This window comes from Solea solea, chromosome 5 (genome assembly GCF_958295425.1).
Source record: "Solea solea chromosome 5, fSolSol10.1, whole genome shotgun sequence".
In the NCBI taxonomy this organism is placed as follows: domain Eukaryota; kingdom Metazoa; phylum Chordata; class Actinopteri; order Pleuronectiformes; family Soleidae; genus Solea; species Solea solea.
This window is the reverse complement of record NC_081138.1, coordinates 22,012,273-22,249,850: the sequence shown is the minus strand read 5'-3', so window position 1 is coordinate 22,249,850 and position 237,578 is coordinate 22,012,273. Positions and strand designations below refer to the sequence as shown.

At 39.1% G+C, this 237,578-nt stretch overlaps 7 protein-coding genes across 12 annotated transcripts in view; 4 read left to right on the top strand and 3 right to left on the bottom strand.

Moving 5' to 3' along the window:
- Positions 1-3,432: 3,432 nt before the first annotated feature.
- Positions 3,433-87,941, bottom strand: kif26ba (kinesin family member 26Ba). 4 transcript variants are annotated; one of them, XM_058629793.1, is made up of 29 exons: positions 87,291-87,941; positions 85,488-85,880; positions 59,008-59,721; positions 50,347-50,528; positions 42,715-42,919; positions 31,249-31,464; positions 30,718-30,811; positions 25,881-26,026; positions 25,464-25,580; positions 24,827-25,013; positions 22,841-23,024; positions 20,510-20,681; positions 19,055-19,393; positions 18,821-18,979; positions 18,084-18,222; positions 17,625-17,886; positions 17,381-17,482; positions 17,167-17,294; positions 15,775-15,954; positions 15,551-15,625; positions 15,318-15,436; positions 14,606-15,230; positions 13,599-14,521; positions 13,094-13,326; positions 12,685-12,942; positions 12,376-12,590; positions 9,195-9,463; positions 8,165-8,315; positions 3,433-7,065 (listed from the first exon to the last, which is right to left on the bottom strand). In XM_058629793.1, the coding sequence occupies exons 1-29, from the start codon at positions 87,348-87,350 to the stop codon at positions 6,917-6,919; spliced, it is 6,996 nt and encodes a 2,331-aa protein (XP_058485776.1). In that variant the 5' UTR covers positions 87,351-87,941; the 3' UTR covers positions 3,433-6,916. The 4 variants fall into 4 exon arrangements, with proteins under 4 accessions (XP_058485776.1, XP_058485773.1, XP_058485774.1 ...); XM_058629790.1 differs by having other exon boundaries at positions 15,318-15,625; XM_058629791.1 differs by having other exon boundaries at positions 15,318-15,625; positions 18,821-18,976.
- A 3,209-nt stretch (positions 87,942-91,150) lies between these two features.
- On the top strand, positions 91,151-98,678 carry LOC131460022 (PWWP domain-containing DNA repair factor 3A-like). 2 transcript variants are annotated; one of them, XM_058630256.1, is made up of 15 exons: positions 91,151-91,425; positions 91,513-91,606; positions 93,384-93,451; positions 93,571-93,872; positions 93,977-94,211; positions 94,640-94,783; positions 94,878-94,948; positions 95,052-95,128; positions 95,766-95,826; positions 95,925-96,000; positions 96,086-96,136; positions 96,225-96,469; positions 97,087-97,308; positions 97,464-97,552; positions 97,655-98,678. In XM_058630256.1, the coding sequence occupies exons 3-15, from the start codon at positions 93,445-93,447 to the stop codon at positions 97,746-97,748; spliced, it is 1,674 nt and encodes a 557-aa protein (XP_058486239.1). In that variant the 5' UTR covers positions 91,151-91,425; positions 91,513-91,606; positions 93,384-93,444; the 3' UTR covers positions 97,749-98,678. The 2 variants fall into 2 exon arrangements, with proteins under 2 accessions (XP_058486239.1, XP_058486238.1); XM_058630255.1 differs by having other exon boundaries at positions 91,152-91,606.
- Positions 98,679-99,474: 796 nt separating this feature from the next.
- On the top strand, positions 99,475-123,232 carry ahctf1 (AT hook containing transcription factor 1). The gene is made up of 40 exons (XM_058628852.1): positions 99,475-99,665; positions 101,747-101,873; positions 102,045-102,195; positions 102,395-102,497; positions 103,179-103,359; positions 103,604-103,811; positions 104,162-104,278; positions 105,144-105,228; positions 105,322-105,472; positions 105,954-106,086; positions 106,201-106,382; positions 106,489-106,550; positions 106,652-106,780; positions 107,157-107,247; positions 107,679-107,768; positions 108,042-108,182; positions 109,144-109,248; positions 109,360-109,456; positions 109,581-109,704; positions 109,800-109,856; positions 110,159-110,305; positions 110,412-110,602; positions 110,693-110,837; positions 111,048-111,179; positions 111,307-111,454; positions 111,800-111,950; positions 112,053-112,148; positions 114,790-114,934; positions 115,068-115,283; positions 115,390-116,020; positions 116,183-116,362; positions 116,567-116,672; positions 116,762-116,883; positions 117,021-117,331; positions 117,616-120,303; positions 120,976-121,234; positions 121,313-121,489; positions 121,576-121,664; positions 122,258-122,325; positions 122,489-123,232. The coding sequence occupies exons 2-40, from the start codon at positions 101,753-101,755 to the stop codon at positions 122,685-122,687; spliced, it is 8,529 nt and encodes a 2,842-aa protein (XP_058484835.1). The 5' UTR covers positions 99,475-99,665; positions 101,747-101,752; the 3' UTR covers positions 122,688-123,232.
- A 1,165-nt stretch (positions 123,233-124,397) lies between these two features.
- On the top strand, positions 124,398-138,380 carry kif28 (kinesin family member 28). The gene is made up of 27 exons (XM_058629864.1): positions 124,398-124,993; positions 126,069-126,260; positions 126,698-126,748; positions 126,835-126,987; positions 127,090-127,125; positions 127,239-127,358; positions 128,062-128,169; positions 128,298-128,452; positions 128,541-128,652; positions 129,814-129,881; positions 129,978-130,120; positions 131,029-131,150; positions 131,363-131,453; positions 131,549-131,609; positions 131,813-131,936; positions 132,027-132,162; positions 133,118-133,236; positions 133,468-133,575; positions 133,680-133,772; positions 134,052-134,192; positions 134,565-134,635; positions 134,728-134,862; positions 135,176-135,342; positions 135,451-135,545; positions 135,671-135,803; positions 136,238-136,371; positions 137,488-138,380. Exons 1-27 carry the CDS (start codon positions 124,919-124,921, stop codon positions 137,644-137,646), a joined length of 3,102 nt encoding a protein of 1,033 aa, XP_058485847.1. The 5' UTR covers positions 124,398-124,918; the 3' UTR covers positions 137,647-138,380.
- Positions 138,381-138,391: 11 nt separating this feature from the next.
- On the bottom strand, positions 138,392-222,729 carry LOC131459770 (frizzled-3-like). The gene is made up of 11 exons (XM_058629863.1): positions 222,483-222,729; positions 220,059-220,972; positions 148,308-148,504; positions 147,566-147,868; positions 147,280-147,442; positions 146,245-146,544; positions 145,799-146,050; positions 142,539-142,687; positions 141,984-142,098; positions 140,740-140,903; positions 138,392-140,656 (listed from the first exon to the last, which is right to left on the bottom strand). The coding sequence occupies exons 2-11, from the start codon at positions 220,392-220,394 to the stop codon at positions 140,434-140,436; spliced, it is 2,202 nt and encodes a 733-aa protein (XP_058485846.1). The 5' UTR covers positions 220,395-220,972; positions 222,483-222,729; the 3' UTR covers positions 138,392-140,433.
- A 2,273-nt stretch (positions 222,730-225,002) lies between these two features.
- On the bottom strand, positions 225,003-230,470 carry LOC131459715 (keratinocyte-associated protein 3). The gene is made up of 6 exons (XM_058629776.1): positions 230,337-230,470; positions 228,101-228,285; positions 226,772-226,831; positions 226,465-226,662; positions 226,179-226,313; positions 225,003-225,365 (listed from the first exon to the last, which is right to left on the bottom strand). Exons 1-6 carry the CDS (start codon positions 230,347-230,349, stop codon positions 225,294-225,296), a joined length of 663 nt encoding a protein of 220 aa, XP_058485759.1. The 5' UTR covers positions 230,350-230,470; the 3' UTR covers positions 225,003-225,293.
- A 5,343-nt stretch (positions 230,471-235,813) lies between these two features.
- Positions 235,814-237,578, top strand: part of kctd3 (potassium channel tetramerization domain containing 3) — a 14,763-nt gene continuing 12,998 nt past the window's right edge. Inside the window, exons 1-2 of one of the 2 annotated variants that reach the window (XM_058629930.1) lie at positions 235,814-236,237; positions 237,125-237,178. In XM_058629930.1, the coding sequence (XP_058485913.1) occupies positions 236,167-236,237; positions 237,125-237,178 (125 nt within the window). In that variant the 5' untranslated portion in view covers positions 235,814-236,166. The remainder of the gene's footprint in view (positions 236,238-237,124; positions 237,179-237,578) is intronic. The other variant, XM_058629931.1, reaches the window with a different exon arrangement.

Genomic DNA, 237,578 nt, shown 5'->3' with positions numbered 1-237,578 from the left:
ATTCTACCATTTGCAAACTGATGACAGCGCTTCCTCTAAGAGCACAAACTGTGTGTGTGTGTGTGTGTGTTACGATAGTTTATGGAAGGATTACACTAACATAATGTTAAAGAACACAAATAAGTTTTGCTTTTGTGACACTTTTTAACTCAATCCTTCATCCATCCCGGATTATCCAACTGTTCCATGTTAGCTCTTAAATGAAATATCACAGCCGTAAGCCAGTAAATCATGTCACTATGGTACATGGTTAAGTATGTTTAACAGTATAGACAGTGTGTAATATGAGACACTCTATAATATGTTCATTCCTCTATCTTGCAGTTATACAGCCTTTATCACTGGAAGCTGAAGTCATGTGTTGCTTTGTAGATCCCGCAGTCTACTTCACCATGTCAGCAAATTTTACATAATGATTTGTTGATCCACTGCTCTCTCCATCAGTAAGTTTTAATATGTGTTATTTTGTGACTTTAATGATTGAAAAGCTGTGTTTGGTTTTACTTAGGTGACAGAATCCTTCGAAAAGAGGCAGCAGTCAAAGCAGCAGCACTCTTCTTCACTCTCCTTTCTTCCTGTCTGTTGTGAAGCTGCTCTACCACCTGCTATTTCTAATAAGACACGTGACAAATAGGAAAACAGTCGGCCAAAATATCGAAATATTATGTATTCCTATTTTGTCAGCCGCCTCACCATCCCTGCGGATACCTTCCTTGTTTAAAATACAAAGTAATGTTTTTCATTTGTGCCATAAATCTAATTGTCACTGGTTGTCATGTTGGGGGAAATTGCATTCTGGCAGACAAGACAATAAAGTAGTGAAAGCAAGACTTATGGGAGACATATAAAAGTGTGAACGCTGTCGTTTTTCTAATGCGCCGTGCAATCAGTCTTCAACATAAAAATGATACGTTTAAAAAGTTAAATTTGAACCGTAATAAAGCTACAAATTGACCCTCGGAATGAGCAGGAAACACGTCATGTCTCAATGTTGCTCCTTGATGCTGCTTTTTCTTCAGACACAGGGGAGAAGCAACAACAGTCCGTCATGGCTGATCTGATCTCGGGAAAGATCGTTCTGCCTTTCATGGTTCACTGATAATGGCCTGTGGTTATCGCTGTATATTCATGATATTCGTATAATCTCTCCTTGAATGGAGAAAAAAAAAGGCAGAAGGCAGGACGGACCATATCTCACTGTTCACACCATGTCTCCCATCTTTCTGTCATCTTTCACAGAACATTTTTGAACTTGATCGTGTTTTGAATTTGCCTTCACCTTCCAGGGACAACAACAAAACTCTTTCACCTTTCGCTTCTGGTCATTAATAACTTTTATTCACACGAGATAAGGAAAAACGAGCACTGACTGATTTGTTGAAAATCTTTTTGCAAATGTGGTTTGTTGTCCCCCTCCTCACCCATTTTATTCTCTTGCAGCACTTCCATGCCTCGTCTCTTCTTCCAATCTCCTGAACTCTTAATCCTTTGTTCTTTTCACTTCCCTCTCTCTCTCTCTCTCTCTCTCTCTCTCTCTCTCTCTCTCTCTGTCTCTCTCTGTCCGTACATTTCCCTTTTACTACCTCACCTCCCTTGTTCTGCTCCCTCTTTTCATCTATTCTTTCCTCGTTCTTTTTCTCCCTATCCTTCCTTCCTTTTCCTTCCTCTTCCCTGCTGTGTGTGGGTGATCAAAGCAAGCTGAACAGGGCAATATGTCACTGAGAAAACTGCCTACAGGGTAAGGTCCACACACACACACACACGCACACACGTATTAACAGTATGTATTAAAACGAACATCAAAGATGTACTGTGAATCTTGAGAGGTAAAACCTTTTTGTAAAGCAATAGCTGAACCATTCTAAATATAGAAACTCACAGAGAAAACAAATCAACTGAAGCTTTGTAGTAATGAATGTAATGTGTTGTTGAAAGAATGAGGAGTCAACAGTCTTAACTCTTCCAGTACATTCCTTTATTTACATTCCCCCCGTCTTGCTTTTCCATCAACACAACGTGCCGCACCACATTTTTCAAAACAGCCAGTCTACAGGATGATATCGAATCGTAGACGTGAGACGTTCCCAATTCACATTCACTATAATATTCATGGGTCATAAACTGGCTCTGTAGAGATTTCCCCAACAATCTGTTTTTAGCCAAAAAATGTGGTCTGACCCCTATTATTATACACACTTCTTATAAACATGCTGTGTGTCAGATTTCTAGATAACACATTATAATTCACCAACGTTCCTGCAAAATATGCAACAGCACAAACTGCACGTTTGCTCATTTCTGACTTTATGTCAACATTAACCTCACTTTGTTTATTTCCACAGATGAAAAAGGAACCCTTATTCCTGAATAGTCGACCGTGACCTCAGGTGTTTTTCATACTGTAGTTATTGCTGGAATTATAAGGCGCTACCAGAGAATATTTGGCAGTGACACATTGAGAGGGAAACCTCACACATAGCATTTTTGAAAGACATTCCGCTCACTCAGAGGTTCCTGAAACATCCGCTAACTCATGGCACAAATGAATACTGGACGATATAACTCTGGCAGTTCATTTAACACAACACACACAGCCGATTTCAAGTTAATAAGCTTTCGGTGCCACTTTACAGTAAGACCTCCCAATACTGAGGTGATTAATTTGGGTGTTGCTGCTTAGTGAATGGTTCATCAACACTTGGAGACACACAAACAAAGTCTCACTATTTGACAAGATCTCATTAACTCCATCCTCCCATTTTTTTCCCTCACTAATGAGTTTCATTAGTTCCAAAAAGGAACCCATCGGTGTGGCGTCGACCTCACTAATAGGGGAGAGAAAATTCCCACACAACTAAAGTACATTCTCATTATGTTGTTTGCAACACTTTTTTGCATAATCTTCATTTATGCAAAGCATGAATTCTTGCACAACATTGATATTCATTTCCTGGATTAGTTTCAGAGCAGGGAGAGATCATTTTTTCCATCTCACTCACCATAGAAAGACAGTAGAGTGTCCTCATAACACCTTAAATAATGTGTGTCATTAAGTCTCCATGAACATTCTCCTTCACTTGTCTTTGCCTCATATGCTTGAGCATAATATCGACGCTGTGTGTTGTTTTGAGAATGTAGTTTGCGTACATTGTAGATGTGTGGGAGTGTAATTATTGAGAGAAAAGGTTGATGATGATGGTAACTGAATATCTGATTGTAACTCTATATATATCAAGGATTTAGGAATGAGATAATCTCCTACATTTACAAGTAAAAAAGATTTAGTAAAACTGAGTAAAAGGAAATGACAAAACTGTTAGATTAAATGTCGGTCTATGGTGAAGACAAAGTATCTATGAAGGCTAGTCTCACTATTTGGCAAGCAACACTTATCATATTTTTTTTTAAAACCCTCATAAGTGTAGTCTTCACATATTAAGCAACACCTTAATTAACCATAAATCCATCGTTTTAAAGTCTGCGCAGTATTAGATGGACTGTAGCTCTTGTGTTGAATCTGCATGTGGACATTTCAGGAAACCCAAACCCATTAAAATTCCCAACCGGAACAAAAAGAGCAAAGGAAGTCAACAGAAAATATCCAAAATAAAGATGAGCACATATGTGTTATGTGTACAGTATATATATATTTATGGCATGGGCTCAGCAATGTACAATTTCTTTTTTTTTTCCGTAAATGCATAGTAACTTCCGAAGGTCGTAAGGCGTAAATAAATAACAACGTCAACTCTGCTCTCTTGAGCTCAAATAAATAAAAACATCATTCATGACTACAGTGAACTGGGAGATTAGTAAAGGAAATAAGAGACGTCGCAGGTGCACTTCAAAAACACTTCATGGGCCTGTAAACACATTGTAGATACAGGAACTCGCAGGTGTGTCCCACATGAAATTAATAAGTGGCACATTTTTATTCAGGCATGAGAATTCAAATACTGTAGATTTCCTGGTTTTGTGTCTAAAAACAGAATGTGTCTCAAAGAATCAAACCAGCGTTTCCTCTCCTGTTACGTCTCTTCCTTTACTTTTCCCCCCTCTCAGACTACAAATGGCGCCCAGGATGCTCTCTGCTTCCTGGGCAAAGAGCATTCAGAGGAAACGGGTGGTGGGTGTTGACGACAATCGATGGCGATGTAGAAGAAGCGTTTGACAAAGTATTGGTCTGTCTTTCAGAGGGAAACAGGCTCTTTCATATATTTATATTTGTACAAACATTAAGATCATAAGCATTTCAAGCACCATAGATAATATTAACACATTTTCTATCCATTCAAAGAAATGGAACCAGGCAATGATACATGTCTCTTAATTTGGTCGTCATCCTTGTCTTTCTTTAGCTTCATTTCTCAATATATACTTTTTAGTCTGGATACAGAATTGCAGTACGGTATCCTTTGTAGTCTAATTTCACTACTTTGATTGCAATAAAACAAAGCCTTAAAGGTCCAATATGCAATATTTAAGTGTCACTAGCCATTGCAATAGAGCAAAAACAAATGTCATGTCACAAGTAAAAACAGACATCTAACACAATGTCAAGTTACTTCTGAGTCCAGGTGGAGAAAGACTAACTCCAAGTCATTGTGGAACAATATTAAGCCTCGTCTTATCTCTCTCCTTGTCTGTTCTTTGTTTGGATGTGGAAGTTTTGAACTATTTTCTGCCATCTTCCCTGCATGGTTTGCTGCTATCCGCGTTTACTGTTGCATCAAATAGTCCTGTTGAAGTCAATAATCCCCTTGTTTGTACAGGACATCCTAAACGCAGAATGAACCGAGTGTTGAAATGGGCTTGGATTTTGTATTTTGGTCACGATAAACAACCGTTACACCTGCTGCCAAAGAAGAGGTTTGATAACCACACATAGAAAAGTGTGACGTGACATCAGTGCTCTGCTATATATTTACATATTTGTTTCCTGTTGTCTAGTGAGGCATTATTTATGTTGCATGTTGGACCTTTAAAGGTATTAACTTTTAATACTGTATATCTTCCTTTAGTTTTTAATCTCTCTTTATACCTTATTTTCTATTATCCTTCTATCATACATAGTCTTTACATGGTCCCATTTAACTCAAATAAAAAAAGATACCTTAATATAAAACACACACATTGACACATCATTCAGTTTCTTTTAGAATAGAGCATAACAACACAGATACAAACAACAGACGGTCCATGTGTCAGTCCATGGACTTGTACTTTTAACAGTGGGACATAGAAAAGCATTTTTCATTTCCTCACCTTTGTGACTCAGACGTGTTACTGTACATGAAAGAGCCATTACGGCTGCATCAGAGTGATTATACGTGTGCCCCAGAGGGTCAAAATTCAGATGTGCTCTGTAGGTGAATAAAGTCGGGGGAAAATGTCAGATTTTTGTCTGTTTCATTAATTTCTCATTATGTGTGTCCTGGCTTCATAACCAAGCTATGCACTTCTCCGTTGGTGAAAAGCTATACCAACATTAAAGCTGGGGTAGGCAACATATGTTTGTTGATGTTTAAAGATTAGATAATCTTTCAGTATAATGTAGGTGCCTTGAGGACACTGAGTCTCTGAAGTCACTTTAACTTTACCAATCATTTCAGAGCAATTCTGAGAGGGAGAGCGCCTCCTATTGGCTGTTCTACAAAGCAGCGGTGAGTACTGGCTTCACCGTCAGTGGAAAGGTGGTGGTTCCAGCACTGGGAACAACTGCCTTTGCAGCAAAGCAATCTAAAACATTATCAGCAAGCACCAACGTCAAAAGCAGGCACCTGCGTTAATGACTGAACAGGGTTATACTGTGAAACAGCACAGAACAGAATCTGTTCATAATCCAGTGGAATGTGTATATGTTTTTAAATTACATGGAGGTTATTTCTGGACAGAAAAATAGTTGAGGTGCAGTTGATCACGAAAGTTGCCGTCGGCATGAGTACATTTCCAGGTTTACTCGTATACGGATACAGAGCTATGTAGAAACGAGGCATTGGGAACCCAAAGTTTTTAAATTGAATCCAATCCACTATAGTAAGACGTTGAGCCACGGGAAAACATCACATTTAATAATGGCTATAAATTCAAAGATTTTTCGAAGACACTTGTCTTTTTTTGTGTGTGTGTTTTTTTTCTATTCTAGCACCAAACTTAATGCATGTACACAAATTCAGAGACAAAGAGAAAGAGAGAATTGGTCTCAGTATTGTTGAAATGTCCACAAGGCACTTATCTTAATCATTTCCATTGTCCTACTATCTTTCTCTTTCAGCAAATGCACAATAGCAGGCAATTCTGTAGTCAACGCTCGGTGTTTAAAGTCAATGGCTCTCAACTGTGTGTGTACTTTAAAAAGTGCTCCTCTAACATTATGGGAGAATTTGTTCTTCACCTCTCTTTCATCCTCCCCTGCTTTCAAAAAAATGGCAGTTTTTGTTTCACTCTCCACTCCTTTTTCTTCTCCATGCATGACTAAATGAACGTCTGAGTCTCAGAGATTCCTCCGCAGTCCAATCATTCACTTGTGTGAAAATGTCATCACTTGATTATGTTTCTTTTCAGACTCAAAACCATCTGTCTGTGCTTCTGGGCAGCCATGTTTGTCTGATTCACAGAAACCTGTCCATTAGATGCTGCTTTGTGCCTGTTTCCATCAAAATCTACAAGGTCATCTGTTTGTTTCCGTTTCTTTTATCCCTCCATCTCTCCATACATCCGTCCTTCTGTCGACTGTACATTTGGAGTCATAAGGAAGTCTGACAAATTCCCTGTAGCCCCTCCTTCCATCTATCCAGTCATCCAGGGATGTATATATTTAGGAGATTCAAACTAAACATGTTAGATTAATCAACATCTGATGAAGTCTTGCTGTGTGTCCACCTCTCGTCCTCCTGTGTCTCTTCTCTCCCTCTGTCTACCGATGTCTCGAGGACACGTCGAAGCAGGTGATCATCATGAGATGAGCTTTGCAGAAGTTGACTCTGGTCTCCAGTTTGTCCGTTACCATTTCCAAGGCTTCCAAATACTCCACTGAGTCCACTTCATAGACCTGCTGGAGCTCGACTGGATATTAAACAGACAAGCAGAGAAAAAGACGGTAAGACGGCAGACTGGAGTTGTTCCTTTAATTCTCAGTGATTCTCAGTAAGTCCGGTCCAAATGTGTCACGTCAGTAATCATTACTGGGCGATGTCAATATAAATTCTGGCTACTTTTACCTTGGGTGAAAATTACCCCGAGCAAATAGACCATCAGTGAATATGTGTGTAAATATTTTCTCATATCTTGTTTACTAGTAATTTTCCCAGGAATTTCAAGCATGGACGCACTTCAGTTTCGCACTAGGCAGTTGAACAAGTCTGTGGAATGACCTCCATTATTCGAACCAAAAGAAGGTCAAAAGCACTTGCCAGAGGCACTGGACTTCTGATTGCTTTGAGTAAATAAATCTCTTCCCAAATAGTGTAGTTAATGCATCATGGCCTCAAACTGCCTCTGGAGCAAAAGTTCTCCCCAAACCCAAATTAAACACAGCATTTCCTCTCTGGTCCAGTTTTGTGTTTTTGCACCATGTTGATGTGTGTCTGCGCTTGTGTTATCAGGAGGCAGCGCAGTACACACAGGTAGCAACGTCATACGCACGTGACGTCAGGAGGTGACGGCGGTGCGTAAATCGATTTACTCCTCCCACTTGTGGTAGTTTGACTGAGATTTATTATGCCAGTGTGAAATGTCCTGTGGTAAAATTACATCACTCCACCTACCCATGTAAAACTAATCCCATCCGAATAGTGCTATAGACCAGTGTTTCCCAACCCTGGTCCTCAGGGAACACTGCCCTGCATGTTTTAGATGTTGCCCTGCTCCAACACACCTGATTCAAATGATGAGCTCATCAGGTGTGTTACAAAACATGCAGGGCAGTGGGTCCCCAGGACCAGGATTGAAAATGCCTGCTATAGACAATATCTGGTCTCTTCATTGCCTTTATCGACATTAACTAAATTTAGAGATTAATGCCAGTCAAATCCAGGAGAGAACACCTGAGGAATGATTTTGAAAACAGTCTGACTACAATAGACAGAGAATGTTGTAGAACACGTGCGAACACACACACACACATACACACAAACACTTGCTTATGTGTCCGTGCCTCACTTACACTCAGTGGTCCATTTTTGTGGCTCGAGCATCAGGTACTGTTTGGTTTGCTCCAGTTCTTTCTTCAGACAGTGATACTTGGCTCTGACTTCATTGATTCTCTGCTGGCGATGCTCCAGCAGACGAAGCTTTGCACTCACAGACACCACCTCCTGACACACAGAGAGGGATAGAGGACAGACGGATCAGTGTTATTTATTCAGAGAGGTGTGTAGGGAAACATGTGTCCCTGTTTTAACAGCAGCCTGCTTAACATTCACACAGCTACAAAAATTCACATCACACCTCAACAACTCCCAGTGTGACCACCGCAGAGTACACTTGGACACTGAGCTGCTCCACTGGAGCAGTTGGGGGTTAAGTGGCTTCTTAAGGCTGCTGCAGGGAAAATCTATATTTCATGCTTTTCTCTCTCCTTTCCTCTCTAACACAGCGCACAATGCCCTCTCTCCTGAATTCATCAGGGTTTAAAAACCTGCACTATGCATTAATTTGCAGCCGCTTAATCAAGTCTGTATTATATTAGATCGCTGGAAGTAAAGGAACAGAGGGAAATAAGATGTAGATTTATTAAAAATGCTTACTATTCACACACTGAGCTCTAATGTTCATTTATAAATCCTTACTGTTGAGTGTTAAAACCTGTCGGTTTTTTCTTAAGTCTTTTAACTCTTTGGCGTATTCAGTTCAGCAGCTCAGATCCCTTACCCTCTGATGTCTCTTATCTTCTCCAGCTACCTCGAACAGAACACTTACTGCTTCTCACTGTGACTGCTACTCGTCCGATCCTACTTTATCTAACCCTTTATTGCTTTACTCTCTTGTTATATGCTTTTAATGTGCCAGCATAAACTTGGCCTAATGCTACTTGTTTGCTTTAATCCAGTTTGATGTGGGGCCATAAGGTCCTTTTTGGCTGGGGCCCCCAATATTTATGAAAACACCCCTGGTATTGCAAATCTTCCTGTGTTTGGCGCGTCAGTGTTTGAGGGTGGGTGAATTCGAATTAGTGGGCTATGAATCTGACTCACCTTGCTCCCTCCTTTGTCTCTCCTCTTCTGTAGTCGCTCAACATCATCTATCTCATAAACCTTGATCTCAAAGTTTTCAGTTGTTGCTGTGGTGCTGCGGAGGTTTGAGGAACCTGGGGGTCCCAGAGGTCCATCTACCCAGCATGCGCCAGGGCTGGAGGAGGAGGAGGAAGAAGAAGTGATGGCCTGTTTTGAGGAACGATGAGAGGCGGAGGAGGAGGAGGAGGAGTCCAAGGTCAGCGCTGGGATGAGACGACGACGCTGAAGGCCTGGAAAAACAAGTAAGGTAAAAAAAAAAGAAGTGATTTAAAGGTTATTTGTGCCAGATGAGCTGGTCTGAGTATTACACAAACTGCTGGGGCTTTCACACACAACCATTCTTTAGTGTTGACAGAGAATGTTAAAAGAAACAAAAAACAAAAGAGACACTATCCAGTGTGCGGCAGTTCTCTGGGTGAAAATGCCTTGTTGATGCCAGAGGTCAGAGGAAATCTGCCAGACTGGTTCAGAACGATACAGGCAACTACAAATAACCACTTGCTACAACCAAGGTATGCAGAAGATTGAACACACAACATGCAGATGGCCGACAGCAGCAGAAGACCACACCGGTTTATTAGGTTCACTCTTAGAAAGTGAGTTTGTGAACTGAAATTTAAAAAAAAATAAATAATGTGTCGGGGGACACTAGAATGCAAACCCATGCACACACTCACTTTACATAGAAATTAGGAACCATTCGAAAATGAATGTGAGTGTGATTCACAGCAAAGACAAGACGACAGCCGTGATTTTAACAAGGCAACGTGTGGCACAGAAAGGTCAAGCAGATATATTTGTAGTCCATTGCATAGTAGGAAGCAGCATATAAGACGGCAGAGAAAGACTGATAGTCTACAGGGAGGAGAAGGAGAATTGGGCAAAGGAGGTAGAAAATGTAGGAGTGACATCTGATAAAAGATGAGGACAGGTGGAGTCACGCGGGACAAATTGAGAGCTAGTGGATCTCATATAATGGGAATCAAACACAAAGACTCCACTGGAGATGTGATTAACTTTTCTCTCATATATCACACAGTGCTTCAATCTGTGACACATCTGTCCTCTCTTTCTCTCAAGGCACATACGCACCAAATTGTGTGTGCCCCATCAGCAGTATCATCTAGCGACAAATTACCCCCTGGTGACAAGAGGCAATAATTCGTAGCTTCCAGCTTAGACAGTGGATGTCCAAGCCAAGACTTCTGTTTTTTCTTTGCTATACACCATTTACAGTAAGAATCAAGGTTTATTTCAGATGCCACAACTACAATCGGAATTTCTCCACATTTAGCATTTCAGTTTTGATTAATCTCTGGGAACAAATAATTGATAAATTCAAAGGTTGATGTAATTTGGGCAAAATGTTCCATCTCCTTTATTCTTGACACCGAGTCTGTTGGTTTACATGACATCAGATAAAAACGAATTCAAGTTCAAGTGAAAAGTTACTAAAATAAATAGTAAAATATTCTCATTAACACACCCAGATAATGCGATTCAGAGTCAAAGAAAAAATGACTGCACGTGTACCTTCACTGACTCAAATGGCCTGCTAAAGCTGACCTGGGGGCCAAGTTCAAACACAGAAAAGAAAAGAAAAAAAGAAAAAGAAACCAGAACAGAAGAACAATGGTGCATTCCTCAGATAGCACTTCACCACATCCATTTACACCTAGTGTTAACACACGTCTCTGGTGTCCGTATCAAGATCCAATTGCTATCCAATCACAGCCAAGTATTACATTTCTAATGTAAATGGAACACACCACAAGACAACAGATAAAAACATGGAAAAAACCAACTACATGTATTAGACTAACTAGGAGACAGATTTTATGTTATGCCATGCTTAAAGAAAGTAAGATTTTAAAGTTTATGGATGTAGGAAGACCCCAAATGATGCTTCTAGCCTCCAGCTACACCAGAAACTGACTAGTATTGCGGATATCTCTTACACTAACGACCGTCAATTCAGCACACTGTATCATCTGTAAGACGCAGGCCTAAGTACAGGACACACTGCAGTGATGCCTGTCAACAGCTTTGCCTAAATTTAGGACCGAACTATTATGTCTATCTTTGACATACCTGTCATTACCTGTCTTCGCTTTCATGTACAGGAAACATTGGCAGCCCTGTCTCTCTCTGTCTATGTCTTAGTGTCTTTTGGGGATGGTTTAGCTTTGAGTGTCCTCTCAGGTGCAGGTTCAGTTGACTTTAAAGTAAAATGAGAATATATTCACATTTGTTACATCCTACAACCCCAGAGTTAAGGATTATTCCTGTGTAAATCAATAATGAGAGACCCATGAGAAAGAGCTGCCTCTGTCCGATCTGGTTTTATGCGCATATCCATCCTCTTTGTTAACCACTAGAGTGTAAATTGCAGACCACATTAGCAGGCTCTCTGTGTGGTGTTGTTATGAATATATATTCATTACACCCCTCACCAGCAGATTCCTTTCACCATTTCACAGATGGTTGGTCAGGGTCACCTTTCCTACCTGGCTCCTATGGCAAGCACAGCTTTCTTTCTTATTTCTCTCCCACCTGCCTATTATTACTTCACTGTGCTTTATCTCTTCTTGTCTTTCTATCATAGATACTTTCCAGTATTTTTTTGTCAAGGCTTTTAGAGTCTTCTGGTTGAACATTTTTTTGTTGCTGAGCTAGGGTTCAAGAAAATTAAATAAGGTAAACTCCTCGATTCATTCTTTGACAAAAATGCATTGTTTGGTCTGATTGAGTTTTGATAATTGTTGCTAATTTGGTGTTCAATTTGTGTTAAATAGCACCTGTTCTGATACGTTGAAAGGCAATGATTGAGGAAAATATGAACCTCAAAATGCACAATAAATGAACACCTTAAATGTAAAATGTAAAATATAATTAGGAATTAATTAATTATTTACTCAACAAACAAATGCATAAACAAATAAAACCAAATCAGGTCTAGCGTCTCTTCCTGATTGTTTCCAGATGTGCTTACACTGGATCGGAGCAAATATTTAAATCACAACACACAGAAAGGAGGTGTATAAGGTTTACTGTTTGAATTCTGATCAGTCAAAGATGTGGTGGATTGAAAATGTCATCATAGCAGTAATATAGATAATAGGTTCAAGAGTTTAACTGAGACCTGTGTTGCTCCTGCTCTTCTTGCTGCCTTTGGAGCTGCGTCTAGAGGAAGCAGTGGCTGTGCTGTGCTCACTGAGGGAGTCCTGAGCAGAGGAGGTGCTTCCTGTGTTCTCGCTGCTGTCTCTCAGCATGCTCTCATAGCCACTGCTGCCTCCACTGTGGTAAAACAAGGCTGTTTTCCCCATGGCTGGAGGGAGCTCGCCACTCAGTACACTGCTGTTGGAGCCAAAATGGGATCACATTTAATGGTATACACAAAATATGACATGTTTTTTTAATCTCACTTTCTTGGTCAGCTTGGAAGTCATACCTGTTATCGCTGGCATGGCCACTACTGCATTTGTGTGGTTTTCTGGGAGCTGTGATCTTGCTGTAGGGAGAAGGTAGTGTTTGGACCACGGCTGCTTTCTCATCGCCAAGGCCACCAGCACTACCACCACTGACACCACTGCCACCAGCACTACCGCCACTGACACCACTGCCACCACTGACACCACTGACACCACTGACAGCACTGACACCACTGCCACCACTGACACCACTACTTCCTGCTCCAGCAGCCCCTCCACTGAGAAATCAAGTAAAGAGGTGTCAGGATTCCTTACAAATTAAAATGACAAACATGAAATTGTGTTTACAAGGAAGAATCTTTTAACTTTTGTACCTTTATTTTAAATTGCCTTCAGTATTAAATGAAAGATTGTAAATTTGACACTAACCTTGATGCTCCAACTCCTCTTTCCTCTCCAGGATCTGTGCCTCCTCCCTGGGTATGACTCCTGGAACGGGAGCCTGCACTTCCCTGGAGGAGCTCTGAGATACGACCATTAACAGCCCTGAGAGGCAGCTTGGCTGACAGGCTTCCTCCACGACTGCGGCTCAGAGACTGGGTAGACCAGGATGCAGGAGAAGGTCCCTGCTGCTGCAGAGGAACCTGTACTGAGCCCTGGGGCTGAGGAAACAGAGGAATGACTTGTTTGATTGTTTGTCTGTAGGTAAGTAACATTACACAAACACTACCAAACCAATTTTCTCAAAACTCTGTATTTGCACTTTGTATGTTATTGGAGCATATCACTGGGGGGCTCATCACAAAACTCAGACCATATAGAATAACCAAATGGAGTGGAGTAGGTCACGTTGATGGTGCTAATTAGTAATTTTTAGAGAAGTTATAATGAGGGATGGTATGTTTGTTCAGAGTAAAATAAAAAAGAAGCTTACTTTTCCATTAGGAGGAAGGCTGGAACTGCGGCTGGTAGTTTGACTTAAAGACTTGGTAGAGAAGCTCAAGGTCTTGGTGCTGGAGGCAGACAAACTCCTGGCTTTGGGACTACTGGTCATCAGCAGCTTACTCACAGCTGAGATTTTTGACTGGCTGCTGGTTTTGGCTGGTGACTGTGGAGCGCTGCTTGAACCAGTACTGCAACTTAAACTGGAGTTGGGCGCGTTTGCAGTAGAAGAAGATACTGATCCAGCACGGGTGAGACTACGGCCAGTACGAGGCATGGTGCTGTCCCCCCTAACTCCTCCTCTCAGGCTCTCACCCCTCTCCAAGGAGAAGCAGTCATAGTGGTGGGAACTATTATGGGAACTGTGTACCCGACCTAACGAGTTGGTTCTGTTTGCAAGCTGTTCCAACTTGGCACTGAAAAGTCTACTGCTGTCTATGCCGGAGCCTCGTCTGGCAACACTTACAGAGCCACATACCCCTGCATCATCTGCTGAGCTGCCCATCAGTGACGCTCCATGACTGGGTTGATGGAGAGGGCTGGCTGCCCTGCTGCGCTGGTCAAGGCTAGACTTGCGTACCGGTGGCAGAGGGGGAATGCTACCCTTCTTGTGAGAGAAAAAGCCTTGTTTTCCAGTTGATCCCCGGCGGTCAAGAGTAGAGCGTGGACTGCAAGGAGTTGAGGTGGTGACGCCGAAATTACGGAACTCACTTCCATTATCTAAGCCATCATGTCTGTTGAGACGGTGCCAGCCACGGGGAAGACTAGCAGTGCGGTGGATCTCTGGGTTATATGTACTCAGATAGTCTCCCTGGGCAACAACAGTGACCATCTCACAACCATCCACCACTCTTTTAAAGGAATCTGGAGATGACATAGCCTCACCACCTGAACTTGAGCTGCCATGATCCACACCTGGTGACGATACAAGACAAAGTTTAAGACATTTAAAAACCGAGCCGTTTTTAATTTGAAATATATATCACTTCTGTTTCTCACCGTCTCTACAGAAGCTCTGGTGGTCTCCGGTCCCAGCTTTAATATTTTCATGCATAGGCTCTCTGAATCCCTCCTCCATGCCACGCTTCAACCAGGGGTCATCAAAGCTCATCTCACTGGAGAGTGAAGCTAAAAGTGATGCATTAACTTTGCTTGTATTTTTCATTAAGCTACTCTTGGTAGGTGACGTTAGAAGAGTTGGTTCTTGGATCATCATGTGTTTGACAGCCACACATGGATGAATGTTTTTTGTGGTTTTGAAAGAAGAAAGGTTACCAGGTCCTGTTAGAATTTGAATGTTAGTTTTAGCCATTGAGGGAGGCAGTTTCCTCAGCCTGTCTTTAGTGGCTTTATCAGCCCCATTCTCTTGCAGCACCACCTCTCCTTCCAGACTGCCTCTTCTTCGACAACCAGAGCTGTCATATCCACCCAGCCCCTCAATTTCAGAGCTGTGGCTGGCTTCAGAATCAGCTAGGGCTTCCCCTTGCTGGCTCTGAGATTGGCTGAAGCTGTGGAGCGACTGGTCAGCTTCACTGCCCATGCTCAGATCACTGACCCAGGAACCACAGTTAGACATCCCTGTGGATAAGGCTTCACCTTCTACCCGCAGTTTGGCCATTGCCACCTGCAATAAAGAGCAATATAATCATACAAAACATCTTCATACCAAATGATCTGACTGTAGATTAAACACCAAGTCTGTCACACTAACCTCTGCCATGGCGACAACCTCTGTAACCCCCGAAGTAACTGCCAGACCAGCAGGCAAAGAATAATTCCCCATAGCTCCATCCTCGGCGGCACCACTGATGACACTGATAGGCTGAGAGCCTGAAGCAAGGGCAGTGACTGAGTCACATTGGCTATTGAAACTGATGATGCTGGCCGGATGACAGCTCAGGCCACGTGTTTCCATGAGAGCAACAATATCAAGGTCCTCCTCACCTCCAGAGACCATAGTTAAAACCACTTCATCCTCTCTCAGTCCAGCTCTTTCTACAGATACTGCAGCTTCTAAGGCTGAAGAAAACAAAAGACTTGAGTCAGCTTGATTCTTATATTCTTGATTCTCATATTTGTCATCATAATTCTAAGGGATCCAGTGTCACTCTTTGTAACATTTTAATTTTACACCATTCCTTTCTTGTGTAAAAATAGCTGCATCTCACCATCTCTGTGAGGATCCATCGGTATAGGTGGTACGTCATCGTCACACAGCGTCTCAGCTGAGCCCAGACTGGCAGACAGAGACGGAGCTGGCTCTCGGACTTGTGGGCTCATGCCCACTGGAGATGTTCTGGACAGAATGGACTCTGTGGAGGAACGACCACTGTCTGCAGCCAAACTGTCTGCAGAATCAGAAACACACATTTGCCATATGATTTTGTTTCCAAGAGCAGAATACACAAAACCACTGGTACACTGATAAATTCAAGAGATTGGCATTTAAACTCTGTTTTTTGGTTTCTATGAAACTGCTATTAAAGCCGTAGTGCGTAGCTTTTATTATATATTAATGTCTGTTACATTCAAACTATTGACAGATGAGTTGACACAATGTCGATTAAGCCTATCAGCGCTACACATTTCTCTCTGTTTCTTGGTATAGCAGTGTTTTGTATACTTGTCTGTGGTGACATTCCCAGGCTGCACACTGAGTGATGTGTTTTACGTCACGACTGACGGAGGGAAGGGGAACGCATAACAGCTACACTAGTAAAGCAAGATAGCAAGACAGCAGCAAACGGTTGGAACACAGAGCTCGAGTTGTCCTTGCAGAAAGCTCTGCAGGCTCACTTGAGGAGTGGGATAAGTCTGATGTCACTGCCAGCTTCTGATGCCAGTAGTGTTTTGGGAACAGACATTGCACATTAGAGCGTCAAATAGAAATATTCTAAATGTATAAAATATTCTAAATATTTATATATATATATATATATGTATGTATGTAATTCAAAGTGTTTAAAAGGTGGTTGAACATCCAAAAGTGGTTTTGTCAGTCTCCCATCATGGACTACATTTCCCCAAGGCTGTAAACAGAGTTGAGAAGAGGTGCAAAAGTCTAGCTCTCTCTTAGATCATTTGATTGACATTATGCTGAAAGGTTATTATAGAATTATTGATCAATAGCAACAAAAAAGCACGTTGCCTACCCCAGCTTTTAGCGAAAAGCCAAATCTAGTTATTTGTTGTTGCAATTTAAGAGGTCTCTGTAAAGGTCACAAACACAATATGTCTATACACTATAAAACAAACACTGCGGGAAGCTACATGAGCAGCAATGAGTTGCGGTCAATATTCATGGCTTATCAGTATATTGCACCCGTACAGATGTGACGGACTAACACCAGCAATGGACTCATATTTGAAACACTACTTAGGCCCTTGAAGCAAATTTCGATGTGGGGAAAAAAAGAAAAGATGGAAAAATACAAATACATGTCAAATATTTAGAAGATTTTAAATTCCAAACATCATAAATATCAAAGGTGTATTTCAAGGTACCAGTATAAATACAATTCTTAAGCCCTGCCCCCCAAAAAAGGGAGAAAGATGCATACTATCAGAGGTCATGGCATCTGTGGGCTGTCCATCTTGAGCCAGAGTATGTGAGGACAGAGGGGGTGTTGTTGGCATCACGCCCTTCTGGGTGTACACTTTACACCGCTGGGATGGCGAGGATGGAGGCCTGAGGGGAAATACAAAAATACATGAGAAATCCATTCATTTGTGCTGTGTTTATTCATTATAAAGATGCCTTCCTGTGTACGATACCTGTAATCTGAGGTTTTGGTCAGACTGGCGATGCCAAGGCGTGGTGATCCAAGCGGTCGCGCCTTTCCGTCGGAATTACTGTTCACATTGAGATTCTCATGGCTGTGAAGAAGAAACCAAATAGGAAACTTGCCAATTAAAATCATATATATCTATATATGTATATATGTATATATATATATATATCAAAGATACAAAGTAAAAAGTGCTTTCTTCTGGGTCTACACCGTCAACTTGTCCTCACCTGTCATGTAGGTGGGAGCCTTTGACCCTGTGCAGTGGGTTGGTGGTGATGCTGCTGCTGTTTCCAGTCACACTCCAGGCGCTCGTGACTATGGAGGAGCCAGAAGTTTGAGTCAGGCTGTGGATCATCGTCTGTGCCAGCTCAGCCTCCTCCACCACCTCCTTGATGTCCTGCAGCTGCTGGTCATTGGTCCTCCTCTTGGAGGCTGGTGCTGAAGAGGTAAAGGAGAACTGCACAGCACCCTCTTCAGCAAGTGCAGAGCCTGAAGATGTGAAAACAAATCAGTGGAACAACCAAAAAGTGAGTTTTACAAATAATAATGACAGAAATATTGTTGAATCGAAGCATAATTACAGATAAATACAATGGAGGCATTGTAGCCAGTTTTGAGTGCCTGATACTGGAATGCAATATTAATATACAGCATATATACTGTAATGAACGCATACAATGATTTACCTGTTGTTTCTTCTGTATCTGACAAAGCAGCAGATACAGGAGCAGCGGGAACTGTGGTTGGCAAAGATGAAGAGAGACATGGCTCCTGTTTGGCAGCTTGTTTGTTTGCTGGAACCTCTTCAAAGGGGAACTTTGCCACCTAAGCAAAGGGACGTGATGATTAAAGTGATGTCAAGAAACAGTTAATTCCTCAAATGAAATTAATATTGTTAAATTGGACTGCTTTACTACATCCACAGGCATCTATTATTTTTAAAATATGATCATTAATTAATATTTTTTAACCAAATTCATATCCACAAAAGAGCAGTTCAGTTGTGTTGAGTTAGATACTAACAGTTCTAAACAATATCAGCGGTCACTCATCACCCAGCAGTTGTAAGAATTCAAGAGGACAGAGATGTGATTTGTGAGGCCACCATGACCCTCGGCCGACCAAAGCTAAACCTTTAATCTGTGAGTTCAAGTGAACATTTGTGCCAGATTTGCAAGGATTCTCTGAAGGTGTGTATAAAATGACACATTTACGATGGTGAGGTCACATGACCTTGGGCTCTGGCCACCAACATTTAATGGCTTCATCCTCTAAGTTTGTACCAAAATTTGAAGAAATTCCCTTCAAGGTGTTTCTGGGATTTTCACAAGAACAGGATGGATGGATGACCTGAATAAATACTGCCAGCAGCCACAGCTGTCGTCACAGCAAAGGCATAACAAGGAGAGAAAACTCCTATTACCTCTTCACTCCCATCGATGCAGTCTAGTCTCTCCTGCAGCTCTGCAAAAGTGTTGCACTTCAGGCACTCAGCTCCTTCCTCTGGGACTGGAGCCAGCGGCTGCCCGAGCAGAGACTGAGAGGGAGCACTGAGCTGTTCTTCCTGCTGACACTGCACCTGCTGGAGCAAGAATCACTCAGAGGTGAGTCATCTACAGTTTCTACGTTCTACATACTGATTGTTAATTGAACTTACCTTGTTCTGGGCTCCTGCTGCCGGACATTGACTTTGTGTGTGATGCTGCTCTGGTGTTTTCCCTCGAAGCAGGGCAGGAATAATGGGTACAATTTCCGGTGGTCCCTCGTTGTCTGTGAGCTCTCGGTCTGACACTGCAGCCCCGTTCGGGCCCACGTAGATCACCGTGTCACATGACTGTTCACTGCTCGAATACTCGTCCGGATCGCTGGACAGCCGCAGCAAGGGAAGATCAGAGTCGGTGTCATCGCGGTGATGGAAAGGACGCAGATGGGTCGGGCGTCGCATGCGGCCCTCTTCACAGGAGCTCTCTCCTCCGGAGGAGCTGGATGTGTACTGCTGCCGAGAGATGGAATGGCAGGGAGAGTGGGCGCACAGAGAAGAGTGGTGAGAGAGAAAATCTTCCCTTTTTTAGATTTGTGGAGCCTTTAATTGACAGTTCACTCTGGTTCCAAATGGGGAAGAGATACGAGAGGAAAAAAAACGATGATGATGATAATAATAATGTAGATCCTGGACTACCGTACACTAAACTTAAGTGACGCACCAGATTTAAACGAAGAACTCAGACTTAATTCAGTTTCAAGTAAATCACTTTGGTCAAATTGAATTATTAATTTTTCTATCACCGACTGACAAGAGGACATCTTTTGATTCAAGTTTTTCATAATTTGCTATCTTTATTTTTGAATGAACCCCTTCATCCCCGGCTGAACAACTATGAAACAAGTGAGCATGCCATAACATTACAACCAGTTATCTGTTTTAATGTTGTGTCTGATCAGTGTACACATTACTTAGAAATATTTTTTCACAAGAATTAACCAAGAATTTCTTTGCATCTTGTTTATTTGTGTGAAAGCCTCTATAACAACTCTATACGCTAAACTAAAGCTAATGAGATTATGTAAATTGTGGTTACCATGTTGTCAGTATCAGACATATCATTCAAACTTCCTGTCCGTTGCTTCCGTTAGAATGACCCTCCCTCCTCCCTCATCACCACTGTGCTTGGTGAGGACGAGGCACCGACACTCAGCCGTACCTCACAAGCAGAGTGTGGAGTTCTGGCTCTTGAGTGGACAGATTGTTGTGGAGTAGTGGAAAAGTTACCCCTAGATTTACTGAGGGACCCATGTCACTGAGCGAACACTCAAAATGTCTCAGCTTTAAGTACACTACTGAATATATGCATTTAATTTAACAGTTGTGAAAAGCTTTGCTCATACTACAACTTTTGTATTTGTATACATTCATGTGTATACGCAAACCACAACATCGAATCAGAGAATAGTTATGTAAATAGCCGACATGTACAAAGCCAGAGAGCGATGTGTTCACCTGTCTTAAAGTACAGTATATTACCAGTGACTGCAGCTGTATTTATGATGGATTTTTTTTACCCAAAGTTTCAATTTTATACAATTCAGAGAAAATATTTATATGACGACTTACCACAGTGACTTTAGTTTTCTTCTTTTTCATGCGAAGGACGCGCGAAGCAATCTGGATGGTGGAAAGGGTTTCTGAGAAATCTCTGGGTGAGGCAGAGATGTGAGCAATCATGGTGGTCCGGCAGTTCATGTTGCCTAGCGACTCTCTTAGCAACATGGTCAGCTTGCTGTCCCTGGTAACGCACATACACAGAGATGTGAGCACCAGAGACAGGATGGAGATGTACACAGTTTCAAACGTGGCAATAAAAAAACATAAATAAAATGAATGAAGTAACTGCCTTAGGAAAACGATAAAGAAAGAAATAGGAATGGACTGTGCAAAAGTCCAGCATAAAGATTATGTATAAACATAATCAATGGTAACTATTGATTATGTTTGACAAAGTATGTTGCTCTCTTATGGTTGCAAATCTGGTCTAAAGCTCTTAGAAGTCTTAAAAGAGACTTTAGATGTCAGTAACAGTAATCTAATATTGGAAGACGATCTATATTCCACAGAGATTATACTGTAACAGCAGATAGAAGAGGAAAAGTAGACTGTGTGTTTAATAAAAGACTTTCTCCTGGGTGGGCTACTGCAGCCATTCACACAGAGTGTGTGTGCATGTGTGAGTGTGTGCACCTGAGGCCTGCAGGCTGACAGTGAGTACAGCTCCTCTGTGGCTCAGTACCTCATGCTGCTGTCCCCCTTTTCTAAAAACACAGCCTGCAGGCACATCTCTCACACACACTTATATGTACATTCACATGCACACACACACACACACACACACACACGCAGACGCACACTCTTATCTTGACCCCCTCTTTCTCATCGCGCCTTTTCCCTCTCTTGTCGTCTTCTTCAGTTTTCTGCCCCAGGCTTCAACAAAACCCTTCACTCTTCCTCGCTTCCTGTCTGCCTCGCTTGCCGAGATTAATGAAGGTAAATTCATGACTCATGAAGTATTCATTTGCATGTTAATTCGAGTGCCGGGACACTGTTGAATTGGATCTTCCACTTCAGCCTGTGCTAGAATTATTAGACCACTTGTATTAAATCAAAGCTAAAATAAATGCAGTTGTTAAACCTTTAGGTGGATTGAGCAGATTCCCAAGAAGTTGGGTGCAGATATCAATCATGATTACAGGATGAATTAGTATGAATAGTAAGAAGATAACCAGCTTTGAGATTAATTATGACCATGAGATATTTGATTTAGATCAGTGGGGTAAAAAAGAAAAGAAAATGGGGAAAAAAGGAAGATATGAGACTGAGTTATTACAGTACACCTGTGGATTGTGGGTAGTGTAGCACTTCTCTTTGTCATTGTGAATAAAACATGTGTTTTCACTGTGCAATCTAGTGCGTTGACCTTGAATGGTTACAGTATTATGGCTGATAATCAAAATGGCTATTTAGAAAAGAAATGCAGTTTTCTTTTGTTGTCAGCACCACACTGCACCACTCTGTGGTCTCCTGTGCATTCAGGGCGTGTCCAAATAGTTGTAGACCTAATTGTTTATGAGGATTTCTGCTCCATCAAGATGGCAGATAGCAGGGAACCAGTGCGCCTTACACCTCATTCTGAGACTATCACACCCATGGGAGCCCAGATGGGCGCGAATGCATTTGCTAATGAACCATCACTCATTGATGGGAAAATAACACTGGCATCATCAGACACTTAAGACTAAGACACTACTGCAAATTCTGGTAAACTTATCCAAATGTCCTCACAGTCTGGCAATAGTTTTTTAAGTCACTAGTGCCAAACCAGAGACAGCTTTGGTGTTAGTTTGCAGGTTGTTTTGCAATGTAAATGCAAAAGCTGGTGATTAAATTAACCCAGCGACGAGTACAGAAGGGCACAGCCTTAAGGAGAGTGTCAGAGCAAGGAGGCAGGAGGAAAGACGAGAGGACAAAATAAATGGAGGAAAAAAGAGAACGAGGATATACTGCCGGGGCAGAGTAAATGTTGCCCCAAGTGTTAATATTTGCTATGTTACATGGATTTTTATTTCTTTTTCCCATTTTTACCATTTACTTTGTCTGTGTTATACCTCCTTCTCTCTCTCTCTCTCTCTCTTTGCTCTCATTGCCACTCATTAAACCAGCAAAATGAACGTGATGAATATGGAACAGCAGCTGTTGTTGTTTATAACATTATGTCTCCGAAACCTGAAGCAGCTTAAGAGATCTGTCTTGAGCTTTTTGTTCCTCCGCTGTGCCAGCTCCAAAACATCTTCTCCTCTCCTCTCCTCTCCTCTCCTCTCCTCTCCTCTCCTCACTCATACACCTGCGCGCACACACACACACACACACCCACACCCACACACACCACCTTACTTGTATGGGATGTGTTTGCTCCCGTTGACCAGGGCGAGGATTACATTGCCGAGGGCAGATAAAGAGAGGCACAGTGGGGCCGAGCTGTGCGGGGAGTTCTCCTTGGTCCTTTCATTTCCTCCAAACGCTTTGACATCACAGCTGCCCAGGTCCAGCAGGTGGAGACGACTGCGACCTCCAGACACTATGACAGTAAAGACAAAAAAAGACAGAGGATTGCAAACACTGTTTCAGGCTTTCGATAAATACAGAAGTTTACAATAACTGTTTGAAGCTGTTGCAGGCATAATTAGAAAAATAGTCGAGTATCATCATTATGCTTAATATCGAACACTCTTTCTGCTTTGGAGCACAGGCAGTGCTATTACCAATGCTGTAATAGCAACCTTCCCACTGTAGCTGCTTTGTAGAACAGCCTGAACAATCAGAGCGCCTTCTGTCTTTCTGAACTGTTCTGTGATTGGTCAAACTCTCCCGTCGCTAATTCTCTGTCAGAACACTAGGCCGAAATGTTTATTGATCAATAAACGCCAAAAACCTGTTGGTTTTAACTCAGGTGATCAATATAAACATCTGGTCGTGTCGTAAGAGGCAGTTTTCTGACTGTATTTCGCCTATGAGTCTATAATGTATATTGTATAATATATACTTTGCATTATATTTACCCCACAATATATAAAGTGCTTTTGTGAGTCAACTATGTGTTTTTCATTTAACATACTCACAGATTTGCTGGCAGCTCTCTCATTTCAGCAACACACACCTGTGGCTATTTATTCACACTCTGCTCAACTCACAACAGGCAACACGGCATCGTCATCACATCCAGCATTATATCCCATGGTGCTGTTGTTGCCATGGTTATTAGTGCATTAAAGTGCAAAGCAGCAAAATGCAAACCTTTATATCTTTGTAATATCTGCTACAGCACAATTGAAGCTGCCTCAGCTAAAGAACATTGTCAGATTGTTTCCTATGGGGACGTATTTGCTTACAGATTACATTTGTTCTTCACTGTACTGTACCGCCAGTGACGTTCACAAGAATTTGAAGCAAAATCCTTACTTGGGGGACAAAGCGTTAACAACAGTATCATTTATAGCTGCTATAGTCTGTAAACATTTAAATAAGTATCATCCTTTTGGTTCACACTATGTATTTCATGTCATTTTTAGTAGACAAGATCGTACTGTATTGTATGGCTGCAAAGTTTAATTTAACCCAGTATTTTACACTGGAATTACATATTACAGATAATATAATAAAACATAGGCATGTCAAATTCAGTTTTGCACAAAGCTGCAGCATAGTTGTTAACGGGGTAAAAATATCAAACTGATATTTATAGGTACCTAAGGTTATTATATCAGTATTGGCTTCCTGCCACAACCACAATTCAGATCTTAAACTTATCCAGTTCCTTAGAAATGAGGTTCTGCCTCATTAGGACCAGGTTTTGGTCTCTATAAGGAATACTGGCCAGAAAAGAGATAACAAGTACACACACACACACACACATGCTGTAACTATCAATACTGTTATTTTTGTCTACATCTGTTAGTGTCTCACTTCGTCAAACACAAATAAACCCACGCCGCTCTTTTATTATAACCTGGTTATTGACATAAACATGAGTGAACATGTGATTTGACTGTGAATTAATCAAAACACAGGATCAATACAGCGACTGTCAGTCTGTGATACGTACGCCTACAGTTCTGGCACGCGTTCTGGGGCTTAAGCTGTTTATCAATATTGACCATAAAGAATAGATTGCTCTGTTCACTGTTGTTTACATGCTTTGATTTACATGTAGTGAAGGCTTATATTAATAGAAGCAGCTTGTTTGTGTTTGCCTTTATCATGCAACAATGATCACAGCAGGCAATGTGGGATGCCATAACAACCACGTAGCATCAACAGCAGCAGAAATACAGAGGATGTCACTGTTGTTGTTGTGTTATTATTAAAGATAACTGTACTCACTCCCTCCTTTTCCCGTCTTTTCCATGCGATATTGGTATATGTGTAACGTAAACAGCATGTGTGAGTTCCTGTGTTCTTCTTCGCTGGTGTCTGGGTGTTGGCTGCTGTGGCGAGCGGCTATGGCGGCGTCTAGAAACCAGGCGGCCTTCTCCGGGGTTGGGGCGCGCAGTTCAGACTGGTTCTGGAGCTGAAACCAGGTGGAAATATAAAGGAAGCAGAGCAGAGAGAGAGAGAGATAGAGAGGTGCCGCAGGATATCATTAGTCATGAGATTATGTCAGATTAGTGAAGGATTACACAGATGTGCTTGTATCAGATCCTGTAATCCTATAAACATATAAAGGACCCGCCCTCCCCCCTCCACACACACACACACACACTCACATAGACTTTTTGTTGTTTGCATCCTCTTCATCATTGTGGATTATTTGGGAATCAGGTATTTTTTTTGCACCTTCATTTTGTAATTGTTTTTTCTTTGATTCTGACTAAGATGGGAGTACACAAGTTCATATGAACCAAATAGATAAATAAGTGAGCTGAAGTATTTCTTAACCTTGTATTTTCATAAACGCCTCATGCAGTTAAGGAAGCAAAACCAGCATGTGTGTGTGTGTGTGTATCAGTGTATACAGTACCTGCATGCCACAGATGGGGTCCTCACAGAGATACACTCCAGGTGACTGTCCATCCTGTAAGCTGCCTGTCGCCACTTCAGACAACAAGTCTTTTAGGTTCTCCTCTTTCCCCCAAACCTACACACACACACACATACATATATATAACAGCTTATATACTTTATTACCATTTAAATAAATCTATCAAATATAAGTGTACATGTCATGAGCCTTAAAACGTGAGTGCATAACTTGTTTCTGATAATTATTGCAAGTCTTCTTTGTTTCTGTTTAGCCATCATCAAGTTATCTGGGAAAAACAAAAACAAAGCTGCCATCTGCAGTCCCCAAAATACTACTCTGCTAGCATTACAGTCTCAGTATTCTCTTTGTTCCATCGTCTGTACAGTTTCTACACTTGGGTAACTGAACACTGACCTCGACTGCAGAGACACGGACAGAGAAGCGTGCTCCCGTTTTCTCCTTTCTCTCGTTGATGAGTTTAAACAACCAGGAGATGGCACAGGGGATTAAACCCAGAGTCTGAAGAGAGTCGTCACGGCCGATCATTGTGTAGGATTTACCTGTGTGAGACAGACAGGGAGTCAAAGATAAACAACAATACTGTAAACATCCACAAGAGCATCATCAGATATGTGTGTGTGATACCGTGAGCACGACATGCTTGCACATCAAGATCTGTCACACACACACACACACACACACACCTGCTCTGTTTGTCAGCCGTTGAAGATCAAACACACGGACACAAAGCCGTACTCAGAGTCACATGTAACAATCACACCGACACAAACACTTGAGCACAAACACAGGACATCAAAAGCGCGAGACTCCTGTGATGCAGGTGGAGAAATGTGTGTGATTAGTTCTGAAGTAGGGACAGAGAGGAGGTTGTCAGCTACACTATCATTTTACATTGTTGTCTCTCAGTGTTTCCTGGAGCATCTAGCCTTACTGTCAAAACAAAGGTACATTTCATGATGTATCCCAAACACATTGTAAAAGCAGAAGTGAAATAGAAAATAAAATACTCAACTCAAAAGGCTTGTGTGAAGGCAGACATAGTTTATAACACAATTATTACACTGTGTTCAAACCACTATCATGTCACCCACTGAAGCACGGAATTGTACACTTGAAACTAGTGGAGACAATATTTAAGGAAAGGAAAGGATCTTTATTTCCAGTATGCAACCGAAATTGCACAACAAAATTACAAAGTCAGATGGAGGGTTGAGCAGAGCCGATGTGACTGAGCGCACCGCTCTTTCACTGAAAGTGTCTATCACTGTGTTTTACGACAAGAGGAAACCCACGCAGACGCGGGAAGAACATGCAAACTCCACACAGAAACATCCCAGACTGGGAGTTAAACCCAACACCTTCTTGCTGTGAGGCAACAGTGCCAGCCAGTACCAGTGCTAATCACTTAAGCCACCGTATATGCCGCCATATTTGGATGGGAGGGTGGAAGTGAAAAAGAAACAATGGATCTTTATGGCTCTTCTTGTTAGAGCCATAGAAAATATAAGGCTAATGTTTACATTGTTTTGTGCCTAATTAGTTAATACCTATTTTGCTTTAATTTATAATAATTAATCATAACTGATATTTTGTTTTATCTTAATACAATTAATGTTTATTCAGTTAGATAAGGTTTATTATGCTCTTATTTTGTCCTGCTACCACAAACTGATACTGCCGTAAAGCACAGCTTATTGTAGTAAACTGCAGTAAATGAGCCATGTGGGCACCTGTCGGCATCTCTGCATTAATTAAGTTATCAGGACGGGAGCAACAATTTTCTGACCATAGCTGTCATTTAGGCATTAAAAAACTTACTTTTTTTTCTTCTGTCAATTAGTTGGAGGTGACAGACCTAATACCAAGGATTTTGCTTGACGACCTCGTTTCCTTCTTGGATTTTCTTTGGAGTTTATTGCCTCACGAAAAGCACAAGTACAGAAACTTTACGTCCTGCAAGAGCGGCAAATAGGTTGCCACCTCACTTCTGTCCACTGCTAGTCCCAAATGTCATCACCCACCCATGTCTGTGACAGTATACACAATATATTGAAATGGAATAGAATGAGGGATCAGTTACACGTGCATGGAATGCCAGATCAGTGCTACTGTGTACTGTAGTGACTAATCGTCAATTCTTACTGCGCTTCAATGCATGGATGTCCAGGCAAACTCAATCTTTGGTTTGAATAATCCCTTTATTCATCATCTGCATGTATTTTGTGAACATGCCAAGTATAGTGGTAGAAACCGTGCAATAATTTCCAAAGTTGACATCATTCCATACTGAATGAGACCCGAAACTCACGTCGAGTCACCCCCTGATGGCCATTCGAGATAATACAGGTTTGAGGCACTTCCACTTTGGCTTTATTTTCCAGACTCTGAGACTACATTATTATTTATACACAGTCTCAGGCCATGATTGTTCTACACAGAGCTGTATAATGCTGTAAGAGAACGGCTTAATGTGGTGATCAGTTATATTAAAACAACTAGCTAAAACAAACACAGGGTCATTTACTTTGATTTAGCGGTGGATTTTCTTTTGTGTAACAAATTAGATGGACTTCCTCAGTCATAATGTATATGATACCATTACCACAGAGCACTTTAACAACCTTTCTTACCCTTTTCGTGCCTCCACGCTGGTGTATGTGAAAGAGAGTCTTAAATCAAGCATCTTGGTGAGCACTACAGTGTTTCCTCCTCTACTTCAAGACTGACTAACAGTGCTACAGACAACAAAGCGGCATGTGTGTGGGAATGTGTGTGTGTGTCCATGTCTGTGTAGATGATGTATATTCCCAGTAATTGGCCTCATCAAGCAGAACTGCCAATGCTGTCAGAAAGAAGTGATGACGGGGAGAGAAGAAGGCCGCACAATATTGTGAGTTCAAAGAAGCACACACAAGCCTACACTCACACATATGTCATCAGAAAAAGATGATCCTTTCAAGGCCAATAACACAAAAACACAAGACACAGTGCAAAGCCAGACGACTCAATTACAGCCCCTGAAGTTCCTCTCTCTATTTTATTTAGACTTTTATTTAATTTTCCTTTTCAATGCAAATATTATCTTGTTAATCCTTAGTGTAAAAATGTGGATGTGTGAGTACAGGAGTCTGACTCTCATATACTGTATTGTACAGCGTGTGCCACACAGACAGACATGACTGCCTTTGCATTACTTTACAATAATATCATATTAAAATCAAAGGTAATGTCATAATACTGCGGCTAAATCCCAAAGAATTATCTCATCAGTTGCTATAACACAAAACTGAAAGCAATCTGCAGCATTACTATCACAGAAACACTGATTGAAAAGACAAATTGCTTTGATGGATTTTTCACTTATGTAATAGCGATGGCAGTGTCAACCGCAGACTTACATCATCAGACGCATTCAAACAGTGATAATCTGTTCGGAGTACAAGGCTGGTGGCTGCAGTCTGAAGGAATCATGAGACACTTGGTCTTTTTCAATGTGTCAATATTTGACAGCTGAGTGAAAACATGTGAACATGGTGTTTACATCCAGTATCAGGTGGCACAGAATGATGCTGAGGTGGTGAGGACTGGTGCTTTACAGCAAGACGGTTCAAATGTGTGGGTTTTCTGTAGGTAATCCAGCCTTCTACAGGCTGAATAATGCAGATTGGGGTTAGGGTTAATTGGAGACACTAAACTGACCATATGTGTGAACGTGTGTTTGAATGGTTGATTGTTTCTATATGACGCACTTTATTGCCTCCTTAGATGAAAGCTGAAAACTGACTATAATACATTTGTCTGACAACTCATGTTTCTTGCTTCATAAAACCCAGTTGCCACCATTTTAGTAATAATAATAATAATAATACTGATAATAATAATTATTATTATTATTGTTATTATAATTATAATTATTATTTTTTATATTGTTGTTATTATTATATCAAATTGCACCAGACCTGTTTCATGCACTTTTTTGGAACTTTGGCTTCCCAAATCTAAAAGGTTAATCTCTGGGTCTATTTGAATATGTGTGCGAAATTTGAAAGGTTTCTCTCAAGGCTTTCTTATGAACATATGGCACAAAGTTTTTGCGAGACCAGAGCAATCTAATAAATCCATCCTTGCCTATGTCAGCTGGGATTGGCACCAGTGTCCCCCTCAACCCTCATGTGGAGGATAAAGTGGTAGAAGATGAGTGAGTTTGAGTCAACATTAGTGCCGAAACATTTATGAGACATCATGTTCAGAAGAAGGTCACACATTGGAGCAGTGGCTGGTATTGTTGCCCCACCACAAGAAGGTCACCAGTTTGACCAATGGCCTTTCTGTGTGGAGTCTGCATGTTCTCCATGTGTGCACACCTGTGAGTGTGTCGTCTCCAGGTACTCTGGCTTCTTCCCACAGTCCAAAAACATGACAATTTGACACTCTACATTGACTGTAGGTGTGAATGTCTCTCTTTATCATCTCTGTATGTTGGCCCTGTGTTGGACTGGCGACCTGTGCAGGATGTACCCTGCCTTTCACCCTATGACAGCTGGGATTGGCTCGAGCCAGTGTTGTGGAGGATAAAGCGGTAGACAATGAGTGTTCAGGAGAACGGGATGGAGGGAGAAACCTACAAGCCAAAAACACAGCTATCACGGTGGCATAAAAATACAGACTTTAACTGTCTACAGCCTCATGAGAGAGACCAAAACTAATGTGCATTTCAAAAATATTTACTTTTACTACAGATTTGGCAAAGGGGACCATTCCCTGCAGTATAACACAGTGGTTTACATAACACTTAATTATTGATCCAGTAGAAACAGCACTTTCTGCTGAAATGTGAGAAGCAAGATACTTCAACTGGAAGTCTAAAGATCATCACCTGAGAGGTGATGTCTGAATGTACAGGGATAAACACAACAGGGGTAGACCCACGGTGGAAGACCGTGTGTCTCATGTGTCTGAGTTCAGACCTGGTCCTGACCCTTTGTTAAAACAGCGTCTTCAAAACCTCAGAAGGATTAAAGACCCACAAACACAGACTGAGAATGCTTTCGGGCTCCAGCGGACACTAATCCTCCTCTTTCTCTCCCCGATAGATGAGGGCCAGTGGAGAGACGGCCAAGTGAAAGGCGGACACGCTGGTGCTCAGACATACACACTACAGATGATACACATGCTGCACATGCTCGGATTTTGTAGCATGTGTGTGTGCGAGTGTGTGTGTGAGTGTTACCCAGCTTGGAGTGTCCAAAGCAGAAGACACAGCCATCTGCTCCATTCACCACCGACTGAATCACCTCGGCAACCGTTCCCGCACACACTTCCGCCTAGCAACAGGCAGAGAGCGAGAGAAGAGAAGAGAAGAGAAGAGGGGTGTAGCAAGATGGTTAATAAACAGCTACACGTGGCCCATGTGAGAACTTGTGCTGTTTTCATCTTTTAATATTGATTTTTACTATGTTTGGTAATATAACGAGATATGATTTTTATTTTTTGATTGAACTGTTGACATATTGAGCATTTAACTCTAAAACTGGGAATTCATAGAAAGCTTTTGGATTTTTAAACACATCTGCGAAAATGAAAAATGATCAAGTTCTGATTGGGAAGTTTTGTGTGCAAGTAGCAAAACTGGAAAATCAGGCTGAAAATGTAGTGTGAACCAGGCCTAAAGAATATAGACATGACATTAAGATAATGCTTTTATTGCACAGCTTTGTCAAAACCACATCCACGTCCTTAAAGTCACAATGTTTTCTCTCACCTGTGATGCATCAGGAGGGAATGCAGCATCAAACGTGAACATCTTTGGAGGCACCTGATTGGCTCCCGCCCTCTTCTGGGACGCAGGGCCTGGTGTCTGATTGGCTGAAGGGTCCATGATGGTGATCTGTTTCTTCCTGGGGTCCACTTTGAGGAAGGAGCTGGACTCTGCTGCATCCGAGTGAGACACTGGACACACGCGCACCATCACCTTCACCTGAGGGTAAGAGGGCAGATGATTTGATTTCAGAAACCGGTGACAGTAAGCAATCGACACGCACGGGACACTGGAGCGCGCCTCAGGATGACAGTGTTATCCTGTATGTGAGAACACACGTGTCCTCAAAAGTCAAGGGTAATTACCTGGCACTTGTCTGGTGGATAATGACTGAGTGAGCTCTGAGTGAGCTCACAGCAGGAAAAGCTCCAGATAACTCAAACCCACAGCGAACGAGTGATCGAGCGAGGGTGTTTCCCTAATGCGCGTGTTTAAACCAGGATGTTCCCCGTCATTCTACTGCTTTTGTGAACGCGAGCAATCCATCGCTGCTATTGACATGTGTAAACGACAAACGCCAGATAATGCCTGGATCCAATTTTCCAAACATTTTCCAGAGCTGGTGTTATTGACGATTTATTTAAGTGTTAAACACCTCATGAGAGTGCCAACTATTTCACATTAGTGACAGAAGTGAGCATGTTGATTCTTTTGTCAGGGTGCTGACCTTTCCGGGGCATATTCAGGCTCTCATGGCCCTTAAAGAATAAGGGGTATGGGATGGATAGATAGATGGATGAATAGAAGCTCCTGGAGGGCATTTCAACTTACAGTATCTGCACTTACGATGCAGCAAAACTCCCCAAGAGCCACAACAGGCAGGTTTTTTTTACATCTCATACAAGCATGTACATGCTTTCCCTTTCTCGCCACCTTATTCACTCAAAGTGCTTTTTCCCTCCTACCTTTACTCATCACTCTTTGGTTATCTGTTTCTCCCCTGATCCTAAATCCCTTTCTTTCCTCCCCTTTACCACCCTCCCTGCCTTTGGCTCACTGCTGCACATCAAAAGCCTGAAACGCAGGAAACCCTTCTCCGCCCTCTCTCCTCTTGCGATTCCTTTCTTCCCACTCCTGTCACAAAGTGTTAGCAGCCGCAATTTACCGCCTGACAGCTGCCGTTGTTTCCTTTCATATCACGGGAAGCAAAACGCTGAATCATCAAACCTGAGCACATTCCAGAACATTGTAACATATAAACAACACCTTAATGTTGTGTTGAAATTTGAAGTTTGGTTGTTTTTTTTTTCCCTTGTAATTCCTGTCTTTTGTCAGCTTTAGCTCATCTGGGGGAATTTATTGTTGCGTCTCTCGCTGGTTTGATCTCTCAATGCCTGTGTCACTGATTCAGCCCATTTGTCTCTCTCTTTTCATGTTTGCCACTAAATCTCTCTTCCTGTTACATGCCACAACATCACCCAGAAGATTTAGACCAGGTTTTCCTCCCTCCTCCCCTCTGATGATGTGCAGAGAGGCTTTGGTCCAGCACATGATTGGCACAGGTTGTCAGCTACTGTGAGTGTTTTATGGTTCAGTCTTAAGTTTAGGCGGCCTGATCATCAAATGTAGTTGATATTTACAGTGGGACGTTGGATGCTTTCTGATGTGTATGTGAACAGTCATAAAGTATCCCAGCATGTTCAAGATTTGCTATCTGTCATCCTCAAAGCTCAGGTCTAGGGAGGTTAGTGACGAGACGTTTGTCATCCCATTTGATTCAACACCACAGATGCCGTGTGATGTTTATGTGTGTTGTCTGGACGGAACCAGGAATTCCATATGCCTCATGCTCCAGTGATCTATATATCAGTTCTTCAGGGACAGGGAAAATGTAAAAAGTTAAAGAAATATATTTTAGCTTGATGCAATTTTAACATATCAATGTTTTCAGTAAATTGTTGGATGGCTTGGGCAATCAATCTGTACACCACAGTTCCATGCCCGGATCATTCCAGGAAACAATAGAAGCAACAAAGACATGGCAAGATTCAGGCCAGAATTTATGCTCTGTGACCTTAAAGAATGACATATTTTTATGTTAACCCTGAGAACACAGAGCATTACGGCTTATATAGAGTGTCTTACTTATATTTTTTTCAGCACAACCTAAAACAAGTATATAAATACACCTGAGCAAAACGTACACAAAATGTTTAAAAAAAATAAAAATAAAACATTTTGGGAAATACGTGAATAAGTTCACTTGGCTCATGAAAAAAAAGGAGAGAAAAAAGGTATTTTTTTAAGACTTCTGCACAATTATTACTACTTTAGATCATTACTAAAAATTTGATATAAAAATGACTAAATATATAATGAATCATAACTTTGACTCAACACATTAGAAAAACAACAACACATTTTGTAAAGCCTTAATATGTGACCTATAAACAGAGTTGTGTATTATTCCCACGGCAATTTACCAAGAGTGCTCCTGCAGCACAGGTCATGCTAACGACTGACCACGTGCTAAACTGGATACTGCCTATTTAGTATGTTGGATAGAGGGTATTTTGTCCCCTAGTGGAGCAGAGATGGACGCACTTAATTCAATAAATCGATTCCCCACTTGTGCTTCTATACTGGTCGTCCAGCTGAATGTGCATGGAAACTACAATTCACTACAGAGTATAATATACTGCACTAAAACCTCATTCCACTAGCCTTGTTCATGTGGCCACCAAATAAACTATCCAGCTAAATTACATGTATCAGTAGTGGCTGTCGGTACCTGCTGAGGATCATTCTATGAGGAAAAGTCTGTAAAATCTTTTTTTACAAGGTAGAAATTTATATCATCAGGGCACAAAGGAGCAGGTGAGATGAAAAGAGTGCGTTTTTTATGTGGCTCCTATGAGAGAAGGAGCGAGAGAGAGAGAGAGAGAGAGAGAGGGGGAGCCATCTTTTATCTGTTTGTGCTCGTTAGAACGGATGAATCATTGTCAGAAGTGTGATTCTATGCTGCGCTTCCACTTAAACACCACCCTGGGATTAAGAATTGCACAGTAATCCCAGAATACACCAAACCCACTGCACTCACTGAACGTGACGAGACTGCTGGTGATTTATACGATGTATTTATTCATTTACGGATCCATTAGCTGTGACCGAGGATGTGATGGGTGATAAAAATTGGGAAAACAGTTAAAGTTGGTCGCAAGGAAGAAACCTGTGTCACTTTTCAAGTTATCTGATAATGATTTTATTGTTTGGAGGCAAAGCCAAAGATGACAAAAGCAAGGTCATGTCAAAATAGAACAAATTAAGGAAAATGTGAAAGCTTAAAAGCCTCCTGATAATTAATATACTGACGACTGACGAGCACAAGGCCAAATAAGATTCTGATCATTTAAACTGTGCTGCTGTTTCTGTCCCTTCTTACTCTCACTCACTCACTTTGTCTCCGTCACACACCACAGGCTTTCCCTTGTTTGCATTATTTAATGGCCATTTACATGAGACAATTCAATACAGTGAGTGAGTGAGTGAGTGAGTGCGTGTGTTAAAGTCTCTAAAAGTATGTTTATTGATAAGGACATGAGATAAATGGAGAGTCCACCTGAACACCGTAAAGCTGTAACCTTTATGGCCCAAGAAATCGGAGATACTAAGCCTTAGTGTCAGGTCAAGAGTTTGTGTTAAAAGAAATGCAATAGCACTGCACACATGCACACACATATGATTTACCCCCATAAAAGAGCCCATCACATCAGTGAGAGCCTGCAGGGAAGAATTTCAACATTGCTCCTTTTACAAGGCGTAACTCATAAAGGCTTCTTCCCCCCCGAGAGCTTATTTGTTCCTCATGTCAGGTAAGAGGGTTTGTGTGTGTGTGTGTGTGTGTGTGTGTGTGTGTGTGTGTGTGATTAGGTATAATGCTGTAATGATACTTCTTGTCTGTTTTCCAGAAGGTGTATATGTGAATAAGCAGCACTCATACAATGGGCCTTTGACCTCCATTACCTTTTTTTTTTATAAGCTATCAAAACACTGTGGTGATGACAACCAAACAAACTGATACGTCAGCAAAAGACAGAAAAGATGTTATACAATGGAAACCCACATTGCTGACCTACATTTAAATCATAAAATAGATCTGGTTCTTTTGTCAGATTTGGTTGAAAGGACGAGCGATGAAGCGATGGTGACGTTGTTGTTGGGTAAAATGTTGTTCACTGATCTGCTGTAGAATGACTCACTCCTGGACGTTGATTTCTCATCATTAATGTTTATTATTGACATTTCAGAAAAAGGGTTTTGTTTCTGGAACCAGTCTGACGATGAAGTGTGAGCATAAAACATTTAATTGAGAGCAAAAGATATTGAACAATGGACGCAGACAAAGGGACATCATTGTGTACATAATTACTCTAATGGTGCATTCACAACAGAAGTGAACTCAAATGTTTTTACCGTGACGACATTACATGCAAATTCAAGCTTAGAAGCAAGTAGATGCCAGATGACGCAAATCGAGTCAAACCAACTAAATTTGCATCCACATGCTCGACTGAAACTCTTTGAGTGCAAGTGTCTGACGTGATGTGGTGAAAGCAAATCACAATAGAGATGAGAATAGAACTGGTGCAAAGACAAAGATAATGAATTACTTGCATCATTGGTAGAATGTGTGAATGTATATAGTGTTTACAGTTTGTATATCAGAGACGTCACTGTTATACCTGAGGATTGTGGGAAGTGCAGTCATGCTCCTTGACATTGTGCATAAATTCTGTTGTTCATATATATAACAATATCTCGTGGCTTATGAGATGTTACAATGTTCTGATGAATCAAACTCTTTACTCAGCTCCACAACATTCTATGACAGATGTTAAAGAAAAGAGGCTCTGACTCTTCCTTCTGAGAAACTTTCTTGGCCATTAGTTCCTGTCCGTACACTTCATACACCACGCTCAGGTTCTATCAAGTCTTTGAGCCAATTTAAGTCAAGGAATCCGGCTAAATGGCAACAAACAAAGGTGAGCAGACACAGGGTTGTTCGATAGCCCCTCGCAGCAGTGCTTCATTACTACTGGCTGGAAAATCAATGAGACTGAGACTGAGGTCTAATTGGTTCCCGAAGACTGCAGGAGCACACATCTGTGAAACCATATGTACAGAGAGACGGGTAAAATAAATACCATCAGGGAATAACTATAACTATGTAACTATTTATTCATTCCAGCTCCACGTTGGCTCTTCTCTGTTAGACGTGCAGGTGTGGTGTTTGTGTTAGGGTTTGATTCTTAGTTCTTTTAGAATCTAAAATAACTTGCATATACTGTAATGGTTTGACCAGAGCCTTTATGCATGGGGTTAACAACACAGTGAGCAACAGATCAATATCTCTAGTAGCATAAGGACTAACAGGTTTTGGCGCTTTTCCACTATATAGTTGTAGCATGGCTCGACTCCACATGGTTTGGGTTGAATTACTATAGTACCGCCTCAATGAGGGCAGAGCGGTCATAGCACGGCTGCACGAAACTGCCAAAGCAAAAAAAATGGAGTAAAAATCGAGCCATGCTATAACTCTATTGTGGAAAAGTGCCAAAAGAGGCTTCTTTCTCTCCATTATAGGTCAATGTGACTGTGACTTTGTCTGAACCCTGTTATTCATATCCAGCTGCATCGTACAGATGATAAAATACAATAATAAACAACTGCATCATCAGTATGAGGGAAAAATGCAATAAAAGCAGAGGTTTACTTAGTGTTTTGTTGATATCATCAGTTCATTGCCTCAGTGTGTTTATGAGATATTATAAGATAACAGATATGTTTTGAAGGAGTGTTGATTCATCTGTTTGATTCATTTGGAGCCCACCTGCAACCCCACACAACTACACCCAGGCAGTGTCGTTCACTCATTCAGATATATGATGCACAGACACACAGATGCCCGTGAAAAATGCACTCGCTTACTCAAGACACAGACGCACAGCTTGTGGCCGGAGAGGGATCGGAGCTGCTATTAAAAATTGATTAGCTGTCATAACATCATTTTCCCCCCCAAGGTCAAGTCGCAATCTGTGTGTGCATGAGTTTGTTTGTTGGTGTGTGTGTGTGTGTGTGTGTGTGTGTGTGTGCAAAATACTGATTGTAAATGATGAAAGACATGGAGAAAAAAAGCTCCCACACTCTTTCATGGTCATTCAGAGAGGGTATAAGGATAAAGGGATAACAAATCCTGAGTTGCTTTGAATTAACGGCAAATTCATGTGGAACAAATATTTTGGTGTTTTTTTAATTTTTTTATGTGTCTTAAACTGCATTAACAGCATATCTGATTACATACTAGAATATTAACCATTATAGAAACAAAGAAAAAAAGATTTTGTAATAACCATCAACGCTGTTAATTGAGGGCAGCTGTGGCTTTGGGTAGTGGTCTCATAAATGTGTTAAGCACTGTATATGAATCCACCAGTTCAATATGATAAAAATATAGCTGACTTTGCCCCAAAATAAGGTTGAAAAATGCCACTTGGAACTAGCTTGAAGCTGTAATCTGGTACAGTGCATCAAATGGTAAAATGTATCTTATAGCTGTTTAAATGAAATAAAAATAAATACATACACTTATAAATAAATCATTAGCATTACTGGCTTTTGTAAAAATATGTTAGTTATCTGCCCGCTAATGAAATTATCTTTAAAAACCACTCACTCAGATGCTCTGAAAAAGCAAATGCGTCTTAAATGGTCGATATTTCAGCTTAAGTAGTTGGTTCTTGAAGTGATAAAAGATGCAGCGTAGATATGCAGCGTGTTCCGATGGAAGACTCCCTGCTGACTGGTTTGATTAAAGCGAGGCAGAGCTCGCCAACAGATGCACATGACACTCAGACAGATGCAGTGAGGGAAACTGTTTCATTTGACATCACTAAAGGCAGCTCAGCTGAACTGTCATCATCATCATCATCATCATCATCATCATCATCATGGCCTCTCTCTTTTGCTGACCTGTGCAGGTGATTTCCTCTGGCTTAACATGTGACGTTTCAATCTGTCTGCTGCCGTATTAACATCAGGCACAACACTAACCCCCACCCCCCTACCTCCCCATCATCCATGCAGACAAACCCATGTATTCTGCAGGCCGTATCGTGCACACTTGCACCGGGGGCTTCACTCCTTACATGACATCTTTCATGCTTTTCTATAATCCTATGAATTTCTGAGTGTGACTGTGTGCAAATGCGATTCCAGCAGGGGACCGACCCCCACTGCAGGTGACATTTTTACTGGAGAAATGTCACCACAGCCATTTTCCTCCCATATGTCTGCATGTGTGTGTGTGTGTGTGTGTGGGTGCATGAGAGTACGCTTGATTAGGCCCTGGCAAGCTTCGACTGATTTAACAGCACAGAGCTGTTGTAGTCCAAATACCAGAATATCTCTCTGCCTAGGTTTCCTCCTCTGACACATCAGCACTGACTGACTTGGCATCAGACATCAGACACGTTATACTGGGAATTTAGAAATGAGGAAGATGGGAATTGACAGCCAGTAGGTGGAGAATTAGCTTAGCAAAAAAAAAAAAAAAAAAACTTTATTAAGAGGCCAAGATAAATCTGTACAAACATTAAAGCAAAACTAGAAACACAGTGTAGTGGTTGTTTGCCTCCATTGACCAATGCAGTTTCAGTCTTAATTATTTTCCAGACTCATACAAATTAAAAGGACGTTAAAGGGCCACTTCACCCAAGAAATATAAAAGAAATCTACTGATTTCCAGAGATAAGTGTGTTAAATCAGACAGTGGATCGGAGATACAGAACGTTAAAGTCACTTCCTTCAAAGAAAATGAAAGACCTACTCCGCTCTTTACTGTGTTTTTGTCAAGTTTTATGAGTAAAAGATCTGAAAGAAATCTAATAAATAAAAAAAAATTTAATCCGACTCTGTAATAGAATGTGAATTAAACAAACACAGCAGCATCATACTGATTTTAAGTTAATTCTTCTTTTGACCAAGTGGGGAAAAAAATGTTCACAAGGCCAAAAACATGTTTTGTGTGGCCACAGTGACTTTGACCTTTGGCCTCCCAAATCTTCTCTCACTAAATCAGTGTCTAAATGAACATTTAACGGGATTCTCTTGAGGCATTCTTGAGATAACACATTATCCAATAGGTAAAAAAAAATGGCTTTGAGAAATCACAATGACCCTTGACCCCCAAAGTCTAGTGATTTATTTAAGAAAAAAAAGACAACCTGAAAATAAAAGGCTTGTGGCCACTGGATGTCATCAGGTGTAAAAAAAAAGAAAAAAGAAGGAACAAGCCTTTAATGTTGAAATAAGTGAAATGTTTTTCAGATTTGTCACAGGTGATTAATGGCAGCAGGACGACAGGGAGTCAGAGTTGGCATGTAGTTAAATAACGCGTTGATCAAAGCTCCACGGTAACACACATCACAGTGAAGTGTATATGGCGGCTGTGGAAGACGACGGTGTCTGACAGTCGTAATTAAACGGCAGCAGTCGCAGACATTTACGCAGCGGCTCGGATCAGACGAGATCACAGAGGATCACAGGGGCTTTTAACGGAAGCCAGACAAGACCAAAGAGGAGGACGTGAACCCAGTTTTAGTGAATACACCGTAGTTCCTAATATTTGCAGTGTATTATTCTGCATGTAATATACTACAAAAAATATTTGGCTGCCATGGATGTGAGTGTGAACTGGTCTCCCTGACAACTGACTGGACATCTGTCACCTCCATATGGATAGAAACGGAAACAGAGTCTCAAAGGAGGAACAAAGAAAAACAAATGGTTAAGAAAAAATGAACAATAATCAACTGCACAAAAACACAATTTAAATATTAAACACAGAAACTAAAAATATCTTCAAGATTTCAAGAACTGGAAAATGAATATGTCTTCCTGTATGTGAGGGCAGAATTTAATTTAGTCAGGATGCTTGCTTCAAAATGACAGGAATGAAAGTGTCTCTTTGTTCAGGGCTGCAACAATGACGCAATTAATAATCAGCTACTATATTCATCACAATCCATTTTTATAGTGTGTTTGTGGGTTTTTAGAAACTGCTGAACATTTGGAAAATAATTGGCAGATTAGTTGATAATGAAATTGATTAGGAGTAACAGCTTTGGTGACTTTTACAATTTATTTTACTTTGTTTTACTCTATCATGTAGAAATCTCCAATTTTCAAGTTTTTGCTATTATTTCATCAACAGATAGTGATAACAGGAAAATGGGAAACAAAATATATGTTGAGATTGTTGAAATCAGATCAAGGTTGACTGTTATCAGCTTCCTCTCCAAATTCAGTGCCTATATTTTAATATACTGCTCTGTCTGTCCTGGCAGACAGATCCATCCTCATTTTCCCCTGTTACAGGGTTTTTGTGGAGATTTTCCTTACTCGATGTGAGCGTCTAAGGATAGATGCTGTACTGACTGTGAACTGTGTTTGTGATGTCGGTCCATATAAATCAAAGTCAACTGACTTGACTTGACTGTAGATGGTCGATTTTCGTCTCCTCTGGTTGAGGCATTTTTGAAAGAGGTACCAAGGCTTTTTTTAGGTCTGGTATCGTTTCTAGTTCCAATGCTTAGCAGCTACACTTCTCTCTGTGGTGAGCTGTGTTATTGGCTGGGTGGCAACTGATCAAAACTCTAAACCAAAAAATAAATAAACTGAATTTGTGGCCTGCGAATCAAAATGTGTTTTGTGAATATATTAGCTGCACCTTTGTTTTTTATTTCAAACAACTCAAACTCATTCACAAAGGTTTACTGTAGCTCCTTAACTCTCATGGATAGATGTAAATAATCATGTACACAGTCCTGCACCTTTGTCAATATTTTCTTCTTCCTTCTTTATGATTCAATATGTAGCAGAACAACCTGGTTTCAGGCTCTTAAAACTCTCTTTTTAAACATTTTCTGAAAGGTCAGTGGACAAAATTAATGATGGCGACTGTATTTCTGGCACCAGTGCCGTTGGAAAAATGGGCAGTGACTGATACGCTCTGTCGTCTCACAAAGAGACGCAGTATGCAAACCCAACTGTGAAGCACTCTCTTCATTTCATACTGTATGAACAGCTGTGTGCACATGCAGAGGAAAACACAGCACCACATGTGCGGGGGTCCTTTTCTAGTACAGGACACTGCTGTTTTGATTTTGTTATCTATTCTAATTCACTTTACACACTCACACACACACACACACTGTGGAGGAGGGGGCACTAAAAACTCATTACATGGACGATCAATATTGCACACACTTGAGAAGCATGACTCCCCCCACATCCACAATACACACATGTTTCATCAACCAGTCACTAGGGTGACAGATGACTTTTGTCAGCCTGAAATCTGTTACCATGGAAACCATTAGGCTACTATGGTACAGCAGGGGCGACACACACACACGCACACACACACACACACACACACACACACACACACACATACCAATAGACAAACTGCACAAGGTCATGTTAAAAAAACAAACCTGCAGCGCCGTACTTGTTTTAGCCCATTTCGGGACTTAGTGAAGTACTTTGTAGAACTGAGCCAAATAGAATTGTTTGTTTGTTACTGTAGTTTATTTAAAATATATTCAGCCACTTAAACCTTGAAATGTTTGATAAATACACTTGAATTGCTGCTTACATTACATAAAATTAAAAAGATGACAATTATGTGTAATTTATGTCCTACTGTTAAGTAAAACAAAGTAGAAAATTCACTTTTCCATTTCCATTTGCAACAGTGTGGGAAACGTTTGCCACAGAAGTTTTTTAGGGTTCCAGTGTGTAATATTAAGGAGGTTTTTTTTTTGGCAGAACTTATATACTGTGCATGAGTATCACAGCGTGCTTTTTGAATTTTGCACCTGCATCTTTGTGCGGGTGAGAATTGTGTAACTGAATGCATGGATATGCAACATGTTTGTGTCACTGTTAATCAATACTTCCATAATGACTGTATGTAATCGAGTGATCTGAGAGAGGGAACTAGACTTTCCTCATCTCTTCTGGACTCTCTTTCAAGCTTTGGGTTTATTTGGTCCTTGAAAAGAGACTTCGACCAATCACAATCAGAGTTTTTAAAACCTGCACCTGACCATGAATTCATGTATATTTTTTCACTTGTTACAGCCTTTTTGTGCAGTTACCAGGACTCACAGGTCAGTTCAGATGCAGATGGTGCTCCTAATGGCTATTCTACCAAGCAACTGCACAAGCCGATTAATGCTGAACTGAAGTGAGTTGAAAAAAAAGTCAAAATCATCAAGTAATCAAAAATCTGTTTTCATCATGGTGTGTTAGTAACAGCAAAAGTTACTTAGTGTTGCTTTAAGGCTGACTGTAAATGTACTGTATGTTTAAGTAAAAAAACAAAACAAGCATTTTCTACATTACCTTTCCAAGGCCAGGTGTATCTTTTATCTTATTGACAGCACGGAGAAGGCAAGGTGGAGCTGGGGGTGGGGCCATCACCAGGGCAGAGCTGAAGTTGGTGGGGAACAGAGGTGGGTCACAGGACGATGATGAGCTCACTGGAGCCGTGGCCGCAGCAGCCTTCTGCTTCTTCTTCTTTGAGGCTAAGTTTAACTTTTGTGCAGCTCTGAAAAAGCAAGAGGAGAGAGGGGGAGGAAACATTCTTATTAATATGTTACATGTCACACTTTGTCACTTTAGAAAAAACATTGTGAACACTAAACAGTTTCATTGGACAAACATTAGGACGAGGAAGCACAGGAAGAATGGTGGCACATGTGCATCACCACATACAGTAAGTCCATAATTACATCCTTAAAGTTTACCACAGCACAACCAGGGTAAATATGCTAATTTCAGAATAGAAATGATTATATGCCCTTCAGCACATGCACATGCACACACACACACACATGTGCACACACTGATGTTTGCATATGTACCAACATCTGGATAGGGAGTGGCTCATTTGCCTTCTTGCTGCTTGATTCCCCACAGCATTTGGCTCAAAAGGAGATAGAAACAAATTTGATTGAAATACTCTCCACATATTCTGCACTCTGAACTCTTTCCTCCTTTTAGACTGTTAACTTCTGTTTTCTGACGTCAACACAACAGGTTCTTTGTCTTTGCCTCTTTCAGTAATTCATATCATTTCTACTGGCTCACTTTTTCCTCCACTTTTCCTAAGTCTCTTTTTCCACAGCAGATTTTAACCTACAGAAATGATCTATAGTAAAGAGTTATTACAGAGCTCTACATTTTTCTGCAATGACAGTCTGTGGCAAACCATATAATAACCAACGTGTCAGCCAGGAAATAAGAATATATTGAATGGCCAGGTGACTAGGTGCAAAACTAGGTGCAAAAAGAACCCAGTTTGAATAGAAGTCTATTGGACAATGAGTCACTGATTTCTAACACCCACAGACATTTTCCTGAGGACTGAATGGTCTCAACCACTAGATTCACCTCTTCCTCAATAGAACATGATGTCACTTTTGTAAATGATGTTCCCGTTTAGAGGAAAATAGATGATAAAAGCATGGCATATACAAGTGACCACCAGTGTCACTGACAGTTTATATCATCCGACAGGAGCCTGGTTCCAGGTGATGTCTCTAAATTTCCATTTGCTGGTCAAATCCTGAATGACAAGGCTCTAAAACTGTAGTTCACCATAACTATTAAAGTGAGGGTCTGGAATTTGTTTCTGAAACATTTAATCAATTTTTTTTTTTTAAATCCTACTGCAAGGATGAGAACTTACAGACATTAACTAATTATAAGAATAAATTGCAGCCTTTGCAATTCACTTATTGTGTTTTTTCAAATTACAATTTCGATTTTGCCCTCTCTACTCTTTACTTTAATAAACCACCCAACCATTTCATTTAGACCACATGTGAAAGATTGGCTGGCGTACCTGTGTGCCACTAATCGACCTGTCTGCCTGCACACACTCTGCCCGTGCTGATGAGGCATGAAGGCTGAAGGGGGTGGGATGCATCGATTGCATTTTTTCTACAATGGAGCCTGCTATTCAATTCCTATCTATCTATCCATCCATCTATCCTACCTATCTACCAACCTTCCTTCCTTCCTACCTACCTATCTACCAACCTTCCTTCCTTTCCTTACTTACTACCTACCTATACCAAACGTCCTTCCTTCCAACCTCTCTCTCTACGGATCTTCCTTCCTTCCTACCTATCTATTAACCTTCCTTCCTTCCTCCTTCCTACCTTTCTTCGTTCATTCGTTCCTTCCTTTCTACCGACCGACCTTCTTTCCTACCTATCTACAACCTTCTTACCTTCCTTCCTTCGTCCTTCCTACCTACCTATCTATCAACCAGCCTTCCTTCCTCGTTCCTACCTACCTATCTACCGATCTACCGATCTACCTTCCTTCCTACCTACCTATCTACCGATCTACCTTCCTTCCTACCTACCTATCTACCAACCTTCCTTCCTTCCGCTTTCCTACCTTCCTTTGTTTGTTGGTTCCTCCTATCTACCAACCTTCCTTCCCTTCTTCCTACCTATCTACCAGCCTTCCTTCCTTCCTACCTACCTATCTACCAACCTTCCTTTCTTCCCTTCTTTTAATTCTTCCTTACATCCATTCATCCATCTAATTAGTACCTTTTCCACACACACTAGCTTTAACATGTTGATGAATTAATAAAAACCCAGTGGCAGGAATTCCTCCTCTGTTCCTCTGTTCAGCTTCAATCTATCCTCACATATATTTCTAAGATTATCAAGAGAGGGGGAGAGGGAGAGAGAGAGAGAGAGAGAGAGAGAGACCTTGTACCCCAACACACTCTCTGTCAAAGAGCCATATTCTCACACCATTGGCTTTCAATTAACTGCAGCAGGTTACAGAAATGAGAGTGAGGGGGGAGAGTCAGAGAGAGAAAGGGGGAGAGTGGTAGAGAGATAAATAGAAGAGATGGGGAAGGGGGGAAGAGAGACGCGGACTCAGTGACCCATAGAACGACGAAGCGTTTCACCATTTGACTAGTTCTCCCAGGAGATTTGTGTGTGAATCTGTGTGTATGTAGGTGTGTGTGTGTTTGTGAGGAAACATAAAGCTGCCCCGACACACAACACACACTGACGGGGTTTCCCACCGTGAACCAGCTCAGCAAATGTCAACAAAAGCATTAACAGTTGTAATTACTTGTGAAATTAAAAGCTTAAAAAACATTACCATCAAAAAAACAACAACTCACAAATAGAACAACACATTTTAAAAATGAGATCAAATTAAAATGTTTACATAATATGGTAAAAACCACCATGGTAGAACGAGGATACACATGTAGCAGAATCTAAATACAAATGCAATTGTTATGTGCATAAATTAACTGATTTAAAAAAAAAAAAAAAATTCAGTGAGATTGATCTGTCTGAGCTTATTTTAATGGAAACAACATGGCTGCTGCTGCTGTTTGTACAGGATGAGACGGATTCATGTGGTTTTAAATGATGCTGTTTGTGCAGTGTTTCAGTAACATCTTTGCTTTGTGGACAATCATCATTTTGAAGTTTGGGAAAGATTAAGCAACTTTATAAAAACAATTTCTGGACCAAACAACTAAGAATATAATTGACATGTTGGTCTTTCAGTGCAAACATAGAAAATAAAGTAAAGCAAGATAAGGAAAAAAATGTTTTACTTTTCTCTTGTTGTAATAATACTTACAGGCTTAAAAAGCCAATAATTTCATCCAAAAACTTATGTTGTTTTTCCCTCATTGTTATTATTATTTACACATATTCTGTGGCACAGTTGGTAGGTCTACACACACACACACAGACACACAAGCTAATTGGTAGCATTTAATGACAAGTGGCCAGGGATTTGGCCAAGTGGATCTTTTCCAATCAAACACTGAAGTGAGTGGCACTTGTTATCCATCCATCTTCTCCATCTCTCCATCCATCCATCAGCTTTTCCTCTGCCACCCCTTTCTTTGATTTACCCCTTCCTCCATTACTACCATTCATGTCTCCTCTCTTAAATCCCTCTCACTCTTTAAAGCCCTTATTCTTCCTCCTGTATCCCTGCTCTCCCCATTATTTTCATCCTTTGTTGCTCTCCCTTTGCCTTCTTGCCATCTACTATCCATCCATCCAGCCCTCCTCACACATATTGATCCTGTCACCCATCCCTTCATGTGTCTCCCTCTTGTTAAAAAGCAGCGCGGGTCACAAATAGTTCAGCTAGTCACACGCTGTTGCTTTGTTTTCCTCATCCTTTCACACTAAACAAACACTTGACGTATACATACGAAGACTCTTGAAAGACACACACACACTGGTTAGTACTGACTAATTAGTACTGACCCTGACATTAACCTAACTCTAACCTCAGCCTAACTTTAACACATGTCTTTACCTTATGTTTTGTCTTTACATTATGGGGACTTGATTTTTGTCCCCATAAGGAAGACAAGTCCCCATAATGTGACTGTGTAAACAGATTTAGGTCCCCACAACATAAGGAATACATGAACGCACACACACACACAAAGCTGATTTATTGCTGGTGTCCATGGACTGTGTTGTTTCCTCTGTAGAAAATTACATCCTATTTAACAGGGAAGAGATTATGTGTGTGTGTGTGTGTGTGTGTGTGTGTATGTTCGTTCGTGGGGGTCAATAAGACTGGCATGGACAAGGGGAGTGGCTTTAATGACACTATCTATTGACACGTACATGTGCTCACTTCCTACATCCTATTAAAACGCCACCAGATACGCAGCACTGTAAAAATGAACACATGCCTGAGCGCTAAAATATTCATATACCATTGTGTTCAACATGGAGCTGCAGTCACCACATGATACAGTATCACTGGTGGCTGGAAATGTGTTGATTGGTAAATGCAGTTTAAAAAAATGTCGCAGTGAAGTGGTGGTGGTTTTGCACAGGTGCCTCTAAGCAAAAAAAGGTCTCAATTCAAATCCCTGTTTATCTGCCCTCTTACATGTCCCCACTTGTGTGTGTTGGTTTTCTTTCTCTCCACTTTTCAAACCATAAGACCATATCACTTTTTACACAGTCTATGGTTACACGCCACCACTAACTACTCGTTCTAATGACAACTTTGTCTCAAATAAGTCAGCATTTGATATAACGTGTCTATACAGAATATAAAAATCATTTTTTTCCCCATGATTGACAGGAAAATATAGTTTCATACAACGTTTCAAAAAGAGCAATTTAAAAATGTTAGAGACAACTTATGGCACATGTTTAAGTTCCCATCCTTACATTAGATGTATTAGATGCATGTTTTACATGTTTCCCTGCTCCAACACACCTGATTCAAATAAATGGCTCGTTATCAGGCTTCAGCAGGACTTGCTGATGATGTGATCATTTGAATCAGGTGTGTTGAGACCAGGATTTAGAAACACTGGAATAGAGTTTGTAGTTTTTGTCTCCCTATGTCGGCCCTGTGATAGATTGGTGACCTGTCCAGGTGTAACCTGCCTCTCTCTAGTTTCACATGGGATCAGCTCCAACTGCTCCCACAACCTACAAAAGGAGAATCAGTAGATGGATTGTTTCTTTTCTCTCCTTGCTGCCCTCAAAGGAAGTATTATAATATAACTATCAGGCCACCTGATAAATAAATTAGAATATATATATATATGTATATATATATATAGCATATATCTGTCTATCACAGTGGGTTTCAAACTCAAGAATCTGCTTACCAGTTGAGCTAATGGGGCCGATTTTCTGTCGAAAGTCCGTCCCTGGCCATAAATAATACATTATAAAACCAAAGATGTGGGCCTTACAAAATCTCACCAAGGGCCATGATTGGACTTTGGACATGCCTGACTTAAATCATTAGTCAACCACTCTTAATTGTGGCTAATTGGGGGCCAATTGTCATGTGATAGACTATTCTACTGAAAGAGACGCATTAAGAGGTGAAACCAAGGAAGGGGTAGTGACAGCAACCCCCATCTCACAGTCATTCTCCATCCCAAACAACAACGCCTTCCCAATTCACCAGCTCACTGGGGACCTATTCATTTACTCTGTGACACACAGTCACACACACACACACGCACACGCACATTTAGACCCACAGCCAGCCAAATCCCTAAAGGTCCAATCCTCTGAGCATGCAGCAAAAATTCCTGCACCGATAGAAGCTCCCTTCCCCCCAGTGAGAAAAATGCCTGGGCCAGTGCTGCACGTCTCTATATCCTCTACCCCAGCATCCCCAGAGGGCCACTGCAGCACTGTGAAGATGGAGCATGGCCGTGTGAGTGTGACATATTCACAGACAGATTGGTACTAATGAAAGATATTACTTGCATTGCACATTAGCAGAGGTAAAGAGAAGGTCAGTGTGGAAAGAGAACAAGCACGGAAGAATAAAAAAAAAGAGGCAAAGGCGAAGAAAGAATGGAGGGAGGGAGGGAGAGAAAGTAGAGAACAAACGTGTAATAAGGGAAATTAAAAGGTAGGAGAGGAGAATGAAGGGTAACACGTGAAGATGAGGAAGATGAGGATGAAAGAACTCAGGAGAGAGATATTATTTGTGCAAACAGTGGGCAAGAGGATTTGTGCGTGTGTAATAAGAGTGTCTGTATGCAGTCCACGTCTGGGAGAAAAGACCAAGACAACCATAGGATTTCCTAGCACTGCATGGCTGCATCCGTCGACCATTAACGCACACACACACATGCGCCAGAGTCAAAAAATAAAAGGTGACAGAGTGTGCGGTGTTTATTTACTTTGCCAATTAAACTGAAATCCGCCTATATACACACACACACACACACACACACTCATAGGTGAAAGGAAAATGCAGGCAAACAGTGCGTGTGCAAATCCGTTTTTTGGAAAACAAAACAAACCCTGTGACACGTTTGTCACTCTGGATTTAATTGGAAATTACACGTCACGCCACTGAGAATCCACTGTGATGATACAAAACTAAGAGAGACGACGGTTACAAACACACACACACAGAGACACAACGATGTCCGCACCATGACACCTGCACCATTAAACAAAGCATGTTCTTTCACTCAGAAGGTGAATGCTCAGAAAGTGAGATGAATTCTTTTGGAATGTCAACCAGATGTGTGAATGTGTGTGTGTGTGTGTGTGTGTGTGTGTGTGTGTGTGAGTGTGTGAGTGTGTGAGTGTTGGCCTTGACAGTTCAGGAGGTAACGCTGGTGACAAAGTGTGCGCACATGTTTTTGTAAGTGTTTCCGAACAATTTATGAGTCGGTCTGGTCGCTGGGGCAGTCAAACACAGAGGAGAGGAAAACCACTATCATTGAAACTGTGTTTTAAAGCATCTCACAAGAGTCAAAGTCTGTGCAGGAAATACTCAATAATTGAAACCTTCATTTTGAGCCAGCTGTGGTTATTCATCAGTAATTTAACCATATTAGCCACGTGTGGTCATCCGGAGAAAGCACAGGTCATTGATGACTGAGGTGATATCTTTCCTCATGGTTGTTGCTCACGCTTTGTTTTCCTTTTTTGCTTAATTAGGTAATTAAATAATGCCTGACGTCATAGAGCTGCAATTGAAAAAGCAACAGGCACACTAATCAGGATATATGATCCAAACATTGCACATGATCGGGTTTAACTAAGTGAGGAAGTCAAAATGTGGAGGACAATTATTATGACCACCAGGGCCATTAATATTAATATTAAACTACAAATACTGCCCAGCAGATGTGTGTTGACTTAAAAGGATTTTGATGAGGCCAAAAACATGTGATGTTTGTCCTTCAATCAGAAATTGTTCCTGAGATGTTGCCTTCTCAAGATCACGCATGTTTATACGTCTGCAGGGGTCTTGACTTTTGACCTTTCACCGCAAATTTAAAAATGGGTCAGATTGTCAAACAAGCTGAATTCATCACCAGGTGTAAAATTCAATGTTAAACCTAAAGTATAACAATTATTATTCTCTCCTGGTCATTATAAAAATAACACAGCTGTTACTGAAAACAGATCTGTCAGGGCTTCTTTGTTTGTTAAAGAATCTTACCTGGCAAAGAAAGAGGCAGCGGCTGACGTGGCGGTCTGTGCTGTGGTGGTCACAGCTGGAGTGTGACAGGGAGAGCTGGTGTGCGATGATGAATTTGTGTGCGAAGGAGAGTGTGTGTTGTAGCGGTTCAGTGCAGCTTCAGTCTGTCCTTCCCTGAAGGCCTCGGAGATCATCTGAGAGATCTGATGAGAGAGACAGTGAGACGTTTCATTACCACTGACCCCACCAAAAAAAAATCATCATAAAAAAGAGAATAACAGAAATAACTTCTACAATCTTTAAAAGAGAACAGCCTTTTCTGACTGGATACTAAACTTTTCTTTTTTGAACACTTGATTTGTAATTTTCCAATTATCATATAAAACAATTATATTCAATGTTTTACAAGTAAGGATACTAAACTTTTCATCCTTTTGAAAATCCTCCACATGAGGGTCGCAGGGGGTGCTGTGCCAATATATGAGCTGAAGGCTGACATAGGGCGATAGGCGGGTACACCCTGGACAGTTCACCAGTCCATCACAGGACCACACATAGAGACAAACAACCATCCACTCTCACACTCATGGTCAAATTAGAGTGTCCAATTTACCTAAGCCGGCATATTGCATGTTTTTGGACAGTGGGAGAAAAACAGAGAACCCGGAGAAAACCCATGCACACGGGGAGAACATCCAAATACAAGGATTTTAAATACTAAAATCAATAAATAAAACATTTGAAAGACCTGATAGCTGATCAAAAACTCTTGACGTAAAATTGCTGGTATTCTCTATGGACTTTGGTGCAGAGGAGTTCCTTTCCCACACACACACACACACACACACACACACATTTTCCTTCTAACTGTAATGAAAAAAGAAAAGATGGATCGCTTAAATAAAGGGAAAATGTAAGTACAACAACTTTAAGTGTGGATGTGTTCTTCTTTTTTTTTAACAGTTTTTGCCTCTATTTTTTTTAATCACAGTGCCGACAGTGCAGAGGCACTACGGACAAAAAATATGGCGAAAGAAAAATGGCTATGACATGCAACATGGAACCCCAGGATGGAGCTGAGTACTGCAATTACATGGTATGTGCCTTCACCACGAGGCCACTCTGTCTGTGTATCTGCTGATCTGAGCGAGTGACCACGGAATCTCTGCGTGTGTCAGCATTTGGAGGTGTCTCATATCACATCCAGACTATTGCACTCAAACACACGGATGAATTTATACGTCAATTCAACTCATATATGTGAAAGTGCAGTTGCACCGATGTGTGTGTGTGTGTGCACACTGACGTTCACAGGTATCGTGTGTGTGTGTTAGATATGGATTATTGATTATAGTTCTTTATGTGCTGCCAGTTGCCAGACAGCAGAGCACCTAAATCACACCCACACGCTGCAATACTGCAGAGCTAATCTGCGAGCATGAATGTCTATTGTACGTGTGTCTGTGTGTGTGTGTGTGTGTATGTGTGTGTCCTTGTGCAGGCATGTGTCTGCACTCCTCTGCACCTGTGTGGATGTGTGTAAATCACTTTGCCTGCGCGTGTATTTACTGCTGAGGGCTCCTGGGGTCCGAGCGCGCAGCCCACTGCCTTGATAAATTACCTATTGTAAATGAGATGCCTCTATAGTTTATCTATGCCTCTGTGTATCTACACCCATTTCAAATGCTCAGACTTGGCTTGCTACCTATGCATTATTAAAGGAGTTGTGAGCACATGGACCAAAAGGTTCAGGGGGCTACATAGAGTACCTATGCATTTGTATTGGTAAGTCATTCATCCTCATGAGCTTGTAGAGGAAAAGTACTGATACAGAGAGGGGAAATATTTCCCCACAAATGGGTCTTATGTGTACCGCAAACTGGTGTGTAGGTGAAGAAGGAATATGTGGTAATCTGAGGATTCAGCTGCTTATACAATATTTATTCATGACATCCATAAAAACCACCTTAATATTACAGCTACGCTCCTGCTCAGCGTGGAATGTCTTTACTGAAAAATACAGTTTCAGTCTCAACATATTGTTCCCAGACTCGTATGTGCTTGAATCTAAAAACATGTTTTTTTTGTTTTGTGACTTTTCACCTACGGCCGCTCAAATCTGGCAACATTTGTAACAAATTTGAAAAGATTCTCTTGGGGCATTCAAGTTTGGTTAGAAGAACAACAACAAGAAAGCCAGTTGAGTGACAACATCATACACGACATGATGACTTAGTTACTTAATGGCTGTTAAGAATTTAACTTATTAAACATTTAAAGAATTGGTAAGTAATTTCTTTGGACCTTGCATGCTGTGTAATTAAGTTATAATTAAGTACCAATATAGTTGGAGATGGAGTGACCTGTAAGTTGCACCTTCCTCCGGGTACTGTTCCAATGATATGATTTTTTTGCCCAATTTTACCCACAATTCACAGTCGGGCAGAGTCTGCACCAGTTGGGGACAGTCGGCATGGCTAGTCGGCACATAAATTGGCAAATGTGTGACGGTAACAGACCCAGTCCACCTCAGTCACAGGCAAAGAAACATGTTTGAATATTTTGAGCCGACTCTGGACACAATTGGGTAGTGTGATTACTGATTACTGACCCAACCGCAAACACGTGTTGCCAAAGAAGAAGAGCAGGTGGGACACAGGAAATAGCGTCAGGAGACATTTAGTTGGTTTCAGTTGGTTTGACAAATCATAAAAAAATCAGCTGAAACAGCTGTTTCAAAATCGGTAAAGACTGCGAAAGTTGTGTAGTGTGTCCCCAAGCTTAATGTTCAACATCTAAAATCTAAACTGAGAAAAAGATGTGTGTAGCTCTTATTGACTGTTGTTCCTCTTTATCCTTAATGTTGCATCAATTGCCATTTCCTTATTACTTATTTCTTCCCTATTCACTTATCACACTAAACCGACTACTGATTATTAAACCTGATCTTCTCCTGTCTGCTCTCTTTTCCAAGCTTTGCCTTGAAAACACACAGACACCTCGCTGTCCTACAACAACTAGAAGCAGAGAGGAGGAGATAGAGCTGTGAGTACAGCTTCACTGAGACTGACTACACCATTTCCTAATCACCTGTAAGTAAACACTATCATATCATGATAAACTGAACATCTGAAGAAATCCCCTCAACATGTTCCTTAGATGTTGCTTTCAGTGTTCTCAGGGCAAAAATTGCGCTTTGCAAGGTCACAGCAACCATGACTTTGGCCTTCAACCAGCAAAATCTAATCAGTGGACAACCTGCAGTCACCAGGCACAGAGGCATGAATATGTAATTCTCATTTTCACCTTTTTAATGTGTTGCGGCTTCCATACAAAAGGTTTTTCCTTTGCCTTTCTGTCGGCCTCTGAACCAGCGGTATGTTAATGGATAATTATGCTTCATGCTGCTCATTAACCCAGGTGAAATGTATGAGAGCTGTCGCCTTAGTGCCTCATCTCAACCGCTGCACACATGGAAATACATGGATAGCATGCATGCATGCATAGCAAGTCCTATTTAATTCAACAATTCAGTCTGGTTATTAAAGAGTAGAGTACCCAGAATGCTCTTACTTAGACTGTATTCATACTTAAAATACAATAAAATAAATATACAATATAGTAAAATCAATGTATATGTGTTTCACAGACCAGCAACCACCACTGGTTTTCACAGAACACCTGGTGCTCAGATTGACACTTTGAATAATGTGATTTCATATTTTCCCAGGAACAGGAAAGGTGAGAGAAAACAACACTAACACACTTGTCTTATTACTAACTGACTAACACTCTTCTTTTTATCTCCACCTGTCTTTCTCTTCTCATTCATCTTCATTACCCAACATTCGCCTTTCGCATTTGTCTCTCTGTTTTTCCAAACACAAGCAACAAATGTAGATGATAAATGGTACGTTTTTCTGTCCATTGTAGAGTCAGTCTGTAAAACAATCTAAATATTTACTGCACCAGAGTGGAGGACGACCAAAGAGACTCGAAAAGAAAGAAGGGTTTTATTTCCCATTAAAGATGACGTTAAAGAGAGAGAATGAAGACGGTAAAGTGGGAAATAAAAGAAAATTAAGCACAGAGCACACGAGAACAGAGATGAAAAGTTATAGTGCCATAGTGTAGTATGTTATAAAAGTGTGTTTGCACAATGCATAAACATTACATCAATATATATTTAGGTTTTGGTATGTCACTGTGATAATTATCTTTATTGGGCTATTGCCAAACACTCGCAGATTATGATTTTATTGCGCTTCATAATAAAAAGCACTCACAATTAGGGTTGAACAATAAACCGTTTTCATATTCAAACCCAATTAGCATATTGTAAAGGCTGAAATGTATTCTTACTGTTACTCCACGTTTCAAAAAGAGCAATTTAAAAATGTTAGAGACAACTTACGGCATATGTTTAAGTTCCCATCCTTACATTAGAGCAGTGAAACCCACTGCCCTGCATGTTTCACATGTTTCACATGTTTCCCCACTCCAACACACCTGATTCAAATAGTCAGCTCGTTAACACGCTCTGTGAAAGCCTGGTAACGACCCACTTATTTGAATCAGGTGTGCTGGTGCAGGGAAACACTGCATTGGAGTATATTTGCTTGGTAACATGTAATAATTCTCATCTTCCACAATAAATACTATTGTGGAAGATGAGAATTAGTAGATGTTACTGAAGAACTGAAGGTTTAACTTTTAATTAATCGAATTGCAATCACAATATATGTTTGTGATTCGTGTGAAATTACACACAAATCGTTCAGACCTTCTCACCATAACTTAATTGTACATAAGAAATGTATTATATTAAGACGATTAAAACGGCCATAATCTGTCAGCAGAGATTAAGCAAACATGTTAAATTCAAATACTGGTTTCACTGATAGTGACACAATGGCTGCAGCATCGTCATATACAAAATGATTTGTTCATTTGTCGGCCACAAGCTGTGTTTATGTTTTGATTCTGTTGTGTCACCCACTGCAACCCATCTCATCACACAGCTCATTGCACTTCAACACACAGGATGTCAACTGAGCGAGCAGCCAACAAGCTGCTAGCGTTGGAATTACTGAACGTTAATGGACCTACAGTAAAACGCTTTGGTAGCCCTCTTGACCAGAGGAGATGGAAAAAAACTTCAGGTATCTCTCTCTCTCTTTCACTTTGTCAGTAAAATTTAACGTGTCTAACATGTTGTTATTGCCGTCTTGTCATCTCCTCTCATCGCGTGATACTTCTTCACTGCTGCTCTAAAGTAGAAACACTTTCACTTCTTTACCTGTTGCTGACACACTTAAATAAATTATATAGGTTTAGTGTTTATAAAAAAATATCCATGCCCGCCCACTGCTCCGCTGACTCCCAGAGAAGCTGAGCTTCCGTGGAAGTCACGCTTTTGCCACATTTGTCCAATCACTGTCCAGCTATTCTGTGTCGTCCTATAGAGAACAACTGAAGCTGAACTTCAAGTCGTTGCTACGGGAATACAGAAATCATGTTTCCATCATCCATGATAAGCAGCTGATTCTGAACAAACTAGTGACACGTTCTGATCACGTTCCAGCGCACGTTTAGTATTGAAATGTGAATACAACACAGTACATATTTGACGACATTTTAGAGAAAGCTGAGCTTCCCTTGTTGTCTTAGAGCAATCACCACTGCACTGAGCACACTGCTGTCTGACCTCACTCATTAGTCCTGCAGCCTGGAGCTTTGGTTGGGCAGCTCTTCACCTGCTGAGCCAGCAAGATTTTAATGTCAGCTCCACTGACAGACAGGTCATTGCCTCTCTCGCTGTCTCCCTCTGTATCATATCTGCTCTCTGTGTCTGCCTCCCTTTAACGGTGACATTAAAGGTGAAATTAATCATTAAAAATGGGAAAATCGAATAAGAATGTACCGGTGCTGCTGCTGCTACTGCTCCAAGTGTTTTCTAAAGACACACATTTTTGGTAAAGCCCATTGATTCCTGCTGCAGCTTTATCCGATCTTTTTCTGCTCTCAAGCCGGTTGTTTTTTTCTATTTGTTTCTATATTATTCTATACTGTGCCTGTGTGTTTCAGTGCCATCAGTCATTGAATCACACTCTGAAAGCTCCACTTATACATCAGCAACCATGTTTTATATATCACTAATGTGTCCATATACACTTAAGAGTCCCAGAGTTAATTTAAATACACGATATGGAGCGTATATTCTCTTCACTCTCTCTATCTTTACCTTTCAGTCCAAATTCCCTCATACTTTAATTCCCATCATTTGATCATCCCTCTGCTCGGCTCTTCCTTCTCCACCTCCTCTTTCTCTCCCAGGGGTGAGTGTAAACGACGGTGATTTATTATCATTCTCTGTTTCTCCTTTCCTGCTGGAACACCATTACTGTCAAAGTCACAGCACAAACATTCACTAACATTTTACACCTTTCGACACATGCTTTCACTTAAATAAATCCCCGGAAAACACACACAAAAAGCCTCAATGTTTCCCACTATAAAAAAAAAACAACAGACCAGAATACACAACAGCTCTCGTTCTAATTTATTTCTGACCAGTGGAACAAGATAGCAAAACAATTTCCTCCTACAATTCAACATCCTTGTATCTGATTCAAATCATGGGCTGAATAAAAAAATATACACAGAGAGACGAGGGAACAGCGGGAGAGGGGACATGAACATGACAAACTGAGAGAGGGAGAAAGATAGGAATAGTAAAAAAGGAAAGAAAAGGGCACAGGGAGGAGTGTGTGTGTATGAGAGTGAAGGGGTGCTGGGGGTGTGTGACATAGTCCCCAGAGTCCTAATTATCACTGTATGAATTATTACATCTGTAGTACATACTCATACACACACACGCTCTCCTCGGGATCTCACCAGGAGTCTCAGCTCTCCTGTCTCTCCACCTCTCACCTGAGGCGTTTTCTTCTTTCTACCTTCCTCTCCCATTTTCTTCTCATTCTCACTCTCTTCCTCTCTCCTCCTAAATCCCATTTTTCCAGTCTCCGGTCTTCTTCGTGCTAACGTCCTGCTCCCTGACCGTGTCGTATAACCTCTGTTGCTTATCTCTGAATAAGAGATGTTATTAGATTGAAGAATGTAATTAAGGTGATTAAAAATTAACACAATGTCCCATCTCAGATTCTTTAATGATCACTTCTGCAGTTGGAGCACTTTGCCCCTCTTCAACTTATGTCATAAATACTGTTTTTGGAACTAGAAGCTGCATCTTAATTCAGGGACTGAAACAGCATTTAAAAGCTGAGTTCCATGTCCCATGTCAGATCCTCCAAATAAAGCTGACAAATGTGTCCTTCAATTCCAGAGCAACAAAAGATCCAACTTGTGCATCAATCCTGGCTCAAACTATCAAAGGACACAGTGAACGGAAGTTTGATGGTTAACCAACAATGACGAAACATCTGAGGATGTTTACCAGGCTTAAACTCAATTGAAGCTAATTGTGTGCATGCTAAAAAAAACAAACAAGGAACCTTGAAATGGCTGGATGAGCCAGTGACAGAAAAAGGAAATCCTGTGTAGACCAGACTGTCTCATTTCAGCTCAGCCTCCGAGGTCTATCCTGGTTTTGCTGGCAGCATAAACCAACGTCCTCCAGAGAAGCAGTTCCAACAATGCTTTTGTTGCCATGGAGTCTGCTAATGAGCTACACTGATAATCTTGAGATATTGGCACCAATAAAGGGAAGCTAAATCCATGTTTCATAGCTTTATCCATCATACTGTTACAACTAGTTTGAAACGTTTTGGTTTCAAGGACAAATCGAGACATTGCCAGAACTCCAATGAACATTTTAGACCAAACAAGTCATTTAATTACATAGATTAATTGGAACACTCTAAATTGCCCATAGGTGTGAGTATGTGAGTGAACGGTTGTTTGGCTCTATATGCTGGCCCTGTGATGGACTGGCGACCTGTCCAGGGTGTACCCCACATTTTGCCCTATGTCAGCTCAGATTGGAACCAGCAAACCCCTCAACCCTCATGTGGAGGATAAAGCTGAAGTAGAATCACCGTCCAGTGATCACATGACTCCACTGATTATCCCCTCCTATCATTTTCGGCTCATACAACATGCGCTTGTTTACATAAGCAGAAATAAATCTTAAAATTGGCATTATAATGTTAAAACCTATTGTGTAGTGTAATGATGGAAAAATGTGACGTTATACACATTTATATTGATTCACTAAGCCTTGATTTCACTAGGTTATTCTCTTGGTCTCCAGGACGCAGCTTTTGCTGATTCTTAGCACAAAAAAAGATGACACCTGTGTCCATATCAGTACCTTGCTACTGCTGTGTGGCCACACAGGAACTGCTAGAGACAGGAAAGTTTGTACCAAATTTGAAGAAAGTCCCTCAAGACATTGCTGGGACATTGCTCAAAAGATCAAATTTGTTTTGAAAGGTCACAGAGACTTCATTGTTTGACAATCAAATTCTAATAACTCTCTGTGTGTCAAAGTGAATGTTGATAAAAAAATGTTTAAAGGATCCCCTGTAGGTGATATCATGTTAACAAGAAAACACAAAATCGTGATAGAATTAATGTCTACACCACCCTTGTGAGACAAGTAGCTCTATATATTTGTTTTGTAAATGTAAGACATGAACACTTTAGCTTATGCAAGCTTACCTGGTACGGATAGAGTGTAACTCCTCCATTAGCTCGGTTCATGTGCTGATGGGCCTGCAGAGCTGCTGTACTCAGTACTGCTCCACTGCCATTATTACCGTTACCACTGTTATTGCCAGGGCTGTTTACCCCCGTCACTAGTTGCTGATGGGAACCAGCTGCTTTCCCTGAACTGGGGGACCCGTTCCTTCTGTCCACTCCACCACCAAGACCCAGGGAGCTGGGCTTCGACCCCAGTCTAGGCCCTGGACCCTGAGCTTGTGGGCTAGAGCTGGATGTTTGCCCCATTGTGGGACTTCCGTGGCTGGGGTTGGATGGTCCGTGGCTTGGACTGGGCGTTGGGGTCTGGTTTGGACTTGGGGAGGGTGACTGCGATGCTTGAGTAGGAGGATGTGAAGTGGAAGCAGCAGCCGAGGAGGAGGAAGGGAGAAAAGGAGGAGGCCAGTCCCGTGGCCCAGGACCTCCCGGTAATCCAGAAGCTCCCAGCGGACCTGGAGGTCCTTGAGATCCATATCGTCCAATTAGAGCAGGGGGAGAAGAAGTGGGAGACAAATCCCACTGGTCCAGAGTGAGGACCATGTGTACAGCTTCCTGTTTCAGTTGAGTGAGGTGAGTGCCGCATACATCGCAGCGACTGTCACGCTCGTTCCACGCCAGCCGAGAACTGTTAGGCACCTGAAGCTTATCATGGAGCAGGAGGGAGAAGGAGGGATCCTGAAAACAGAGAGAAAGAAACAAAGGGTTGGGATTTAGACTGATGCTGGAGGAATAAAGGAGATGAGACTAGACAAGAGGAGAAAAAGACATGTAGCTCGAAGAAAGACATGCATACACACACACACAGTTCAGGAAAGTTGACAATGTTGAATGATCACATGAGAATTTAAAATATTACACATGGTTTCCTACATTTTGAGCATTTTGGCACCTGCTGTTTATCTGCCCAAACCAAAGGTCTGCCTAGATTAGCAACAAAGCAAACAAAGATGGAATTTAAGTTGGAAATAAACCACTTTCAGAGTTAGATTTGACATTATAGAATATCCTTCACCTGGCATCTCTCCCGAGTGAAGGAAATGACAGATGGTGGAACAGCTGGACTTACAAAAACGCAGCCTCTCAAAAGAATAAAATCCGGTAAAATAAGATGAAACAGGAGTCCACCACAAATGGGCATTCATTCTGCTGAGGGAGTTCCAGAACCTGAGAGGCTTTTAAAGAGACGTGCTGGAAACTACCAGACGTTTAACTCCAGATTATTCTGAAAACAATTTTCTGCTTTGGACAGGAGCCAGGCTGCAGGCGTCGAGTTAGCCACGGTTATGTTGATGCTAGTTCATATTAGGAGCTAGAAAATGATGTTGGGGCCTTGCAGCGCTGGAGGGAAGCTCAGAAAATTAAGGAAATTACATTTTGTTTGTTTCCACTGTTTGTCTGATCAGATTAATAATGAAAAGTGGATGCACACTAGTTACTGCTCCCAAGAAAACTCTTTTATTACCGACCGAGTGACGCTGTCACCTCGTCGGAAATATAAGATAATTATGGCAACACAGAGATATGATTGTTAATTAGAGAATATTTACTGCTCTGTCCGTCCTGTTTTGTTGTCTTGTTGATCCAGTGTTTCGTGTTACTTCCACATTGCAGTGAACGTGTGTGTGCATGTGTGAGAGCTTTTACGGTGTGCTTTGGAAATCAGAATATTTGTACAATTTGTTTGCACAGCGCTGTGTCTGTGTGGATGAATGTGCTGCATGTGCAGGTATGTCCAGTATTATGTGTACATGTGCACGACAAACACACACACACACTAATTAGAGCCACTCGCAGAAAGCAAAGCCACTCAGAATCTCCTGCCATGACTCTCTGCTCTAAATAACAAAGTTAACAAGCACAACACACGCACACATACAGATACTGATCTGTCTCTAAACCTTATTTGACCCCAGTGAGAATAAGCTTTAAAGGCGCTACTTTAGCTCACATTTTGTTTCAAATAGATTTCCTAATAAAGGTCTGGGCCCTTGAGATTGATGCTGGGATTAAAGAGACATTGCAGGCTAATTATCGTTTTGTGTGGGTGAGTATTATCGGTATGTCTGCTCAGGAGCTCTGTAATGCAGCAAAACATCTGTGTTAGGTGGTGCCTGCCTGATAACTGTAATTAACCTCCTGCTTTTAAACAGCCCACCTTTTTCTCCAACACTGAAGTCAAGTGTCTGCCCGTTAGAGCAAAAAAAAACGTGACTGAGGTTAGACAATAATGACTTAAATAGAATCGATTCAGAATAGAATAGCCTTTATTGTCGTTGTATACGCAGTTATACAACAAAATTGCTTGAGCAAATGATAGTAATATTTTCTGTGATTTTGATTTTGCACTTTTTTGTTGTTTACATTCTTCCCAACAAATGGCATGAAATATTTTCTCCAAAACCACTTTACTTTTGAATCACTGCAATTACCGGGCACAGCTGCATCTCAAAAACAGCCATTGCAGTCGTCTGAGTACACTCGACTAAAAAAACACATACAATTTTATCTGTTGGTTTTGTGAGCTACCACATCTTGGTTTTTTGAAGACAGAAATAACCATATTTGGGAAAGCTTCTCCATTGCACACCGACCTATGCCCACATCCGTGCACCTATTGGAAAATACTAGCGCGTCCCAAACACATGCCCTATTGTCTATTTGAGTCAAAATGTGACCATCATTTACAAAATGGACATAATGCTGTACAGAACACCTGAAACCACAACAAAATCATAAACTCTTCAGGAACATCTTTACAGACTGATTATAATTGAAGTGAGAAGTAGACTCATTTTCTCATAGAACAGTCGCCCTCTGATGGCCAATCAGGAGAATACAGTTTGAGGCACTTCTACATTGGCTTCACCTTTAGGACCCACTTGACTTTCAAAATAAAATGAAAGTTTCAAAAAAAGGAGTAACAAGTGTTTCCTGTTTTAACCCTTAACACGAAAGTGACCTGTGACAGGGGAGCTTCACACGGGACAAGAGAGAACAAAATACCCCTCTTACTTCCAGCAAAAAGCATTAAAATGTCATTTTTTTGTTGATTTACAGATGGGTTTATCATTGTACCATGTGAAGCTCCCGCGTCACAGGTCACTTCTGGGTTACACAACTTTCAGGTCACGTAACTTGTGTTTGATGGAAAATCAAAACTGGACAAAATGGGTAAAACTTGTTATACGTGTTTTTCATTTTTCATTGAGCACAATGTCATATATTAGGGGGAAAAAAAGTGAATGCCGGAGGATACAGTTTGATGAAGTGTTGCCCTCGTAGAGATTCTGCTCGCCGACATTTTCCCTTTCATTTCTGATGGCTGCCTCACCATCATTTCATCAATTTACTGATGACGCATATTAATCTATACCTAGTAACGTTAAACCCATCGGTCTTTGTTGTCATACTGGGACTTTCACAGAGAAGAGGCTATGCATGTGCAGTATTAATCAGAGTGATGGGTACGTACTCTTTTGTTTAGTGAAGTTAAATCAATGTATGAGTTATGGAGATGTGTGCCTGTGCGTCCAATCGATAGACACGTGAGAGACACAGGTGATGTCTCAGCAGACATCGAAGCTCAGGCCTGTAAGAGTGGAAAGGCTAACAATAGCATGCTACACTTTGACAACATGCAATAAATACATCCCAGTGTCAGTGCTCTTGTAAAAGGGTCACCACAGGAGGTTGTTGTTTGTAATGGATTTGTGAATTTTCAGCCATTTTTCACTATTTGCTTGCTAAAAGTTTGGCTGATGCCTCTCCAGCATGTTGCCTGGTGAAACTGTAACGTGGCGGGTAGCCAATGAGTAAAGAGCAAAGAGTGTTGTTGACAATATCGGCTATGTGTGTGGTTTTTTTTTTGGTTTTTTTAACTCAACAAGCCAGGCTGACATTTTTTAAGTCTTAAAGTTAGAGGCAATTAGGCACCACGAGTCCTCAAAAAGCCACTTACACACATTAAGCTGTAAGGTCGGGAAGGCGGCCCTCCCAGAGGAGACAGCTGCGCTTAAGGCACTGACATTAATTTCTATTTCTGTTATTTTCTATTAACTAGGCCTAGTCATTAATTAGATTATGTTGGTTAATAACTCGACAGTGCTTTTTGTAATTCGTATTCTGAACAAGTTCAAGAACCATGCTTATGCATTTTCTGTGTTGTTCACCTTTATTTAAGGCACAAAAAATGTGGCTGGTAAAAAGCCACTGTGGCTGGTGGCCAAAAAAGTTAACCTCAGGCCCTGATTGCACGGACAAGTAACAAAAGCTTTTTTTCTTTTTGTTCCAGAAAATATTTGTTGGCTATAAGGACAAACAAGATCAAATGTATTTAAAAAAAAAAAAAGTACAGACCCGGGTTTTGAAAAATGCAGACATACCGTATAATCAACAGATTAGATAAAACAAATGATGACATGTAGGTAAATGTATTTATTTTGAGTTCATTTAAAGGGGTAAGAGTATATTAATGAACACCAGCATACAACACACAGGTAAATATGCCTGAATTAGCAGAATCTGCTAGTTTAAATGTGTATTCCCTTAACAGGTGACAGACAGTATAGAATATTTGTAGAAATAGTTATATCTACATTCACTGTTAATACATTTAATACACTACATGTACTGTATATCATTACGCAAACAACGATCTTGCCACTAAGACTACGAACTAAAGACAGTATGCAGTTTCTGTGTGGCTCAGTGTCTTTGGTGGCCCATATGCTGATTAAGGAATAGGAGAGTTAATGTAATGCACCATCTGCAGCTCTTTCAATGACAAGCCTGTTACCTTTTCTCAATCAAAAGGGCAAATATGTGCGCACACAAAGCAACATTTCATCGAATGGTAAAATGCAACTTCTCAGCCTGCGAGCTGCCTCCAAGACTGTGTCAACAAACCACAAGACCACAAAACACACACACACACACACACACCTACACAGATGCATATATCGCTGCCGTGTGTGAGTGTGTGTTAGTGTCTGCATTTATGAATAACAACCTTGTTACTCAGGCAAAGTGAGTAGAATAATGAATAGAACACAAGTTTCAAACATGCATACCGTATAAGCACATTCAGGCAAACTTGCCTGACATGAGACACCACATACGCACCGTGCTAAGCACCGGCGTCTTTTTCTACTCCTCTGCACACACGTACTGTACAAAAAAAAACCAGTTTGAAGAGTAACACGCATGACAGGAGACTTGCAGAGAATGGAAACGCCGAGGTGGAAGCAGATTTTGAAAGTTGATTATTTATGAATGCATGTATTCAGTTTTTGTTGTTTTTACTGTATTTTCAGTTGTTTGGCTTACGTTTCTGCCAGATACAAAAAAAAAAGAGACTTTGATTGACAGCCACAATATTGTAACTATCCACGGTCGACTCACCACAAGCTAAAAGACTGAGAAACGATGATAACTGTACACTTTGCTCTCAAATCCAAAGTACACACATTTTAAATATTGATGACATTGTTAAGAGTCGCTCCCTTACCAATCAGGCGTAACCTAACGACCAGTTATCTATTGTTGCCGATCAGTGATTCAAATCCCTCTTCTTCATTCTATCCCTTCATCTATTCCCTCTTCTTCCTTTTCCATCTGGTCCATCTGTCTCTCCTCTGAGCTGAGACACCAGAATCATGAGTCCTGAGAAGGTGTGTTTCAGAGAAACAGTGAGTGAGACCTGCGCTTGACCTCAGTCGGCGCAACATTTGCCCAACATGTGAGCACAACCTTGTGTGTGTGAGCGCGCGTGTGTGTGTGAGGTGTCATTTATAACCTCTGTGTTATTGACCTTGCTGCTGCACAGACACTAAATCACTCACACACACACGCAAACACACTCTCGCAGTCCATTGTAGAATGAGTGTATGTGATCATGGGGCACCAACACAATAAAAATGAATAGTATTTTATTTTTATTGCCGTCCATTTTCCATTTGTGTGAGTGTGCACGCGTGTGTGTGCATGTGGTTGGGTTGTAATAACAAGCACACACACATAAGTCAAATGTAAGCCAGCACATCTTTCTTTTTTTTCTTTTATTCAGAATGTATATGATTTTCTCTCATATTGTTTGTATTTATATAGTACTCAAAGCTGCTTTACACTACAGCTTCTGTATGAAAGTAGATGCGCTTTCATACAGCGCATCTACTGTATGTCAACAATGGGGTCAAGTATCTTGCCCAATCAAACCCACAACCTTCCAGTTGAAAGACGACTCGCTCAACCAAGTCTTTTCTCGTCTTTCTGAGCAATGTTTTCCCACTGTCTTCACATTACCTGGTACGGCAGGAGAAGTGAAAAAAGTGGAATGACAAAAGGTTTTTTTATTTGATTTATGTGACGTCAAAAAAATCTTTAAAAATCTTTGGTATTTTAAGAGGTCGAGGATAAACACACAAAAGATAGATCGATAAAGAACTTATTTCCAGAGTGGTCGTCTACAGGAAAAGAAGATGGCAACACATGATACACATATACATACATACTCACACCTCCACTAAGTTATTGTAAACACAAAATACCTCCTCAAATTATCAAAACATTATCCAGTAAACCAGACAAAAATAAAAAACGCATAAAATTCATAACTAAACTCATGTTTCTTAATATTTATTATCCTATCTGCCATCACTGACTGTACATTACATATGCTAAATATTAACATACATACATATATCCAGGACACAAAAAAACATTCATGTAATCACGAAATATAGTGGACAAGGTGTGTTTGTTTGTCGATTTTGTATGTGTGTGTGTGTGTGTGTGAGTGCATGAAAGAGTGGAGATGTGTGTGTTTGACAGCTGATTTCACTGAACCGTTTACCTCCAGTGCACTCGCACAAAAACAGTGAGGGCCAAACAGAGTCGCTCAGGTTCTCTTATCAAATCTCAGTAATGGAATCCTTCTGTCTGCAAACGTACGGCCACCACACACACACACACACACACACACACACACACACACACAGACACAGAGACAGCTTCCCATTGCTGCACAGACTGATTGTCACACCAAGAGTCACCGGGGTCAATGTTCAGTTAGCCTGGATGCCGTCTCCATCTCTGAGCTTCCTCTCCCGCTATCAGTCACTCCAGCCTTACAGTGCACAGCTGAGGCCGTGTTTGTCTGCCCTTGTAGGAGGAAATGAATCACACACATGTAGGCTATCTGTGGTGCTGAGACCGATTGAGTCACTCGCAGAATACTGATGAACTCAGTGCGGGGAGGTGAATGCTGGAGGATACAGTTTGATGAAGTGGGAGAAAGGAAGCGGAGCTGCAAATCTAACATTTAACAATACACTATGTGCATATTTATTCCTATAATTATCGAGAGATTATATAAATCTGATTCATTTCCACGTTGAATTCCTTATTCTTTATGTTTGAACCACAGAGGCGTCAACCCAGCATGATGTCACCCAGTGATGTGTGAGTTGCTGTTTTAAAGCCTTGAGTTTTGCGGTGATACTTAAGCTCTTTGTTTTTTAAACCAGATGATGATGACTGGAAAAAGGGGTGGAGCTGGGACAATATGTTGGGGTTTACTTTATTAAGCGCAGCAGGTCCTCGTGTGCGAAGTCAGCTGTCAATCACACCATAGCCACACCCTGATTTGTTGTTAATTTGAAGATAACTGGGACCATAATTTACATAATCAATATAATGTATTGAAAAAAGAAAATCCTGGAACTAGGGATTAAGACGATAAAATCCTCATATGTTTACAAATCAAGTGAAAGGTGGGCTTATTTTCACATAGACTTACTGCACATGCAAATTAGCTGAATTGTCCCCTGCTGGACAGTCAAGAGAATACAGGTATCAGACACTTCCACATGGGTACAGAAGAGGATTAGGGCCGAAAGTAAAAAGAAATTTGGAGCCGGACTTCAGACCTTTTTAAATTTTGCTTTCATATATGGCCCTAATCCTCTTTCCGTACAATGGCTTCACTTTACGGACCTGTAATATGTGTCCATTATGCAGTCCATGATATTTATACAGGACATTGAAGAAATGACTCAAAGCAGACACTGTTGAACATTAAGCATGTAGGAGTCTGGTCACTGCGAAATTTTGTCTTTGTCTCTTTCAGTTTCCCCTCAGTGACAAATAACTTAAGCAACCCAGTCGGTTTTCCTCCCTCTCTTTTGCTCCCTCTCCCTCCCCCTCCCCCTCCCCCTCTTTTATTCTCTGCCAGTTCCTCCCTCTCATTTATTACCTGCACACCCCCCTTCTCCTTTAATCACCTTTTTAATTGGTCATTCCTTCATATGATCCAGTAGGACACACATACTGTACAGCTGCAGCCCATAATGCATGTGTACACACACGCACACATAGACATATTAATTAACACACACACACTCCCCTGTGATGTTGACACACTATATTAATAACAAAGAAAAACACATTTCAATGTTTGAGTTACCATAGCAATGCAGAAATAAATTAGCATCTACAACTAACCAGCTACAGGGGATGTAAATTACTTAGAGAATTAAAGTGTGTTTGTGTGTGCATATATGTGTGTGTGTGCACGCTGTACAACATGGAGCCTCACACAATCTAGAATAATACAGGTGTCTTGATATCTAATACATGATAAGTTTGCACATGTATGCAATTTCATCTCTTTGTTAGAATCTCTCTCTCAGCACTGCAGCTCACACACACATGCTGATATTGTCTCTCAGTAAAGATGATTAATACAGTAGATTCTATTTCAAAAGATTCTGCTTTCTAATAGTAATCAAACACTGATTGATTCAATTCTATTGAACACAATAGCGTTACACATTACGAGGAGACGGCAGCGCAGTGGTAGAGCGAGTCGTCTTTCAAGTTGAAGGTTGTGGGTTCGATTTCCTTGCCGAACAGATTTTATTGCAGACTCATTGAACATACTTACTTGTTTTAGTGTTGACGAGGTAAAAACATGTTGTGAGTCACAAGTCACAAATTAAGGTCACATCCACACGGAAACAGCACAAAACGGAAACGATATTTTTCTTTGCCGTTTTAAAAAATGTTTCCCATAATGACGGAGACGACTCAAAACCCTGTAGTACATACGCCAGGCCTGTAAGTGGCGCTGTAAACGCTGTTAAACAGATGCATCAACAATGGAGTAGAAGAAGTGGGGCATGCATAACGCCTGCGAGCTGAGTACAAACACAAACACGAAGAAGGTGAATGCAAAGGCAAGAGGAGAGTCTTTGGTTTGGACAGATGACGATGTTGTTGTTACGCCCCAGAGGTGGGGTTAAGGGTTAGGGAGGTGGGGCTATAGCGTAATTGCTGTCGACATGGAAACATGAGGCCGGCGTTTTGAGATTTAAAAAAATACCACTTCAGGTCGCCTAAAACATTGTTTTCGTGTGGATGGAACATCGCTCCGAGTATATGTATTAACACCTGTGTAACCATGTGCCGCCATAAGTCTCTTACAGAAGTGAATTGTGACTCTCAGTGGAGGGAGAACAGCAGCGCCAGTTCACCCCCTGAGCACAAGACAGTGGCTGCTTTGATGCGTTACATCTTCCATGGTTGTGGTTAAGTGACTCTCATCAGTGACGGTGTTCATGATAGGCCTTCAGAGTCTTTGAACTACTCCCTTAGACCATGTTGATGACGTACTTCGGTCTGCAGGCCGCTACAGGCTACATTTATGTTCCGACAACGGCTGTCTGAACATTGTCTGGAAGTCCTCATCATCAGACACTATTTTTTTCTCATTACAAACACACACAGTGAGTCCAGTGTATACAGAAATAGTATGTCTCTTGACCGCTGTCAAAGAGGCTACAGAGTACATGAAACAGATGCTACAGAGATCAGATACCGTTATGCTTTGAAGTTAATAGAACGTAGTCATGTGTTTTCATTAATGCGTGAAGCATATTGAAGAGTTTGTGTCTGCCATGCTGTGAATGTGTGTGTATAATGTACACCGTGGGGTGCAAACACTGTGCCTCTTCATTTTATGTTGCATGTACCAAGCCTGCAGCAAATGGCATAAGATGCACGTGTCACTGCCCTCAAACTATATTTTGTGGCCAGCGGTAAACAAAGTTGAGACTGTGGATGTTCCATCAGAGCTTGCTAGCACCCAATTGAACTCTGGCCAGATTTGGACAAATACTTTGAAATTGCTTTTGATTTATTCCCCGGGTTCTCCAGTTTCCTCCCACAGTCCCAAAACATGCCGATTTAGGCAAATTGGACACTAGACTGACCATAGGTGTGAGTGTGAGAGTGGATGGTTGTTTGCACTGGCTCTACTCGCCTTGCCTCAGACTGCTGGCCACTGATTGGTCAGAGTGCCGTTACAGGAAAAGACGTCCGACACAAACATCAAGTGGAACAATGCTGAACTGTAGAACAGTTAAAAAGACTTTGCAATCCTAAAAACATGGGTTAATCTCCAACAACTAACAGGGAAATGTCTAAAATCTCAATAATTAACAGAGGAGTCTGGTGTATCTGTATCGTGACCAGCGACCGGCATCACAAACCCTGCCGCTGTATTTCAGTCCAGTGTCAGACGGAGTCTGTGCTCCAAATATTTTTGAATGAACTGATTCTAGTGACCCTCATGTGGAGGATAAAGCAGCAGAAGATAAGTGAGTGTGCTTTTGATTTGGGTTCAGTCACACTGGCTGGACCAGCCTGAGTTCGGTGTGTAGTAGTACATATATATATTTATTGTCATTTACTCTAAATGAGTCTGTAAACGTTGGTTTAAACAGTTGCAAACACAGACTCATAGTCCCAGCACACATAGTGTTAAGTTCAGATGAGCCTACTGCCACAGTGTAAACTAACTAGCTGGCAGGAAGAGAGCCTTGTTGCTTTTCGCTGCCCTTTACTGTCATTTTTTTTATGTGAAGGATGCCTGCTGGTGCATTTTCTTTTTTTTTTAATTATCTGGCTATCCATGGTGGTGCCTGACAATTAATTAACTTCATATAAAGTCTGCTGCCTCACTTAGTCCCATCGGCACCAGAGCTGAACTGTGAATGAGGCATTTGCTCTGCCCCAAATATATGTAAGAATCATCTACTTCAGTGGCTTAGCTGGCTGCAAATTACACAGTTGTCTGGAATCGGAAATTTGCATCAGGATCTTGGCTCCGTTGCTTGTTAATTTAAATGGGAGGGTAAAGTATGTAAATACTTGATTTCACGTGGGACGTCTGCAGGAGGTTTAACTGGCTCAGAGTGCATAATAATCCAATAAATCCGTACAGTAAAACCACATGGTAAAAATCCAACAGAGAAAGTAAGAGTGAGTGAAGCGAGACGGCAGCAAACAGGTCGAAATAAGAATGAAAATACAGAGTGCCAACGAAAAGTTTCCGAATTGAGTTTTACTGCTCTGAAAACCTGATTGTTCAGCAGTTTGATGAGATAAATGCTTCTTGACTCCTGCTTGACAGAGAGCCCGTTTTAATATGAAGGATGCAGCATGCAAATACTGTAGTATGACACTGTCTCTGTTCACAAAGACCAAACAGAGGCAGAATAACATCAGGAACAGCAACAAGAACAAAAAGTCCATCACTGTCTGAACAGGTTTTGTTGTCAGTTTTTACACAATTGGAACATGTGTCGTTTTACAACAAATGGGACCTTTCTAAAATCTCAAACTGACAGAAAAGTCAAAGTTCATGCTCAAGTGGTGAAGTTTATGCTCCTTTTCCTTTGTGTGGAGTAAAAATAACTGAGCACCTCTTTTCTTCTCATTACACAATATTTTTTCTAATCTATTTTATTCACAATTATGTGCCATTTATTTACCCTTTACCCTCACAACACGTTAAATTACTTTAAGAGCTTACAGTGATGCTACATCAGACACACTCTACAGCAACCACTGGAAAACACTGGAAACGTGGTGCTTATGATCCAGCTCACCTTGCTCCTCACCTTATCATTGCTCAGAACGTAAAATATGATTCTGTAGGTTTCTCTCCCACACAATTTTTTACACCCCTTTTCATCCACCACCAACTATTCCTTCTTATTCCACAGGATATCGCTCACCCTCTTTCTCCTTCACTCCTTCTGTTCTCCACTCCTCTACTTCCCGCTCTCCAAAGTCTCTCTTTCCCTCTCTCTCCCTCTCTGACAGTGATAAATTGCTCGTTGGGTTGGGTAATCCATCTTCTCATACCCTACACCTGAACACACACTCCTATGCCCTCTCACTCTCACTCCTCCCCACTTTTCCTCCTCTTTTTTCCCCATCCATCCTTTCCTCCCTCCAGTGTCTATAAGTCTCAAGGTTAGTGAGGCTCACAGAGGTGGAGCTGAAGGTAAAGCTCTGCCTGACAACTCCCACATGTGTGAGCACACACACACACACACACCAGGGACACTGTGAAAAGTATCACCACAGGAACCGCACAGAATGTGGGTTTTTGGTTCAAAATAAGAAATAATGATTTGATTTTACACCAGAGGAACCTTTAATTAGAAAAAGATTGTCCCGTTCTGACAATTCCTGCTTGTTTCATTTTTAGACCCTTTGTTAAAAATGAGATGCTTATTTTTGCCAATAAACCAAAAAGGTTTATTGCTGACGTTTATCACTGAAAGTCTTTCTTCCCTGCTTAGTTTAGCATGCAAGCACATTAACGCTCTATTAGACAAGAGCACTATTGAAGTGATAATATCAAATATGACGCTGGTTCCCAAACAATCAGCATCTACCAAACCAAATCACGCCGTACATTTCTCTGCCTTTGTTGATTGCGTGAGCCACAGTTTCCTCTGTAGCCGCTCTTCTCAAATGCCTCACACGCTGCAGCTCACGGAGCTGAGGAAGCAGCCTGATCTCAAAGATCTCTGACACTGCTGTGTAGTGGTGAGGTCGAGCTGAGCACGCAAACCACAACTCAAAACCATGACAGGTAAGAAATAAACAAACTGTGTGGATTTGATTTGAAAGTCTGCTCTCACCTGGTCTAAAAATGTCTAACACAAACCAGGAAGTGAAAACCAATATGATTAATCATTATGTAAATCTTCTTTTATTGTTATTATTTTCATTTATACTATATCTAAACCTATAGTCCATAATGGTTTCTAAGTCAATCATTACTTGAAATTAAAATTAAAAAGCCGTCGTTACCACGCTCTCTCTTCCAGTCTGCAGTAGAGGGTGGGATGTATTAGTTGCAGTGTTGCCTGCTATTAAAATCTTTATTTTCTCTTTTTTCCCCCCAGACAACTGTTGTTTATTGATGGATTTCAACAAATAACATACAAAGGTGTTTCTGAAACAAATGATGTACTAAAGTTCTGTTAAAATAAGCAATTTGCTATTCTTAAATACCACTGTCATTTGTGTGGTACTTAAATTCAAATGTTCAGGTCAGGCACCATGAAGCCCTTTTAGAAGAACTGTTTTAGTGTGGTATTGAGAAGTAGCCACATGATATTAGGTTGTATAATATGATAATAATGGAACACTTCTGCTATAATGATTCACATTTAATGGCATACTGTATCTATAAGAAACAAGCAGTAAAATATTATAATAGAATTTACACAGAAAACCTCAACTTTTGTTAGGGAACATCTGCACAATTTGTGTGCATGAATATGAACATGATTATTCAAGGTCAGATTTATATCAACAAACCTTGGCAATGCAGAAACCCAGTTGACCAGAACATTAAACCAATTTATCAGGTGTTTCCCTGAGGCTCCCACAGAAAGAAAGAGGGTTTTATGTGTTTTAACATAAACCCTAAACCTCCCCGGGGGGGTGCGTGCTTGAATGATCCTGCAAACCTCTAAAACTAAAACACATTTTGAACAGTTCTATGTCCATGAAAATCAACTGAGCATGCCTACTCTTTTTCCCGGCTTCACAATCACATAGTAGCTCTTCATTCATACCTGACATCTCTGTGAAACAACCACAGGGCTTCACTGTTTGCACAGGGAGCTCCTCGAAGACAGCGGCCGAGGTTTAAAAGCCTTGCTCAAGGGCAGAGTTGTTATAGATGAGGTGGTGGTGGTGGTGGTGGTGATGGGGGGTTATTTATCCAAATGTCAAACCTTGATTCAAAATCACACCTGTCCAGTCACAACCTTTTAGTTCCAACAGCTTCACTGCCGCTGATCCCGAGCCAGATGTTGCTTTTTTCGATATTTGAGATTTTGTGAGCTGGGATAAAAAGGAGATAAATAGATATACGGCGGTAAAGATTAAAGCTGGAGTCTCCTTTATTGTGACTCGTCGCAGACACTGTGTTGTCGCCTGCTGTATAGTCAGACTCGGCGTATAACAGTAAACAACAACGACCATTTAAGAACCTCTAAATCGAGCCTCGCAGGCTCCATCTGCTCAAGGTAATTGGAAAGTTTAACGGCTGGAGGCTATTCTCCGGGTCTGATTGAAGCACAGGCGAGGAACAAACAGCCAATCTCATTCTCACTCACTTTCTCTCTCTCCCACATGTGCCCACACTCTTTTTATCTACTTTGGTGTAGCCCTTTTTACTGCCACTCATTTTCTCTAAGCCTCTACTTTGACTCGTCTCTGTCTTTTTTTCCCCTCCTTTCTCGTTCTCATTTGTCTCTCATTTATCACCCTTCTCTCCCTCCGTGTCGTTGATAAGCCTCGGAGAATCTGAAATTGGAATCAACTTCAAACTAAATTGCCAACTCTTGAAAATGAACCACCTGTGACTTCTGTGCTTTTGGCCAAAATCTTTCTCCCCTCTCTGCCAAATCTTGCTTGCTCAAGGTGTAACATAAACTGTTCTCCGTTCCTAATACAACAATGAGATATTGGAAGGATGGCAATGCCGATTGTGCCATGCAAACTTTTCTTTAGGGCAGGGGTGTCTAAACTTTTTTTTTTTTTTTAATGAGGGCTAGATTTGATAATGTCAAGATTTAGACCTTATTTTTTAACACTAAAGGTTACATACAAATACACTTATATTTTCATTCTTATAATTTTTAAAGGGCAATTTAACCGAACCTAAGCCATGCAGGGGTGAAACAAATAAAACAATTCTGCCTTTCTATGACATCTGGAGTCAGATATAATAAGATAATAAGGGATTAATGGATGTATCTGTCTGTCACAACTGAGTTTTGAACACTGGATTCTGGTTTCAAAGCACAACTTCTTACCAGATAATGGGGATTTTCTTTCTGTTTGACTCCGTCCTGGGCCTGCATTAGGGTTTCAACTTATGTGAATTTCACAGCAGTGAAACAGATATAACTCCTCCTCCTGCTGCTTTCTGTTTTTCTCTGTCAGACAGATATTGTGATGTATCACTACATGATTGTATTGGAATACAGCAGTTGTTGCAGATTGCATTTTGTGATTGCCACTCTGACAAATGAAAGGAAAAGTGCCAATCAGAGCACAAAGCAAAACACTACAGTACTATACAAAAGAAACATTTTGAGGTATTGTCACTTTTATCATCTCGTCCCTTTTTGTCTCGTGCTGATGTTGTATTCTGCAAAGAGAACCTGCTACCAGGTACAAGCATTTCTTAAAAATAGCCTTCAACATGAACAACTACTGTAATGAAGTCTGCCATGAAGCCAGACTGTAAATGTCAGCCTTGTTCTTGTTTCACCTGCTGCCCTTTACAATGCACTGAAACAACAGATTCACAGTCCTGATAATACTGAGAGAGAGAGACACAGAGAAAGTTCTCTTCTTGCACTATTATTGGCAGTAGCCACACTCTTCACCTACATATGTGGTGAGGCTATACTGTAGTTATAGCCTCACCAGCAGTGCAGCATATTTAGATCAGGAATGCCGTTAGATGACTTTTAAAACATGAGCGAAAATTATAAGCTTAGAAAGGTAAACATGCATCCACAATAAGCTCTTTTTCAATTTATTGTGTTTAAATATGGGGATTCTTTATCGTTTGTTTTAGGGGAGAAGTTAATATTCAATGTTTAATTGACAATTAAATTAAATTAAATTAAATTAAATTAAATTAAATTAAATTAAATTAAATTAAATTAAATTAAATTAAATTAAATTAAATTATAATTTCTATTAATGTATCCAGAGCCAAACAATCCTTAAAACCTTTGTAATTGCTTGCAAACTTTAACATGCAAACCTGAAACACCAGCGCATTCTCTCAAATGACTCATAGGACTTGCACATCATACATCAGTGAGCTCATCCTCCATAAATAAACCACTGTGTGAGTGTGAGAGAGAAAGTGAGAGCAGACGTATCACAATGACTTCATCCCTTCTTTCCTTTCATGCCACTCTGCTGCTCGAACATCCTGCTCAACATATACATGGACCAACTTCACATCACCACCTGACTCTTTAGCGAGCAGATACAACCTAAAGGTCCCAGACTGACTTTAAACTGTATTCAATAATTAGGTCGGTTGGGTAGGAAGTAAGGAAGAAAGGTCGATAGATAGGTAGGTAGAAAGGAGGGATGGTTGATAGATAGATAGATAGATAGATAGATAGATAGATAGATCTCAGAATGTGTGAAATGCTGTTTTCTATTCACAAAGAAGTTTAAAACAACATTGAATTTCAACCTTAACTCAGCAGCAAAAATCAATTGTGTCATAACTTTTTCATCCCTAACCGACTTCACTCATCCCCTTCGCAAAAGCTATGCACACACGTCACTGACTTAGTTGCCCGGTGTATAGACTCTCATTTTGCAAGCGCCTTTACTTTGAAAGTAAAAAAAAAAAAGGGTTTCACACGTACGAACACGGACCCACAACCACAAAAACACCTCAACACATCGTACTTGTCTCCCGCAGCCTGTCGAGAGTTTCTTTTTCCATCGTGAGGATAGAGTTGTGTGTGTTTGTGTGCGTGTATGAGCATGCTCCTGTGTGATACATCAGCGCATGACAGCAGGCTGGCTAATGTTAGAAGTGTTGTTAGCAGCTCTTCAAATAAACCGTCAGCGAGCGAGACTTCACAGTGTCACAGGGAGCTGGAGCTGGCACCTGCTACTGGAACACTGAGGCATTCTCACTTTCTTTTTTTGGCACTGGATGGTGGGATTTAAAAAAAAAAAACTTTTCAAACTCCAAAAAAAAAACCTAAAAAAACATTTTGAAGCACGGCATAATAGCAGATGGGTAAAAAATAGACAAACTAGACAAAGAAGTTCAAACCTCTGTCATGGTCACTTAGTGTCACACAGGGTTGCTATCCTATCTTGCAAGGATGGTAATTATTTAAAAAAAAATCCTGATCCCAGATGCATACCTAGATTATCACAAATCTAAACCTTTCCTTCTTGGGCCATAAACCAAATCCCCAGAAAATGTAATCCAAATCTGTCTTTGAGATTGTGAGTTATGCTGCTTACAAACAGACAAAAACACACCCTCCTTAAAAGAGAAAATAAATAAAGAATTAGATGGAAAAGCAGCATTCTAAACGTCTCCTGTCTGACTGGACGAGAAGTCAGACAGGAGACAACTGTGGTGCTACTTTGCAGTATTTTCTGCCTCTTGTTGTATTGCTGATGTGATGGAGAATCAGTTGCCATGGCAGCAGACCACGTGGTAGCAGGTGCCTTTGCCACTTTCACCACCATCCAGTGTGCGTTGTTGGTGAAAGACAAATGAGCCAACGTGTTTGTCCATTTATGTATTGTTTTCTCATGAACCTCGACGTTTCCACGCCTGTACAACTGAACAAAAGTATTATTACACATTACTATGAGCAACTGTGTTTGGGTGTGTTCACTCATGCATGTGATTTGCTGTTGTTTGCTTGCAGGAGTGGTGAGAGAGAGTGTTTGCTGTGGTCGAGCTCCCTGTGAGTTATGCAGAGGTGCTATAAATGTAAAACAGGCTTCTATTTGTCACTGCTTTAAATCTTGGATCTGTAAGAGTGGAAAAGCTTGACAAAAAAAAGTACACCTTGACAAAACGCAACCGATACATCCGTCCCCTATTGTCATTGTAAGCACCTCTATTTCCCCTGTTATCAAAGCTCCACCCCCCCAGACACTGGAAGTATCTGTGTGGGTTAGGGTTAGGGTTCATTTTGGCTACATTTTAGCCCCTTTTCCACCAGGAACTTTCATCTGGGTGGTTTGCGTTTCCACCGCACCTCAAAGTTCCGGAAAATGTATTCAAATCAAACCTGATTTGATGACGTACGGGGGAGTGGTATCAGAAGCTGCACTACATCTCCGACTCAAAGTCCCGATGAACCTCCTCTGAGTCTGGACCTCGTCGTCCGTCCACTTGAAATGACCGATAACGAAAAGAATATGCTCTTACTTTTATCTTCTTTTAATGGTCTTGTTTAAACGTGGGTTGCAGTCGCACTGGCTTTAACAGCTGCAACGCGTGTTCCACTAATCAGCGTTCTTCCGCACAAAGCCCCGCCCCTCTTGAGTTCCTGGTAGTCTGAATAAGTCAGAGTCACAAGTAGGTACTTCTCTGGGTGAAAGTTTGGGGTCAAGGGAAAGTTTTTTGGAAACGCGCTGATGTTTTTCAAGAATCCCGGGTAAATGAGAAAAGGGGCTATTGTGTGACATTTTCTGGAGTATATCTATTCAGGCTTGTTGTGTAGACTCAACGGTCACGCATTGACGGCATAAAAGTGGCATTACTTAGCTTTGAGTTGGTGTTTTGTTGGTGTGCTGGTGTAATTCAACTGTGACAACGACCACCTTGCGAGTCAATCAAATGGCAGGAATATTTCTTCATTAAAAGTATGGTCAGTTATTGCAAATGAACTGTGTGCATTGATTTGATGAGCTAAACTTACTACCCTTGTACAGAAGCTTGCAACCCCGCCACTTCACACAGTCTCGATTAGTGATTAGAGTTTGCTTTGTTGTCGTGGAGACACACTTGTTGCCATGCACGCTCACTAGCTTTTATAAGTGTATTTGCCTTAATTAGGCACATTAGGCTAATTTAATGTCAAGCAAATTAGAAATTCTACCAATTATTTAGGTCATTTGTCAGTCGTCGTCATTATCACAATCAAACATGACATTTAAATGTGAGAGACAAAACAAGCAAACGGCAGACGCTCTGAAATCTCCCAATCTTTTACATCAACCATTCAAAAACGGACAGATTAACGGACAGTACACACAAATAATTCCGTCTAATTGAACTCATTTCACTAATCCCAACCACTTTTTATTTTTCACCACTGGATTGCTGTAATTACTCGAATTGCGTGGGCTATTATTTCTCTGCAGTCTGTCCTCAAATGGATGTTTTCTTCACACAAGCAGCTAACTATCCCATAATAGGCTAACCAAATCCCATAACATTACAGAAGCGAGCCCCCGGTAACCACGGCAGCTGGGTTGCCACGGCAGTGACATGTGACAGATGTGAACCGCATACATATCTCCATCGAAGTTAATGGGCTCCTCATAGCTGAGGCAGAGCGAGGGTAAAAATATATGAATTTAATGCGAATGACGCCGCATGTCGCCGTGCATTTGTGCGTCTTTTGGGAAGAGGTGAGCGAAAATGTATTCTATATTCGGCGTGAACGCGTGTGTGTGCGCACATTGTGTATTTGTTTGTGAAAAAGAGAGCGATCATACCCTCGTGATGCTGTTCAGGTGTGGAAGACATTACCATATAAAGAGGTGGCTTCATCAGTAACAGTGAGACGGTGTGGATGGATGGCTTTGTGTGTGTGTGTGTGTGTGTGTGAGAGAGGTAGAGAGGTAGAGAGGAGGGAGGGCTGCTGATGCAGGAGAAAATGATTGAGGAGCTTCTTAGTGGTTTTAACATACAGTAGATACAAACCACCTCAGGACCTAATATCTATTATTGCATTGCTTCGCAACCTTATTGTTATTTATTTATCTATCCAAAAAAAATTTAGGTACTTATAAGGAAGCTAGAATACACTCAGTAGAGTGCGTACCTCAGCCAGGACCCAGCAACAAAACAATGCTCACGATGAGTTGTTTGGCGAAAAATATTTAACAAAAATATGTCAAAAGAACACCCTACAGTGAAAATGTAAAGGTAAAAATGTTAATCTACAGAGTCTACACACATATACAGTTCAGTTTTGTAGTTTAAGTGTGGCGTTAGGAGACAGATGGGTCTATATGTAAAGGAAAATGATGCAGTTGTGAGCGTCTAATTTGATTGGACAATTTACAGGAATGTTTGATATTGAGCATAACAGCACCTGGGACTTTTAACTATGACTCCGCTACACAGTTGTGTCTATAAAAAACTACCTAATGACTGCATCACAGCCGTGCTGATACTCAGCACAAGCGCCCTCCCTGATATTACTTAAACATCACTGAGAAGCCAAGATCAGCAGGTGGTTCACTTAATTGACTGAGGATTCAGGAACATAATTATATCTAATGTTTAAAACATGTGGGCTTCCACTGTTTTAAACTCAAACGGACATTAAAGGAGAGTGGAAGGATTGGAAATGATTTTCTTTGGGACCATTTCTCGCTACCAGAGTATTTCCACGAGGCCCAGTGTGTCTCAATATAAACACAACAGTGACTTCACCTCTTCTCCAGGCGTACACAGATAGTGGATGAGACAGGGATGAGATGGAAGCAGCATGAATGTGCTACTTAACATCTTGCAGAAACAAATTTACATTGATGGAGATCCCTGTGGATTTTTCCCCACTGCTGAATTTTACACGTCTATACCACGAGGAACTCACAGGGTGTCAAAACCAGTATGGATTAGATGTGTTGGCACATGCTCTGCTCTGACTCCTCCTCTATCCTATTGTCTCCTTTTATTGTCTCCTTGTTCCTCTGTCACACGCAGTCCTCTTTCTTAAAAAATTGTGAAATCATCAAACGCAAAAAGGTTTGAATTTAGAAGCGGAGCGCGAGAAGGAAGAAAGAACATTTTCTCTAATAATGTTATCAGTGTCATTATAGTCTCTGACCCAGAGTGGACACACTTAATTAGACTAACTACCCTAGCCAGTAGGCTGCCATGGTCAGCACACAGAACACTGTGTGTGTCTGTGTGTGTGTGTGTGTGTGTGTGTGTGTCCTCCTATGAGGAGCCAGAGAAGCTACAAAAAGCTTTGCCAGTTCCAAAATGCAGCAGATGACAAATTAAGGTTTGCCACAGTGTGGTAACAAGGACATTAAAGACAAAAACTCACAGTGGAAGATGAATGGAGACTTTCTCTTGGTCTATTTTAGCTTTAACGTCTCATTGTGACGTTAATGCTGACAGCAACTGATGGAAAAAAAGACCTTAGATTTACAGAATAAAGGAATGTATCCAAAACAATGTAGAGACTAAGTATCTATCAGGTTCTGAGGTCTGAAAAAAAAACCTGTGTCCTTACAAGCATAAGATCCTGCTGTATCTTTAGTGACCACACAGTCACTGCTAGGGACATAAGAGTCACTTGTTCCTTCTTTAATGTGAGACAAAAAAATAAAAATAAAAGTGCCTCAGACAACAAAGTCAGCTTACTGGGAAAGAGAGAGATTTTTCTTGGCTGCGTTATACAGAGACCTGACAACTTTTATAGCAACATGCATAAATAGATGACCCCAGCATGTCAAGATTGTAGACAGCTTCGCTTGTCTAATGTCACAGCATTGTGTCTTAGTGGTTGTGTAGTAAAAGATCAAAATCCATTTACTGTCGAATCTGCTGACAGCTGTTTCATTTACGGCCACATATTCACAGACACGGTAATGGCTTTGCTAATATAAACATGTTAAGTGCAATTAGTCTTCTACACTTCATATAACATGTTCAAAAATAGGAGTGCAAATGTAAGATCCCTCTAAATCTCAAACTGCTAGTAAGAAGTCAAAAAACATTTCCTTTTTTGGTTTTATTTTGTCTGATGTGGAACTGTGTATGTTTCACTTTATAAACACGGATAGTTTCTTTCAGCTGATCTGAAACAGACACACACACACACACACTGACCCACTTTCCTGGGCTGAAATGGACCAACCCAACACACTTCACCCGCCTTCAATTTATGACTTGTATGTGGACGCAGGAGGATGAATGAACATAAACAGACAGACACACAAATGTACACAACAGCAGAGTGGGCACTGAGGCCTTAACTGGGTACAGCTGTGCAGCCAGATGTGCTTCAGAGTGCTGTGGTTACAAGAGAGCATGCGATTTGCGTGCATGTGTGCGTCTGAAATGTGAAAACCTCTGTTCATTCTAATCCCTCAAAAGACCAACGTGGAATTGCATCGGGAAAAAAACACACACACACACACACACACACATGCTATACATGGGACTCTGATTTCTTTTGTCTGATGTAAGTGACATCAGTGCCATGTCTCCTAACAGCCACTAGGGAGCAGACTAATCAAGAATGACTGTGTAAATAAAGAATTATTATGCGTCCTCTAATAGGTAAATGGTCTTGAGTGGAGCTTTTGTACTAATAAAATGAATTACACATAAGTGTATGCATCATGGCTGTCTCACATCGGTGTCCATTTGGTGCTTTTCCACTACCCTGTCCCGGTGCGCATGCCTTTTTATTATAGTATCTGGTACTGGAGCCGATACTTTACGCAACATCGTCCAACTGCCGTCCACTGATTGGTCAGAGTGTCGTCACTGGAAGAATCATGAGCGGGGCGTCCGACACAAGAATCAAACCAAATGCCAAACTGTAGATCAGTTAAAAAGACTTTAAAATCCTAAAAAACGTGTATTAAATCTCATCATTTAACAGAGGAGTCTGGTGTATTTAGTGACAGCACTCAGGAAAGCGGTGATCGCAAATGGCACATGGAATCCCTTCCACCGTATTTCAGTTCAGTGACTGTGTCAAAATGAAGTACTGAAGTAAACTTTTTCATGAACTGAGTCTAATGATTCAGTACAAACAACGACTTTACAAGTGACAAGTTTCCCCGTGTCGCATGTAAAACAGTACAACCGTGCTATGATGACTCCGCCCACGTTGAGGAGATACTATAGTAATAGAAACCCATACCAAACCGTGTAGAGTTGAGCTGTGCCGTGCTGATCCGAACCGAGCCGAGGCCAGGCATGCCGGGACTATGTAGGGGAAAAAGCGACATAAGATTCTAATTCTAGTCTGCAAGATGCAATATTCAAATGAACTCTAGGGGCAGTGCAGAGGCAGGACAGCTACTGTAATGTCACCACATTGTTGCTACAAGGGCCACGAGTATGATTGTTTTTCATGATTGCCATGATCTCATAAATAACCACAAGCTAACCTTCTTCATTGTCGCCATGATTTTCTTTTCTTTTTTTTTAACAAAATGCAAATTTAGTATTTGAAGGGGAAGGGATTTTGACATTTAATGTCACGTGTACATGTGTGTTGTGTTTTCACAGTCTAATGATCTAACAAACTGTCTCAAAAAACATGCAAAATACCCGACATGACCTCACATGTATTATCCACAAGACAGTTCTCCACAGTTCAAGCTGGTATGCATGTGTGTGTGTGTGTGTCTATCTATCTACACTGGTAGGTGGATGTGTGTTTTATTCAAGCTGTGAGGGGTCACATATGTCTCAGTGTCCCCTTGGAATAACATGGTACCTCATGCTGACACCACAACACACACACACACACACACACACACACACACACACACAGAGTGAGCGATAGAGAGAGAGAGAGAGAGAGAGAGAAAACTGCTGCAGTGGCACATTTGGTGAAAGCGAAGGATTATTGGGTCACATTGCTTCTAAGGCCACCAGTTCAGCTTTTCCCAGACACAAAACACCTTTGTGGGTCATTTCTCTCTTGTAAGAGTCTGGAGAAGAAGTCACTGTGTAAAAAAAAAGGGAAAGCAGCCATGAAATCCAGACTACGCGAAGCTGTTCTTGGGGATGAAAACTTGCTTTATGTGTACAGTATGCAACCCTTGAGTGCCACTAGTGGTCGCGCAGTTGAACATGGACACGAGGCCTACAAAAAGGCGATCATGACAGTCAATGTCACTCAGCTATCGTGTCCGCTGTAGCCGATCAACAATGAAAACAGGCATGTAACATAATGAATGCTCATTACATAGGTAATATTTGTTTCCTGATGTTTCTGAGGCAGAATGCTGCATGTTGCGCCTTTAAAGGAAACAAACCACTACTAATACAATGTTACTGCTCATTGGCCAACAACAACAAACAAGAAATGACACAGGCAGTCCATCACACTTTGGTGCTCAGTCTTCATTTTCCCATTTATGCGCCTTATGCAAATCAACAATGAGTTACAGTATTTCTAAAGTGCCATGAAAGAGCTAATTGAAATGTAATAGAACTTGTTCATGCAGGAATCCACAAATTGATCCCGAGTGAGTTGATTCCCACGACTGGGCAACAAGAGCTGAGCAGGAAAACTTAATTAGTTAAATTTTCAAATGCATAACAGGAGCATGTTTATTCCGGGAACTGTGACTCTACAATGACAAATATCAGTGTCAGTCTCCATTTTATTGCCAAGTTAGTAAAAATCGTCTTTTCATTCACAAAATCCACAAACCAAAGATATTTTTATTCCATACAGCAGCAGCAGCATGGCATAGTTTATAGTATGTTCAGTGAATAACCCAATCCTTAACCCAAACTTCACAAATGATGTTTTAATTGGGAAGTTTACCCACAGTCTGCATTAAAGCCTGCACTTCCTAACTTGTGCTCGTGAAACGCCACTGTCTCCACATCTCCCTCTCTCTCTCTCTCTCTCTCTCTCTGCACCATAATAACCCCATAGAGCGTAGTAAATGCTGATTTGTTATCAATTAAATGAAAGCCCTATGCATGACCCCACTGTACTCATAAATCATCATCGAACACAGAGGCAACATGTTTAAAAAAACACACTGATTTCAATATGTTTCTAAAGGGCTGATTATAAGTGAAGTTTTATGCTATACAGAGTGTATTACATTTGACAAAAAAAAAGGCAATTTTATCTCAAAGAACATGAGTTGTTGGTTTACCTCTGCCTCCATCAGTTAGTGATTTGGCACTAAACCAGAATGAAGGATTTCAGATTGTGAAGTCAAACAGTGATGGAGGCAGCAGTGGATCAACAGCTCCTGTGTATTGTGAGCTTAAATAGCGGTTTTTGTCAATGGACTCTGGTGTGGTAGAGTGAGCAGTTTACAAATGATGATGACATTTTATTTTATTTTATTTTATTTTATTTTATTTTATTTTATTTTATTTTTAATTTTTTTTATTTACTTATTTATTTATTTATTTATTTTTTATTATATTATATATTATATTATATATATTATATATTATTTTTATTATGTGAGCCTTGTTTGAAGGCAAATATAAATATACATTTTTTTCTTTTGTCCCTGGTCACAGACATTTTTCACTGAGCTTGTCTGCCTGCTGCCAGCTGCTTCAGAGCACAGGGAGTGAACAGAGGTCGTTTTCACACGTAATAGTCTCCGCCAGACTCGGCACGATTGGGGACTCGGTTCAATTGGGGGTTGCAACATTCAGCCGGTCCGAGTTTGCTTTCACGCTGCACTTTAGTGACTTTAGTTCTATTTACCCACAATGCCTTGCGTTGTAGTCTGCTTCCTGCATTTAGTTCACTTGAAGCAAACCGAGTCCTATGTCTGACTGGTCACCTGTCTATGCTGCATCCCCTGAACTATCCATTCAATGCCTTCTATGAAATATGTTATAAAGAAAATTCAAAACTTTGATACATAATGAACTCATTTAGCACAAGATCCGATGCTCCATCATAAATCAACTGAGAATCGCTGAACTGATTAAATTAAAATTGATTACATGAACTAACTACAGGAAAAAGAAATGACCTGTCAGACAACATTTTCAAAAAAGCAGCAATCCATATAAATTAATATCTCTCCTAAATGGCTGCTGTCTTCCTGTAATCCATCATGGCCATTCCCTCGAAAGGGGAAAAAAGCAATAAAGAATAAAGCAAAGGCATTGATTATGGTGATATGATCAATCCAGTAAAATGGGTAACTGCATGACAAAAATCTAAACAGTCTTGTCTGTGGTTATCATTCTGTTGTTGGCACTCCATCGGGGATTGATTAACAGCTTCAGATACAATGATTATCCCTGTTCCCCAGAGGTTGTTTGGTTTCTTCTCTTATCAACAGTGAGTCAAATGATGGACAAATTACAGCAACATTATGATTGATGACAATAATAACCTCAGACAACACGGCATCTCTGTAAGCAAGGGTATGATTATGAGCCCAGTTTGAGGAACCATCATTGAATGTTACTATCACAATGCCACAGTTAATGATGGGGGCAAGTTGTTTTTGAAGGCTACGCCGCCGAGCATAACCAAATCATTTGTGTTCAAGGTGATCTTTATGTACACGTCCATATGCACCGTGAAACTGAAAAGTTAAGCAATGTAGTTTTTTACCTTGCTGGAGTACGGTCCAGGGATGAGCAGCTTCAGCGCTTGTCTTTTCAGCTCCGTCAGCCGAGCATTACAGTTCTCACACCATATCCCTCTTTCACTGCCAGGGGAACTTCCACTGCCCGAGGCTGGTGATCCGGTGCCAAAACCCGGGGAGCCACCAAGAGAACCAGGCGATCCTGTCCCAATCCCTGGAGAGATGGTTCCTGGTGATCCAGAGAAGGAACCTGGTGAGGAGATGCCTGAGCCAGGAGATGGGGTGCCTGTAGAGCTTGGCATGGAGCCGGCCCCCTCTGGGGTTGGACGTGTGCTGGACCTGGAGGTCTCTTCATAGGCTTTTCTGTACCATGTGTCAGGAAAGAAGGAGCCAGATTTGGTCGGTGACGTGTCAGGTACCTGTGAAGATTTTACAATAAGAGAAAATTATTAATAGTGGCTTCATTTCCCCACATGTTTTGCAAATCCAGTGACATTGCTATTCCTACTAAGGCTTTCGCAAAGAACATGAATGTGAATTTTGTTGTATATATATATAAGATATAAATATCTATTTTTTGTGAAAGTGTGAAAGTTGAAAGAACCAATACATTGTAATGTTATGTTAAAATCAAGTGTTAAGCAGAGACATGTGAGGTAAAACGTACAGTTTTACCTCAATGATGAAAACAGTAAAAAAAAAATAGAAAGATTAAATTGAAGCCTTTGCCAATTGCCTTCTTTTCAACCTGAGATTTGAAATTGATTGTCCAGCCCTTGTAGAGCACAATGTGAGGACCTGAAAAGCCTGAGAAAGAGAATCAAACACAAATCATCCTGGTTGAAATACATCAACCTGACTCACAGCACACATCATGCAGTCATCACACACAGGCAGTGTGCAGCCACTCGGTACACGAGGAGACTAAACTTCCATTAAATCAAATGGTCTTTCAATTTAAAACCCACAAGCAAGAAGCAGCAATGTTAAAGCAGTCAACATATTGGACGCTTGTATTAAGTAAATAGGATTAAGTCAGACTCGGTGCATACACACAGGTGTTATTTCCCCCCCACTCACAGAAGACTGCATGGGAACATCAAATGAGCCACAACGAGCTGGAAATTAGATCTTTGGTGGCTGAGTAAACCCAGACAGAGAGGAGAGACCCATTGATGTGGTGTTGGCTATTGAGGTTGAGCACTACTGCTACTGTAAAGCCTTACATGAGCTATAATGAGGCAGGAGTGGAAGTGCTCAGTTAACTCCAAACCAACCCTGTGTTATAATTTAACACTAATGAGTATGACTGAGATCGACCAACTTCACATTAGTACTTTTGTAAATGTCTTAACTCAGTTTCAAATCCACCAGTATCACATTGGAGCTGTTGGCGGAGCTTCTCCTCAGTCGCTTCTCTGTTCGGTGCAGACCAATTCATCATCTTAAACAATGAAGGAGTCAATGTAATGTCAATTATTTACTTGATTTCTTTCTTTATACTCTTAAAGCATGTCTCGTCCTATTGAATATTACATTAACCGTTTACTAATGTGCGTAAACTTGTAAGTAAAAAGCATGTTGAATGTTTGGGGGGATTTAGACCAAGAGAGTGGCACAGATAAGAGCAATATGTAAAAAAAATATATATAAAAAATGTGATCTTCACAAAGTCAACACGAATGAGACAAATCTGGTGTGAGGTGACATGCTTCTTTTTCATGTCAGCCTGAGAAGAAGGCTGAAAGTGAGTGAGGTGAGGTGAAGTGCTGCAACACTGAATGGGTTGTGTGTCCACCACCCTGCGGCTCTTGGAATGAATAACCTACCCCATATTTTCTGCTCCGGCTGCTCACAGACCTCTCCTTGGTCCCAGACAGTGAAGTCATGTTGGAGTTGAGAGATGGGGAGGAAGAGGAGGAGGAGGAGGAGAAAGAACCTCTGCTGCTGCGTCACATTCAAAAAAGGATCCACCGGGTCGACTTCAATTAGCTGCACGCCCCTGCAATTTGCTCTTCTGGAACCAGCCTCACGCGTCTTCCAAACGCACGTGAGTTCAACCACTTACATCCCCGTTCTGCCACCGACAACCATCAAATAAAATACAATCCAAAACGGTGTTTTTTCCCTTTTTTTTCTATCCCAGATGATGTTGCCTTCAATCACCTGTGAAGTCCAGGACAGAAATACGCCCAGCTCGTGCGTAAAAGCAGACCGCTCCCTGTCAGCAGCGCGTGTTGTGCGCTGAACGCGGCTCTCTGCTCAACAGCGCTCCACACTCAGCTATGCCTCCTCTTTGCTCCATCAGCTATGCTTCTCCGGCTGCCCAGGTGAAACCACACACACACGCGCGCAGGAACACGGGGCAGGTCCCCACGCACCTCTCTGATTCTCGGCGTTTCCAACGTGGTGTAGAGTCAGATCCTCGCTGTTTGGAGGTTTGAGGTGTGAGTATATCCAGAGACTCCTGTTGACTTCCCCGCGGCTCCGCACTCTGCTGAAGCGAGCGGTGGAGTGAGAGAGGAGCGGAGGAGCGCACATCTGGAGGAGGGGCGGGGCCTTCTGTCCCTCATCCACTACAGGCCAATAACACACATCCAGAGGTTGCAGCTGAGTGGCAGGTAACCTGCTGCAGCCTGTCGGACACGACTTTTGTTGTCAGTATTTTATTATTCTAGTCAGTTAGGTGCATTTGAAACAGCACAGTAAGCAAATCACAAACACATATGAAGAATATGCTGTGTGCTATACTGACTCAGGGTTTATACTTAAAATTGTTTCATCTACCAATTTAAATGTCAAAGATTTTTTTTATATTAAAAACAAACCCTGTCATGTTCCTATTGAAAGTAATCAATTTTGGTTTATTTCTTTATTGAAAGTTCTTATTATTGCATTATAGCAGTATGTATGTAGTTCTCAAACTTTTTATACAAAGTACCACCTTGGTAGATGGAGCGAAACTGTTATTATAATTTTTATTACATAATTATTATTATTAGTATTTGTTAATTGTTTAATTTTCGACGCACTCCTGTTAAACTTCCTCAGCTCCACGCTGATCACATTCCCTAGAACAGTATTTTTGATTTTCCACCAAGTACCACAGGTGGAAGCTTGCGTACCCCCAGTGGTACACATACCCCAGTTTGAGAACTGTGGCATCATAGTATATACAGCAGTTGTAATGCTCCATCGTGTTCTAAATCTGTTACACAGTGAATATTGAACTAAAGCATGACCTAAAAATCCAAATCATTACCCAAATAAATTTACCCCATTATAGAGTGGCATTAATATGTGAGTTAGGACTTAAGTTCTGAAGCAGCATCTGCAGATGAACTCACAGCACAGTGGAATCATTATCTAATGACAAACAGGGACACATCAAGAGACTTTGGGGGCCCAGGGCAAGGGGGGGTATCGCATTTTCAGTCATACTCTAACCTGTTGCAGCTGTCATGCTTCACTGGAGCTGTAATAGCTGTTGTGCTTCCACCTTACCTCATTAGTGTTTACACAAAACTCATAACTTAGTGTGCAGCACGGGCATGTCCATGGATGACCTAAGAATGAAACACAGCAATCTTCTGTAGTTCGCTGTAGGTGACTGGACTTGCTTTAGTTGAGTTAAAGATGTTTCACCTCTCGTCCAAGAGGCTTCTTCAGTTCTGGGAAAAAAACAGTTATTTAATCTCTGAGGCTGAAACCTGCTCAGGGAGTCATTAAGTTGAACAATGCTGAAACCTGCATTGAGAGGTGAAACATTTTCCACTCAACTCAAGCAAGAAGACTTTGACCTGGATGACTTAGAACGTTCACAGACAGAATACAGAGTCATGTGGAGGTGATAGACCCAATGTCTGTGTGTAGTCATTTGGCAGTGGCTTGAATGTGATGGACATTCATCCCTGCCATGAGTTTGGCGCAAGTGTGAACAAGCCAGAAATGACACGATCGTGTGAGGGCTCCAAAAGTTGTTGCGGTGCTTGCACCTCTGGATTTCTGTAATTTACACCTGCTGTGTGCTATGGATGTGTCAAAGAAAAGACTGATGATCATGGAGGAGAGGACCTTTTATGGACCTCACATGGGCTTCACATACAGAATCATTGGATGATTATCCTCCTATGCCCTGTGTAAATGGAATGAACTCCAAAGTGTGCTCAGTCTCTGGTGTTACATCCCCGATATTTTAAAATGTTACACCTGATGTGTTTAATGATTGTTGAGTTTTTTTTTCTTTTTCTTTTTTTAATGTGTCGTAGTGTAATGTGTTTTTGTTTTAATTAAAAGATGGCTTTTATCTAAATGAGACAAAGTGACTAAATAAAGATTAGATAAATTAAAAACACAAGTTGTATCAAACAGACAGACTTCAGAAACCGAAAATACACTCAGCTTTAAATAAAACTCCTTTTATCTTCCGCTGACACTGTGAGGGCACATTCTACTGATATCTCAGTGAAATCATAAACACTGCACCAGTGCCAGACCATAGAAATGTGGAATAGAGGCTATCATCTATTTTACTGAAACAGGGTCTAAATGAATCTAAAGCAAATGTTATTCTGCATGTCGACTGACTTACTGCTTGAGTTCCTTTGTGTGCTACCTTGCAGTTTAGAGCATGTTGACATGCAAGGATGCACAAACTATGCACATTATCAATTCTGTGTGCTCAGACAGAGCATATTCTCAGGTAGCACTGGTAAATAAATGTGGTAACACAGTGCCCTCTGGTGGTTTGAGCTATTTGCTGAGTTAGGCAGCATCTGTATGACTGGTGGGGTAATGATGGCACTAATAATGTAGTAATTAGGTCATACAGAAAAAACAATGGTATGGTAGTCATGGTAGACAAAGGTCTTTATTTAATATATTAAAACTATAAGCACTCCTGTGAATTTCTGCATCTTAAGTGATCATAGTTGGCCTTGACATGCAAAATTGTCCATACTGGGAAACACTTTTAAATCCACAACCAATTTAATGCCAAAATATTTCCCTGACCTTTTTATTGCTTTTCTTTTTGTTATGGCAATTGTTTTGTTTTGTTTTTCAAAACCAGGTGGCAATGGATTTTTTTTTTATTTAAGAATGGGAGGAGTATGGGAGAGCAAGGGGGTAAAACATCAAATTGCAATTTCCATAGATGGCTCAAAGCACAATCAAAGTCGAGGTTTTGCCTTTGATAAACCGATTTAATATTAATTCATTTTATTTATAAATCCATTCTTGGACGTTTGCCTACATATTTGTGTTTACACATGTGTAGCAACCACATAGATATGGCCTGGGTTCTATGGACATCATACAGATGCAGGTCCAGAGAGTCAAAACTGAACTGGGCAAAAAGGCTTTTAAGTTTTCTGCCCTGTCTACCTGGAAGGCTGTGCAGAAGGACTTGAAATTGATATATCTCTTAGCTCTGGGGGAATTCAAGACAATCATAAAAGACAGAGAAATAAGCTCATTAGGTCCCACTCTTGTTTTCCTGCAGTGTGTGATCATATTTGACTTGTGTCTTGTGTGTTTGGAGTAACATTCTGTGTTTGTGCTGCCGCCTTGGCCAGGTCACTCTTGAAAAAGAGCTTTTAAATCTCAATTCGTTTTTTTTAACCTGGTTTATTTTCCTTTATTTAACCAGGTAAAAAAAACTGGTTAATTATATGCCATAGAAGAAGATTAAAGCAACTGTGATCCAGACTCCAAACGATTGGTGGCGGTAACGTACCAAAACGTTGTCTGTGTAGTTTCTCAGTCATCCAGGTCTTAGTTAACTAAAAGTCACCGAATAACTAAAGACTGGACGTGTAGATTTATTCAACAAATATAAAAGACCAATTGCTTTCTTGAGAAAAGTCCATTTGCGACTGATTCAACGACTTTCTGACACCGTTACGTTTTTTTGCCTACCGCCATTTAAGACGTAGAAGAAGAAAGACGAAGAAGAGGAAGAAGGTGGAGAATTGTTGTTTATGATATGGTTTGCAGAAACTGGCGCAAACTTTTGCATTATTATTACCATTTTTCTCTCTGTGGAGACAGGGAAGGTTAACGGACTTTATTGTGGTGTTAATGCACTTTGACGAGCGACGCGTTGGAGTGAGCTGGAGTAGGAAGCTAATGCAAACGTTTTAAGGTAAGTGGCCTGTTGATCGCGCTGAAACCCCGTCACATGTTTTCTTACTGGTCATTTTAAGACTTCGAAACCACGTACGACGGCGAACATTGGCCGTTCTAGGTGCTTGTGAATTGCACGTCTTAAAATGACCAGTTAGAAAACGTGTGGAGTCATGTTAGCAAACTGGCTGCAGTGCACACTGACGTATTTATTTGTTTATCTAATCTTATTTTGTAGCCTTGCTATTCCATATACAATTTCCATTTGCTGACTTGCCATAAAAGCACACTTCATTTTATATGACAAGGTCCTGTTAAGATGATAACCTGACCTAAATCCCAGTTAGCTACAATCCCAAGTTGCTGCTGTGGTCATCCCTATTATTTTGCCATACAATCAGCTGAATGCAGAAAAAATAGTCATAGTAAGATTACCTAAGCAAATGTTTGGAATCTAAAGCAAATAGTTATACCTTAACAGTTGAAATGATGAGTTAAGAAGAAAGGTTCCATTTTGTTTTTCTACTGGCAGTAGAAAACAGTGAGTATTGGGTTGCTTTTATGTTCAAACGTTCAAAGACAGCAGTTTAAATAGTTCTGTTGTCCCCGATGTCGTATGTCACTAACTGAAGAAGTGACCTCAAGTGACCTACGCAGAAAATGTCAAAATGCAGTTATCATAATGTGCAAGATAATAATGGTTCAAAACAGACTTCTTGAGGCAGGGCTGAAGTCATGCAAAGTTCGAAAAAGCCCTTTTAATTCATGAAAGACAGAAGAGCCAGGATGTAGTTTGGTCATCTGCTCTGATGAATCCATTTTCAGCTTTGTCCTACACCTCGAGAAGCCTTCAAGCCACAGTCTCTCACCATCTCCATGGCAGGATTTTTATGAAGTGCCCCTTCATTCATGATTGACCGGGCTGTGCACCAAGGAGCATTGACCCATTGTTACCCCCCCAAAGAAAACTACTTTCTCTGGAGTTGTGGAACATTGTTGCAGCCAAAGGAAACATATTTTCTTCCAGGAAACATTGCAGGTGGCTAATTCATGCATCCCTAAAAAGGCAAAATGGGATAATCAGCAGGGACAAGAAAGTGGTGTAGCATCCTAAAATACATTAAAGCTGTAATCCTTAGGGCTTATTCCACTATATCTTAACTGATCTATGTGAGTATTGTTGGAGTTTGTAGTCTCCAAAGTCTGAAATCATTATTAACTCATTGTATTTTTATTGTGGATTTAAATTACAGTATTTCTCTGGAGTTTTGGTGACATGTTGCCAGTGGTTTTCAAATCTAAATTAGCCTAACCAGAGAAAACACAAATGCACTTTTTCTACATGGAAATGTTATTGGGCTACAAAAGCTGTAGAACAATTAACAGTATGGCAAACAACAAAGGACAGAATAAACTAGGACTGCACACAGTCATGATATGGCCCTCGCGTCCCCATGCAAGTTGGGGGAGTGCAGCAATTCCTGACCTCACTTTTTGCCTTTTGATGTGTCTAGCTCATTTACATGGACACCAAAATTTAAAATGACCAACTTCCTGTTGAGTTGAGGCCATGCTTACGGTCTACTTTTTTGTCCATCTTGGTCTATAACAACTTCCCACCAAGTTTCGGGACCTGTAATTCTTGTATCTGTAGAACAAGTCATTAAACACCTGTAAACCAGAGGGCAGCTTTTTAGCATGCCTTTGCTCTGTAAGCAGACTGCTGAGCGCCTGTGATAGCTTCCTTTGATCTTTTAAAGGCTTTGCGTCATCTTTTTTTAATTTTTCTTTTCCAGGTACATTAAATAACCATTATAGAACCAGAAAGAAGCCTCCTAAGAGTGGAAAACACCAACAATGAAAGGTAAGTCAACATGTGCACAATAAACTGGATCAAATCAAAATTGAAAAAATAAGTTGTTCAATCCTAAAAAGGATCCTAAACACTGAGGATCATGTGTCATTATAAATATCATCTTTCAGGGGGACCTTCAAAAACACGGAAAAGGAAACGTAAAACAACAGCAGTAAATGCCACTTCAAACACCGTTTCATCTGCAGACACAGAGGAATTAAATGCCATGTTAAGCAGTGACGTTTCAATCATCCACCTGTCGTCGGACTGTTCCTCACCAAGCACTCCTCAAAGATGCACAAGACGAACCGGACTGAGACAAGATTTCAGCTGGACCTCCTCACCAGTGCAAAGCAGCCTCACTGACAGCCTGACGAGCATCTCCAAGTCCCCAACAGGAGCAAAACAGGCGGAGCTAGAATACACCGAGGTCTTCACCCATTTAATTGATTGATCATCTTTACTCATGAATATTGATTCTTCTTTCTGAGCCCAAGATTTTTTTTCATTAATTATTTAACTGTTCTCTTGTAGGCATCGGACGCAGATTCACAACGCTGCAAATCAAAGTCTATTCGCAAACGCAGGAGGCGTTCTGATTCACAGCCAAGACAACTCCGAACCAGGGGCCAGAAGGAGCAAAAACAAACCTCTAGTAAAACTAGAGAACCACAAATCAAGTGCCAGAATGAGAGACAGACTTTACAGGGGGATACCACTCAACGCTCAAGACCAAGATTTGAACTAAAGCCTGATGCAGCAGAAGAAGGTAGTACTACCAAAACCTCCTGTCTATCTCATGCATTTTCATCCTTCTACCTTGCTGTTCGATGGCCCTTTCCATTGACAAAAACAGTGAGTGTCATACCTCATAGATTATGAGGTAAACCTTATGTTAAGTTTTCTGGTTTTTTTTTTGTTATCAGTCACAGCCACCTTTCACACACAAGGTGTCCCAAGCTGCTTCTCAGCACAGGGCGAGCACAGAGTGCAGTTGCCTGTATCTATGTAAAACACTGGATATGAATAATCCTATCTGTCACTAATTATTTTGTGCTGTGTGTAGTTATTTTTTGCTATTTTACCAACTACTGCGGATGCAACATCACATTTGTAATCCAGGTGAATAAATAAAATGATCCCCTCTAATTATTCTGTATTGTTGCTGTCCCTATTCTTCTTCTGCCCCACAAACAGATGAGTTATTGCTGTCTTCAGATCTGTCGATACAGCTGAGTCCTTACGAGGAACGGCTGCCGTCTTGGTCTTTCCAGGAAGAACCGGAAACTGAGGAGGAACCGGAGGAAGATCTGCCTAGTTTCTTGATGGAGATGAACAAAAGTGAGAGAGAATTCAGATGGTGAATGGCATATAACCTTTTATTAGCAATCAGTATAGACTGGATTATGTTTACATACATGTTGTTGCATTTCAGAGCCCCCGTCCATTACAGAAGGAGCATTTGTGTGGCACAAAATAAGAAATTATCCGTTCTGGCCTGCATTGGTGAGTTTAAAAACCTTTGTTGGTAGTTTGGTAAGAACATAACATAACAGAAAACAAAGCCTCACATCAGAGAAGCTCATGATTTAAAATGTTTACTCTGCAGGTAAAAAGTATGAAACGTAAGCATAGAAAGGCCAGCGTAATATTCATTGATGACCTAATGATTCACCAAAAGAAAGGGTAAGAAATAAAATATTTTTTCTCTTCCTGCTTTGTGAAATAATACTTCTGCTCTAAGCATTAAAATTACCTTATTATGACCCATTTAACCGGTTGTAGCATAAGCAAAGACACTGAGATCTGTTAAATGAAATGTTTGGTGTAGTGGCGAACTTAAACTTTGTTTCTATTCCTCAATCATCACGGCAGGGGAGACTCATGTAAATGTGTTGCACATTTATTTCCACTTGCCTTACATCCAGGGTGTTTTCATCCACATATATCCAAGCCCTTCTCAAATCAACAACACATGAAAATATTCTTTTTGATGTTCCAAGTTGCAGATGACGGTTTATAGCTAGTGATGGCAGTGCGAAACTGAAGCTCCGATGCGTGCTTCAAACCCTGAACTAAAATTCCATAGAACCACACAGTTAACATACATATTTTTTCTTTGTCTGGTTGTGGAAATAATCTATGTACAAAATAAAATAAATGAAATAGAAAACTAAGAATCCCCTTAAACTATCATGTATTGACCTAAAGAAAAAAATTTGTATGGAAGATATAGACTGATCGAGATGGTCAAACACAGTATCAAATATATAGGTATCAAATATTTAAAGCTTGACTTTGTTGTTGTGTTTGTTTCTTTAAGGTTTTCTGTAGGTCTGAAAACTCTAAAGCCTTTTGACTGCAAAGAAGCTGATGAGCTGGTGGTAAGAACTTCTCAAACTGTTAAGTTTCTTTTCTGATAACAATATTTTCCTTACACAGTACCAAACTATCTCTGTCCTTCATGTTGCTTTCAACACAGTGTAGAGCCAAAGAAAAGTATGACGCAGCAATTAAGTGGTCCATAGACCTTATAAAGGACTACACAATACGGATTGGTAAGTATTGTCTGTTGCAGACTGTAAATGTGTTGTTCTTACACAAGCGCATTATTTGCTTTAGGCTTATGTTTTATCTTTGCAGCATGTGGCTCATTTTCTGGCTCTTTCATCGAGTACTTTGCTCATGACATAAGTAAGTTAAATTGACATTCACAGAAAATACAGCTTGAGTTCAACTGTGGCCCTGCTTGGTTCTCACAGTGCATTTTGAATTGTTTCAGGCTATCCTGTGAGGAGAATGTACCCACAGGAATCCTCGGAGAGACTCACAATCTCCAGCGATTCGATGCTGGTGGATTCATGTGATGACGATGCTCTTGACGATGACTCCAGTGAACAGCTGGAGAACGTCACCTGTTGTTCAAAACGGCTGCTGCCGGACCGGACTCAATCTGTCCACAACCGTGCTACTCTAAAACTTGTAGATTTCATTGTCAAGCAGCACAAGGTGGAGGAACGCCTTCTGGTACGATTGATTAACATGTTGCTCATGTAGATTTTGGATGACATAAATGATTTCACAAAATGTTTACTCAAAATTCGCATTGGTAAGGTCTCAAGCACAATTTTGTGTGCCTCATTTTTTCATGCATGTTTGTATACTGTGCATTTATTTACATATTAGTGAAGTTGAAATGGACAGTGTGCAGCTTCATGGATGCATAAACAAATTTTCACAATGTATGTACTGCATTTAATCGGGGTAAATGGTTGTCAAAGGTCAACATAACCCGTCGCACCATACCATTTGTGGTGGGTTTGTGCATCAAGAACAAAATGTATTGAAAAAGGTCTTAAACTAGTGATTGAGAGCATAAACACCTCAAGAAAATGCTGTACAAATGTTATAAAATAATTGTTCTTATATGCTTGCATACAACTAATGGAGTTGCCCTCTTCTGACTATTTAAAATACAGATTTTAAAATGTTAAAAAAAAATATTCCAGTAAGATATCAGTGAACAAATTCTTTTTTCCTGGTACTTATAATTTATTCACTCAAGTGCATTTGAATAGTAAGAGTGCATCCAAATTCCATCTCTCCCAAATTACTCACCCTTTACCATGTTCTTCCTGTTACAGGCTGTTCTCCGTGGACAGCAGCAGTCCAGATGGCTTCGCTTCTTTCTGGGGAGCAATCGGAGACGCGTGGTGAACACGTACCTGGAAGATGAGGATCAGTTAGACCAGGTATACTGGTACCTAAACGATCTGTACGCCATGGAGATCGCCAGCACTCATTGCCTAGCTGAGGTGGTATTCACTGACCGAGTCCCCTTTGTCCTGGATGTGCTTCTTCCTGAGGTGCGCTGAAGCTTTCGTCAGCACTCACTTCAGTTACTTTTGTCTATTACAGCAGCTTTTTGTGTCTTTCCTTATATGTTCTCCGTTTTATGAAGTATATTTGTTGTGTGGAGGATGAAGTGGTAGGGAATGAATGGATGTGTCTTTCTGTCCAGGCCATCATCTATGCTATTGCTGGGGTTGATAATGTCTCGGTGAAAAAGGCAGAGGAAAAGTACCTGAAAGGACGATGTTTAAGCAACAGGTAAGAGTTTAACGATTATTAACATCCACTCAAAATTCAACTTTTTTTTTTAATTGCATAGAATAATATGATGGGTCGTTTTTTTTTTGGTTTTTTTTTCAGGGAAAGACAGGAGTTGGACGAGATGATTGTGCGGCAGATGAGGAAAAGACATCAAAAGACTACATTTTCATTTTCCCCTGAGACTCTCAGTTAGAGCTGTTGAAGCATTAGAGCTTGGTAAAGCAGAAACTTCAATTTATTTTTGTATGGTCTGTTTTTCTTACGTAGCAGTAATGGCAGTGTGAATCCAGAAGATGGCTATTGAAATATCAGCATGATAATCATCAACATTTAATCACAAAAATATTCACACTGCCATATATCATTGTCCAGGCTCGTAGGATATTGCAGGATAACGTGTGTAGTACCATGGGTTATCCTGCAATTACCAGCCTTGACTGACAGTTCTGCCAAATTAAACACACCTCAGTTTCATGAAAATTGTTATGTTCCATCACGAACTTGGAAACCATGCTCAGTATGTCCATTCGTGAAAATGTTCAAGCATCTCCTTCAAACTGTGCAAACTCTTCTTGTATACTTTTCATTACTCAGACTTCATTTGCATATCGAGAAATTTACACATTGAAAAGTGATGTTGCTGGTTTCACTGTTGTCAGCCATGTCGGGTGGTAAAGTGTCAATGTAACAACAATAATATAATAAAATAAAATGTGCTGGACTTTTCTTGATACCGATGTAACGCTATAAATTGTATTAATTATAGTTGTGTTATTTACACCAAACCAGTGTCACTCTTGTTGTGTTTGTTGTTACATTAAAGGGCAGTTAAATCACAGAAGTGGTTTAGTTTTTTTAGTTTTGTTTTCAAAGTGAAGTACTAAGTGTGGTGATACTGAACTTGATTTAAACACGTTTGCAACCACTTTCATGATTTTGGTTTTTAAACTTCATAACTGATGTGCAAATGTGCATTACATTTGCAATTGTCAACGCCAAAATTAAACCAAACAACTTAGGCTCATCTAGAATTCTTCACTATGTTAAAATATTTCTTGCAACTTTTACTCCACTACGTTTCCTCTATCTTTGTTTCTTGATACTACCAAATAAAATCAGAACAGTCTGTATTTATATGGAGTTTTTTTTTAGTCTTCACGTGCTTCATAGTTTCATCATTCACATGCTGCAACATGGGATTAATAGTCTTGCTAAAGGACACATATGGACTAGCAGGGCCAGGCATTGAACCCACAAGCCTCTAGTTGAAAGACAACTCACCCTACCACTGAACTACCATGGCAATTCTAACTCCTCACTTATTGAATACTTTTACTTTTGCTTCTAAAACAAGTACATGTTATATCAAAAAATATTTTTGATACTTAAATACAGTAAATATTATACACTTTAAGACTTTTAATTAAGTAACATTATAAAAAGTGATTTTAACTAATGCCAAAATCATTTTCTGGTATGTTACTTTTACTCGAGTATCCCTTTTAGGTACTTTATACAAGACTGGTCAGTTGGATTGGCACCCCCACGCAACCCTCATGTAGAGGATGAATCGGTAGAAGATGGATTGAAAAGAATTAATGTGGACGTTGAATGTATCAGAAAAAAATAGTAAACAAATAATGTTAACACAAAATAAAGTGTTTATTAGTGTATTTTTTTCAGAAAATAGTCATACACAATGTAAACAAATACATTTAATCATTGTGGACACATTCCTTTTTGTATTACTGTTTTTTGGTTTTTTTAACAAAACAGTCTTTAGTTACAGTCTTCAATACAACTAATAGAAGAAAAAAATAATAATCGATGGATTTGAGAATTTGGTGCCAACAGTAGTATTTACACCCCAAACAGAGGAGGGCAGTATGCTGAAATGAACCATTTTTACCAAGGATGCCGAAGAAGACGCGCATCAAGCGCTACTCTCCTTTCAGTCCGCTGTAGACGTCAGGAATCAAGTCCGCGGCGTTTACGCATGAGGTGTACTTAAAAGCAACGGATTATGACACGAGAAAGCAGGTATCCACAGACTTGTCAAGGGAAACGAAACATCAGTGGCTTCACTAAAGCCGTCAACATCACCGGACAGGTCAGTGTCTCGTGTCCGTTAATGGTGGCAGCAGTTTGTGATGAACTGCATCACGTTTTCTGACGTAGTGGACAGAGAGCTAACCGTTAGCTCACAGGAACAGCCCTAGGTGAATACACAGATTGAAACTCAGCGATAATAGCATTTATGCAACATAAATGTGTTCTCCCGTTGCTCACGAAGACCCACTCTTACCGATGGTGTTGCTAATATAGCCACAAGCTAGTTGCTTGTCATCTGGCTACACAACGTTTGGACAAATCTACACCACTCTACTACATTTTTTCTTGCGTACTTCACACACCAAAGTTTAGAAAAAACGTGTCTCTCCTGGCAGAGGTGTGTGATGTTGCCACTGGTGACATATATCTCGGCTGTCATGGTTTTAACGTAGGTTAGCTAAAGTAGCAAGACACCTAAGGCTAGTCCAGCTAGCCACCCCGACTTTGCCTTAAACTCCTCATTCTGAACTCAGTGATATCAAATGACACATGTTAAATGCACCGTGCTGCGCATTCTTTGCACCACATGTCTGATCATTTAACAGCAGTCCATACGTGGAATAACAACAATGCCAGCCCAGTCACCTAAATGCTCACTCACGTCTTGAGCTAGGCTAAATTAGCTTACTCAACTTTAACGTCGGGCTCGCAGATTGTAATCCTACGTGACCTTGCGGGCTAACTGGTTAGCCTGCTAATGTAACTGACAGAAACTCTTCTCCTAGGATAAATAGCATGATAATATTCTTAACGTGTCGTTGCTGTTACTTTTGTGTAGCACTTGTAATTCACGCTTTACACAGATGGCGATCAATTTTATGTTTACATTATGGAAAATCTAAGCTCGCCACTGGAAAGTGCTGCTGCATATGCTAATCCTTACTCCGTATACGCTAACAATCGAGCTAATATTACTCCCATAACTCGGCAACCCGGCGTTTGTAAGACTATAAAGTTTGTAATTCATTCCTTATAGTGTTTGCAATGGGGTGTTGTTGCTGAAGTTGTGAGAGTTCATGTATCACGTTTTGTTACATACAAACCCCTCACGTGAACGTTAGATGTTGGATGTGGCAAAGCTAATATTATTTTTTAAACCTTGTTTGCAGTTGCAGCACTTTTGCCTCTATTGGTGTGTCCGTAACAGTATCGTGCTGCGTTTAAGTGCACAGCTAAGAACTCGTTTGCGTTGTTATTGTCATGAAATGTGTTCACGTTTCAAGTTTCATATAGCTGTGGCATGTGGCAGCGCAGTGACAGGCTTGTTGCGCGGGAGTTCGCTTGAAATTGCTGTGTTTTCCCTTTGTGATCGCAGAGGGCAGTGTTGTGTCCTGTTTCCATCCAGGTTGACCCGGCATTGAAAGCTCCACCGTGTATACAGTACACCAGTGTTTACCAACGTTTTTATATGGGGAGTTTTGTGACCCACTCAAAGATGACGAGCAAGCGCGACCCAATTTGCAATACCACACAATATGACACCCACTATTATTTTGAATAGCTAAAGCAAACATTCCCAATTGACACATTAAATAAATAAAATCACAACTTAATCTTATGTATGTTATTTTAGGCACGTATACATACAAAAACCTGCAAATTGATGTGTTGACTTGTTGGATTATTGTTAAAGATGTACCACAAACATGAACACATTTACACAAGGCTACACATCTATCATTGTGTAGCAGTACTATGCCATGTGGTGTTGCTCATTTGACAGCAAGCGCAAACTCTGTTGCAGCAGCAGTTGTCACTCAGCAAGTTTGCTTACAGCACATTTGACTGACAAATGTGGGTGCAACTGTGGTGTCCAAGAAATAGCTCTTTTGTAGTGTGAAAACCATGTGGTGCATTAAACATGAAGCAGATTTGTTGAGTTGGACAGGTTCAGGTGGGGTTTTCAACAGGTTTGCATTTTACTGTTGGCTATTGTTTACTTAATGAGGCATTATGTATGGCTTGATATTTACAGAATAAGATGGCATTTTGCCACATAACTTAATCAGTAATGTTGCTGTTGTAAAAGTAAAAAAAGCTGATTGCTAAAATACTACATGTCCTGTGTTGGTTGTACAGTGAGCAATGCATAATCTGACTGCGCAAGTCACCAGCAGCCTACTGCCTTTCCCTGGAGTGACTGTTAATGCTCTGGGTGAGGATGAAATCACTCTAGACTCTGTTCTTCATGGGAAGTTCACTGTTGGTAAGTCTGTTTTAAATTATCCATATTTGTCAAAATTGGCAGAACCTTTCAGAAGTTTTATAGAACTAAATTATTTTCATGCTTAAATGTCAATATATACCCTGCTCAATGACAACCTTCAAATAAATCTATATGACAACCTTCTAAACCGATTTCTGTCTCTGTTTAAAGGTCGCAGTGGTCTGGCATGGCTGGCCTGTGGCCCCCATCTGGAGGTTGTGCATGCAGTGACAGGAGAGCGTCTGTCAGCATACTGCTTTAGTGGTGGAGGGGAGCATCCACCCAATGTCCTCGCTGCCAGAGACTTCAGCTGGCTCAAAAGGTTAGTGCTTTGTGTCACTATCTGTCTTTCTTATCTTCATCTTTTTATTTATCACTCGTGTACATGAATTGTAGTCAACAGTATGGTGTATGTTTAATGGTATTCTGGATTACTGTATTTTGTAACAAATAAATGTTATTAATTGTATCATTAACATCAAACATAAAAAGGTAACTCTGTTTTTGTTTACTTTGACCAGGTCTGGACTGCTGGTTGGTTTGGAAGAAGCAGAGGGCAATGTGTTGTGTCTTTATGACTTGGCAGTGTCAAGGGTGGTCAAATCTGTGGTTATACCAGGCAGGGTGAGTTTGCTGTGCTCTTTACTCTTCACATGTTGAGATGGTCATAAAGCCAATTTTCCAATTGTGCATTCATCTAAGTAGGTATATATGATTAATAAAAAAAAAAATAGCCCTTATAGTAATAGAGAAATACTTAGTCATTGAATTTCCAACATCATTGGGGTTTTGTTAGTCAAACTTGTTCCACTAACACAAGATTAATTTCTTTATTAGGATCAATAAACCTACATTGTATCTTATTGTAAGATGGCTTTATGTGTAATGTACTGGTTGTCTGTGCAATATTCTTGTAGTGAAACATGGTGTATAGTTTGTATACCTTTGCAGAAATTGTTATGGTCTGAAATTAGTATTGACCCTTGAATCTTGTTTTGTTCATTGTCAGACGGGGCCATTAATGACCGTTTTCCATTGAGACACCCTATCATTACACCGAATACACCCAATTTTACAGAAACCACAGTCGGTGAATCACTTCAGCCTTTACTGTTTTTTTTTTTCTCAAACTGAATTATCAGCTGTGGTGGCACAACATGTTTTCAGAGATATATTATAGGATTTAGACTTAATGAAACACTTTGGACTTGAACTTTTGAAAAGCAGTAACATAAATTTGTCTGATCTTGCATTCTTATCCAACACAAGGCACTAAAATCTGTATGTTGCCCTTCTCTGATCTAGATCACAGCCATAGAGCCTTTAGTGAGTTATGGCGGAGCAAGCACTTCCACACAACACCTCCACCAGAGTTTGCGCTGGTTCTTTGGCATTGCTGCTGTGGTTACGGATCTTGGTCACGTTCTGCTTGTGGATCTTTGTCTCGATGACCTGTCTGGCAGCCAGAGTGAACTGGAAGCTTCAGGTAAGCAGCTGGTCTAACAATTGATTGGGTTTACAGGCTGTGCCTTTGCATTGTATATTGTTCCACAAAGAAAGTATTTGGAATAAGAACAATGTCACATTCCTCAAACCTGCACCATCTTTTGGAAATGGGCTCTGGATGAAAATGGTTAAACATGTGGACATTGATGGCCGATTGCAGACCTCTGTTTTTCTTATGCAAGTAAATGTGTTAATGAATATCTTATTTTGTTTTCTGTTCATAGCCCTGCAGGTAGTGACCAAGTCTCCTGCAGACATCCCCAGGCTGAGAGAAGTGGGCACCAGACAGGGTAGACATCTTTGTCTCCAACTGAATGGGCCGAGTGGAGTCGGAGCCACAGCTCTGCAGTACATCTCCAGGACCAACCAGCTGGCAGTGGGGTTTGCCAATGGATATTTACAGCTGTGGAACATGAAGACTCTTAAGAAAGAGTGAGTCTTTGCTTAACCATTTCTACTTTGTTTGAGTGGAGGATGGATGAGGAGGATCGGATGGTTCACACATGACTTTTACACAGTATTAGAAAAAAAACTAATCTTTTAAATTCTGAGTTCTGACTAAAACCAGACCTTAGTCCAAATGAAATTATATTTTTCTCATAGTCAGACTAACACAATCGCATAATGAGATCGATGAGTTGAATCACTGCAGATATTCAGTTGGACTGGAGCTGGCCTCCTCGCTGCACAGTTATAATGTTATACCACTGATGTATGATGATGTATTATGATGTAAATGACACAAATTTGAGTGTATACATTGTTGTGTTGTTTTTATGTAGATACCACTCCCAGTTAGAGGGTGGCGGGGTCGCTGTGTACGCCTTCACCTTCCAGGAACCAGAGAATGACCCCAGAAACTGCTGCTACCTCTGGGCTGTCCAGTCTTCTCAGGACCTGTAAGTCCTTCTTCAGGCATACACCAGTATGAGCTGCAGTCTGTTGTCGGTGTGACTGTTTGTTATTAAAAACCAATAGAAGGCGGTGTACTAAGAACAGGGGTTGATCTGGCCTTTTTGGCAACAGTTGATTATTGTAGTTATGAAATAATTAATATCTTTATTGTCAGTCTACACAAGATTTAATTAATTTCAAGGCTCTCTTAGTAAAATGTGGGAACAAAAGAACAGAATAAGATGATAAAATTAAAATAATGCTATGCACCTTAAAACCTAGATTAAATAAAAAAGAAACCAAGTACTTTAAGTACAAGTATTTGTAGCAGAAATAAATTTAAAACAATTAAAAAATTGCACAAAGCATTATCACCTTTAACGTTTAAAGTGCCTTATTGCCATATTGCTTGCTAAATTTAGTGTCCTTTCCTCTACTGATTAGAAAAATTAAGTGTGTGTGTGTGTGATGTGGTAAGAGCTGTGATGGTGGAGGCTACTGCTCTTGGATAAAAGCTGTTCCAGAGTTTTTTTAGTTTTGCTGTCCTTGCAGATGGAGTTGGCTTTTTCCCCCTCAATCTGGTGGTGTAGATAGTTATGATCATTTGACCGTTTAGTCTTGTGCATCAGGGTGACAGCCCCCCAAGGATATGGTCAGTTATGAATTAGGAAAAAAATGTAATGGGATGGCATTTAAACAAAACATTGTTGAGAAATTTTTTTTCTCAATTCTAAGCATGAAAATCCATATTCTATTTTTTTCCCCCAGAATTGTGCAGTCCTGTTATCCAGGCAATGTTTTTTTTTTTTTTTTTTTTTTTTTTTTTTTCAAGCTGTTATTTTCCATTTATCTCCTCTCTCCTCTCTGCAGCGAGGGAGATACAGTCAGCCTCCATCTGCTTCAGCTGGCCTTCAGTGAGAGGAAGTGTTTATCTTCTGGGAAGATCCTTTATGAGGTTTGGTGATTCAATCATGTCATTCCCAGTAATTGCACTAAATGTTGACCCTGCTTGATTAATTCTCCCTTTTTTTGTCTCTGTTCCACTTAGGGTCTGGAGTACTGTGAGGAACGCTACAGTCAGGAGCTAAGTGGCACAGGTTTCCCTCTCAGGACACAGACGACAAACACCCGCCTGCTGAGCTGCCGCACCATCGAGAAATTCAGATCCCATCCTGACAGGGATGACAGCATGAACGAAGGTTAACATGCTTCTCCTGAGAATACTTGTGGAAGACTTTAGGGTTTTTAGGGAGCTACTTTGTGAATATTTTAGTCATTGTTGACATTTTTAACAACACCAAAGCTCAGGTCTGTAATTTATTTCTGAAACACTATTATTTTATGTTTGAGTCCTCTTCATGTCTTAAAAGACATCAGTATATAATACAAAAAATATATGGAATGATTGGCTGACATACATCACTAACCAACTTGTGTGCACCCTGCCCATGCTTTTACTGTGTGGGTATTCAAAACATGCTGTAGAGTTGTACATCACTGAAACAAAGGACCAGTGGGAGGGAGTATTTCACAGTGCATCCTGCTATGGCCAGCTTTTCCACACTTACAGACCTGAGCTTTAAAACCACGTGTTCTAAATCACAGGAGAATGTTTTTCTCTTTGCTGTCTCTACTTACTGTCATCTCGATCACATCATTCACACATCTCTTCATTTTTAGCTGCATCTCCGGACACCAGCGTGTCTCTCTTCAGCTGGCAAGTCAAAGCCTATGGTCAGGGAACCCCATCCACCTTCATAGGAGTTTTTGACATCAACCGTTGGTACCATGCACAGATGCCTGACTCTTTAAGGTACATACAGTGTAAATGCTTAATTTTTATTAGTATTACTATATTATTTACTTCTATACATCTGACATGAGTGGTATGTGGCGCAGCTTTTCATTTCTACTTTTGTGTTGTCAGAATGGGAGAGTCTCTGCAAAATTGTCCCTACCTGGCAGTTTGGTCTCTGGACTCGGTGGTGCACATGGTGTCACCACATGTCCTCCTAGATGTGGTGGTACATGACCGCAGCTTGGCCAGGGCACTGCCCTTCACCTGCCCCCCACCAGAACAGTACTTTAACCCCACCAATTACAACTTCGGTAAGGATGCATATAAAATGTTCCACCACCTCCATGTAAAAGAATATATTTTGTTTACATATGTTTTGTATTTGAATTTTTTTTTTTTTTTTCTTAAATGTCACAGATGCTACCTGTTTGCTCAACTCTGGAATTGTGCACCTAACCTGCCCCGGGTATCAGAAAGAGGCAAGTTTTTCATGTTTATTGATTTGTATTTCTAATTTTTTTATATATATATATTTAAAGTAGACTATATTTTTACACATCCATGTTGTCATTAAAACCAGACCCTGAGCTTTTTGAGGAAAGCTGCTCCTTGTTCCAGTGATATCATCTCCGCATGCTACTCCCGCTGCCTCATGTCTGGGCTACTACCATCACGCCTGGCTGACACTCAGGCCTCCAGCCTCTCTCAGGTACACGCTCAGCTGAGCAGTACACTCCCAGGAGATCCATACTTTTGTTTTCCTTTTTGTTCACATTTAAAAAAATTAACTCAGGCAACGCAGCTTCAACTTTATCATGTGTCATGCAGACAGTATCACACATAGGGCTGGGTTAACTTGGTATTGAAATTCCTGTGTATCACCTGTAATCATAAATGTGTTGTAAGTGAGTTAGAGTCTTTGTTGTGTTTTGAGAGGCGGAAGTCCAGCTATTCATATTGATATATATTGAAAACTTCAATACCCAGCCATAGTAACCCACTACAAATAAACAAGAGTTCAATGTATAATGTTTATTTGAGGTGTGGATAGTAATTTTCACATGCAACAAAATGTTGGATTTCAGGAGGAGCAGCTAGATGCCATCTTATCCACAGCGGTGGAGACCAGTGCCCTGGGATTAATTACTGGCTGCATCAAACAGTGGACTGCAGAAGGTGAAGATTCATGGACAAAGAGTGTCATACTGTTTCTTATCCTTTCAAATCCTTTTGTCCGTTGTAGTTTAGTCATTAAGGCTTGGGCTGCACTAGGACGCGTGAGCAGTATGTCTGGAAGTCTTGATTTTCACTTCACCAAGTGAAGTGCTATGCTTTTCTTGAGTTTATTCTCAGTTCACAGAAAAATATATATTGAAAACAATCCTCAAGTTTTTGTTTACTGAACGCTTTAAATGTTTTGATACAGGGTTCATACGGAAGGGTCTTTAGTTAGGAATAGTCGTTAGCTCGTTTAGCTGATATTATTTAAGGCAGTTTTCAAATGCAGCTCCTACAGTACGTAAAACATAGCAGCAGTTAAGCTTCCTGTGTGAGACGCAGCAGATCAGTGACTCGGGGCTCATCCTTCAATTTCTGTCATTCAACAGAACAACCAGGCTCTGCACTGAACCTGCGCTACGTCCTGGACTGGGCCTGGAACAAAGTCGTCCAGACCAAGGAGGAACTGGATGGAATCTGTATGTTTAAATGGGGATCTACTATTTTATGCTTTCATTTATACAGTTTTCACACATAGCTTTACAGTGTGAAATGTTCATATTAAACGTGGCTAAAATAAAATGTTTGTTATGTAAAAGCCAACTGCGTGGGATATGTTCCCACATGTTTGTTTTCTTCTGCACCAATAATCCACCATAAGCTCATCTCATACAGACTATCAGTTGCCCAGAGCAACCCACACACACACCTCATAGTAATTTATGTTTTTCCGCTTTGTGTGCTTTTTATAGGTGCACCGCTGTTTGACAGCTCTTCAAACTTCACAGACCCTCAGACTCTGCAGTTGCTCCAGCACACCCAGAGGCTGCTGGGTAACCTCGGCACCGTATTCCACTGTCTCCTCAATGAAGCTCAGGAGCTCACACAAAAAGGTCTCATGTTAACACACACACACACACACAGTCACATGTGCAATTGGTGTCTCTGTTCTGTGAAAATCCTCTGCCAGTATTTGGTATTACAGAAAAGGTTTGAATCCAATGCCGTTTCATGCATGGGTAAGAATTCCTAAATGCACATTTGATCAGTCAATCAGAGAGCTCACCTAAATAAGTCACTCTTAAAATGTAGTTCCACACAAAGCTTATTGCAGACAAGATAACCAAGTAGATAAAACTGGATCTTTCACGGAGGATCTGATGTCAAAGAGGACGTTTTTTAATATTTTCCTTGAGTTTATTGCATTTTATAGGTTTTTGTGTATGTGTGGGAAGAGCTTTGAGAAGGCATTTGTAAGAGAGGGTGAGAAGTAGTTACCTAAATTAAAAGTATAAACCTTTATATGAGTATAACATGTCCGTACACACATCAGCTCCACGTGACTCTTTGTTCCTCTGTGGTGACACAGAGTGATGTATTTTGCATAATAACGGATGCAGGCAAGACAAAGCATAACAGCTATGCAAGTAAAGCGAGACGGCAACAAACTTTAGGTTAAGGAATTATCCACAAAGAGAACTTGAAGAATTAACCTCTATTCCAAAAATTGATAGGGAATGGTTGGAATATGGAACCTAGTCACACACCAACAATAGACTGTCAGGGAACCAACCAATAAATATATTCATAATAATAATAATTTATCGTGCATTTATCTTCCTGGAACCTTGTGTTTTTTGAGACACACATGGCACATAACTGGCAATAAACAGTACTAAAACTGTTATTTCTAAAGCTTTCACCAACTGTTCATGCATGGTGCAGCCATCTCAAAGTTTTGTGACTGCCCCTTTGTTCCTTTACCATATATAGTAAATAAGTACATGCGTTATAATGCTTCATTTGTTGTTGTTGTTGTTGTTAAAAAGTTGTGTTTGTGTTTTTGTTGTTTAGGGCTAGTGGGGCTGATAAACAAGAACATGGTGTCCAGTCTGATATCCAAGTACGCTCAGGTGGTTCTCTGGTTCTGTCGCACTGGCCTCCTGCCAGAGGGATCAGGTAAAAACACAACGGCAAATTTGTTTGTGTGATATGTCTGATTTATTTCTCTGAGATTAAATCTTTTGCATATCTCCCCCTCTCTGCGCCGCTTCCTTCCTACCCCACCAGATGATGACGCTCTCCAGATCTCCAGACCTTTCTACACCCACTCAGTCATCAGCAACTATTACACCATACGCAGAGAGGAACTCACCAGGCTATCTAAGTGCGTGCTCTCTACTCAGAGGCAGTAAAGATGGAAAAATTGATGGAAATATTGAATTTATTCAATAGCAAGTGAAAATTACTTAAGATCATTTGATGCTGAAACTCTCTTTTTGTCTTGTCAGGGGCAAGTGGTGTGCAGACTGCCTGATGATTGATGGTTTGGTTGGTCAGTGTGGTGAACGATTAACCAACCTGTGGAAGAGAGATGAGGGTGGGACAGGGCAGTATCCACCACCGACGTTGCATGTAAGCAAATGCATATGTTTTATGTGTCTCAAAGTTTACCTCTGCTTTTACAACATTGTAAAGAGCAGGATAATGATTGTGACTTTGATCTTTAGGCGTTGTTGGACATTTATCTCCTGGACAACATTGATGAGGCCACCAAGCAGGCAATTGTATCCTTCATATTTCAAACATCTGTCATTTTTAGAATTTCCCCAGATTTCCCCAGATTTTTGCAGCTGTCATTGTGCTTTTGGTTCTAAGCAATGGTATAGTAATGATTTTCAAAAAGCTGTATCGGTTAATCTTTGCAGTTTTGACTCTATTCTTGGGTTATAATTCAGTATTCCTAAGGTGGGCTTTAAAGGAATTTCCTTTTTTATGTTATTCTAATAGAAAATGAATAAATTCTTTCAGAATAGAGATGTACTAACTCAAGCCCTCTGCTTGTTTAAGCCTTGACCTTTTGTCTCAGGTAATTTACCTTTTGCTGGATGTCATGCATTCATTCCCCAATAAGGATGGAGCATCGATTCACTCTTTCCCCTCAGCTTTTGCCATTCCCATTGGGCTGGTAAAGCTTGTGCAGGGCCTCTGGTTGTTGGACCATCACGGCCATCAGGTTAATATATTTACACATTTTAATTATATTATTCCTTAAGACATAATTTTTCATATTTAGCCTTTAGCTCTTTTTAAATGTCAATTATCTTTTTTGACCCAATTAGAGTTCATTTGAGCTGCTCCTGCATCCAGCTGCCTCTGCGTGTCACTTTAAATGGCAGCACGAGCGTGTTCTGAATGCTCTCATGTGCCAGGACCAGCATGCAATTGCGCTGCGATATCTTCAGTTTACGAAGCCCGCGATTTCCTCCACCTCCCAGGCCAAGCTCTGCCTGTCTGTTCTGCTGCACAACAGGTAAGAAGAGTGTAATTCTGAAACAAGAACAAAGAACACATGATGGCAATCCAGTGCTAGTGCCTCTTACATGGCATGTACCCTTTCTAGGTGTCTCATCGAAGCGTGGTCCTTAGTACGGCAGCACTCAAATCAACTAAATAAGGGTGAGCTGCTTGGTGTCCTGTATGAGAGCTGCCAGGACCTGGGCCTTGTCACCGAACTGCTCAAACTCCCACTGGGTCTGGCTGAACAGGTAGGAGACAAATTTAAATCTCATAATTCAAAAAGTCTGGCATGATGGGGTTGTTTTAGGGTTGATCATGTGTAAGTCCCATACATGCTGTTTAACCACTGGGCGGTGATTCCATTTATTTATGATTCTGCTTATACCTTGATTTTTAGTTGTGTCTTTGTATTATTAAATTGATGCTTGAACTCCCGATTCTTGGATTTTTCCTTATAGGAATGCCTGGAGAAGTTTCTTCAGGGCACTGGAGGCCTTCAAAACAGAGAACTACTGATGGTGCATTACCTTCAGCAGGCCAACTATATACCTGCCCTGCAGCTCAACCACAAACTTAAAACCAATCTGGTGGTACGTTCAACACCCACAGCAATCAACAAAACATGAACTGGATAGAAATATGTGATATTGTAGTATGACAGAAAGGAGATGCTTGAAATCCATATAATTAATAATCATTTTCTTTTTTTATTTCTAGAACGAACGAGATCCAAAGCTGAAAGAGCGGGCCAACACAAGGAATGCCATACTGGAACAGTACGGGAAGGTTTTACCCAGAGTCCAAAGAAAACTGGCAATGGAGAGGGCAAAACCCTACCAGCCTCCGTACACCATTCACAGAGAGGGTAAGAAGGAAGTCTTCCACTCACTTCATCTCACTTCATCAGTGACCCCTCTCTTTCAGAATCACTCTGGTTCAAGAATTAAATGTCATCATTAATTTTCTTTATTGACCAGACAGAATAATTATATGCACAGTCTTGTTTTCCAATATCTCTTTTGAAGACACAATACACGCCTCTGGCTTGTTGTCAATATAGTAATGCAATATATTTTAGTATTTTATTTTACTTCTGGAGCCAAACTATTGAACCCAACCCATACCAGCTGTAACATGTTTTCACAGTGACCGAAATAAAGGAATAATATGATGATGATGATGGAAAGTTCTTTAACCTCTGTCATTACAGTGTCTCGGCCACAGCCGCTGTCAACTCTGTCAAAACGCTCTGCAAGTGAGAAAGTGATCTCCAGGGCTGGATTTATCAACAGTGTCCTGACCAAGATTGAGGAGGTGTGGTTATGCAAAGACACAACACCACAGTCTTCACCAATCAGGAGGTGAGCATGGATCACATGTCAAACATACACATTTTTATTATTCTGGTTTATTAATTATTTTCTAACGTTTTTTTTATTATTATTTGTTTCTGTCATTTCCAGTGTTGCTAATATTCAGAGCCCGAGCAACAGGCCTTCAGTCTTCCCTGATCCCTTTCTTGGAACTCCCATCACCATGACCTCCAAACGAAAGTCAAGGTACTTTGGCAAATTGTGGTGTATTTTGTATACATTAGACCAAAGGACTCGTTGAAGACAAATTTCCACATCAGTAATATACAGTTATAATATGGGTGGTCTCACTTTGAGGAACTCTTGAAGACATATTATGGAACTAGGACATAGAGTTCAATGAATGTTTTTGTCCTTTACATTTCATATGTTATGTGTTTAAAATAACATTGAATAATATGCATGTAAATCCCCTGTTTGTTTGTCTTGTTTTCAAAAGTTATTTCTTTTTAAACTCAAAACTTAATATGGCACCTACAACTGTATATTGTATTGATTTATTTCTCTGTATTTCACTCAATACATATTAAAATGTCAATATTAATAACCTAAAATGCTACATGAATGCATCCAGTCAAATCCAACTTTATAAACAAAGTGCTATACATCAGAGTTAAATAGAATATAGAAAAAAAGACCTTTAAAAAAACAAATAATAAAATACTTTAGAGAATATACAAATATATATAAAAACAACACAAGTAGACAAGTCGTCCAATAAAAAGAGGTGAAATCAATGTCTAATATTGGGTCAAAAGCCAAAGAGTAAAAATGTATGTTTTAAATATGGACAGTGGCGAGGCATGTCTAACATGCAGAGGAAGATTGTTCCACAATCCAGGCGCAGCAACAGAAAAAGCTCAGTCCCCTCTGAGCTGATCAGCTGACCACAGATACTGGGCAGGAGTGTAGGGACAAAGTAGCTCAGAGAGGTAAGGTAGGGCAAGACCTTTAAAGATTAAAAACAAATAAAGTAATTTTAAAATGAACTCTAAATTGCACGGGCAGCCAGTGGAGTGAGGCTAAAATGGGTGTTTTGTGTTCCCTCTTATGTGCTCCAGTTAAAAGACACACATCAGCATTTTGAACAAGCTGAAGACGTAAGAGGGGAGACTGACAATACTCCAAAATAGAGGGCATTGCAGTAATCTAGGCAAGACGTAATGATGGCAAGGATTACTGTCTTAAAGTGCTGTTTTGAAAGGATATGTTTTGCCTTTGTTAACTTTCTTAAATGAGAAAGCTGGACTTCATTACTGCACCAATTTGACGGTCCGATTTAAAATCACTGTCTGTCTTAAAACCCAGATTTGTCTGTAGGCTTAACATGCGGTGCCAAAGGGCCCAGGTCAACAGGAAGGGACTCGCAGGAGCCTTTGGGTCCAAACATGCATCATTTCCATTTCTTTTATTCAAATTTAAAAAGTTCAGGTCCATCCAAGCTTTAATCTTTAATCAATAATAAGTGATTTGACAGAGTAGGTATTCTTCTGCTTTAGGGCTACATAAATCTGACGGTCACTAGCATAACAATGGAAGGAAATGCAATGTTTTCTAAGGGTGGAAGAAACAGTGGCCCTGCAGCACCCCACATGACAGGGGAGGAGTGGAGGATTTAGAACCACAAGCCTTACACACATAGATCTGTGCTAGATAGGACCTGAACCATTTTAGAGCAGTACCACAATTGCCCACTAGATGCTGTAAGCGCAATAGTAAAAATGTTGTGATCCACTGTATTAAAAGCAGCGGTAAGGTCAAGCTGGACAAGAGTAGCATAATCATCAGAATCAGAAGCCAGTAAGATGTCATTAAAGGCCTTTAACATTCTGTGCTATGAAGGGTTTTGAATCCAGGATTTCATGCTCGTCCAGTAAAGACTTTAGAGGAGAATAGACAATTTTCTCCAAGATTTGAGATAAAAGGCAGCTTGGAAATGAGCCTCTGAACACTGATTGGTCAAGACCTGGTTTCTTAATGAGGGCTTGCACTACTGCATGTTTAAAATTTGCATGCACCACACCAGAAGACACACTACTGTTAATAATGGCACAAACTGACTTATGATTGGGAAAACCTCTTTAAAAAGCTGAGGAGGGACAGCATCATGAAGGGAACCAGGTGGTTTGATATGGTCAACAATATCCTCTAACATGGATAGAGTCACAAACTGAAACTCAAACTGATCAAATTCAGCAAGTCCAGAAGCAGGAGCTAATATGAGAGCCCTAGTGGTGGCAACCTTCTCAATAAAAAAGTTCAGAAAGTCATCGCACATTTCAGATGACACTTACAGACAGACAGCCTGTGGGAGTCGATTGTTTTCAATGATACATGTGGATTATGGTGGTTGGTCAAAAAAATGTTGCACAGGTATTCCATTTTAGTCTCTTTGACAGTGTTGTGGTAATGGCGCCAGCAGTCCTTTTTTTTTTAAATTTAAATTTAAAATCTTTCCACTTGCATGTTTTTAATGGAGCCACAGAGTCCATGATGGTTTGGTATGAGGAGTGAAACCAAGAACTGAGCTCCTCAGTATCAGACAGAAGACAGTCGGGATGGGAAATGGAACTGGTCAAAAGCAGCAGTTAGGGCTGAGAATCTGACATAGCTGAGCAGGACTGCAAGTTTTAACTGCAGTGCAGGATAATCTGACCTCAATAATACAGCCTTGTGATCAGAAAGCACATTGTCAGATCTCCAGTTGATCATAGTTGGGAATGATTCCAGCCAAAAAACCAGAGAAGTCATTTAAAAAGTCCTTATTGGCCCAGTAAATTAGATTTAATTCATGCTGTGTATTATTTTTGTCATGAATGTGGCGCAGGCTGATGGACTTGGTGGTTCAGCCTTCGTGTAAGAGCCCTCAGCTCCTTCTCAGCCCACCCAGACCTCCCACCTCCTGGGTTTCTCCAAAAAGCATCAGCAAAGCTCCTGAACTCAGTCTCCTGCAAACACCACAGGTCGTCAAGGCAAGTAGACAAATGTGATTTCTTTTTTTTCTTTTTTTTTTTACTTTGTAGGTGGTGGGTATGTGCTTTTATGGATAGATTTAATTTGTATTAGCTACTTTGTTGTTTATGCTGTTTGTGATTGTGTCCTCAGCGAGCTCGAGCCTTGGCAGCCTCCGGCCCGGTTTTCTCAGCCTTCACTCCCCAGTCCATCCTGCGCAGCAGCCTGAGGCCCACACCTGTTGCCACCCCTTCTGCTTCTCCAGGTCGCTCTATCACTCCTCCGCTCCGCAGCAAAGAAAGCCGCATCACTTTCATCAAAGAGGCAGAATCTCCTGAACTGGAGAAGGACATCCAATGGACCAACGGGGTAAGACAAAGACCAAGCGTTTTGCCTGAACCTTTTATAATTAAAAAAATAAATCCCATTTTGCATCTATTATCCAAACACTTTTTTTTTCTGTTTTCTTTTCTAGGTGGCAGCAGACAGTGAGATTAGCCTGTTGACCAGAGGCTCCACACTTTCTAAGGCTGCTGGTAATACTTGGTCTGCACAGCCTACTGAAGAGGATGTAGATGAAGGAAAGGAGCAGCCTCATGTGAAGTTCTTGCCTCCTGAAGGTGGTGTTGCCTCTCCACACCTGAGATCCTTTGAGTCCTCATCCATCCATGAAGAAACCAGAACATCACACACTACACAAACTCGACTTAGCCTGAGCTTTGACACCACTCAGACGCCTGTGCGGTCCACCGACACCACCCTGGAGTACTATGACGCACCTCTATCAATGGACGAGGAAATTGAAGAGCAACAGGCAGCGACAGAGCAAGATGAGGATGTTGTGACGCTGAACATCAAGGTTCTAACCAGAAATGAAGAACCAGAAGAAAAGCCTTTACCAACCCCTGACCAAACGCCTATCTTTACACTGGAGGAAGACGAAGTGGTGAAGGAAGATACAATATTTAAAGATTTAATAGAGGAAGATCACGAACAGGAGGCTGAGAAAGATGTTCAGTCTGCACAGGAAGATGAACAGGAAGTTGAATCAAGCAGCAAACAACAATATGATGCAAACCTTGACCCTGAGGATATGCACAGTCAAGGTAATTCTGTCACTTGATGTTAGAGGTGTGGTGTTTCACAACAGCACTGCAAAGGACCAAAATCCAAAGACATCATATGCTCAGAATTTTCAGAGATTGCATTTTATAATCATTTGTTTCACCTCTCTAAAACATTGCTTCCTTTATTTTGTATCCTACTAGTTTGTAAACAGGTGACTGAGACCATGGATGCTACCACTGTGGTCGAATCTCAGGATGAACCAGTGACAGCCACTGAACAAGATTTCCAGTCTTACGCCACAGAGATTACTGAGCATCTGAAACCTTGTGAAGCCATAGAACAAACAAGTGAACCAGAGGAGGATCTGGAACAATCAGCAGGTTTGTCCTTCCATTATGTTGTCACACTGTAAAACGTTGCTACTTCCTACATATTAACACCACATAGCTAGAAGAGACAATTATTTTTGTAATTAATATACAAAGCTTTGGGAAAATGGCTTGAGAAATCAAATTTTGCATTGTTTTTCAGAAAGCAAAATAACATGTACTTGAAAGATGATGATTTTGGTTGGTGTCCCACAGATCTAACAGAGTTTGTGCAGCAGCATCTGTTTGGCAACGATCTGTCTCCTGTACTCACCCGCTCAGGAATCCACAGTGCATCACAGATACAGGTGTCATTCAACAGGTACAGTACCTTCTTTGTAGATCAAATCGTTTGACAGCATGCCATCTTAATACTAAGTTACAACGATTTTCCATGTTTTATTCTCCCAGTGAGTCACTAGAGGAGGTTGAAGGAGAGGAGCAGGCAGCTGCTGAGCCTCCCCCAGTTCTCACAAGTCAGAAATCTAACGCCTCTGTGGCATCATCTGAGCCAACAGGCACAGACTCCCACTGTGAGCAAGACTGCACACACATGCACATTAACACTGTTGGTTCTAATGTTACAATACACCCTTGTGACCCAGTTCCTCAGACACTTACACTTTTCCACTTTTCTTTCTTTCTTTTCTTTTTTTTTTAACTCTTACAGCTGTTGTGAGTGTAAACGATAGTGAAGAACTTTCTAGCCCTGCATCTGAGGAAGATGAAGATGAGGAGGAGGAAGAATCTGAGGAGGAGGAGGAGGAGGAAGAATCTGAGGAGGAGGAGGAGGAGGAGGAGGAGGAAGAAGACTCTGGTAGTGAGGTGGAGATCATTGAGGAGGTGCAAGGCAATAGGAACCTGCCACCCATCACGCCCAGTTCAGTGTTTGTTCAACAAGGACACGCACACTTCCTGCCAAGTCTCTCGGAGCAGGAGGCTGCTGAGTTCTCCCTGATCACACCTGCTGTAGAGATGAAGGTAACAACACAGAGCAATGCTTTTAATAGCCATTAAAGGATAAATGCCAAATATTTTCTAGTTTACATAAATTAATTGGCTTGCAAAGCTGTCTGTTACTAACTGATCTGCCCGTACTCTTGCTGTGCATGACCAGACACCATAGCCAGAAGTTAGGGAGCGAATCACAGCAAGTTCAGAACATGCAGCCTAATTTCCACATTTTCACTACATTGGGAGTGGAACCTGCTATCCCCACTTTTACACCTTTGATTACTAATCTTTTTGTATTTTTTCTTTCACAGGTGGTAGAAGGGGACATGGAGGATGAGGTGGTGATGGTGAGAGTTGGTACCAATGAAGGAGGGATGGAGGACAAAGAGCAACTGTCATCGTACATGGAGCTCAAACCTTCTACCACTCTCCTGGTTCCCCTGGAGCTCGTGGAGGGACAACATGGTCCGCTGGATCTCCCCGAGATTCAGGAAAATGTTGTGCCTGATGATCAAAGGACTGAAACTCACTGCGGCTTCTCTCTGATGCTCGATATAGAGGAGGACGAGAATAAAGAGGCAGACAAGCTTCCCATGGAGAATGATCTGCAGTCCTCCAATTTCTTCATCCAGACTTCAGAAGAGGAACCTAGTGATGAGCTTAATGAGGAGCCTGTGGCCAAACCTGAGGTTATTCTTTTGGGTACCGATGTACAGGATACACCCCTTCATGGAGAAGTCATACAAGATGACCAGAGGAAAGACGTGAACAGCCTGGATGGAATGGAGGTAGCTGAGCTAGAACCAGAACCTGAAAAAGTCCAAACTGTCATACAAGATGACCAGAGAAGAGACATGAAACACCTGGATGGAATGGAGGTAGTGGAACCAGAATCCGAACCTGAAAAAGTCCAAACCGTCACACAACATGACCAGAGGAAAGACATGGATAGCCTGGGTGGAATGGAGGTAGATGAGCTAGAATCAGAACCTGAAAAGGTCCAAACTGGCCATCAGGCTTTAAACATGGGGGAAACTGAGGAGATAGAGGAGGCCAATGTTCTGAAGGATGCAGAATTGGTTATGCAGGCTGAAGATCCCAATACTGCAGCTCTTTTTGTATCGGCTCCAGAAGAGGAGCTCCCTTCGGTTGTGGTTGATGTCTCTGTGGCAAAAAAAGATGCGGCTGTTGAGGAGATGCAAGACGAGAAGAAAACGTCAACACCTGCTGTTGAGGAGATACAAGAGGAGAAGGAAACATCAACACCTGCTGTTGAGGAGATACAAAGGGAGAAGGAAACACCAACACCTGCTGTTGAGATACAAGAGGAGAAGGCAACACCAATACCTGCGATTGAGGAGATACTAGAGGAGAAGGAAACACCAACACCTGCTGTTGAGATACAAGAGGAGAAGGCAACACCAATACCTGCGATTGAGGAGATACAAGAGGAGAAGGAAACACCAACACCTGCTGTTGAGATACAAGAGGAGAAGGCAACACCAATACCTGCGATTGAGGAGATACAAGAGGAGAAGGCAACACCAATACCTGCGGTTGAGGAGATACAAGAGGAGAAGGCAACACCAATACCTGCGGTTGAGGAGATACAAGAGGAGAAGGCAACACCAATACCTGCGGTTGAGGAGATGCAAAAGGGGAAGGAAACATCAATACCTGCTGATGAGGAGATGCAAGAGGAGAAGGAAACATCAATACCTGCTGCTGAGATACAAGAGGAGAAGGAAACATCAACACCTGCTGAGGAGATGCAAGAGGAGAAGGAAACATCAATACCTGCTGCTGAGATACAAGAGGAGAAGGAAACATCAACACCTGCTGAGGAGATGCAAGAGGAGAAGGAAACATCAATACCTGCTGCTGAGATACAAGAGGAGAAGGAAACATCAACGCCTGCTGAGGAGATGCAAGAGGAGAAGGAAACATCAATACCTGCTGTTGAGATACAAGAGGAGATGGAAATATCAACACCTGCTGTTGAGATACAAGAGGAGAAGGAAATGCCAACACCTGCTGTGGACCAGGAACAACCTGAAATGAACGGCCCCAGTGAGACTGACACACAGATTGTCCCCAGTGCAGAGGGAGAGACTGCTGTGGAGGAGGAGCAGCAGCAGGACCACAGAGCCTCAGAGGAAATTACTGAAGTTACTGAAAAAAAAAGAACCACAAGAGGAAGGCCGAGAAAAGAAAAGAAACCTGTGAATAATGAACTAGATGAACAGCCTTTTCCAAACACCCCCACTTCTCAGAGGAAGAAGGCTCCTTCCACGCCAACAAGGAGGACCACAAGAGGGAGGAAGGCTGTTTCTTTTATTTCTCCTCTCCCAGAGGAAGAAGAGGAGCTTGAGGGGGATGAGAAAGTAGAGCCAGAGATAAAGATCCCCGTCTCAACTCGTGGTACACCCAGAAAAAGCCAGTTTCAGACCAGCACACCCCGAAGAAGTACTCGCAAAACTCCTAGAGATCAGGATGAAGAGGAGGAGGCTGTGGACCAGCTTCCCACTGTTACTTCAACCTCCAAGGCCTCTTCTCCTTCCAGGCGACGGGTTTCCCAGAAACCTGCCACAACAAGGACCAGCCAAAGTGTCCTGAGTAGCAGCGAGGATTTGTCTCCAGACAGTGAAATAAACGAGGAGGAGGAGGAACACCAGGAAGAAGAAGTGCCGCAAATGAAATTTGGACGACGAACAACCTCCAAGACTCCCACTCCAGCCAAACGCAGGAGTGCTAAGGCAGACACTCCCAGGAGATCCAGCCGGAGAATACTGAGCAGCAGCGTGGTGGAGGCGACGCCATTAAAGAGCTTGGCAGAGGAGAATGAAGTGGAAGAAGATTTCTCTCCACCCGTCAAACACAGCTCCAGAAGGATGAAGTCGGAGCGGCTGGAGGACGACGAGGACAAAAAACGGCAAAGTCCCAGCCCGGGCAGGGCGACTCGACAGTCCAGCCGAATTTCCCTCGATATTTATCCACAAGTAAGGATGGAAGATTTCCTAAAATATATTAATAATCATCTCATTCCGATTGTCTATTTTTTTTTATTAATTGATTATACTTAAGTGTGTGTGAGACATTAATCCATATTATGCTTTATTTAATATTATTTAATTTAATTTTTTTCTTATGCCGTGTTTCGCTCATATGACTTAAACTAATTCTCCCCTCCAAAACTAATGCGTTAAATTACAATTACAATTATTGTATCCTTTTTTCCCCTCAAAATTCAGGCTTTTCATTTGCACCTGTGAGAGTAATTGTGTGAATGAATCTGTTACAATCTAGTTTCTAGATATAGTTATGTAGTAGTGATGCTGATAAAAAAAAATCATAATTGATGAAGAGCAACATATTTTTCGCATTGAAATTGTTACATATCCTATGAGTCAGGACCGATTTATTGCTGTATTGATAATATGTCCCTGCCTCTGCCACCAAACATACAGTAGATGCACTGTAAATAATATTAGTTGGTGTTTTTTTCCTACTAAATACCTTTAGCAGTGATTACTTGCTACTGGAGAAAGAAATATGATCACTCTCATGTATTACTAGTAACGCACTTAGGCATCAATTCATGGTCAAACATTTTTCTTTTTGCATGTTTGAGAAACTGATCCATCCATTGTCATCATTGACAACACTCACAGGTGAAACTGGTTCCTGTGTCACTCCCTCAGAGTGCAAAAAAGATGAGACAAGCGACAACCACCGAAAACACAAACGAAGGCGATGACCTACACGAGTCTGAACAAAACCGCAACGCTAGTCACAGCAGCTCTCGTCGACCGGCCAGAAGCAAACTCTGGAACGACACAGAGGAAGATCGCCCCTTACTGAACTCTCCTCTGGAGGTGGATTCTGAAACTCCCGTCGCAGACGCCCTCATCAAGAGACTCCAGCAGGAAGGTATGTCTGGCTTTGGACTGAGCTGTGTTCGTTGTGTGGGAGCAGGTGTGTTATAGTGCAGACTCTGTTAAATTACAGGAGGAGTAGTTGTCTCAAAGATGGTGAGAACCAGCAAGAAGAGTACGAAGGCGTTATTGGAGCAGGCCGACGCGTTGCCGTCTGTGACAGACGACCCACTCCCTGAAGCCCCAGAGGACGAGTTGAGTCCGGGCGAGCATTCAATCATCTACAACCCGCCACGGAGAAGAACAAGAGGTGAGACGAGCGTCTATTTACCCTTAGCGGTGTGTTCATCTGTTTGTCCATGGCCACCTTAAACCTGCTTTATGTTTGTGTGTCAGCTCATAGAGCAGAGTCACCTGGTCCAAGTGAAGAGACTGCAGCGCCTGTGACTCGCAGCAGGAGACAAGTCAAAGATGCTACTCTTCAGGTGAGAAGTGCAGCTGATCACACACACTTGTACAGTGCAGGAGGCGGGATTTGTGTTTTTCACCCCTGGGCACTGTAAGTGATGTCAGGTGATGTGCAAGCTCACACTCCAGGGGTTAACACGCATGATCTTCCACCAGGGGGAGCCCTGACTTGTGTGTTTAGTCACTAAAACCTGAGCAGTGGCAGAAAAACTGAGGCACAAAACCAGTTTCAGGCTACATCCACATGACTCGATATTGTTTTTAGGCTTCAGGTCAACTGCTAAATGTAATGTTTCATGTCATAGATGCAATGGTGAGCTACACCACTGACAGTAGAGTGCTACTTAGCCACTGTTGTCGGCAAATTAGGCAAAACTGGATGCAAATCAGTTGCCGGTTATTTGCTGCAGCGACCTTTTATTAAATCATTTTCCCAGCTGTTTTTACTCAAATGTAATTTCTTTGAGGATGTTAGACGGTGCCGATAAAAGAGGATTTCCTCTGCTCGGAAATAACTGACCGTATCTCAGTGCATCATAGCCTCAGTAAAAAAAACAAAATCGTGAATGTCCTCGTTGACCATGAGTTTTGTTTCTCCTTCATCTTCTAGGATGCAGCTGCTTCTGAAGAAGATAATGCAGAAGTGACGACGAGAAAAAAGCGCAAAACAACAGCCAAGTAAGATTGTTTTCTTGTGTCTTTTAAAACTTAAATGCCACTTCATTATTTTGACTTGACAACGAGACTAAGTACTAGAAATGTGTGGGCTACAGCTACACTGGCAGCCATGCAGTAAGTAACTGATCCGTGTGTCATCTTAATTTTTCTTTGCCGTCTTCAGATCCAAATCCGCTTTGGAGCCGCCTCCTGAAGCAGAGGTCGACCTGATCTCGCCTCTGCCCAGCCCAGGCGATCTGCTCCCACGGTCACAGAAGAGGGTTAAAGAAGCAGAGGCCCCGGCCCCGAGCATGAACCTCAGACGCAAACGCATTATGAACATGGTTTTTACAAAACCAGTTACACGGCGGAAGAAACTATGAGGAGGTTGGTGGTGTCTAGAAACAAAAACCTCGTAGCTCCACCTCAAGATCAGAACCAAATAGTGTTGGATTGAGTTAAACTCTGGGTTCTGCGTCTTCAGATGCCTCAAACCGCTGCCGTTGTCTTTGTGTGTAGGACAATACAATAAAAGCAATGAGAGGACTTTATTTTTTTGGAAGTTTACTTGTCCCACTCAACTTGATTTTTGATCGGTGGCCATTTTGTGTTGCTCTTTGTAATCAGCCGGGCACAAAAAGGAACTAGTGGTGAAAAACAAAATCATTGTGTGTGTGTGTGTGTTTCAAAAAGCTGCCACAGATAAAATCCAGAGACTGAACCTAATCTGCCTCTGATTAAGGGGTTTTATTCAGATGTTGTTTTAATCTTTTTCATTGTTTACTTTTAAGGTTTTCGAGGCCTGCCGTTTCTTCTATTTAAGAAGAAACGCAACCCTTACCCAGTGGAGATGAAACATTTCTACTGCTAGATTTGTATATAGTCTTTTGCTATGTTCCAAATAAAGTTAATAAATAAATGCTTAAGAGTTTTGTCCATTTTCAGGTTTTTAATTGTTCTCAAGTACATTTAATCATCTAATCAGCCTGCCGATACCACAGTCTTAAATTAGCTTTGGGAGTTTTCTGTGAAAGAGACACAGACTTATACACTATTGCCATCAGAATGGGGCCGTTTTTGTACGTCACGGAGATATTGTATATTGTTGAAGGGGGAGCACTGCATTTGGAGTTGTTTTGGGACTATGTTAATAATAGGCTTGTTGAATCAAATCACTGTCAAATAGGTAAATAGGCTATTTTCTGACAAATGTATGTAGAATGTCTTATTTTTGATGACTGCCACCTGATAAATATGTCTAAGCTTGAATAACTCTTTATCCCCAGTGTCCGTTTCTTAAGCACATGTGTTGTTTTCTCACACGGCCTCAGTGCCTCGGTGACGGGCATGTTTTTGGCTTGTCTGATCATGCCATTTTCGTGACATTTAAAAACGCCTTAAGGGAATTTCTTCATGTTTGGCACAAACATTCACTCCGGATCAAAGAGGAACTGATGTTTAGTCTGTGAGCACAATATGGGTTTCTTTAAATTTGGTACAAACATTCACTTCAGGAATACTTCACCGATTTGCATCTGGCTTTGTATTACTAGAAAAGGGGTCGTATTTTTGAAGAATTGTGCTTCCCAACTTCAGGTTCCCCTGAGTCGAGAAATATCTTCATTCTTTTTTTTGTTACGTGCTCACCAGTGACACTTGCAACGCTTTGTGGAGCTCTGTGTCCTGATTGGATAAAGTTTTGTGGGAATGTTTCTCTCTTTAATGTCAGACATTTTTGAGAACGAGCGACACTGAGCAAACTCCGAATCAGTGATCGCTGTCAGAATATAGAGCAGTTTAACACTGGGTTTTCACTTTCACTGTTCTACTTAAAGTCGGAAATCTATAGACCCTTTTTTGAAAAAGAAATATTTCACAAGAAATAAAAGAGTCGACATTCTTAATGAAATTAAAAATGACACTGCAAACAAACACTGCAATAACTATTGCCTCAATTTTTCTTTTAATTATTCTGCACAAACCACTGAGACCGAAGTCCTTCCAGTTTGAGAAAGTAACATTTTAAATGAAATAGTTTCTTATCAGTTACTGGTTGACGTGCCGGTTTAATGAAGGTGAAGTTGCAGAAATGTTGATGTAAATGCAGGTGTTTGGTATTATGTGTAACTGTCCTTTAGACATCTGACTCCTGCTTCCCAGCGAACTTGTGTGCACTCAATAATTTACCGTGTTGGAGATGGAGAAAGTGAAACCATCTCCATTACTTCACTCCATTAACAATTTACTGCATTCTATACTGATCTCTAATGAACAGTGCTTAAAATAAATGACAAATGTGATATTTGATTTTGGCAATAATACACGACAAACCCTGGCAATCGTTTTTACGTCATATTGAGCCGTTCATCAGCCACTTTATTATATAATAAGTCATTTCTTCATGTAACCCACCGTTTTATGAAGGGGAAGAGCAACAGATTTCCTTTATTTCAAGTTATTTCCTTGCAGACTTCCTCTGTATGTACGCTGTGGACCACAGTCTCTGCCACACAGTCATGTGTGTCTATGTGTGAATGTAACTGGAGCCCAGTTGTTTGCTGTTCCCTGTCCTGTGTGAGGTTTTGTGATCACATCAGTCATCCGTCTGCGCACAATGAGGCCGAGAGCGTCAGACATGATCAGCAAAGACTGTGTCAGAGTGGCGGCCAGAGTCCGACCCTTTAACAAGGTCAGTGTTCACACATTTTCTGAAATATCTACTATTTCTTTTGGACGTGGAAGTTGTTATCCTTTTATTATTATTTTTACTGTTGTTTTTCAGGCATTTACAGTATGTATGTGTGTGTACACATATATATACTCTATATATGTACACACACGTACATATTATCTTAATCTGTTTGGTGTTTTCCTGAGTCTGGTTACATTCCTTGCTTTCTGTTCCGAATGCCCGTAATAAACTCTGCACCCTTTGCATGGAATATGTTGCAGAAAGACTGGAAACTAACAGAGTTAATTTCATTGAAACACTTTCAAATTTAAACAGAGTTGTTTTTCATCATGTGCTTGTAAATTTAATCTGGATTCTTTTTCTTTGTCCTCTACTTGTGTTTTAACTGTACATTTGTGACTTGCTTTCTATTTGGTGCTGTCTGTCTTGGCCAGGACTCCCTTGAAAAAGAGGATCTTAATCTCAGTGTGATTTTCCTGGCTAAATAAAGGTTAAATAATAAAAAAATCAGTTTAAGATAATCAGAAATGCTGTTTATATGGCGGTGTTTATTTTAGACCATTGTCTGAATCTGGTTATAAGTTTAGAATATTGACACCCATGTAAACACTTACTCTTACTCTTTACTCTAAAGCGTTAACACAATGCAGGTGTGGACATAATTATTGGTTTAGAATTTTCTTGCAAAAGTCGATGGTCTCCATAATAATATGTTCCATCTTAATAATAATAATAAAAATGTAAAGATGTAATTTAGTAAATAATGAGCACAGGCTTTTGCTGTCCTGTTTGTCTTGAAATGTCACCATTTTAATCATAATAATTCATATCTTCTGTGGTTTTTCAAAAAAAAAATCAGCTCTTTTCATACCTTGTATGAAACGTATTATGTATATTCTATGGAAAACCAGAGGCATTACAAGAGCTTTTAGTTGTTTACATACATCTCACTGACCCTTCCTTCTTCCTTTCTTCCTTCCTTCCATCCTCATACATTCTTTGAGCTCCAAGTTGAATGTGCTTATGAGAATCGAAGTCCTTCCACAGCCGTAATCTTCTTTGCCACCTCCAGAGGGAGAAGGATGCTGGCAGCCGCTGCGTCGTCTCCATGGTTTCCAGCTCCATCACCATCCAGGACCCGCGTGACCCTCAGAACCGCCGCTCGTTCTGCTTCGACTTTGCCTACTGGTCCCACAGCGGCTTCATTCAGGATCGCAGCGGCCTGTTTGTGCCCGAGGAGGCCGACGGACGCTACGCTGACCAGGTCAGATCCCGACAAACAAACCTGAACAAACAATAGATCAGCCTATTCCTGTCACTTACCTGTGTCTGTAGTGTCCCTGTGATTTTACTTTAGACTTTTTTTGCTCTACACTTGACATCTACTCTAAATTTCTATACATAAATACAAAAGGCTGTCTTGTACACCATCTTTCTGGCTCCTGTCATAGTCCTCTAGTTTTCTCAGGAGGGCTAAAACTCTGCTTCTTCCATAGCGAGTGTAACGTAGCGTGAGAGAAACATCTATAATGTTTATATGAGTATCTGTAGACATTAGTAATATCTTTTTGAGCTCTCATTGACCTGAAGCTTGCATAGATGTGCAATGATAACAACAAAGGTCCTTGGCAACTGGTTTACATTTGGGTCTAAAGATGTATGATGATGTTTATCAGTTCTTTAAATGTTTTCAATTTGCAGGACAGTGTTTTCCAGGACCTGGGAGAAGGAATACTTGAAAATGCACTACAGGTAAACATCATCATCATGTGAGATTTGATTCTGTGCTTCTTGTACAATAATTCCTAATATTAAAACCCCTGTATCAATGTCTCCAGGGTTATAATGCTACTCTGTTGGCCTATGGACAGACTGGCTCTGGGAAGAGTTACTCGATGGTGGGCTATGGCCCGAACAAAGGCCTGGTCCCCAAACTCTGTGACCGACTCTTTGAGGCCATTCGAGGAAACCAGGAAACCAGACAGTGTCAGGTCTATACGCTGCTTTATGCTTTTATCCTTGAGCACAGAGTTCTCTGAGGTTGGCAAATGTAAAACTCTCTGCAAACGTCTCTATTCTTGATGACCACACAGGTGTTTTTCAGTATGATGGAAATCTATAATGAGCAGGTAAGACTTTAGTTCTTTAAACCTTTTCTTTGTCTTTTAAATTCAGCAGCTTTTTTTTTTATCATGGTTTATTATCAGGTCAAATGTTTTTTTCCCCTCTGTCTGTGGTCCAGGTGATCGACCTGCTGTCTCAGGGGTCACGTACTTCAGGCGGGCTCCGAATCCGCGAGGAGCAGCAAAGAGGTTTCTATGTGGAGGGTCTGCGTACAGTTCCATGTGACAGCGCACCACAGGTGTGCCATGACAGGGATAAACTGATCTGTAGCCGAGAAGAAAACTGATAGGTTTCTGTATTTCTGACTGAATTTGCTTTTGCTGAACACATAAGTAAGATTTATGTAGATTAAGAGAAAATGACAGTTAAAACACCCATAATTGAGTTTCGAATCATCATTAACCCTTAGAACACAGAGCATTTAGGATGCTGTTTTTTTTCATTTCTATGTTAAAACGTAAGAATGTGCAATATAGAGTCTTTTTTTGGACATTGCAATTTTTTTGGACATTGAGAAAAAGACTTAAACAAATCTTAGTCTTATACTGTATACAAATTTCAAATTCAACACGCACAATCTGGTGTTCATGTACAACTGCAATGTTTTTCATTTTAACATGCAGTGAATTGTAAATAACTGCCAGATACTGAAAGTTATTCTCACTCACAGGACATTTTCTGGCCCTTTTATGGGTAAAATATATATATTTTTTAAAGTCCATACAGACAGTTTGAGACTTAGGTGTTAAAGATTACAACTATATTTCTATATTCATGGATTATGACCTCGATTACCCTCCAAAATCGGATGTGTTTCATCATTTATGGTGACTTTTCATTCATCCTTATAGGAAAAAAAACATGTTTTCCTCAACATGGCTACATAAATCACTAAGCGTCGTCATATAGCACACCCTTCCATCGTATACATGTTTGTGTAGGTGGAGCAGTTAATGGAACAAGGAACCAGGACTCGAACCACAGCTGCCACTCACATGAACGCCAACAGCAGTCGCTCGCACATGCTGATCATTCTACAGCTCAAACAGGTACATGACACATCCACATGTTTATTCCACATGTTTCCAGTGACCTTGAGGGCACCAGACAAAGGAGAGCATTAAGGTTCCTCCATGTTTCCTCACTTGATTGACTGATTACTGTCACTCCCTTGCAGATCTTTTCCAAAGAGAACATCACAAAACAGTCCAACGTTAATCTCGTGGACCTGGCCGGCAGCGAGCGTCAACGGTCGTGTGGCTCTGAGGCGGATCGACTCAAAGAGGGCACAGCCATCAACCTGAGCCTCACCACGCTGGGAAACGTCATTAGGTTCAGTCAGACCCGATGTTTAAATGCATCTTTTGGTTCCAGTTAAGGTTATAACCTGCTCTCTCTTATCTTATCTCCCTCCCGCCAGTGCTCTGGCTGACGTGGCAGTCGGGAGGAAGGTCATCCATATTCCCTACAGAGACTCGGTTCTCACAAAGCTGCTGCAGTCTGCACTGGGGGGCAACAGTCGCACCGTCATGGTAACAGACACTGTGGATGCTCAGGGCTTAAAAACACTTTGCATTTCCACACACGCGTCTAACACGCTCACGATTATGTTAATACTCAAACCAGGGTCCACACAGGCATGTTTGAACTCACATTACAGTGTAGCAGTGGGGATTTCTCATTTATTTATTCATGTATCTTATTTTCAGAGTATTACATGTAAACACAATACATGAGACATTGGCACTGGCCAAGGTAAAATCACTCTGTTTTTAGTAAATAAAAAAAACAATCTATTTCTGTTTATATACATACCTCACACTTACATTAAGTAGTAGCAAAGATTAGTAGAAAACATCCAAATACAAAAATGTCAGCATATCTGAAAAAAGTAAATCAAATAATTAAAAAATAAATGAACAAATAAAATAATATTGTAAAAAGGGATAAAGGGCCTGCTTTAATGGAACTTGATAGCCGGGATGTCTAGAATAGTCAATTGTTAAGGATGAGAGCACTTTTTCGGGGAGATAATCTTATATTTTAAAGTGTGGATCTAATAGTTTTGACAGGATCTAAGTCTTGGAATTTACAACGCTTTATTTCATCTATGGTTGCTAGAAGGGGATCTGGTTTTTTATCCATCATTTGTCAAGTTTATTCTTTATTCTTTTCCTAAACCTGTTTAGTTTCACCTCTTTTGTACGTTCTTGTATTATCTGAGCGTGGGTTGTGTTTGATCTGTGGGTGCTGGCGGACTTCCACGGGTAACGTCAAACAAATTTCCGTGGTTGCCGTCTTCTTCGTTGCCTCTTTTTGACCAAAACAAGAGCGTGACACCAGCATGACAGGAAAGTGTTAAGTGTTACAGGGAGTCTGTGGAAATGATGGGAAATGTCTAGGGCTGAACAATTGATCAAAATTGCAGTACTACTGCAATTTTCAACTTTTGTAAGCCAGAATGTGTGAAAAATGACCATTTTAGATTAAATATCATCGTGACCTGTTCACATCATGTTCTACAGACCGAAGAAAACTTCTTTGTTTCTCACAGATCTGCACAAGTATCACACAGTAATCATTTTAAATATGTTCTTAATAATTATACATGCGGCACCATCCTTTGTCAGAGATCTAAGCCCTCTGCAGGTTTATCTTGATTTTAACTCATTAAAATGAATCATTTGTCCAAGATTGCCACGCTGAGCCCTGCCGACATCTGCTACGAGGAGTCACTTTCAACGCTGCGCTATGCTGAGAGGTAGCTACAGCAAGTCTGCAATGACTTTCTTCTTCCACCTTTTACTTCTTAGCCGACCTCTAACCTTCTCACCCTGACCTCCCCCCACTTCTTCAGGGCAAAGCGTATCCAGAACCGGCCAGTGGTGAACGAGAGCCCCACCGAGCGTCTGGTCAAAGAGCTGAAGGCTGAGAACGCCAGACTGCTGCAACGACTGAGTCGCCTCGGTCAGGAGGGACGAAGAGCCAACGACGAGACCAGTGAAGTTTTACAATAGTCTGAATGTGTCACTGCCACGTCAACAAACGACATCACAAAATAATTATAATTTGGGATAATATTTTATTACGAACAACTGCTGAGTGAGAAGCAGTTTTTACTGTCTTCAGTAAAAAGGTTAAGGTTAATAATCCAGCCTCGGAAACAACTGCCTGTAAACTGAAAAGAGAGTTAAATGTAATAAAACACATAGAGCCTCAGGTATTTATTCAAGTCATACTGCCTACCCCATCTTTAATCTAATTAAATTACATTTGCAAAGACAGTTGCATGTCAACAACTTAATCTCACTCAGAATAAAGAATACCATAACCTGAATAAGGTCATTATAATAACAAACATTACACAGATTAAAGCATGTGGGGTAATCTGAGTGTTAGTCACATAATGTAATCAGATCTTAATGTCCCACAGCAGCAGTGTGGTAATGTAACTAAGTACAAATACTTTGTTACTCTACTGTAAGTACAAAATTCACATATCTGTTGTAATCCAATCCAACTTTGTTTATAAACACTTGAAAAACAACAAAGTGCTGTACATCAGAGATAAATAAAATATAAAAACATTAGACCTAATAGACCTAAGAACAATAAAACAATAAAATACTGTAGAAAGTATAAAACCCACACAAATAAACAAGTCGTACAATGAAACTATAAAAACGATATGTTACAATTTACTTTATTTATATTTCTAGCAACTTTTACTTTTATTCCACTACATTTCTATTCTATTAGTTACTCTTATTCAGAATAAGGTCAGTAGTCAGATTATTGGTGTCCAGAGAAATGTAGTATGTCACAGCAGAATTACACAGGACTCAGCAGGTGACATCTGGAAATGTGTGTGTGTTTGTTTGTTTGTTTGTTTGTTTGTTTGTGTGCAGAGGAGCTCCGACAGCTGCTGACCAACAACGAACTCCAGATCAGAGCCATTCAGACTCTGTGGGAACAACACCTGCAGGAGGCGCTGCGAGACTGGGAGCAGCAGTACGCTAACATCACACAGGTACAAACAAACCCAACACACCCTCACAGAATCAGCAGTGCAGGAACAGACATGTGCGGGGTGTGTAGTTTCAGGTGAGCGTCGGAAAACACAGAACATGAATGCACTTGGTGAAGGTTTGAAATTAAAACATCTTTGCACGTCAACTAGGGGACATTTTGGTCTTTTGTTGTCTCCCTCTGTCTTTCACGACGTCTCCCCATCACTGTCAGGAGAGGAGGATGATGCAGATGCATCCCTACGTCCTCAACATTAACGAGGACGCTCAGCTGTCTGGTGTGGTCAAGCTATTCATCCGGGAGGGTGAGTCTGAATCTCTGAAATCCTGTTTTTGTTTTCCTCTTTTTCCACTTTTCTTGTATCAGTTTTAGTGTCATTATTACTGTGTTGCATTTCAGGGGAATGGGACATCGGCCTGTGTGACTCCTCACCAAGATCCATCGCTATCAAGGGCCTAGGGTGAGTTTTCATCATTGATCCACAAAGTGTGAGTTATTTGTGTGTGTAGACTTTGTGTTTGTACAGATAATGGAAAGAGCCTTTCAGAGATTGAGAGATGACCTCAGATCATACATCACATATTAAATGTGTGTTTATCAACCTGAGGAAAAGACGGAACAATCAGCTTTAAAGAGTTCTCACATGTGTGTTTTTGTGTGTAGGATCCAGGAGCGTCATGTCGTTTTCAGAAATGAACAGCGCCGAGTCACACTGACCCCACACCCAGGGTCAAGGGTTATTGTCAATGGACAAGCTGTTTCCCAGACAGCTGAGCTGCAGCACCTGGTGAGTCTCAACACAACCACAAACTTTACTGGTATGTCAGAGTGATGTTTACACACTTTGTAATGTTTCTCTCTCTCTCTCTCTCTTCAGGATCGTCTCATTCTAGGATCTAACTGCACCTACCTGTTCATTGGTTTTCCCTCAGAGAGGGGCGGGGACGAGTGGAGTCGCTATGACTATGACTATTTTCAGTCTGAGGTGGCGGCTGCTGAAGGCATCCACCTGGGTGAGGGGGAGGATCAATAATCTGAAGTAAAGGAATTAAAGTGAAAGCTGCTGTCAGCAATGCCATCTTTTGACTAACTCTTTCTATTTTGTTGCCGTTAGAATTCCCATCCCTCCTCCCAATGTCCCCTCATGTGATATATCTTCATCCCAGGGCAAATATCAATATTTTTATTAACAAATTAGGTAAAGTAAACAGTTCCTGCCAAAAATGAATGAGGGAAACTGATGCTGAAGTTACCAAAGAGTGAGTTTACAGCGGGATAATGGTGGAGAAAGCTACGTTAAGAGTTGCCTCATCCACGCTCAATACATAGACTTTATGCACTTTGTTCTCTGTGTAAATACAGAAATTCTGACGTTTTCTTTTCTTCAGTTAGACAGATATCGTGATTGTCTTGCAAAATATTCATTATCGTATCGTATCGTGAGGTTACCCACCCCCACTCATCACATCGATGTGATGAGGGATACTGGAAAAGATGCTTCTAGATTTACTATCGGAGCCGTGAAACTGAGGGGCCCATTTCACTGAGCAACAACTCTAGAAACTCAGATTTGATCTAAAGCATTGCACTGCAAAGCTTAAGGATAAAGTGTGTAACCTCTGTCGCCCATCGAAGGAATTCTGAGTAATTACCAAACTCCCAAATCTAGCACCACCCCACTCCCCACTACCCATTTGCTGGTTGTCCCTGGAATGTCCAGTTTTTTAGCAGAAGAATCACCTTCTGAAATGTTTCTTTGGTGTTTTCAGTCAGACTTCACCAGCACTACATGGCTGTGGTGATTCCACTATGCGCCCGTCTGTCTTGACATAAAACTCATAGTTTCCTGTGCATGCACAGCTATACAGCTACATACACAGAGAGTCAGCGTTGTGTGACCTGTGAATGTAAAATGAAAAGTTATGCACTGCGGCTTTTAGGCAATGACTCGTGTCTTCATGTGTTCAGGTGAGTCCAACACCGGCTGCAGTCAGACAGACCCCAGTCTCCTGGCTGTTTTCTACGACTACATTAAACTGATGCCAATGGTGGCTGAAGCCAATCAGATGAGTCAGGAGCTGAACAAGGTAACAGAACACACACACACACTCTTGGTAATCTTCACATGCGACATAAACTCATTTAGATACTTACTGTCCTAAGACAGTATAATAATAATAATCCATCTTGTGATGATCCTGTCAAAGTTGGCGCTAATGTTCACTTGGAATCACAGATGATATAAAAAAAAAATAATAATACACATTTACTTATTTATTAAATAAATAATGCTCTTTTTTTGCCGGCCATATTTGTAGGGGGTGGAGTTTAAGTTGGAGATCAAGAATTTGGCGCTGTCCGATTCAAAAGGCCACGATCTGGAGAAAGACATCGTGGTCAGAGTCACCTCAGTTGGGAAAAAACAGGTCTGCCTCTATTTTCCATCCCTCGTTTACACATAAGCCTTTCTTGTGAATCCAAATTCAGTTTAGGTTTGTTATTGGAGCTCAGTGTTTGACCCCCTCCCCAGGTGTGGATATGGTCCAAGGCCAAGTTTGTGAACCGTAAATTCCTGATGGAAGACGTTTACCAGCAACATCAGGCTGAGCAGAGAGAAACCCCTGTAAGTAAATAAATAAATAAAAGCAATAAATGTGTAAATCGTGCAAACATAATTATTTCTTTGTGTGTGCGAAATATTTCTCTGTTCAACAAACGTTTGTTTTCTGTTCATAAGGAGGATTTAAACCACAATTCACTGGTTTCTATCACGTTCACCTTTTGGCCCTACATTGGTATCAATGCAGAAGATCATTAGAGCCATAGCTGACTTTATAATAAGCTGTTTTACATGGAAATGGAAATGGAAAATTAGTTTTTCTTGTTGTGTTGCTGCTGTCAGACCGTAGAGGGACTGACGTCAGCTGCATTACCCAGAGATAAAGACCCGTTCTGGGATCCAGTGGAGCCTCTGCTCCTTGGTACTGCTCACCTGTGGCTACAGTCTTTGGCCTTCCGCATCCCACTGGAGGAGCAACTGGAGGTAAAACCACACACACACACACACACACACACAGGTTTGCTCTTCATCCATAGTGCAGAACCCTAACCTTTATCCTAACCGTAACCTAAACCCAATTCTAACCCCTACCCTAAAACCAGGTCCTTACTCCCAAAAAGCCCTTAAAAGATGTGAGGACCAGCTAAAATGTCCTCAGTCTGTATGGGTTATGTACGATGTTTGACCCTTAGCCCTAAACTTCACCTGAAGTTTCAAAGAGTAATGTAAAGTAATGATTTAAGTTGGGTCTTCAACTTCTTTGAAATACAATCATATTTTTGCTTATTGAATCAATGTATTGATCCAGATGAATTGATCACTACACTGTAATGTGTGATGACTGTGTCTGTGCAGGTGCTGGGGTCAGAGGGCACAGAGGAGGCCATTCTTCAAGCACAGCTGGTTCCCTGCAACTCCACTGGACTGTATGACACACGCAGACACACTATACACACATTAAAGGGATAGTTTAGTTTAATAAACCTGAATCTATCCTTTTAATAAATAAAAATCCCAGCCCACTCAGTGAGGACGACATCCTGATCGACCCGTCTGAGTTACTGGGACGGCGGCTGGACTTTCAGCTCGTTCTGGAGCAGTGTTGTGGTCTGCGCTGGATCAGAGAGGCCCGAAACAGAGGGGTTCAGATTGGGTAAGGCAGTCACGTGTGTGTGTGTGTGTGTGTGTGTGTGTGTGTGTGTATGTATGGGAGGAGATAGAAATTCATATGATAGGAGTTTGAAGTGCTGCTAAAATGTGGAGAGTGCAGAATTTCTTTTGGTCCACAAGTGATCGAGCAGACGATGTCAGAATAATCACAGGGTTAATGAGTATATAACATTTAAATAGGACACCTTTGTAATTTTACTATTTCTAAAGTGGGGAACATTATACAGTATTAGATATAATACTGATAAAATAGTTTGTTCTCCCACGTTCCTCCTCATCCCTCTCTCTTGCCGTAGTTTCAGTTTGTTTGACTGTAGCCAGCCCCTCTACACTCCAGCTGTGTGGCACAACGTCAACCCTCTCCTGGATCACAGAGTTCACTTTGCGTCAATCAACACGTCCCAGCGTCTGCTCGACTACCTGCAGAGCAGTGCTGTGGTGCTGGAGCTGTGGGGTCTTCAAGGTGTATAATTGTGTTCATCCTGCATCCCACTTTCTTTCATTTCATTTCACGTTATTGCCATGTTTAAGTGTGTGTGTGTGTGTGTGTGTGTGTGTGTGTGTGTGTCAGATGGTTGTACAGACTTGGCATCATCTCTGGAGAGAGTGAGGATGACCACAGAGGGCGTGTTTATCATCGATGACGCGGACCCGACAAGTGCCGCAGTGAGTCTCTCTCTGGCCTGTTTATATAATAAATAATACCATACATATATTATGATAAGGTGTGAAACAGTAGACACTTGTAAAATATGGATGTCTAACGTGTGTGTGTGTTTGTGTCACTTTAGGGTGTAAATTCTCCAGAGCTCAGCTGTGCAGTGCGAGCTCTTCAACAGGACGTGGAAGAACTAAAGAGTGTTAATGCGTCACTGAGGAAGGAAAATCACAGTCTGAGAGAACAACTCAATACAGCCAGGAACGGTATGCATGGTGTATTGTGTGTGAATGTTTTGGACACACAGCGCCCGCTCTGATCTTCTGCTGCTGTAGCCAATCAGCTTCAAGGTTTTATATGATGTGAGAGATTTTCTTCTGCATACGTTGGTTGTAACGAGTGGTTGTTTGATGACTGTTGCCATTCTATGGTCTTTTATTTTCCTCACTGGTATTTCCACCTGGAGAACTGCTGCTCTCTGGATATTTGTGATGTGTGGATTTGTGTGCCTCCCCAGGTGGATGAGAATCTTTCAGAAACTTTCAGCCTGCTTTTCTCACAAAACATGTTTGAGGAGTGCCCACATCTTCTTCAAATATTGTCAGATTTCCATGTGTTGGACATCGTTGGAAAGCTTAGAAACTACACTTTATAATAATGAATCTCTCCTCTTACGACCTCCATCCCTTTGTTGTTTCAGGTGGTGATGTAGGGCGTGGTCGCTCGCTGCGTCCCAGCTGCGATGCAGAATTTGCTCGCGCTCTCAAGGTTTTCTACCACAGTATGACCTCAGTCAGAGCTCAGCTGCAGCGCCTGCGCAGACACAGGCCCAGTGTATGTACACCACTGTGTGTGTGTGTGTGTGTGTGTTTGCTATAGACGGAGCTGGTTAATACAAAACTCCTGATAATCTCACTGAGATTACAGTGAAGTTATAATGGTAACCGCTGACGATTTCACTCATTATCAAACATTTTTATTGTGATTTTCCTTTCTCCTGACTGGACTGAAAAAAAACAGGCAACATTATACATGGTGCAAAAGAGTGTTGGAGGAAACTTTCATATACAGTTTAGTATTTATATGTTTTTAAACCAGCAGTTACACCTTGTTTCCAGGGTATTCTTTTCTGTCTGTCATTTACAGACTTGGCTCCCCAGGGTTTGATAGACAGAAAAACATTTATATATACAAGTGAATGCAGATGTGTATGCAGAATGGATGTATATGCATGTGTTGCTTTTTAAATGCCCATTTTTTTGGGGGGGAATCTCAAATGCACCCTTTTTAAGTTGAATATATTATTATGTAGTCATCAATTGAAATGTGAAATTCTCTGAATGCAATAATGAACCCTTCTACATATATTTTAATACTTTATTACATTAGAACAAGTGCACCCGCCAACTATCCGTTTAGATAATTTTCTTGAAAGGTTCAAAGAGAGTGTTAAGTCAAGCTCTGTATAGCTTGTTAAGACATCAAAATAAACAAATACATAAGGAAAGAATACTCTCATCTCACAAAAGAGTCATACACAATCAAACAAGGATAAAGAGGAAAAAATAAAAAAAAAAGCCCTGGGTGGAGTAACCCTGACACAGCTGCACTCATAGGTTAGACAGGTCTTTTTTTAGGCTTCCAGACCCCTGAAAAAAGCAACTGGGAGTTATGTTTGCAATAACTATAATTTATTTAGCCATCTTTTGAAACATGGAGCGGTGGGAGATTTCCACTTTTTTAACAAAATAACAACAATGAAACTTGCAATACAACTGTCTGAAGAATTCTATTTAGTTACTCATGTGACACACAGTCCATACATGGTGTCTGAAATCTACTGTACAGTGGACACAGAGCTGTGTGAAAACTAGATGTAAATCCTGGCTGCAACCTGTGTGTTTGTAATTTATAGTGACGCATGCGTGTATTTCCTTGTGTGTGCTCCAGGAGGACTCTGACCTGCTGGGACTCAGACTGTTCACAGACGAGCAGAGTCGTCTGCTGAGGGACTTTTCAGAGCAGCTGGAGCAGAGCGTCTGCACGCTCAAACAAGACGTCGCCGCCATTGTCCGGCGGAAACGGGAACGATCGGGAATCTGGTCCTGAGCCGAGTCACGGTCCCTCTGGTCATTCTTTGTTTATTCTACAGCACTGCAGGATTGTGAACCGCAGGATGAGGATAGTGGCACATCACTGCGTAACTGTAGTGTGTTTTATATAATGTGGTTGCTGAACTAAAATTTGATAGAATAGAGTAGAATATAATCTCATTCATATCTTTGTCATTGCACATTCACATTCAACAGGAAATTGGATACAGTCCTGTCAGTGCCACATCTGCTTATATATAGAAAAAAACATTTCACATTCTACATTTGCTTTAAGTATGTTTATGTCTCTCTGGTTATGTTATGTTATGATATTTGCAAGGTTTTCATCTGTACCTTCACAATGCCGTAATAAACTAGACCAATCATTTGATTCAGACCACATGGAATAATTAGCCTGTGTCTGTCACTTATAATATATGTAATTGCCAAAAACAGTGATAGTTCCACCACAATGACTGAATAAAGACGTGGCTCTGACGAGAGAGCTCTTCCACACTTACAGTCCCTAGCTTTAAAGGAAAGGAAAATGTAATGGTTTAAATATGATGTTATTTAAGGTGGGCATTATTTTGTCTTAGCAATTCACCCTTCAGAATGAATGCAAAAATCACAAAAGCAATGAAAGTCTATAAAATGTTTATTAGACTGCATGTGAAACAGGTCATTACAGTCCCAAAATGCAAATAAATTAAAAGCCAAAGTACAACTCCGGTTTCAGAATTCAGAAAAGGTACTGCACATCATGACAACATCATCAGAATTAACAAGTCAAGTCATGTCTGGTTGAATGACATGTAAGACATGGAAGTAAAAAAAAAAAGAAATAAGGATTTAGTATCACTCTCTCATTGTAAAGACGCAGAAGCCCGAGAGTTAATGTCTGAAGAAGTCAACGACAGCACAGACACTTTGTTTAGGTCCAGAAAAAAGACGAGTGTGGTCACATGTGCAGGAGGAGCAGGCGGAGGACAGAACATCTTTGTACGACAGATTCACAGGAGGCAGTTGGTCTTCACTAACTCATGTTTACACTACGAGGGTTAAGGTAAGGGCTAGTGGTTGAGTGGTGGTTAAGTTTAGAGTAAGGGACAAATGACCAGAATCAGAAATACTGAATTGATCCCCGGGCGTACATTTCTTTTAATTTATGTCTTCACAATTCTAGAAAGACAGAAATGTGTATGAATGTTGATGAAGAAATAGACAGAACCCATGATAAATAAGAATCTAAATAATAATATCCATCAATGGCAGTAGTTCAGATTTATGAATCTGGTATGTGTGTGTGCACCTCTTTCTGTTGAGAACAAACTTTGGTTTAAAGCTGTTACTGTAGCGAGCAAGGAATATTTTGGCTGCTCCTGATCACTTTAAAAAGAGTTCTCTGAGGGTTGACACTCTGTTTTAAGAGTTTATATTAAAATTAAGAAATGGTTACACGTGTTGGTGTGATATTAGGTTACAAAAATGACGCCATTGTAGCCTGAGTGTGGTGTCGAGCTAAGAAAAGCCTAAAAGGGTCAAAAAGAGTCCTCACAACTATGGAGAAATGTGCGTGAGTGGGTCCAGAGAAGGGTAGACGTGAGGTAGGTAAACTGGAACTTGAGGGATTGTAGAACAAAACACAACCACAGTAGAGAGACAGTAACACTACACACTTCCTGTAAAATGTCCACAATAAATGTAAAATAATGACATAAATGACAACAGATTTCAAAATAAAAGCTTTTTCAAAAAATGACACTATGGTTTATACAGCTGTGTGACTGTGGACACAGTGATGAGTGGCGACCTGAATATTCCGGTCGTCCGGTTTGTTGTTGTACCTTGAAAAGATTGTGAAGCAATTTGAGGCAAACGTTCAGACACCGACAGTGAGTGCACAACGTACTTTGTCCAGTTTGTTTTTACGCATAAAAACGTCCATGTTCTATATAAAACAACCCTGTTACGTCACGGAAAAGGTCACAATAAAAGTTTAGAACATACAAAACCACTTGCGTCTTGTTTCTTACATGCGCACGCACACACACACACACACCTGCACATACACACTGACTGCGAAACAGCAGTTGATTTTCACAGTATAAAAATATCTTGCAAAACCGCTCAAGAGAGGTCCACAATGTTGCATGAGGCTAATAATCGTGCGTCTCTGATAGGGCTGCAACAATTAATTAATTAATTATTAATTGACTACTAAATTAATTGTCATCTATTTTAATTTGTCTGAGTATTTTTTCAGTTTCTTCACTGTGAATAATGTTCCAATCAACACTTTTTGTCATTAAGATTCTTGACACTGAAACTGATAACAATCAATTCATTGCAGCCCTCGTTTGTGTTAATCCACCCAAAGATTAAGATTATTAACAGACCGAAACAAGTCTCAGATGAGAAGAAAGAACGTTGAAGATTTAAGTTATAAAAGCAATGCACTGCAATGTTCACATATTTAACAGGAAGTTCTGCAAGATGATGCAAAGAAAAATACATTTGTTTGTAAAATGGTGTTGGGTTAGGCTCTGAAAACTGGTGTCCAATCCTCCAAATCCAGGACGCGAGTTCACCTTCAACAAACGCCAGGTCACTTTGTAACAAGTTTGGCTCCGCCTCTTTGTGTCAACTGCTGTGTAAACATCTGTTTGTCTGTTTGCAAATGACAAGCAGGCACTTCTCACGAAGGGAAAACTCTGACACACTTCAGTGCATTTGCTCCGAGGGCAAAAGCATCACGGCAGCATACGGACAATTATTCATTTTGAAAGTTTTGTGGCTTCTCTCAAGCACTGGTGCCGCCGTTCTCGTCCACTCGACTGTTACTCGCCGTGGTTCCGTGCGTGATGACGGGAGGCGGAGCCTCCGACATGTCTCGCTGGCTGCCGTGCCTGGAGTTGCTGTCTATCTGGTGCAGACTGCTGTGCGTGGAGAGCGGGTGGTCGAGACGTGGCATGCTGCTGTGGAAACTGCGCTGCTCGGTGCCTCTGTACGCCAGGGTGTCGCTTCTGTGTAACAAGGGGGGTCAAAAGTTATCCTGATTCAGTCCAGATGACAGACTGAAAAAGAAATCAGGTTTTCCTGTTTTTACCTGTCGTCACGAGTGCGGCGCAGGCTGCCGTGGTAGCTGGTCTTGCTGTGAACGCTGCTGGCTTTACTCCTGGTGGAGGCGGCGTGACCGTGGTGACTTCTAACGGGTTCGTCCAGATCCTCCAGGACTGCCAGGTGAGTGGAGGAGGCGTGAGTGGAGGTGCCCTAGAGTCACGACAGAGGGATAGAAGAGATTAGTAGTCATTTCAAAGTTTTGATAGAGCATGTCATTAGTAATGGTGATAAACAAATACTGATCCTCTTCTTTCACTGTATTTGACTCCTGAGATGCTCATCACCAGGGTTTTTTCTGTTTTTCCTCAGGGACGCTACTGCTGTTTCTTTACAATAGTGACTAAATAATTTAACATCTGGAACCACTGGGGACATTACTGTCTGAAACCTTTTATGTATTATAGTAGCTTTATTGCACACTTAAATGTTCCATATGCAAATGTGATGAATGCATGAATTATTTCATATATAAAATTGTTATTGTTATTTATTTGGCAAATAACAAACTGAATTCACCTTTTTATAGCCACATTTAAGCCGGAGTTTCTTCTCTGAGAAGTCAGAAATGAATCAAGCATAACATTCAACCACTAAAAGTAATTTACAAGTTGTTTATATTTATTATAATTTATATGCTTTACTATTTCTTTCCAGTTTTTTTGTAAAACAGTGAATGATAACATCAATAATTATATTATTTTCGCATTAAAAATGTAATTTTGGTTAAAGAACTTTTACATACTGGTGTATTAACCATTACAGAAACATATATATTTTTAACCTAGATATCTTTTTATAAGATGAATATTTGTGATAATAATTGTGATAATAATAATAATAATTCATCAACAAATACAGTAGGTGAATGGCAAAGTCGATCTTAGTATACCTTAGATACGTTTCCATGAATATGATATGAATCCATTGTGATTGGATTATACTATTACATATTTTCTGTTTTTATCTCTTAAGTTTTCAGTTATGTGCTTAAACTATTTTAAAATAGTACATAGTATAGTACGAATGTGCATCAATAACATCCCACTCATCCAGAATTCTGATAATTGTTTTTACTGTATGAAGCTATGAAGACCTGGGTTGATTTAGAATTTTTTTCCTTCAAATATAATTTATGAAAAACTTATTCTTTACTGTGCTTGTTCAATAATAATGATAATAAAACTACAATGACTTTTTTGTGAAACAGCTGTATCTGGTTCTCCCGCCTACCTGAGTGGACGTTCCTCTGGACTTCCTTATAACGGGGGTGTTGGGTTCACGCAGCAGAGACTGGGTGAAGTCCGGCTGCTCCTGGAGCACCTGGCGAGACTCGTTCACGCCGCTGCTGCAGGGAGAAGACGGAACAAGTGAGGCGAGGAAACGTGCAAATGGGCAACACGGGACCAAGAGGAGATAATGAGGTTGAAGGAAGAGAAGAGCAGTGAAGCAGGAGAGAGAAAATCAGAGCTAAGAGACGTGTGGGGAGACAAGAGGGAGAAGAGTGTGGAGAGGAGGGTAATGAAAGGTGAACAAACAGAGAGGAACAATAGAGAGGTGAAGGACACAGCAGAGGTGGAGAGAGAGAGAGAGAGAGGAGGGGTAGTGCAGAGGATACTCGTGTGTCGCCATGGTGATAGACAGCAGGTAAATACGTATGTTTACTCCTGATTTATTTGTTTAAAGCAGTGACATCAAATGAAATTCACTCACTTTTCCTCACACTTTAAAATAAGCACCAAGACCAAAACTAACACCACACAAGCTTCTGTTCCACGCTCATCTTACTCTTTGCGCTGGCGTCCGTGCAGAAAGCTGGCCCACTCGAAACACGTCTTCTTACTGCCCACCCAGAACACAGAGGGGATGCCCACCACCAGCATCATCAGGTACTTTATCAGGAACAACACCATGACGGGGCGACTGGTCTGCTCCACCTGCCCACAACAGAGTTAAGATTAAATATTATATCAGCAGACGAGACGACAAAGACTAGTGACAGATATACTGTTGTACTGTTTCAAGTCCAAAATAACATGCATGTAAACACACAGAAATGAGAATTTTAAACTACACTTAACATAATAGAATTAAATAATATGCAGAACACAGGACCCGACAGCAGAGGGCAGCATTTTACAGAGGTTTCATAGGCAACATTGGATTTGTTGAACACTTCATGTAGCTTGTTTTAAGTTCCCTTTTTAATTAAAAATAGACAAATTGACATCGCAAAACTTCCATTAAAGACATATTGATTTAAAAAACAAAAAACCAACAACATATAATCTAATAACTGAGTTTGAAAACAACCTGGGGCTTCTACAAACAATGTCCTAAGTAATTGAAAACTAAATGAATAAAAGGTTAGAAAAACAAAACAATGTATAGATTCACAAGTTTAAGTGATGTGAGGGAGTAAAACATGATTAGGAACACATACAAATATTATTTACATAAATTATTCAGTAATGTATTGCCTGCACAGGTAAAACACTAAAACGTTAGTTTAAAAATTATGTCATGATGTTTCATAAACTGAAATGTGTCAATGAAAAACAGTATTTTTCACTAGGTTATACTAGTTTTCCTTCATTTGCAGTTCAGACTGATGTGACAGTGAGTAGATAAATGCAGTATTTTAGTTTAAATAGAACATGTAATTGTGTAGCAATGTCTTCTTTTAGGTTAACAACCTGTCCATTGCTGCTGCTGCTGCAGTTGCCGTTTCCCTACTTCCTTCCTATGTGTCCTCACAAGTGCCGTGAATATTGTGGAGGGTGATGACTGGCACGCAGCCAAACGTCACCAGAAAGTCTCTTTGTGGACTTCTGGCTCCTGAATGGACAAAGTGCTGCAGGAGACTGGAAGAGTTTCCTCTCCGTCAGTGAAAGCTGTCAGAATACAGAGCTATTTAACACAGATTTTAACTTAAGTCTTTCACTGACAGACGCTTTCATTAGCTTTCGTCGGCCTTTCCCAGAACGAGATTAAATGTCACAGATCTACGTGCCAATATAAAACTAGAAGCCGGAAGCCTTCTGTAAATTATCACTCACACACACACACACACACACACACACACACACACACACACACACACATGCTGGTTTTGCTTCCTTAGTGTGGACACTCACAGACATAATGCCTAACCCTAACCCTTAAACTAACCCAAAAACCAGGTCCTAATCCTCAAAAAGCCTGTTAAAGTTGTGTGGACCAGCCAAAATGTCCGCACAGAGATAGGTTTGCTTGATAATTGGTCCACACGGCCTACTAAAGACATGTACACACACACACACACTGGTTTCTATGGCTTCAGAGGACATTGCATTGACTTACATTCATTTCCTGGAGACTTACTCTGACCTTAAACATAATTACTACTGGCCTAACCCTGACCCTGACATTAAAACATGTCTTCTCCTTAAAATGTAGTAATTTACATTATAGGGACATGATGTTTGTCCCCATAAGGAAGACACGTCCCCTTAATGTGACTGTGTAAACAGATCTAAGTCCCCACAACATTAGGAATACCAGATACACACACAAAGGTGCTGGTTTTGCACTCTTTGTGTGGACAGTCATACACATAATGCAGTTCCGAGCCGCTTACCCTAACATTAACATCACAACTAAATGCCTAACCCTAACCATTAAACCAGGTCTTAATCCTCAAATGTCCTATAGGATTTTCTGCGTGTGAGACATGCAAATATACAGAAACCCTGTTAAAGTTGTGTCAAAATGTCCTCACAAAGATAGGCTTGCTTGACAATTGGTCTACACAGCCTACTACAGACATGTACACACACACACACACACACACACACACACACACAAAGAGAGAACAATGCCCACAGAATCTTCAATAGTACAAAAATACACAATTGTAGCCTCTCACACATGTTAACATTTGCACCCCCAGGGCAAAGATCAAATAACAGCAATATTGAAATTCCAGCGCAACAATAAGACGTGAAGGGGGTCGTCTCCTCGTGTCCTCGCTCTCACACACACACACACACAGACACACACACACACACACCTGCTCCCACCGCTCCTCAATACAGTAACAAGAAGGACTTATCTTTCATCACATCACTATATCAGCACTGTATTTTAATTACCACATAAACAACAGATGCTTCTGAAGTCTGAAGTTTCCACAGTCTTACATTCAACGTGTGGGACTAATGAAACACTTTCATCATATTGTGTGCGTGTGTGTGCGTGTGTGTGTGTGAACTGTTTGTGTCTGTGTGGTTCACATTTGATTTGGTTATCAGGCAGTCTATAACACGCACGTCACTCCCACCACTCTTCAAAACAGCTACAAAGACGTTACAGAGAGCACACGCAGCAGAGCATGTCCGAGCAAGCCCCGAGTGGGTGAGTGAGAGAGAGAGAGAGAGAGAGACAGACTGAAAGTGTGTGTGTGTGTGTGTGTGTGTGTGTGTGTGAGAGTGAAAGACAAAGAGACAAAGAGACAGAGCAAAACAGAGATGACAGTCTTGTGTGGAGCCAGTCTTCAGAGCTGTATTAGCTGAGCTAATGATGTATGCTGAACTTTGACCCCCCTACTTCCACAGATACCTACTCACTCAGCCATACCACACACACACACACACACACACACACATAATCTTTGTTTAAGTTTATTACAACTTTAATCCTGTAGCTTTGTCTTTTTTTGTGACTTTCTAACTATTAAGTTTTCCTCCAGCAAAGAAACTAAAGTAGAATCATATTTTACATCCCGATGTTACCTCCTCCTCACAGATTAAAGCACTCTACATATGCCTTGGTTTTTTTTTTTTACTTTGTAAGAAAGTCAAAAAATATTAAGACAAATACACTTTTTAAGGAGAAATATGCATCAATTTAAATGAATATAATAAAACTGAATGTAAGGTCGGTAGAAAAATTACACCATCCACATTTATATTTGTACCATGCTTTCACTATGTTTCACTACTCTACTTTATTTATCATCGGATAAATACATTTTGAAATAAAATGTCTTTCTTTTTTTCTTTCTCTACCTTGTATGGACAGGGGATGTGGTAGCGCTTGCAGTTCTCCTGCATCCACGTTGTCTCCCAAATGTTCCGGTAGGTGTGTTCGTACAGGTAGCACCCGATCACAGTCAACAGGGGCGCGAGGTAGAGCACAGAGAAGACGCCCATCCGGATCATAAACTTGACTAGTTTGGTCTGGTTTTCCTTCTCCAGGGGAATCTCCATGCGGACACGATTCAGAGCCACAATGCCCACCAACAGGAGGGAGACGCCCACCTGGAGAGAGAGAGAGAGACAAACGATTAGTCTGGAGATGCACACATCCATTTATGACGCTATCTTTCAATCGTTACACCCCAATGACACTAGTTCTATCTCATCCATCCCATCATAAATCTGTTCACCACATCATCCCACTCGTCTCTCCTTCCACACACACGCCCACTCATTCATCTTCCGAATGTACTCACCGCCACGTTGAGGCAGAGCGGTGCCAGAACAAACCACCTCAGGGCGTCGATGTCATACAAGCCTATGAAACACACTCCACTGATCCCATCTCCTTCGATTTTGTTCAGGGCCAACAGGGTGACAGTCAGGGCCCCTGGGAGCCCCCAGGCCACGGCGTGGAAGAGGAGGGCTTTCTTCTCTATGGCTTCACTACCCCATTTAGGCACGGCGGCCAGAAACCAAGTGATAGTCAGTATGACCCACCACAGACTGCCGGCCATGGTGAAGAAATACAGGACCATGAAGAACAGGGTGCAAACCTGAGAGAGAGAGAAAGGTGTGTGATCAATAACTGATATTATCTTGATCAGAATCTACAGATTCTACATCCAATTCATCATTTTTACTAAGTGCATTCATGGCAGAGCAGGAATGCACCGATCCTGTGGCAGTGTAAGGCAAGGCACTTCTCAAGGGCAACTCAATGTGCTTTACATAAGTAATGTTTTAGAACATTTTTTTGGAAACATTTGAATGAATCCCAATTATAACATACAGTAAATAAAACAGAATACAGAGTAATAAAAGAAAAACAAAGTTAGTCTATAATGGAGTTTAAAATGATAATTTTTCTCTAAAATTATTAAAAGAAAATGTAAAGTGCAGAAGATAAAAATTAAAAAAATTATTTTTTTTGTTTGTTTTGTTTTTAAATGTAATTGATTTTAAAACCATCTTCCTGAATGTCTGACTGAAACAAAACTGAAATAAATAAATATAATTAAAAATCCAATTAAAAGAAATGAAAAACAAAAAACTACTAAAAAAAGAAACATCAATAGCAGTGTCATTACATGCTCAGAATTTTCACATAGGCACAATATGCCACTAACATTTCTATTATTTGGAATTTCAATTACATTTATTTTATTTTTTAGTCAGATATTTAGGAAGATTGTTTCCCAAAAAACTCACACGTTAAATCCAGGTTCAAAACACTGCTTTTCTCAAAAGACAACTTTTACATAAAATCAGCATGAAAGTGAAGCTCCCACCTTGTTGTGTGAACCTTGTGTTATAGTTGAGGCTCTGAACTGAGAAGGGCTGACACCGTTACACGCCACCCTGTCCTCCAACAGGAAGCCGAGAAAAAATATCAGCGACACCATGACGTAGCACACGGCGTAGAAGATTATCGGTCGCTCAGGGTATCGAAACCTAATGCGAAAAACAAAAACACATCTACATATGTTGCATATTCTTTCCATGTAACTTTTTTTTAAACCAAATCACGCTCAGTTATTTGATATCAGAATTCAGACGACATGCAGTCATTCAAACCTGGTGACGTCAATGAGAAAAGTCAGGAAGGTGAAGAGCGTGGCGGACAGGCAGACAATGGAGACGACTCCTATGAAGTATCGGGTAAAAGTGAGCTCCTGCTGGTTGAAGAACATTGAGGGACACGGAGCAGAACAGTCTTTCTTGCCCATGAACGAGTACCCGAGGTCAGGGTCGACCTTGAGCTCTCTGGGGCACCAGAAACCATAGTCTCTCTGCACCGTCATGGACGACTGGTCAGTGGGGTCAGAGCCCGTGAGCAAGTCTTCAGCACGAGGATAAGGCTGATCACAATCTGGGAACCTGGGAAAGTGAAACCTCTGTTAGATTATGGAGGTTAAACTGAGACACCCCCCCCCCCCCCCCCATCTAAAAAAGTGATTTTTTAGAATCCACTTTTTTTGTATATATTACATATAATACAATAAATATAAGAACAACATTCCCTTTCAAAGCATGTTTTTAACATTTAATTCTTAACAAGGTTCAAATGTATCTGTGCCAAATTTAAAAGCATTCTTTAAAATTGTTTTTTTTTCTTTTTCACAAGGCAAAAAAACCAACCATTGTGACCTTTAACACCCCTGTGACCTTTAAACTACCTAATTGAAATGAGGTCATCTGTGATCTGTTGAATTGATAGGTGTTATGAATTCAAAGAAAAGCAGGAAGCAAAGAGACAAAACAAACTGCTGCTGTCCCATAACTATAATCCATCAAAAAATTTGAATAAAACCCAAACCTGTTGCACTCCATGTCCTCTGGCCAGGTGACTCCAAATATCTCCATGAGTTTGTGGCACTCGTCTCTGGCTCGCTGGCAAAGAGAGCGGCACGGCATGGACACCCGGCCATAAACGGTGCACACGGGGGCGTAGAGGGCACACAGGAACATCCTCAGGTCAGTGCTGCACACCAAGTTAACCATGGGATGAAATGGCTACATGTGAGACACACAGAGAGAAAGAAAAACAAGAGATTTTATTTATATTTAAACCTGAAATGAATTGTAGTCGTATAATGATCTGCAATGTTACATTCTTTCCAGGGCTACATTTCAATATCAGAGGGAAACAAGAAAGAGTGACATTATCAATACACTCAACTTACTATGTTGAGTGTATTACTAACTTGACATTTTTGACCGATTTTTGATGACATACTATACTATGACTTTTTTGACAGATTTTGGACGACATACTATACAATGACATTTTAGACCGTTTTTTGACGACATACTATACTATGACATTTTTGACCAATTTCGGACGACATACTATACTATGACTTTTTTGACCGATTTTGGACGACATACTATACTATGACTTTTTTGACCGATTTTGGACGACATACTTTACTATGACGTTTTTGACAAATTTTTGAACGACATACTATGCTATGACTTTTTTGACCGATTTTGGACGACATACTATGCTATGATGTTTTTGACCAATTTTTTACGATATGCTATACTATGACGTTTTTGACAGATTTTTTACGACATCTATACTATGACTTTTTTGACCGATTTTGGACGACATACTATACTATGACATTTTATACAGTTTTTTGACGACATACTATACTATGAATTTTTTGACAGATTTTGGACGACATACTATACTATGACATTTTTGACCGATTTTGGACGACATACTATACTATGATGTTTTTGACCGATTTTGGACGACATGCTATACTATGACGTTTTTGACCAATTTTTGACGACATACTATACTATGACGTTTTTGACCGATTTTGAGCGACATACTATAACTATGACATTTTTGACGACATACTATACTATGATGTTTTTGACCGATTTTGGATGACATGCTATACTATGACATACTATACTATGACGTTTTTGACCGATTTTGGACGACATACTATACTATGACATTTTTGAGCGATTTTGAGCGACATACTATAACTATGACATTTTTGACCGATTTTTGATGACATACTATACTATGACTTTTTTGACCGATTTTGGACGACATACTATACTATGACATTTTTGACCGATTTCGGACGACATACTATACTATGACTTTTTTGACAGATTTCGGACGACATACTATACTATGACGTTTTTGACTGATTTTGGACGACATACTATACTATGACGTTTTTGACAAATTTTTGACGACATACTATACTATGACGTTTTTGACCGATTTTGGACGACATGCTATACTATGACGTGTTTGACCGATTTTTGACGACATACTATACTATGACTTTTTTGACCGATTTTGGACGACATACTATACTATGACGTTTTTTGACCGATTTTGGACGACATACTATACTATGAAATTTTTTGACCGATTTTGGACGACATACTATACTATGGCGTTTTTTGACCGATTTTGGACGACATACTATACTATGACGTTTTTGACCGATTTTGGACGACATACTATACTATGACATTTTATACAGTTTTTTGACGACCTACTATACTATGACTTTTTTGACAGATTTTGGACGACATACTATACTATGACTTTTTTGACAGATTTTAGACGACATACTATACTATGACATTTTTGACAGATTTTGGACGACATACTATACTATGATGTTTTTGACCGTTTTAGGACGACATGCTATACTATGAAGTTTTTGACCAATTTTTGACGACATACTATACTATGACGTTTTTGACCGATTTTGAGCGACATACTATAACTGTGACATTTTTGACGACATACTATACTATGATGTTTTTGACCGATTTTGGATGACATGCTATACTATGACATACTATACTATGACATTTTTGACCGATTTTGGACGACATACTATACTATGACATTTTTGAGCGATTTTGAGCGACATTCTATAACTATGACATTTTTGACCGATTTTTGATGACATACTTTACTATGACTTTTTTGACAGATTTTGGACGACATACTATACTATGACATTTTAGACCGTTTTTTGACGACATACTATACTATGACGTTTCTGACAATTTTTTGACGACATACTATACTATGACGTTTTTGACCGATTTTGGACGACATGCTATACTATGACGTGTTTGACCGATTTTTGACGACATACTATACTATGACTTTTTTGACCGATTTTGGACGACATACTACACTATGACTTTTTTCACCAATTTTTGACGACATACTATACTATGACTTCTTTGACAGATTTTGGACGACATACTATACTATGACTTTTTTGACAGATTTTGGACGACATACTATACTATGACGTTTTTGACTGATTTTGGACGACATACTATACTATGACGTTTTTGACCGATTTTTGACGACATACTATAATATGACTTTTTTTGACCGATTTTGGAAGACATAATATACAATGACGTTTTTGACCGATTTTGGACGACATACTATACTATGACGTTTTTGACCGATTTTTGACGACATACTATACTATGACTTTTTTGACCGATTTTGGACGACATACTATACTATGACGTTTTTGACCGATTTTCGACGACATACTATACTATGACTTTTTTACCGATTTTCGACGACATACTATACTATGACATTTTTGACCGATTTTGGACGACATACTATACTATGACGTTTTTGACCGATTTTGGACGACATACTATACTATGACGTTTTTGACCGATTTTGGACGACATACTATACTATGACGATTTTTGACCGATTTTGGACGACATACTATACTATGACTTTTTAACGTTTTTGACGACATACTATACTATGACGTTTTTTGACCGATTTTTGACGACATACTATACTATGACGTTTTTGGACGACATAGTATACTATGAAGTTTTTGACCGATTTTGGACGACATACTATACTATGACGTTTTTGACCAATTTTTGACGACATACTATACTATGACTTTTTTGACCGATTTTGGACAACATACTATACTATGACTTTTTTGACCGATTTTTGACGACATACTATACTATGACGTTTTTGACCGATTTTGGACGACATACTATACTATGACGTTTTTTGACCGATTTTCGACGACATACTATACTATGACTTTTTTGACCAATTTTTGACGACATACTATACTATGACGTTTTTGACCGATTTTTGACGACATACTATACTATGACTTTTTTGACCGATTTTGGACGACATTCTATACTATGATGTTTTTGACCGATTTTGGACGACATACTATACTATGTCGTTTTTGACCGATTTTGGACGACATACTATACTATGACTTTTTTGACCGATTTTGGACGACATTCTATACTATGATGTTTTTGACCGATTTTGGACGACATACTATACTATGTCGTTTTTGACCGATTTTGGACGACATACTATACTATGACTTTTTTGACCGATTTTGGAGGACATACTATACTATGACTTTTTTGACAGATTTTGGACGACATACTATACTATGACTTTTTTGACTGATTTTGGACAACATACTATAACATGATGAACCAACAGCATTTAGGACAATGAGTTGGTGTAGTGGTTAGCACTCATGCCTTTCACATGGAAGACCCAGGTTCAAACCCTGGCTAGAACAAAAAAACTCTGCAATCCTAAACTGATTGGTATAACTTTGGAGGACAAACTATACTATGACTTTTTTGACGACATACTATACTATGACGTTTTTGACCGATTTTGGACGACATGCTATACTATGACGTTTTTGACCGATTTTTGACGACATACTATACTATGACTTTTTTGACCGATTTTGGACAACATACTATACTATGACTTTTTTGACCGATTTTTGACGACATACTATACTATGACGTTTTTGACAGATTTTGGACGACATACTATACTATGACTTTTTTGACCGATTTTGGACAACATACTATACTATGACTTTTTTGACCGATTTTTGACGACATACTATACTATGACGTTTTTGACCGATTTTTGACGACATACTATACTATGACGTTTTTGACCGATTTTGGACGACATACTATACTATGACGTTTTTGACCGATTTTGGACGACATACTATACTATGACGTTTTTGACCGATTTTGGACGACATACTATACTATGACGTTTTTGACCGATTTTGGACGACATACTATACTATGACGTTTTTGACCGATTTTGGACGACATACTATACTATGACGTTTTTTGACCGATTTTCGACGACATACTATACTATGACGTTTTTGACCGATTTTGGACGACATACTATACTATGACTTTTTAACGTTTTTGACTGATTTTTGACGACATACTATACTATGACGTTTTTTGACCGATTTTTGACGACATACTATACTATGACGTTTTTGGACGACATAGTATACTATGAAGTTTTTGACCGATTTTGGACGACATACTATACTATGACGTTTTTGACCAATTTTTGACGACATACTATACTATGACTTTTTTGACCGATTTTGGACAACATACTATACTATGACTTTTTTGACCGATTTTTGACGACATACTATACTATGACGTTTTTGACCGATTTTGGACGACATACTATACTATGACTTTTTTGACCAATTTTTGACGACATACTATACTATGACGTTTTTGACCGATTTTTGACGACATACTATACTATGACTTTTTTGACCGATTTTGGACGACATTCTATACTATGATGTTTTTGACCGATTTTGGACGACATACTATACTATGTCGTTTTTGACCGATTTTGGACGACATACTATACTATGACTTTTTTGACCGATTTTGGACGACATTCTATACTATGATGTTTTTGACCGATTTTGGACGACATACTATACTATGTCGTTTTTGACCGATTTTGGACGACATACTATACTATGACTTTTTTGACCGATTTTGGAGGACATACTATACTATGACTTTTTTGACAGATTTTGGACGACATACTATACTATGACTTTTTTGACTGATTTTGGACAACATACTATAACATGATGAACCAACAGCATTTAGGACAATGAGTTGGTGTAGTGGTTAGCACTCATGCCTTTCACATGGAAGACCCAGGTTCAAACCCTGGCTAGAACAAAAAAACTCTGCAATCCTAAACTGATTGGTATAACTTTGGAGGACAAACTATACTATGACTTTTTTGACGACATACTATACTATGACGTTTTTGACCGATTTTGGACGACATGCTATACTATGACGGTTTTGACCGATTTTTGACGACATACTATACTATGACTTTTTTGACCGATTTTGGACAACATACTATACTATGACTTTTTTGACCGATTTTGGACAACATACTATACTATGACTTTTTTGACCGATTTTTGACGACATACTATACTATGACTTTTTTGACCGATTTTTGACGACATACTATACTATGACGTTTTTGACCGATTTTGGACGACATACTATACTATGACGTTTTTGACCGATTTTTGACGACATACTATACTATGACGTTTTTGACCGATTTTGGACGACATACTATACTATGACGTTTTTGACCGATTTTGGACGACATACTATACTATGACGTTTTTGACCGATTTTGGACGACAGGCTATACTATGACGTTTTTGACCAATTTTGGACGACATACTATACTATGACTTTTTTGACCAATTTTTGACGACATACTATACTATGACGTTTTTTGACCGATTTTGGACGACATACTATACTATGACGTTTTTGACCGATTTTGGACGACATACTATACTATGACTTTTTAACGTTTTTGACTGATTTTTGACGACATACTATACTATGACGTTTTTTGACCGATTTTTGACGACATACTATACTATGACGTTTTTGGACGACATAGTATACTATGAAGTTTTTGACCGATTTTGGACGACATACTATACTATGACGTTTTTGACCAATTTTTGACGACATACTATACTATGACTTTTTTGACCGATTTTGGACAACATACTATACTATGACTTTTTTGACCGATTTTTGATGACATACTTTACTATGACTTTTTTGACAGATTTTGGACGACATACTATACTATGACATTTTAGACCGTTTTTTGACGACATACTATACTATGACGTTTCTGACAATTTTTTGACGACATACTATACTATGACGTTTTTGACCGATTTTGGAAGACATGCTATACTATGACGTGTTTGACCGATTTTTGACGACATACTATACTATGACTTTTTTGACCGATTTTGGACGACATACTACACTATGACTTTTTTCACCAATTTTTGACGACATACTATACTATGACTTCTTTGACAGATTTTGGACGACATACTATACTATGACTTTTTTGACAGATTTTGGACGACATACTATACTATGACGTTTTTGACTGATTTTGGACGACATACTATACTATGACGTTTTTGACCGATTTTTGACGACATACTATAATATGACTTTTTTTGACCGATTTTGGAAGACATAATATACAATGACGTTTTTGACCGATTTTGGACGACATACTATACTATGACGTTTTTGACCGATTTTTGACGACATACTATACTATGACTTTTTTGACCGATTTTGGACGACATACTATACTATGACGTTTTTGACCGATTTTCGACGACATACTATACTATGACTTTTTTACCGATTTTCGACGACATACTATACTATGACATTTTTGACCGATTTTGGACGACATACTATACTATGACGTTTTTGACCGATTTTGGACGACATACTATACTATGACGTTTTTGACCGATTTTGGACGACATACTATACTATGACGATTTTTGACCGATTTTGGACGACATACTATACTATGACTTTTTAACGTTTTTGACTGATTTTTGACGACATACTATACTATGACGTTTTTTGACCGATTTTTGACGACATACTATACTATGACGTTTTTGGACGACATAGTATACTATGAAGTTTTTGACCGATTTTGGACGACATACTATACTATGACGTTTTTGACCAATTTTTGACGACATACTATACTATGACTTTTTTGACCGATTTTGGACAACATACTATACTATGACTTTTTTGACCGATTTTTGACGACATACTATACTATGACGTTTTTGACCGATTTTGGACGACATACTATACTATGACGTTTTTTGACCGACTTTCGACGACATACTATACTATGACTTTTTTGACCAATTTTTGACGACATACTATACTATGACGTTTTTGACCGATTTTTGACGACATACTATACTATGACTTTTTTGACCGATTTTGGACGACATTCTATACTATGATGTTTTTGACCGATTTTGGACGACATACTATACTATGTCGTTTTGACCGATTTTGGACGACATACTATACTATGACTTTTTTGACCGATTTTGGACGACATTCTATACTATGATGTTTTTGACCGATTTTGGACGACATACTATACTATGTCGTTTTTGACCGATTTTGGACGACATACTATACTATGACTTTTTTGACCGATTTTGGAGGACATACTATACTATGACTTTTTTGACAGATTTTGGACGACATACTATACTATGACTTTTTTGACTGATTTTGGACAACATACTATAACATGATGAACCAACAGCATTTAGGACAATGAGTTGGTGTAGTGGTTAGCACTCATGCCTTTCACATGGAAGACCCAGGTTCAAACCCTGGCTAGAACAAAAAAACTCTGCAATCCTAAACTGATTGGTATAACTTTGGAGGACAAACTATACTATGACTTTTTTGACGACATACTATACTATGACGTTTTTGACCGATTTTGGACGACATGCTATACTATGACGTTTTTGACCGATTTTTGACGACATACTATACTATGACTTTTTTGACCGATTTTGGACAACATACTATACTATGACTTTTTTGACCGATTTTTGACGACATACTATACTATGACGTTTTTGACAGATTTTGGACGACATACTATACTATGACTTTTTTGACCGATTTTGGACAACATACTATACTATGACTTTTTTGACCGATTTTTGACGACATACTATACTATGACGTTTTTTGACCGATTTTTGACGACATACTATACTATGACGTTTTTGGACGACATAGTATACTATGAAGTGTTTGACCGATTTTGGACGACATACTATACTATGACGTTTTTGACCAATTTTTGACGACATACTATACTATGACTTTTTTGACCGATTTTGGACAACATACTATACTATGACTTTTTTGACCAATTTTTGACGACATACTATACTATGACGTTTTTGACCGATTTTTGACGACATACTATACTATGACTGCTTTGACCGATTTTGGACGACATTCTATACTATGATGTTTTTGACCGATTTTGGACGACATACTATACTATGTCGTTTTTTGACCGATTTTGGACGACATACTATACTATGACTTTTTTGACCGATTTTGGACGACATTCTATACTATGATGTTTTTGACCGATTTTGGACGACATACTATACTATGTCGTTTTTGACCGATTTTGGACGACATACTATACTATGACTTTTTTGACCGATTTTGGAGGACATACTATACTATGACTTTTTTGACAGATTTTGGACGACATACTATACTATGACTTTTTTGACTGATTTTGGACAACATACTATAACATGATGAACCAACAGCATTTAGGACAATGAGTTGGTGTAGTGGTTAGCACTCATGCCTTTCACATGGAAGACCCAGGTTCAAACCCTGGCTAGAACAAAAAAACTCTGCAATCCTAAACTGATTGGTATAACTTTGGAGGACAAACTATACTATGACTTTTTTGACGACATACTATACTATGACGTTTTTGACCGATTTTGGACGACATGCTATACTATGACGTTTTTGACCGATTTTTGACGACATACTATACTATGACTTTTTTGACCGATTTTGGACAACATACTATACTATGACTTTTTTGACCGATTTTTGACGACATACTATACTATGACGTTTTTGACAGATTTTGGACGACATACTATACTATGACTTTTTTGACCGATTTTGGACAACATACTATACTATGACTTTTTTGACCGATTTTTGACGACATACTATACTATGACGTTTTTGACCGATTTTTGACGACATACTATACTATGACGTTTTTGACCGATTTTGGACGACATACTATACTATGACGTTTTTGACCGATTTTGGACGACATACTATACTATGACGTTTTTGACCGATTTTGGACGACATACTATACTATGACGTTTTTGACCGATTTTGGACGACATACTATACTATGACGTTTTTGACCGATTTTGGACGACATACTATACTATGACGTTTTTTGACCGATTTTCGACGACATACTATACTATGACGTTTTTGACCGATTTTGGACGACATACTATACTATGACTTTTTAACGTTTTTGACTGATTTTTGACGACATACTATACTATGACGTTTTTTGACCGATTTTTGACGACATACTATACTATGACGTTTTTGGACGACATAGTATACTATGAAGTTTTTGACCGATTTTGGACGACATACTATACTATGACGTTTTTGACCAATTTTTGACGACATACTATACTATGACTTTTTTGACCGATTTTGGACAACATACTATACTATGACTTTTTTGACCGATTTTTGACGACATACTATACTATGACGTTTTTGACCGATTTTGGACGACATACTATACTATGACGTTTTTTGACCGATTTTCGACGACATACTATACTATGACTTTTTTGACCAATTTTTGACGACATACTATACTATGACGTTTTTGACCGATTTTTGACGACATACTATACTATGACTTTTTTGACCGATTTTGGACGACATTCTATACTATGATGTTTTTGACCGATTTTGGACGACATACTATACTATGTCGTTTTTGACCGATTTTGGACGACATACTATACTATGACTTTTTTGACCGATTTTGGACGACATTCTATACTATGATGTTTTTGACCGATTTTGGACGACATACTATACTATGTCGTTTTTGACCGATTTTGGACGACATACTATACTATGACTTTTTTGACCGATTTTGGAGGACATACTATACTATGACTTTTTTGACAGATTTTGGACGACATACTATACTATGACTTTTTTGACTGATTTTGGACAACATACTATAACATGATGAACCAACAGCATTTAGGACAATGAGTTGGTGTAGTGGTTAGCACTCATGCCTTTCACATGGAAGACCCAGGTTCAAACCCTGGCTAGAACAAAAAAACTCTGCAATCCTAAACTGATTGGTATAACTTTGGAGGACAAACTATACTATGACTTTTTTGACGACATACTATACTATGACGTTTTTGACCGATTTTGGACGACATGCTATACTATGACGGTTTTGACCGATTTTTGACGACATACTATACTATGACTTTTTTGACCGATTTTGGACAACATACTATACTATGACTTTTTTGACCGATTTTGGACAACATACTATACTATGACTTTTTTGACCGATTTTTGACGACATACTATACTATGACTTTTTTGACCGATTTTTGACGACATACTATACTATGACGTTTTTGACCGATTTTGGACGACATACTATACTATGACGTTTTTGACCGATTTTTGACGACATACTATACTATGACGTTTTTGACCGATTTTGGACGACATACTATACTATGACGTTTTTGACCGATTTTGGACGACATACTATACTATGACGTTTTTGACCGATTTTGGACGACAGGCTATACTATGACGTTTTTGACCAATTTTGGACGACATACTATACTATGACTTTTTTGACCAATTTTTGACGACATACTATACTATGACGTTTTTTGACCGATTTTGGACGACATACTATACTATGACGTTTTTGACCGATTTTGGACGACATACTATACTATGACTTTTTAACGTTTTTGACTGATTTTTGACGACATACTATACTATGACGTTTTTTGACCGTTTTTTGACGACATACTATACTATGACGTTTTTGGACGACATAGTATACTATGAAGTTTTTGACCGATTTTGGACGACATACTATACTATGACGTTTTTGACCAATTTTTGACGACATACTATACTATGACTTTTTTGACCGATTTTGGACAACATACTATACTATGACTTTTTTGACCGATTTTTGATGACATACTTTACTATGACTTTTTTGACAGATTTTGGACGACATACTATACTATGACATTTTAGACCGTTTTTTGACGACATACTATACTATGACGTTTCTGACAATTTTTTGACGACATACTATACTATGACGTTTTTGACCGATTTTGGACGACATGCTATACTATGACGTGTTTGACCGATTTTTGACGACATACTATACTATGACTTTTTTGACCGATTTTGGACGACATACTACACTATGACTTTTTTCACCAATTTTTGACGACATACTATACTATGACTTCTTTGACAGATTTTGGACGACATACTATACTATGACTTTTTTGACAGATTTTGGACGACATACTATACTATGACGTTTTTGACTGATTTTGGACGACATACTATACTATGACGTTTTTGACCGATTTTTGACGACATACTATAATATGACTTTTTTTGACCGATTTTGGAAGACATAATATACAATGACGTTTTTGACCGATTTTGGACGACATACTATACTATGACGTTTTTGACCGATTTTTGACGACATACTATACTATGACTTTTTTGACCGATTTTGGACGACATACTATACTATGACGTTTTTGACCGATTTTCGACGACATACTATACTATGACTTTTTTACCGATTTTCGACGACATACTATACTATGACATTTTTGACCGATTTTGGACGACATACTATACTATGACGTTTTTGACCGATTTTGGACGACATACTATACTATGACGTTTTTGACCGATTTTGGACGACATACTATACTATGACGATTTTTGACCGATTTTGGACGACATACTATACTATGACTTTTTAACGTTTTTGACTGATTTTTGACGACATACTATACTATGACGTTTTTTGACCGATTTTTGACGACATACTATACTATGACGTTTTTGGACGACATAGTATACTATGAAGTTTTTGACCGATTTTGGACGACATACTATACTATGACGTTTTTGACCAATTTTTGACGACATACTATACTATGACTTTTTTGACCGATTTTGGACAACATACTATACTATGACTTTTTTGACCGATTTTTGACGACATACTATACTATGACGTTTTTGACCGATTTTGGACGACATACTATACTATGACGTTTTTTGACCGACTTTCGACGACATACTATACTATGACTTTTTTGACCAATTTTTGACGACATACTATACTATGACGTTTTTGACCGATTTTTGACGACATACTATACTATGACTTTTTTGACCGATTTTGGACGACATTCTATACTATGATGTTTTTGACCGATTTTGGACGACATACTATACTATGTCGTTTTGACCGATTTTGGACGACATACTATACTATGACTTTTTTGACCGATTTTGGACGACATTCTATACTATGATGTTTTTGACCGATTTTGGACGACATACTATACTATGTCGTTTTTGACCGATTTTGGACGACATACTATACTATGACTTTTTTGACCGATTTTGGAGGACATACTATACTATGACTTTTTTGACAGATTTTGGACGACATACTATACTATGACTTTTTTGACTGATTTTGGACAACATACTATAACATGATGAACCAACAGCATTTAGGACAATGAGTTGGTGTAGTGGTTAGCACTCATGCCTTTCACATGGAAGACCCAGGTTCAAACCCTGGCTAGAACAAAAAAACTCTGCAATCCTAAACTGATTGGTATAACTTTGGAGGACAAACTATACTATGACTTTTTTGACGACATACTATACTATGACGTTTTTGACCGATTTTGGACGACATGCTATACTATGACGTTTTTGACCGATTTTTGACGACATACTATACTATGACGTTTTTGACAGATTTTGGACGACATACTATACTATGACTTTTTTGACCGATTTTGGACAACATACTATACTATGACTTTTTTGACCGATTTTTGACGACATACTATACTATGACGTTTTTTGACCGATTTTTGACGACATACTATACTATGACGTTTTTGGACGACATAGTATACTATGAAGTGTTTGACCGATTTTGGACGACATACTATACTATGACGTTTTTGACCAATTTTTGACGACATACTATACTATGACTTTTTTGACCGATTTTGGACAACATACTATACTATGACTTTTTTGACCGATTTTTGACGACATACTATACTATGACGTTTTTGACCGATTTTGGACGACATACTATACTATGACGTTTTTTGACCGATTTTCGACGACATACTATACTATGACTTTTTTGACCAATTTTTGACGACATACTATACTATGACGTTTTTGACCGATTTTTGACGACATACTATACTATGACTTTTTTGACCGATTTTGGACGACATTCTATACTATGATGTTTTTGACCGATTTTGGACGACATACTATACTATGTCGTTTTTGACCGATTTTGGACGACATACTATACTATGACTTTTTTGACCGATTTTGGACGACATTCTATACTATGATGTTTTTGACCGATTTTGGACGACATACTATACTATGTCGTTTTTGACCGATTTTGGACGACATACTATACTATGACTTTTTTGACCGATTTTGGAGGACATACTATACTATGACTTTTTTGACAGATTTTGGACGACATACTATACTATGACTTTTTTGACTGATTTTGGACAACATACTATAACATGATGAACCAACAGCATTTAGGACAATGAGTTGGTGTAGTGGTTAGCACTCATGCCTTTCACATGGAAGACCCAGGTTCAAACCCTGGCTAGAACAAAAAAACTCTGCAATCCTAAACTGATTGGTATAACTTTGGAGGACAAACTATACTATGACTTTTTTGACGACATACTATACTATGACGTTTTTGACCGATTTTGGACGACATGCTATACTATGACGTTTTTGACCGATTTTTGACGACATACTATACTATGACTTTTTTGACCGATTTTGGACAACATACTATAATATGACTTTTTTGACCGATTTTTGACGACATACTATACTATGACGTTTTTGACAGATTTTGGACGACATACTATACTATGACTTTTTTGACCGATTTTGGACAACATACTATACTATGACTTTTTTGACCGATTTTTGACGACATACTATACTATGACGTTTTTGACCGATTTTTGACGACATACTATACTATGACTTTTTTGACCGATTTTTGACGACATACTATACTATGACGTTTTTGACCGATTTTGGACGACATACTATACTATGACGTTTTTGACCGATTTTGGACGACATACTATACTATGACGTTTTTGACCGATTTTGGACGACATACTTTTCTATGACGTTTTTGACCGATTTTGGACGACAGGCTATACTATGACGTTTTTGACCGATTTTGGACAGGCTATACTATGACGTTTTTGACCAATTTTTGACGACATACTATACTATGACTTTTTTGACCGATTTTGGACGACATACTATACTATGACTTTTTTGACCGATTTTGGACGACATACTATACTATGACATTTTATACAGTTTTTTGACGACCTACTATACTATGACTTTTTTGACAGATTTTGGACGACATACTATACTATGACTTTTTTGACAGATTTTAGACGACATACTATACTATGACATTTTTGACAGATTTTGGACGACATACTATACTATGATGTTTTTGACCGTTTTAGGACGACATGCTATACTATGAAGTTTTTGACCAATTTTTGACGACATACTATACTATGACGTTTTTGACCGATTTTGAGCGACATACTATAACTGTGACATTTTTGACGACATACTATACTATGATGTTTTTGACCGATTTTGGATGACATGCTATACTATGACATACTATACTATGACATTTTTGACCGATTTTGGACGACATACTATACTATGACATTTTTGAGCGATTTTGAGCGACATTCTATAACTATGACATTTTTGACCGATTTTTGATGACATACTTTACTATGACTTTTTTGACAGATTTTGGACGACATACTATACTATGACATTTTAGACCGTTTTTTGACGACATACTATACTATGACGTTTCTGACAATTTTTTGACGACATACTATACTATGATGTTTTTGACCGATTTTGGACGACATGCTATACTATGACGTGTTTGACCGATTTTTGACGACATACTATACTATGACTTTTTTGACCGATTTTGGACGACATACTACACTATGACTTTTTTCACCAATTTTTGACGACATACTATACTATGACTTCTTTGACAGATTTTGGACGACATACTATACTATGACTTTTTTGACAGATTTTGGACGACATACTATACTATGACGTTTTTGACTGATTTTGGACGACATACTATACTATGACGTTTTTGACCGATTTTTGACGACATACTATAATATGACTTTTTTTGACCGATTTTGGAAGACATAATATACAATGACGTTTTTGACCGATTTTGGACGACATACTATACTATGACGTTTTTGACCGATTTTTGACGACATACTATACTATGACTTTTTTGACCGATTTTGGACGACATACTATACTATGACGTTTTTGACCGATTTTCGACGACATACTATACTATGACTTTTTTACCGATTTTCGACGACATACTATACTATGACATTTTTGACCGATTTTGGACGACATACTATACTATGACGTTTTTGACCGATTTTGGACGACATACTATACTATGACGTTTTTGACCGATTTTGGACGACATACTATACTATGACGATTTTTGACCGATTTTGGACGACATACTATACTATGACTTTTTAACGTTTTTGACTGATTTTTGACGACATACTATACTATGACGTTTTTTGACCGATTTTTGACGACATACTATACTATGACGTTTTTGGACGACATAGTATACTATGAAGTTTTTGACCGATTTTGGACGACATACTATACTATGACGTTTTTGACCGATTTTTGACGACATACTATACTATGACTTTTTTGACCGATTTTGGACAACATACTATACTATGACTTTTTTGACCGATTTTTGACGACATACTATACTATGACGTTTTTGACCGATTTTGGACGACATACTATACTATGACGTTTTTTGACCGATTTTCGACGACATACTATACTATGACTTTTTTGACCAATTTTTGACGACATACTATACTATGACGTTTTTGACCGATTTTTGACGACATACTATACTATGACTTTTTTGACCGATTTTGGACGACATTCTATACTATGATGTTTTTGACCGATTTTGGACGACATACTATACTATGTCGTTTTTGACCGATTTTGGACGACATACTATACTATGACTTTTTTGACCGATTTTGGACGACATTCTATACTATGATGTTTTTGACCGATTTTGGACGACATACTATACTATGTCGTTTTTGACCGATTTTGGACGACATACTATACTATGACTTTTATGACCGATTTTGGAGGACATACTATACTATGACTTTTTTGACAGATTTTGGACGACATACTATACTATGACTTTTTTGACTGATTTTGGACAACATACTATAACATGATGAACCAACAGCATTTAGGACAATGAGTTGGTGTAGTGGTTAGCACTCATGCCTTTCACATGGAAGACCCAGGTTCAAACCCTGGCTAGAACAAAAAAACTCTGCAATCCTAAACTGATTGGTATAACTTTGGAGGACAAACTATACTATGACTTTTTTGACGACATACTATACTATGACGTTTTTGACCGATTTTGGACGACATGCTATACTATGACGTTTTTGACCGATTTTTGACGACATACTATACTATGACTTTTTTGACCGATTTTGGACAACATACTATACTATGACTTTTTTGACCGATTTTTGACGACATACTATACTATGACGTTTTTGACAGATTTTGGACGACATACTATACTATGACTTTTTTGACCGATTTTGGACAACATACTATACTATGACTTTTTTGACCGATTTTTGACGACATACTATACTATGACGTTTTTGACCGATTTTGGACGACATACTATACTATGACGTTTTTGACCGATTTTGGACGACATACTATACTATGACGTTTTTGACCGATTTTGGACGACATACTATACTATGACGTTTTTGACCGATTTTGGACGACATACTATACTATGACGTTTTTGACCGATTTTGGACGACATACTATACTATGACGTTTTTTGACCGATTTTCGACGACATACTATACTATGACGTTTTTGGACGACATAGTATACTATGAAGTTTTTGACCGATTTTGGACGACATACTATACTATGACGTTTTTGACCAATTTTTGACGACATACTATACTATGACTTTTTTGACCGATTTTGGACAACATACTATACTATGACTTTTTTGACCGATTTTTGACGACATACTATACTATGACGTTTTTGACCGATTTTTGACGACATACTATACTATGACGTTTTTGACCGATTTTGGACGACATACTATACTATGACGTTTTTGACCGATTTTGGACGACATACTATACTATGACGTTTTTGACCGATTTTGGACGACAGGCTATACTATGACGTTTTTGACCAATTTTGGACGACATACTATACTATGACTTTTTTGACCAATTTTTGACGACATACTATACTATGACGTTTTTTGACCGATTTTGGACGACATACTATACTATGACGTTTTTGACCGATTTTGGACGACATACTATACTATGACTTTTTAACGTTTTTGACTGATTTTTGACGACATACTATACTATGACGTTTTTTGACCGATTTTTGACGACATACTATACTATGACGTTTTTGGACGACATAGTATACTATGAAGTTTTTGACCGATTTTGGACGACATACTATACTATGACGTTTTTGACCAATTTTTGACGACATACTATACTATGACTTTTTTGACCGATTTTGGACAACATACTATACTATGACTTTTTTGACCGATTTTTGACGACATACTATACTATGACGTTTTTGACCGATTTTGGACGACATACTATACTATGACGTTTTTTGACCGATTTTCGACGACATACTATACTATGACTTTTTTGACCAATTTTTGACGACATACTATACTATGACGTTTTTGACCGATTTTTGACGACATACTATACTATGACTTTTTTGACCGATTTTGGACGACATTCTATACTATGATGTTTTTGACCGATTTTGGACGACATACTATACTATGTCGTTTTTGACCGATTTTGGACGACATACTATACTATGACTTTTTTGACCGATTTTGGACGACATTCTATACTATGATGTTTTTGACCGATTTTGGACGACATACTATACTATGTCGTTTTTGACCGATTTTGGACGACATACTATACTATGATGTTTTTGACCGATTTTGGACGACATACTATACTATGACTTTTTTGACCGATTTTGGACGACATTCTATACTATGATGTTTTTGACCGATTTTGGACGACATACTATACTATGTCGTTTTTGACCGATTTTGGACGACATACTATACTATGACTTTTTTGACCGATTTTGGAGGACATACTATACTATGACTTTTTTGACAGATTTTGGACGACATACTATACTATGACTTTTTTGACTGATTTTGGACAACATACTATAACATGATGAACCAACAGCATTTAGGACAATGAGTTGGTGTAGTGGTTAGCACTCATGCCTTTCACATGGAAGACCCAGGTTCAAACCCTGGCTAGAACAAAAAAACTCTGCAATCCTAAACTGATTGGTATAACTTTGGAGGACAAACTATTCTATGACTTTTTTGACGACATACTATACTATGACGTTTTTGACCGATTTTGGACGACATGCTATACTATGACGTTTTTGACCGATTTTTGACGACATACTATACTATGACTTTTTTGACCGATTTTGGACAACATACTATAATATGACTTTTTTGACCGATTTTTGACGACATACTATACTATGACGTTTTTGACAGATTTTGGACGACATACTATACTATGACTTTTTTGACCGATTTTGGACAACATACTATACTATGACTTTTTTGACCGATTTTTGACGACATACTATACTATGACGTTTTTGACCGATTTTTGACGACATACTATACTATGACTTTTTTGACCGATTTTTGACGACATACTATACTATGACGTTTTTGACCGATTTTGGACGACATACTATACTATGACGTTTTTGACCGATTTTGGACGACATACTATACTATGACGTTTTTGACCGATTTTGGACGACATACTTTTCTATGACGTTTTTGACCGATTTTGGACGACAGGCTATACTATGACGTTTTTGACCGATTTTGGACAGGCTATACTATGACGTTTTTGACCAATTTTTGACGACATACTATACTATGACTTTTTTGACCGATTTTGGACGACATACTATACTATGACTTTTTTGACCGATTTTGGACGACATACTATACTATGACATTTTATACAGTTTTTTGACGACCTACTATACTATGACTTTTTTGACAGATTTTGGACGACATACTATACTATGACTTTTTTGACAGATTTTAGACGACATACTATACTATGACATTTTTGACAGATTTTGGACGACATACTATACTATGATGTTTTTGACCGTTTTAGGACGACATGCTATACTATGAAGTTTTTGACCAATTTTTGACGACATACTATACTATGACGTTTTTGACCGATTTTGAGCGACATACTATAACTGTGACATTTTTGACGACATACTATACTATGATGTTTTTGACCGATTTTGGATGACATGCTATACTATGACATACTATACTATGACATTTTTGACCGATTTTGGACGACATACTATACTATGACATTTTTGAGCGATTTTGAGCGACATTCTATAACTATGACATTTTTGACCGATTTTTGATGACATACTTTACTATGACTTTTTTGACAGATTTTGGACGACATACTATACTATGACATTTTAGACCGTTTTTTGACGACATACTATACTATGACGTTTCTGACAATTTTTTGACGACATACTATACTATGACGTTTTTGACCGATTTTGGACGACATGCTATACTATGACGTGTTTGACCGATTTTTGACGACATACTATACTATGACTTTTTTGACCGATTTTGGACGACATACTACACTATGACTTTTTTCACCAATTTTTGACGACATACTATACTATGACTTCTTTGACAGATTTTGGACGACATACTATACTATGACTTTTTTGACAGATTTTGGACGACATACTATACTATGACGTTTTTGACTGATTTTGGACGACATACTATACTATGACGTTTTTGACCGATTTTTGACGACATACTATAATATGACTTTTTTTGACCGATTTTGGAAGACATAATATACAATGACGTTTTTGACCGATTTTGGACGACATACTATACTATGACGTTTTTGACCGATTTTTGACGACATACTATACTATGACTTTTTTGACCGATTTTGGACGACATACTATACTATGACGTTTTTGACCGATTTTCGACGACATACTATACTATGACTTTTTTACCGATTTTCGACGACATACTATACTATGACATTTTTGACCGATTTTGGACGACATACTATACTATGACGTTTTTGACCGATTTTGGACGACATACTATACTATGACGTTTTTGACCGATTTTGGACGACATACTATACTATGACGATTTTTGACCGATTTTGGACGACATACTATACTATGACTTTTTAACGTTTTTGACTGATTTTTGACGACATACTATACTATGACGTTTTTTGACCGATTTTTGACGACATACTATACTATGACGTTTTTGGACGACATAGTATACTATGAAGTTTTTGACCGATTTTGGACGACATACTATACTATGACGTTTTTGACCAATTTTTGACGACATACTATACTATGACTTTTTTGACCGATTTTGGACAACATACTATACTATGACTTTTTTGACCGATTTTTGACGACATACTATACTATGACGTTTTTGACCGATTTTGGACGACATACTATACTATGACGTTTTTTGACCGATTTTCGACGACATACTATACTATGACTTTTTTGACCAATTTTTGACGACATACTATACTATGACGTTTTTGACCGATTTTTGACGACATACTATACTATGACTGCTTTGACCGATTTTGGACGACATTCTATACTATGATGTTTTTGACCGATTTTGGACGACATACTATACTATGTCGTTTTTTGACCGATTTTGGACGACATACTATACTATGACTTTTTTGACCGATTTTGGACGACATTCTATACTATGATGTTTTTGACCGATTTTGGACGACATACTATACTATGTCGTTTTTGACCGATTTTGGACGACATACTATACTATGACTTTTTTGACCGATTTTGGAGGACATACTATACTATGACTTTTTTGACAGATTTTGGACGACATACTATACTATGACTTTTTTGACTGATTTTGGACAACATACTATAACATGATGAACCAACAGCATTTAGGACAATGAGTTGGTGTAGTGGTTAGCACTCATGCCTTTCACATGGAAGACCCAGGTTCAAACCCTGGCTAGAACAAAAAAACTCTGCAATCCTAAACTGATTGGTATAACTTTGGAGGACAAACTATACTATGACTTTTTTGACGACATACTATACTATGACGTTTTTGACCGATTTTGGACGACATGCTATACTATGACGGTTTTGACCGATTTTTGACGACATACTATACTATGACTTTTTTGACCGATTTTGGACAACATACTATACTATGACTTTTTTGACCGATTTTTGACGACATACTATACTATGACGTTTTTGACAGATTTTGGACGACATACTATACTATGACGTTTTTGACCGATTTTCGACGACATACTATACTATGACGTTTTTTGACCGATTTTCGACGACATACTATACTATGACGTTTTTGACCGATTTTGGACGACATACTATACTATGACGTTTTTGACCAATTTTTGACGACATACTATACTATGACTTTTTTGACCGATTTTGGACAACATACTATACTATGACTTTTTTGACCGATTTTTGACGACATACTATACTATGACGTTTTTGACCGATTTTGGACGACATACTATACTATGACGTTTTTTGACCGATTTTCGACGACATACTATACTATGACTTTTTTGACCAATTTTTGACGACATACTATACTATGACGTTTTTGACCGATTTTTGACGACATACTATACTATGACTTTTTTGACCGATTTTGGACGACATTCTATACTATGATGTTTTTGACCGATTTTGGACGACATACTATACTATGTCGTTTTTGACCGATTTTGGACGACATACTATACTATGACTTTTTTGACCGATTTTGGACGACATTCTATACTATGATGTTTTTGACCGATTTTGGACGACATACTATACTATGTCGTTTTTGACCGATTTTGGACGACATACTATACTATGACTTTTTTGACCGATTTTGGAGGACATACTATACTATGACTTTTTTGACAGATTTTGGACGACATACTATACTATGACTTATTTGACTGATTTTGGACAACATACTATAACATGATGAACCAACAGCATTTAGGACAATGAGTTGGTGTAGTGGTTAGCACTCATGCCTTTCACATGGAAGACCCAGGTTCAAACCCTGGCTAGAACAAAAAAACTCTGCAATCCTAAACTGATTGGTATAACTTTGGAGGACAAACTATACTATGACTTTTTTGACGACATACTATACTATGACGTTTTTGACCGATTTTGGACGACATGCTATACTATGACGTTTTTGACCGATTTTTGACGACATACTATACTATGACTTTTTTGACCGATTTTGGACAACATACTATACTATGACTTTTTTGACCGATTTTTGACGACATACTATACTATGACGTTTTTGACAGATTTTGGACGACATACTATACTATGACTTTTTTGACCGATTTTGGACAACATACTATACTATGACTTTTTTGACCGATTTTTGACGACATACTATACTATGACGTTTTTTGACCGATTTTTGACGACATACTATACTATGACGTTTTTGGACGACATAGTATACTATGAAGTTTTTGACCGATTTTGGACGACATACTATACTATGACGTTTTTGACCAATTTTTGACGACATACTATACTATGACTTTTTTGACCGATTTTGGACAACATACTATACTATGACTTTTTTGACCGATTTTTGACGACATACTATACTATGACGTTTTTGACCGATTTTGGACGACATACTATACTATGACGTTTTTTGACCGATTTTCGACGACATACTATACTATGACTTTTTTGACCAATTTTTGACGACATACTATACTATGACGTTTTTGACCGATTTTTGACGACATACTATACTATGACTGCTTTGACCGATTTTGGACGACATTCTATACTATGATGTTTTTGACCGATTTTGGACGACATACTATACTATGTCGTTTTTTGACCGATTTTGGACGACATACTATACTATGACTTTTTTGACCGATTTTGGACGACATTCTATACTATGATGTTTTTGACCGATTTTGGACGACATACTATACTATGTCGTTTTTGACCGATTTTGGACGACATACTATACTATGACTTTTTTGACCGATTTTGGAGGACATACTATACTATGACTTTTTTGACAGATTTTGGACGACATACTATACTATGACTTTTTTGACTGATTTTGGACAACATACTATAACATGATGAACCAACAGCATTTAGGACAATGAGTTGGTGTAGTGGTTAGCACTCATGCCTTTCACATGGAAGACCCAGGTTCAAACCCTGGCTAGAACAAAAAAACTCTGCAATCCTAAACTGATTGGTATAACTTTGGAGGACAAACTATACTATGACTTTTTTGACGACATACTATACTATGACGTTTTTGACCGATTTTGGACGACATGCTATACTATGACGGTTTTGACCGATTTTTGACGACATACTATACTATGACTTTTTTGACCGATTTTGGACAACATACTATACTATGACTTTTTTGACCGATTTTTGACGACATACTATACTATGACGTTTTTGACAGATTTTGGACGACATACTATACTATGACTTTTTTGACCGATTTTGGACAACATACTATACTATGACTTTTTTGACCGATTTTTGACGACATACTATACTATGAAGTTTTTGACCGATTTTTGACGACATACTATACTATGACGTTTTTGACCGATTTTGGACGACATACTATACTATGACGTTTTTGACCGATTTTGGACGACATACTATACTATGACGTTTTTGACCGATTTTGGACGACATACTATACTATGACGTTTTTGACCGATTTTGGACGACATACTATACTATGACGTTTTTGACCGATTTTCGACGACATACTATACTATGACGTTTTTTGACCGATTTTCGACGACATACTATACTATGACGTTTTTGACCGATTTTGGACGACATACTATACTATGACTTTTTAACGTTTTTGACTGATTTTTGACGACATACTATACTATGACGTTTTTTGACCGTTTTTTGACGACATACTATACTATGACGTTTTTGGACGACATAGTATACTATGAAGTTTTTGACCGATTTTGGACGACATACTATACTATGACGTTTTTGACCAATTTTTGACGACATACTATACTATGACTTTTTTGACCGATTTTGGACAACATACTATACTATGACTTTTTTGACCGATTTTTGACGACATACTATACTATGACGTTTTTGACCGATTTTGGACGACATACTATACTATGACGTTTTTTGACCGATTTTCGACGACATACTATACTATGACTTTTTTGACCAATTTTTGACGACATACTATACTATGACGTTTTTGACCGATTTTTGACGACATACTATACTATGACTTTTTTGACCGATTTTGGACGACATTCTATACTATGATGTTTTTGACCGATTTTGGACGACATACTATACTATGTCGTTTTTGACCGATTTTGGACGACATACTATACTATGACTTTTTTGACCGATTTTGGACGACATTCTATACTATGATGTTTTTGACCGATTTTGGACGACATACTATACTATGTCGTTTTTGACCGATTTTGGACGACATACTATACTATGACTTTTTTGACCGATTTTGGAGGACATACTATACTATGACTTTTTTGACAGATTTTGGACGACATACTATACTATGACTTATTTGACTGATTTTGGACAACATACTATAACATGATGAACCAACAGCATTTAGGACAATGAGTTGGTGTAGTGGTTAGCACTCATGCCTTTCACATGGAAGACCCAGGTTCAAACCCTGGCTAGAACAAAAAAACTCTGCAATCCTAAACTGATTGGTATAACTTTGGAGGACAAACTATACTATGACTTTTTTGACGACATACTATACTATGACGTTTTTGACCGATTTTGGACGACATGCTATACTATGACGTTTTTGACCGATTTTTGACGACATACTATACTATGACTTTTTTGACCGATTTTGGACAACATACTATACTATGACTTTTTTGACCGATTTTTGACGACATACTATACTATGACGTTTTTGACAGATTTTGGACGACATACTATACTATGACTTTTTTGACCGATTTTGGACAACATACTATACTATGACTTTTTTGACCGATTTTTGACGACATACTATACTATGACGTTTTTGACCGATTTTTGACGACATACTATACTATGACGTTTTTGACCGATTTTGGACGACATACTATACTATGACGTTTTTGACCGATTTTGGACGACATACTATACTATGACGTTTTTGACCGATTTTGGACGACATACTATACTATGACGTTTTTGACCGATTTTGGACGACATACTATACTATGACGTTTTTGACCGATTTTCGACGACATACTATACTATGACGTTTTTTGACCGATTTTCGACGACATACTATACTATGACGTTTTTGACCGATTTTGGACGACATACTATACTATGACTTTTTAACGTTTTTGACTGATTTTTGACGACATACTATACTATGACGTTTTTTGACCGTTTTTTGACGACATACTATACTATGACGTTTTTGGACGACATAGTATACTATGAAGTTTTTGACCGATTTTGGACGACATACTATACTATGACGTTTTTGACCAATTTTTGACGACATACTATACTATGACTTTTTTGACCGATTTTGGACAACATACTATACTATGACTTTTTTGACCGATTTTTGACGACATACTATACTATGACGTTTTTGACCGATTTTGGACGACATACTATACTATGACGTTTTTTGACCGATTTTCGACGACATACTATACTATGACTTTTTTGACCAATTTTTGACGACATACTATACTATGACGTTTTTGACCGATTTTTGACGACATACTATACTATGACTTTTTTGACCGATTTTGGACGACATTCTATACTATGATGTTTTTGACCGATTTTGGACGACATACTATACTATGTCGTTTTTGACCGATTTTGGACGACATACTATACTATGACTTTTTTGACCGATTTTGGACGACATTCTATACTATGATGTTTTTGACCGATTTTGGACGACATACTATACTATGTCGTTTTTGACCGATTTTGGACGACATACTATACTATGACTTTTTTGACCGATTTTGGAGGACATACTATACTATGACTTTTTTGACAGATTTTGGACGACATACTATACTATGACTTTTTTGACTGATTTTGGACAACATACTATAACATGATGAACCAACAGCATTTAGGACAATGAGTTGGTGTAGTGGTTAGCACTCATGCCTTTCACATGGAAGACCCAGGTTCAAACCCTGGCTAGAACAAAAAAACTCTGCAATCCTAAACTGATTGGTATAACTTTGGAGGACAAACTATACTATGACTTTTTTGACGACATACTATACTATGACGTTTTTGACCGATTTTGGACGACATGCTATACTATGACGGTTTTGACCGATTTTTGACGACATACTATACTATGACTTTTTTGACCGATTTTGGACAACATACTATACTATGACTTTTTTGACCGATTTTTGACGACATACTATACTATGACGTTTTTGACAGATTTTGGACGACATACTATACTATGACTTTTTTGACCGATTTTGGACAACATACTATACTATGACTTTTTTGACCGATTTTTGACGACATACTATACTATGACTTTTTTGACCGATTTTTGACGACATACTATACTATGACGTTTTTGACCGATTTTGGACGACATACTATACTATGACGTTTTTGACCGATTTTTGACGACATACTATACTATGACGTTTTTGACCGATTTTGGACGACATACTATACTATGACGTTTTTGACCGATTTTGGACGACATACTATACTATGACGTTTTTGACCGATTTTGGACGACAGGCTATACTATGACGTTTTTGACCAATTTTGGACGACATACTATACTATGACTTTTTTGACCAATTTTTGACGACATACTATACTATGTCGTTTTTGACCGATTTTGGACGACATACTATACTATGACTTTTTTGACCGATTTTGGACGACATTCTATACTATGATGTTTTTGACCGATTTTGGACGACATACTATACTATGTCGTTTTTGACCGATTTTGGACGACATACTATACTATGACTTTTTTGACCGATTTTGGAGGACATACTATACTATGACTTTTTTGACAGATTTTGGACGACATACTATACTATGACTTTTTTGACTGATTTTGGACAACATACTATAACATGATGAACCAACAGCATTTAGGACAATGAGTTGGTGTAGTGGTTAGCACTCATGCCTTTCACATGGAAGACCCAGGTTCAAACCCTGGCTAGAACAAAAAAACTCTGCAATCCTAAACTGATTGGTATAACTTTGGAGGACAAACTATTCTATGACTTTTTTGACGACATACTATACTATGACGTTTTTGACCGATTTTGGACGACATGCTATACTATGACGTTTTTGACCGATTTTTGACGACATACTATACTATGACTTTTTTGACCGATTTTGGACAACATACTATAATATGACTTTTTTGACCGATTTTTGACGACATACTATACTATAACGTTTTTGACAGATTTTGGACGACATACTATACTATGACTTTTTTGACCGATTTTGGACAACATACTATACTATGACTTTTTTGACCGATTTTTGACGACATACTATACTATGACGTTTTTGACCGATTTTTGACGACATACTATACTATGACTTTTTTGACCGATTTTTGACGACATACTATACTATGACGTTTTTGACCGATTTTGGACGACATACTATACTATGACGTTTTTGACCGATTTTGGACGACATACTGTACTATGACGTTTTTGACCGATTTTGGACGACATACTTTTCTATGACGTTTTTGACCGATTTTGGACGACAGGCTATACTATGACGTTTTTGACCGATTTTGGACAGGCTATACTATGACGTTTTTGACCAATTTTTGACGACATACTATACTATGACTTTTTTGACCGATTTTGGACGACATACTATACTATGACTTTTTTGACCGATTTTGGACGACATACTATACTATGACATTTTATACAGTTTTTTGACGACCTACTATACTATGACTTTTTTGACAGATTTTGGACGACATACTATACTATGACTTTTTTGACAGATTTTAGACGACATACTATACTATGACATTTTTGACAGATTTTGGACGACATACTATACTATGATGTTTTTGACCGTTTTAGGACGACATGCTATACTATGAAGTTTTTGACCAATTTTTGACGACATACTATACTATGACGTTTTTGACCGATTTTGAGCGACATACTATAACTGTGACATTTTTGACGACATACTATACTATGATGTTTTTGACCGATTTTGGATGACATGCTATACTATGACATACTATACTATGACATTTTTGACCGATTTTGGACGACATACTATACTATGACATTTTTGAGCGATTTTGAGCGACATTCTATAACTATGACATTTTTGACCGATTTTTGATGACATACTTTACTATGACTTTTTTGACAGATTTTGGACGACATACTATACTATGACATTTTAGACCGTTTTTTGACGACATACTATACTATGACGTTTCTGACAATTTTTTGACGACATACTATACTATGACGTTTTTGACCGATTTTGGACGACATGCTATACTATGACGTGTTTGACCGATTTTTGACGACATACTATACTATGACTTTTTTGACCGATTTTGGACGACATACTACACTATGACTTTTTTCACCAATTTTTGACGACATACTATACTATGACTTCTTTGACAGATTTTGGACGACATACTATACTATGACTTTTTTGACAGATTTTGGACGACATACTATACTATGACGTTTTTGACTGATTTTGGACGACATACTATACTATGACGTTTTTGACCGATTTTTGACGACATACTATAATATGACTTTTTTTGACCGATTTTGGAAGACATAATATACAATGACGTTTTTGACCAATTTTGGACGACATACTATACTATGACGTTTTTGACCGATTTTTGACGACATACTATACTATGACTTTTTTGACCGATTTTGGACGACATACTATACTATGACGTTTTTGACCGATTTTCGACGACATACTATACTATGACTTTTTTACCGATTTTCGACGACATACTATACTATGACATTTTTGACCGATTTTGGACGACATACTATACTATGACGTTTTTGACCGATTTTGGACGACATTCTATACTATGATGTTTTTGACCGATTTTGGACGACATACTATACTATGACGTTTTTGACCGATTTTGGACGACATACTATACTATGACGATTTTTGACCGATTTTGGACGACATACTATACTATGACTTTTTAACGTTTTTGACTGATTTTTGACGACATACTATACTATGACGTTTTTTGACCGATTTTTGACGACATACTATACTATGACGTTTTTGGACGACATAGTATACTATGAAGTTTTTGACCGATTTTGGACGACATACTATACTATGACGTTTTTGACCAATTTTTGACGACATACTATACTATGACTTTTTTGACCGATTTTGGACAACATACTATACTATGACTTTTTTGACCGATTTTTGACGACATACTATACTATGACGTTTTTGACCGATTTTGGACGACATACTATACTATGACGTTTTTTGACCGACTTTCGACGACATACTATACTATGACTTTTTTGACCAATTTTTGACGACATACTATACTATGACGTTTTTGACCGATTTTTGACGACATACTATACTATGACTTTTTTGACCGATTTTGGACGACATTCTATACTATGATGTTTTTGACCGATTTTGGACGACATACTATACTATGTCGTTTTTGACCGATTTTGGACGACATACTATACTATGACTTTTTTGACCGATTTTGGACGACATTCTATACTATGATGTTTTTGACCGATTTTGGACGACATACTATACTATGTCGTTTTTGACCGATTTTGGACGACATACTATACTATGACTTTTTTGACCGATTTTGGAGGACATACTATACTATGACTTTTTTGACAGATTTTGGACGACATACTATACTATGACTTTTTTGACTGATTTTGGACAACATACTATAACATGATGAACCAACAGCATTTAGGACAATGAGTTGGTGTAGTGGTTAGCACTCATGCCTTTCACATGGAAGACCCAGGTTCAAACCCTGGCTAGAACAAAAAAACTCTGCAATCCTAAACTGATTGGTATAACTTTGGAGGACAAACTATACTATGACTTTTTTGACGACATACTATACTATGACGTTTTTGACCGATTTTGGACGACATGCTATACTATGACGTTTTTGACCGATTTTTGACGACATACTATACTATGACTTTTTTGACCGATTTTGGACAACATACTATACTATGACTTTTTTGACCGATTTTTGACGACATACTATACTATGACGTTTTTGACAGATTTTGGACGACATACTATACTATGACTTTTTTGACCGATTTTGGACAACATACTATACTATGACTTTTTTGACCGATTTTTGACGACATACTATACTATGACGTTTTTGACCGATTTTTGACGACATACTATACTATGACGTTTTTGACCGATTTTGGACGACATACTATACTATGACGTTTTTGACCGATTTTGGACGACATACTATACTATGACGTTTTTGACCGATTTTGGACGACATACTATACTATGACGTTTTTGACCGATTTTGGACGACATACTATACTATGACGTTTTTTGACCGATTTTCGACGACATACTATACTATGACGTTTTTGACCGATTTTGGACGACATACTATACTATGACTTTTTAACGTTTTTGACTGATTTTTGACGACATACTATACTATGACGTTTTTTGACCGATTTTTGACGACATACTATACTATGACGTTTTTGGACGACATAGTATACTATGAAGTGTTTGACCGATTTTGGACGACATACTATACTATGACGTTTTTGACCAATTTTTGACGACATACTATACTATGACTTTTTTGACCGATTTTGGACAACATACTATACTATGACTTTTTTGACCGATTTTTGACGACATACTATACTATGACGTTTTTGACCGATTTTGGACGACATACTATACTATGACGTTTTTTGACCGATTTTCGACGACATACTATACTATGACTTTTTTGACCAATTTTTGACGACATACTATACTATGACGTTTTTGACCGATTTTTGACGACATACTATACTATGACTTTTTTGACCGATTTTGGACGACATTCTATACTATGATGTTTTTGACCGATTTTGGACGACATACTATACTATGTCGTTTTTGACCGATTTTGGACGACATACTATACTATGACTTTTTTGACCGATTTTGGACGACATTCTATACTATGATGTTTTTGACCGATTTTGGACGACATACTATACTATGTCGTTTTTGACCGATTTTGGACGACATACTATACTATGACTTTTTTGACCGATTTTGGAGGACATACTATACTATGACTTTTTTGACAGATTTTGGACGACATACTATACTATGACTTTTTTGACTGATTTTGGACAACATACTATAACATGATGAACCAACAGCATTTAGGACAATGAGTTGGTGTAGTGGTTAGCACTCATGCCTTTCACATGGAAGACCCAGGTTCAAACCCTGGCTAGAACAAAAAAACTCTGCAATCCTAAACTGATTGGTATAACTTTGGAGGACAAACTATACTATGACTTTTTTGACGACATACTATACTATGACGTTTTTGACCGATTTTGGACGACATGCTATACTATGACGGTTTTGACCGATTTTTGACGACATACTATACTATGACTTTTTTGACCGATTTTGGACAACATACTATACTATGACTTTTTTGACCGATTTTTGACGACATACTATACTATGACGTTTTTGACAGATTTTGGACGACATACTATACTATGACTTTTTTGACCGATTTTGGACAACATACTATACTATGACTTTTTTGACCGATTTTTGACGACATACTATACTATGACTTTTTTGACCGATTTTTGACGACATACTATACTATGACGTTTTTGACCGATTTTGGACGACATACTATACTATGACGTTTTTGACCGATTTTTGACGACATACTATACTATGACGTTTTTGACCGATTTTGGACGACATACTATACTATGACGTTTTTGACAGATTTTGGACGACATACTATACTATGACTTTTTTGACCGATTTTGGACAACATACTATACTATGACTTTTTTGACCGATTTTTGACGACATACTATACTATGACTTTTTTGACCGATTTTTGACGACATACTATACTATGACGTTTTTGACCGATTTTGGACGACATACTATACTATGACGTTTTTGACCGATTTTTGACGACATACTATACTATGACGTTTTTGACCGATTTTGGACGACATACTATACTATGACGTTTTTGACCGATTTTGGACGACATACTATACTATGACGTTTTTGACCGATTTTGGACGACAGGCTATACTATGACGTTTTTGACCAATTTTGGACGACATACTATACTATGACTTTTTTGACCAATTTTTGACGACATACTATACTATGACGTTTTTTGACCGATTTTGGACGACATACTATACTATGACGTTTTTGACCGATTTTGGACGACATACTATACTATGACTTTTTAACGTTTTTGACTGATTTTTGACGACATACTATACTATGACGTTTTTTGACCGATTTTTGACGACATACTATACTATGACGTTTTTGGACGACATAGTATACTATGAAGTTTTTGACCGATTTTGGACGACATACTATACTATGACGTTTTTGACCAATTTTTGACGACATACTATACTATGACTTTTTTGACCGATTTTGGACAACATACTATACTATGACTTTTTTGACCGATTTTTGACGACATACTATACTATGACGTTTTTGACCGATTTTGGACGACATACTATACTATGACGTTTTTTGACCGATTTTCGACGACATACTATACTATGACTTTTTTGACCAATTTTTGACGACATACTATACTATGACGTTTTTGACCGATTTTTGACGACATACTATACTATGACTTTTTTGACCGATTTTGGACGACATTCTATACTATGATGTTTTTGACCGATTTTGGACGACATACTATACTATGTCGTTTTTGACCGATTTTGGACGACATACTATACTATGACTTTTTTGACCGATTTTGGACGACATTCTATACTATGATGTTTTTGACCGATTTTGGACGACATACTATACTATGTCGTTTTTGACCGATTTTGGACGACATACTATACTATGACTTTTTTGACCGATTTTGGAGGACATACTATACTATGACTTTTTTGACAGATTTTGGACGACATACTATACTATGACTTTTTTGACTGATTTTGGACAACATACTATAACATGATGAACCAACAGCATTTAGGACAATGAGTTGGTGTAGTGGTTAGCACTCATGCCTTTCACATGGAAGACCCAGGTTCAAACCCTGGCTAGAACAAAAAAACTCTGCAATCCTAAACTGATTGGTATAACTTTGGAGGACAAACTATTCTATGACTTTTTTGACGACATACTATACTATGACGTTTTTGACCGATTTTGGACGACATGCTATACTATGACGTTTTTGACCGATTTTTGACGACATACTATACTATGACTTTTTTGACCGATTTTGGACAACATACTATAATATGACTTTTTTGACCGATTTTTGACGACATACTATACTATGACGTTTTTGACAGATTTTGGACGACATACTATACTATGACTTTTTTGACCGATTTTGGACAACATACTATACTATGACTTTTTTGACCGATTTTTGACACATACTATACTATGACGTTTTTGACCGATTTTTGACGACATACTATACTATGACTTTTTTGACCGATTTTTGACGACATACTATACTATGACGTTTTTGACCGATTTTGGACGACATACTATACTATGACGTTTTTGACCGATTTTGGACGACATACTATACTATGACGTTTTTGACCGATTTTGGACGACATACTTTTCTATGACGTTTTTGACCGATTTTGGACGACAGGCTATACTATGACGTTTTTGACCGATTTTGGACGACATACTATACTATGACTTTTTTGACCGATTTTGGACGACATACTATACTATGACATTTTATACAGTTTTTTGACGACCTACTATACTATGACTTTTTTGACAGATTTTGGACGACATACTATACTATGACTTTTTTGACAGATTTTAGACGACATACTATACTATGACATTTTTGACAGATTTTGGACGACATACTATACTATGATGTTTTTGACCGTTTTAGGACGACATGCTATACTATGAAGTTTTTGACCAATTTTTGACGACATACTATACTATGACGTTTTTGACCGATTTTGAGCGACATACTATAACTGTGACATTTTTGACGACATACTATACTATGATGTTTTTGACCGATTTTGGATGACATGCTATACTATGACATACTATACTATGACATTTTTGACCGATTTTGGACGACATACTATACTATGACATTTTTGAGCGATTTTGAGCGACATTCTATAACTATGACATTTTTGACCGATTTTTGATGACATACTTTACTATGACTTTTTTGACAGATTTTGGACGACATACTATACTATGACATTTTAGACCGTTTTTTGACGACATACTATACTATGACGTTTCTGACAATTTTTTGACGACATACTATACTATGACGTTTTTGACCGATTTTGGACGACATGCTATACTATGACGTGTTTGACCGATTTTTGACGACATACTATACTATGACTTTTTTGACCGATTTTGGACGACATACTACACTATGACTTTTTTCACCAATTTTTGACGACATACTATACTATGACTTCTTTGACAGATTTTGGACGACATACTATACTATGACTTTTTTGACAGATTTTGGACGACATACTATACTATGACGTTTTTGACTGATTTTGGACGACATACTATACTATGACGTTTTTGACCGATTTTTGACGACATACTATAATATGACTTTTTTTGACCGATTTTGGAAGACATAATATACAATGACGTTTTTGACCGATTTTGGACGACATACTATACTATGACGTTTTTGACCGATTTTTGACGACATACTATACTATGACTTTTTTGACCGATTTTGGACGACATACTATACTATGACGTTTTTGACCGATTTTCGACGACATACTATACTATGACTTTTTTACCGATTTTCGACGACATACTATACTATGACATTTTTGACCGATTTTGGACGACATACTATACTATGACGTTTTTGACCGATTTTGGACGACATACTATACTATGACGTTTTTGACCGATTTTGGACGACATACTATACTATGACGATTTTTGACCGATTTTGGACGACATACTATACTATGACTTTTTAACGTTTTTGACTGATTTTTGACGACATACTATACTATGACGTTTTTTGACCGATTTTTGACGACATACTATACTATGACGTTTTTGGACGACATAGTATACTATGAAGTTTTTGACCGATTTTGGACGACATACTATACTATGACGTTTTTGACCAATTTTTGACGACATACTATACTATGACTTTTTTGACCGATTTTGGACAACATACTATACTATGACTTTTTTGACCGATTTTTGACGACATACTATACTATGACGTTTTTGACCGATTTTGGACGACATACTATACTATGACGTTTTTTGACCGATTTTCGACGACATACTATACTATGACTTTTTTGACCAATTTTTGACGACATACTATACTATGACGTTTTTGACCGATTTTTGACGACATACTATACTATGACTTTTTTGACCGATTTTGGACGACATTCTATACTATGATGTTTTTGACCGATTTTGGACGACATACTATACTATGTCGTTTTTGACCGATTTTGGACGACATACTATACTATGACTTTTTTGACCGATTTTGGACGACATTCTATACTATGATGTTTTTGACCGATTTTGGACGACATACTATACTATGTCGTTTTTGACCGATTTTGGACGACATACTATACTATGACTTTTTTGACCGATTTTGGAGGACATACTATACTATGACTTTTTTGACAGATTTTGGACGACATACTATACTATGACTTTTTTGACTGATTTTGGACAACATACTATAACATGATGAACCAACAGCATTTAGGACAATGAGTTGGTGTAGTGGTTAGCACTCATGCCTTTCACATGGAAGACCCAGGTTCAAACCCTGGCTAGAACAAAAAAACTCTGCAATCCTAAACTGATTGGTATAACTTTGGAGGACAAACTATACTATGACTTTTTTGACGACATACTATACTATGACGTTTTTGACCGATTTTGGACGACATGCTATACTATGACGTTTTTGACCGATTTTTGACGACATACTATACTATGACTTTTTTGACCGATTTTGGACAACATACTATACTATGACTTTTTTGACCGATTTTTGACGACATACTATACTATGACGTTTTTGACAGATTTTGGACGACATACTATACTATGACTTTTTTGACCGATTTTGGACAACATACTATACTATGACTTTTTTGACCGATTTTTGACGACATACTATACTATGACGTTTTTGACCGATTTTGGACGACATACTATACTATGACGTTTTTGACCGATTTTGGACGACATACTATACTATGACGTTTTTGACCGATTTTGGACGACATACTATACTATGACGTTTTTGACCGATTTTGGACGACATACTATACTATGACGTTTTTTGACCGATTTTCGACGACATACTATACTATGACGTTTTTGACCGATTTTGGACGACATACTATACTATGACTTTTTAACGTTTTTGACTGATTTTTGACGACATACTATACTATGACGTTTTTTGACCGATTTTTGACGACATACTATACTATGACGTTTTTGGACGACATAGTATACTATGAAGTGTTTGACCGATTTTGGACGACATACTATACTATGACGTTTTTGACCAATTTTTGACGACATACTATACTATGACTTTTTTGACCGATTTTGGACAACATACTATACTATGACTTTTTTGACCGATTTTTGACGACATACTATACTATGACGTTTTTGACCGATTTTGGACGACATACTATACTATGACGTTTTTTGACCGATTTTCGACGACATACTATACTATGACTTTTTTGACCAATTTTTGACGACATACTATACTATGACGTTTTTGACCGATTTTTGACGACATACTATACTATGACTTTTTTGACCGATTTTGGACGACATTCTATACTATGATGTTTTTGACCGATTTTGGACGACATACTATACTATGTCGTTTTTGACCGATTTTGGACGACATACTATACTATGACTTTTTTGACCGATTTTGGACGACATTCTATACTATGATGTTTTTGACCGATTTTGGACGACATACTATACTATGTCGTTTTTGACCAATTTTGGACGACATACTATACTATGACTTTTTTGACCGATTTTGGAGGACATACTATACTATGACTTTTTTGACAGATTTTGGACGACATACTATACTATGACTTTTTTGACAGATTTTGGACGACATACTATACTATGACTTTTTTGACTGATTTTGGACAACATACTATAACATGATGAACCAACAGCATTTAGGACAATGAGTTGGTGTAGTGGTTAGCACTCATGCCTTTCACATGGAAGACCCAGGTTCAAACCCTGGCTAGAACAAAAAAACTCTGCAATCCTAAACTGATTGGTATAACTTTGGAGGACAAACTATTCTATGACTTTTTTGACGACATACTATACTATGACGTTTTTGACCGATTTTGGACGACATGCTATACTATGACGTTTTTGACCGATTTTTGACGACATACTATACTATGACTTTTTTGACCGATTTTGGACAACATACTATACTATGACTTTTTTGACCGATTTTTGACGACATACTATACTATGACGTTTTTGACAGATTTTGGACGACATACTATACTATGACTTTTTTGACCGATTTTGGACAACATACTATACTATGACGTTTTTGACCGATTTTGGACGACATACTATACTATGACGTTTTTGACCGATTTTTGACGACATACTATACTATGACGTTTTTGACCGATTTTGGACGACATACTATACTATGACGTTTTTGACCGATTTTGGACGACATACTATACTATGACGTTTTTGACCGATTTTGGACGACAGGCTATACTATGACGTTTTTGACCAATTTTTGACGCCATACTATACTATGACTTTTTTGACCGATTTTGGACGACATACTATACTATGACGTTTTTGACCGATTTTGGACGACATACTATACTATGACTTTTTAACGTTTTTGACCGATTTTTGACGACATACTATACTATGACGTTTTTTGACCGATTTTTGACGACATACTATACTATGACGTTTTTGGACGACATAGTATACTATGACGTTTTTGACCGATTTTGGACGACATACTATACTATGACGTTTTTGACCAATTTTTGACGACATACTATACTATGACGTTTTTGACCGATTTTGGACGACATACTATACTATGACGTTTTTTGACCGATTTTCGACGGCATACTATACTATGACTTTTTTACCCATTTTGGACGACATACTATACTATGACTTTTTTGACTGATTTTGTACAACATACTATAAGATGATGAACCAACAGCATTTAGGACAATGAGTTGGTGTAGTGGTTAGCACTCATGCCTTTCACATGAAAGACCCAGGTTCAAACCCTGGCTAGAACAAAAAAACTCTGCAATCCTAAACTGATTGGTATAAGTTTGGAGGACAAACTATACTATGACTTTTTTGACGACATACTATACTATGACGTTTTTGACCAATTTTTGACGCCATACTATACTATGACTTTTTCGACCGATTTTGGACGACATACTATACTATGACGTTTTTGACCGATTTTGGACGACATACTATACTATGACTTTAACGTTTTTGACCGATTTTTGACAACATAGTATACTATGACGTTTTTGACCGATTTTTGACGACATACTATACTATGACGTTTTTGGACGACATAGTATACTATGACGTTTTTGACCGATTTTGGACGACATACTATACTATGACGTTTTTGACCGATTTTGGACAACATACTATACTATGACTTTTTTGACCGATTTTTGACGACATACTATACTATGACGTTTTTGACCGATTTTGGACGACATACTATACTATGACGTTTTTTGACCGATTTTCGACGACATACTATACTATGACGTTTTTGACCGATTTTGGACGACATACTATACTATGACGTTTTTGACTGATTTTTGACGACATACTATACTATGACTTTTTTGACAGATTTTGGACGACATACTATACTATGACTTTTTTGACAATTTTTTGACGACATACTATACTATGACGTTTTTTGACCGATTTTGGACGACATACTATACTATGACGTTTTTGACCGATTTTGTACGACATACTATACTATGACGTTTGGGACCGATTTTGGACGACATACTATACTATGACGTTTTTGACCAATTTTTGACGCCATACTATACTATGACTTTTTTGACCGATTTTGGACAACATACTATACTATGACTTTTTTGACCGATTTTTGACGACATACTATACTATGACGTTTTTGACCGATTTTGGACGACATGCTATACTATGACTTTTTAACGTTTTTGACCGATTTTTGACGACATACTATACTATGACGTTTTTTGGACGACATACTATACTATGACGTTTTTGGACGACATAGTATACTATGACGTTTTTGACCGATTTTGGACGACATTCTATACTATGATGTTTTTGACCGATTTTGGACGACATACTATACTATGTCGTTTTTGACCGATTTTGGACGACATACTATACTATGACTTTTTTGACCGATTTTGGAGGACATACTATACTATGACTTTGTTGACAGATTTTGGACAACATACTATAGCATGATGAACCAACAGCATTTAGGACAAGAGTTGGTGTAGTGGTTAGCACTCATGCCTTTCACATACTGATTGGTATAAGTTTGGAGGACAAACTATACTATGACTTTTTTGACGACATACTATACTATGACGTTTTTGACCAATTTTTGACGCCATACTATACTATGACTTTTTCGACCGATTTTGGACGACATACTATACTATGACGTTTTTGACCGATTTTGGACGACATACTATACTATGACTTTAACGTTTTTGACCGATTTTTGACAACATAGTATACTATGACGTTTTTTGACCGATTTTTGACGACATACTATACTATGACGTTTTTGGACGACATAGTATACTATGACGTTTTTGACCGATTTTGGACGACATACTATACTATGACGTTTTTGACCGATTTTGGACAACATACTATACTATGACTTTTTTGACCGATTTTTGACGACATACTATACTATGACGTTTTTGACCGATTTTGGACGACATACTATATACTATGACGTTTTTTGACCGATTTTCGACGACATACTATACTATGACGTTTTTGACCGATTTTGGACGACATACTATACTATGACGTTTTTGACCGATTTTTGACGACATACTATACTATGACTTTTTTGACAGATTTTGGACGACATATTAACTATGACTTTTTTGACAATTTTTTGACGACATACTATACTATGACGTTTTTGACCGATTTTGGACGACATACTATACTATGACGTTTTTTGACCGATTTTCGACGGCATACTATACTATGACTTTTTTACCCATTTTGGACGACATACTATACTATGACTTTTTTGACTGATTTTGGACAACATACTATAAGATGATGAACCAACAGCATTTAGGACAATGAGTTGGTGTAGTGGTTAGCACTCATGCCTTTCACATGAAAGACCCAGGTTCAAACCCTGGCTAGAACAAAAAAACTCTGCAATCCTAAACTGATTGGTATAAGTTTGGAGGACAAACTATACTATGACTTTTTTGACGACATACTATACTATGACGTTTTTGACCAATTTTTGACGCCATACTATACTATGACTTTTTCGACCGATTTTGGACGACATACTATACTATGACGTTTTTGACCGATTTTGGACGACATACTATACTATGACTTTAACGTTTTTGACCGATTTTTGACAACATAGTATACTATGACGTTTTTGACCGATTTTTGACGACATACTATACTATGACGTTTTTGGACGACATAGTATACTATGACGTTTTTGACCGATTTTGGACGACATACTATACTATGACGTTTTTGACCGATTTTGGACAACATACTATACTATGACTTTTTTGACCGATTTTTGACGACATACTATACTATGACGTTTTTGACCGATTTTGGACGACATACTATACTATGACGTTTTTTGACCGATTTTCGACGACATACTATACTATGACGTTTTTGACCGATTTTGGACGACATACTATACTATGACGTTTTTGACTGATTTTTGACGACATACTATACTATGACTTTTTTGACAGATTTTGGACGACATACTATACTATGACTTTTTTGACAATTTTTTGACGACATACTATACTATGACGTTTTTTGACCGATTTTGGACGACATACTATACTATGACGTTTTTGACCGATTTTGTACGACATACTATACTATGACGTTTGGGACCGATTTTGGACGACATACTATACTATGACGTTTTTGACCAATTTTTGACGCCATACTATACTATGACTTTTTTGACCGATTTTGGACAACATACTATACTATGACTTTTTTGACCGATTTTTGACGACATACTATACTATGACGTTTTTGACCGATTTTGGACGACATGCTATACTATGACTTTTTAACGTTTTTGACCGATTTTTGACGACATACTATACTATGACGTTTTTTGGACGACATACTATACTATGACGTTTTTGGACGACATAGTATACTATGACGTTTTTGACCGATTTTGGACGACATTCTATACTATGATGTTTTTGACCGATTTTGGACGACATACTATACTATGTCGTTTTTGACCGATTTTGGACGACATACTATACTATGACTTTTTTGACCGATTTTGGAGGACATACTATACTATGACTTTGTTGACAGATTTTGGACAACATACTATAGCATGATGAACCAACAGCATTTAGGACAAGAGTTGGTGTAGTGGTTAGCACTCATGCCTTTCACATACTGATTGGTATAAGTTTGGAGGACAAACTATACTATGACTTTTTTGACGACATACTATACTATGACGTTTTTGACCAATTTTTGACGCCATACTATACTATGACTTTTTCGACCGATTTTGGACGACATACTATACTATGACGTTTTTGACCGATTTTGGACGACATACTATACTATGACTTTAACGTTTTTGACCGATTTTTGACAACATAGTATACTATGACGTTTTTTGACCGATTTTTGACGACATACTATACTATGACGTTTTTGGACGACATAGTATACTATGACGTTTTTGACCGATTTTGGACGACATACTATACTATGACGTTTTTGACCGATTTTGGACAACATACTATACTATGACTTTTTTGACCGATTTTTGACGACATACTATACTATGACGTTTTTGACCGATTTTGGACGACATACTATATACTATGACGTTTTTTGACCGATTTTCGACGACATACTATACTATGACGTTTTTGACCGATTTTGGACGACATACTATACTATGACGTTTTTGACCGATTTTTGACGACATACTATACTATGACTTTTTTGACAGATTTTGGACGACATATTAACTATGACTTTTTTGACAATTTTTTGACGACATACTATACTATGACGTTTTTTGACCGATTTTTGACGACATACTATACTATGACGTTTTTGACCGATTTTGTACGACATACTATACTATGACGTTTGGGACCGATTTTGGACGACAGGCTATACTATGACGTTTTTGACCAATTTTTGACGCCATACTATACTATGACTTTTTTGACCGATTTTGGACAACATACTATACTATGACTTTTTTGACCGATTTTTGACGACATACTATACTATGACGTTTTTGACCGATTTTGGACGACATACTATACTATGACTTTTTAACGTTTTTGACCGATTTTTGACGACATACTATACTATGATGTTTTTTGACCGATTTTGGACGACATACTATACTATGACGTTTTTGGACGACATAGTATACTATGACGTTTTTGACCGATTTTGGACGACATTCTATACTATGATGTTTTTGACCGATTTTGGACGACATACTATACTATGTCGTTTTTGACCGATTTTGGACGACATACTATACTATGACTTTTTTGACCGATTTTGGAGGACATACTATACTATGACTTTGTTGACAGATTTTGGACAACATACTATAGCATGATGAACCAACAGCATTTAGGACAAGAGTTGGTGTAGTGGTTAGCACTCATGCCTTTCACATGGAAGACCCAGGTTCAAACCCTGGCTAGAACAAAAAAACTCTGCAATCCTAAACTGATTGGTATAACTTTGGAGGACAAACTATGCTATGACTTTTTTGACGACATACTATACTATGACTTTTTTGACCGATTTTGGACGACATACTATACTATGACATTTTTGACCGATTTTTGACGACATACTATACTATGAGGGGCCACACGGTGGTGTAGTGGTTAGCACTCTCGCCTTGCAGCGAGAAGACCCGGGTTCGAGCCCCGGTTGGAACAAGGGCCTTTCTGCATGGAGTTTGCATGTTCTCCCCGTGTGTGCGTGGGTTCTCTCCGGGTACTCCGGCTTCCTCCCACAGTCCAAAAACATGCAATGTGGGGATAGGTAAATTGGACACTCCAAATTGACCATAGGAGTGAGTGTGAGAGTGAATGGTTGTTTGTCTCTATCTGTGTGTGGCCCTGCGATGGACTGGCGAACTGTCCAGGGTGTACCCCGCCTATCGCCCGATGTAGCTGAGATTGGCACAGCACCCCCCGCGACCCTCTGGTTGAGGATAAAGCGGTAGATGATGACTGACTGACTATACTATGACTTTTTAACGTTTTTGACCGATGTTTGACGACATACTATACTATGACGTTTTTTGAACGATTTTGGACAACATACTATACTATGACTTTTTTGACTGATTTTGGAAGACATACTATACTATGACGTTTTTTGACCGATTTTGGACGGCATACTTTATTATGACGTTTTTGACCGATTTTGGACGACATACTATACTATGACTTTTTTGACGGATTTTTGACGACATACTATACTATGACGTTTTTGACGGATTTTTGAGGACATACTATACTATGACGTTTTTGACGGATTTTTGACGACATACTATACTATGACGTTTTTTGACCGATTTTTGACGACATACTATACTATGACGTTTTTGACCGATTTTGGACAACATACTATACTATGACTTTTTTGACAGATTTTGGACGACATAATATACCATGACTTTTTTGATAAATTTTTGACGACATACTATACTATGACGTTTTTTGACCGATTTTGGACGACATACTATACTATGACGTTTTTGACCGATTTTGGACGACATACTATACTATGACGTTTTGGACCGATTTTGGACGACATACTATACTATGACGTTTTTGACCGATTTTGGACGACAGGCTATACTATGACGTTTTTGACCAATTTTTGACGCCATACTATACTATGACTTTTTTGACCGATTATGGACGACATACTATACTATGACGTTTTTGACCGATTTTGGACGACATACTATACTATGACTTTTTAACGTTTTTGACCGATTTTTGACGACATACTATACTATGACGTTTTTGACCGATTTTCGACGACATACTATACTATGACGTTTTTGACCGATTTTGGACGACATTCTATACTATGATGTTTTTGACCGATTTTGGACGACATACTAAACTATGTCGTTTTTGACCGATTTTCGACGACATACTATACTATGACGTTTTTGACCGATTTTGGACGACATTCTATACTATGATGTTTTTGACCGATTTTGGACGACATACTAAACTATGTCGTTTTTGACCGATTTTGGACGACATACTATACTATGACTTTTTTGACCGATTTTGGAGGACATACTATACTATGACGTTTTTAACCGATTTTTGACGACATATGACGTTTTTTGACCGATTTTGGACGGCATACTTTATTATGACGTTTTTGACCGATTTTGGACGACATACTATACTATGACTTTTTTGACAGATTTTGGACCACATAATATACTATGACTTTTTTGATAAATTTTTGACGACATACTATACTATGACGTTTTTTGACCGATTTTGGACGACATACTATACTATGACGTTTTTGACCGATTTTGGACGACATACTATACTATGACGTTTTTGACCGATTTTGGACGACAGGCTATACTATGACGTTTTTGACCAATTTTTGACGCCATACTATACTATGACTTTTTTGACCGATTATGGACGACATACTATACTATGACGTTTTTGACCGATTTTGGACGACATACTATACTATGACTTTTTAACGTTTTTGACCGATTTTTGACGACATACTATACTATGACGTTTTTGACCGATTTTGGACGACATACTATACTATGACGTTTTTTGACCGATTTTCGACGACATACTATACTATGACGTTTTTGACCGATTTTGGACGACATACTATACTATGACGTTTTTTGACCGATTTTGGACGACATACTATACTATGACGTTTTTGACCGATTTTGGACGACATACTATACTATGACTTTTTTGACCAATTTTTGACGACATACTATACTATGACGTTTTTGACAGATTTTGGACGACATACTATACTATGACTTTTTTGACAATTTTTTGACGACATACTATACTATGACGTTTTTTGACCGATTTTGGACGACAGACTATACTATGACGTTTTTGACCGATTTTGGACGACATACTATACTATGACGTTTGGGACCGATTTTGGACGTCATACTATACTATGACGTTTTTGACCGATTTTGGACGACATGCTATACTATGACTTTTTTGACCGATTTTGGACGACATATGACGTTTTTTGACCGATTTTGGACGGCATACTTTATTATGACGTTTTTGACCGATTTTGGACGACATACTATACTATGACTTTTTTGACGGATTTTTGACGACATACTATACTATGACGTTTTTGACGGATTTTTGACGACATACTATACTATGACGTTTTTGACGGATTTTTGACGACATACTATACTATGACGTTTTTGACCGATTTTTGACGACATACTATACTATGACGTTTTTGACCGATTTTGGACGACATACTATACTATGACTTTTTTGACAGATTTTGGACCACATAATATACTATGACTTTTTTGATAAATTTTTGACGACATACTATACTATGACGTTTTTTGACCGATTTTGGACGACATACTATACTATGACGTTTTTGACCGATTTTGGACGACATACTATACTATGACGTTTTTGACCGATTTTGGACGACAGGCTATACTATGACGTTTTTGACCAATTTTTGACGCCATACTATACTATGACTTTTTTGACCGATTATGGACGACATACTATACTATGACGTTTTTGACCGATTTTGGACGACATACTATACTATGACTTTTTAACGTTTTTGACCGATTTTTGACGACATACTATACTATGACGTTTTTGACCGATTTTGGACGACATGCTATACTATGACTTTTTTGACCGATTTTGGACGACATACTATACTATGACGTTTTTGACTGATTTTGGACGACATGCTATACTATGACGTTTTGGACCGATTTTGGACGACATACTATACTATGACGTTTTTGACCGATTTTGGACGACAGGCTATACTATGACGTTTTTGACCAATTTTGGACGACATACTATACTATGACGTTTTTGACCGATTTTGGACGACAGGCTATACTATGACGTTTTTGACCGATTTTGGACGACATACTATACTATGACTTTTTTGACCGATTTTGGAGGACATACTATACTATGACGTTTTTAACCGATTTTTGACAACATATGACGTTTTTTGACCGATTTTGGACGGCATACTTTATTATGACGTTTTTGACCGATTTTGGACGACATACTATACTATGACTTTTTTGACGGATTTTTGACGACATACTATACTATGACGTTTTTGACGGATTTTTGACGACATACTATACTATGACGTTTTTGACGGATTTTTGACGACATACTATACTATGACGTTTTTGACCGATTTTTGACGACATACTATACTATGACGTTTTTGACCGATTTTGGACGACATACTATATACTATGACGTTTTTTGACCGATTTTGGACGACATACTATACTATGACGTTTTTGACCGATTTTGGACGACATACTATACTATGACGTTTGGGACCGATTTTGGACGTCATACTATACTATGACGTTTTTGACCGATTTTGGACGACATGCTATACTATGACTTTTTTGACCGATTTTGGACGACATATGACGTTTTTTGACCGATTTTGGACGGCATACTTTATTATGACGTTTTTGACCGATTTTGGACGACATACTATACTATGACTTTTTTGACGGATTTTTGACGACATACTATACTATGACGTTTTTGACGGATTTTTGACGACATACTATACTATGACGTTTTTGACGGATTTTTGACGACATACTATACTATGACGTTTTTGACCGATTTTTGACGACATACTATACTATGACGTTTTTGACCGATTTTGGACGACATACTATACTATGACTTTTTTGACAGATTTTGGACCACATAATATACTATGACTTTTTTGATAAATTTTTGACGACATACTATACTATGACGTTTTTTGACCGATTTTGGACGACATACTATACTATGACGTTTTTGACCGATTTTGGACGACATACTATACTATGACGTTTTTGACCGATTTTGGACGACAGGCTATACTATGACGTTTTTGACCAATTTTTGACGCCATACTATACTATGACTTTTTTGACCGATTTTGGACGACATGCTATACTATGACGTTTTTGACCGATTTTGGACGACATACTTTATTATGACGTTTTTGACCGATTTTGGACGACATACTATACTATGACTTTTTTGACGGATTTTTGACGACATACTATACTATGACGTTTTTGACGGATTTTTGACGACATACTATACTATGACGTTTTTGACGGATTTTTGACGACATACTATACTATGACGTTTTTGACCGATTTTTGACGACATACTATACTATGACGTTTTTGACCGATTTTGGACGACATACTATACTATGACTTTTTTGACAGATTTTGGACCACATAATATACTATGACTTTTTTGATAAATTTTTGACGACATACTATACTATGACGTTTTTTGACCGATTTTGGACGACATACTATACTATGACGTTTTTGACCGATTTTGGACGACATACTATACTATGACGTTTTTGACCGATTTTGGACGACAGGCTATACTATGACGTTTTTGACCAATTTTTGACGCCATACTATACTATGACTTTTTTGACCGATTATGGACGACATACTATACTATGACGTTTTTGACCGATTTTGGACGACATACTATACTATGACTTTTTAACGTTTTTGACCGATTTTTGACGACATACTATACTATGACGTTTTTGACCGATTTTGGACGACATACTATACTATGACGTTTTTTGACCGATTTTCGACGACATACTATACTATGACGTTTTTGACCGATTTTGGACGACATACTATACTATGACGTTTTTTGACCGATTTTGGACGACATACTATACTATGACGTTTTTGACCGATTTTGGACGACATACTATACTATGACTTTTTTGACCAATTTTTGACGACATACTATACTATGACGTTTTTGACAGATTTTGGACGACATACTATACTATGACTTTTTTGACAATTTTTTGACGACATACTATACTATGACGTTTTTTGACCGATTTTGGACGACATACTATACTATGACGTTTTTGACCGATTTTGGACGACATACTATACTATGACGTTTGGGACCGATTTTGGACGTCATACTATACTATGACGTTTTTGACCGATTTTAGACGACATGCTATACTATGACTTTTTTGACCGATTTTGGACGACATACTATACTATGACGTTTTTGACCGATTTTGGACGACATGCTATACTATGACGTTTTGGACCGATTTTGGACGACATACTATACTATGACGTTTTTGACCGATTTTGGACGACAGGCTATACTATGACGTTTTTGACCAATTTTGGACGACATACTATACTATGACGTTTTTGACCGATTTTGGACGACAGGCTATACTATGACGTTTTTGACCAATTTTTGACGCCATACTATACTATGACTTTTTTGACCGATTATGGACGACATACTATACTATGACGTTTTTGACCGATTTTGGACGACATACTATACTATGACTTTTTAACGTTTTTGACCGATTTTTGACGACATACTATACTATGACGTTTTTGACCGATTTTCGACGACATACTATACTATGACGTTTTTGACCGATTTTGGACGACATTCTATACTATGATGTTTTTGACCGATTTTGGACGACATACTAAACTATGTCGTTTTTGACCGATTTTCGACGACATACTATACTATGACGTTTTTGACCGATTTTGGACGACATTCTATACTATGATGTTTTTGACCGATTTTGGACGACATACTAAACTATGTCGTTTTTGACCGATTTTGGACGACATACTATACTATGACTTTTTTGACCGATTTTGGACGGCATACTTTATTATGACGTTTTTGACGGATTTTTGACGACATACTATACTATGACGTTTTTGACGGATTTTTGACGACATACTATACTATGACGTTTTTGACCGATTTTTGACGACATACTATACTATGACGTTTTTGACCGATTTTGGACGACATACTATACTATGACTTTTTTGACAGATTTTGGACCACATAATATACTATGACTTTTTTGATAAATTTTTGACGACATACTATACTATGACGTTTTTTGACCGATTTTGGACGACATACTATACTATGACGTTTTTGACCGATTTTGGACGACATACTATACTATGACGTTTTTGACCGATTTTGGACGACAGGCTATACTATGACGTTTTTGACCAATTTTTGACGCCATACTATACTATGACTTTTTTGACCGATTATGGACGACATACTATACTATGACGTTTTTGACCGATTTTGGACGACATACTATACTATGACTTTTTAACGTTTTTGACCGATTTTTGACGACATACTATACTATGACGTTTTTGACCGATTTTGGACGACATACTATACTATGACGTTTTTTGACCGATTTTCGACGACATACTATACTATGACGTTTTTGACCGATTTTGGACGACATACTATACTATGACGTTTTTTGACCGATTTTGGACGACATACTATACTATGACGTTTTTGACCGATTTTGGACGACATACTATACTATGACTTTTTTGACCAATTTTTGACGACATACTATACTATGACGTTTTTGACAGATTTTGGACGACATACTATACTATGACTTTTTTGACAATTTTTTGACGACATACTATACTATGACGTTTTTTGACCGATTTTGGACGACATACTATACTATGACGTTTTTGACCGATTTTGGACGACATACTATACTATGACGTTTGGGACCGATTTTGGACGACATACTATACTATGACGTTTTTGACCGATTTTGGACGACATGCTATACTATGACTTTTTTGACAGATTTTGGACGACATACTATACTATGACGTTTTTGACCGATTTTGGACGACATGCTATACTATGACGTTTTTGACCGATTTTTGACGACATACTATACTATGACTTTTTTGACCGATTTTGGACAACATACTATACTATGACTTTTTTGACCGATTTTTGACGACATACTATACTATGACGTTTTTGACCGATTTTGGACGACATACTATACTATGACTTTTTTGACCGATTTTGGACAACATACTATACTATGACTTTTTTGACCGATTTTTGACGACATACTATACTATGACGTTTTTGACCGATTTTTGACGACATACTATACTATGCCTTTTTTGACAGATTTTGGACGACATACTAAACTATGACTTTTTTGACAATTTTTTGACGACATACTATACTATGACGTTTTTTGACCGATTTTGGACGACATACTATACTATGACGTTTTTGAGCGATTTTGGACGACATACTATACTATGACGTTTGGGACCGATTTTGGACGACAGGCTATACTATGATGTTTTTGACCAATTTTTGACGCCATACTATACTATGACTTTTTTGACCGATTTTGGACGACATACTATACTATGACGTTTTTGACCGATTTTGGACGACATTCTATACTATGATGTTTTTGACCGATTTTGGACGACATACTATACTATGACGTTTTTTGACCGATTTTGGACGGCATACTATACTATGACTTTTTTGACCGATTTTGGAGGACATACTATACTATGACGTTTTTGACCGATTTTTGACGACATACTATACTATGACTTTTTTGAACGATTTAAGACCACATACTATACTATGACTTTTTTGACCGATTTTGGAAGACATACTATACTATGACGTTTTTTTGACGGATTTTGGACGACATACTATACTATGACGTTTTTGACCGATTTTTGACGACATACTATACTATGACTTTTTTGAACGATTTTGGACAACATACTATACTATGACTTTTTTGACTGATTTTGGAAGACATACTATACTATGACGTTTTTTGACCGATTTTGGACGGCATACTTTATTATGACGTTTTTGACCAATTTTTGACGACATACTATACTATGACTTTTTTGACCGATTTTGGACGACATACTATACTATGACTTTTTTACCCATTTTGGACGACATACTACTATGACGTTTTTGACCGATTTTTGACAACATACTATACTATGACGTTTTTGACGACATACTATACTATGACTTTTTTGACCGATTTTGGACGACATACTGTACTATGACTTTTTTACCCATTTTGGACAACATACTATACTATGACGTTTTTGACTGATTTTTGACGACATACTATACTATGACGTTTTTTGACCGATTTTGGACGACATACTATACTATGATTTTTTTGACAGATTTTGGACGACATACTATACTATGACTTTTTTGACAGATTTTGGACGACATACTATAATATGACTTTTTTTGACCGATTTTGGACGACATACTATACTATGACGTTTTTGACCGATTTTTGACGACATACTATACTATGACTTTTTTGAACGATTTTGGACAACATACTATACTATGACTTTTTTGACCGATTTTGGACAACATACTTTACTATGACTTTTTTTGACCGATTTTGGAAGACATACTATACTATGACTTTTTTGACCGATTTTGGAAGACATACTATACTATGACTTTTTTGACCGATTTTGGACGACTTACTATACTATGACTTTTTTGACCGATTTTGGACGACATACTATACTAAGACTTTTTTGACCGATTTTGGACGACATACTATACTAAGACTTTTTTGACAGATTTTGGACGACATACTATACTATGACTTTTTTGGGAGATTTTAGATGACATATTATAATTATACTATGACTTTTTTGACCGATTTTGTACAACATACTATACTATGACTTTTTTGGGTGATTTTGGACGGCATACTATACTATGACTTTTTTGGGAGATTTTGGACGACATACTACAGCATGATGAACTAATGACATTTAGGACAACAAGGTTGTTGTAGTGGTTAGCACTCATGCCTTTCATATAGAAGACCCAGGTTCAAGCCCTGGCTGGAATAAAGTATTTGTGTGATATGGACTAGAGCTGCAGCTAAGGATTATTTTCATTCATTATCATTAATGTGTCAATTTTGACTAATCAAGTAATCCTTTGTTCCATAAAATGTCAGAAAATGTTGATCAATTGTTTGGAAAAATGAGCAAAGAAACCAGAAAATATTCACATTTAAGAAGCTGTAAAATCTGAAAACCGATTAATTGATTATCAAAATATTTGACAATTAATTTAATAATCTCTAATGTGGATTAGCTGGGGAAGAAGTGAGGGGGTGGATCTTATTTAGAGCACGAGAACAAACACAAGCTCCACACCATAGCCACGCCCTAAATCATATCCTGCTTTATAATATTTTTGACTCTAAATGGGAGCATAATTCTCTCAATGGACATCATTTTGTATTAAAGAAGACCTGAAATTAGTGATTGAGACTATAAACCTCTCAGGAAAATATTTAGTCACGTTATAATGTGTTTAAAGATGTTGTCGTTAGCAAGTAAGATAGATAGATAGATAGATACTTTATTCATCTCACATAGAAATTCACCTTTTTTTGATAAGGTCAAATGAGGTCAAATTACATGTTACAGCTACAGTGTGAAAACAAACAGACAGTGAAAACAGAGCGGCCACTATCACAATCTTTTTCCATTTAAGAAATCTTCTCCTTTTCATGTTGCTGTCTGGTCAATTATTCATCAGTTTGCTGTAAAATATTGCCTTTCCTTAGAAATTTAACTGGGTCTTGAATACTAATTACAAACAGAAGAACATTTTAAAGAATGAACATGAGGTTTGTAAACGTGTACACTCATTTGCAATGGGTTTTTCTCTTTGTTGAAACATTTCTGGTGAAAATAATGTAAAAGACTTGTTTGTGAGGCTCAAAATTAAAAATTAAAAACTGTCAATAAGACTTTATTTATATATCACTTCTCATACTGTGTGATGTAACGCAAAGTGGTTCATGTAATAAATCAAAAACCCTGCTAACCTCCACCCACAACACACAAAACTAATGCTAATGCAATCATAAACATCAGCAATCTGTTAAGAGGTAACACAATAAATAAACTGCCATTGTTTAAGGTAAACAAGAAATTATTTCTGCTTTTGTGCCTTTCTTTTTGTGCACAAACACCTAATAGTGCATTTGTATTCATATTTTCATGATCTGAGGTCTCATAAGTAACATTACTACATTTATTTTTGGCTTGTGTGTGCAACGTGACCTGCATCTACTCAGCTATTTAAACATTAATTCTATGTGACGACACCGGTGCTCGGTTTTCAGTGCAGCTTCTGAAGAGAGAAGCAAGGAATGAGAGCAGAGCCATAAACATACATACAAGCTCAGGCTGACGGCACACATCACTGCACTCTGTGTGTATGAAGTATGTGTACGTACACGTGACACAAAACAGTGCACTTACATTGATTGCTTTGGACAAAAGCTATAACACTGTATGAGCATGCTTGTGCATCAGTGAACGTGTACGTGTGTATGGATGTGTGTGTGTGTGGACAGGCCTGAGTATGTTTTGATCATTTTAAATTGCTGTGTTCCAGATCTGCACATTGGAGAGACGTTCCACCAGTAAATGGGTGCAGTGGTGCAGGAGCTGGGTGACACAGTTTTTGAGTGTTGCACAGAAACACACGTGAGTAGACACGCACATGGCACGCACATACACACACACGTTTGCATAGCCATTCTTCTTGGGACATTGCATTGGCTTCCATTCGTTTGGACAGCCTTACCAAAGCCTTATCCATAACCCTTAGAACACAGAGCATTTAGGCTGTTTTTTTTACATTACTATATTAAAATGTATATACAGAAGCTAGAATATTGTGCAGTATAGAGTGTCTTATATCCTTTTTTTCAGCTCAATTTTCTTTTTTGCTCAAATTTGAGAAAAAAAATACTCCACTTGAATTTGTGAAATTTGGAAATACGTCACAAGTCGAAGTTTCTATTTTGTGACTTCTGCACTTTATAAAGCCTGAAGATGTGACCGATAAACACAGTTGTGTATTATTCCCACAGCAATTTACCAAGGGTGCACCTGTGGCACAGATCCATGCCACGTGAGCACTAAGGGTTAACCTTAACCATATCCGGTTAATGCCTCACCCTAACCTTAACCTGACCACAATTCAAATCTCAGCCCTAAACATAACCAGTTCCTCAGGTTCTGCCTTATTAGGACCAGGATTTGGTCTCCATGAGGCCTAGTGGTCCTGAAAATGTCAGTGTTTATGCCAGGAAATGTTGTTTTTTGTTAGATAAAAGCAAAAGCAATTCTCTATCATTATATTTCCTGATGGGGTCAGCATCACTGTGAGCTGCAGTGTGATGTCAAAGCTACAGTTTGCACATACAAGCTTGCCGTCTTGTTTCTGCATGTGCGTTACATGGACACGGCAACAACAACAGCAAAAGAGCCCGAAGCCACACTTAAGTCAGTCTTATTTACTTTGTGCATGAGTGCGTCTCACTGCCAGGCAGAATAGAGTCTCCTCACACTTAGTACAGATTGATGACACACAAATAGTCACTGTGGACTGAGCATGTGGGGCTATGTGAGCACACGTGTAACTGTGCATGTCATTGTTCTGGTATTCTGTGCGTTTTACGTGTTTTCAAGTGTGCAAGTCGATGCCTGAGTGCAGAAATCTCTGTGCAATTATTCAGACAGTCATGCCAATTGTCCGCATCTCTGACCACAAAAAGAATATTGATATTAAGTGTGCCACCCACAGAGAAAAGGAGGGGGGACAAAATCAGGACAACTAGAGTGAATCGTCTGGCATTTTGTAGCCAGTTGTGACGTAAGAACAAGGACAAGAGGGCAGACGAGCCTGCAAAGTCAGCCTGAGGGTGAACTTGGACAAAGGCAGGGAATGATGTGAAGAAGAAGAAGGTAAGGGAGGGGTGAAGAGGATATAACAGCAAGAGCAAATGCAGAGCATCAGCCTCCTCCTACATTTGATCAATAATTCCATAATAACCTTTCAGCATTATGTAAATCATGTGATGTGAGAGAGAAACAGACTTCTGAACCTCCTCTAGGCTCTTTACAGCCTTGGGAAAATATGGCCCATGGGAGGAGGTTTTCGACCAATCACAAGCCAGTTCAAATAGAGAGAGAGAGGGGGCCAACTATTGACTGCTACAATCAAGAAAAAACCTTTTTCTATTTGCCATTTCATAATCTTTTTTTCCTTAACTACAGACAAAGGCTATCATGAGACAAACCAAAATAAAAGCAGCAAGAGAAAGAAACAAGAGAAATAAAACGAAACCTTTATATGTACAGAGCATTCAGAATGAGAAGCATGCTGGGTTTTTTGACACAGAGGAAAATGAGGGAAAAAAAAGGACCCGACTGGTCCACCTCTTGTTCAATAGAGGGATTAAGTTTCTTTCTCTTTACTCCTTCTGTCTATAGAAACCCAGCAGGAGGAGAGAGTGAAGGAAAAAAAACTAGAAGTTTAAAAAAACAAAAAAACCACAAAAAAAAACAACAACAACAACAACAACAAAGAAAGGCCGAAAGAAAAAAAAGCAGAATAAGATTAACAGTCACGTAATTCAAGCAGTTACGCTTCTGGCAAACAAGATGTAGATGCCAAAAACTGCACTAAAGCAAAAAGAAAAGCAGTGCATGCAACCAAAGAGTACAGGGTGTGTTGCATGAGAAAACTGTCTGGTGTTTGTGTTTGAAATAAAAATCACTGTCTGATCCTACAGAAAATCTTTGCTATATTACTGTTCTGTGAACCATGAGAATGTGTTTTCTGTAAAAAACAAGTCTGACATTCAGCAAGAATGTCTTGATTTGGTCGATTGTAAGCGTAAACGTAAGCGAGAAAGAGGCACAGTTGGGAGACCATACATCAAAAGCTTTGCTGCACAGGATCTGCATGTCGTCCACATCACAGTCTGAGACCGAAAATGGGCAGACTTGGTGCAGATTGTTATGCTGTAACAATAAAAACCCCGGAAAGGAACACAATCTGGTTGTGGCTCTGAATCAGGTGCTTTTCTGTCCTAATACTCAATACCTTACATTCATGACCAGGAAAATGTGTCACAAGTGGTTAAATCACGATAATGTCTGTTGACACGTAGATAAGTAAGCTCGCACTTAAAAACCAAAACACATCTCTGCACAGCACATGCACTTTTACATCCGTGCGGCATGGGACACTAATCAGACAGTGAGTTGTTTTGGTCCATTTCTCTGTTGGTTTAATTACATGGTTTACGGCTTAATAAACCATTTGCTGCTCTGCCAGTTATGATGATATCAAAATGGCTGAACCACAAACCACACTGAGTCACGTAACCCTTACTACCTTCCGTCCTGGTGGGGTTTTGTAATGGTCTTGATTTAGATCCAAAACAAAAAAAAAACTAATACGAGGTTTTTGTATGTGTCTAATAAATCTGTGGTTGGTTTTATCCAGCTTGTTTGTGTGTGCGCGGGTGTGTGTATGTGTGTGTGGGTCTGCAGGGCTTATAACAGTTGAAGAAAATCCAGTTAGCCAACTCTGCACATTGTCAAGTGTAACAGGAGGGAGGGAGGGAGGTAGGGAGGGAGAAAAAGGGAGTTGGGAGGGAGGAAGGCAGGAAAAAGGAGACAAACTGGAGTGGAATGGAGAAAAGAGTGGCAGTTTCCCGGTGGATTAGGGAGTCAAATGGATTGTAAGGAGTGTTTAGAGTGTGAGAACCTGAGACGAACACGAGCACACACAAATGCACGGCCTCGTATGCTCACGCGCACGCACACACAGACACACACTCACTTCCTGAAACTGTCACCAGCCTTGTATTGTGTTCAGATCAAGGTGACAGGCTGTCGGGGTTTAAGCCTCCAAAGAAAGAGCACCTCAGTTCTTTTCCTCTTAATGTCTGTGACTTTAAATGCATAATTATCAAACACACTGTGGCTTTTTTTCACATTCAGCCTTATTATTGCACCTATTATTTTACACTCACACCTTACGTGTTTATGCCTGTTAAGTGCTCTTTGAAGTGGTATTTCACTGCATAATCACTGAGCAGCACTGACAGACTAATGCACGCGTTGAGACTAAATGTCAGACGACTGTAACAAGGGTTGGGCATTAAAAGCTGCTTCCAATATGGCACCAGTTCCTATTAGATTGGTTTCTACCAGACTGAATCCCAAGGCAAATTTGAATAATAATAAAAGATTATTATAATTATTTTAGTGCCTTCCAACTGTAGAATACACGATCTACCGCATCTCTGCCAATGACACACAGTGATGGAGGTAAGTGCAAATTAAACATGCGTAGGAGAAGATCGATTTATTGTCTGTATACGTCTGACTCCGCCTCAGTAGGTGGCGCTGTATCTCTCATTAAGGTAGTTTCCTGTTGACCTTTATGTCACAGAAAAACAATCTTCTGTATGTTTTGTACCTGCTGTACATAATAATCGTGATACAAAACAGATGGAACATGACTCTTGGTTGTTGTGTTCTCTGAAGAAAGATGATGCTGCCGCAGTTTAGAGTCGTCTCCTTCTACTTCCGGGTCAAAGACCGTGGAGGAAATGTTGGTGCATGCACAGAATGCCAAGTCCGTGTAGCGTGTACAAGCGTGCATGCACGAGTAATCAGACTATGAACCATCGCATTATCCAGCTGTGTTACTCTAAGACTAAGACTAGCTCGATTTTAATCAGACTAAAATGTTTACACGGTATTAAGAAAATCAAACTATTGTCTTAGTCTGACTAAAACTGTACTTTTAAAATACATGTAAACGCACTTATTAGTGATAGTGAGTTTCATCTTTGAGCATCTTTGATTTTTGGGCAAAGCCGCATGCAACTTTGCATCATTTCTGGTGTGAACGCGCCATTAGAGCAGTGCATTGTTTCAGTTCACAACCAATTAGCAATTACACGTCGCCTCCATCTCCCATAGAAACTCATCTTCTTTTTTTTTTATCCTCTTTGCACCGACGGTTTATTTACCGCCGAGTCTTCACTTTCACAGAGTTAATTAAATTTTGGAAAGCATCTTGCTAAGCACACTTGATAAATGCGCTCACAGACATAAATTCATGCACCACAAACACACACACACGCTGACGATGAGTCCAGCACAGGCTCATGAGAGAGACGGGTGTTGGCCGTGAACAGATGAACTGAACAGACTACGATGTTCTCCTCCTTAATCTCTGAAAGGACAGTGAAGAAAGGGGCACCCTTCTCCCACACTCTCTCCCTCTTTCATTCACTTGTTCGTTTATCCGTGTCCATACATCCTTGAGTCGGGAGGACAGGACAAAGCCGTTAATGGCATTCCCCTTCACGTCCCCTTCCCCTCCTCCTCTCCTCCTATCTTCTTTCTCCTGTATTCATCTCTTGTTTTCCTTGCCTCCCGTTTAGCTCTGCAGTTATTCTGACACGCACTTGTCCTTCACTTCTCCCCTTTCTTCTTATTCAAACATCAGCATTCATCGATTCACCTCTTTTATTCTGCGATTTTTTAATTTGACAAAAAAATATTTAGCAACAGCATCAGCTTCCTCCTTTCTGTGTTCTCCGTGTCCTTGATGCTGTTAATTTGCTTTTATTGATTAAAATGATTACTGACTGTATTTTTTGCCATTCAGATGAAAATGGTCTTACAGGCTTTGTTTTCCAACAGAATTTAATCAAAATATTCCTGCATAAATAAGGTAAGACATTAACCTGCACAATCCATAAACATGTCCATAAACTCACTGGAGTCTCACTATCGAAGACAAAGAGTTCTGTGAGACATACTAAAAGAATGATTTACACATTTGGGTTAATAGATTTATAATTAAAGATTACCATAATAATAGATCATCATTGTCTACTTTTTGTAATATAACAGAACATAATATAGCCCAAAAAAAATCCATATTGGTCGGGTATTACTCATGAAGGTTTGACTACTAATTGTTTTTGTTTTTTTAAATTAACAACTCTCAAGTCAACATTTCCTTGGATCGGTGTGTACAATTGGTCAGTGAATTATCCTTGTAATGGCACGAGCATCTTCTCTGCCAATTGGAAACCATTTTGGCAGGAAAAAGATGGTTAAAAAGGAGCATGTTCATCAATTCAGTCAGGTGTTAAAAATACAATATTAAATATATACATATGCATTAAAGTCAAGAGGAGAACGGTTTGTTTTTCTATGGCTGATTTTTAAAAATCAGTGCAGCCAATGGCCCGATAATTAAATAAAATATTACTGTTTAATAAAAACAATTATTACCAAAAAATTGCTTAACTCAGTAACCAGTTATTGAGCAACAATCTTTAGATCCTCACGTCTCTCTCTCAGACCTACATTTTATGTCCATAACGCAGTATTTTCAAATAATAATCATATAAGAACTAAACATTAAATACACAAAGCACATCAACAAAAAACATTTATCAAGTTTCTGAGAACAGAAATGCATAATTGGCCAATTAATAATCAACCAAGGCCAATAATTTAAAACAGATATTGACCCAGTGAATCAACCCAACCAATTAATCAGACTACCTCTATTTTACAATTTACCCTGGGATTACATCTTAATCCATATAACTCATGTCTGCCTTCACTAGACAAAAACAAGTGGATTTATTAGTCCAGGACTTCCTACATCATATCAACAACAACAGTGGACACCAGTCTGCTCCCTTGTGTGGGTGGAGAGCTGTTATATTCTTTATTCTGGCAGCTACAGCATGTTCCACCATGACTGCACAGCTTTACTTTATATGCCAACAAAGAAACATTTTCATCTATGAAGATTTTTTACTGCTTAAATATCTCAAGACGAATCAAACTTGAGAGCTTTGTGTCTTCATGTTAGAGAAATGTGAACTGCAGATGTCCTTGCTTGCAGTCTTTTCCCTCTTTCTCTCCTTGGTTTAGTCCAGAACATGCACTCATCATCCAATTTCCCCTCCCTTTCCCCTGCATGTCTGTCTGTCTGTTTCCATTCCTCCCCTGCCTTCTCTGCCTATTTAACTACCGTGGCAACAGGTGATGTGGAGGCTCTCAGAGGACAATGTCTCGCTGAGGATAACGAGCATGAGCACAGGCAGACAGACGGACGGAGACAAACGCTCGTTTCTAAGAGCCAAACCATCCAAATACAAACCAGCTCACACAAGGAGGGCAGGAAGAAAGTGTGAAAGATGGCGTCGGGAAGAGATATAGAGATATATATATATGAAGCCATGAATGTGACAATAACACGCTCACTCACATAGCAACACCATGAGACGCCACCTGTGCAAAGCCATCTGCCTCCCACTTACGCACACTCCATTACACTCAGACAGAAACAGGAAATAATTCACGACTGAATCCATTGCTACAAATTTAGCTCCGTTCACGATTTGGACCTGGTTCCGTTTTTACTAATGTGCACAATAAACAGGATTTAACTACGCAGTGTTAACAGTTCCCGTAGAAGCAACAATTCCACCTAATCCTTCATGAAATTAAAGGGGCATTATGAGTAAAAAGGTTTAAATTCAGGCTAACTATTCTCTTCTGGCACTTCTGACTGTGCGGCTTTTATATGGGAGCTATTCTGGGAGAGTCCAACATTACAAGTGCACAATTAGTAGCATTAGAGCTCTTAACGTCGTTGCTAGCGCGCAGTATCCTGGAAATATTAGAGCGGCCTTTTGTTTAGTGGCTTTGCGTGAGAAGGGGATGAATGGTGTATACCAGTGTGTGTGTGTGTGTGTGTGATTTAGGGTTTAGCAGTGAGGGTTAAACATCGCCTTCTCTCACCAAGCACCCACATGCAGTTCCCAGGCCGGGTCATGGGTTCAGATTAAGACAATAAGACATGGATAACCTATATTTATTAAGTGTTTTACAAGAGTTGAACACTGCACGACACAAGCTGAAGAATAGATCCCAGTTAAAAACACACATAATCACTATTATATCGTACAGATTTTTAGGACGGCCTTACTTAGTGTCAGGTGACTGATAAATTCAACATGTCTTCCACAGAGTAAATGTGGATTTTCAGTGCTATAACACCTACAGAAAGATGTGTGTTAATGAGGTAGTTAATGAGGTCGTATTAACCTCCTGGTGGGTGATAAAGTTTAGCGAACATAAAGCCCTTTCCTACAAGTCTATAGAGTCCCAACTTACTGAAAATATTATTACTTTATGACCTACACCATTCATACATTTAATAGCAACAAAAGTGACTGTATTGAGTAACATGGCAGCATTTGAGCAATGAAAATACCCCTGGAATCTTTCCCTAAATCTCTCTATACTGAACTTTGTGAGTAAGGATAAGCAGCAGTGGCAGTTCTGCTGATTGGAACGCTCTGCCAAAAAAACAGCACCAGGCAGTGCCTTTGTTCTCGGCATAAATAAATGATTGCTTTATTTGGGCTCGCGGCCTCAATGGACTCTGTCAGAATAAGCAGGATAATCAAGAGTTCAGCTGAGAAAAAGGGGGAACTTTCGTACTGAATGAGGACCTGTCGGTCTCTTACTGAGAGAATGGGGTAAGCCCTCTTCAGATGCACTGAACAGCATGAACACACACACACACACACACACACACACACACACACACACACACACACACACACACAAGCCATTACACATTCACGAAAACACACTATAAAACCTAATTCTCTCTCATTTTCACACACACACACAAAGAAAAAACAGACCACACTCAAGCACCACAACCCCCCAAACTCTCTCGCACACACACACACACACACACACACACACACACACACACTGTTGTGGGGACCTGGTGGCCTCCGGGTGGCCCTTCTTACACAGAGAAGTCTTATTTTGAAGAATGACAGGACCCCATACGGAGAGAAACACAAACAATGAGGACAGTAGGGTCTCAGGACTTGACACAACCTGACACCGTCAGTGTTTCCCTCTGTATCGTTTCTATTGTTTTGATTTGTTTAGATCATTAAGGATAAAAAAAAAAACAACTATTAACTTTGAACAGTTTGTGTCACTAGGTAAATACAAATGAGGATTTTAAACACTGATCCTGGAGGGGGACAAAAACTGCTCATTTAATATTAAGACATTGTCCAGGTGCAAGATTTGGACTCATATTCTCATACAGTTCATCTACATAAGAACAAAAAAATATATTACACTAAGTTTTAAAAGGTAATTTAAAGAGATGGTGATTAAGTGCTGAGCTCTTAAACCATTCTGAAATGTGAAGGCTTTTTCTGAAAAAAATCAGTGTACTCTCAACCTTTAATAAGTTCAATGGAGTATAATTTTCTCCAGATTCACTGCGTTAGCATCATATTACTGTCAAATGGACACTTGAGCATGTAACCAGAACCCCGCTGAATGAAGGGAGAATATCTTTAGATGCAATGTAGTAACGATGTTGCCGCCAGCTTTCTGCACTAACTTGATTTCTTAAACAAACTACACCCTGGTTCTGCTTTTATTGGCCAAATGAACATGAACGTCCACGTATCAGTATGTGCTGTGTGATAGAGTGGAACAAAACATAATTTCCACTCGTACTTGTGGAGCCAGTTGTGTCTGTTTGAATGATTCATTGACAAAAAAAGAAACATTCTTTAGCAGCATATAAAACTGTCCTTATCACTTTAAAAAAATGTCATTACTGAACAGATGATTATATTTAATAACACATGTACTGTCAACCAATCAGTCAAAACATTAAAAGCTGGTCGAGAAACAATTGACAGACAGTTGTCCGTACATGCACACACACACTAATATCTCGTCTCGCTGGCCAGCTGGAAGATTTAAGCATGTCAAATCTGAAACCTCATATCCACCATCTGTTTTAATGTTATGGCTGTGCATATACATACACATCTACATTTCATTTAAAAATTCTCTGTTGCTTTACTCACAACCTCTAAACCATGTTCACATGTTTTGGTTTGAGCTAAGGAACTGAGATTTGTACTAACAATAATAACAGATCACTATCACACGCAAACCTCATTTTGCATTATCTCATTAGTGTTAGTTTACTTTCAGGAAACCATGACATGAAGGCCACATTGTTATATATAGAAATAAATGAGTTACAGTGTGGTTGTAAAATACTTTTTATAGAAAAGTAATAAAAAAACAAATATGTGAAAGGAATATTCACACACAGCATTTACACTGGTTTTAAATGTTATGGGTAATTTGTGTGACTGCACTCACACATTTCGATGTCTCCAGTTACTCTACACTTTGTGGTGCGAGTACAAACACAGTGATTGACAGCTCTGGATTCATTACGGTAGAGCGGTGGCTTGACGTCTATTTGCTTTACAAACAATGTGCTCCGTTGTAGGTTGAGCCCAGTAAAGGATTTCTTCAAACTGTCCTTTAGACCAGGGGTTCCCTAATCCCTTTCACTCCAGAATCCAAAATACAAATATTGTGTCCAGAAAAACTCAAAGGAGGAATAATGAGAGCACTGAATACCGTTCTGCTGTGAAGTCTTCTTTCAAACTAGGGTCAGTTGCTATGGAAATGCTACAGCATCTAATACCTGCCACCCTCTCCCATTGGCCCTCATTTCAAGGCTCCGCCCCCAAAACACTAGAAGTCATTTGTAAGTAGTGGAACTGTAGTGGAATTATGACTAGTGATGGGACAATATACAATATAATCGCTCATCGTGATTAAAAAAAAAGCACTTGCAATAAGTTAATCATGGTGAATTTCTTTTATTGTGATAATTGTGAATGAAGAAAAACATTAATGTTGTAACTGCAACTAACCAACATAAAGTCCTTGTGATTTATATCTGCATCTTTCCTTGTGACTTGTTATGATCTATTTCAGCTCATTATCTTTCACTCATAAATATTAGGGCTGCAAGGATTATTTTCATAATCGATTCATCGGTCCATATAACGTCAGAAAATGTTGATCATTGTTTACCAAACCTGGAAAGGATGACGTTCTCAAATGTCTCGTGTCCACAAATTAAAGGATTTCTTTGTTACATGGAGCAAAGAAACCAGAACATGTTCACATTTAAGAAGCTAAAAAATCTTTAAAAAACACTCAAACCAATGAACAGATTATCAAAACACTTGATGGTTAATTTAGTTTAATCTTTAAACTTAGATTTATTTATTTAAAAATCGAGTAATTGTTTCAGTCCTTAAAACATATGTATTCTATCTGCAATGTTTCTGACAATTGTAAGAGGAGACGTAATGCTACACCTGTTTAAGAATCTTTTTTTGCAACCATTCACTGCAATAATGGTCAGGATAATCATAGTTGGGACATTTTTATATCAACTCATCCCATTTTTTATGACTCTATGACTTTTGGCTCAAAACATGACTTGCTCTTCATCTCCTGGCATCTCCATGTGATCAGTTCATGTCTCTTAGTGCCGATACACAATCCCAGTGACGTCATGCGTCTAAATCCCTGTGTCTACTGTCAACCTCCAATAATGTCACAACTTACAGCACATCCTCTGGGAGCTGTAACATGCTGCGGCAGCTGGACGGTGCAGGCATATGTCCCGTGTCTCATGTCCTAAGTGACGTATGGACAAAAACACACGAGGAAGCTCGACTGCATGCACACAATTTTAATCATCCGTACAGATCATTTAACCATTTAATCGCTATTTGAAAGCCAATTTCCTCGTCTTCAACATCCCCCCCGTCTTATATTTCATTCTCTCGCTCAGGTTTAATTGGCCATTGTGGCAGATGGACTGGTGGTTGGACTGTGGGAATCAATGTCTTCATTGTGGAAGTGAGAAAGAGATTAGCAGTTAGTTAGCAGTGGTGAGATGACAGCTGGCACCGTTACCCTCTCCTGTCTCTCTCTCTCTCTCTCTCTAACAATAAGATACACTCACTCACACACATGGACGTAAAAAAAAGAAACGTGTGCAGTCAGTCCTCAGCGCCACTCAGCAATTACACACAAGAAAAACATAGGTCTGTGCCTGCAGCCTGTCTCTCAAACATGTTAATCACCCACACTCACACAAGGATGATCCATTTATGGCTCAGGTTGACAGCTAAAAAGGAAGAAGGCGAATGTGCAATATTTCTAATGTCAATCAAGACGGAGGACTCACCAAGGGCATCTCCACTACACACTACACACGAAAAACAGGTCATGCTTTCCACATAGCAGTGGGAGATACACAGTGTTTCCATGCAATGTATTCCCCACATAATAGTTTTTGTACCTGTATATAATAATTACAAATGACACATTTTGGCTTCCAGAAATGTGATAAATATCCCCTTTTCCACCACAGCAGCTTTTTCTTACTTATCTGGGATTTTGAAAAACCTCGGCATGTTTCCACCAAAATGACCTGGTGGAAAATATTTCCCTCGACCCCAAACTTTTACCAAACGTTCCTACTCGTGACTACCAGGAACTGGCGAGATTACCAGGAACTCCATTTAAGCCAGTGTGGCTGCAACTCACCATTAAACAAGACCTTTAAAATAACATAAAGAGAGAAGAACTTATTCATTTCACTATTTCAAAAATATTAAAACGGAGCAAAAAGAAAAGGACCTATGACAAATGGACAGACGTACAAAGGTCCCTCTTGTCACGGTCATACAATATGGTAAGAAACCATACATGGGCCCCCTGCTGGGTCCTAAGGGGTACAACTTCAAATGGTCCACGAGGCGGCAAAATAATATTGAATTTAAAATAAAAAGTGAAAAAACTAATTAGTCAATAAAACTTAAATTCTTAAATATTTTTTTGTTTTCTGATTACCGGTTTCAAGACTTTCTTTAATATTTAGTTTATATATCGTTTTTTTTATTGAAAATACTGTATATAATTGCACCACAGTGTGACATAAAATGCAGATTGGAGAGACAGAAGACATTTTTTTGTGTTATTTGAGATAATGAAACAGTTATATTTCATCAGATGGAGGTAAAAGGAAATTCGGCTACATGTATGGAGGCAAAAATTGGCATCAATTATGGGCACAGGCCACAGAAAAAACCCATACCGGTCCACTTCTATAAAAGAGAAAACATCTAACCAATCAGAATGTGTGTTGTTGATGGTGAGGCATTTAAAATAGGACTTAATCAAATCTTGAATGAAGTGCTGAAGTGGTTGAGTGGTGACATTTAATCTCCACTTCACTTCAGAGTTGGCTGAACAAAGGTATTTCTTGTTTTTCTCTTTTTACAGGGTAAAATCATGAGATCTTGCTTCATCAGTTTCTTCCTATGGTTTTTCTAGCCCCTTTAAGTTCTTTATTTAATTGCATTGCACCTTGTGTGTAGAAACTGAGTGTACGCTAAAATTCCCCTCTGAGTTATTCACACTTTCATACCGTTTGTAGTTCATGTGCAAGTGCCTTAAGTCACGACACAATGCAATCAATCACTATATTACAAGAATCATGATACATCACGACATCTGTCTAACTGAAGAAGGATTCAGCCATTTTCCAGGTGTCAACTTCCATTTACATTATACTCATACATGTGATAACCACATGTCGTCAAGTAGTCACAGAGGCAATTCAAAATTAGCAAGTGAAACTTATAATAATATTTAAATTTATTCCAATTTAAATATCGATATTTGCCGGAGAAGTCAGAACATTGTCGTAAAGACACTTCTTTTTTCAGTCTATTGCATGAATACGTCTCACCCTAATGTATGTGCCCGGATGGAATATCAGCACCATGACAGCTCAGTAGAACCATCAATCTACTCTCGGATAAAGACGACGTACGAAAGCTTTACGACTGAGGCAACCTGTGATATGACATTAAAACAACAGCTGCCAAATATGGCTCCGGTTTAAGCGTCTGAAAAAGTGCTATAAGTTTAGTTTCTGAATCACTACAATATCAAATGTCAAGGTGGGAAAAACCAACACATTCTTTACCCTGCTGGGACATCTTTAAGACCAGAATTGGCAGCAGGGATAAAAGTATAAAATGAAACTTTAAAAGTCTTCAAACCTTCTCTACACATCACCATTATAACTCAATCACACTTCTAATTGCTAACTGCTTGTGTTGTCAAAACAAGTAAAACCTGTAATGTGTATATATATATATATATATATATATATATATAAATAAATAAATATATATATATATACATATATATAAACAAATATATATAAATATATATTTATTTATTTATTTATTATGTTCACACACAGAAGTTGGAATTATGCAGTTCCCTCGAGGGACATTATTACATTTCCTCCGCGGTTCCCACCAGGACGTCCATGTCTGGTCAAAACAGACCAGCAGCAGCAGCAGCAGCAGCAGCAGCAGCAGCAGCAGCAGCAGCAGCAGCAGCAGCAGCAGCAGCAGCAGCAGCAGCAGCAGCAGCAGCAGCAGCAGCACTACTGTAACGTGGCTCGAGTTGCTGCACAACCATCTTCAGAAAGCCGTGTCTCTTCAATGGCTGCAGGGACCGAGGGTGTCAGTTACTTAGCTCCTTCTGCATTTGGGTCAAATCAAGTTCACCAACAGATGCTTTTTACAACCCCTGACACAGCACGTTTTGACATGGCACTGGGAAAATCATCTTGATTTAAACATTTTGCATGGTCTTTAATGTGCGTTGTGCGGAGGGGGAAAAAAAAGGCACCACTGCCATAGAAAATGAGGCTAGAAAATTCTAATTGCACGGCTGTCAACTCAAAATAAAACCGTTAAACTGGTAAAACTGCATCTTCATCCTCCATTATCTAAAGGAAGAAAAAAGAGACACAGGCACTGCGATCTGCGCTGCATAATATCCATAATAGACAATGTTAAAATGTTTTTTTAGTAATAAAATACATCACTAAAAAAATATGCAACGTGCACAGCCAACACTGGCTTTAATCAAAACTCATCCGCTTTTGAACAGGGGGTAATTTAATACACCAAGTATGAGCAGCTGGAGGCAGATTTATTTCATTGGATATTTGCTACCCTTCTCTGTCATCTTCACACTTAAAACCACAGTTGTATGGAAGCCAAAACATGGCTAAACATGGCGAAGGAAACATCCACAGATGTATGGATGAAGGCGCAGTCACGTGAAGGAGGGGCTGAATACTGAATTGCCTGCAATATCCTCAACTATAAGGATTGCATCTGTTTTTTTTGTAATTTTTCGGCCAAATATTGTGAGAAAAGACGCCTTTTGGTCAGTATATTGTACCTCTTTTGCTCTGCACGTGGGCGGTTTACCTGCAAGAAACCGAAGCCTTTTCAAACGTGGTGAAAATTAGAAACGGAAACCAGAAACCTACAGATTCTGCATATTCACGAGCACAATCTGTTTGTAGAGATTCAGAAACACATACACGCCCAAATGTGTCCAGATTCAAAAACTGCAAAGAGGTAATCATGTCTCGTTATTGAGCAACACCTCCCTCTGTGCTCGCCCTCCCTCTCTGGGGAGTAACAAAGGAGTAGGAAAAAGAGGTAACATAATATAGATGGATAGAGTGTGTGTGTGTGTAGTATTGTAGTCAGACCATGTGTAACGCTATGTTTCTCTCCAGTTGCTTAAAAGCAACGCTTTGTAAGTATCCGTCATATAATCTAGTTTTTTCTGCCACAGTGAGCCAACACACATTCATCTGTGTTTACATGAACAGTGACACGCACAGAGAGGATGGAGCTGAAACATGAGGAGGACAGATTGACTATCACCTTTCCTCCGGTGTTGCGCGACGCCTGTGGACTCTTTGATATTCCAGGCTTGTGTGAAAGCCACTTCAGTCCCAGTATGCTTTCATGTAGCCAATTTGTTCTCCAGCACTGGAGTTGTAAAACAAGGACTTTCAATCGTTGCTGCTCAAACTATGGAGGACACAGCTGGGACGAGCGGTATGCTTTTTTGCTCCAAGTGAAACTGATTAATTGTGATTTTAATTAGCAGAAAATTGTTTCACTCAAGAAAACACCTGAATAAAACAACAAATGTGAGGTAAAACATTAAAATAAAAACCCAACAGGCTTCTATAATTTCTCAATTCCTTAATGCAATAAATCTCAAGTCATATTTTCAGAATCAACACAAATGGCAGTGAGTCTGTCTGACATTCATCTAAATATAATGTCTACTCACTGAGCTAGTGCTGTAAGAACAGAAAACAAATAAATGTAAATACAGGGCCAAAATGAACACAGCCTCTCAAAACAGTGCACAGCCCAAATGTGAGCCTTCAAGTTAACATTATTTAATGAAAATGTCTTTTCAAATTGCAGAAAACTCTGTGTCACTGTCTCACTCTCAAATAATTTCTCATTTTAAATTAAACTGATTGGGACAGACAATACAGTCTATCTATGTATATTTTAGTATGTATATAAGTGTGATTATGTAACTAATGTGAATGTATGTGATTATCAACGTTGAGCGTTTATTGTATTGCTATTGAAGTAAATGATACAGTGATTATCATTGTCATTGTGGTGCCCAATGCTATTAAAGATGATTTGGGTCATTTCCAGGTTCATGTTTTAAGGGGATGTAAAAAAAAATAGTATATATAACTCAGTACATTATCATTTGACCTTGGCCCACCACATTTGTTTTAATATTTGTTATATTTCTTAAGATATCACATGCAGACAGACCAACAGATAGATATGAAGATAAAGTGCAGTTTAAATGTTTTTCTTCAATGTCAAGCTGCACGTGAGGTTTATTGTTCCTCAGCAGGATTGTGACACTAAGGTGTTGAACTCTGCAGACTGTTGCTTTGTGCATGTTTCTATTTGTGCATCTTGTCACCAAGACAAAGAACTGTACACGCACATGTGCTGTAAACAAATGTTTAACCTCAAATCCACAACGCACTGTAGTTCGATGCTCATTTATCTGTTTCAGCAAACACTGTAATTTGACCGCTCTCATTCACCGGCGCTGCTCTCTAATTTCTCCATGTGTGATACTGACACAAGCGGCACGCAACACACACACACACACACACACAAACATAAAACCTACCTCCATGGCGAGTGCAGCAGTCTGCTGATCGTAGTGATTCAGTAGATTGGGCATGAAGGTGGTGTTGTAAGGCAGATCCTGACACATCCGCAGTCTAATGGGCTCACAGCTGAACTCATTGTGGCTCTCCATGGACTCCATATGAATGGACAGAGCTGGTGTAACCAGGGAGAGGAGCAGGAGGACGACAGAGACGAGAAAGAACAAAAAACAGGCAGGGACTCGCCGCCTGCACTCCACTGGTGTAGTTCTTGAAAACCAGTCTTTCGTGCGTCCTCTGCCAGCAGGTGCTCCAGTCATGATGTCCAACATTTCTCCACAGTGGATCAGACGCATGATTTTATCATGTAGACATGCAGCTCCTTCACATGAGAAGTGGCCGAGTCCATTTTTTCAGAAAAAAGGGGTGGAGGTTAACTAAAGAGATGGGTACACTCTGGAACAGGACTGAACAATTACGTGCTTTCAAATCAAAATTGCAATTTGAAACAATGCAATTAGCAAATCACTGAGGTTGCACTTTTGAAAGGTCCTATTATTTTCTTATATAATACACACATGTTGGAAGCAATACTCTATTTACATTCTCATCATATTATGATGATAGTATTAGAGCATAGTTAATATATTAAAAGGTATCTCATGTGTTAATAATTTAAATAACACTCGATCTTACAAATCATATCAAAATATCTGGCAAAAATAAAATTGCATGATCATAATTTCCCCCAAATTCTTCAGCCATGCCCAGCAAGCACATGAGGTGGAGCACCGGTTCAATTCAAATGAATTGTTTCTCATTCAAAATCTGTTTCTCTAGCTCCAAGATTCCTCTCCTTTAATCCCACACAGGAAGTTCCTCTTCTCTCCTCTGTCCAAGTTATTTTCCCTCCAAAGCAGTTTTTTCTATTCCTCTGCAAGACACAAAAACAGGGAAGGTAGTTTTATTCATACAGCACAGGAAGATTCTAGCTGCTGCATAAAACACCCCAAAAACAACAACACAGATATAAAGCCTTGTTAAGCAGTCAATGAAAGGAGCGATACAAGAAATGTAATTAAATTTAGTTTTTAGTTACATTTGTTATTTAAATAGATGCAGATAGCAAATTGCAAAGGCTGCACTTTTGCATATACAGTATACAGGACAGCTGATCCAGGGTTTATATTATATACTAATAAGAGTAATTCATATTTTTTAAGTTTTATTATAAACAGTATTAATTATTCTAAATAAAAAGGTATTTGATGACGCTGAAGGTTTAAAATCCATTCCACGGTGAATAATGAGATGAAACCTCAAGTCAAATCACAATCACAGTATTAGTTAGAAAAATCACAATTAGATATTCCACCAGTTTCAGTCCAGGTAAATTAACAAATAAAAAACAGCATTAAAATAGATTTTTTGATTCATCTTCTATCACTTTATCATCCACATGAGGGGTCGTCGGTGCCAATCCCAGCTGACATAGGGCAAAAGGCAACCATCCACTCACACACTCACACCAACGGTCAATTTAGAGTGTCCAATTTGCCTAATCCCAAGGAATGAACATAATGATATCAATTTAAAAATGAGGGTTTGATCCCATTTTTTCAGGGTGGTTTATTAAAAAGCACCCTGAAAAAAAGCACAGGACATAGGTCCTGTATGTGTGTTTAATAACACATACACACACACACACACACATATGCTAAAAGAGTGAGGACTTGTATGCTCAGAGTAAAGTTGCAGTGCATCTGGTGATATCAGCCACACCCATGTCTCTATACAAGAAGTCAGGATTAAAATATCAGATGACATGACAGCAGCCTGTTGGATGGTGACTCTGTGTCATTAAAGGATAATAATGGCAGAATATAATTCATTTCACTAATTAAATACATGAACCTGCACTGTCTGTGAATCCCCATCATGCAGCAGAATAAAGACACATGTTAGCAGCAGTTACACCTGCAGCACACACACACACACAGCTCTGCTCATGTTTGTGTGAGGTTGGCCGGGTAACAGTAGCGCTGCTGCGGCTCCGCGTCTTTACGGTCGACCACACAGGGGTGAAAAAAGGCTCCGTTAATAAATATAACATGGCATTTAAATACAATTTAATGTAACCGTAAAATTGTGAGATGAACTTTTAACTTGTGCAACTGTTAATGTGAGCTGTGAGTGTGTGTGAGTGTGTGTGTGTGTGCAGGTCAGTTTGAGAAAGCACAGACATTTTAGAAAAAGGTGACGCTTCATTTAAAGCGGCATGAAACGCACACACGGTGACCGCAGCGGTGAGAAACGTATCAATGCGAGGAGGCGAGTGTTTGTCACCGCGGTGTCTTCGGTCAGAGTCTCCGTCTCACCGACATTCATTAAGTCAACACGTCGCTGTTCAACAAGACACTTTGGTTACATAATAAACGTTTCACCTTGTTTGAAGAACGTCTTCTCCTCCTCCTGCTCTACCTCCTGCTGCTCCTGCTCCTGCTGCTGCTGCTCGGCTCCACCGGCTCCGCTCAGCTTCACTGCAGATTCTCGTTGTTCCGCCGTTTTGCAGCTGGTTCCCTGCAGCGTGAAGACTACACGCGCGTCGTGACCGCGGATGGAGCGTGGCCGCGCACAGACGCCACCACATTGACCCCCAGTGGACGTGTTGCATGCGCGCTGCTGTTGACGCACAGGGGCGGTTCAAGAGACTTTGGGGGGGGGGGGCCTCGGGAGAAAAAACAGGGGGTCTGCCAGAAAATGGAAAGTTATGAGTATAATATCCACCAAAAAATATGTGAAATATGTAAATCTGCAGTTATTAGCTGGGTAGTTTGTGTAGTAACTCAACTTATGCCTGGTGTTACACTTTGTCCAAATACATAGACAACAATTTTTTTTTTTTTTTTTACAGAATTCAGTGCTTTTATTCTGGAAAAATTTAGATTATGTTGCTATAATTGACAGTTAAGTGACATATGTTTGGTTTTGAAAAGTAAAAAGAAAACAATTATTAACATAACGGAAAGAGGAATCCATAGTTTAAGAGCATTTTTTGGACATTGTATTCTCTGCGTCCCACACACACATTTGTGCCTTAAAAGAGTCTTCGTCAGGAGTTGGCGATTAAAACAGCGTCCACATTATCAGCAGGACACTATTGCTACACTAGCATCAATGAAGTTGTCAGGGAAAAAGAAGTCTGTTGAACTCACTGTAAATGAAATCTAAATATTTAAAACCTTTTCTACAGATGAACAAAAAGGAACTTGTGTGCAGCATAAGTAAAAAATTGTAATCTTCGTGGTGATCCTGATGGAGAACTGGATTGTTTTTTAAAACAATTGTTAAACAAGTAAAATTGTGTCTGATAATGACAACATCCACCTCAATCTCTCATTCAAGTACACTTTTGCACACATGCAAGGCAATAAATGTTTGTGTGTAACTGCAGTACGTTTTGTCTAGTTCTCTGTTCTCCATGGAAAAAGGTTCAAAGGATTAATTAATCTTCCTCAAGGTCACAAACAGTAAAAGACATTTAAGGGGTAAAATGGGATGCACATAACATGACACGATCTGTCGCACCACACACACACAAGACCAATTGACTCAGAAAAAACTACAGGCAACATGATCAAAAATCTTGAATAACATTTTACATAAAATCACAAAACATATAGTACATCGACATTTGTTAATTTAAGCAATTTGTGCAAATTAAAACGTAATCACACAAATGATATACATTTTTAATAAAATAAAAAAAGGTATTTAGTCCATATTAACAAAAGACTAATGCCTAGAACATTCATGTACAATAAGTGCATGTATTTGAAATGAATGAACTTTAATAACAATATTCAAGCATAGTTAAAAGTTTGCAATGTTTTCTATTCAATTATTCCAGTAAAATATCAGTGATAATCTATGTAATACCCAATCATGATTAGCCTATTTTGCGATTTGTGAATAACTGTATGGTAATTTCTTTTTTCAAAAAGTGATATATCACCAATCATACATTAAAACATACCATGTCCTGAAAAGCACATTAAAATGCAAATATCTACTGTATATATAAAATAGTCTTCATTAAAATATCACATCACAGGGCTATGATGAGATCCCTTCATTGCTCCTCACATAATACGCTTGTCTTAAATATTTAAAGTCACACAGACGCCTAATATCCATCTTGTGAATTGAAATACATATTTCATGAGTGTCGGGTGTGACATCACGGTGTTCTTCACTGAAATGGCCACACAGAACTGTTGTGGTTCCATCACTCAGCTCTGTGTCAATATTTATCTCCTACAGCCTCAGGATTAGCGCGGCGTGCTATGATTTCCTTACACACGATTGAGCTCAGCACTAGATTAACTGTTTCATGGCTGATCTGATCCTCTCTGTCAGTGAGTTGGGGGGGTGAGTGGGCAGCAGAGCTGAGGCTGCTGGCCCATATATTCCTGCTGTGAACCTCTTAACGCTGTCTTGCACTTAAATCCAGGGGGTTATAGGTTAATAAACAATGCCAGATAATATATGTACACAGTGCTTAACTTAATGTACTAGACCACTACCCAAAGCCACAGCTGCCCTAAATTAACAGCATTGATAACTGTCATCAATCATTTTTTATGTTTCTGTAATGGTTAATGCACCAGTGTGTAGACACTCTTTAACCAAAATTATATTTTTAATGCTGAAATGTAATTATTATTGTTACCCATTTATTGTTTTTACAAAAAAACTGGGAAAAAATGGTAAAGCACCTTATTCATTCTTAATCAAAATATCAAATTATAGTTATGCCCACATTTTTGGATAAAAAGGTGAATTCAACTTGTTACAAATAACAATAAAAATGTTTGAAAGATTTCTAAAAAAAATAATGTTCTTGTTTTATGTTAAGCACTGTGTATATATATGTATGTATATACTGTATATATATATATATATATATATATATATATATACACTGTATAGATATATACTGTATATACGGTGGAGGCAGTTAGACTGGGTGTAACTTCCTTTCTTGTCACTACTTTACATACAAGACAATGTTTTCGGTTCAATAGAAGAAACTAAAATGTAGAGTTTTTGGCTTCATGTAAAACTGCTTTGACACTCACCTAATTGAATACAGGTAAAAAAAAATAAAAAATACTAGTCTCAAAAACACAGGTGCAGTGGTGCCTTCTGGGATTTAGCTGTGCTTGTTTTAAACCAAGGTTTATCCTTCCTGGTTAGACATCAGGGTTGAGGCGATGTCCAATCAGACGCCGGCTATGTGGCCAACGCTCAGCTTCTTCCTCAAACTGTAAAACAGCATGAAATGATGAGTACGGCTGTCACAGTTCAATCAAAGTTAAAAAAATAACAATATATGATGACACTAAAGTTGGGGTATGCAACATATTGTTGTGGTTATTGGTTAATAATTACATAATAACTTTTCAACATAATGAAAATTAAACACACACTGAGTAATGTCACCAGTCTATCCCAGGGCCATGTTACATATCATATCTATCAAAATCCAGTTCAGTAGCTTGCACTACCTCATTCAACTACACTAAAGTTGGCTGATTCTCCTTTATTTTCAATTTTACTACCATATGTATGTATGTATTATTTTGCACTGTATTGTTTCCCTTTATACAGGTGTAAAAACAACATATACAAAAAATAAATACAAAAACAAAGAAGTGGGAGTTAAATCCCAAGCATTACAAAGGAGACGCTTTCTCCTGTAATATGTACACGTTCCTATTTTCTTCTGCTCAATCAACTATCTTTCCTGTGGTCTTCGTCGCTGGAAAAGAGTCTAAAGAGAGTAGGACAATAAATGCACCAGGAGAGAGAGTATGTAGCAAGAGCATCTTTCCATGCCCATTTGGTGGGAGGAGCTCAGGACAGAGAGCCCTTATTCAAAACTAGATTAGACTCAATGATCAGCCATTTCGATAGCGATTCTACCTCCTGTAGTTTCAACAAGTTCAAGTGAAAAGGGCGAGTAAGTGTCTGCATGTGCATGTCTGAGTCATACAGAAATTCAAACACAACACACAGTTACATCCTTCCAGTGTACCACAAACCACCCACCTCCACACAAAGACACACACACACACCTGCTCTTTGATGTAGCTGTTCCCACAGGGTGCCATTCCCCTGAGAGCCAATCCAACGATGAAACACCAGACAGACAGTCCAACCTCTGCTGCTGCCAGCACAGCACAGGGAATCCACAAGGCCAGGGTGGTGTCCTATGAGACGGAGGATCGTGGAAACAAAAAAAGACACATTACAAAGGAGACAACTTCTCCTGTGATGTGTTCACGAGCAAATTAGGAAGAAACGGAGGGCAAAGAGCCAAAGGAGAGAGTGAAGTAGAACTTTTAACAAAGCTTGACTCACATAAATGCGGGTTGTATCAAAGGGGCACTGGGCACCGACAGGTGACCGGGCATTGATGGGCACCTCTGTGGCATTGCACCCCTGCATCAAACCTTGCCCATTGTAGGCGACTGTGACACTAATTGCCAAGAGGAGACCAACGCAGCATGCTGCAGAGAGCAGGATGTTGAAAAATGATGTAACAATGAGTCCTATTTGCTGTGAACAGAAAGAGAGCATCATATATAAAGAGAAGACGTGGGGGGTTTTCTGAGCACAGTGACTGAAGTGATCATATTTGTAGCAGAACAAAGAATCCAATTCTTACCAGTTTCGAAACATGAATGTTCCTTGACACCACAATGGCAATGATCCCAGAGGAAATGCTCTGTAAAATTGAACACAATTGTTTTAGTGTAGTTACTTTTGCATGGTATAGTTATAAGTCATTGGATTTGTCAGTACACTCTCTCACATCCTGAACGGAGTGCATTTCCAAGAAATGTGACATCATTTACAACCGGCAGTGTATCCGACACCTCAGTGTAATGGAGCTTGCCCTGAAGCGACTGGTGACTGGTTTGAAAAACCAGCTCCTTAATAATGGGCAAGTTTAGTCTTGATTGCTGACAAAAATAGGCAACAATATAACAGAATTAGAGGAGCAAACCACCTGTGATACCTGAGTGAACAGAACTAAGACACTGACACAAAGTATTCAAGCTCACTATGATCTATGAAACAACCATTCAACCATTTTTATTCTTGGGGGGAACTGAAGCCATCACATCAACACACACTTCTATGTTTGAAAGCTTCAGTGTTTAACTTTTGGCAAATTTTGTATGGGTGCTGGGTCCTTCATGTGAAAACAGGCTCTGCCAAGCAATCCTATAGCCATGTTTCGATCATGGTGCAGTTAAGTTTGGTACAGTACGGTACGGTTTGGAACAGTAAAGCCCTGGTCAGCCCTGGGTCCGTGTCAGAGAGATACATAGTGTGATGTCGTACAGGAGCAACAATGAACAACAACATTGAACGCCACACAAGAGACAACAATGGAGAACATCCAGCAGCTAATTTTTTTTCCTGCTCAGTTTGTATGAGAACAGACTGTGGGCATGGAAGAAACACTGGTCGCAGAGGAGTGACACTTATCTGTCAGCCAACCAGCTGACTTGTCGTCGCAAGTGGAGCCGGTCTAGCTCCACCCATTACGCTGGTACCCCAAGGGAAGGGTACAGAAAAAAGTAACTGTTGGGTTGGATTATTTTTGCTACTATTCTGATTGAAAACACCAAAAAAATACGTACTGCACCAAACAGAACCGTTCCACCGGGTGGAAACGCGGCTTATCAGACCTGATAGGGAGAGTGTGTATACAGCGGCAGTGTGGGGTGCTTAATATTTCTGTGGGTGCCATTTTGGATTTTTAGTCATACTCCAACCTGTTTTCAGCAGCTGCCTGATGGGGTTAATCAGGATTGTGTGAACTCATTTGACAGTGGCCTGCATGTTTATATTTGAAGGTTACTACCCACTACAAATTTTAAAAAGTGTTTCAGAAACAAATTCCAGACATGGCTAAAAATCCCTCCCTCAAGTTTCCTGCTCTACACTGCTTCACTGACTTTGAACATCTTCATTTTTGACTCACCAACAGGCCAGAGGTAACGGAGATGATGTTGGCTACCGTGTATTCGGTGGAAATATGTCGACCGGGTTTGGAAATGTGGCGGAGGACACTGCCATGGACAATAGCTCCAAGGATGAAGTTAATATGGCCGATCAGGATGAGAGCTAATCCTTTTTTCATCAGCCTCCTTGGCTCTTTGTCCTTGTCTGAAAGACAGAAATCCAACACATGATTAATGCAGCTTATGGCGAAATGATGCCTCTGGAAACGGGTCAGCTGGAGGGTTCAAAATGATGCGTGATGTGCATATATATATATATCAAATATTATATGCAAAGCAAACTGTTTCCACTAGTCATCTTCTGTTATAGTTTAAAATGACATACTAGCCTTGATAGTAGAAAGCTTTTAATAAATACAAGTGTCTTAAAGACACATACTGAGCAGTTTATAACTGATTTATTGAATTATTATTATTATAAAATATACAAATTCAACTTTACTGTGGGGGACAAACTGTAAAGATTAAGAGAAACTAATACATGGATAACAATATTCCAATATTAACTAGACAATAGTCTTGTCTTATAGTCAATAAGACAAGACTCTGATGAACTTAACCTGAATAAGATCAAAACTCAGAATAATCATATTTAGACATGTGGAGTATTCCGATTTCAGTCACATTATAAAGGACACTAATCATATCACTTCCAATTGGAGTTATTACAGCAGAGGACACTATTGCAGATATGAGTCATAATAGACTTTGCTCCGTAAAATGACAACAGGAATACGAAAGGAATTATAATAGCAACTCATGTAAACCTCATGATCTGAATACCGCCTTAAAATAAGGTCATAATAATTTTTACCTTTTTTTTGTAAATATACATTGAATGAAAGGCTGCAATTTAGGGTATACTGTATATTATGCAGCATGATTGACCCAAGATTCAAACTTAACTGTCAAGGTTTATACTTTACAAATTCTTGGCATCCTCCTGAGCCTCTTTGCTGTAATTAATTCATTTAACCCAGCCACTGTTTTTGTAATAATTGCTTGATTTTTGATTGATATACTGTGTGTTCTATGCCAATTTAAAAATAAAATAAAATTAATGTTGCAATAATCTTTAATTTACCATCCTTGTAAATGGATGGTAAATTTACAATCTATCCTTGTGTTAAAATCTAGATTAATGCACTGTAAGTTTAAAATCTGTCACACAGTGAATGTTCATGTTGAACTGAAGCCATACATATTAAATCTCAAACACAGTGTTTGGCAGAAAAAACTGCAATTAAATACTGTATTTTCCCTAAAGCCTTCAGTCATACCCAGGAAGCGGATGAGATGAAGGGCCAACTTGTCTGCAGGCCGCGGATTAAATTAAAAGTAAAAAACATCAATGTTGGATATTTGTGATATTTTACCCTAACTGTTCAGCCAAACCCAGAAAGAAAATGAGGTAAAGTGCCAATTCATCTGCAGGCAACGTTTTAAAACTAATTCTTTAATCGATAAATAAATAATAACACAAAAGTAAAATAATTTGAGACATACTAGACAATTCCCCATGCTGTTTAGCCCTAATATAGTCTAATCCAGAGGTTCTCAACTTCTCTCAGCTGAGGACTAGGGCTGACGATATGGGGAAAATATTATTGTAAGTACAGTCAATGTCATATACTTTATAAGTAATATTATAAAAAGAGACTTCATCTTCTACCAAAGTCATTTTCTGGTAACAACTTTTACTCAAGTATCCCTTTTAGGTACGTTATACAAGACTGCATAACACTTTAAGACTTTTACTCAAGTAATGTTGTAAAAGGTCATTTTCTGGTAAGATACTTGTACTTTTACTCTAGTATTAGTTTTAGGTACTTTATCAAAGACTGCAAACAGACTGCTGGAACACTTTGCATGCACTCGCAGCTCTGTTAGAGAGATGAGAGGGAAGAGGCGTGGGCATAAAATGATCTGTGGTCAGAGTCAAGCCTCTGAATGTTCACAGCTCATGTTCTACCGTTAGTATGTTCTTCTACACGCCGTTATTCATCATACAAACACGACGTTTTCAAGGGAAAGTCCGTGATTTTTACCTGCTGCAAACCCGCTCTTAGCTACACAAAGAACGAAAGCTAGCGTCGGACACTAAAGCTCACTGACATTAACATCGAACAGTGAGGTGGTACAACACGGTACAACACGGTACAACAGCACTGCATCGTCAGTCAGACACACACTCACCAAACGTGCACATCTCTCGCCACTTTTACTCTCAAACTAATTAATTTCCGTCAGAAAATCGACCGACGCAGCGGCAGCAACTTCAGACTTCACTGAACTCCGCGTGTCCACTTCCTGTTTGACGTCATCAACCTCACCTGTGCGGTACCTGCCTGGGTCTGCCGGTGGGTCTGCCGGACACTGAGAGGCGCAACACTCAGTTTTTACATTGACATAAACGTATAGAGTAATAAAGAGAATAACTGGTTCAACAATAACAGCACAAGCTGAATTTATCATAAATGATAAATATTATGGAAAATAAAACAGAAACAAAGAAAAATGGAGACGTATGCCTACAATTTGGTTATTGGAAGTACTGTGGAAATACTGGAGACAGTTCAGTTGTTTACTACTGTAACACCTAAGGTTTAATTATACAATTAATTTCAAGGAGAAAAGATGACAAATATGGGAATGAATAAAACCATTTTACATATAGGATAATGCATATGTACGCATTTCGCATATTTAAGGTCCCATCTTTGGGACTAACATACATCTATAAGGTTGAGATTATGAACCAGAATTGTCAGATACAAAAAAGTGAGATTCAAGATCTGTCCAAAATTTCTTTGGGACAAGAACAAAATGAGAGATAGATTCATCACTATGTTTGCACAAAATACAGGGAATATCGCTGTAAATAAACTCAGCTGTAACAGAGATAATGGGGGGATTTTGTATATTAAATATAAATTATATATGTACTCCATAATGATGAATATTATGGGAAATAAAAACAGAGAAAATAGATATAAACTAAAACAAAGGGAGCTAAGACAAATGGAGACATATGATTCAAAAATTAGAACTACTGTGGAAATACTGGAGACAGTTGTAGTTGCTAACTATTCTAACACCTTAGGTTTAATTCTCTCTAAATTAATCTATAATTAGGTGAATTAGAGAATTTCTGCTTGTGAATAAAAACATGTTACATATACAGGATAATCAGATAATTAAGGTCCGATCTTTGGGATTAACATACATCTTACATACATAGATTCATCACTATGTTTGCAGAAGACACAGGGAACATCAATATAAATAAATTTAGCTATAAGCGAGTTAATGGGGGTATATTTTGTGCATTAAATATATATTATACAGTGTAAGCTTTGTTCAGAAGACACTACTGTAATTATAAGATAATTATAAGGCTGTGTTGTGTTAAAGTGGGTTCTTACAAGTTTGATTTTGATAGGGAATGTACACATTAAATTAAATTAAAGCAATTGGAATGTTCTGTAGGCATGTTTATAGCAAGATACAGTATATCTCATATCATAGATGTTTACAATTTACTACAAGCATCACAAGTCAGAATCTGCTTCGTTACCAGGACACAAGGGCTGTAGCATCAGTTATTTGCATAATTGATTAACTGGTTGTGTATGTTCTTTATTAGTGGTTTGGTCAATAGAATAACATCAGAAAAATGTGAAATATGATTAGGATAGTTATATATATGTATGTGTGTATATATATATATATATGAGATGAGGTGACTATGCAAATGAGTGTACACAGTCAGATGAGTGGGCACCAGAGCCCTCTACTTTACACAGCAGAACTGTTGTACTTCTTGAATGTGGGTCTTTGAAGAGGCTTGTTTAAAAGTGGGGGTGTTTTAAAGCATTAAGAGTCATTAAAGCCACTTGTATTCTCAATTTACAAAAATAGCAGTGGGAGATCTAGAATTAATTTTGACATTAGAGGGGCTAAGTACGTGTCCAACATCCATGCACACAATCTGGTGTTCTGATGTAAGGTGCATGTATTTTTCACCAGTCACACCTTGTTTTAACACTTTGTTTTGTGCTTTAAATGTCAGAAATTTTAGTGGCGGTGCCACAGACCATGGCACCTGCATTTAATTCAATCTGGAGTTGGACCTGGGCGCTGCTCAGTGGCTGCCCACTTCTCCTAGATCAGCAGAGAATGGGTAAAATGCAGAGGGCAAATTTGGGATTAATACAGTTACATTAACGTAATCTTAAATCTCTCACTAATACAGTAAAGCCAGCTGTACCAGAGCTCAAATCAAGCCAACATTCTCACTCAAGACACACACAGAGAAGTAAATAACATTAAATACATGCATAGCATCACCTTGTCAGTTCACATATGCATGCATGCACCCGCTCAGAAAGATACAAACAAGATGCTGCTTTTAAATCCAAATAGCACCAAATATATCTGAAACCATGTTGTTTCATAATGTCATTGCTATGTTCCTGTGATCTGTGTTAAAATGCACAGATCACAGACCAATATGTTTGTTTTGCGCCTTTGTCACTGCTAAATTATTCAATGGACACAATCTTGTCCTTCCTATACTTGTGTCCATAACTGTCCTGCTGGATGAATAATTCAATTAGTCCCCAGAAACGCAGAGTTAGCCTGAGTTTATTAGAAATACAGCATATCCACTCTAACAGTTCAGATAATAACTGAACTGTCACTAGTTGTGCAGGAACAAATATGTGCTGAAAAGACAGAGATGAAGATTTCAGTAATGTCAATAATCCATGATGCAATGCAGCTGCTGAACATTCTGCCACATAAAAATACCTCCTGCTCACCCTCGCTGTGCTGCTGTGTTTTTGTAACAGTATTTAACAGAAGGGTTAACAAGAAATCTATGTTCCCTCTACCATGTGAGCAGAGGAGCGGTCAGGCTCTGTTGATTTTTAATAACCGAGCTGTCAATTTACTAGAGCAGGAATAGAGCAGGAATGTGCCTAGAACTAGACAAACAAGTAGAGGAGATGGAGCATCCCACAACACGAACAACAGAAAATCACCATTGGCAGACGCCCACAGCTACGTGACTGGGGAGGCTTTGATTTGTGGTCGGCTAAACTAAATCAGATTTAGTTCTCAGAAAAAGAAACAAGGCTGAAAAGGGGTAGAAATGCACCTGGGTGAGATTTAAAGTTGTTAAGGATTCTTGAAGTGAAGTGGACACAGGGGTTGTTCTTCTGCTTCCTCCACCAGTAAATGGAATATGTGTTCTTTTGTTACTATGGTGTTTGAAAGCCTTAATTCCATTTTACCCCATGTTCTTAGAAATGGCTGTCTAACGACACAATGAAGCTATGAACATATTCTAAAGATAGAGTATGGACATAGATAGAGTCTTTTTTAAGTGGCTTGATTCGTTTTTGTTTTTTTTGGAATCTGTTTGCAGCCTTGTATTGATGTGCTCAATGCCTGCCAGCCCCAGCCTGCTTCTCAGAGCTTCAGCACTCACAGAATCCTACATACCAAACCCTGAACTATCTCTGAAGTGTCTTCATCAGCTACTGACCTAGCAGACCTTTGGACTGAGAAGTGCTGATAAGTTAAAGCTTAAGGGAGAATTCTATGAGTTATCACTGGGGACAACTGTTGTTTACAAAAGGAACAGGGAGCGTCTATGAGACTGACTGCATGAATGGGTGTGAAGTTCGAGAATGTGTGGCAGTGATATTAGTAGGTCTAAGTGTCCGAGAAAGGAATTACAGTGTAAGAAACAGAAGAAGAGCAAAGCAGTCCAGTGAATCTGTGTCAGTATGTGTGTGAGAGATGAAAACCTGGGAAGAGATGGACAGATTATGGCACAGGAGGTGACAGCTGTCAGCTGCAGCCTTTCACAGGCCAAGCATTCCCCACAAGCCTGCAACATTATACATGCCTACCATACCTGTGTGTGTGTGTACATGTGCACATTGGATCATAGCAGATATATTATTCTGACCAGTGCAACAGTTGCGCTGTGTGTCATTTCCTCTGCTGCTGCTCGTAGCAATGACGAAAATGCTGAAATTCTCTGTGTATGACTTTAAAAATTGGGCAAAATTTGGGTTTTTAAGCCGCTTTAAAGCCTCTGAACAAATAATCCAAATACATTTTCCAAAATAAAGGTGCAAGGTTTTCGTGACACATAAGCGCCAGTCTCCCTGCCTAAAATAGTCTTGCATACATTGTGATGCCATCCAAGTTACAAGCTCTCTCTCTGGAATGTCACTCTCACTTTCCCTAACGCTTCTGTCAACACAAGGAGAGGTGCAGTATCTTCGTGGTATAATCTACACTACAGACCATTGGGCTATGCAGAAATTCATATACAGACATTTATAATTGTCTACAGGCAAGCAATGAAACTTAAGTGTCCAAATGTAACAAATATGACTATATCTTTTCCTCTTAAACTCAATCCATGTGACTACACAAGAGTATAATCTGTCGTTTAGGTTGTACAGGTTTCAGGGCTGTGTGATTTGACCATCGCGATGACAACATGCTGTTTATCAGCTGAACCTGCAGAGAGGATCGAGGCAGCTGGAATTGTGTCAGTGGATAAATACCATTCCTGAACCAGGAGAAGATGGGGCAAAACAAATGAGAGAAGGAAAAAAATAAATGGAAGCTAGATAAACAGAGTGTAGGTGTAAACGATGGATGAACGCAATACTTGAAGTGTCTTTGGAGTGCAGATGTAGTCACATAGTCCACTACTGCCCTCCTGTGGCTGCATGATGTCAGCAGCAGCAGCAGCACCAAACACTGGGCTGCTCCTCACTTTATCAAAGGCAGGATATTGTAAGAGCCAACAGGGAAGAAATAGCCACACACAACAGTGCAGCTTTTTTGACTGGTCAGGACCACAGAAGTCACTAAATCCACACATTCATTAAACCATTTAGGAAGATATTCGATGATACTAGATAATAGAAAACGATAGTTGGTCATAAAACGTGTTGTTTTTAAGTTCCCCTGACAGATAATGTGGGAGGGGCTGTGGAATGAAAACACAATGATGCTACTACTACTACTACTAAACCTAAACATCGGCAGGACACCGTTTTGTTCTGTTACAGTAATTACACTGAACGCGCGGCATTGAAATTGAACAATCACTACTCACAGTCGACTGTATTTTCTTTTAGCTCATAAATAAAATCAATCAATCAAGAGAGTTCATTTAAGGCGAGCTCCGCAGCAGCGTGGTTCCGGAAGTGAAAATTCCTCTCGTTTTCCGAAGAGATAATTTGATTATTCAGCCATAACATTATAACCGTTCAAGGCCGACTCACCACAAGATACAAGATTGTGCAATTACGCTATATGCTCCTTTATAAAATCCAAATGTGTTGAATTTACATTCTGTTTTAAGTAAAAACGTGTTTTATTTGCGGTGTCAAATATATTAACTTCATTACCCACAATCCCCAGGTGTAAAAGTGATCATTTGGTAGAATTTGGGGGAATTTATTTACCAGGAGACATTCTAAGAGAAGACGCCCGCTGAGTTGTAGAAACACAATGTGCTAATAACTCACATGTTATTATTAGTTAATTATCAAGCCCAAATAGTTTGTATTTTCCATATCCCAGCAGACCCAACAGCGGTTTAAGCGAAAACGGAAGTTGTGGGCGATGAACACTCTCGCTCGTTTCGACTGTACAGCTGTTTCACGTTACTAAATTCTGCGCAAGATATCCACGATTTACATGAAAGGCAGCGATGCAAACAGGCTCGCGGGTGAGTGGTGGTCCCCGAATAAGAACATCACTGTCTGTCCACCCTCGTCCACCATGCGGAGTGTAAACGCTACCGACGTAGGTCGTGTATGAGGGACATTTTATGGAAGGTGGGACGAGGAGGAGGTCGTGGTGAGTGAGGCTGCTGTCTGTCTCCAGCTGAGCAGCAGGAGACCGGAGGGTTAGCACAGCTAGCTGTGAGGGTATGACGGTGTAACGGAGCAGCAACTACACGACAACCCGCTGTTTGTGTTCAGTCATGGCTGCGAACAAGAACAATCCAACGCCCGGGATGGCGGAGATCATTCAGCTTAACGTCGGTGGGACGAGGTGAGATAATGGTCATCATCATGTAGGGAATCTGAGCGAGGATTAGCAGCAACGATAATTGATTCATTATTTAATTCCAATATCGATATCACAACCTCAACGCCAATATCAGTCAGATACAATTGCATTTTACACATTTTAAACGACTGTTGTGTAACAACACATTTGTGTATATGTATTTACCACAGAGCCATAACAAGCCATTTAAAAACACCATATTCTGCTCCCATAAACATCACAAACTGGTCTCGACGCACTTTTACAGACAGTGCGTCGTGAAGCTTTCATGTGAAATTTAGATTTTTCACTCTTTCTTTTTTCATTATCCAATCTAGTGATTATGATCAGGATTTACTGAGTATAGTATTGGCTCATCTCCATAATACCAGCTTTTATAACAATCAATTAATTGGTTGAGGTGTAACCAATATGAGAATATTTGATGTTTTCTTTGATCCATAAAAATAGAATTCAGAAAAACTGAGTATCTTTGGTTTTGTGGACAAAACAAAACATTTGGGGAACACTGATCATTATATTATTTTATTTTTTTTACATTTTATGGACTAAATAATGAATCAATTAATTGAGGAAAATAATAAATGCAATACAGTACATGCAGGATACTATCTGCATGTTCAGCAGATACTGTACATGAATATAGTTAAAGCAGATATTTGGTTTTTATCACAGCCTGTATTATTCATTTTCTTATTATGTGTTAAGTGTGTACATTTTTGGTTTCAAAATCACAGTTCAATTTCATTTGAGTCCAGACTTTTTTTTTATATAAAAATTAGTGAAAGAAATGAGTAAATTAGATCAATAGTCTCCTCATAAACCCAGTCAAATTGTTATATATGCTGTGTTGTGTCTTCCTGCTCTAGGTTCAGCACCTCGAGACAGACTCTGATGTGGATCCCAGATTCATTCTTCTCAAGGTTGGTTAAATGTTAACAGTGTGTTGAACTTTGTGCAAGTGCTTTTCCAACTCCATCTCTCCACCCTCAACAAATAAGTCATCCATGTTGCTCTTGACATTCAGACCAGATCAGAACTTTAAAAACAGTACAGTGGTTATTGATAATATTTGGCCCTGTCACAAATGTATTCATGCTGGTTGGGACTATGCACTAACAGTTTTAGTGCCATGGCTGCAGCATACAGGAATTCAACTTAATACCACTTGAAAAGTCATAACTCAGTAACACAAAGTTTGCATAACATAATCCATGATAACAGTAATGTCACGATAAAGTGACTCTGCATTTTATATAGTTATATATTGTAAGACAGTAATTTAATGATACATTATATCTGTCTAACTGAATAATACATGCC

Coding starts and splice junctions, on each gene's coding strand:
- kif26ba (XM_058629790.1), bottom strand. CDS start 87,350: ATGACTTCACTGTCTGGGACCAAGGAGAGGTCTGTGAGCAGCCGGAGC. Junction 42,920..50,346: donor GCTGCCTCTTTCTTTGCCAG/GTAAGATTCTTT, acceptor TTGCTTTTTCAG/AGCTGCACAAAAGTTAAACT. Junction 12,591..12,684: donor GGCCATGCCAGCGATAACAG/GTATGACTTCCA, acceptor TGGCTCCAACAG/CAGTGTACTGAGTGGCGAGC.
- LOC131459770 (XM_058629863.1), bottom strand. CDS start 220,394: ATGCGTCTGATCCACTGTGGAGAAATGTTGGACATCATGACTGGAGCA. Junction 147,869..148,307: donor GAGGACATGGAGTGCAACAG/GTTTGGGTTTTA, acceptor TCACTTTCCCAG/GTTCCCAGATTGTGATCAGC. Junction 146,051..146,244: donor CGCTCTGCCTCAACGTGGCG/GTGAGTACATTC, acceptor CTCTCTCTCCAG/GTGGGCGTCTCCCTCCTGTT.
- kif28 (XM_058629864.1), top strand. CDS start 124,919: ATGAGGCCGAGAGCGTCAGACATGATCAGCAAAGACTGTGTCAGAGTG. Junction 128,453..128,540: donor ACGCTGGGAAACGTCATTAG/GTTCAGTCAGAC, acceptor CCCTCCCGCCAG/TGCTCTGGCTGACGTGGCAG. Junction 133,237..133,467: donor TGAGTCAGGAGCTGAACAAG/GTAACAGAACAC, acceptor CCATATTTGTAG/GGGGTGGAGTTTAAGTTGGA.
- ahctf1 (XM_058628852.1), top strand. CDS start 101,753: ATGCATAATCTGACTGCGCAAGTCACCAGCAGCCTACTGCCTTTCCCT. Junction 107,248..107,678: donor CAAACAGTGGACTGCAGAAG/GTGAAGATTCAT, acceptor GTCATTCAACAG/AACAACCAGGCTCTGCACTG. Junction 117,332..117,615: donor CACCTGCTGTAGAGATGAAG/GTAACAACACAG, acceptor TTTCTTTCACAG/GTGGTAGAAGGGGACATGGA.
- LOC131460022 (XM_058630256.1), top strand. Junction 94,212..94,639: donor GCCTGATGCAGCAGAAGAAG/GTAGTACTACCA, acceptor CCCCACAAACAG/ATGAGTTATTGCTGTCTTCA. Junction 95,827..95,924: donor AAGAAGCTGATGAGCTGGTG/GTAAGAACTTCT, acceptor CTTTCAACACAG/TGTAGAGCCAAAGAAAAGTA.
- LOC131459715 (XM_058629776.1), bottom strand. Junction 226,832..228,100: donor CCGTTACCTCTGGCCTGTTG/GTGAGTCAAAAA, acceptor TCAATTTTACAG/AGCATTTCCTCTGGGATCAT. Junction 226,314..226,464: donor TTGATACAACCCGCATTTAT/GTGAGTCAAGCT, acceptor TCCGTCTCATAG/GACACCACCCTGGCCTTGTG.